We start from the raw sequence: 288,358 nt of genomic DNA on the forward strand, positions 1-288,358 counted from the left end.
GAAGTAGAGGAATCAGGAATGGATCATGAGCCTGAGGAAACTTGTAAAGAGGAGGAAGAAAAAGATATAATGAGTTCAAGTGCAATGGACTTAGACTTAATAGTAAAATATCTTTGCAGTCATATTCCAAAATAGAAGGCATTAGGCAATTTCAAGACAGTAGAATGTTTTGAAACAGCAGCTTGAACTTGATCAAGTGCAGAACGTGATATGGAAACAGAAAAATACTTGTTCACTACTTTCTGAACTCTCTCAACCTCCTTACTAACTTTAGAGAGCGTGAGGACTTGATGAGGCCCCTGACTGAAACCTCAGAATTACTTCTTACACCACAATTCTGGGTTAACTGCATCCAATACATCTAATCCTTCAACAGCTCCTGCCATCCACTACTTCATGAAACTCATACAAAGCACTTGTTTTTATTGACACACTTAAAAGTAAATCATTGAATTTCTGGCTTTGCCTACTGCCCCAAATCAGAAACCAGTTTCACGTGGATATTATTAATAGTATTATTATTATTTTAAAGATACCAATCCTTTTCCCGAAGTTCTTTAAGAAGTCCAGGGAATAAAAATGTTTGAGAAAACACATTGGCTTGAACAAAATAATTAAAACAGCCAAAAATGTTTGCTCAAATAAATGTTTACTATTATCTGTGTGCTATTTAATAGGAACTCATGGTTTTACTGTATTATACAAAAGTTTAGCCTCCCAGAGTGTTAGATATGAGGAGCTACAGTCATTATGCATAAACTTTATCAGCAATTTTGCTGTAGTTACCACTATCTATATAGCTAAGTCATCTTACTTCTATCATGAGATGCAAGTAAACCACAGTGTGCCCAATCATGTAAAAGGAACAAAGAAGTTAAGAGGAAGGAACAAGACTTTCTCTTAGAAAGTCATGGACAGTTTCACTCATCACTCGTCATGTGTGATACCTTTCTATTGTCTAATTCATAGGCTAGGGGGGAAAAGAACATTATATATTGTCACTGAAATTTAAAGTGAAGAGAGAAAGAAATGGGACCTACCAGTTTCTGTACTAAGTTCCAACCCTATGAATCTCTTTTAATTATTGACCTCAGAAATGAAACAAACCTTCAAGAATATTTTTAGTCTTGTATCTTTTCATGGGTTAATCAGAAATTAATACCTGGATTTTATAAAATAATGAATTTGAATACAAAAGAATCTTTGAAGATAAGCATTTTTAATTATTTTGTGATCTATGTATCTAAAGGTCATTTAATCTCAAGTAAATTAAGCATTTATTATATGCCATTTACTATGTGAGGCACTTGGATAAATAGTGACTATGACAGGCGCAAGTCCTTCCTTAAGACAGTGTTTGAACTGGTAAGGGGAGCAATAAATTAGAACCATAACAAAGCATGTAACCATAGAATCTGGAAAATGCAGATAACATGAAAAATTCTGAAGTGGTCAAGGAGGGCTTACAAAGAAGAAACTGCTGAAACCTGAGGAATATTTAAGAATTACCAAGCTGAAGTTGTGAAACAAACAAAGCACAGTATAAGTTAGAGTCTAGATAGGAGATTTGGCAAATCTAACAGGTTCTTTTGAATCTGGAATACATTCCACGTAAGTGCATTGTAAGAAAAACAGCTGGCAAAGATTAGGAAAGACTGGCTAAGGAAATAGGCAGACTCTAGTTCATAAAGGCATTTTTATTTATTTATTTATTTTATTTTTTATTATACTTTAAGTCCTAGGGTACAGGTGCACAACGTGCAGGTTTGTTACATATGTATAAATGTGCCATGTTGGTGTGCTGCACCCACTAACTCCTCATTTACATGAGGTATATCTCCTAATGCTATCCCTCCCCCCTCCCCCCTCCCCCCACCACGACAGGCCCTAGTGTGTGATGTTCCCCACCCCGTGTCCAAGTGTTCTCATTGTTCAATTCCCACCTATGAGTGAGAACATGCGGTGTTTGGTTTTCTGTCCTTGGGATAGTTTGCTCAGAATGATGGTTTCCAGCTTCATCCATGTCCCTACAAAGGACATGAACTCATCCTTTTTATGGCTGCATAGTATTCCATGATGTATATGTGCCAACCTAAATGTCCATCAATGATAAACTGGATTAAGAAAATGTGGCACATATAAAGGCATTTTTAACCTAAACTAGGGAGTCTGGACTCTTACAGAGGCAAAGTAAAACCATTTAAAATTTTTAACAAGATTAATTGCATTTTCACTTTAAAAAGGTTTTATTCTTATTTGTTAGTTTGACTTTAAGTTGTGAGCTCATTAATACATAATGTGGACTGTGCATGTTTTGGCTTCTTTTTTATTTTTAGGACCTTATCTTGCCTTCATATTGCTTTTAATAAACCAGTACAGATAAAACTCAATCTTATTTGTTCTCTTTCCCAACACATTCCTAGGCCTTTCCCTCTCTCCAGAGGAAACAGTTTTATTGATGCACATACATGTTTATAAATTTGTTTATATGTAAGTTCCACTAATAATATTTAGCATTACTTTGTAGTTGTAAAATCTTCAGAAAAATGCTATCATCCTCCGGTCATATTCTGAAATCACCTTGTTTTAGTTTTTTTTTTTTTTCTTTCACTAAACTTTTTAATATTCTTCTTAATTTTTTCAGTGACCCACGGGTCATTCAATAACATATTGTTTAATTTTCATGTGTTTGTATAGTTTCCAAATTTCCTTTTATTATTGATTTCCAGTTATATTCCATTGTTGTCAGAGAAGATACTTGATATAATTTCAAATTTTTTTTAAAAAAATTTAAGACTTGTTTTGTGGCCTAATATATATCCTTGAGAATGGTCAGTGTGCTAAGAGAAGAAATGTGTATTCTGCAGCCATCAGATGAAATGTTCTGGAAATATCTATTAGGGCTATTTGGTCTATAGTACAGATTAAGTCTGATGTTTCTTTGTTGGTTTTCTGATTGGATGATATGTCCAATCCTGAAAGTGGGGTGTTGAAGTCTCCAGCTATTTTGCACTGGGGTCTATCTCTCTGTCTCCTGAGTTGTAATAATATGTGCTTTATATATCTGGGTGCTCTAGCATTGGGTGCATATATATTTACAATTTTTTTGCAAACATTTATTTTTTTTTTCTTAAAGTATAATATATTTACAATTGTTATACCCTCTTGCTGAATTGACCCCTTTTTCATTATATAATGACCTTATTTGTCTCTTTTAATAGTTTTTGTCTAGATATCTATTTTTTTCTGATATGCATAGCTACTCCTCCTTGATTTTAATTCTGTTTGCATGCAATATATTTTTCCATCCCTTTATTTTCACATGTGTATAAAAATACACATAGACTGTTTCTAGCAGGCAATAGATAGTTGGGTCTTGTTTTCATCCATTCAACAAACCTGTCTTTTGATTGAAGAGTTTAGCCCATTCACATTCAGTGTTATTGTTCATAATAAGGACTTACTACTACCATTTTCTAAACTGTTTTTTAGCTGTTTTGTGGTCTTCTCTTTCTGCCTTTGTTTCTGTGAAAGTAGATTTTTCTGGTATTATGTTTTACTTCCTTGCTCTTTATTTTTTGTGTATCTGTTGCAGGCATTTTGATTTGTGGTTACCATGAGGCTACATGTGGTTATCATAAATAATATAACCCATTGTAAGAATCTGATAGGATTCTAAATTCCTTCTCTGTGTTATCTTGAATTTGGCTGAACCTCCTCAAAACAGCTGTTTTGAATTCTCTGTCTGAAAGCTCACATATCTGTCACTGTGGGATTAGTCACTGTTCCTTATTTAGTACATTTGGTGAGGTCATATTCTTATGTATAGTATTAATGCTTGTGGATGGTTTTTTGATGTCTGGGCATTGAAGAGTTAGGTTATTTATTGTAATCTTTGCATACTGGGCTTGTTTGCACTTGTCCATCTTGAGAAAGATTTCCAAGCATTCAAAGGGAATTGAATATTGTGATCTAAGTCTTTGGTCTCTGCAGCCATATCTGCATTAGGGAGCACCCCAAACCCAATAATGCTGTAAAGCTTGCAGACTTTTAGAAGTATTGCCTTGGTGGTGTTTAATAAGATCCGCTTACAACACATACATATAGGACTTCTTCAAAATACTGCAGCCCCTACCCCCACCAATGCATAATCACACACTCCAGATAAGCACACCGCAAATTTAAAAAAATGTATAGTGTGAAAAATTGAACAATGTTGGGAAATTCGGAATATTAAAGAATAATTTATATTCCACATCAATAAATAATAATCTAAATGTGTTTACAAACATTACAATTAAGATTAAAAATTGATGAAGAGGCTGGACACGGTGGCTCACACCTATAATCCCAGAACCTTGGGAGGCTGAGAAGGGCAGATCACCTGAGGTCAGGAGTTCGAGATCAGCCTGACCAGCATGGTGAAACCCTGTCTCTACTGAAAATACAAAAATTAGCCAGGCATGGTAGCGCATGCCTGTAATCCCAACTACTTGGGATGCTGAGGCAGGAGAATCACTGGTACCTGGGAGAGGGTGGTTGCTGTGAGCCGAGATTGTGCCATTGGACTCCAGCCTGGACAAGAGAGAAACTCCATCTCAAAAAAAAAAAAAAATGATGAAGGAAGATAAAGAATGAGATGAGAACAGAACTGAATATGAACAGAGAGTTATATAACAAAACCAAATAGAAATCCTTGGAATAAAAAGCATAGTTCTTGCAATAACTGTACTCAACGGATGTGATAAAGAGTAGTCTAAATAAAGGAAGGTATTTCATTAATTGCAAAATAAGCTTGAGGATATTATCCAGAAATAATTACAAAATAATAAAGTGATAGAAAATAAAAAAGAGAATTTTTAGGTTATAAAAGCAAACAAGGTAAAGAATGGGAGAAAGACAACATTCCAGGTGCTGATGGTCAAATGATGTTATAATTAAAGAAATATATGTGTTCAAATTTTGAAGGAGCATATGTGATCCTGAATAAGAAAGTTTAAAAATATATGTAGACATTTTACAGTTATGCTGCAAAATAAAAAGTACCGACAAAATCTTAAAAGTACAAAAACATTGATTATTTAAATATTAATAAATAGATTTACAGCTGACTTCTCCTGAGCAACAACACACCACAGAAGACTATGGGAGAGTATCTCCAGTGGTCATGAATGGTAACTCTCAATATAAACAGACTTTTAAATATCAATTTAAGGGGTACAAATGCAGTTTTGTTACATGGATATATTGCATATGGGTGACATCTGGATATTTAGTGTAACCGTCACCAGAATAATGTGCATTGTGCCCATTAAGTAATTTTTCATCTCTAACCACCCTCTCACCCTTCTGAGTCTCCAGTGAAAATCTATATTTCAAGAGTCAAGATAAAATAATGACATAACTAATTATGCACACATCAAATTACACAAAAGTTATTCACAGAAAGAACTGCTGACTCAAGTATGTAGAAAACACAAAGCCTGATAGAAAGTATAGAGATTATATCAGTACTCACAATAAAATATTATTTTGAACAGAAGATATTATGAAAAAGAGGGAGGCAGCCATGCTCACCACTATGCCAACAACGCTACACTTTAAAAATATATATATTCTGCTACAAAGACACATGCACACATATGTTTACTGCAGCACTATTTATAATAGCAAAGACTTGGAACCAACCCAAATGTCCATCAATAATAGACTGGATAAAGAACATGTGGTGCATATACACCATGGAATACTATGCAGCCGTAAAAAAGAATGAGTTCATGTCCTTTGCAGGGACATGGAAAAAGCTGTAAGCCATCATTCTCAGCAAACTAAGATAGGAACAGAAAACCAAACACTGCATGTTCTCACTCATAAGTAGGAGTTGAACAATGACACTACATGGACACAGGGAGGGGAACATCACACACCTGGGCCTGTTGGGGGGTGGGGGTTAAGGGAGGGAGAGCATTAGGACAAATACCTAATGCATGTGGGGCTTAAAACCTAGATGCCGAATTGATAGGTGCAACAAACCACCATGGCACATGTATACCTATGTAACAAACCTGCATGTGCTGCATATATATCCCAGAACTTAAAGTAAAATTAAAAATAAAAAGAAAGAAAGAAAAAGAGGAGAAGGAAGTGGAGCAAAATGGCCAAATAGAACAGTGCAGCAACTGTCCTCTCCAATAGGAGCACTAAATTGAAAAACTATCCACACAAGAAGCTACCTTCACAAAAATAAAAAAATAAGCTAAGTGACCCACATACCTGGATTTGACATCATATCAAGAAAAAAGGCATTAAAGGGGGCTGGAAAGACAGTCTTACATTCCCTGCATCACCCCTACCTATTTCCTGGCAGTGATGCATGACATGGAGAGAATCTGTTTGCTCTGGGGAGAGAGAACAAAGTAATTTGGTGGCTTTGCACTGAAACGCAGTGCTGTCCAGTCCACCTGATTATCTTTCCTGGGAGACTACTGGGTTTCATCGTCCTAGATTTTTTTTCATGTCAGTGTCTTGGATTATATGTATTTTATTCCTATTTTCATGAATAATCCAAATTTGACATTGCAAAATATTTATGTGACTATTTTTCTACCACAGATATCAACAAGCATCAGGCTTCTTTGTAGGATACTGGCTCATATTTTTAAATTTCTATTTCATAAATAGAACATTACTTTTGGCTGTTATTTATATTACTGAACCTCAGTTGCAGCTCTCTGCATCATACAGACTTGAGTCTTCAGCTTCTTTCTGCAAGCATTGTAAATTTCTAATAAATGCCTATAATAACTTTCCCAATCATGTTATCCACTCAACTTCAAGCATTTTTCAATATTATTTTTGAGTTCACTTTTTATTACTGATATTTGATAATTTATCATTCTTTTGTTTGAAGTTAGGTATCCATTTTAAGTTATTTTACTACATTGCATTCAAATGTAGAATTCCTAAGTTTTAGATTCCGGTTTGAGGTAGACTGTCCCAGTCAGCACTGTCTTCAATATCAACATGTTCAAGTCTGGAGGCATGGAACTCTGGAGTGTTGTTCAAATACTGTGTGTGTGTATGTGTGTGTGTGTCTGTGTCTGTGTGTGTGCGTGTACACATATATGGTATTAGCAACAAATTAGTAAAGGAATCATTAGATGGCTGGATTTTTGAGAAAGAGGAAGAATGATTTTTCATGATTATGTTAATATTTCTATAAATGGTTTAACAACTATTATTAACTGAAATAGGAAACACATGAGAAAACTTATGGGGAGTTTAGATTACAAATCTCATTCGGATATATTGATCTTGATATCCTTTGGAACATTTATTTAGGAAGACAGATTGACATATGCTTTAATGCCTAGGAGGAGACTTGAACTGGATATTTTTTAAACTGTACCTTTTATTTTATAATTAAAACAAATTTAATATTTAAATGACCCAATGTCTATATCTATTTATCTATCTTTTGATATCTATACAGAGTTATATATTCAACATAATCAAAATAAAATTCCCATTAGGTTTTGCTTTCTGTGTAGAAATTTAAAAACTCAATTTATAAGTTATAGTTAAATGCAAAGGACCCAAAAGAGTAAAATAGTAAAGATAAACTTGAAGATGCTGGAGGTCTCATACTCTTAATTATCTAGTTAACAAAGCTGTAAGAATCAATACAGTATGTACTGACACAAGGACTGAGCAATAAAACAATGGAAAAAGTAGGATTTCAACATGTATTTATATGTATTATTTATAACAAAAGTAACGAAGTGGTGTAGTCTCTCTCTCTCTCTCTCTCAAACTCCTGACCAGCCCAGAAGCTCATTTGTCATGACCCATAAATCTATATGTAGTACAACATTGGAGCACTTCTTATTCTGTACACACTGGATGGCAAAGTGTGCCACCTGAAGTTCTGGAAGTTCTGCTGAGTGAGATGATTATTCCTTACTAATGTCTTGTATGGCCACCCCTGAGTAAGGCTGTACTGCAATTACTATCCATTTTCAAACCAACCTTCTTTCTAGTTCCAGATATATGACCCTTTGTATCTCACGGTCATTGTTTTGCCTCCAATCAGGGCCAAGTAGCATTAAGAACTGTTTCTCAAAAGGTGTATAATTTTCTGCTGAACATAACCTTGCTCCAAAACTCCAGAATTCTGTGTTATAATTATCTCATGGGACTTACTACAAACTGCTCCCAGCATCTTTTTTCATCATTGGTATCTCCAACATTATAAAGCATGGTGGTTTGGCCTTAGTAACATGGCTTCGCTTGCAATCCTGCAACTGCTTTAGAACTATTTGTTGCTGGTACGATTTTGTGTCGCCTTATATATAGGCCACAGCAATATTCCTAGTTTCCTTAGAAGACTGACTTCAGAAGCTGAAGAAGTTTATGAGGCTTCGTGCTTTCCTTTTCATCACAGGAGGTGCAAGATATAATTATGTCTCTTTTATTTCAAACAAATTTCCTGCCATGCCCCTGACAATGGGAACCCTGAAACTTCTATAAATGTTTCAGGCCCTGAATACTTGCATAAGTCTTACAATTACATTAACTATACCGGTAATATGTTGCTTATTTTTCCGGTTCAGTCTAATATCATTGATGTGATGAATCAGTGTGATACTCTATGACATACTCAGATGATCAAGATCTATGTGTTTTATATTGTGACACAGACAAGAGAACTAACATAGCATTGAGGAGAATCTTTCTACATATATTATTATTCTGTGTGGTTAACAAGTATTTGTGATATTCTTTTCTGACAGAGATAAAAAGAATCTATTCACTGAACCAGTGGCAGTATAACATATCACTGCGATCATATTAATCTGCTCTATCAAAGGTATATCTGGCACAGTAGCTAAGATAGGGCCCAATATTTGGTTAAACCTGCAGAAGTTTTATTGCTTTCTTGGTTATATTTAATTTCTGCAGGATCCAGCATATTGAATTAAGTATAATTATATAGGATCTGTCACCATTGTATCTTTTAGGTCCTTAAAGGTAGTACTAAATACCACCATCCCCTTCCCAGGGTAAAATACGTTTGTTTGTTTTTGTGTCTGCTTCATTGATTTACTATCCTGGCTGGGATGGAGAGTAGTTTCAGAGGCTTCTATTTGGCTTTTTCACTGTCATATTATTTACCCTGGAGACAAAAGAATCCAACGTGGGGTTTCTTCAACTGCCAACTATGTCAATCCAAATTATAATTTAGGAGACTGGGGAAATAATCATTGTGTGGGTCTTTTGACTCAGTGTACATACCTTGGTCAGGACTACTCCATTTATTACCTTGCTTCCATATGTGCCCACTCAGTCTCTAGAGAGAAAAAGAGATTGTCAATACAACAAAAGATACCCTCTAGCTTTTACAGTTAGTTTCAATTGCCTGTTATTAATACGTAAATTTTCCTCTTCAGTCTCTTTGAATAGAACAAGGTTTTACAACAGTAGTGCAATTTACGTTTTATACTAAGTAATTCTTTGTTATGGGTCCTGTCCTGTGAATTATAGAATCTCTATTCTCTACCCCATATAACCCAGTAGCACCCCTCCCTCATCATGACAGCCAAGATTGTCTTCACGCATTGCATAATATTTCCTGGGTCTGGGGTACGGTGAGGAGTAAATTTATCCCTATTTGTCCCTATTTGCCATTGCTGTCCTGCAGCAGCAATGGCAATTAGCCCTTGTATCTCTTTACCTTATTGTTACTCTTTTCTTCATGCATATTTAACACATGATATATCTTGCCAGCTAGTACATTCTCTTCCATGGATGACATTCTTCAAATTAACTACTGGTGAATGTTTCAATAACTGGTTCATGACCTGGTGCATGGGGTTGTTGTGTTCCACCTACCACTGGTAATGTTGTCTTCATAGCCAATCAGATAGTAGTGTTCTAGTTCTAAAACCCCATTTTATTAAATACTTTTTTGGTTTCAAATATCACTGCATGGAATATCTGGAAGGAGACATGAAGACAAGGTGTTTATTAGGGAATCAGTGTCTTTTAGGGAAAGGAGAAGTTAAAGCATGATTGAGCAGAAGAACTGAACTGTAATGAAGGCATGACATAACCTCAGCAAATGCTGAGAAAGAGGTTTAATCTGGAGTGAGTATTGCTTATCAGAGTGTCCTTTACTGGGACAAAGTATACAGGCCTTTATGCCCTTGACCTTCTGCAGTAGATACAAGCTGCCCTGGAGAAAGGTGCAAGGTCTATAAAAAGGGCATCTCTGTTCGAAGTAAGGACACTTATTAGGGATAATGAGGGGCAATACATGATGATAAAAGAGTCAATTCTCCAAAGAGACATAACAATGTTTAATCTGTATTCACCTAACAACACAGCATCAAAATACAAAACTAACAGAGCTCCAAGGAAAAATAAATGAATCCATAACTATAGCTGGACTTCAATTCCTTTCTATGAGAAATGGACAGGCCCAGAATGCAGAAAACCAGTAAAGACCTAACTTCTTGTTGTAGTTAAACTCAACATCACCATCATCCAACTGGATATTCATAGACTACTTTATCTAATGACAACAGAGTACACATTCATCTCAAGCTCACATAGAATGCTTGTAAAGATAGATCACATTCTAGGCCATAAAACACACTTTAACAAATTTTAAAGAATACATATCATTAAAGGTCTAATTAAAATAGAAACCATTAATAGAAAGATAACTGAAAATCAATGAAATTCAAGAAATTGAAAACAGGAAATTACTAAGAAAAATAAAATCCAATGCTGGCTTTTTTTTGTTTGTTTTTGTTTTTTGCCAAGAGCAATAAAATTGATAAGTCTCTAGTTAGGATAACTAAGAAATCAGAGAACACAAATTAATAATTCTAGAAATGAAAGAGAAGACATCACTACAGATCCCATGGACATTAAAATGATAATGAAATAATATAAGCAACTTAATGTGTATAAATTTGGTTATAGATTTATAAAAGTAATTATAGATTTATAGATTAAGATTAAATGGACAAATCCTTGAAAAACATGGTCTGCCAAAAGTAGCACAAGAAATACATTATCTGAATATGCATATAGTTATTAAATAAATTAAATGAATAACCTCCCAAAACAGAAAGCACCAAGCCCAGATAAACTCACTGATGAATTATATCAATCATTTAAGGAAAAAAATTATACCCATAATTTGGTATAGTGGTATACTCTCCATAATCTCTTTCAGAAGATAGAAGCAAAAGAAATACTTTCTAATTTATTCTATGAGGCCAGCATCACCCTAATACCCTAGACAAAGATATTAAAAGAAAAAAAAAACCATATCCTGGCACAATGGCTCATGCCTGTAATCCCAGCACTTTGGGAAGCAAAGGTAGACAGAATACTTGAGCCCAGGAGTCCTAGACCAGCTGAGGCAACATGGCGAAACCCTGTCTCTACTAAAAAGACAACAAATTAGCCGAGCATGGTGACACTTGCCTGTAATCCCAGCTACTCGGGAGGCTGAGGTAGGAAAATCACCTGAGCCCAGGAAGTCAATACTGCAATGAGCTGTGATTGTGCCACTGCACTTCAGCCTGGGTGACAGGAGTGAGAGATCCTGTCTCAAAAAAAAAAAAAAAAAAATCAAAAGGAAAGGAAACTACAGATCAATTTCTCTCATGATCATAGATGCAAAAATCTTTAACAAATTATCAGCAAGTTAAGTCCAAAAATGTATTTAAAAAGTTATACATCATGATAAAATGCAATTTATCTTAGATATGCAAGGTTAAATCAACATTCAAAAATCATTTAATGTAACCCATAGCATAAACACGCTATTTTAAAAAACCGTATATGGGAAGGCAGAAAAAGCATTTGACAAAATTTAATACCCATTCATGGTAAAAATTCTCAGTAAACCAAGAATGAGGGAAACTTCAACAAACTGATGAAGAATTTCTACAAAAAAAAACAACTATAGCTAACATTACACTTAATGATGAGAAACTATAAGCTTTCTCACTAAAGTCAGGAACGAGGAAGTATTGTCCCTTCTTACCTATCCTTTTCAACATCATACTGGAAGCCCTAGATAATGCAATAAGAAAAGGCAAGGAAGTTGAAAGCATATTGATTAAGAAGGAAAAAATAAAACTTTTTAGATGATATGATCATCTTTGTGGGAAATCCAAAAGAATCCATTAAAACATCTCCTGGAATTAGTAAGTGATTATACTAAGGTTGCAGAATACAAAGTTAACATATAAAAGTCAGTCATTTTCTATATGTCAGAAATGAAAAAGTAGAATCCCCAAATTCTACACTTCCCCAAATAAAATACTTAGTTATAAATCTAACAAGATCTGTATGAGAAAAACTGTAAAACTTTGTTGAAATAAATCAAAGAACTAAATAACTGGAGAGATAGTCCATGTTCGTTGATGAGAATACTCAATATTGTCAAGATGTCAGTTCTTCCCAACTTGATCTATAGATTCAATGCAATCTCAATCAAATTCTCAGTAAGTTATTTTGTAAATATTGACAAACTATTTCTAGAGTTTATTTGGAGAGGTAAAAAGAACCACAATGCCAACACAGTATTGAAAAAGAAGAATAAACTCAGAGGAATGAAACCACCGTAAATCAAGAGTTACTGTAGAGCTACAGCATTCAAGACAGTGTAATATTGGTAAAAGAATAGACAAACATAAGCAATGGAACAGAATAAAGAGGCTAGAAATTGATATACTTAAATATAGTCAACTGATCCTTGACAAAGGAGCAAATGCAATACAAAAAAGTATAGTGTTTTTAACAAATGGTGCTGGAATAAATAGACATTCATATGCCAAATAAAAATCTAGACAAAGATATTACACATTTCACAAAAATGAACTCAAAATTGATAACAGATATAAAAGTAAAATGTAAAACTATAAAGTTCCTAGAGGATAACAGGAGAAAATCTAGATAACCTTGGATATGATTATGACTTTTTCCATACAGTGCAAAAGGCACAAAACATGAAAAAAAAAATCAATAAGCTGTACTTCATTAAAATTAAATTTTTTGCTGTCTGAAAGACAGTCAAGAGAATTAAAAAACAGGCCACAGATGGAAAAAATATTACAAAGCTGTATCTGTAAAGGACTATCATCCAAAAAGCACTCTTGAAACTCAACAATAAGGAAAAAAACTGACTAGAAAATGGGCTAAATCTAAAACAATCAAATTCAAAGAAGTAGAGTATAGAATGGTGGCTATTAAAGACTGGGCAAAGAGGGTGGAAGAATGAGGAGATGATGTTGAAAGGGTGCAAAGGTTCAATTAGACAAGCAGAATAGGTATATTTTAAGATATATTGTAGAGTGTGGTGAATATAGTATACAATAATGCGTTGTATATTTCGAAATCACTGAGAGTAAATTTCAAATCTTCTCACCACAAAAAAATTACTGTGTTTGAGATTATTGATATGTTAATTCACTTGTTTTAATTATTCCACATTATATGCATAAATCATAACATCTCTTTATACCCTATAAATATATACAACTATTATTTGTCAATTTACAATTACAAATTAAAACTATAAGTAAATATATATGGAGTAAAATTGCCAATATTACCTAAGAGCTTTCTATATTAAATAAAATATCACATGAATTAAAAATGGGCCAAAGACATCAACAGACACCTCACCAAAAAGATATACAGACAGCAAATAAGCACATGAAAAGATGTCCCACATCATATGTCATCAGAGAAATGAAAATTAAAACAACAATAAGGTATCACAGCACATCTATTAAAAGGATCAAAATTCAGAACATCTACTACACCAGATTTTGCCAAAGGTGTGGAGCAACAGGAACTCTTGTTCATTGTTGGTGGTAATGCAAAACGATACAGCTACTTTGAAAGACAGTTTGTCAGTTTCTTATAAAACTAAACATGCTTTTACCATATGATGTAGCAAGCGTGCTCCTTGGTATTTAGCCAAATGAGTTGCAAACTTATGTCCACACAAAAAATCTGCACATTGATGTTTATAGCAGCTTTATTTATAATTGCCCAAACTTGGAGAGAACCAAGATGTTCTTCAGTAGGTTAATGGATAAATACACACTGGTACATCCAGGCAATTGAATATTATTCAGGGCTATAAAGAAATGAGCTATAAAGTCATGAAGAGACATGGAAATAACTTAAATGCATATTACTTAACTTAGTGCAAGAAGGCAGTGTGGATAGATTACATACTCTATGATTCCAACTATATGATAATGTGGAAAAGGCATTTGTTAAAACCCATAGACTATAAAACACTGAGCTAAATCCTAATGTGTACTATGGATTGGGGTAATAATGTATCTATGTAGGTTTGTCAGTTGCAACAAATGTACTACTCTGGTGCAGAATGTTCATAGGAGAGGAGGTCATAGATTGAGGGGCAGTGGGTGTGTGGGAACTTTCTGTATCTTCTGTACAATTTTCCTACGTACATGTGAAGGCAGATAAGATGTGGGACATTTCTGTACCTTCTGAGAAATTTTGTTGTAAACTTGAAGTGGCTCTAAGAAACTAAAGTCAATAATTAAAAAGAAAGGAAGAAAGTGGTCCTTTGCAACTCAGGTAGATCCTAAGGTGCTTAGAACTGGAAACCATCTGATACCACACTCCCTGCAGTGGACAACAAACTCACTGTAGAGGGGAGTTGTAGGTGGCACATCTCCAAATCAACTACATATTTTTCACTCAATGGGAAGCTATAATAGAATAATGAACAAACAGTTGCTACATGATACCTCATAAGCATACCATTTAGTGAAAGAAGTCACTCATCACACCCTCAAAAATGACTATGCGTTGAATAATTCTAAATATATGCATTTCAAAAACAGGCATCAACCGCGTTGGAAGTAAACATAGTGTTTACCTTCAAATGGTAAAAGCCTACAGTTTATGTGTGGGTATGTTCTGGTGTGCTATAAATGTTTTATTTCTGTATCTCAGCACAGATTACACAACTGGATTCCCTTAAGGAACTCTACATTTTTCTCTGTGTATATAATACTTTAAAGATGTATTTTTAAAGGCATTAAAATATGGCTGTGAAATGGATCATAGAAATAGAATAGTAATTGTCAGTTATTCCATTTGAAAGGCATATTAGATATACTTCATTAAATATTGAATATGCTTTCTTGTTCTGAATTTTAGTGTTCTAAAATTTAGTAATGATAATCATGATGTATCATTTAAGGGGCATAAATTACAGAGACTACAAATAGTGACTTAAATAAGTTAAAAATGTATTTCCATCTTGAACAAGAAATTACAGGTAAGAAGATCAGGGATATAAAACATCATACTGCTTAATTTAAATATATAATATATACTTTTTTTTTTTTTGAGACGGAGTCTTGCTCTGTCGCCCAGGCTGGAGTGCAGTGGCGTGATCTCGGATCACTGCAAGCTCAGTCTCCCAGCTTCATGCCATTCTCCTGCCTCAGCCTCCCAGCTAGCTGGGACTACAGGCGCCCACCACCACACCTGGCTAATTTTTTGTATTTTTTTTTTAGTAGAGATGGGGTTTCACCGTGTTAGCCAAGATGGCCTCAATCTCCTGACCTCATGATCCGCCCGCCTCGGCCTCCCAAAGTGCTGGGATTACAGGCGTGAGCCACTGCGCCCAGCCTAAATATATACATTTTTAATATAAAAAAAAATTCAGGCTGGCATGTTAGCTTTGCTGCCCAAAGTCCTCAAGGATACACCTCATTCCAGGTGATTACTTCCAATTCCTGATGTATGCGTCTTGTTCTCATTGCATATGACAATGGCTAAAAAACTATAATAACAATAATACCTTGTTTCAGGCAGGAGAACTGAGGAAAGAATAAAAAGAAAGGAAAAAGTGCATGAAACAAATGTAATTTAAGGAAAGTTCCACAAGGCTATATTTTGCCATTAGTCTGAAATTTATCACATGTTAATCACTTGAAACAAAGAAGGTTAGGAAATAAAAGATTTACTTTCTACCGTGATGTACTCTTCTAAAAGCCAAGAAAGAGTTCTTTACTCTGGAAGAAAGAGGGACAGCTATTGGGTTTACCCATCAATCTCTTTCACACAGCGTAAATTTTAACAAGTTTTTTTATACCAGCTTTAAAAATAACAACGGTGAGTTTTAAAATGTCACATTCACCATCAAGAACTTTAAGGAAGAGTTAGTATGAATGATTCTTACATCATGTAGGAAAAAATTTACCACTGTGAAAGTGAGGTAAGATAACATATAACTAAGACAAAGGAATATGTCATGAATAAATTGTTCCTAATTTTTCTAAAAATATTCTGTCACCAGCTGATTGCAAACACTTTTGAAGAGTGCCAAAGTTTCAGGAAACACAAAGTAAAGTTAGAAGAAAGTAAATGTACTAACAGATATTACATTTCATTATCTTAATCATATTGGATGGTGCCCAAGAAAGTATGTTTTCTTTATAATTTGTTAAAGTGAAAGTCGTGTTCACTGAAAATTGCTCATGATTTAGCTCATCCTGAGATAAATATTCTTAAAAGCAGGAAAATATTTTACACTTCCCAGAGGTAAGTTATAGCCATATGCATTGGACACATGTAAGAAATGTAAATATTATGTAATAAAATGTATTTCAAAAATGTAGGAAACTATTTCTATTTCTATTAAATTATGTTTAAATATTCTCGCCAATCCTATGTCCTCCTCTAACCACAATTGTTTCTTCACATCTTCAGAGCTAAACTCTTGAAAAGATGACTTTCATTACCATTTTCATATCCTCACCTATTATTTCTTATTTCCAGCTTTCCAGTCTCATCTTTTTTACCAATGCACTAAATTGTCTCTCACAAATTTACCTTTAGTTACCAAATCCAATACTTCTTCAGCCTTTGCAATACATGATAACTATGTAGTTATTTGATACTATTGACCACTCCTTCTATTCATTTGTTTTTGAAATCCTGACCTCCGAAAACCTACTCATATAATCTCCATTTCATTTGATAGATACTCAGACTGAAATTCTTAGGATCATCGCAGATTGTTCTTTCTCTCATACCCTTCTTGTAAGCCATCAAGAAATTCTATTGTTTCTACCTTAACATTTCACTGTCACCACTGTAACTACCTGGTTACAGAGTAACTTGCCATAATACCTTTCACCTGATTTACTGAAGAAGTTCCAATTCAGTTTCTTTTCTTTGTTCCTTTAATTCTGATTCTTAACACTTTAAGTGATTCTTTAAAAACATAAGTCAGATCATGCCACTTCTCTTCTCAAAATCTGGAAATGGCTTCCAAATTCACTCTGAGTATAAACCAAAGTCTGTACAATGATCTATAAGGCCCTGCAACATCTGCCCCTGTTCCTATGACCTCTAACTTCACCTGAAAACACCTTTAGCTCTTTTTCAGTAAGCCAGCAAGCATGCCTGCCATTTTTAAAACATTGTTGTAGATGAATAGATTAGAAAATCTGTTTTGATTGCCTAGGGAAAAGGAAAACTTCGTGACCAGCCAAACCACAGGAAATACAGGTGGCTTCAGGAGCAACCAGAACAAATCTTTAATGGTGTCAGTAGTCTTTCTTTCAACATTCATTCTTTTTTAATGAAAGAATTTTAAATTCTGTTGCAAAAAGACTACCGATACCATAAGAATGTTATCTGGATAAATGTATAATGTGCTCAGAAACTCTATCAATGAGCTGTGCTCAGGATGAGCATGATTTTCTGGCCCTATGAGAACTACATTGGAAATGAGAGAGGAGTAGCTCTCCAAGTTGAGAGGGTTTTCATGTCCCCAAACTGGAAAAACTACAAGTTAAAGAAAACACATTACTATAATGAGAAAAACATTAGATATATTATATTTATAAAATGACACCATGGATGTCCTGAGGTCTCATATAACCATGGTCTAAAACAAATCACATACTATATTGTGCTATTTTCAAGTTTTTAAAGCTTAATATCAGATAGTACTGGTTTATTTGTCATATTGATAATACCAATGGTTGCAAAATCTTGACTTTATTAGCATCTTTATATTGGAACCACCTGAAAACACTAAAGTCTAAATAAGTGTCTATGCAAAGGAAAACATTACCCAAATGAGCATATAATGGGCTACCACTACAGTGTCTTAGAAAGCCTAAATCCATGGAGCAAGATTAGTTAACAAAAAAATGTCTGTCCAAATATTTAAATATGTCAGCATAGCACAAAGGAGGAAGGAAATTGATGATTCTTCAGTTGTCAGAATTTATAGTTAGCTGATTGGAATGATTCAGGAGCTCTTGCTTTGCCAGCAGTGTGAGTATATTTGTACTATGCCAAAATAAGATACAACACTAAGAATAATATATGGGCTCATGAAGCTCTGCTATTTGCCAAAAATATATCATTCTAAATTTAGAATTTGAATATGTATTGCAACTATGTAGTGTCTATTATATAGTAGTGTGTTTAAATATGCAACAGTGTGTTTAAATATAAGATTGGTTGAATTTTATTCTCTTTGTGGTTCCAAGATCAAAGGCTTATCATCGAGGGACTACATATGGTTAGAATCTGAAGTAGCCAGATACCACCAAGAGATTTAATACAAATATTGTAAATGGAATTGTGGTTTCACAGCATACACCAAGTACATGTGGTTTAATATTGTTTGAAAAGAACATATAGATTTCAGCTTGCTATAAAGTTCATAAAGAAGTTCATTATGGCTTCACAAATCTCCCTTGTATCGAACACAGAAAATAAACACAGGAAAAGTAGAGTTATGAGTTGATTAGAAATATTCAGTAGCTAAGAGCTATGCTATTTTCTGATGTAACAAAAAGGTGTTCTGTATATTTTCAGTAATATTTGTGTGTGTGAACGTGTGTGTGTGGATGTGTGTTGTACATGTGTAACTGTGCTTTCATACCTGCTTGAGTGTGTATTTAAAACCTCAGAGGTGCTAATGATTTTCACTGAGTTAGCCATAAATATCAATGTGTCAACTGCTCATGACTCACTGAACACATTTTCAAGATGGTTGAAATGAGATATTCACTCTGGAATAGAATAAGTTTTCGTGTGAAACTTAAAAGTTTAATAACAATAACACAACCTTGTATTTATTATTTCACTGGGCAGTGCATATGTCTAATTCAAGTAACAGTGACAAACATTAAGAATGTTATTATTATGTTTTTCATTCTATAGAAGCTTGTTGCATATCTAGTCCCTCTACTGAACTGTAAGCTCCACAGGATGAAGAATCAATATTGGTTTTGTTCCCTATTATACCACAGTCTCTGACTCCATGAAATATCTGGTGATTGAATGGTCTTCCATAATATAGTTAATTAATTTATAATTCAAAAATTTAAGTAGCTTGCCGATGAAACGACAGTTAATAAATTATGAATTTGGGCTTCAAATTCAAATAAATCTTAACCTAGAATTAATGCCCCTCCTTACCCTACACAATCTTTGAAAACATTTGTTGTGGTGAAATATATAAAAATTTTACCATTTGAAACTCTACAATTCAGTGGCATTTAATACATTTACAATGTTGTGAAAGTGTCAACATTATCTGGATCCACAGCATTTTCATCACATGAAAAGGAAACTCCAATCTCATTAATTCCCAATTCCTTCTTCCTCTAAGCCTCTGACGACCACTAATTTGCATACTATTTCCATGAATTTACCTATTCTGGCTCCTTCATTCATCATGACATTTATAATGCTCATTCATTTTGCAACATTTATTTATATTTCATTTAAGTGCTGAATAATATTCCATTGCAAGAATACAAACGTTATTTACACACTCATTAGTTGATGGACATTTCATTTTTTTCATATTTAAATTATTGTGAATACTGTTGTGACAGACATTCCTGTACAAGGTCTAGTTTGAACCCTTGCTTTCAATTCTGTTGGGTATACACTCAGAAGGAAAATTCCTGAGTCATATGGTAATTCAATGTTTAATATATTGAGAAATCACCAAATCATTTTCAACAGTGGTGGCACAATACTTTGTTCCCATCAGTAATGTACAAGACTTGCAATTTCTTCACATTCTTGCCAACATTTATTCTCCTTTTTTAAGTTATAGCCAGCCTAGGGGTTACAAAGTGGTATTCCATTGTGGATTTGGTTTGCTTTTTCCTAATGGCGAATAACTTTGAGCATCATTTTACACATTTGTTGGATATTTGTATATCTTCTTTAGAGAAATGTCTATTCAAATTCTTTGCCCATTTTTGAATTAAGTGTTCTTTTTTATTCTAGATGTAAGAGTTATTTGTATAATCTAGAAATGAGTCTCATCAGATTTATGATTTTCAAATATATTCTCTCTTTCCATGTGTTGTCTTTTTACTATATTTATAGTGTCCTTTGTGGCATATAAGGTTTAATTTTGATGAAGTTAAATTTCTCTATTTTTTATTCATTTAGTTATGGTTTTGTGGCATATCTAAGAATCGATTGGCAAACCATGAAGAAACTTGATTCATATCTATTTCTTCTATCAAACCATATGCTCCACAAGATGTGGAGATTTACCTTTATATTTTCTTCAAGATTTAAAAATCTATTATGCTTATATAGTTTACTATGTTTATATTCATTTAGTTTTGTATATGGTATGTGATGAGGGTCCAGCTTTATTCCTTTGCATGTGGCTATCCAGTTGTCCCAGTATCATTTGTTTATGAGAATATTTTTCACAGTTGAATGGTCTTGGTACCCTGGTCAAAAATCAATTTAACATAGATATATGAATTTATTTATAGATTTTTATTTGATTTGACTAAGCTATATCTCTATTTTTATGCTGGTATTACACTTTCTATTACCAAAGACTTGTATTAAGTTTTGTAATCAGGAAGTATGAGTTCTCCCACTATGTTCTTCTTTTTCAAGATTATTTTGGCTGTGAAGGCCTCCTTGAAATTTTACAAGAATGTTAGGATCACTATCCACCTTTCTAATAAAACATAGTGTATTAATAATAAATGCATCAACTCTGTAAATCTCTTTGGAGAACATTTAAAATATTAAGCTTTCCAATCCATGGATATGGGATATCTTTCCATTTATTTAGGTCTTTAATTTCTTTTAGCAATGTTTTCTAGTTTTCAGTGAATAAGTCTTGTCCCTCCTGGGACAAACTTCCTTCTAGGTATTTTGTTATTTTTGATGCTGTGTAAAAATAATTCTTAGGTTGGTGCAAATAATTGCTGTTTTTGCCATTAAAAGTAATGGCAATCCAATCACATCTCACCAGGTCCCTCCCTGGACACATTAAAAGTAATGGCAAAACTAGCAATTACTTTTGCACCAACCTAATATTTTATTAATTTCCTTTCAAATGTTCATTGCCAGTATATATAAATACAATTAGTTTTGCTTGCTAATCTTGTATCCTGCAACTTTGCTGAATTTATTGGGCTCTACTGGCTTTTTGTTTCTGTGGATTCTTCATGACTATGAAATCATGTCAACTGCAAATAGTTTTGCTTATTCCTTTTTGATTTGGTTGCTATTAACTTACTTTTCCTGAAAAATTACATGGAGTATATTTTCTAATATACTATTTAAAAGATATGACAGAAGTAGGCACCCTTATCTTGTCCCTGAACCTAGAGGGATGTTTTTATTTTTCCATCGTTTTTCTTGACATCCTCTTCATCAACTTTTAATTCTATCTCTCTAACTAGAAAAAGAGACCATATCTTTGGGCTCTTTAGTTCTTCATACCTACTTATATACTGATCTAATTATGTTGGACAATTAAAATCTGTTAGTAGCAATGGACTTACAATGATTTATTGAGTAAACTATTGAGGCCCAAATAATTTTTTGAAAATGGAAAAATTGAATTGTCCATATTTTATGCCTGAAGGATCTTATTGTTATGATATTTTATAAAACATGATAAGAGTAATAATGGAGAGGTGTTTGGGGTCCTATGCAAGATCTTTAATAAAAGAAGTCCTAACAAAATAGGACAGTTTATTGAAGATCTTTTCCTAGGTATTCAAAAAGTACAAGTCAGACTAAGTAACTACCATTCTTCTTATCCACATTATGTCATTCATATAGCTATATTCATATAGCTCTGTGGACACTGGCAATCTCTATAGCTTCCTCTGTTCCCATCACAGAGCCCTGTACTCAACAAGTATCAATAAATAATTGCCAATAAGTTAAAGGAATGAAAAGAAATCACGGGAACTCAAACTTGCATCTTGAAACTGAATCACTGCTTTCCTTAGCCACTGCAACTAATTTAGTTATTGGTCTGGTAAATAGTCCTGAATATGTGTATTAGTTCATTTTCACACTGCTATAAAGACATAGTGAGACTGGGTAATTTATATAGACAGGAGATTTAATTGACTCACAGCTCCACATAGCTGGGAGACCTCAGGAAACTCACAATCATGAGAGAATGAAGAGGAAAGAGCCCCTTATAAAACCATCAGATAGGCCGGGTGCGGTGGCTCACGCCAGTAATCCCAGCACTTTGGGAGGCCAAGGCCGGCGGATTACGAGGTCAGGAGGTCAAGACCATCTTGGCTAACACGGCGAAACCCCGTCTCTACTAAAAATATAAAAAAATTAGCCGGGCGTGGTGGCGGGCGCCTGTAGTCCCAGCACTTTGGGAGGCTGAGGTGGGCGGATCACGAGGTCAGGAGATCCAGACCATCCTGGCTAACACGGTGAAACCGCCCTCTCTACTAAAAATACAAAAAATTAGCCAGGCGTGGTGGCCGGCGCCTGTAGTCCCAGCTACTCAGGAGGCTGAGGCAGGAGAATGGTGAGAACCCGGGAGGCAGAGGTTGCAGTGAGCAGAGATCACGCCACTGCACTCCAGCCTGGGGGACGGAGAGAGACTCGGTCTCAAAAAAAAAAGAAAAAAAAAAAGTCAGATCTCGTGAGAACGCACTCACTATGATGAGAACAGCATCAGACAAATTGGTCCCATGATCCAATCACTTCTCACCATGTCCCTCCCTGGACAGGTGAGGATTACGATTCAGATAACAATTCAAGATAAGATTTGGGTGAGCAAATAGCCAAACCATATCAATATGTGCTATGTGACATGCCCAGTGTCAGACCCGAAGTTTCAGTAGTAAGCATGAACAATGAAGATTCCTCTCTCATGGAGCTTAAAAGTTAGTGGAGATGTGATGGTGCCGGCATAAAAATTATCACACATATGAGAAAAAGTATACTTACAAGTGAGATAAATTGGAGAAAAAGAGCATAATTTTAAGAAAGAACATGAAAAGGAAACACAAACAAATCTGGTGGTTTAGGAAAGTTTATGTAAGGAAGCGAGGCTCAAACTAAACTAGGTAGAGAGAGAAGATTGGGAAAATAATTTTCTGGACAAAGTCTACAACTCATTCAAAATCTCTGGACTGTGATCTGAGGAACCATAAGGTCAGTCTGTCTCAACTTCAGAGGAAAAGTTGGAGGTTGATATGAAATGAAAATAGAGCAATACACCGTGACCAGAAAATGCATGGAGTATATGCTTGAGGCACACACACATTTAAGATTTTCTTCTTTATGCAAGAATCAATGGCAATCTCTCCAAGGTTGAAAATGTGTAATATAGAGGTCAAAATTAATCCTGAGATTTTTAGAGATCCCTTTAGTGACAAAATGAATGACAGAATATAAGGAGATTAGAATGAATGCAGTGAAATCAATGAGATATCATATTACACAATTTTAAATAATAAATTGCATTAGTTCGTACTTGCATCATAATGATAATAATAGGGAGATGTCATATTTTAAAGATATTTAAGAGAAATAATGTGCAACATTTGGTTATGACTTGTAAGTAGAGAGTGAAAGGAGAGTCAGGGAAGTATCATGTAAAAATGTGGAATAAGGAGGCATATTAAGGCTCAGATCAGAGACCTGAACTGGATTTTAATCCGGTTTTTTAATCTCAGCTTTTTAAAGCTGAGAATCATTGAAATGTAGATCATGACTGGACAAAGGGGGTCCGATAAGTGTCACTAGGGAGACAGTATGATCTAAGAGTTTTGAAAAACTTTTGTTTTTAATATTTCATTACCAGTTAGAGAAAAATGAAGTACCACGTGTGACTGTCAAGGAATGACCACACAAGTAGGAACAAAACTACCACAAAAGTGCAGTAGAATGGAGGCCCATGACAGACTGAAGTACTAAATACTATTCAGAATTGTTAGACTGTTAGACTGAAGACTGTCCTTTGGATTTAAGAAAGCTATTTTAGGAGTAGCAGAAGAACCAGTCTTCAATAGATTAGAAAGCAATGCAAGTGAAATAAGAAAAAAAAAATATGAAGAGAATTTTTTTTTTAAGTTTGGCTGTTAAGAGAAAAATCAGCTAGTATATGTGAGCAAGAAAAGGATATGGAATAAATAAGGATTTTGAGAGCTTGGAGAAATTTGAGCATATTTAACATATTTGTGAAAAAGATTCACCCAAGAGTGCATAGAGTAAAAATCTCCCCAAGAATCTGAAGGAGATATGTCTATAGCACAGTAGATAAATTATATTCCTTCAGGAGAAAAAAACTTAGTGAATAGATAAAAGTGAGACAAGTGATTATAGGTAAGGTTTTAGTAATTTTACAGTTTTATAGTGGTAAATAGGGAATAATAGCTTTGCTTTTCTTCTCTAGGACATAGAATAAAATATTTTTTGCTGGGTGCTGAAATAGTTAAATAATTGAGAAGAAGAGATTCCCAAGAAGGTCCAAATTTCTGGGAAATCTCTGAAAGTGGATGAAGCAAGGTTGAGTCCATATAATCTGACACAATGGAATCACACTGGTAGGGGAATTTCCCATTTATAAACCACTTTCACAGATGTCATGTAAATGATCACAACAAATTCATTCATTTAGGGCTATCTGGCATAATGTTTTCTCCATAGATGCAAAACTTTAGATAAGTTCTTATTTTTATGGATAACAAACCTCCGAAATACTTACAGTATTGAAAATCAGTGTTTTCCCCTGCACAGCCTTTCTTTTCTTCCTTTATAGGGAATGTGCTCTCCCAGTTTCTTTGCCTCTTTCTTACCATTTCTGAAAGGATCCTGCCATTTCAACCTTAAGGAACTTACTTTTATTAAATAAGAAACTGGGGTCCTTTTCCTTGTCTTCCTTGTGTGTTTAGTTGACCAGTAAAACTCTTCAATGCAAATATTAGTCCTCTTTCTCAGGGTTTTTTGTTTTTATTTTTGGCTTTAACAGAAGCCTTTCAAGCTTTTTAATCTTGAAAAGATCTCAGGTAAACCAGAAATTGGTGCAATACCTGGGATAAGTGGCCCCCAAAGGGAGACTTAGCCAGTCTTAAAGCAAATTAAATCTATCTCTTTATCTATATCTACATCTATTTTTTTTCATATGGGCCTAAATAGTACAAATAAATTGGGTTTACGTTTTGCCTACTAACTATAGAATTAAACATCTTCTTTAGAAATAAATCAGTGTTAGAGTTATGCTGTGTTATTGTCAAAATCTAAGCAGGAAGAATTTTTAAAGTTTTTAAAGGACCTAAACATTAAGATATTAGAAACTGTATACAGTTCTTCTTAATTACCAAATAACTAAAATGGTTATTTTCTCTAATAAATAAATTCCTTTGTAAGTAATAGGCCAATATTATAGTACTTTGCTAATACATCAAAAATATATGAAGTTGATAATATAAAAACTACCTTGAAGCCCAATTTTAAACAAATAATATGTACATAAAGAGGTGATACAAAAAGAAAGCAGAAATAAATGTTATGAATTACCCATTAAAATGTTACCTTTTTAAAGTACACTTTTCATATACTAACTCCAAGTTTAATATAATATTCCATTTTTGTGAGGAGAATAAAGGAATCTCTTCCATAAGTGTGTAAAATATATGCACTAAATTACATCTTGGACAGGATTTCCTTAATATTAGAGTAGCATCATGATAATAAATTATCTAGTATTTATGTATAATGAAGCTTATTTCCTAAAATTATCAAAGAAATTATATTGATTGTTTGTAGATTAAAAAATGACAAGAAAATAATTCTTATACATGACATTAATACTTTGGTCAGTAAGTTAATATTTTGCATCCATGATGATGATAAAATTCTAGAACCAGATTCCAGTCTCATCTACTCCATTCTGCAGCACACAACTAGGTATAACAGTACAGTGCCAGATTTTCCTTTCTCCTCCAGAAATGAATCTACTGCATCATCAATCAGTTCATTCAACACACATTGGAACGATTTATACTACATACTGCAATGAATGTTGTTATGTAAAGTGAATTTAGATATAGTCCATGACCCCTGAATCTTGCAATCTAATCAATTACATCCATGTTGTGAATCCATTGTCCAGTGTGTCATACTGGACAATCGAGAGGAGAATTACCTCAAAACTCAACTCAAATTTCCTGCCAATCACCTAGTTGCCTTAAAGTTACTTGGTACTTACCTTCTTTATCAAAATAATCATGTCAAGCTCTACTATTTCCCATTATAAATAAGAGAAGTGAGTATTAAAGAGGTTAGGAAAATTAGCAAAGGATAAAATACCAGTAAGAAAAGATCCAGGATTAGAAAACAGGTCTTTATGGTAAAAATAACATCATCAAATGCCACAAAATATTGGCTGCTTGTAAACACTAGGAACACATGTTACAGAATCTTCTGTCAGTATCTCCCCCTTCTGTTTCTCCCAAAAACAAGCCTACTCCTTATCAGGGCTCCTAGCCTAAAACTACTACTAATTCCAAATCCCAGCCAGAGCTTCCATTATCACACATATGCTTAATCCAGGCAGGGAGCAGAGTCAGCTGCACATGATTTTTCAAAAAATAAACTCAATTTAGTATTGCATTTCAGAAACCTAAAGATGCAAGGGCCAACAACGGTTTAGAGCTGTACCCTTTACCACAGCAAAGAATCTGTGATCACAAAAGACTAGCAAATCTTATTAAAAATTTGTAAATATCAATAGACTGTCCCCCAAAATACACATAACCCTAAAATGCTCTATCTCCACTTGTAGCCAAAGAGATTTCAAACCACAGAGATGGGATTGAATTTTCCTTGAACAGTCTGTTTACACAGGAAAAATTTATTCAAGACATGGAACTGCTCTTGGCACCTGACTGAGACGCAGAAATATTTCCTCCTTGCTCTAATCATGTACGGCATTTCACACATGGATGCTCATCCAATCACACAGCATGCCAGATCTCTCAGAATCCTTTGGAATTCTAAAAACCCTATGTGTCTATATATAAGTCCAGCGAGTTGGGATAGGAAAGGTCCCTTAATGCAGAGTAGTAAATGTACATAGGACTGAGTAAAATGTTTTATCAGCTGGGATTTCCCTACACAATCTTTTCTACCATTTATATAGCAATACAGATGCAGAAAACTCAAAAATATTAATATCTGGGCAAAGCATCTTCAATGTAGTTCTAAAATTAATATTGAATATGGCACAAGAAAAATGGAGAATGGGGAATGTTACACTCAGGCATCATTTATTTTCCAAAACCATGTTTTCAGTATGATAAATCCTTACACAATTTCAAAAATAACTCTGTAAGCTTTTTAATACACATAAGATGAAAGTTGTAACTGAGATAAAACATAATATTTAGTAAATACTTTATAATATTGTATTGACAGTGCATTTATTTAAACATTATTTGTCTGTACCCAAACGTCTTAGGGATTAGATGTCCTCTCAGCTCCTATGAGAGGTAGATTGATAAAAAGCATTTATTAATTCAAGACTTATTACATATGAAATGTATTAAATATAGCCCTCACCTCGGAAGGAGCAGGATAAATGTAATCCTCTCTGCATCTGTGGGTGCATTACTCTGCAGTTATTCTGTAAATCATCTGTAATAGTGAATACCTCATTCATAGGGTTTTGCATTATGCATAGTTTGCCCCCTGAAGGCATTCCACACAAACAGAAGCCATTTCCCATGAAAATATTTTATCGTTTAAAGTACAATAGCACTTAATAATATGGGGAATTTTAACTATATAAGCTATAAAAATCTTCACATTCTGCCAGCAGTTACGTCCTCATTGATGTATTTGTTTCCTTACTTTCTAGGGTCACCTGGGTTAACACAACCACTTAGATAAAAATATTACACAGTAGCTGATGGATGGCACTTTCCATTAAAGATGTTACCGAAAGTAAGAAGTATTTAAGGTATACCCCATTCACCATAGCAGCTCATATAAAATGTTAGTACAAGCTGACTAAGAACTGCTCACCTCTAAGAACTCACATAATCAAAAGCATTCTTTTGAGATACATTTCTTTTGGACATAAACCTTTGTTCCTTAAAATCATTGGTATTCTTCACAATATCAAATATGCTAAAACTGATCAAATATAAATGAAGTTAGAATAATAAATAGCATTCTTACTGACTGAGATGAAAGAATATGTATGGCTGACTATCAGAAATACATATAATCAGTGATTATAATGGTAGATTTATGGGTCTTCCTTTTGTCAAAGCCGTTCTGCATGACAACTTGGTTTTCTCTTGAATTTTAAAATTTGGTTTTATGACTGAAGACAAGGATACATAGTATTGGTATTACAATCCCTCTGGTATAGATTTTGCTTTCATAATTTTGCTCGTTCTTCATGAAATTTACCTGATTCCCTTTATTGACAGGTTCTCAGCGTGTTTTCCATCTGGATTTTTAATCTGGGTAATGATCTAGTTCTCTTTCTCTAGACTCTGCCCCACATTTCTTCTTTGTCACGTCTAGTTTATATAGACCAGGTATTCTCAACAAAGGACAATTTTCCTTTCCAAGGGATATTTGGCAGTGTCTGGATATAATTTTCATTGCTACAACTGGCAGGGTGTTATTGACGTCTAGTGGATGGAGGACAGGGATGCTGTTAAGTATCCTACAATAAACAGGACAGCCTCTCACAATAAAAATTATTCCAGCAAAAATATGTCAATAGTGCCAAGGCTGAGAAACCCAGATTTATACTTAAATTTTCCCATTTCCCTTCTAAAATGGCTGCTAATTAGCAGCATGTTTGTACTATGAAGATCAGAGGAGAAGGGAGGAATAATGCACATTATTTTCAGATTATTAAAACCCAGCATAATGTGGAAAGTCATACTTTATAAGAAGGTATATCTTTTGTTAATGCAATTTTTATTGACATTAAGATACATAAGGAAAAATACACAAACCATAAATACACAGCTCAAAAAAAATTCCATAATAAACACATTTAGATAGCCAGTACCCAAGTCAAGGAACAGAATGCTACCAGGACCAGTGTAGTGTCCTTCTAATTTTGAATATTCAGCCCTATACTTCATTCTGAGTTATTGACTTATATATCCAACTACCTATAGCCTTTTTACTAATTTTAATGGGTACTCGGAGAGGAAATATATGTTTCTTTAGCACCATCGTAAGTCAGAATTTTTTTTCAGTAAAGTTGAGGATTGATTAGATAGAAATAGGGTGACAACAGGAGAACATTAGGTTAAAAAACTATTACACCACCATTTTTTAAAAAAATATAACCTTACTGAAATGTATTTAATGTATTTATCATTTTTGTATTGCCATAAATTGTACCATCATATAAAACTCTCATATATAAAGGTATATTGTATTGATTTAATTCTTAAAGATAAAAGCATTGTTGAATTTATCATTGTAATAGATATCAACAGATTTCCCTCCAAAAACAGCTATATTAATTCACATTTTCTACTGCAATATACAATCACACTTTTCCCTATATTCTCACCAGCTACATGATATTCCAAAATACTATATAACATGCATACCATGCCCAATTATATATACGGGATTTCAGTGATATGAGGTTAAGAAATATCCAGACCATATATAATATATAATATGTTGTTTTAAAAAATACAGGGCACATATTTGTATAGCTAAAGATATGATTACATAAGTATAGAGAAGGTTTGGGAGAATACGTACCGACTTACTAAAATCAATTCATGAAGTAATAAGGAAAAAAGGAAATTAGGCAGTGCGGGAGTAAGTGTTCTTAGCACTTTCAGAAATAACTGAAAGTCATTTAAATAAAAAAAATTCAGGTTGGGCATACTGGCTCACCCCTGTAATCCCAGCACTTTGGGAGGCTGAGATGGGTGGATCACATGAGGTCAGGAGTTCAGGATCAGCCTGGCTAACATGGAAACTCTGTCCCTACAAAGGCACAAAAATTAACCGGGCATGGTGGCGGGTGCTTGTAATCCCAGCTACTTGGGAGGCTGAGGCAGGGGAATTGCTTGAACCCAGGAGACAGAGGTTGCAGTGAGCCGAGATCCTGCACTGCACTCCAGCCTGGGCAACAAGAGTGAAACTCCATCTCAAAAAACACATAAGTAAATAAAGTTAAAAACAAAATTCAGCAAAAGTTGATCTGTAGCAAGAAAGGGATATCCCAACAGAAACTGAATGAAGTCTACAGATGAAGACCTGGAATTACTTTGGAACTCTCTCCTTAGACCCACTGGGTAAAGGTTGTTACAAGTTTCTTAGACAAGAGGAGTTGGAGGCTGATACAAGAAACCACACTCTGCCCTATACATTTAACTTTACATTAGTATGTATGTTACGCTGTTGTATACTCTCATTAAAAATATGCTCCATAGAAAGTATTCAGTTGCAATTTTGTAACTTTAGCTCACTGAGATCACAGAAATTATGTCTCAGTTCTTTTAATATATTATTCTAATAGGATTCATGTAGAAATACAAATATAGGGAGAGATCGTGTAGGTCTGCATTCTCTACAGCATATTTGTACCCAACACTAACTGGAAGTTGGAAAAAGTTATTTGATCAGATCTGTTTGGGAGCATTGGGTTAAGCAAAATTAAACAGATTGCTTCACCAGAGACTGCCAGTAGGCAATATGTAATAAAAGTCCCTAAGGGAATATAAATGGAAACTTCCTGGTCTTATTTTGAAGAAATAGATAACAGGATATGCCTCTTTTGCTGACATAACAAGAATTTAAAGGTGAAGAATCAAGCCATGAGGGCCTTGAGATGTGGCCTGCTGAAAAGCAGTAGCATTCCCTTAAAGAGTGGTATGAATAGTTTCCGGATACTTACAGGAGCAGAGGATATAACCGGCAGTTTGTTTGCTCTCCTGGCTTCTCTCACCTGACAAATACTTTAATTCATGTTAGCTTCCAATACTACTGACCTAGATGTGCCAACTGAAGAAATCAGGAAATCAACAGAGATCTATTACTTCTCTGCAACCTTTTCCTTCTATTTACCTTTTCCTTGTTTATTAGTTGCTTTTGGAGTAAACCAAAATAAAAACAAGAGGTTTGGGGCTTGCTAAAAAGTTCTCAGAGATTTCAATCACGCATCTCTGAGATTTTTGTGGATCACTTAGTTCAAACATAGAGATAATGCATGCAGCATTTTACACAATTGTTAGCCATTGGATTTGTTTATTGGCCATCTATCTCAAGTAATCAGTAGAGCACGCTGTGTGAAATAATGCCAAAATGTCAAAGAATGTCTAAAAGAGGCCAGGCTCGGTGGCTTACGCCAGTAATCCCAGCACTTTCGGAGGCTGAGGTGGGCGGATCATGAGGTCAGGAGATCGAGACCATCCTGGCTAACATGGTGAAACTGCCCTCTCTACTAAAAATACAAAAAATTAGCCGGGCATGGTGGCGGATGCCTGTAGTTCCAGCTACTCGGGAGGCTGAGGCAGGAGAATGGCGTGAACCTGGAAGGCAGAGCTTGCAGTGAGCCAAGATCGCGCCACTGCACTCCAGCCTGGGCAACAGAGTGAGACTCTGTCTCAAAAAAAAAAAAAAAGAAAAGAAAAGAAAGAAAGAAAGAAAAAAGAAAAAAAAAGAATTTCCAAAAGAGTATTGCAATGGCATGGGAGACTAATATTGAAGCAGTGTTGAAGTGGTAGGAAAATAAAATATGTGGAAGCTAACCTTCATAGGACATACTATTAATAGAAAGGGAGACATAGGAATAGAGTTTATATGCTTGATTTGGAAAGAGCTAGGTCAGTAAAATAGTTCCTCATGTTTTAACAAATATAATTTACATATTACTGTAGAATATTTCTGGGTTTTTTCTTATTTTGAATAATTTCACCCACATATTATTATTCTGCTTTTGAATTTAGCCCTGACATATTCAAATGAAACATATTTTTTACTTGCATCATAGTTAAACACCAATTAAAACATCACACAGTAATACCACATTTCCTTATTATTAGCATCGATTTTATGTTACTTGAAATTAGTTTATTAACCCAAATGTCAAACTTCCCATTCAAATTTGAACATTAATTTCAGTCCTTTAGTCCATATACTGTAGTCATGCTTTTGTTTTTTTACAAAAAATAAAATCGTTTTAATTTATTTAAACCTTAGTAACATCTATTTATAAGTGGGGCATGGAGGTTTTCTGAGATTTGGTGTTACTGACAGGTTAAAGTAAAACAAGAAAATGTTTTCTAAAAGTTACTGAATATACAAATGTATGCATGGTTATTAAAACCTATGGATGACAAGTTTAATATTTTTATGGCTGTATATTTTTGTCCATGAATTATTACATATACAAAGATGGTGATTAAATCTCAATATTTGTTAATCACTCGAAATATGAGTAGAGTAAGACTGAGAAATCAGCACCACCTCTAGGTTTTATACATAGGAGTGGAAGCACATTCAAATTTGACTGGAACTCAAGGGCCTTAGCTAATTAACACAAATCAGTCCTTGAAAACCAATATAATGAGTCCCTCCTATGATGTCTTAACTTAAAATAGAAACTTAATTTTAAGAAGAAAATTATTTTGTCTGTTAAAGTGTCTAATCAGGTCAGAATCTCTGGGATCAAGCATTCTTTAAGCATTCTTCTTGAAGCAGAAGGCACACATTACAGATCACTGTCTGATTGCCTTGATGTATTTGCCTATCAAAGAAGATTGTTTTGGCTTCAAGAAGACTCAAACTATTATGGAAAGATATGTATATTTATACAGCTGCTACATATCAAGATCAAACTCAAATCCCTATCAACATGAATGTTTTTCAAGATTTGTATAACTTCATGTTATCAATTTCTTTAAGTTAATTCATTTTATTTTAGAAGTATTTATTGAAAACTGACTGTTTGCCTGGTCTTTTGCTGGGCGTTCGGTGGTAAGTCCTGACTTCTCTAAGCTCACCCCATGGAGATAGCTGATGAGACAAATGTAAAAGTTAAAAAATTATAAAACGTTTAAAATAAATATATAATGGCACATTGTAATAAGTGACAGTAAATACATGTATAGGAAATATTAGATGAATAATGAAATAATCAAATGGGAGTCTCTGCTATTCTAAATAATTTTGGCTACCTTCCTGAGTGGTAATATTTAAACTAAAATATAAAATATGAAGAAAGAATGAGTATTTTAAGGGATATACATGTTCTTACTCATAAGTGAGAGCTAAATAAGAACAAATAAACACAAGAGGGAAACAACAGATGCTGGAGCCTACTCGAGGGAGAAGGATGGAGTAGATAGAGAATAAGAGTACCTGACAACTATCAACTACCATGCTTAGTATCTGTGTGACTAAATAACCTGTACACCAAACCACTATGACATGAGATTACCTATATAACGAACCTGTACATGTGCCCCAGAACCTTAAATAAAAATAACAGCCGGGCACGGTGGCTCACGCCTGCAATCCCAGCACTTTGGGAGGCGAGGCGGGCTGATCACGAGGTCAGGAGATCGAGGCCATCCTGGCTAATACGGTGAAACCCCGTCTCTACTAAAAATTAAAAAAAAAAAAAAATAGCCGGGCTTGGTAGCGGGCGCCTGTAGTCCCAGCTACTAGGGATGCTGAGGCAGGAGAATGGCGTGAACCCGGGAGGCGGAGGTTGCAGTGAGCCGAGATCGCGCCGCTGCACTCCAGCCTGGGCGACAGAGCGAGACTCCGTCCCAAAAAAAAAAAAAAGAAAAAAAAAATTACAAAAAAAGTATTGATTCTGTAGTTAGGATCTATTCCATGATTTAAGGTAGCTTTATTTTGAAAAAAATTAACCAGATCAGTAAAGCTTATATTTTGAAAAGAGCATAGCAGGGTACCTGATCTTTCAAATATTAAAAAATATAGTCATTGAACAACATAAACAAATGTTTTGATCAATGATATATTATTGCAAAGACAGAATTCTAGTGTTTGAAATAATTTAACATTATTTGCAGGAACTACTTATCAATAGGGAATGAATGTGTGATAAGATAAATTGCACTAAAAAATTAGCTCATTATTAATAATTTATATCTCAACTTCACAGCATACACTTAAATAAATAATAAGTGAAGTTTCTTAAATAGATAAGTTTAGAGCTTAAAGTCTTAAAATTTTTTAAAACGTTATATATATATTAACCTATCAGTTGACAAGAAATATTTGTCACAAATACAATGTAAGACATTGTAAAAATTTTTTGCTATAGTTGAAAACATAAAAATTCCAAACCATAACCTGAAGAATAGCTATTTATATTCATGAATGAGAAATGATAATGTCTTTAATATTCAAAGAGTTTATGCAAGAAGCAGCATAGATTAAAATTTCAGAGCTCTGATTTAAGAAGAGACAAGTTTGAATCGCAGCTTCACTGCATATTAGCCATTTAACCATACGCAAGTTACTTGAACTCTTTAAATATTAATGGCTTATATATAATGTAGAAATAATTATAGTATCAGCTTGTTAGGTTTGTTAGAAAGATCAAATAAGGTAATGTAGTGCTTGGCATATTTTAAGTATTCAGCTGTTATTGATAGTATCACTGTTGCTCTTGTTATAATTATAAATCAGTATAAATGTTCATCATATTAGTAAAAGCATGAATATAATATGCCATGTTCCTTGTCAAAGTAGTTTAGGTATAGAAATAAAAAAATTAAGAGAGAAAAATATATATAAGGTAGCATGTTAATTATTGTGGCTTGATTGTAGTGATTATTTCATAATTGATATATAAAAATAGATTATAACATCAAGTTATATATCTTAAATATATATAATTCATATTTGTCAATTATACTTAAATAAAGATGAAAAACAGTCCAAAGATAAGAAGTAAATATATACCCTGTTGTTGGTAAGAAATAAATTGCTTCAAGTTTCTTGTACGTAGTTCGGTTAATAACCTGAAAATATTAATGTCCTTTCTCCCAATGATATGACTTCTAATGCACTTTAAAAAAATCTAATCTGATTCCTTCTTATAGAGCCTCTTATTTGGTTTGCCTGTCTTTTTTCCATCAATACATATCATTTCCTTGTTTTAAAATATTTGTTGTGTTTGTCTTTATTTCTGGTGACTTTTTCAAGTCTGCTTTTACTATGCGAATTTAATTTCTATATTTTAAATGTTTCCATTATGACTTTAATAATTTAATTCAGTCCATAATTTTCCTCTTTAATATTTTCCTCAACACTTTATCTTATCTTTCATTTACACTGTGTATTTTATCTGATTCACTTACTTTATCAACAGTTTATTTTATTTTTCCCTCCCTCTTTCCTTTTCTTTCTCTTTCCTTCCCTTCCTCCCCTTTCTCCTTCCTTCCTTCCTTCCTGTTTCCATTTCTTCCTCTTTCCTTCCCTTGCTCTCCTTTCCCCTTCCTTCCTTCCTTTGTTTCTTCTTTCCTTCCTTCCTCCTTCCCTTTCTTCCTTTCAATATAATGCAGATATATAGTTGGTTTTCTATTCCTGAGTTAGTTTGTTAAGGATAATAGCCTCCAGCTTCACCCATGTTCCTGCAAAAGGACATGATCTTGTTCCTTTCTCTATCTCCTTTAGTTCAGCTCTGATTCTGGTTATTTCTTGTCTTCTGGTAGCTTTGGGGTTGGTTAACTCTTGCTTGTCTATTTCTTCTAGTTGTGATGCTAGGTTGTTAATTTGAAATCTTTCTACCTTTTTCATGTGGGCATTTAGTGTTATAAATTTTCCTCTTAACATTGTCTGAGCTGTGTCCCAGAGATTCTGGTATAGTGTATCTTTGGTGTTATTAGTTTCAGCGAACTTTTTGATTTCTGCTTTAATTTTATTTATTTATCCTTTTTATGGCTGCATAGTATTCCATGGTGTGTAGTTACTACATTTCTTTTTCCAGTCTACTTTTGATGGGCATTTACATTAATTCCATGTGTCTTTGCTATTGTGAACAGTGCTGCAATGAACATATGCATGCATGTGTCTTTATGGCAGAACAATTTATATTCCTTTGGATATATACCCAGTAATAGGATTGCTGGGTGGCATGTAGTTCTGCTTTTCGCTCTGAGAAATCGCCTTCCAGAACACTGCTTTCCGTAATGACTGAACTAATGCACACTCCCACTAGCAGTGTATAAGCATTCCCTTTTCACTGCAATCTAGCCAGTATCTGTTACTTTTTAACTTTTTAATGGTAGCCATTCTGACTGGTGTGAGATGATAATCTCATTATGCTCTTGACTTGCATTTCTCTAATAATTAGTGATGTTGAGCATTTTGTCATATGCTTGTTAGCCGCATCTGTATCTTCTTTTGGAAAATTCTGTTCATGTCCTTTGCCCACTTTTTAATGGGGTTGTTTGGTTTTTGCTTGTTAATTTGTTTAAGTGTCTTATAGATTCTCAATACCAGATCTTTGTTAAATGCATAGTTTGCAAATATTTTATCCCATTCTGTAAGTTGTCCTTTTACTCAGTTGGTAGTTCCTTTTGTTTTGCAGAAGCTCTTTAGTTTAATTAGGTGCCATTTGCCAATTTTTGCTTTTCTTGCAATCACTTTTGTAGACTTTGTCATGAAATCTTTGCCAACTCCTAAGTCCAAAATGGTATTTCCTAGCTTATCTTCCAGGAATTTTATACTTTTGCATTTTACACTTTAGTCTTTAACCCATCTTGAGTTAATTTTTGTATTTGGTGTAAGGAATCCGGTTTCAATTTATCCTTTCCTATTGCTTGTTTTTGTCAGCTTTGTTGAATATCAGATGGCTGTAAGTGTGTTGCATTATTTCTGGGCTGTCTATTCTCTTCCGTTGGGATATGCATCTATTTTTGTACCAATACCATGTTGTTTTTGTTACTGTAGTCCTGTAGTATAGTTTGAATTCAGGTAATGTGATGCCTCCAGCTTTGTTCTTTTTACTTAGTATTGCCTTGGCTATTCAGACTCTTTTTTTTGTTCCATATGAATTTTAAAATAGTTTTTCTGGTTCTCTGAAAAATGTCATTGATAGTTTAATAGGAATGGCAATAAAAATACAAATTGCTTTGGGCATTGTGGCCAATTTAACTATATTGTATTTCCTATCCATGAGCATTAAATATTTTTCCATTTGGTTATGTCATTTCTGAAATCTTTGAGCAGCATTTTGTAATTCTCATTTTAGAGGTCTTTCACCTCCCTGGTTAGCTGTATTCCTACATATTTCATTCTTTTTATGGCCATTGTGAATGAGATTATGTTACTGATTTGGCTCTCAGCATGAATGTTGTTGGTGTATAGAAATACTACTAATTTTTGTACATTGATTTTATATCCTGAAACTTTGCTGATGTTCTTTATTAACTGAAAGGGCTTTTGGTCAGAGGCTATGGGGTTTTCTAGATATAGAATTAAGTCATCTGCAAACTGGGATAGTTTGACTGTCTCTCTTCCTATTTGTATGCCATTTATTTATTTCTCTTGGCCAACTGCTCTGGCCGGGACTACCAATACTATGTTGAATAGGAGTGGTAAGAGAGGGAGGGCATACTTGATTTTTGTTGGTTTTCAAGGGAAATGTTGCCAGCTTTTGTCCATTCAGTATGATGTTGGCTGTGGGTTTGTCATAAAAGGATCTTATTATTTTGAAGTATGTTTCTTCATTAACTAATTTTTTGAATGTTCTTAATATGAAAGGATGTTATATTTTATTGAAATCCTTTTCTGCATCTATTGAGATACTCGTGTGGTTTTTGTCTTTAGTTATGTTTAGGTGATGAATCACATTTATTTGATTTGTATATGTTGAACCAACCTTGAGGCTCAGGGATAAAGCCTACTTGATGAGGTAGTTTCACTTTTTGAAGTACTGCTGGATTTGGTTTGCTGGTATATTTTTGAGTATTTTTGCGTCAATGATCATCAAGGATATTCATCTGGAGTTTTATTTTTGCGTGTGTGTCTCTGCCAGGTTTTGTTATTAGGATGATTCTGGACTCATACAATGAGTTGAGAAGGAGTCCCTCCTCCTCAATTTTTGGGAAAGTTTCAGTAGGAATGACACCAGCTCTTCTTTGTACACCTGGTAGAATTCAGCTGTGAAACCACCTGGTCCTCGGGTTTTTGTCTTTTGTAAGCACTAATTCAATGTCAGAACTCATTATCGGTCTATTCAGGGATTCGATTTCTTCCTGGTTCAGTCTTGGGAGGGTGTATATGTCCAGAAATTTATCATCCATCTCCTCTAGATTTTCTGGCTTTTGTCCATATAGGGGTTTACAGCAGTCTCTAATGGTTATTTGTATTTCTCTGGGGTTAGTGGTAACATCTGTATTGTCATTTCTTATTGTGTTTATTTTAATATTCTCTCTTCTTTATTAGTCTAGCCAGCAGTCCATCTATCTTATTAATTTTTCCAATAACCAACTCCTGTATTTGTTAATCTTTTGAATGGTTTTTTCTGTCTCTATCTCCTTTAGTTCAGCTCCAATTTTGGTTATTTCTTGTCTTCTGGTAGCTTTGGGGTTGGTTACCTCTTCCTTGTCTATTTCTTCTAGTTGTGATGCTAGGTTGTTAATTTGAAATCTTTCTAGCTTTTTCATGTGGGCATTTAGTGTTATAAATTTTCCACTTAACATTGTCTGAGCTGTGTCCCAGAGATTCTGGTATAGTGTATCTTTGGTGTTATTAGTTTCAGAGAACTTTTTGATTTCTGCTTTAATTTTACTATTTGCCCAAAAGTCATTCGGGAGCAGGTTGGTTAATTTCTATGTAATTCTAAGATTTTGAGTGATATTCTTAGTCTCAATTTTTAATTCGATTGTGCTGTGGTCTGAGTGTGTGATTGGTATGAGTTTTGTTCTTTGCTTTGCTAAGGATTGTTTTATACCCAATTGTGTGGTCAATTTTAGAGTATGTACCATGTGGTGATGAGAATATACTTTCTTCTGGTTTTGGGTGAAGAGTTCTGTAGATGTCTATTAGGTTTATACAGTCAATTGTTGACTTCAGTTCCTAAATATCTTTGTTGATTTTCCACTTCAAGGATCTGTCTAATATTGTCAATGGGGTGTTGAAGTCTTTCACTATTATTGTGTGGGAGTCTAAGTCTCTTCATAGGTCTCTAAGAACTTGCTTTATAAAATTGGGTCCTCCTGTGTTGGGTGTGTATATATTTAGGATAGTTAGGTGTTCCAGTTGAATTGATTCCTTTATCCTAATTTAATGTCCCTCTTTGTCTGTTTTGGTTTTTGTTGGTTTAAAGTGCTTTTTTTGGTGAAATTAGGATTGCAACCCCTCTCATTTCTGATTCCCATTTGCTAGGCAGATTTTTCTCCATCCCGTTATTTTGAGCCTATAAGTATCATTGCCTGTGAGATGGCTCTCTTGAAGACAGCATACCATTGGGTTTTGATTCTTTATCCAGCTTTCCACTCTGTGCCTTTTAATTAGAGGCATTAAGCCCGTTTACATTCAAGGTTAGTATTGATATGTGTGCATTTGATCCTGTCATTGTGTTGTTGGTTATTACACAGACATGTTCTCATGACTACTTTAGAGTGTCACTGGTCTTTGTGCTTGAGTTTGCTTTTCTATTGGCTGGTAACAGTCCTTCCTTTGCACATTTACCACTCCTTTCAGGGACTCTTTTAATGTAGGCCTGGTGGTAATGAATTCCTTCAGCATTGTTTGTCTAAAAAGAATCTCATCTCTCTTTTACTTATAAAGCTTAGTTTGACTGGATATAAAATCATTGGCTACAGTATTTTTTGATTTGAGAATGTTGAATATAGGTCCATAATCTCTTCTGGCTTATAGAGTTTCTGCTGAAAGGTCCACTGTTACCACTCTTAACCACATTGAGTTCCCTTTGTAGGTAACCTGTCCTTTTCTTTAACATGTTTAAACTTCTTTTTGACCATGGGAAATCTGATGATTATGTATCTTGAGGATAATTTTCTTGTGTAGTATCTTGCAGGAGTTCTCTGTAATTCCTGAATTTGAATGTTGGACTCTCCAGCAAAGAAATCTTCATCCATGAGGAAATTTTAATGGATGGTATTCTGAAATATATTTTCCAAGTTACTTGCTTTCTCCCCCATCTCTTTCAGGGATCTCAGTGATTCATAGATTTGGCCTCTTTACATAATCCCATATTTCTTGGAAGTTTTAAAAATTTATTTTTATTATCTTTTCTTTATCCTCATCTGACTATATTATTTCAGAGAGTCACTCTTCAAGCTTTCAGATGCTTTTCTCTGTTTGGTCTATTCTGATGTTAATACTCGCAATTGCATTATGACATTTTTGTAGTGTGTTTTTCAAGCTCTATCATGCCAGTTAGTTTCTTTTCATGGCTATTTTATCTGTAAGTTCTTGTATAATTTTATTGTGATTCTTAGATTCCTTATATTGGGTTTCAATGTTCTCCTGAATCTTAATTATCTTCATTTCTATCTGCATTCAGAATTCTATTTCTGCCATTTCAACCACCTCAGCCCAGTTAAGAACCATTGCTGGAGAACTAGTGCAGTTGTTTAGAGGACAGGATAGCTTCTGGCCATTTGAGTTGCTAGAATTATTGCACTGGCTCCTTCTTATCTCTGTGTGTGGGCATTCCTTTCGCTGTGGTGTAGATTGAGTATAATCAGTAGAATTCTTTACTGGATGTTTCCAGAGGGCTGAGGCTTTGTGTAGGATATTTATTTGTAGCTCACTTTTTGTCTTTGGTTTCACAGGAGGTTATGTTAAGAAAATATTTTTGCGTTGAATTTTTGGGGTGTAATCAAGTCAGTGGAACTTAAGCATTATAGTCAGTAGGTAGGCTCTTGCTCAGTCACATGGCTTGTCTATATTTCCTCACAGTTGAAGCTGTGCTCCCTTTCAATGTTCTGATAGTGTGGGTTCATAACCCTCTAGATGCTGGCTACAGATCATGGCTTGGCACTCCCATGCTGCACACTGCAGCTCTGGGGTGATCTCAGGGTTTTTGTTACCTCCTGAAGTTGGAGGTAGCAGAGGAAGGGAAATTAACAGTGGTTATGGCTGAGGTTCTTTCCACTTTTCTTCTTGGGCTTCACCCCAGAAGATGTGGAGGTGTCATCAAAGAGTGTGATTGTTCCGAAATGGAGCAGATGTGCTGGGGGTCCAAGCTGGGGGGCAGGGGAGGGATGGGGCCTGATGACAAGCAGAAAATGCCAGTGAGATGTGTGGGAGACAGGCTGTCCTCCTCTCCTTAGGGTGACTGCAACTTGCAGGAGGTGAGGATAAGGAACTTAGAGTCTTCGTTTCTTCCCTCGTCTGCAGACAGCAGGGTCGGTGTCACTGCACAGCAGTGTCAGAGGGGCTTTCAGTTGCCACTGGGAGTTCCACTTCTGAGAAACATGGAGCCCCTGCCACTGGGAGTGTTCAGCCTGGGGGTGGGGTGGCTGTACTGCTGGCCTGGGCCAGAGACTCCACTTGTTGGGGAATAGGGGACAAGGACCCACAGGGAGGAAAGACTGGCTCCTCTCTGAATGGTGACTGTGATGTTCTGTAAGTTCAGGTGTAGCCCTCAGGCTCTTTGTTTCTTCCCCAGTCTGAAGGCAGCAGGGACAGAACTGCTGCTGTGGCAGTGGCAGAGGGGCTGTCAGTTGCCTCTGCGAGCCTCTCCCCAGGAAAACCCAGAATCACTACCAGCCAGCCTTATACATGGATAACCTTATACTATTTTTTTTTTTTTTTTTTTGCGTCAGAGCCTCACTTTTGTCACCCAGGCTGGAATGCTGTAGCGTGATCCCAGCTCACTGCAACCTCCACCTCTTGGATTCAAGCAGTTCTCCTTCCTCAGCCTCCCAAGTAGCTGGGATTACAGGCAGCTGCTACCACGTCCTGCTAATTTTTGTGTTTTTAGTAGAGACAGGATTTCACCATGTTGGCCATGCTGGTCTCAAATTTCTTACTTCAGGTGATCCACCCACCTCAGCCTTCCAAAGTGCTGGGATTATGGGCATGAGCCACCACACCTTATACTTTAATAGATAAAAGATAAAGGCCTTTATCTTTTCCTTAAAGAGCATATCTGACATTGCATCCAACCCTCTTTACTCTGAAGATTTCCCTGAGTTCTATATTGTGTGAAGGGGTCCAAGAGGTCCCACACGTCCTAATGGAAGATTTAAAAAATAGCTGATAGTGCCCCTGGATGAGTATAATGAGGGTGGTGGAGGTGGGCCGGGATATTATTTAACTAAAAATCTAGACCTTCTAGAACTGGAGATAGGTTGGCTGTTAAGTCACACTTCATGGGCCTGTGTCACTTCTGTGTGTCATGGCAGAAGCCTAGTCAGGTGAGAGAGATGCAAGCAGAAATGGCCAATCTTCCAGGGACAAGCACCGCACATTGCTTTGCTGAGAAGTATAATAATGAGTCACAACTGTAGTGGATGCAGTGGGAACAGAGGCAAATCTAGGCAGAGGGTCCCCACTACACTAGCTGTAAAGAGAACAAACAAGAGCATGTGGAACCAGATGGCATTACCCACTTACCCGGATGATATACAAGCTTTCACTGAACACAGTTTTCACCAAGGGGGGGAAAAAAGAAGGGAAGAATTAGGGAAAGAAAATGTAAAATATTATTTATTCCAAAGAGACTGAGTTAACATGAAAGTAACCAAATTACTTTTAATAAGCAATTTAATTTTGCTGTGGGGCAGAAATTGGGGTTCAAGAGCTAAGTGAATAATTCTAATAGAGAAATACATAGTTACATTGTTGCATATTTGAGTGTTAAGACTATGAATTACAAACCTGCTCTAAACCTAAGAAGAGTGAGGCAGGAAAATAGGGTCTGGAGGCAGGGAATATAAGGCCAATTCACACTTTAGCTATGACAGGAAATATCCTCTCCATAGGGCATATGCTGAGTAAATTACTTTGTAACTTTACTTCATCCTCTCCATCTACATAGGGCGTACACCAAGTAACCAATGGAAACCCCTAGAGGGTATTTAAACTCCCAAAAATTTTCTAATGGGGCCCTTGAGCCCCTATGCTCAGGCCTGGTCCCACACTGTGGGGTGTACTTTAATTTTCAATAAATTATTTCATTCCTTCCTTGCTTTGTTATTGCATTTTGTCCAGTTCTTTGTTCAAGATGCCAAGAACCTGGAGACCCTCCACTGGTAACATACTTTGGTGAGCCAGCCAGGAGAAATTCCAGGAGAAGGTCAGCCCAAAGTTTGGGAATTAGTTTTCTTCTTTCTCCTTTTCCTTTCTGCCCCATACAGGGGAATTGCTCTCTCTCTCTCCTCTCTCTCTCTGTGTCTCTTTCCAACTCAGGACCCTTGGTAGACAGTGCCTAAACACAGAAGCAACTGCAGGTTTCTGGCCATAGCCAGTGAAAATAAGAGGTTTCCATGTGGAGGCACCTAGTCACCACCACCCAGTTTACTTAAAGGACCAGAGGGGTTTTTTTTGTTTTTTCTCTCTTTCTTTTTCAGTCTTTCAGCAGCTGTTTCCTAGTAGTTCATTGGAAATTGAAGGCAATTGGCTGGGGTCACTCCCAGTATTTCCTGAAGGCCTAGGAATGAATGGGAATAATTTGCCTGCCCAAAAGAAGGACAGGTTCTTTTTTTATATATTTTCCGGGTGTCGTCCCTGATCCCTAAAAGTGGCGCAGCTCAGAGCAAGTTCACACATGTTTTAGGCTACTTAAACCTTCTTTCCTTATGCTAACTTCTTCCCTTCGTCTATTCAACTGGATAAGGGCAAAACAAATCTACCCAGCCTCCGGTTTCTATCATTAAAGTTTGTGGAATGGGATGCATGGGAAAGCATGGCCTCATCAAATTATAAAGATGCTAAAAGTCAGGGATTACACCCAGGTACCAAAGAAAAGTTCATAGTAGGCTCTAGAGGAAAGCATACAAAGTGGCACTGGTGCCCACCTAACGTCAGAGACATCTAACACTCTAACATGGTTCCCCACAGGAAGATGCTCTGGGAGATCCTGCCGACCTCAACCCTCACAAAGGGGATGCTCTTGGGAGAGGTTCTGAGGTCTAGGAATAAGCCTTCCTTAGAATTTTCTCTCACAGTTGCAATGCTGCATGGCCCCAAAATTGTTTAGAATCTGAACTGAAGTTTACTGTTTAATGGGAAAGTGGGATGGCACTGCATGTGTCCCGGCTTTTGTGTTGCTATTCTAAGCAGAGGGTCTGCTTAACATGTGATGCCCTCCTTTGATATTGTTTGGCCCCAGTGCTCTTTGGAGCCTGGGGAGGTTTGGCTTTTAAAAATCAAACTGCTATGGAGACTGCTTTACTGGAAATTTTGGTTCATAGCCTTCATTGGATTATCTATTGGGGCAAAGTAAAACCAGCAAGCTTGTATTGCTATCTCATGGCTAAGGTTCCAAGACATTGGATCTTCATTTATGTGTGTGTATACATGTCTAGATGTGTTCATTTGTACGTACACTTATTGTTATATGGTGTATCTACCAAATTTGCTTGTAAGTAAAAGAGTGCTCATAAATAAATAAGTCTGAGCAATTTTCAAGTTTATGTGACTTAAGTATAACTTTACTAAACAAGCTAGCTTTAAAATTATTAGTGGAGTAAAAATAGAAATGCCTTCAGAATTGTCAGCATACACTTTATCTGAATTTCATGTTTGTATTTGCTAGATATTTTTAAATATTAGTGTTAATTCAAGCTGGAGACAGTTAGGGCGAGCCTCCCTCCCATTCTATTCAAAGTCTTACTGAGAAAAATGCATGTTTAATTGCCTCCTTTGGAAAGGCTAATCAGAAACTTGAAAGAAGGCAACTGTTCATCTGACGCTTACCTGTGACCTGGAAGCCACAACCTCCCTCCCCACTTTGGGGTGTCCTGCCTTTCCAGAGGAAACCAATGTTCATTTTACATATGTTAATTGATGTCTTCTGTCTCTCTTGTTAAAAGTGAAAGAATTGAGTACAATGAAGAGGATGAATGTTTTAGGTAAACTTTTTGTGTGAATTAAAATATTGAAGTTATTTTTGATGCTCATTTAATATCTGGGTCATTTCCAATTAAGAAAGAATTGTGATATGGGGAAATATGTTTCCAAAATTGTGGAGTTGTTCTTATCCATAAATGCCCATATCTAATAGTTCAGGATTTCTTGCTTTTTAGGGTTTCAGTAAAGTTTTAGGTTACTAAAGATAAAAATTATAGTTAACATAATTCTGTATACAAAATGTGCCAGAAAGGGTTATGTTATTAGTGAACAAAAGAATAATTTTGTCTAATTCAGAGGTTATTTAAAAGTTAGTTAAAATTACAGATTTGAAAAGGTTATTTATGAAACAATGTAGTAAGGAATCATTAAGTAGGGGAGAAAGATGTGGAAAAGGTTATATAATAAAATATTCTTTAAAACCTGATAAAGAATTGGAGACATTTGGCTAACTAACATTTTTCATAGTTAAGTTCTTATCCTTGATTAAAGTAAAATAAGAAGTATTGTAGAGAAATGCATAAGCAGTTTGGCAATTCTTTTTTTAATATAGTTAAGCATGAAGCTGGATTTACTGTGGAGCCAGATTTCACATACATGCTTGCATTGCTTCACACTATATTTACCATTTTGCATGGATAGTGCTAGAGTATTAATTAGTCATGTGCCTATAGTGAATTTCTTGATTGCATAGAATGTATAATAATATTGGAGAACTTAAGGATATTAAATTTTGTATCAGGAATAAAATATTCAATCTGTGGATTTTTAGGGGGCTCTGGGTAACACTGTAGCCTCCAGGGTAGATTAAATAGAAAAAAAAAATAGGGTTAGTTTTCTGTTTATTTGTTTTTGCTTCTAGTTTTCATTTGTTGGCTGTTTACTCTCCATTTATTTTGGATTCCTAAGCTACCTTTGTCAAGCCCACAGGAATTAATGGAGCACACCAGCCTTTTAACCTTAAACTAGCTTTTTTAGTTTTAGGCTTCCTGATACTTTAAGTGTGTTGAGTATACTTTTATAAATAGAATTTGATTCACATTTCTCTCTCTGCCTAATTTTTCCAAAATTTGTAAATTATTTGTGAATATTCTTAATTCATGGCAATGTGTTTTTTTGCACACAGTTAAGGAGGGTCTCCAGGACCACTCAAAGAGAGAGAACCCAGAAACCTGGCATGCCAGCAAAAGGGCAAGAGTTTCTTACCAGCCAGTCTCTGGCCTCTTTCTCTCTCCACAAACTTGTTACATAAATAGTAAAAGTCACTGTTTATCTCCTCTGTAAAGTTTTAATTAATACAAAAGGGATTGAATTAATTGGTTGAAGAATAATAAGGGCTTAAATCAAATATTTTGTCAGAAAAGTGAAAAACATAATGCCTTTTATTCAGTTCATGTGACTTTAGTAATCTCTGGGAAATAAACATGGTTTTAAAGATTATTGGTAAATTATAAACGTCTTCAAAATGTAAACATGTGGTCTAAATTATGTTCAAATAATAGATTGCTAAATGGTTGTAGGTCATAAACTGCTTCTTTGGCTTTTGAAAATTGTTTAACTTACCTGCTTTACAACTAGGTAAGGCCTGGGAACACATGGAGTTGACCGTGTCCCAGGTATGCTGGAAATAATCAGACCTTATCAGCACTTAGCGCATAATTACCATAACTTACCAGGTTTTACATTAAAATCAAAATTGCTAAGAGTTACCATTATAGCATACAACTGAGACTATTAGAAACAGTTTTTACATGCAAGGTGTGTAAGAATAGTAGAATGTGGTCTTTCTTTTCTTTTTTGTAAAAGGTTTTGCTTCTTTAAAATTTGTCATTATTTTGACAAAATAAATAATTTATGGTAATCTGGAATTCCAAAATCAAACTTTAGTTTCACAATTGTCTTTCCTAATGCCTGGTTTTTTGGATAGATCAGAGGACCCTTGAAAACATCCAGAAAAGAGGTATACAGGATTATGTGGAATGTTTAGGTACATGGGATTACCAAAATGATGTTCAATTTCTGTAGGTTGTATTTTTTTGAATTAATACTAATATATGTTCCAAAATTGTACCAGATTTCTAAAATTCCGATGTGTAATTATATGCTGCCAATTATAATTATGGTTATTCTCTTAAGTTACTGTAAACCACAGAAATAACCAAATTTCCATGTAAATAGCTACTGACCCAAGTAGAACAAAAAATTAATTAAATACCAAGAAAATACTTTGTCAAATTTTTATGTTAAACCATACTAAAATTGTTTAAATATGCAATTAGTATTAACTCCATGGTCTAAGTCAAATTACCTATGATAACCCATCAGTTACCAGTGCTATGCACATAATTTGGATAAACAACCAGTATTCAAGAGGATATGTCTAATGTTAATTAAGCATGGACTCATGGAGAACCAGCATGGCCACTTTGCCCTTACTGGGTCCTTACAGCTTTTATTAAAAGCTGTGCATTCTATGAGTCATCATGGAAAAGATAAAATAATCCAAATTGAATACATTGGTGTGGTAACTTACAAATTACTAAAATAGTTTATAACCAATGTTTGGTCCCACGTTCCTGGGAAAACAATTACAGTTTCAGGTACATTTGGTCACCTGGTGGGTCACTTAAACATTTTACAAAGGGATTCCATTCGATTGTTATTTTCAATGCATGTTTTCTGGTTGCACAAAAGCTTTCCCATGCAAGAGGGCTGATATTATAACAGCAGATTATTATGCTACAGTGTATTTTCACCAGGTATAAAAGCCTTTTATGGCCTGGACCTTCTGAGAACATCAAAAACTGTCCTTACCATCTACACTACAACAAAACTTCAGGACCTTAAACTTTGGATTCACAATCTGACAACTGAGAAGTGTTCCTTCACACTCTTGGAAGTGTACATCCATTGGAACCCTTAAGGTAAAACTAACCAGAGAAATTTCTCCCAAGAAGAAGATGGCATCCTCTATGTGAACAGTTTTTCCCAAGTTCACAGATTAAGACTTCTACTATCATGAAACTCTTATCTTACCGTTGCTTATGCCTCGATGAACAATAGAAGTAGAAACGGGATCAGTAGTGTGCACTTACGGGATATACTTTTATTTGTGAAAGAATTTGTATCCAGTCTTATACCTGGATAACCTTATACTTTCTTTTTTTTTTTTTTTTTTTTTTTTGAGTCAGAGTCTCACTGTTGTCAACCAGGCTGGAGTGCAGTGGTGTGATCTCAGCTCACTGCAACCTCTACCTCCTGGATTCAAGTGGTTCTCCTTCCTCAGCCTCCCAAGTAGCTGCGATTACAGGCACCTGCCTCCATGCCCAGATAATTTTTGTATTTTTAGTAGAGATGAGGTTTCACCATGTTGGCCTTGCTGGTCTCGAACTCCTGACATCAGGTGATCCACCCGCCTCAGCCTCCCAAAGTGCTGGGATTATAAGCATAAGCCACCACACCCGGCCAAACTTATACTTTAATAGATAAAAGATAAAGGCCCAACATAGGTAAGAAACCTTAATAGTACATATGTTGCCTTATCATCATTCAGAAACAAAACATGGGTTCACTCCTCTTAAGCCACATCATGGGTTAAAGAGATCATTGCCAGGAGGCCTTCACTCTTCTAGAAGGGTATCATTTTTTAGGTCCTCTTCTGTGGTTTAAAGTAAAAGAGACAATGATTAGAAATGTATTCTCCAGATATGCTCTATAGCAAATTCTACCATAAAGGGCTACAGTTACACAACAGACTTCAAATTCTCTTGTGAAAGTTATGATAGAATAGGCTGAACAAAGAAGTATCTGTGCAGATGCTGGCACTTGTGACCTATAGAGAAATACATCAAATGAAGATTATAGAAATTCAGTGGCAGGGGATTAACAAAGAGACTGCTTAGTAAAGTGAATAGACTCTTTATCTAGGTAATTCTTTGATCTATTTGATGTTAGGAGGTTTGGCTTATGGTGACCTGGGATAAGAAGCATACTCCAAACTCTTGCTATTATCCTTCCAATAGTCATAATAATAGTCTCCCTGATAGGCTGTATTCTCTCAAAGGTTTTAAATGCTTGGATGCAACCATCTCTAGGCTGCCATATGTTCTCTCTTCAACTAAAATGACAAGAGCTGAAAGAAATGTGTAACCATGAGGACACTGTAACCTATGAATGATATGCTGAGTCCAGAAATCCAAAATGATGGTAACTAAGAGTGGCGCTAAGACCCTAAGTTTTGGTCACACTCTTACCTAAGTGAGAACCTGACCAAAAAGAGGGAAGTTTTTAAACAAAATGATGGGAGGCCATTGTTTTGGAATAAGCTCAGGCACTAGACCTCAACAGACCAAACCAAGCCAAAATGGAGTCATTTGTGCTAAGACTTTAAGGAAACACATTGATTCTAGAACACACCAGGTTTTATTTTTTCTCCTACAAATCTCTATAACAAACATTCCTGACAGCATAGGTATCCATCCCCTGAAGTCCCCTTCAAATCTTTTAACCAAATACACTTCCTCTTGCCTAGAGACCTTCAAGCTTCAGATGATTATACAACAAAGCTTCAAGCAAGTTCCAGGTGAAGACACCACCACTGGCCATCAAGAAGCTACCCTGCCTCCTCTAGACAGAGGAGGGCAAGAGTTCTGTGATCTCTAATAGGTAGGGACTACTCCCCAAGCCAGCATGAAGCAGTTACATAAGAAAGACCATCGGTCCCTTCACCTCCCATAAAGATTTATGAGAATCACATCTCTCAGCAGGGAAATGAGGCAGGAAAATAGGGTCTGGAGGCAGGGAATATAAGACCAATTCACACTTCAGCAATAACAGGAAATATCCTCTCCATAGGGGGTATGCTGAGTAAATGACTTTGTAACTTTACTTCGTCTTCTCCATATACATAAGGCATACACCAAGTAACCAATGGAAACCTCTAGAGATTATTTAAACATCCCAAAAATCTGTAATGGGGCCCTTGAGCCCCTATGCTCAGGTCTGCTCCCATACTTGGACTGTACTTTCATTTTCAGTAAATCCCTTCATTTCTTCCTTGCTTTGTTTGTGTGTTTTGTCCAATTCTTTGTTCAAGATGCCAAGATCCTGGATGCCCTCCGCCTGTAACAGGAGGAGTCAGCAGTGACAAACTCATTCTGTTCGCACTAGGTACATTATATATAAAAAAGTCCTTCAGCTTCTATATGAAATGTGTAGCAGAATGCAACTATTTCTCTTCTAACTGACTTTTGAATTCAGGAGAGCTTCACTTAACTTTAGTGAGAAAGAAAAGTAATCTATGTTATTTTTTCCTGAAGAAGATAATATTAGACAATATTAGAGCAAAAGACTTAAAGAAGAAGAGGTGACAAGTCTTGAGGAGAGAACTTGTAAGATGCTACAGTTTACTGTCAATATTTTGGCTTTTATTCTATATAAGATGGAAACTTATTGGTTCTGAGCAAGTAAGTGACATGGTTTCAAATTATTATATGAGTATTAATTAGGGTGCTTATTCAGAATTATTTCTAGAGTATCAAAGCTGCTATCAGATCAGCAGAAGATCTCATTCATTGGGGCAAGAGATGGTGGCTTGAATGAGGAATAACAGGACAGACAAGCAGTGATCAAATTTTGGATATGTTTTGAAGGTGGATTCAAAAGAATTTGTCACTCTTTCACTCAAAGTCATCCGATGACATAAGGGATGTGAGAGTTGTTCCAATAATTTTGATTAAACAGGTAAAATAATGAGCATGTCTTTAATGAGATGTGGAAACCTGTGCATGTTTGGGAAGGATAGTCAAAGAAAGATGAGGAGCTTATGGTGAGACAGGTGAACTTTAAATTTCTAGAAGATATTCATGTGGAAATATTAAGAAGAAAGTTATATGTATAACACTGTTAAGGTGATTTACTATGTACGAATGAAGATAAATGAGCTCTAGCAATAGCTGGGGAAAGCAACATCATATTTATATACTGATGGTGACATTCTAATAATGAGAAGAAAGACAGAATGGAAAAGACAGAGGAAAAAGCTGAAGTGATGTCTTTAGTAGGGAATTATAATGATAAATAATTCATCATTATAACAGCAGAAGCACATGGATAAAATAACAATAATAACAGCTGAACACATGAACATCTTTGCAGATAAGTGGGCAGATGTAATATGGGGGCTTGTGGAAGTGCTCTTTAACCAGATTATATTTTAGACAAGATATTCCAGAAGCACCCCTGAGGGGGATGGCAAGTATCTGATTGTGGAAGTGTTCCCAGGAGAAGGCTGTTGTGAGTCAGAAAAGGAGGAAAGAGAAGAAGCCAAGAAAGTGTGTGATGCTGGAAAAGTTCCCAAGAGTAGCTTCAAGATGATCCCACAGGGGAATGCTAGAGAGTAAATTTTATTTCAGAATTTCTGACAGTGGAAGCATAATGAATCTGCTGTTAATGCTTCTTCTTTTATTTTCTTTTTGTTGTTTCTGTTGGCAAGTAAGTTTATATGAGCTTTTCAAATTTTTTTTTAGCAGTGTTTAAAAAATCCAATAGTCTAGCACTTAGTAGTTCTATAGATGTCCGGAGGCAAAGCACAAAGCATCTCTTTGGCAAGTGTGGACTGTCAAAGAAGCAATGTGATACTGATCTCACAGAAGTGGTGATAGCTTCCTGGTCATGAAGAAGTAGAGTTCCCTCATGCTGCTATAGAGCTTTGAGTAGTGCCCCTAAAACAGAACTCAAGACTGTGCCTCTCCAGCCAATCCAATGGTTCTATATGACTTTTTCTCATTTGTTAAAAAATAAAAAAGTCCTTCCTGCTTATCTTGGGTGTAATGGATTTGATTTTCTAACAGATATAATAATTTGTATTAAGATCTGCTCTGATGATATTATTAAGGATACCTTCATTCACTCTTTAAAACAATTTTAGTTTGTACTGAAATGATCTCATCAACAAAAACCATATTCTTCAAATTATTTAGTATATACCTGTTAATTGGGTTTCTTAACTGAGCAAGCTTGGAGAATCACAACAGGGAAAGACTGTAATTTAGAATATACTTGGGCTTCAAATTTGGAGATAGAAAGGAAGGCGACTAATTAGACACTGGGGTTGAGTGACTGACCAAGATTAAAGATTAAATTCCAAGTGACTGCTTTGTTAGAACAAAATGTAAAAAGGAGACAGAGTCAGAGGTAGAAACTTCCTTAACTATTGTTCCAAATCTAACTTCATCAATAAAGGTGCAAAATCACAGTGGGGGTCTCCTGACCTGATGTGATGGTTTAAGACACAATGTCACTTATGTAGCATTTCTATTAAAATGTTTAACTTGAACTCAATTATGAAGAAACAATCAGACAAATCCAATGTAAGGATGTTTAGCAAAATATTTGTCCTAAATATTTTATTCAGTCTAACTATTCTGGGCTCTTAAAATGTTAATTTCATGAAATATTCAGAACAACAATGAAAAAAGCCTGGGGAAATATTTTAGATCAAGAGATCAATGAAACTACAACTAAAAGAAGGCACAATTCTGATGAGATTTTTGGATCGTTAAAAATATAGTAAATTAACACAAGTATGAAGGGCATTATTGAGGGAGGCAAATGTGGAAATTGGAATATGGATTCTGTATAAGATAATGGGACTCAGTGTTAAATTTCCTGAATATAATGAATATATTGTAGTTATGTTTTTTAAGGAAATAAATGCCAAACTATTAAAGGATGAAAAATATTAAGGTCTACAACTAATTCTCAAATAGTTCAGACACACATGCACATACACACACACACACACACACACACACACAGTGAAAGGGCAAAGGAAAGATTTCAAAATGGTGGGTATACACGAAGAGTATAGGTGGTTCACTGTACTGTTTTCTATAACTTTTCTAAAGTACTAAAATGTTTCAAAATAAAACAGTGAAGAAAAAAGATAATCAAGAGGGTAACAACTCTGAGAAATTAAAATCACTCTAATTATGTTGCCATTTATAAATCAATTACGATGTAGAAACATCACAAGTAACTACAGCACACATCCACCCACCCAGGAGCACAATCTATCCCATTGCATTTTATGAAAAGTAACACCTGAAAAGCACCAGATCTTTGGTTTTTAACTGTCAACCCAACTCACAAAAGTTATTGTGTAACAAAGTAATGATTTCAAAATTACTTTTTTAATATAGATATGAGCTGGACAAGAAAACAAAACCAAAAATAAGTTCCTTAGCATATCTTTACCAAGCAGGCACAATTTCTGTTCACTCATTTGAGCATGGAGAGATAATCAGTGTGTGCTTTCAGAATTCATATTTTTGAAAAATAATATTTAAAACATATCTGTGCATAGAATCTTGGCTTGAGTGCACAGGCTTTTATGTTATTTTATTCTTAATATATTTGTATGTTATAAATTTATATTTTAAAATGAAAAACTATTAATATTGTCAATACATTTACATTAATAGATAAATTATTCAAATAAACATGCTATACCATTATGTGTATCATCTATCTTAAATTAATATTGTTCTCTCTTTTATTATAGATTAAAGAAATAGGGTATTAGAACATTCTGATTGCTCATATTTTAGATATTCCAAAATTAGGTCCCAAATGTCACTCTATTTGAAGTTCTTTGTTTTCAACAATTATGTGCATTTAAAAATCAATCTAAATTAAATGTTAGAATTTTAAAAATCCTGTAATATGAGGCCCAGTGTGCTTATATGTGATATATTCATTAGTTTGCTTAAAAGTAAAAAATGACACTGGTAACGCATGAAATGATTACTTGTATTTTTTTTTCTTAAACTAGGAATATAATAGGTTTGAAGTCCTTAAGGAAATCTTAAGCCTATAAGGAAATAAGAGCGATTTCTGTGGAAACAAGCTTTTGCTTCAGGAAAAGGAATAAATTGGAGTCTTTTGTGTAGAAAGATATATTTGGATTTTTGCAACACACAGCTGTCAGGTTACCTAACTAGCTGATTTTATGAAGTGTACAATTTTGACTATCAATTATTTTACACTTTGTATTTCTCTCAGACATTTTGTATTTCTATCTTTTTATCATTATTTTAGTTAACAATGAACAATTCTATAGCACTTTTATTAAAGAAAAAAAATTAGCATCCATTGTGTAAAGTTAACATTTTCTCCTCATATTTTCCCTTCAACCTACCATTGTCACTGATGTTCAATTGTTTCAAGAAATAATAGAACTCTCCCTTCATTTAAAATGGGTAAATTTTTTATAAGCTTCAGAATGTTGGATGTTGCAGCTGTTTAAATAAGAGCAGGAAAAAAATGTGACCTCATAGCTACTTGATTAGCTTGTTTGTTAATAAATTAACAAATTAATTAATAACAAAATAATAAATTAACCAGAATATACCAAGTTCCCACTTATTTTGGATTAAGCTATCTATGGAAATGACTACATTGGCTTTTGAAGTAATAATGCAGAAAGCCTCATTTATGAGTCATTGAATTTAATTATGTCTTTCATGGCACTGGTATTCTTTTGTATTGACCAATGACTGCAATGATTAGCACATATCCGAAATCTGTTGAAAAGGTTTTAGGGAATGTATAACAAGCATGACAGAATATGACATGAAATCATAGTCACTAATCAAAACATCTAAAACATCAAATCAGTGTTGTGTCTGTTTCCAAGGATTATTTATGTTCCAAAATATTCCAGCACATATTAAATTTCAGATCTATTTTTAAGCTCTAAAAACCTTTCCCATCAACTGATCTGCATTCCCAAAAGCATCTACATTTTTTAACTGTGGCTAACACAGTAATGAGAGTAAAATCAATTAGAAATACTATTAAGGATAAAATTAAAATATAAAATATGGAAGTAAGAAGTGCAGGGAATCAGATGATTCGATGTCAAATAAATGTTTGATTCAAAAGTGGGTGCTGGAGATCACCGTGTTAAGTAAAATAAGCCAGGAACAGAAAGACAAACATTACATGTTCTCACTTATTTGTAGGATCTCAAAATTAAAACAATTGAACTAATGGCCATAAAGAGTAAGGTGATTGCCAAGGCTGGGAAGTGTAGTGGGGGTGGTGGGGGAGGTGGGAATGCTTAGTAGGTACAAATAAATAGAAAGAATGAATAAAACTGATTATTTGATAGTGCAATAGGGTGGTTATAGTCAATAATAACTTAATTGTATATTTTAAAATAATGTAATTGGATTGTTTGTAACTCAAAGGATAAATATTTGAGGGATGGATACCTCATTCTCTGTGATGTGTTTATTTCACATTGCATACCTGTATCAAAACATCTCATGTACCCCAAAATATATACACCTAATACAAAAGTGGACGAGAAGATGACTGACTAGAAGCAGCTAATGCATTCCACTCTCACAGAGAGGATAAAGAATGGTAAGTAAACACTAGCTCATTGACTAGATTGCCTAGTTGGCTATATTGGGAGTCATCAAGGAAGAAACATGACCCACAGAAAACAGAGAAGGGCAAACAGGACAGCCACCCACTCAGGACTGGCACAGAGCCGGGGGAGCTCCCCAACATGAGGAAATGGTGACTGTGTAAGAGTCCCTGGGGACCCACATTTTTGCCATGGACCTTTGCAACCCTTGGCTTAGGAGATCCCGCATGACTCCCCACACCAGGGCTTCCAGACTCACACGAAGAGCTATGTGGAAACTGGGCAGAGCTGCCACTCAGAAACAGGTGGATTCCCAGGGGCCTTAGACTCCTGAACACCCCAGCACAAGCGGCTGCAGCTCCAACAACAGAGGAGGCCATGCTCCCATAATAAGGTCTAAATCCATGGGACTGAGGAGGAGACAGACTTCAAGCCTTGCCTCCATTACACCTTTCCAGACGAGGTTCACCAGCCAGTGACAGAAGTGCAGCTACCCTAGCCCTGCCTGAGTTCTCTGGCGTAGCAGCCCTGCATTTCCAAGGGATGAATTTCCTAGAGGTAGCCAGCAGGCTCACAGTTCTCGTTCCTGTTGCCCTCAGGCTCAAGAGGGAGCGAAGTGATTAAAGACTAACACAGGCCCCCAGCACAGCACAAGTGCCTTATGGAAAAGGAGCCAGGCTGTTTTCCAAGAAGGTTCCTGCTCCTGCAACTCCTCCCTGGCTACAGTCTATCGACCTGGGATCCCAGCCACCCCACCCTCACCTGATCACTTGGGCCGGAAGAAGCTCTGTACTTCCTGAGATGGAGCTCCCAGAGGTAGGAGGGAGGACCACCATTTTTGCTGCTCCACAGCCTCAGCCCCTGCTGCCCTCAGACTCAGGAGGGAGCAAAGATATTAAGAACTAACATGGGCCCCAAGCACAGTGCAGCTGCCTTATGGAAGAGCAGCCAGAATGTTTTCCACATGAGTCCCTGCCCCTGTTACTCCTCACTGGGCAGAGTCTCTTGACTTGGGCCAACACAACCACCCTGCCCCCACCTGAACACTTTTGCCAGTGGCAGCTCTGCGATTTTCTGGGAAGGAAATCCCAGAGACAATCCACAGCCCCTCTTCCATGGCAACTGCGGTGGTACAGCCCTTACTGCTTTTGAGCTCGGGAAGGAATACAGGGCCTGGTTGCATTACTGGCACCTCCAACATGCTGCAGCCACCATATGGAGATGAGCCAAGTCTCTCTTCTCTGTGAGATCCAAACCCCTACTCTTCACCAGGCAAGGCCTCCAGCTCAGACTACAGAGCAGCTGCCCTACTCCTCACTGAGTATTTCCAGCAGTGTTTCTTGCGGGAGGAGCTTCCAGAGGCAACTGACAGCCACTGCTGCTGCCAGTGCAGCAGTTCTGCCCTTACTGCCCTTGGAATGAGGAAGGAACAAAGGGTCTGAGGCCTTTATTTGTGCCTCCAGCATGCCATGGTTGCCATATGGAAAGAAGCCCAATCTCTCTCCCTGTAGGCACCAAACCCCTGCCCTTCACAAAGGAGAGCCCCCAGCTTGAGTCCAAAGTACAACTGCTCCAGCCCCTGGCTGAACATTCCCACTGGTAGTGGCTCTGTGTTTCTCTTGGATGGAGCTCCCAGAGGCAACTGAAAGCCCTTCTGCCACTGCCAGTGCTGTAATACTGCCCTTACCCCATGGACTGTCATAGGAACAAAGATCCTGGGTTCTTTACTTACACCTCCAGCATGCTGCATCTGCCCTGAAGAGAAGAGGCCATTTTGTTTTCCCCAAGAGCCTACTGCCTACCCTGCTTATCACCAGGCAGGGCCCCCTGGCTTGGGCCCATATTACAGCTGCCTCCAATCAGACTTATTGCTGCAGTTGGTAGTGGCTCTGTGTTTCTCTGAGGTGGAGTCCCAAGGACCATTGCTATTGCCAAGGTCCTTTCCCTTGCTGTCCCAAGCCTGGGCAGGGAACATAAGGCCTGACCTCACCCCAGCACTGAAGTATGCAGCTGGGGAATGCCAACCTGAGATCTGCAGCCAGCAAGAAATAAGCCTACACTCTCACAGCACTGAAAGGGAGCACAGCTACGAATGCTAGGAAATATAGAGGAGCCACATGGCTGAGCAAGAGCCTACTAAATGGCCATTACACTTAGGCACCATCTACTAGATCACAGCCCAAACTTCAACAATAAATATACTTTGCTAGGCTGAGGTGGGCAGATCACGAGGTCAAGAGTCTGAGACCAGCCTGGCCAATATGGTGAAACACCATTTCTACTAAAAATACAAAAATTACCTGGGCATGGTGGTGTGCACCTGTAGTCCCAGCTACTCAGGAGGCTGAGGCAGGAGAATCCCTCAAACCCAGGTGGCAGAGGTTTCAGTGAGCCAAGATTGTGCCATTGCACTCCAGCCTGGGCGACAGAGCAAGACTCCATCTCAAAAAGAAAAAAAGAATTTCAAAATATAATTGGAAGTATAAAAACAGAATAGACCAAGCTGAGGAAAGAGCCTCAGACCTTGAAGACATTCTTCAAACTAACTCAGTCAGACAAAAATGAAGAAAAAATAATCAAAAAACCACCAAGAAACATGGATTATGTAAAGAGACCAAATCTATGACTTACTGATGTTCTTAAAACAAAAGGAGAAAAAACAAGCAACATGGGAAACATATTTACAAATATTATTCATTAAAATCTCCCCAACCTTGCTAGAGAGGGCAACATTCAAATTCAGGAAGTTTGGAGAACCCATGCAAGCTACTATACAGGACAACCATCCCTAAGAAATATAGATATCAGATTCTCCAAGGTTAACATGAAAGAAAAAATATTAAAAAGAGCTAGAGAGAAGATGCAGGTCACATACAAAGGGAACCCCATCAAGTTAATGAAGGAATGTTCAGCAGAAACCTTACAAGTCGGAGGAGATTGGGGGCCTATATTCAGCATTGTTAAAAAAAAATCGCACCAAGAATTTCATATCCAGCCAAACTAACCTTTATAAGCAAAGGAGAAATAAGATCCTTTCCAGACAAGCAAATGTGAAGGGAATTTGTTGCCAACAGACATATCTTACAAGAGGTATTAATATTAAGGGAGTACTAAACAAGGAAATGAATAATTGTTACTAGCCATCTCAAAAACACACTTAAGTACATAAACCATAGACACTATAAAGCAACTACACAATCAAGTCTGCATAACAGCCATGTTACAAAATGATTATGGAATCAAATATACATATATCAATATTAACCTTAAGCATAAATGGGCTAAACACCCCATGTAAATGTCACAGAGTGGCAAGTTGAATGAAAAAAGTAAGACCCAACTTTATGCTGTCTCTAGGAGACCAATCTCACATACAACGACACCTCTAGGCTCAAAGTAAAGGGATTAAAAAAAAAGCTACCAAGCAAACATAAAAATATAGAACAGCGATTGCTATTCTAATTCCTGACAAAAGAGGATTTAAACCAGAAGTGATGGGGAAAAAAAGCCTTGTATAATGATAAAGATTTCAATTCAGCAAGAGGGCTTAACTTTCCTAACTATATGTGCATACAACACAGGAGCAGCCAGATTTATAAAACAAGTTATTAGAGACTTAAAAATAGATTTCAATAACCATACAATAATAGTGGTAGAATTCAACACCTTACTAGAATTGAAGCATTAGAGATAGTGTTAGAGAGATCATTGAGACAGAAAACTAACCAAGATACTCAGGACCTCAAGTCAACACTCAACCAAATGGACCTAACAGATATCTATAGAACTCTTCAGCCAAAAACAAAAGAATATACATTCTTCTCATTTGTATATTGCAGATGCTCTAAATTGACCACACAATTAGCCATAAAACAATCTTCAGGAAATTGAGAAAAAAATACGAAATAATACCAACCACACTGTCACACCACTGAGCAATAAAAATTGAAACCAATACCAAGAAGATCACTCAAAATCATAAAATTACAAGGAAATTAAACAAACACTCCTGAATGACTTGTGAGTAAACAGTTTGTAGCACTAAAACCCACATCAAAAAGTTAGAAAAATCTCAAATCAACAATCTAACATCAAACCTTGAAGATCTAGAAAATCAAAAGCAAACCAACCACAAAGCTAAGATTAGATAAGAAGTAAAGAAAATCGGAGCTGAACTGAATGAAATTGACATGCAAAAAGCCATAGGAAAGACTAGTGATGCCATGAATTTGTTCTTTAAAAAATAAGGAAGATAGATATATTGGTAGCTAGACTCATTTAAAAAGAGAGAGAAAATATCCAAATAAATGCAATCAGAAATGAGAAAAGGGATATTACCACTGATCCCACAGAAATACAACAATCAGAAACTGTTATGAACACCTCTATACACACAAACTGCAAAACCTGGAAGAAATGGATAAATTCCTGGAAAGGTGCAACCTCCCAAGACTGAACCAGGACAAAATTGAAACCTTGAACGGACCAATAACAACTTCTGAAATTGAATCAGTAAGAAAATCTACTAACCAGAAAATGACCGGGCCCAGGTTTTCAGATTCACAGCTGAATCCTATCAGGCATATAAAAAAGAGTTGATACCATTTCTACTGAAAGTATTCCACAAAAATTGAAGAGGTAAGACTCCTCCTTAACTCATTCTGTAAGGCCAACATCATTTTGAAACCCAGATCTGGCAAAGATACAACAATAAAAGAAAACTTCGGGCCGATATAAATGATGATCATAAGATACAAAAATCCTCAACAAAGTCCTAACAAACTGAATCCAGCAGCACATCAAAAAAGTAATTCACCACAATCCAGTAGGGTTTATCCCTGAGATGCAAGGTTGCTTCAATATACAGAAATCAATAAATATGATTAATCACATAAACAGAACTAAAGACAAAAACCTTATGCTCATTTCAATAGAGACAGGAAAGCTTTTGATAAAATTTAGCATGCCTTTCTGTTATAAACCCTCAACAAACTAGGAATCGAAGAAACATCCCTCAAAATAATAAGAGCCATCTATGACAAACCCACAGTTAACATCATTCTGAATGAGCAGATGTTGGAAGTATTCTAATTCAGAACTGGAACAAGGCAAGGATGCCCACTCTTACCACTCCTATTCAATATGGTCCTGAAAGTCTTAACCAGAGCAATCAGGAAAGAGAAAGAAATGAAAACCTCTGAATAAGAAGAGAGGCACTCAAACTACGTCTGTTTGCAGAAGATATCATTTTATACCTTGAAAATCTGTTAGTCTCTGTCCCAAAGCTCCTGGATCTGATAAACAACTTCAGCAAAGTTTTGGGATGCAAAATCAATGTACAAAGATCAGTAACATTTCTATACAGCAATTATGATCAAGATAAGTTCCAAATCAACAACGTAGTTCCATTCACAATAACCACACAAAAATAAAATACCTAGGAATACAGTTAACCCAAGATGTGAAAGATCTCTACAATGGGAATTACAAACCATTGCTGAAAGAAATAAGAGTTCACATAAACAAAAAACATTCCATGCTCATGGATAGGAAGTATCAATATAGTAAAACTGACCATACTGTCCAAACAAATTTTCAATGTTATTCCTATCAAACTACCATTGATAGTTTTCACAGAATTACAAAAAATTATTCTAAAATCCATATGGAACCAGAAAAGAGCCCAAATAGCCAAAGCAATACTGGGCAAAAATAACAAAGCTGGAGGCATTGCATTACCTGACTTCAAACTATACTGCATGGCCACAGTAATCAAAACAGCTTGGTACTGCTACAAAAACAGACACACAAATTGTTGGAACATAATAGAGAGCCCAGAAATAAAGTCACACACCTACAATCATCTGATTTTAAACAAGTGGACAAAAGAAAGCAATGGCAAAGTACTCCCCATTCAATAACTTGTGCTGGGACAACTGGCTAGCCATTATACAGAAGATAGAAACTGGACCCCTTCCTTATACCATGTACAAATATCAACTCAAGATGGATTAAAAGCTTAAATATAAAACCAAAACTATAAAAATCCTTGGAGAAAACGAAGGAAATATTACTCTGGACATAGGCCCTGGCAAAGATTTTATAATAAGGATGCTGAAAGCAATTGCAACAAAAACAAAAATCGACAAATGTGATTAAACTATGGAGCTCCTCTACAGAAATAAAAGAAAAAACTATCAACAGAGTAAATAAAAAATTTACAGAATGGGAGAATATACTTGCAAACTGCGCATCTGATAGAGGTCTAACATCCAGAATCTATAAGGAATTTAAACAACAAGCAAAAAAAAAAAAAAAAAAAAAACTAATTAAAAAGTGGTCAAAGGGCAGTATGGCCATTTTCGCAATATTGATTATTCCTACCTATAAACATGGAATCTTCTTCCATTTGTTTGTGTTTTCTCTGATTTCCTCTATTCCTATTTGAATACGAAATTTATTCCTCTTGCCTGGACAAAACTTCCAATACTATGGTGAGTGGGAGTGGTGAGATAGGGAATCCTTGTCTTGTTCTGGTTTTCAAAGGGAATGTTTCCAGCTTTTGCCCCTTCAGTATATTGGCTGTGGGTTTGTCATACATGGCTTTTATTATTTTGAGGTATGTTCCTTCAATACTGAGTTTATTGAGAGTTTTTAACACAAAGAAATGTTTAATTTTATTGAAAGACTTTTCTGTATTTATTGAGATAATCATGTGGTTTTTTTTTTCTTTAGTTCTATTTATGTGATGAATTACATTTATTGATGTGCCTATGGTGAACCAACCTTGAATTTAGGTGATAAAGCCATCTTGATTGTGGTGGATAAGCCTTTTGATGTGCTGCTGGATTTGGTTTGCCAGGATTTTATTGAGGATTTTTGCATCAATGTTCATCAGAAATTTTTACCTGAAGTTTTCTTTTCTTGCTGTTTCTCTGCCAGGTTTTGGCATCAGGATAATCCTGGTCTCATAAAATGAGTTAGAGAGGAGTCTCTTCTTTTGAAATTGTTTGGAACAGGTTCAATAGAAATGGTACTTTTTTACCACTGATAGAATTCAGCTGTAAACCTGTCTGCTATTTCCATTAAACTACTCATTGCTATTCTTCACAGAATTAGGACAATTTTAAAACTCATATGGATCCAAAAAGCCTGTATAACCAAGAGAATCCTAAGCTAAAGAAATAAAGCTTGAGGCATCACACTACCCAGCTTCAAACTGTACTACAAACTAGGCTACAGTAACCAAAACAGCATGGTACTGGTACAAAAACAGACACATAGACCAATGGAACAAAATAAAGAACTCAGAAATAAGACCACACACCTACAAATGAAGCAGTGTCATTGTTTGGGGTAAGTAGCCAAGGTTCATTGTCTCACACCAAGGAAATCGAGTGCACTGAAACACAAAATGTGAGTTTAGCAGTGGAGGTTTCATAGGCAAAAGAAAGAGAAAGGAGAATAGCTCTCTTTCCTGTGAGAAAGAGGGGTGCCCAAATGGAACTTCCGGCCCACAGTGGAGTGCACAGGCTTTTATAGACAGGCTTGAGGAGGTAGTGTCTGATTTACATAGGGCCCACAGATTGGTTGCACGAGGTGTGACTTTTACATAGTGCATGAGGAAGCTGGCAACCCAACCCTAATCTTTTTATTATGCAAATGGGTCTTTACTTGGCCAGCACCATGTTTTCTGCTCCCTACTGCACACGTGGTTTGCAAGAAGAGAATATGAAGCCACCATGGTAGACATTCCTAGTCCCCATGTAGCCCCTTTCGTATTGGCATAGCTGACAGCATTCATCCATGCAAGCTTATAGCTCTCCTTTGTATGACTGCAGCTGGATTTTACAGGCTACTCTTTGTTAGAAAAGAAAATAATTTGGGGGCTGCTTTTTTTTTTTTTTTTTTTGAGACAGGGTCTCGCTCTATCGCCCAGGCTAGAGTGCAGTGGCGTGATCTCAGCTCACTGCAAACTCTGCCTCCTGGGTTCATGCCATTCTCCTGCCTCAGCCTCCCCAGAAGCTGACTGGGGCTGCTTTTTATCAAAAGGAAAACCTTGCTGAGGACTTCCGTACCTTCACTAACTGCCTACATAATTTCTTTTTAGCTCATATATAAATCCTCCCTCAGGAGTGGTAACCTTAACTGCTGTTAGAGGGTGGTAGATGATGACCCTTTCTGGCTACTTCTGCTAAAAAAGGGCATCATATAGGGAATAGAAGCTAGGGCTCCCCCTGGGGTTGATCTAAGGGTCCTCAGAAGAAAAGCATGTCCATGCCTGATTCTATCTGCAGCATCATTTGGAGATTTATTGTTTCTAGGCAAGGAGATAAATTTTAATTTGAATGCTATGAGTATTAAGATTACCACTAGTAGTGGGGGTACTATAGGCTACAACCATGACAGTAGAGTTTGATACCTATCGGCCATTCCGACGGGTTATAATACCAGTTTGCCTCCACCAGATGTAGTCGTATTTTACCAGAAGCATTGATATGAAAGCAATGTTTTTCTTTGAGAAAAACACATATTTTCCCCTTGACTTGCCATTAGGTGGTAATTTTAGGTCTAAGTCATCTTTAATAACTTGTTATAAGTTTGGGAGAAATACGTTATTGGGTGGCTAGAGTAACTTTAGTGTTAACCATGGCTAAATCTTTCCTGCAGTTATGAGTTCTTTCACAACTTCCACAGACCATCTAAACATGCTTTAACTTTCTGACTTGTCATAAACATTCCTCTTTTCAGTCAATCAGTTATTCTCTTTAGGACCCAAATTTACTATACGAGATCCTTTCTTATATAAAATCTCTTTTCTTTTTAACTTTCTTTGCATTGGTAGGGTGTAACATATTATGAAACCAAATAAAAATTCCTAGCAGACTCAGTGATTATAAAACTTTCATGCTTACTTCCTGTTGGTAATTATTATTCCTGCTATAAAAAAATTAAGCAAAATACTACAGCAATGGAAACTTTCTGTCTGGTATTCCAGTTAGAAAGTGCTACCATGTATAGCACTATTGCAAATAGTAGAGTGAGTATAACAATTCCCACAAGTGTGTTGTAGCAGATAATTTCCACCAAAAATTTTACTCTCTAGGACATAACATTTGCCTTTAGGGGTCTATGAAGTTGCAAATGCAACTCCATGAATAATTAAATCAATGAAGTTACAAATGCAATCCCATGAATAATTAAAATCTCCCTGCAGGTATGCCTCAAAAAGAAGTTCTAATATCTGATGGCAAATCTCAAGAGGAAAAATAGAAATGACTGAAAGTATCTGGTAAGGTAAAAATAGGACTGAGTAAGATGACTAACCATTACTCATTTAATTATCTTTTATGATTTTCAGCTTAAGGTCTATTTCTTCACACTGATATTTAACATGTTCCTCTGGGCTGTTAGGGATTGCTCTCTCAGCTTTCCAGGTTTTGATTCAAATGTGATGTATCCAGGAATTGATACCTGTAACTTTTACCACTGAGGGGGTCGAAAGAAGGCCAGTTCAAGACTCTTCCTAGCTTGGGCTCAGGGAGGGAGAGAAGGGAGAGCTTTTACCAATACTAAATCTGGGTTAAATAAAGGTGGTTCTATTTCTTTGGGTTGTGCTTCTGCTAGTTCAGTTAATTCCTGTTGAATGTGAGCCAGAGAGGGAACATGCTTTACCAATTCGGATGTCCTCTGGTCTCATAAGAAATCACTGGTAAGGAAAGGCCACTCCAACAGCATCTTGAAAGGGCTCATACCTAACTTTGAAGGAGTGTATTTTTACTTGCAGTAAAGCCATGGGAAGAAGAGTGACCCAAGAAAGATTAGTATTTTGGGACAGCTTTCTGATATGTCTTATTTGTCTTCTCTACTTTTCCTGATGACTAGAATCTCTAAGTGCAGTGGATACTGTATGCCTAGTGCATTTGACACCACCTTGTGACAACTGCCTTAAATGAGGGGCTATTGTAATTTTGGAGGTACTTAGGTAGACCAAAATGGGGAAATTTTTCATCAATTAACACTTTTATTACTGTAGAGATTTTTTCTATATGGCAAGGAAATGCTTCTACCCAGTTAGTGAAAGTGTCTACCCCTATCAGCAGGTATTGGATACACTTCTTCTTTGGTATGTGGTTGAAGTTTATCTGCCAGTCCTCCCAAAGATAGCTTCTTATCTTTTGGGTTTGAGAAGTAAGGAGCTATCTGTTTAGGGGATTATTTTTAAGACAGACTTCACAGTCATTAACAACCTGTTTGACTGTTCTTAATAACATAATGAAACCCCGTCTCTACTAAAAATACTAAAAATTAGCCAGGTGTGGTGGCACGTGCCTGTAATCCTAGCTACTCAGGAGGCTGAGGAAGCAGAATCACTTGAATGTGGGAGGTGGAGGTTGCAGTGAGCCGAGATCGCACCATTGCACTCCAGCCTGGGCAACAAGAGTGAAACTCTGTCTCAAAAAAAAAAAAAAAAAAACCGTTAAGAAGTGGGTAAAGGACATTAATGGACACTTCCCAAAAGAAGACACTCATGCAGCCAACAAACAAATGAAAAAAAAAAAAAACTCAACAAAACTGACAATTAGAGAAATGCAAATCAAACCACAATGAGATACCATCTCACACCAGGCGGAATGGCAATTATTAAAGAGTCAAGAAACAACAGATGCTGGCAAGGTTGTGGAGAAAAAGCAACACTTTTACACTGTTAGTGGGAGTGTAAATTAGTTCAACCATTGTGGAAGACAGTGTGGCAGTTCCTCAAAGTTCTAGGAGCAGAAATACCATTTGACCCAGCAATCCCGTTACTGGGTATATACCCAAAGGAATATAAATAATTCCCTTATAAAGATATTTGCATGAATATGTTCATGGCAGCACTATTCACAACAGCAAAGACATGGAATCAACCGAGATGCTCATCAATGACAGACTGGATAAAGAAGATGTGGTACATATACACCATGGCATACTATGCAGCCATAAAAAGGAATGAGATCATGTCCTTTACAGGGACATATATGGAGCTAGAAGCTGTTTTCCTCAGCAAATGAACACAGGAGCATAAAACCAAACAACACATGTTCTCACTTATAAATGGGAGCTGAATTATGAGAACACTTGGACATATGGGTGGGGAACAACACCCACTGGGGCCTGTCATTGGGGCAGGGGATGGGAGAGCATCAGGAAGAATAGCTAATGGATCCTGGCTTTAATACCTAGGTGATGGGTTGATCTGTGCAGCAAATCACCATGGTACACATTTACCCATGTAACAAACCTGCACGTCCTGCACAGGTACCCTGGAAATTAAAATAAGTTTGATAAAAAAATAAAATATTAAAAGAAGGCAAAGGACTTGAACAGACACGCTTCAAAAGAAGATGTATATGCAGACCAGAAGGATATGAAAAACCACTCAACATCACTAATCATTAGAGAAATACAAATCAAAACTATAATTAGATAACATCTCACAACAGTAAAAATAGCTATTATTAAAAAGTAGAAAAATAACAGATGCTGGCAAGGCCATGGAGAAAGGGGAACACTTGCACACCACTGGTGGGAAAGAAAATTAGTTCTGCCACTGTGGAAAGCAGTTTGGAAATTTTTCAAAGAACTTAAAACAGAATAACCATTTGACCCAACAATCCCATTGTTGGGTATATATTCAAGGAAAAAAACATATTCCACCATAAAGACACAGGCATGGGTATGTTCATTGCAGCACTATTCACAATAGCAAAAACATGTAACCAACCTGGATGCCCATCAATAATATACTGGATAAAGGAAATGTGGTACGTATACATCATAGAATACTACATGGCCATAAAAAAAACAAGATCCATGTCATGACATGGATGGTGTGAGAAGCCCTTATCCTAAGTGAATTAACACAGAAACCAAAAAAAAAAGAAAAGAAATAAGGCATGTTCTCACTTATAAGTGGGAGCTAAACATTGAGTACACATGGACACAGAGAAGGGAATAGTAGATACTGAGGCCTACTTGAGGTAGAGGGTAGGAGGAGGGTGAGGATCCAAAAACTGCTTATGGTACTAGGGTACTATGCTTATTACCTAGGTGACAAAACAATATGTACGGCAAACTCACATATGTGCAATTTATCCATAGATCAAACCTGCACATGTACTTGTGAAACAAAAATAAATGAAGTGGGTGAGGATTCAAAATTTAATGATAAAGAGGTGAAGCTGGGAGGAGGAAAAGCCAATAAGTAAAAATATATTAAAACAAAATAACACCAGAAAAAATTAATGAAAAAGGTGATTAAGGCAGAGGCAGAACAAATAATGACTATAAGTAAAAGAAAAACCTGTTCCTCATTTAGTCCCAAGTGTGTTTAAAATAAATTGCTATTGTTCCTCCTTCTTATTATAAAATACAGAAACAAGGAAATGGCTGTCTTAATGTTTATGTCTTCCATTGCTCTTAAAATAAGAACCAGAACAAGTTACAAGGCCAGCATGACTCTACATCAACTGAACTTTACCTAGCTTCATCTCTGTAGCCTCATCCTCAACCCAGTTCCCTTGTTTCTGTGCTCTGACAATGACGGTTTAGTTTTATCTCCTAAAGTATACCATATATCCTTTTTGACTTAGGAACTTTGAACATATTACCTCTGCCTGGCATTCTTCTGTTCCTCACTTCACATATTCCAGTTAACTCCAAATTGTTCTTAAACTTCAGCTTCATATTTATTTTCTGAATGTAATATTTTGACCTATAAGTAGTCACATCATTCTGTTAACCATTCTCACAGCAAATTGTAACTTTCGCTCATAATATTCAGTTGCAATTTGACACTTAATTGTATGATTCTCAAAGATTCTAAGAATCTAAGCTTCTCTAAGATTGACCATGTATACAATATGCTATAATATACATATATACGTTTTCTAAGGGATATATATATATTCTAAGATATATATATATTATATCTTTCTGTGTGTGTCTATTATCTATCTATCTCTTCCTGTATATTCATCTTTACACAATAGTATGACAATAGTGTATATAGTATGACAATAGTATGCAATAACAGGAACCATTCTGCTTTTTCCTTACCATTATTTTCTTAATATATAGCCCAGTGAGTGTCCAGTTCTCAAATTTGTGTTGAATAAATGTCTTTTCCACAAATACTTGTCAGATTTATTTAAAAAAAGAACAAAAAACTAGCAAGAGATCTACAACTTGAAGCTTATGTTTCAATTTCCTTCCAAAAATGCCTTCATTCTCTATTAAATGTGTACATAAATTTTAATTTACTTTTGTTATGATATTGGTATAATAATGCAAACTGATCCTATATAGACAGGGTTTGGCTCTGGGTAACAAGAAACACTTTAGCTATTTTAAGCACAAACAAATTTGGTTCTGGGAATCTGGTGTTTACAAATTGTTGGTAGGATTGGAGCAGCAGGTCTTAGAGTCAACTTTCATATCTGTTAAATTAAATAAGCAGGAGGCCATTAGCCTGAGGCTGGCTCTGTACTTTGAGTTTCCACATAACAGACAGCTACCTAACTTAGTATGTAAACAAACCAAAACTGAACTAGGAGTATATGTTTCATAACAAATGGCTGCGTTTCAATCACAAAGAGCCAAGCTTCAGCCAATCACCAGAAGCCAACTGATCAGACCATGCCCAAATAAGGCAGATGCCTCAGTGTAGCCAGTCAGGTGCTTCCTCTACTTTGCTTCCATTTTCAGCCTTTAAAGCTTGTTGCTCTTGCTGCTGAGTGGAGCTCTCTGAACATTTTCTTGTTTTGAGCACTGCTGGAATCATAAGTCATTGTTCTTGGATCAAATAAACTCTGTTCAATTTAATTTGTCTAAAGTTTTCCTTTTAACAGATCTTATCTCAGAAGAGGCTCAGGTAGAAAACAGCTGTGTTTGCCACAGCCAGGAAGTTACTAATCCATACGCTTGTTCCAAAGTTACACCAACTTAACCAGGCCCTGAAGATCAGATGTCCCCCCACTTCCTTGGCTCGCAGGCACTCTGCACCTGCAAAATATGTTAGATCTGCCACCTCTTTTCGCACTGAAATGAGTTCCTCATTCAGATTTCTCACAAGGCTCTGAGAAATGTAGATGCAGCAGAAAGTTTTCCAACCTCTGCTCTACAGGCAAGGCACCTGGGAAGCAGAATGTAGTAGACACTGTGTGATCTGAGTATACCTTGTTTTGATTTGAGTTTGCTTGAACAGCAAAAAAACAATTTGCCAATTGTACAACTTTTTTAAAAGATAAAGATAGTTTTACAAACAGGCTAATTATTTTTTTACATATTCCAGGAAGGAATATTTGTGCTATCTCTTAATTAATGCAGACAGATACTTGTATTTTCCACTTTGCCTCTTCAATCACAAACTCACACTTATCATTTTCTTCTGTTATCCCCACACATACACCTAAATTTAGTTATGTGATTAAGAGAAAAGTATGCTGTCCTTAATTACAGAGATTTAAAGCCTCTTTTATTTTGTAAATATAAAAACAGAAGTTACTTTCTTTTCTCCTTCTCTCTCCCTTATTTTTTCATTGTTTCATTTTTCCTTTCTTTCTCCAGCAAACATTAATTTCTATGACTGGAGACCTTTGCTAGGGAATGGAAATATAAAAAGGAAAAAGACCTACATCATTATATTTTTCTACAATTTAGTCTAATTGAGAGGAAAGATTTTAAAAGTATGCAAAAATGAGATTGGTGTTACATATAAGAAAAGTGCAAAACAACTATCTGTCAGATTTCAATCAGCAAAACAACATTCCTTCCAACTAATTCAAAAGAGGAGATTTTATATGGGGAATTGGTCACAAATGTAGTAGGAAAGTATAGGAAAGGCAGAAATGGAACTGTGAATAAGCCTAAGATGAGCCACAGCAGGAAACTGCTATTACTCTTCATATTGGAGAGACTGACTAATAGAGCAATGGGAATTGTAGGAACCCATTGGAAGGGCCGCCTGGTGGGAATTGTATTCTTGCACAAGACATGTTCACTGGCAAAAATATTTGTCAGGACAGAGAGAAAGAGGAAGAGTAAACCCTTCTTCCCATCCTCCAAATTTCCTCTAAAGGCCCTAACGACCAAACCCAACTGGTAGACTTTTGAAAAAGAAATATGGAAAACATAACTTCAATATTGAGGCCATGAAATATGCAATTGAACATGAGAAGGACAGGGAGTAGCTCTGAGAAGAAAGATACACATACACAAAATACTACGAGAGCCTCTGACTGGTGTAGGGGTATTTAGGAAAGAGTTGGGGAAAAATGTGTTAGGCAGAGAGAACAGTATATCTAAATGCTTTAGAGTGGAGAAAAGTTTCTGATCTCTCTACTTGTAAATCTCATTTCAGATAAAATACACAGTAAATTGAAAATAATGTGAAACCAGTTAACTTTCTTGTAATGCATACTTATCCACTTTCTTAATCATACTAACACTGAGATTATTTTCTTATCAGACTCTAATCAAAGAAAAGAGGAACAAAGTGAGAGAGAAGAAAAAGCCTGCAAACCTCTTTTCAAGTTTACTTAAGATATATATTAACCTATATGTGCATATAGAACATACTTTTTAAAGATATTTTTGTGTTAATAAATCTTTACGAATGCATGATAGTCATTTTTAAATAGTCTCTAATGTTGTCTTTATGAAATCTAGTTATTCTCAATTTTTGTTAATACATTTCAATGATTTCCCTCAGGAAATCGAGGCTAATTAAAATGCAATAACCTATTCTGTCGATTTCGTTCTTACTACAGTTCGTTTTTACATGCCCTCACAAACATAGGTAGTGAAAAATATGGGGAAGTGGCTTTCATAGTAAATAGCAAATATCATAAGAATAGACAATTTAGAACATCAATCGTTCTCTATTAAAGAAATCACAAATCCCAGCTCCCAGATACAGTGGTAGTTAATTACATGGTTTTAGCACAATTTCTCAAAGTCTTTTCAGCTATCATACATGCATTGTGGGACTTTAGGTACATAATATAAAACTATTAATAGGAATAATAAGTATACATTAATATATGGTTAGAAGATGGGACCACTTTTCTCATTTCAACATGAGCTTTTATTGCATATGATTGGTACAAAATTTTTATAAATTACTTTCTCTTTTACTAGCTTTAATGTCAAAGTTTGGGTGACCTACTCAGAACTTGAACAAAGGACTCAGTACAGTCCACAGCACTTGACTGTGTTGGCGAAAATTGTTCTTTTCATGAACAATATTCATGTTTGATGCTCAAAGCTCAAGGCAATCAGCACATCTCTCAAGAACTCTATCAAAGTCACTCAATTGCTCTTTCTCTAAAGAGAAAACTGTAAAAAGTCACTTAGCTTCTCTCCCACCAGTAAAAGGGAGCGTTTATCTAGATGTCACTTTTATCAGCTTTAAAAGATATCAGAATATGGGTGAATTGAACATTGTTCCCAACAACACTGAAGAAGTATTTCTTCTTAGGAATTTTATCATGACTGGAAAAAAATGACAATAAACATAAATCCTGCATGCCAAATTGAGCCCACTTACTACAAAAAAAAGAATATATAACCTTTAGATTAGGAGAAAACCATTTAATATTTGTGCCCAGTGATGGTTAGGATATATAAAAACTGGTACTTTAGGTTACAGTATATAAAAACTGGTACTTTAGGTTACAGTATATAAAAACTGGTACTTTAGGTTACAGTATATAAAAACTGGTACTTGTTATTTTAAACTAGAAGAAACTGGTTTCTTCTAGTTTAAAGTAGTTTCTTCTAGTTAAACTTTCTTCTAATTTAAAATTGCAAACAAGCAAACAAAGCAAAAAAAAAAAAAACGTGTAGGGAAATGTAAACACAAGGAAAATATTTATCCTGGAGATGCATCCTAGGAAAATTGAAAAACTGAAAACAAAATTTGTGAATAATAATTGAGGTGAGGGGAGCTATTTTCTTTTTTGTTGTTGTTGTTGTTTTGTTTTGTTTTGTTTTGTTTTTGAAAAAGAGTTTTATTCTTGTTGCCCAGGCTGGGGTGCAATGATACGATCTCAGCTCACTGTAACCTCCACCTCCTGGGCTTAAGCGATTCTCCTGCCTCAGCCTCCCAAGTAGCTGGGATTACAGGCACCCACCATTACGCCCAGCTAATTTTTCTGTATTTTTAGTAGAGATGGGGTTTCACCATATTGGCCAGGCTGGTCTCGAACTCCTGACCTTAGGTGATCCACCTGCATCGGCATCCCAAAGTGTGAGCCACGACCCCCAGCCGAGGGGAGCTACTTTCATAGTGTTTTGGGTTATGTTGTTGCTTTTACTTCTATACTGAAGTATAAAAACATACATGAAAATGCACAGATCTTAAGTATACAGCTTGATAACTTCTCACATATATGCATACTCATGTAGCTACCAGTCATTAAGATTAAAAAAAAAATTCCAGCAAGCCAAAGTCCCCCTCATTCACTTTACCAGTCAGTAACCCATCCTCAGAGTTAGCCATTGTTCTTATTATCATCACCAAAGATCAGTTTTCTTTGTTCTCTAACTTCTTATAAATGTACAGTTTATATATTAATTATTTCAGTCAATATTACATCTGTAGGTTTCATTCATATTTTGTATGAATACAGCAGGTTTGTTCTTTTCAATTGTATTAAGTATACTGTTTGCTGAATATCCAATTTATTTATACATTTACACATTTATTTATACATTTACAGTTTATGAAAATGTGTACCTTCAGTTGAGGCATGCAGTTATTTTTAACAGATTATAAAATTTAAAATCTAAATTGCTAAGTTAAATGTACCTCATAACTACAACTGTATGAAAATTATGTGCTCTGATAAAAAGAAACCAGAAGATTACATATAAAAATGAAATCAATTAATGTGTTTGTATGATTGGGAAATATATAGTAAGTCATTCAATAATTATGTCCATTTTTAACATGTAATCAACTTTGTTGAGGTAAAATTTATATATAATAAAATTTATCCATTTACAGTATGTAGGTCAAAAGGTGCAGCAAATGTTCAACAATCAAAGTTTAAAACATTTCAATCAACTCAAATTTCTCCATTTCCCTTTCAATAAATCTCATTCTCACTTTTTGATCAATACAAACTCTGATCTGCATCACTATTGTTCAGTTTGCTGATTGTAAAATGTTATATAAATGTCTAATGTATTTAATTCAGTATGTTTTTGAGGTTCATGCATGTTGTTGCATATATTAATGATGGGCTCCTCCGTTCTGTTACTGTCTAGTAGTCCATTTCACTGAATCAATAACAATTTATTCATTGTCAGTGTATAAAGTATTCTTTGATATGGCTTTAGTGTATACATTGTAATTAATCTTTCAGAAGCTTACACTTGTCTAGATTTGGTGATATATTACAAAAAATATCTACCATCATATTAAAAGACTTAAAATACTGCCTATTCTACCCACTAAATAGCTGTGTGGGGTTTGATGTTTTTCACATAATTCAATCAAAATATATTTCAATAGCTTGAAGACAGAACAGATATGGTTCTCCTGTTAAGCTAGACAATAAGGGTTTTTCAAAAATGTAAATCAATGCTACTCTTTTCACTATATTTTGTTTGAAAAAATATAGTTATTTTAAAAAACAAATTTTATTTAACCTATCATGGATTAATTTGATTTTAAAATAGATTAATAAATATAACTTTTAATTTACCAGCTTTAATTTTCCATATGGTATCACCACATAAACAGCAGAAAATAATCAGTTTAGGATTTCCATAAGTATTTAAAAGTGCAAAGGAGTCCTGAGACTAAAATATTTGAGAACCTTATATTAATGTACTTTATAGTAATTCTTGAAAACAGATAATGTAAATTCTTTAATGTTTCCCTTTTAAAGATTGTCTTGCTCTCATTATAGGTTGTTTGTTTTTTCTTGTACATTTGTTTAAGTTCCTAGTTGATTCTGGATATTAGACCTTGTCAAATGGGTAGCTTACAAAAAATTTATCCCATTCTGTAGGTTGCCTGTTCACTCTGATGCTAGTTTCTTTTGCTGTGCGGAAGCTCTTTAGTTTAATTAGATCCCATTCGTCAATTTTGACTTTTGTTGAAATTGCTTTTGGTGTTTTCTCTGGTATGATCTCTTATTTCATTTGTGATACTGCTAATTTTATCTTATCTCTTACTTTTTTGATCAGCTAGTTAGACCTATATTAACTTATCATCTTTAAAAAAACAACTTTTTGTTTTACAAATTTTCATTATTTTGAATCCTTGTTTTATTTTGATTTCCACTTATTCTATCTTTCCTTTAACTTACTTTGAATTTGATTTGCTCTCTTTTTCAAATTTCTTAAAATAAATGCTGAAGTCATTGTTTTGAGATGTTCTCTTTTTCTTATATGAGCATCTAGCACAACAATTTTCTTCCTACATTGTTTCAGCTGCATCCACAAATCTTGATAGATGGTATTTTCATTCTCTTTCAGCAAAAAAAAAAAAAATTCCAATTTAACTTGTGATTTATTCCTTGCTATTTAAAATATATATAATTTTTAATTTCCCTTCAGACTTCCTCTTTTTTAAATGTATCATAAATCCCTGCATGTTCAGGGATTCTCCTCTATTTTGTTATTGGGTGATTATGTATATCATGAAATTGATTCATGTTGTTGTCCAGCTTTCTATATTCTTGCTGATTTTCTGTCTGTTAGCTCCATCAGTTGCTTAAAGGAAGTTGTTGGAATCATCAACTACAATTATAGATTTGCCAGTTTCTCCTTTCCTTTCTATTTACTTTCATTTTATGCATTTTGAGACTCTGATGTTCAATGTATAAACATTTAGAATCATTATGTCTTCAGGGTAGATTTTTTTATCATTATAAAACGTTATTTGTGGTCTTCAGTACTTTTCTCTGCTCTGAATTCTACTTTATCAGATGGTAACATAGCCCCTCCTGTGTTTTTTATTAATATTTGCTAGATATGTTTTTTCAACTTACCAAACTAATTGAATTTAAAGTGACTTTGTTGTAAACAGCATATGATTGGGTCATGTGTTTTGTTTTATACTCTGTCAACTCTGTCTTTTGGTTGATGTATTAATGTAATTTATATGGAAAGTAATTATTGATATGTTAGTGCTTTAAGCCTACCTTTTTTATTTTAAACTTTTCTCTGCTTCCTCAGGTTCTCATTTTTGTTTTTATTTTCTTACTTTCATACAAGTTACATGAGCTTATTTTGAGGATTCCATCTTGATTTTTTTATTGTGCTTCTGAATGTGTACCTTTGTATACTCTTGTTTTTACAGTCATTGCTCCTGGTATTCTGATATAAATGTGTGATTTATCAGTCCAGTTGTATTAAAATTTTACTACTTTGAGTCAAGTGTAGAAAGTTACTTCCATTTAGCTCTTTTCAACATTTTGCTTTTAAATACAATCACCGTGAGTATTAGGTGGTATTGCAAGTTTTGTTTCTATTATCAAATATGACTTACAAAAGACGTTTGAAAAGGATTGTCTATTTCATGCTCTTATATTACTGCTCTTTTCATCATTCCTTCTTTCTTTCTGACACTTCAATATTATTTCTTTTGTCATTTCCTTTTTCTTTAAAGAGCTTCCTTTAGCCCATACGTAGATATGCTATTGACAAGGGTGTCTTTATTTCTCATGGATTCTTTAAGGATAGTTTCATCGAACAGAATTTGTAATTGATAATTCTTTTCTTTCAGTATTAAAAAAGATATTGACATTTTCTTTTGCTCTCCATAGTTTCTGATAAGAAATTCACTGTCTTTTGAATTATTTTCTTGCTAATGGCAATATGACATTTCTTTCTGGATGTTTTGAAGATTTTTTTCTTTGTCTTTAGTATTCAGCAGTATAATAATATGTCTTGTCTTGAATTTCTTTGGGTTTATCTGCTGGTGGTTTTCTTAATTTGATGTATTCGTATCTTGTATCTTTCATTAAATTTGGAAAGGTTTTAGCCATTATTTTTTATATTATTAATTTCAACACCATCTTCTTTCTCCTCTCCTTGTAACACACCTATAATATGAATGTTGATCTTTAGGGTTTTTTTCCGACAGGTCCCTAAAATGCTATTAATTTTTAAAATAAATTTTATTGTATACATTTTAGGTATACAACATAATGTTATAAGACACATAGTGTGTGTGTGTGTGTGTGTATATATATATAAAATAATATGAATACTATGGTAAAACAAATTAACATGTCCATCATCTCACATAGTTATCAATTTTCCCCCCTGTGGCAAGATAAGCTATAATCTACTCATTTAGCAAAATTCCTGAATATAATATACTAATTTATAATCTTAATATTATACATTAGATGAATCTATCTAAACAAAGGTATTTATTTTCCTAAGTCCAAGTTACTCCCTCTGAAATAAGGAGATAATAATTATGTCTATTTTTAAAGATTATTTTATAATCAAAATAATATAACCCAATTTAAAATACAATGTCTGGCACAAAGTAAGTATTAAATGCACATTAGTTGATTACTATTACTGTTACTATTTACTTCCATACATCACGCTGTTTTAAGTTTCCTGAGTGTGGTGATATGTGCAGTGAGAACTTTAAACATTTCGAATTCTCAAAAAGGTGGGCAACAGTAATGACCTTACCATTTCTAAAGGTTGTTATCACTGGGAAATGAAGGCAATATTGCCGTTGGTGTTTTTATGTCAACAAATAAACTTTATTCTTCTGAGGGTGACCAGGACATATAATCCAGTGTCTCAGGTTGGTGTAGGTTTTCAGTGACTTTTTAGAAAAGCAAAGGTCTACCTTTTATTAGGAAAATTGATCTTGGATCTTAAAGGTCAACAAAGTAAAGACTTGACTTTAGTTGCTAAGAATCCCACAAAATAAGCTGCATGTAAGATACTGTATCTACTTTATGAGTTAACCCCATCTAGATTTGAACCTGTGATTTCTGAGAGCCTGTGCACTTTAAGTCCAAACACTTCCTTTCAACTATGAAGAACGACATTTTAAAATTACAAAACACACTTTAAGGAATGGCTTTCTTAAATTAACTACATTCAACAAGAGAGGGTAAAAGTGACTGTGCTGCAAGGCAGGTGGTAGTGTAGAATTTACAGGTGCAGGCCCATGGTGCCATTCCCTTCAGCTAGAGAAGACATGAATGCGCCTGACATTCTGGCATCTAGCCAAGATCAAGAGCACTTTGCTGTCACATTCAACTTGTTCAGTTCATGCACATTTCTCTAATGCTTTACAAAAATAAAAATTTAATACAGAGAATTCAGTGAAAGATGGCAAAATAAATTCACATTTTCTTAGCTTTCCTGCCTAAAACCTACTGAAGTGAATAAAAATAGAGACAAAATCTACCTCTATGCTTAAGAACTGCCATAACCTCATAGAGTCAACTCAGAAGTGTATCAGTCAGCTACAAAAAATTTGGACCAAATTGAAAGACTCTGGATATTGGTAGACATATCTTCATTAGGGAAGAATGGATGGTATAGTAGTTAAGAAAGGGAGTTATAAAGCGGTCTACTAAGAACTCCTAGCTGGAGAGATGAGACTGTGGATTGAACCGGTTACAGGAGAAAAAAGGAAAACATCTTGTACAATTAATTCTATGACAATAAAATAGCAAGTTGAAGGAAGATATATTTAATATATAAACTTCCTAGACAAGTAATATTATTTTTTCAGTGGATTTTCTCCCCTCAAGGAAAACCCTGGTATAAAAGAAACTGTACACTGTAACTTCTGACCAAAATAACATCAGCAAAGAGAAATGTTTACATATCTGTAGAGATCTGAACTTTCATTTGGGTGTTCAACTCTCTGCCAGTCACAGGAGTGAGAAAAGTGGTAGAAGCCCATTTGGTTACAGTATTCAATAAATGTAAAGAGAAATTGCTTGATGATAAAATTCACTAGCAGTCTCAGCTTCTTTTCTGTACTCTTCAATCAAATAAATGGCTAAACAATGTATACAACCCACCAATTATCATACTTAAAATTTAATTCCGTTAAGACTAAAGGACACTTCTGAGAGAGGGAGACAAAGAAGAGGAATTGGGAAACAGAAATAATAGTTTTTTAAAAAACAGCTCACATTACTAACATCATCTTATACAGAGAGTGAGTTCTGTTTGGAATTCTATCACTTAAAAAAAAAAAAAAAAAAGGCCGTGCATGGTGGCTCATGCCTGTAATCCCAGCACTTTGGGAAGCTAAGGCAGGTGGATCACGAGGTCAGGAGATCGAGACCATCCTGGCTAACACAGTGAAACCCCATCTCTGCTGAAAATACAAAAAATTAGGCGGGCGTGCTGGCGGGCGCCTGTAGTCCCAGCTACTCGGGAGGCTGAGGTAGGAGAATCTTTTGAACCCATCAGTCAGAGGTTGCAGTAAGCCGAGATTGCGCCACTGCACTCAAGCCTGGACCACAGAGTGAGACTCGGTCTCAAGAAAAAAAAAAAAAGAAGATAAACCAGCATGATACCAATGCAAAAATTAATATTGGTAGAGAAAAGAATGGAAAGAAATTAAAAGAAAATCATGTATATGACAAACACAGTCACAGTCACTGTAAAAGAAAATATATAATAGTTGACACAGTAAATTTTATTAAATTTCAAATTTTGAATATTAATTAATAATATAAAATAAAAAATATAGAATGACATAAAATCTGATCCATGTTAATTTAAAAATAATTTTAGGTGAAAAAGCAGTATCAAATTTCAACTTCTCTAAAATCAGCATGAAGTACCAATTACCTAATACAAAGTTGGAACAAGACATAGGCAATATTTTCAGAAAATTACACATAATTCAAAGTAAAGGCATAGAAAATTACATTTTAATATTTTTCAATTTATTTGTCATATAAATATTACGTGAGTATGATGGTGTTTGCTCCTCTTCCCCTCCTCTTTCTGTTTCAACATTTACAAAGAGTAAATTTCATTCTTGCTTTCTAGTTGCAGTGTCACAGGCGATGTTATGGCACCTGTTTGTAGCTCCTTAATTGTGCCACCGTAAGTTAAGTGTGGCTAATCTGGTTGGTGAACAGATTATGCACAATAATCCCTGTTTTATTAATGAGTTGGAGTACCTTTTCCAAAGACAGCCCTCTTGCTAGTTTTTCTTTTGCTTCCTGGACACAACCTCAGCATGTTCCATGTTGCTCCCTGTTTTCCTTCTGTGTGTAGGAAGTGCATGCAAAGCACACCTGCTGTTCTCTTTACAGTAAAACCTTCTTTGTGTTAACTTGTTCTTTCCAATTTAAGAACGAGGGCTAGGAACACTTAGGCCAGCTTGAATACTGTATTCACCACCAATTGTTTATCAGAAATCTTGCATTTTGATGGGTGGTTTCCCAAATTTATGCAGCAGTATTTTGGTTTTTACTTGGCTAATGATCCTTACATATACACTCTACTAGATAAGAAGAGAGGTGATAGGATCATGAAACCATAACAGAGAAGTGAGTTCCAATATCTGGATAATAACTTTTTTTAAGAAGTTAAAAAAGACTGAAATTAGATTAAAATTTCTAAAGAAATAAACTTCCCTGAAATGTAAGAAAAACTAGGTCTGTAGAAAAAAGGAATCAACTTGCTTCAGAAAAAAAACAAAAAACAAAAAACTAATAGTGAATGTTGAGCATAGGACAATATTATAATAAATGTAATGAAACTCAACAATAAAGAAAGAATTTAACAAGTGTATTCAGGAAGAAGAAACAAATAACTTAAAGAAAATACACACACATGTGCATAGAATGATCGTAGGCTTTTTTAACATCAGTATTGTAAGTCTTGAGGTGATGACGCACATCTAGAGTTCTGATAGAAAATAAACATGTAACCAGATTGCCTTTTAAATTTGAAGAAAATAGAATCATATCCTAAAGTATGCAAGAAGGAAAAATTCATAGTGTTTGGTTTATATCTTTAAAATATGCATACATTATATCCAATTAACGACAAGGAAATGAGGAATAAATATTCCCCAAATGGAAAAATCATGCCATAAAATGGCTTGTGGGTGAAGTTTCAATACATTTAAATCCAAAATTAATTGGAAATAATATCTAATTAATTCACAGCAGAATGTTTTAATATAAAGTGTATTACAATTAGCAAAAGTTGAAAAGACATTAAATAATATATACAAATGAGAAGGTGGTAAACTAAGAAAATGGCCACTAAAAATATGCCATAAAGAAGCTCAAGAACAAAAACATTTGATTGGCAAGGTGTAGTGTGCTATGTTCCCCATTTTTCATGACTAGAGTCAATAATGCTAAATTTGATAAACTAATAAACACAGGTTTAAACATACAATTTTCAGTTTTTAGGTTTGGTAAGGCACTAAAAATCACAATACACATGAGTTTTCTCAGGTGGAGGGTAGGCAAAAAACCACATACCATATTACAAAAATACAAAAGCAAAGGAAATAGCAAAATAAGCATGATATAAGAAGACAAAAGACCAAGTTTATCTCTTACAATAATAAATGAAGATTTGATAAACTCCGAAAGAAAAATTTTAGACACTGTGATAATACAACTAGAAATAAAAAACAGCAATGTGCCATCTACAAGACAATCTTGCCTGAAAGAAACGGACTCTGAAAAATAAGTGTAAAAAGATACACAACAATTTACCAAATAAAAACAAACCTAAAGAAACAAGGGTCATAATATTTATATGAAGGAGTTAAAATCCAAGCATTTTGCAATAACTCAAACCAAGAAAAAGACTTTAGTGTAATAAAAGATTCTATGCACAACAAATATGTAACTTTTCTTAATAAACATGGCATTGAAATGTATGGAGAAAAAATCCTAGCAATATAAGGAATATGAGCAGAATTTGTAGACTAAAATTTCTAACTGAGCAAGTTGAAAAAAATGTATATTTTAAAATAAGAAATACGTATGTGTGTTAGTGTATGTATATGTATGGTATATACATATAAATATCTATAAATGTCTATGGCATATATGTATATTTCAGGCACATATATACACACATTCTATAAAGATAGAAAAAAATTAATTCCAAAAAATGACATATAGTACAAAATATATTTACTTCATTATAATAAAACTAAATATAATTATAAAAATAGAGACAGAAAACAATACCTTATAAATTAAAATATATGTATTATAAGCAAAGTTCAGAGATAAACAGAAATAAACTATAGAGAAATATTTTTAAAATTGTTATAATCAATAAAATGATACACAAATGGAAATTTTTAGCAAAAGTCATATATGAGAAATTCAAAAATTATTTCATGCAGGTAGCAAAAATTAGGAAGAAAACAACTAAATATCCACACTAGAGACTAACAATATGTTTCATATTTTCAGTTAATGATATAAATAACATATATAATCAAATGGTATGTAAACATTTCTTAAAAATCATGCAGCACATCTATATTTATTGAACAGATAAAAGAGTATGAGGAGAAAAGCCTTTCATTAGGCACAGAAGAGCCTGCCTAGTTATTCTGGCTGATAATCTCTGAGAGTCATGAGAGCTGGGACTACTCTTACAGATCCTGATCAGCAATGAATCCCTAATCCTAACACAACAGTGGAACTTTTTAAAGTTATATGTTACTTTTGACACACTGATACAAACTATGGGCTTTTTCTCCTGGGAAACTTGAAACCCAATGATAGGGCTCTATGGACCCCTGATTAAGAACCCTTGGCACTAGTAGATGGTAGTGTGACTTCCAACATCAGATTTAGTGTGTTTGGACCCTCATTCTGCAAAATGTGAACAATTCACCGCATTTGGTAATTATGAGTGCTGAGTGAGTTCATACTCACAAATGTTTAATAGCCAGAATATACTAAGTGCAAAATGCACATATGAAATTTTTAACTAGCACTATACCTGGCACATTGTACAAGAGTTCAGCAAATATTTATTAAAGGAATAAGTAACTGTTCTTACCTACTTCTCAGGATTGTGAATGTCAGATCATTGGCATAACTTTGAAAATTATAAAGCAACAAATGAAGAATTCTTGTCTCATTCTGGGGCTTTGAGGATATTCATAGGACATAAATCATAGCTCTACCATAAACATAATGCTTCTTTTGCAAGATTCGCTATGGTATTTGCTTCCATCCAGCAACGCCCTTCAATTAAGTTGACTTTTTGGCATACTTAACATTTGCATGCTATGATACATCTCTCATGTGACCCTATTCTCTTTCTTAATCTTAAGAATCTTATGTTTTCAATATAACCAAGTGCAGAAGTTCAGTTTCTGACACTGAAAGCTATTCCAATGTTTTGGAGAATTCTGACATCGTAGGTTCTAAAATGAGATATGAGCAGAAAGAAGAGCTCTTGGTGGGAGAATCGGACTTTCTCCTTTCTTTCAATATGGTGAGCCAGGCAAGAGGTTGTATTTTCTTCAAGATGTGTGTTATCTGGAAATAAAATAAGGAGAAAAAAATTAAGCTTTTTTATAATATGAGTTTTTTGACATTATAACAATATATCTTTGATATAGTAATTTCCTCATTTGTTTGAAAATTTTCAAGCATACATAATGTTTGAAAGATAATAAAGTGAGATATATCTTCCATTTAGAATAAACAGTGTAAAAATCTGCCATGATTTGCTTGTTCTCAGCAAGTTGCAGTTATCATGGTGTTACCCTAAACAATTTAGCACGCATCACCGCATAAACGCAATGCTATGATCACATCTAAGAAAATTACAATAATTCCATAACATTATCTAAATTCACTGAACAAAATTCCCTAATTTAAGACAATTTGAGAATCAAAAAGGAAAACTAAAGAATTGAAAACTAAAAAAAAACCCCAAAGATTATTTAGTTATAAATAATGTTTGAATCCATAGACAGAAAATGAGAGGGTGGTGTTTCTGTGCAGAAAATGCCAGATAATACACAAAGAAGAAATGACAGATTTTTTTAAATTGGCATTTTGTAATTCCTGTGGAGAGCAAAATAATTGTCTTCCAAAGATACCTAAGTCCTAAACTCAGGAGCCTATGAATGTGTCACTTTACATGACAAAAGAGACTTTGTAGATATAATTAAAATGTGACCCTGAGATGGGGAGATTTTACTGGATTGTGTAGGTAGGTCCAATCTATTCATATTGATCTTTAAAAGCAGAGAGCCTTTACCAGCTGCCGTCAGAGGAAGATGTGACTATGGGAGGAGAGTTAAAAAGACACAAGATGAAAAGGACTTAACCTGATGTCACTGCCCTTGAAGATGGAGCAAGGGGTCACTAGCCAATTCTTGTGAGTAGCCTTTAGAAATTGCAAAGAGACAAAAATACAGATTTTCCCATAGTGCCTTTAGAAATGAATGAAGCCCTGCTAGCCAGTAGATTGTAACCTAGTGAGACCTGCATCAGAATTCTGACCTTCAGAATTCTAACTGTAAGGTAATAAAGTTGTGTTGTTTTAGGCTGCTAGATATGTGGGAGTTTTAAATAGCAGTGGTGGACAACTAATACAAGCCCTGCAAAATAATTGACTCAGAAAGCTCATCAGTGGATGCTAGCTAGAAGCTTTGGGTAAACTGGTGATGTGTAATAGGACAGCCAAATGAGGCCAGAGTGTCAACCCACAGATCATTCACTAATTACAGAAGAAAAAGGTGTCTTTACAATGGGGGAAGAGTGGCATTTATCACCTTAATTAAAGTTAGTTTCTTTAATGGGGGATGTCTTCACAGCATGGGTCCTCTGGTCCAATGCTCTGTGAAGTTCATACATCATGTAAAGTGTTCTTGCCAATGTTTAGCTAAATCTAATACAACCTATATACTTGCTTATATTCATAAAAAAATATTCGGACAACAGAAGAAAATGTAAAGGAAATATAAATAATTATATCCAGAGCATAAGATATAAGACAACACTCCCAGAGTCTTCAAAATGTCAATGTAATAGAAAGAAATTAAAGAAGTAAAAGTCCTGTTAAAAATTAAAAGGTAATAAAGAAATATCACAGTCAAATGCAATGTGTAAACCTTGACTAGATCCTAAATAACAAAAAGGAAGGAAGGAAGAAAGGAAGAAAGGAAGGAGGGAAGGAGGGAACGGAGGAAAGGGAGGGAAGGCAGCTATAAATTATTTTATAAATATATTAACGATTAAAAATAATATACACAAAATTTCCACTAGCATCACTTTTTTCTTTTCCAATCATTAATAAATATATTGGCTGTTTACTGTGGAAAGAGCATTGATTTGGACTCATGGGACCTTGGTTCCAGTCCTGATTATGCCTACAAATGATTTAGGGAAAAACATTTAATTTGTCTGACTGTCAGCTTCATAAACTAGATTGTATTGCATGATTTCCACTGAGCCTGAAACTTGCACATTCCTTGACATTTCCTTCAGGAGAACCTTTGGAAAGATTTTCTTTGACTCTCAATTCTAATGAAAACTTCAAATGACAAATTTGCTGAGTGAGCATATAAGTTTTTTATTGCTCTGTAACAAAGTACCCCAAATGAAGTAGCTTAAACCAACACAAGTTTATTATCTCACAAGTTCTGTAGGTCATAAATAGGGGCATGTTATGGCTGGATTCTTTACTCAGGGTTTCAGTGTACTGAAAGCAAGACGTTGGCTGGAGCTGTGGTTCTCATCTTGGCTCAGGATTCTCTTCCAGGTTTGCTTGTTTGGGGCGGAGTTTCTTTTCTTGCAACTCTAGGACTGAAGTCTCCATTATCTTTCTAGCCGTTGGCTGGGATCAGCTCTCAGCTCCTAGATGCTGCCTGCAGTTCTTTACCATGTAGCAACCATAGACAATTCACAACATGAGTGATTGCTTTCTCCCAGGCAACCTGCAGCATGTTTATGACTGTCTTCTGCTACCTGCCTGCAGAAAATAGTGCTTTTATAAAACTTATGTGATTAGGTCAGACCCACTTAAATAATTGCTCTCTATCATTAGGTCAACTAATTCAAGACCTCAGTTATGTCTGCAAAATCCCTTTTGATCTACAAAATATTCTAATCATGGGAGTGAAATTCACTATATTCAAAAATCTTGAGAATTATGCAGAGCATGTTTGCAATGAGTCAGTAAATCTGGGGATCCATCCTAGAATTCTGCTATTACATGGTTATCTCAAATCCACTATGTAAAAAATAATGCATTCAATTGTCGTAAGTTTGTAGAAAGTATTTTGCAATATACATAATTTTCCATGGAAATCATTAAAAACATTGAGTCAAAGATATTTCTTATTTTGAAGGGTAAAAAAATTAGTTCAGTTCCTCTATAGACTTAAAACATAACAGTATCATAAGAGAAATTAAATTTAGATGAATATGAATTAATATATCAGATCAATAAAGTGATTTATGTGAAAAGCTTGCAAAAGTGTATATTATCACGTTAAGAGCAAGAAGAATGTTATACCAAGTGCAAAGAGTTCAGATCAAAGAAAAATAAACATACTTTTAAAGGTTAAAAACTATTTAAAAGAATTCATGAATATGAAGAATTAATAGAAGCAAACACATTCCATGCCATTAAAAGTTAATTTGAAGGATTAAAGGAACTCTTATGATTTAAAGTCACACCTTCAAAGAATTTTGTGAATATTTTAAACGTACAGACAAATATAGCATTTATTCAATTCAGTAAGACGTAGTGGAATTCTGTACAAATTGTAGGATGAGAAGAGATGTGAACAACAAAATTCACATATAAAAGAATGTGTTTATTTATCTATTTATTTAGCAAAAAAATGGAAAGATACCTTGCCAGATGCTGAGGAATATTTTTTAATATGGATATATGCATTTTCCTCTGCCACTTACCATGTAGAAAAGAAGACAGACATTGGTCAAAATTTCAAGGTGGAGTGCTATGAATAATAAAGATTGGTATGCTATAGAAACATGTAGCACTAAGGCTTGTTTGAAAAACATGATTACTGCAATTGGAACCAGGAAAAATATATTGAAAATAAGCTTAGTTCCTCTTTTGGTAATTGTTTTTTATTTTACTTTACGTTCAATGGTGAAGGAAGAAGTGTTGATTGTATGAAAATAATAAATTGTGTTCTTGATTTTAAAAGCAGTAAAATCTTGAATGTGATATCTTAGGATACTATTTCCAGTGCTTTGGTGAGAAGAATTAATAGCACAATGATTCTATATTATTTTTAAAGTAAAATACATTTTGACGTATTAATATTGGACTTTAAAAGGAAAAGAGGTTGGGCGTGGTGGCTCACGCCCGTAATCCCAGCACTTTGGGAGGCCGGGGCGGGTGGATCACAAGGTCAGGAGATCGAGACCATCCTGGCTAACACAGTGAAACCCCGTCTCTACTAAAAATAAAAAAAAAAAAAAAAAAAAAAAAAAATTAGCCGGGCGTGATGGCGGGCGCCTGTAGTCCCAGCTACTCGGGAGGCTGAGGCAGGAGAAGCGTGAACCCGGGAGGCGGAGGTTAAAGAGAGCCGAGATCACGCCACTGCACTCCAGCCTGGGCGATAGACCGGCGACTCCGTCTCAAAATAATAATAATAATAATTAATTTTAAAAAAAGGAGAAGAAAGGCATTAAAGTAGAATGCGACCCTCTTTTAACTATTTCAAAATTAGCCGATCTCAATTGTTAAAAAAACATTGACTTTCAGAGCTAGGGCATAGCTCAAAGGCCTTTCATGCTAATTTCTTAGACATAGATAATTCAAATATCTTCCGCATCTCTTAGGATATCACCAATAATAGGCACATTCTCACACTTCTTGAAGAAACCTCCTCTTTTTTTTTTTTTGGAAAGTTATATTTCAATGTTTACATACAGTCCAAATTAGTGTCTATACACACTACATCATTGATTCCACTTATATGTCTGGTGTCTCTGATATTTCTTTCTTCTACAGTGCAGACCATTGACTATTTTGTAATTAGCTCTCATCTCATTTACTTCTGAATTATTCTGTTTCCCAAGCTAAATATTTCCAGTTTCACCAGAAATCAGAACTATTTCTCCATGCTACACATTATCATTTTAGCTTTAGTTCACTGTTTTAGCATATAAAAGTCTTTTTGACCATGTTTGTAACTGAACATATTTTCCCCTTCCATAAGTTTGCTAAAGATCTTTTTGTAATACCATTCAATAAACCAATAGAAGTATGAAAAGAACAGAGTGGATATTGGTGCACGTCTTTGGAAACTTGCTTTGCAACTAAAATCCATTCAATAATAGCTTGCTTTTAGGACACCAGAATTATTCCAAGTTTTCTAAAGTGGAATTAATACTGGGTTTAAAAAATGTCTGGTTGAAATCTAGATACAGCAGCCTACTGCCCTTGCACTTCACTGGTCTACTTAAATAGCAACACTTTCCATAGGAAAATGAAGTCATTTGGATATGATTTGTCATATCTGCAGTGCCTCAATGCCCTTTGATTCTGGGATCAATTTTTTTTAAAACCTCCTACAAACAGTTAACATATGAGGCCCTATTCATTTTAATCCTAAAATGGATTTAATTATTTTTAAAACAGAAATTTAAATTTGGATTTTCATCATGGCTTTGAAGTAGCAAAAATGCTTAAAAATAAAAGAGACTCTGAGATAGTGGCTAGCTAACTGACAAGTATGCAGATGAACTTTATCTTCTGCAAAATTCATAGAGTAGCGTGTCTCTTTAGAAAGCAGCCCTTGAAAGTCTGGGATTTTCTGATGCATAAAGAAGTGCTCTAAAAATGCCAGGGAGGTAGAACACTCATTGTGCTTGTCAATGGAATGTCCCGTTAGTAACCCCTGTGGAAATCACAAAGCTCCCAAGCACATTGAGTCATGAAGGTCACCCTGCATAAATCTGTCTACATTCATGAGTTGCTACCGCTAACTGCCACCACATCAAGCCCAGTGTACACCCCATGCTGCTGAAATGGCAGGACACATTGAATAAAATCCAAGCTCCTACATTCACATTTCTTCTTGTTTATCTTTAAGGCAGTACAGTATCTATTCAGAAACGTGCCCTTGAGCATTTGCATATCTGGAACAGCAGTCCCTAATCCTCCCAAGCTTTGAGAGAGGCATGTATTATTGGTTTGCACACATTTCAAGAGAAAAATGCTGGCCACAGCTCCTACTACAGAAATATGACATAGCATATTCTTAGTCTTGCAACATTGACAAATTGAAATAGCTAGGCAAATAATCATAATTCCAAGCTCTGACAACTAAAGATAATCATTTTTACATCAAAATAATAGTAGTTATGCTATACTGTGGTATATGTTTACAAATTTTACAGCTTAAAAATTCTCGAAGCATTACTTGTTTTATTTCCAAACATTGTAATGGGGAGATGTTAACTTTACCATTCTATAGATAAGAAAACACTCTCAGAAAAGCTAGGGTACTCAATGAAGTCAATTAGGACTTAGATTTAAATTCTGGTCCAAATGCAATATCCTGTAAATTTTGGTTCTGATTTTCAAAAGTAAAGATGTGTAATTTTTAATTAATCGTTTAAATAATTTTTTGAAAAATCATTTCTCTGCTACTGAATTCTGTCCTTTTCTAGATATGTTAGTATTTTTTAGTTGTGTTATATATTTAATATATATAATATATCTGTTAATATCATTTCTTACTGCATTAATGTATGTTACCACTATATTGTATTTCTCAATACAGAAAACGTTTAAAAAGTAGTAAACATTTGTCTATTTTACATTAAAATTTTTAATGTTGAAGAATTTCACAAGCATTATGGGAGAAAAAAATAATAAAATAATAAAATAAAAGAACCGTATAATAGAAATGTATTCGGAAGGGCACTTTAGGTCTGAGAAATATTTAATATGTCTACTTTTTAATTCAAAAAAGGTCACTTTATAAACAATTTGACAAGATATTTTAAGTTTATGGAAAAGTTTATTCAATAAATACCACATCTATTTAGAAAAAATATAAAACTAGATACACAACATGAAACACCTATATCACATGAAAGAAAAACATGAAATTCCAAATAGATTGAAACTACAAAAATGTTGAAAACAGATACAGGAGAATATTTGTATAATCTTGATATGAAACTAAAAGATAGACTTGACAATGTATTAAAACTTCTGACAAAATATACCATGAGCACAGTTAAAAGATAATAAACAAGATTAATATTGCACATAACAAAGGAATCTATCTTTATTATATAAAGAGTCTTTATAGATTATTAGAAAAAAAGAATAGAAATATATAGGAAGTTAACAAGTGAAGAAATCCAAATGACAAATCTATTTGTTAAAATCTTAAAGTGTAAGTAAAATAGGATTCACTTGTCAGATTAGCAAAGATTAAAAATAATTTTATTGTATTTTATTTTATTTTGAGATGGAGTGTCGGTCTGTCGCCCAGGCTGGAGTGCAGTGGCGCGATCTCTTCTCACTGAAAGCTCCGCCTCCAGGGGTCACGCCATTCTCCTGCCTCAGCCTCCCGAGTAGCTGGGACTACAGGCGCCCACCACCATGCCCCGCTAATTTTCTGTATTTTTTAGTAGAGACGGAGTTTCACCGTGTTAGCCAGGATGGTCTCGATCTCCTGACCTCGTGATCCGCCCGCCTCGGCCTCCCAAAGTTCTGGGATTACAGGCATGAGCCACCGCGCCCGGCCTAAAAATAACTTTTAATATCCAATGATGTTATAAAATATAGTTTCGCTGGAGGCCATTATCCTAAACAAATTAACACTGAAATGGAAAACCAAATACTGCGTGTTCGCTCTTATAAGTGGGAGCTAAACACTGAGTAAATTTGGACACAAAGAAGGAAAAAATAGACACTTGAGGCTCCTTGAGGCGTGGGGGTGGGAGGACTGCAAGGGTACAAAAAAAAAAATTCCTATTGAGTTCTATTCTCATTACCTGGGTAACAAAATAATCTATACACCAAACTCCCACAATGAGCAAGTTTCCCACGTAACAAACTTGCGCAAGCACCCCCTGAACCAAAAATAAAAGTTGGATAAATAAATAAATAATAAAATCACACAAAGCAAGGAAAAAAATAAAACATAGGTGGTTTAGATTTTTTTTTCTCCTTTAAATAGCTTTTATTTTTAAGGCAAGTTTCAGGTTCACAGGAAAACAGAACAGAAAGCACAGAAAATTCCCACATACCCCCTCACCTGCTCCCCATGGCCTCCTCTCCTATGAATATTCTGCACCAGAGCGGTACATTTATTGCAACTGATGGACATACATAAACATGTTACTACCCAAATCCATTGTACACGTTAGGGTTTAGTCTTAGCGTTGTATACTCTATGGGTTTTAACAAATGCGTACTGACCAGTACTCACCATAATAGTGTCATGTAGAATAGTTTCATTGCCCTGAAATCCTCTGTGCTCCATATATTCATCCCTCTCTCCCTATAAATTTCTGGTAACTACTGATCTTTTTACTGTCTCCATAGTTCTGTCTTTTTCAGGATACCAAGTACTTGGAATCATCCAGTATGTAGCCTGTCCACACTTCCTTCTTAGTAATATGCATTTAAGTTATTTTCGTGTCTTTTCATGGCTTCATAACCCATTTTCATAGTGCTGAATGATATTCCATTGTCTGAATGGATATATTTATTCATTCACCTGCTGAAGGACATCTTGGTTACTTCCCATTTTGGCAATTATGAAAAGGCTACATAGACATCCATGTGCGGGTTTTTGTGTGGACATAAGTTAGCAACTCATTAGACTAAATACCAAAGAGCATGACTGCTGGAGCATATGGTAAGACTGAGTTTAGTTTTGTAAGAAACCACCAAATTGTCTTCCAAACTGACTGCGCCATTTTGCAATCTCACCAGTAATGACTAAGAATTCTTGTTGCTAAGAATTTATGATCTCAGAGTTCTGGATTTTGGACATTTTAACAGACATGAAGTATTTCATTGTTAATTGGAATTCCCCTAATAAAATATGATGTAGAGCATTTTTTCGTATGTTTACTACCCATCATATATCTTATTTGTTGAGGTATCTGCTAAGTTCTTTTGCCAATTTTTAAAAGTGTTTTGAGTTTTGAAAGTCATTTGTATATTTAAAATAACAGTCCTTTATCATATAGGTATTTTGTGAAGATTTTCTTCCAATCCATATTTTTTCTCCCTGTCATTTTCTTTACAATCTTGCACAGACATAGCAAACATTTTTGATTTTTATGAAGCCTTGCTAATCAATTCTTTCTATCATGGATTGTGTCTTTGTTGTTGTCTAAAAAGTCATTGACATACCTAGGGTCATTTAGTTTTTCTCCTGTTATCATCTAAAACTTTTGTAGTTTTGCATTTTAAATTTAGGTCTGTGATTCATTTTTAGTTAATTTTTGTGAAGGGTATGAGGTCAAGGTCCAGACTGACTGTTTTTATTTGTGGATATCAAGTTGTTCTAGCAACTAGACTCAACTTTTGTCTAAAAAACTATTTTCGCTGTATATTATTGCCTTTAGCTTTTGTCAAATATCAGTTGATTTTATGTATGTATGTTTATTTCTAGGCTTTCTATTCTATCCTGTTCATCATTTGTTTATTCTTTTGCCAATGTTACATTGTCTTAATTACTGGAGCTCTATAATAATTGTTGAAATCAGGTAGCATCAATCCTCTAACTGCTATTCTTCAATATTGTGTTGGCTATGTTGTATCTTGCCTCTCTATGTAAACTATGCTTTCTAGAGTAACTTTTTTTTTAATTTCCCTAAGATTTTGGAGAACAGGTGGTGTTTGGTTACATGAATAAGTTCGTTAATGGTAATTGGTGAGAATTTTAGTTCACCTATCACCTGAGCAGTATCCACTGTACATCATTTGTGGTATTTCATCCCTCACCCGCCTCCCACCCTTTCCCCCAAGTCCCCAAAGTTCATTGTATCATTCTTTTTTGTTGTTGTTATTAGAAAAATAGAAACTTTAATGCTTTTTGGTTCACGTGACTTTAGTAATCTTTTGGAAATAAAGACAGTTTTAAAGATTATTGGTAAAATAAAAATGTCTTCAAAATGTAGACATTTGGTCTAAAGGTCAGATATTAGATTTGCTAAATGCTTTAAGTTTGTAAACTGCTTCCTTGACTTTTGAAAATTGTTCAATTTACTTACTTTGGAGCATTAGATTCTAGATAAGGGCTGGGGACATGTGAAGTTAGCCATGCCTCCTAGCTATACTAGAAAGAGTCGGATCTTATCTTCACTTCCATTTGGCTTCCTAGGCCCCACACGTAGTACGTAATTAAAATCTCTTACTTGTCGGGCTTTTCACCAAAAATAAAAGTTGCTAAGGGTTAACATTGTAACATGTGACTGAGACTACTGGAGAAATGGTTTTACATCCAAAGTATGTAAGGATAGTAGTATGTGTTTTTGGTAAAAGATTGTAAGTCGGCATGGAAATGTGGCTTCTGTTAAAGAGAATATAATTTTGTCTAGTTTAGAGGGATTTAAAGATTGTCTTAACCTAAAAGAATATTGGGACAAAACTGAAGGTTTAAGGAAGTTGAAAAGGGTTTGTGAAGGGTTGGTCTTATGAAGAAAGTTCTGTGGGTATGAGTAAGTTGGCTAAGACTTGAAGGGGATTATTTAATTTTTTTCCATATGTTGAACATTAAAATAAAAGCACATTAATGCAGGGCCAGAATCTGGGCCCATGTGTCAGAATAATGGAGTTTTCTTAGAAAATTGATCTGCTGTTAACAGAAAATTGTAAAGGGTTCTAAAAAATTTATGAAAATCTTACCTTATGGTCAAACTAATTAAAACTGAATAGATTGATAAACTCTTATTTAGAAACTAGCTATAGCATTAAAGAGGCACTAATGCAAACATGAAATTTGGTTTTCTCTCTTTTTTCCTTTATCTTTTTTTATGTAAACTTTAGGGTTAGTTTGCTGATTTCCACAAAATAACTTGCTGTGATTTTTACTGGGATTGCACTGAATCTACAGAACAATTTTTGGAAATTACTGACATTTTGATATTACTAAGCATTCCTATCCATGAACATGGAATATCTCTCGATCAATAAGTCTTTTATATGTTTTTTATTATATAAATAACACTTGTTTAGAGTGTTGGAGATAGGCAAAAGACGAAATGATAACTTATAAAAGGAATTGTTTAAAAGTTTGAGGAAGATTGAGCACACTGTTTTTGGAAAAATTTACTGTGACCAAAGAATTATCCAACCAGTCAAGTGGTCTCCACATGTGACAGCAATATCGGGACAATTAAAGATGCCAGGAAATGTGTAATCTTTCAAAACTATGAATATAAAGGTATATCAGTCAACCAAGAAATAAATCGACATAAGGAACACATGAATAAGAAAACTGTGAATAGTCAACTTACTTAAATGTAGAATTAAATTTAGGAACTATACTACAAATTGTTATGCAAAAGAATGCAAATATATTATTATTACTAACTTAATTGTGGCAGACAAGATGAACCACACAGATATCTTTTTTTGTTTGTTTTGTTTTGTTTTGTTTTTTCTGAGACAGAGTCTTGCTCTGTCATCCAGGCTGGAGTGCAGTGGTGTGATCTCGGCTCACTGCAACCTCTGCCTCCTTGGTACAAGCAATTCTGCTGTCTCAGCTTCCCAAGTAACTGGGATTACAATCACACACCACAACTCCCGGCTACTTTTTGTATTTTTAGTAGAGACGAGGTTTCTCCATATTAGCCAGTCTGGTCTTGAACTCCTGATCTCGTGATCCTCCCACATCGGCCTCCCAAAGTGCTGGGATTAAAGGCGTGACCCACCGCACCCAGCCACCACACAGATATTTCTTAAAGGCGATCTGCACAGCTGTAAATTTTGTGATTAGTTGAGAGTCTGATAGTTGAGAGTCTTTGTGATTAGTTGAGAGCTGTTGTATTACATAAGGTCTTGTTCTACTTTTGAGTCTAGTCAAGCTTTTCTCTGCAGGGCCATAACTAATGAATGCCTGAGAAAAGCAGTGGCACAGGGAACATTTACACCCAATGCTGGACTTCTCTAACTGGCTCTTTGCCGTGGAGCTCCTTATGGAACTGACAGAGAGACTTTTCCAGACTTGCATTGCAGTCTGATGGCTCCCTAGTAAATCTAACTCTGTCATGCTGTCTCCTTCCAGGAGAACCCACACTGCAACAGCAACTTTTTATATTGAATAATTTCAATTATATAAAAAGTTGAAAAATTATAACAAACATCCGTATTTAATTTTCAGCCATGATAAATGTTTGTACAATTGCTTTATCTTTTTTACCATATATATATAGTGTGTATATATATAAAAATATATAGAGAAAGATACATATGTGTGTATACATATGCATACGTGTGTATATGTATATATTTGTCCTACCATTAGGTTCGCCTGCACACACCTTGAAACTATTGTTCAATATTTTAATTTGTGTATCTCAGTAATGAGGAAAGTCTCTACATAGCAAAAATATATTACCTTCTCAATAAATTTAATATTATAAAATTCAATTATCTAGTATAAATTTCATATTCAAATAGCACAAGGTATCCCGTATTTATTTTATAATTGTTTTTCTGGTTTTGGAAACAAGAATCAAACAAGGATTACAAAACTGAATTAAGTTGACATGTTTCTTTAAACCACAAGAGTCTCCCAACCCTCATTTTATAATTGTTGTAGTTCTTCATAGTATTGATTTAAAAAAAAAAAAAATCTTAGTGGCTTTGCAAAATATCCTGTAACTTTCATTTGTTTAATTGTTTCTTCATCATTAAAGTTACACCCTGCTGGCAACAATGCTACATAGGTGATATTATGCCTTCTCAGCACTTTTCCTTAGAGGTTATCATATCAGTTTAGCAGATTTTTAATTTTCAGGTATAAATTCTTAAAATTAAAAGTGAAGAGACCAGAAGTTGCTATAATTAGAAATAACGGGCTAGAAAGTGAGCTAGATTAAGTTCCAAAATTGTAAGCCTGGAAGATTAAAATATTCTATTCGACATTTTTTAAGTAACCATTGACTATGTATTAGACCTTTTCCTGGTTGCTGGAAGATGTTTCAATGAATAACCTATAGCCATTACCTTAGAAGAGCTCAATATGTAAACAAAGATGATAAAGATTAATGCTAACTTTTAAAGATATAAGTGCTTAAATGAAGCTTGGTACAAACTTGCAAAACACACAGACAACAGTTACTATTCCTAGGTATGATGTAGGGAGTGGTCAGCAAAAGATAATAGCAAACATGACATTTCAGTTCTGTCTTAAAGACATTTCTCGCTGTCAAATAAATAGTATATATCCTAGATAGGTCAAAAGAAAATAATATCAATTCAATTGGATAGATATAGACAGACAAATAGAAATATATAATAGATAATGATGATGAAGACAGATGAAAGAGAGAAAGAATCATAATTTCTTAAAATGGAAACGAAAGGCATCTAAGAAAAATCAGTGGCAGATAAGAAAAGGTAGTTTATTACGGGAACTTGGCAGTAGTATATGATAAAAACCAGGGACCAGCCTTTGCAGTGTGCAAAGTGGTCAACAATGAGGATCTATAAACTATAGTAGTGGTGTTCAGGAGATTGATTTGACAAGATATGCTAAACAGTTAAGTTTAGTCATCATTTATTGATAACCAGGCACTAAGTACCTTGAGTTCAAAGATCACTAACATCAATGGTATTACTCAGTGCGACAGAAATAATATCACTATTTATCAAGTTTTGATGCACTGTGCTAAGCATTTTGAGTGCTCAGCACAAAATCTAATCCTCACAACAACCCTATACAGCAAGAGCATACATCTTTTTTGTGCAATGAAAAAGCTGAGACTAAGTCTGGCATTTTTCCAAAGGCCACAATCTAGAAACAACCAGGATACAAGTACCCTGACCCCAAAGCCTTTTTTTTTTTTTTTTGGTGAGTATGCTACAATCGAATAGACCTTTAAATTCCACGTCCTTGTAAAAATTCAATATAAAATTGGGGGGTGGAATACAAAACATATAACAGGTGATCCATTTTATTTTGCCAAATAACAATATTAACAATTATATACAAGCAAAACTATTATCTATCATAAGCATTATTTCATAGAGGAGGAAAGGTGTTAACACTAAAACTTTTCAGAATGAAAGATATCCATTTACATTGAAACACTTTTGAACTGAAAGTTATAGAATGTATCCCAATGCAATGTTCAGTACTTAGCTTCTACAAACTGATTAACTCTATTATTCAGACATTCCAATCTATGTAGTAGCATATGGAAACCAATATAATTACTGTCCAAAGAATCAGATATAGCTCTGCGTATAAGGAGTTTGCATTCTAATAGAAATGTTTGGCACACAGGTAGACAATTGCAAGAAAATCTAGCAAATATATTACTGATATGGCACAGATGGAATGAAATTTGGACACATAGCCCAATTTAAGAGTTTGAAAAAATATTTTTTGAATGATTTGTTTACAGAACTGGCACTTGATGGATGAGTAAAAGCAAAAATCAGTGAAGAAAGATAGTCTTTATGTTTCAAATAGAGGGAGCAATCTTCATAAAAATTCAGAAGCATTAAATGTCATATTTTATAAGTAACTATAAACAGAAAATTTATACTGCAAAGGGAAATGTTAATCAGGGACTGGTAAAAGATTCAGTTGCAAAAGTGTAATTGTCAGTTTAGAGAGTTTTGGACACCTAAGGTGTCTGAATGATACAAACAGAGGAATCATTGAAAGCTTTTAAACAAAATGAAATAATCATACAAGCAGTGGGGAAGATAAATATAAAGGTAGAATGGCGTCTAGGTATTGATAAGTTATTGTTTTAGTTGAGGTGAAATGTGATGAGAGTAAGGCTTTACCTTTTAGTAATAGTAGCTAACATTTATTAATCACTTTTCAACCTCTATATGTATTATCTCACTTAATCTGGAAACATGTCTGTTATATCAGTAGCTCTACTTTATAGATTAAGGAACCAAGGACATTGTTATAGGCCAAATTGTGTTCCATCAAAATTTATACATTGAAGTATTTTCCCATACTTCAGAATGTGACTGTATGTGTAGACCAGATCTTTAAAGACGTAAAGTGAAATGAAGTAATATGGGTAGGCAATAAAAAAATATGACTGTTGTCCTTATAAGAAGAGGAGATTAGGACCCAGACAACACGCTGACCAGGAACAACCCTGTGAAGATACAGCAGGAAAGCAGCCATCTGAAAACCAGAGAGAGAAGCCTCAGAATAAAACTGTGTCCGGGATTGGTTCCTTCTTGATCTTGCTGACTTCAAGCATGAAGCCACACACCCTCGTGGTGAGTGTTACAGTTCTTAAAGATGGTGTGTCCAGAGTTTGTTCCTTCAGATGTTCAGATCTGTCTGGAGTTTTTTCCTTGTGGTGTGTTCACACAGTCTCACTGATTTCAGGAGTGAAACCACAGACCTTCACAGTGAGTGTTACAGCTCTTAAAGATGGTGTCTCTGGAATTCTTTATTCCTCCCAGTGGGTTTGTGGTCTCGCTGACTTCAGGAATGAAGCCACAGACCCTCACGGTGAGTGTTACAGCTCCTAAAGGTAGTGTGGACCCAAAGAGTGAGCAGCAGCAATACTGTGATGAATGAAAGAAGAAAGCTTCCACAGCATGGAAAGAGACAGGAGCAAGTTGCTGCTGCTGGCTTGAGTGGCCAGCTTTTATTCCCTTATTTGGCCCTGCCCACGTCCTGCTGATTGGTCCATTTTACAGAGTGCTGATTGGTCCATTTTTTACAGAATGCTGATTGGTGCATTTACAAACCTTAAGCTAGACACAGAGTGCTGACTGGTGCATTTTTACAGAGTGCTGATTGGTGCATTTACAAACCTTTAGCTAGACACAGAATGCTGATTGGTGCATTTTTACAGAGTGCTGATTGGTGCGTTTATAAACCTTTAGCTAGACAGAGAGCGCTGATTGGTCCATTTTTGCAGAGTGCTGATTGGTGCGTTTACAAATCTTTAGCTAGACACAGAGCACTGATTGGTGTGTTTACAATCCTTTAGCTAGACAGAAAAGTTCTCCAAGTCCCCACCCAACCCAGAAGCCCAGTTGGCTTCACCTCTCAAAATCAATCCTGCTGACACCTTAGTCTTGGACTTCTCGCCTCCAGAAATATAGGAAAATACATTTCTGTGGTTTGAGCCACCCAGTTGGTGGTATTTTGTTATGGCAGCCCTGGAAAACTTAATACAGATATCTTAAGGTCCAGGGACTTATAGGTGGCAGATCAGGATTTAAACTAAAGCAGTCTAACTTCCAAGTTCGAGTTACTTTTCAAGCAGATATGTCCATCAGGAGGCTAGATAAGATTTCTGGTCACAAAAAAAATTCAAATCTTCATGATCGATATGTAAGTCTTCTGAGAAAATGTTTGCTAATGCCATGCAAGTGGGTAAGCTCTCTTAAATGTGCATGTAGAAAAGAAAAGCGAGAGCCCAATAGGAGACTCTGGAGGAACATTTTCTTTTAAGGAGAGGAGGAAAATCCATGAGTGAAATACAGAAAAAATAATAAAGAGTGAGATACAAAACTGAAAAGGAAAAACTAACATTACAAAAGCCAAAGGAGTCACTGATATTTAAGAAGTACTTTCTCCACAGAAGACGGACAAATTCTGTTTCTTTCTGACAAACTTATGACTGGAATTGTCTCAAAAGCAGCATCAGTTCCCATAAGGGAGTGCCCCAAACCCTCTGGAAATGGGGCCAGTTGGGATTCCAAAGAAAGAAGCACTAAACAGCAGGGTGATCTAGAGTGATCTGTCCAAAGCATGTATTAGGAGAACTTACCTGTATGGTGCTGCAGCATATCCTCATGAAAGACAGAGAAAGAAAGCAATAATCCAGTAGGTATGTCTACAGTGGGAGAATCAGGTTATGGAGTTTGTATGACGGTTTAATGGCTAAGGGCCAGGGGTTGATCGTTTCAGTGCTTTGGGCAGCAACCTAGACATTTGTATCAGTTCCTAGGAATGTTCAAAGACTAGTTTTGCATTCAAGCCTGCTGGGAAAAATCTGCAGGTGGCCGGGTCACAGGGTAGTCAGGGCACTCTGTGTGTTCACTTAGGATTCAGAAGGAAAGTGGGAAAACCGGGGGACCTTACAAATGGCCAAGAGGTATTTGAAAATTTGCTCAACATTACTAAGCAGTAGGAAAATGCAAATCAAAACCACAATGAGACAACACCTTATGTCTTTCAAGATGACTATTTTTTAAAAAAAGTATTGACCAGAAGACCCAAGATGGCCAACTAAAAGCACCTAGAGGAGCTTATTCCACTGAGAGACCAGACCATCAAGAAGACTGGCATACCCTGGCAGACCTTCAGAAGGGATACACTGAGAGGGGACAGCGAGAGGATGTACACCCTGGGCTGAAGGGCTGAGGGGGAGGAAGCTGGGGACCCTGCATGGCATGGCCAACCACCAAGACTCATTCCTGACCTTGAGCAATTACTAGGGAATGGATGAGTTAAATAGATGTGGAGTGGCCTACTCTTGCCAGGGACCTCCAGAATCCTGGCTGCAGGATACTCAATTGCACACCTGGACATTTGAGCTGGTAGGGAGAGCTGCTTGGAGAGTTGGCAGGAACAGGACTCTAGCCTGTCCAGAGCCCAGAGGTTTTGCCATGGGAGTGGCTACAGTGGAGCATGGCCAAGTATGCCTACACCCCCATCTCACCATGCTCCTCTAGGTGGCTTTGGTCTTTGTTGACTGTTGAACCTTGACAGCACAGGGCTGCCTTGCCTGTGGGATGGAGTCATTCTGACCTTAATGCCCCACTCTCTACCAGCCTTTGCCAGGGCCCCTACCTGGCCATATCTGCTTGCAGTACAGCCTCGGATGCTCAACTGAGGCATTTCACAGCAGCCACTGCCACAACTACTTCACTGGCAGACCCCTACCTAACCATCAGAGAGCTTCTGCTGATGGTCCCCCACCAGCACAAAACCACCCACATCCTCCCCCTAATACTTTGATGGTGCTCATTCAACTGCAGCCTACTACCAATACTTTGCTGATGTGCAATCATTCAGCTTCCTCTGACTGCTTTACCTCTGCATGTGAACAGATGGATCTAACACTGACTGCCCCATCCCTGCTGGAATACGTAAACCCCACTGTGACACTGCCTGCGACTGCAGGTGCATGCACATGTGTGGACCCCACAGTGCTGCCTCCCTGCTGCCTCTGCCACATGTGCTGAATACCACCACACTACCACCCTGCTGCCACCAGCACATGTGCTTGAGCACAGACCCCAATGCCACCACCCCAATGAAGTGCTTTTGCCAGAACCACAAATCTAAGTGTTCCTGCTAGCCGACCAGGAACACCTCAATTCCTCCAGCTCAGGAGGTGCTCAACATTGAGGGGCCATAGAACAAATGCCATAGGCCTGGTGCCTGACCCCCAGGGTTAGAGCACAGAGTCCGGGAGTGGTGAGATGAGCCTTGGCCTCCTGAAATGACACAAAAAGGAAGCCAGTTAACTGAACCCAAATTATACCATGATAAAGCCCTCAAAGACATCAAAGTTGAGAAATAACAAGCATAAGAACTCTGGCAACCAAAAAAGCAAGAGTGTATTAGGCCGTTTTCACACTGCTATGAAGAAATGCCTGAGACTTGGTAGTTTATAAAGGAAGAGGTTTTAATTGACATACATTACCACATGGCTGGGGAGGCCTCAGGAAACTTACAATCATGGTGGAAGCAGGCACTTTCTTCACAAGGCAATGAGAGAGAGAGAGAGCTTGGGAAGGAGAAACTGTTCAACACTTGTAAGACCATCAGATCTCATGAGAACTCACATACTATCATGAGAAAAGCATGGAGAAACTGCCCCCATGATCCAATCACCTCCCACCGTGTCCCTCCTGTGAAATGTGGGGATTATAGAGATCACAATTCTAGATGACAGAGTGTCTTCTTACCTTCAAACAACTGCACTAGCTCCCCAGCAATGGTTCTTAACTAGACTGAAATGGCTGGAACAACAGATGTAGAATTCAGAATCTGGATGGCAACAAAGATTATTGAGATTTAGGAGAAAGTTGAAACCCAATCCAAGGAATCTAATGAATCCAGTAAAGTGATAGAAGAGTTAAAAAGACAAAATAAGAAGGAACAAAACTGAACTGCTAGAGCTGGAAAGCTCACTACAAAAATTTCACAATACAATAAAAAATATTAACACAAGAATAGACCAAGCTGAGAAAATAATCTCAAAGCTCAAAGACCAGTTATTCAAATCAAATCAGTCAGACAAAGTATAAAAGAAAAAAAAGAATAAAAAATAATGATGAAACCTCCAAGAAATATGGGATAATGTAAAAAGACCAAACCTAGGACTCATTGGTATGAAAGAGAGGAAGACAGAGAGCAAATTGGAAAACATATTTGAGAATATTGTCCACAAACATTTTCCCAACCTTGCCAGAGAGGTCAACATTCAAATTCAAGAAATTCAGAGAACCCCTATAAGATACTATATAAGACAACCAGTCCCAAGACACACAGTCATCAGATTCTCCAAAGTCAATCCAAAAGAAAAATATCAAAAAACTAGAGATAAGAGGCAGGCCATGTACAAAGAGAACCCCATAAATCTAACAGAAAACCTTTCTGAAGAATCTGTGCAAGCCAGAAGAGAATGAGGGCCTATATGCATCATCCTTAAATAAAAGAAATTTCAACCAAAAATGTCATAGCCACTCTAAACAAGCTGCATAAATGAAGGAGAAATAGAATATTTTCAGACAAACAAATGCTAAGGGTATTTGGTACCACCAGACCTGCCTTACAAAAGGTCCTTAGGGGAGAGCTAAACATGAAAACAAAAGACTATTCCTGGCCACCACAAAAATATATTTACATACATACACCATTGACACTATAATGCAACTATACGATCAAGTCTACATAACAACCAGTTGACAACACAGTGACAGCACAAAACCCACACATATCAATATTAACCTTAAATATAAATGGGCTAGACACCCCACTTAACAGTCATAGAGTGGCAAGACCCAACTATATGCTGTCTTCAAAAGACCCATCTCACATGCAATGACACCCATAAGTTCAAAGTAAAGAAGTGAGGAAAAATCTGTCAAACAAACAGTAAGCAATAAAGAGCAGGGGCTGGTATTCTTATTTCAGACAAAAACAGACTTTAAATCAGCAATAATCAAAAGAGAAGAGCATTACATAATGATAAAGGGTTCAATTCAACAAGGAAATACTGCCATTTTTGATTTGTGACAACATGGACAAACCTGGAAATCATTATGCTAAGTGACATAAGACAGACAGAGAAAAACAAACATTATATGTTTCCATGTATACATGAATCTTAAATAGTCCAACTCATAAAATCAGAGAGCAAAATGGTGGTTGCCAGAGGCTTGGGGAAAGGGAAATGTGGAGGTTTTGGTCAAAGGTTGTGAAGTTTTAATTACACAAGGTAAATAAGTTCTGGAACTCTACTATATGGCATAGTGTCTATAGCTAGAAATACTGTATTGTATATATAAAATTTTCTAGGAAGATAGATCTTTAGCATGCTTGCGACAAAAGAAAAAAATTATGATAAGAATGGGAGGAAACTTCGGGAAGTTGGGAGGTGATAGATATGTTTATGGCCTTCATGGTGGTGATGGTTTATGGACATATACTGATCACCAAATGCATCAAATTGTGGACATTTTAAATATGTATAGCTTTTTACATAGCAATCATACCTCAATAAAGTGTTTTTTTAAGCTGAAAGATAAATATTTAGTTGTGGTGTTTCATTATGTAAATAGGTCAAATTATCAATTATGTGACAGATATGGTTTAATATTTATTATGTATTAAGAAGCATTCCTATTGTTGATGTTGAAAGGAGCAGTTTCAGTGCTATGATGTTGAGAAGGACATGGGAGTGGTAAGTGGGAGAACACAAGTGCAGTCTTCTAACTTTGATGTGAGGACGGGAGAAGAAATAACAGAAAAAGTAAAAAGTGGGGAAAGGCCTCAATCAAGAGGAGTGAGAGTATGTTTAATTCATACATTTAAGTTTGTCATGTAAATTTTCAGCAGAAAAATATAAGACAAACTTGGAGCTGCTGCTAAGGGCAGGAGATTTACTTGTGGGACCTACCAACAGATATGTAATAATTAAAATTAGGAGTGAATGAGAAATCCAAGGGAAAGGAACAGAGAGAGAAAGAGGAGAAAGTGACACAGAAAAAAGAGAGAGAGAGAGAGACAGACAGAGGTGTGCAGAAAGCCAATGGACAGGCTTTATAGTAGAAATGTAGAGATTTCAAAGGTTGTCAGGAAAGTATTAATAACAGTCATAGAACTGCAATTGTCCTCATTTACAGAAAGTTAAGAGAAGGATCTGTGAATATATATTAGATGACAGGATGAGAGGATTTTTTATATTAATACTACAAATTCTGTTGGTAATCATAATAGAAAAGTATTGTAATGACAGATTCACCTCTATTCCCTAAAAATGCTTATTCTTCTATTTGCCTTCTTTCCCATTTATATTGTTGATTCATACAGGGCTCACCAGATTCATTAGATTTTGTAAAGTACACATAGAAAGTGCTTAATAATATTTCCCAGTATGATTAAAAAACAGTAAAAAATAGGCCTGGCAGGTTGGCTCATGCCTGTAATCCCAGCTCTTTGGGAGGCAGAGGCAGGTGGATCACCTGAAGTCAGGAGTTCAAGACCAGCCTGGCCAATATGGTGAAACTCTGTCTCTACTAAAAATACAAAAAATTAGCTGACATGGTGGTGCACACCTGTAATCCCAGCTACTCGGGAGGTGGAGGTAGGAGAATCACTTGAATCCAGGAGGCAGAGGGTGCAGTGAGCCGAGATCATACCACTGCACTTCAGCCTGGGCAACAAGAGATAAACTTCATCTCGGAAAAAAACAAAACAAAACAAAGCAAAAAACAGGAAAAAAAGTCATAAATTTGAATATAAAATACAACTATGAATTGTACAACTGCAAGAAAGAAAGTTATGGTACAAAATTGACATTTTTAAAGGTTAACTATATACAGAGTTCTATGTGTAATCTTTAATTATTCCAAATATTTGTGGGGAAACAAAGCTGAGCCATAAAGAGATTATTATGCATATTAAAACACATTATTTTAAATTTAAAACTGACATGTACTCAACTAATTAGAATGGGAGTCAAAAGCCTGCCTATCTTGAAGTAGGGGTAGGGTAGATATCACACCATTACTAACATGGTAGTTAGGTAGGGGAAAGCTCCCGGAAAACAATGTGTGTAATGGATGAATGGATCTTTAGGCCCCTCACTTATGCTTACAGTTATGGCTCTTTATCAGTTAGCACCAAAATAATTTATACACATACGTGAATGTGGGTCAGAACTACTTTGCCATATATGATACGCCCCACTAAGATTTGATTTCTCTTCAATCTTATAATTACTGCATATGCAATATGGTCATCTGGTAACATAAAATGTTTTTCATTCACAAACAAAAAATGTTAACAGAACATCACTGTCAACATATTTCAATTGCAAGGCAAATGTCTGTTAACAAGGACATAGATGACAAAAATATTGAAACACTTTAGAATCACAACTGAAATAGATAATGTTACATTTTAGAGTTGTTATCATAAGGATATTTTGGATCTTATTAAAGTATTGTGAATTATAATTAATTTTCTCATCCTTCACCACTTAACCAAATTTTAGAAAAATTGTGCTGAAAGTTAAAAGCAGTTATGTTCATGCATTTTAGTATAAAGGGAATCCCTATGACTACATTTGATATTTCAACTGTTTGTTCAACCACCAAAATCCATTCCATATGCCAAAAATAACATCTTCAAAATTTCACAGCATAAAGTCATTTTCAAATTCTCCACAATGGAGTGTAACAATCTGCTGAATTTTGCCAAGTTATATAAAGGAAAAATGGACTTGATTTTTTTGGCTTAAAACCATGTTGTTAAAATATTTTAATATGTTAGACATAATATTAGAAAATATATTCAAAACCATGATTTAAGAATGTTACTTTGTGGTTATTTGTGGGATAAATATTATTCTTGATTAGACCATAATATGTATTATGTATTCTATCTTTTAAGCTCTTTTACTAGCACATAATTCAATACTCTTCAATGTTTCTGATGATGAACACTAGTAATGGTTATTATCACTACTGTATCTAATTTTCAGCTCAATGCTTCCAGAGATTTTATGTATTAGGGGAAAATGTAGAGCATAGCTATGAAACAAAGTTGCCTCAACACATAAGTGAATTTCAACTTACTGTAATATAACACTGTTTCATTTTTAAAGTGTCTATAATATACCTTATCATTAGAATACATTTATTAGACAGATAAGGCAGGTATCTATATTCTCATTTTAGAGATGAAGAAATGTAAAACAAAAAGATTAAATGAACTCTTTAAGGTCACAAAACAAAAGTAACAGGATAAGTATTAAATCAGGTCTTTTGACAAATACTGGCCTCTTTTCACCATGCTTCTCCAGAAACAAAGATACTTCATTTTATGCCAAAGTTGTTATTTCAGGAATGTCCTTAGTGCTTTCTTGAAATTAGTTGAGTCAACAAAATGCATCAATCATGGTAATTTTTAAAAAGAGAAATAATTATTTTTATTGCGACGCAAACTGAGGCTTGCCAGATTTCTATTGTATGTTAATTTCTGTGAGACTAACTTTAATGCCTACCTGCAGACACAGGGTACACATTAGTACAACATCATCGCGTACCATTTTTCTTGTGTATAGAATAATTTAAAAAAATATGACTCAGCAGGTTAAGCAATGAGTTAGAAACTTCAGGCTCTGTGAATTCTAATCTCTAGTACCTTGGTGGTAGCTAAAATATAAAAATGTGAATGGTTAAATCCCATCTGTAGTTAAATTTAGCCCATTTAGCTTAGGGAAAAATGGGCTACATTTTGGGTAATAATTGTATTTGAATGTTCTTCCTCCCGCTTGTATTCTCTAGACAACTAACCTACTGATGACCTAAGAATCCACTGTTGAGAAACAATTACAGTTAAAATTCCCTAACAGGAATGAGATATGAATAAGGGTTATGTGTGACAAAACTGTATCCATCTCCCGCAGATGGCCCATAGTAACAGTGCCCTAGCGATCTGATTGATTCCTATAATAAATAATTTTGGAAAACAAATGCTTTCTCATCATGCAGCATGTTCTAAAACCATTCCTGTAAGTAAACTTGAGATAATGTGTTTTTTGAGTTCTTACTTCCTTCTCACAGCTGCTACCATGAAAGCAGTTATCCTTTCCACTCTGCCCCCAACAACAACAATAAAAGCTCTCTTCTATGTCTCTAATTGAAATAACTTACAAAAATATAAGGGAATTTGAATGAGAAAATAATAGAATGATCCCTAGGAAAGGAAAAGTAAGGCAATATTTCAAATCCTCACATTTAGGGAGAGAATTGGTGGGAGGGGAGACTACAGAGCTAAAATTAAGTAGCTAGTTCTCAATGAGAGCTCAAGAAAGTAACAGAGAGGAATGGAAATAAGGCTGAAATGAATAAATGAATAAGCAGTAAGTTGAAAGACCCATAAGAACAGCTATTCATCCCCCCCTTTACATCCAAACAAATAAAACTGGCTTTAATGATTCAATAATCCACAGTGAGGACGATGGACATTATTTTGTTATATTTATCTCCCTTTGAAATTTACCTAATTTAATGAGATTGTACCAATTTTTACTTTCAATCAAAGGAAATCAGATATAAATACATATTTTTTTTTTCTATTTTACTGATTTCATCTATACATCATACATTTACACCAAGTCTAACACTCTTTCTAGAACAGAAGCAATCTGTGGATGTTCATTAGGGTTGTCAAAGTACCCCTATTCAGGAGAAAAAAAAAAGTTATTTCTCCCTCCTGACTCTTTTCCCTTTTTTCTTCCTTTCTTCCTCTTTTTCTTTTGTTTCATTCCAGAACGTGTACTGTTTGCCAATATGTCAGTGTATATGTCTCTATATAATGCTGATTGTAACTTAATTTTCCTCTGTAGCTAACAGTTTTATCCAAGGAAATTTAAGAACAAACCAAGCACAATAATGTCTTAGTTCATTCAGGCTGCTATAACAAAAATACCATTGACTAGATGGCTTATACAACAAACATTTATTTCTCGCAGTTCTGAAAGCTGGGAAGTCCATGATCAAGGTGTAAACAGATTCAGTGTCTGGGAAGAACCTGCTTCCTGGGTCATAGATGATCTTCTTGCTATGTCCTTACATGGCTGAAGACAAAAGAAAGCTCTCTGGGGTCTCTTTTGTAACAGCATTAATCCCATTTAGAAGGATCTATCCCCATGACATACTCACCTCCTAATACCATCTCATTGGGGGTTAGAATTTCAACATATGATTTTTGCAGGGACACAAACATTCAGTTTATAGCAAATGATTAGGTGGTGTCTCTCTACCCATGTTGATGTATTCTTAGAAGAAAGATGGAAATAATCTCTGCTAGTTTACTTAGTGTGAAAACAAACAAAAAATCTCCCACCCTGTGCATAATAAAAGAAGTACTGGTACTTTTCTGGGTTCATAGAAGAGCCAAATTATGAGACAGAAGCAGCCATGGTAATGCTATGTTTTCCAATGGCTTGCCAAAATATTTTACATACCGAAGTTTGTATTGTTGTGACATGAGAAGTGATAGAGTCAAATCTAGATTATCAGCACCACCTCTGGACCTTTCTATATGATGGAGGCCTTGACCTTTCCATCTTCAACACGGTCATTTTAATCCTCCTCTGTGTACTCTGAACCTCCTAAAACAACAGATGGCTCTAAGTTAGTATAGTAAATTAATATTCCTTATGTACTATTTCACACCAAATTTTACTTAGTATTTTATCGATGGTCAACATTTGTTATAATCTTAGAACTTTTACAGAGAAATTATTTCATGTGTAGCCTCTGACTTATACAAATAATGTTCTGATTTTATCTTCACCTTTAAAAATTCATACATGCCAAAAATACTTTCACATACCTTTTGAACTACAAGTTTAAGAATCATAAGTTTGGGGACACTAAATTCGAGGGGAAAATAGATTCTGAGGATCGCTGATCAGCCCTGAGACAGTTCTCTAACGCATTTCTCTGGACGCTAAGAATTACTAGTTTTCTGAACATAGTCCCTACTCATATAATGTCTACTGAGGGAGACATATATATGGTTTAAATATACTCAAGAATATTATTTAAAATTATTTAAATGTCACAAAAAGAAAAATGATCCTGTCTAAATAATAATAATATTACCAACTTTATGTTAAAATTTCTGAGGAAATGGTAATTAAGTTAGTATCTTAAAGATCTTAATTATCTTAAACATACTTAATTCAATAAGAATTAGCTAGTGGTAATTATTGGCTAGAAGAAGGGCACAAGGGTTAAGGTGAATTTATTCATATGGGAACAAAAGGCTTATACAAATTTTCTGATAGGCAAAAGAGGTTAGTACATTACAGAAACTGAAATTAGATTTTTTCAGTTGAACAAGTAGGGGAGTCATGTGAACAGAATTTAAATTTAGAAGCATGAGGCAAATTACACAGTTCTTTAGAGACATGTTAATGAACCACATTTTAAAAATTCCAAATAATAGGAGAAGCCTTTGGTACTAATTATGAATTAATGGTATAAAATACTTAATTTTAAAATAACATTTTGGTTGTCATGTGGATATTGAATTAAAGGGTGTTACATTTTTTTCTCTCTCCAGTCAATGTAAAAAAATAAAATTCCCTTTGTGAGTGCGCTACAAGAAAAAGCAACAATGGCAAACGTATTTCTTAAACCAGAGGGAATGTATTACACTTCTCAAAAATAAAAGCCAAAATACATAATGCTGTATCAGAAATACCATACACACTAGCCAAAGATAAGAACAATAGTTCTCAACTGGGGGCAGTTTTGCCACCCAAGGGATGTTCGGCAGTGTCTGGAGATGTTTTTGACTCTGATAACTTGGGAGATGGATGTTGCTACCAGCCACTGAATAGAAGCCAAAAATGTTGCTAAACATCTTACAAGGCACACTATAGCTCTCCACAACAAAGAATCTTCCACTCAGAAGTGTCAATACTACTGAAGTCGAGAAACTGTGCTGTTTATTATCAAGACCATCACTGTACTATTAGTATCTTCCCATGAACTCTCTCTTCTGTAAACATTTCCTGGTCATCAAATGACCAGACCAGGATTATTCCAAGGTTGAGGACAGCTTGGATCCTTCCACGATGAGGTAGACATGAATCTATAATGCAAAGCAATTTTCTGCTTGAATCAGTCATATTGTTTCTGCCAAAATTAAGCTCTGATAATCAAAATGACTAATGGTGAGTTTCAGTGTATAATATAATCAATTCTCATTTTTGAGTAAGAGACTAAAGTAAGCTGGAGTTCAGGCAGCAAGGAAATTCTTGTGTTAGCTGCACCACATTAGATTATGTTTGGCTGGCCTTATGGTGAAGAGAGTGAGAGATTGAAGAGATCAAATCAGATTTACCCTTCAATGAAAAGTGTTTAGGGGTATGTGTTTGTGTGTGTGTGTCTGTGTGTGTGTGTGTGTGTGTGTGTGTGAAATATTTGCAATAAAACACACCTTGTGAACCACTAACTACTATATGGCCTTTAATCTAAAATACATTGTTTTAACCTTGGGCTTAATAAGAACTTTATTTTCACTTTAAAAATAATAATTTAAAAGCCTATATATTCTGTTGTGTCTCCAGGTCACAATAAATTGAAATGTAAATTCTAGTGTAAAATCCACTGCAGTAGTAAAGAAAACGATCGCTATGGCAATGTAATCATGAGGTTCTGTATAGTGTATTGAAATGACATTTCAACTCTACAAGGTGACAACAACTTGTCACAGAGACCATGCTTGAAGTTCTCCCTTAGACCCAGTTCCAAATAGTTTAAGACTTGAACCGAACAAAGAGTAATGAGAAAATACATTTAAACCAGAGAATTCAGAGCCAAACACTTAGTCTATTTATACAGGAAGCATGTTAAAAGAACCAGTCTCACCAGGATAACAAATTCAGACTGTTTGAAGCCTGAAAGTTTTGAGTATGCATTAGAAATATTTTTTGAGGAAATAAAAAGAGAATTTTTACATCTTTGTACTCAGAAAAAATAATCAACTTTCCATTCAGTTTTTTTTGTACCATGAAAACAAACTTAACAAACACACAAATGGTTAGTTTTTGTATGCTACAGGTCAACATTCAATTGAAATTACTGATGGAGCCTGAAAATATAATAACTAAACTGATTTGAGAAACAATTCAGTAGAGATTTTCTTCTGCAAATAATTTTAGGACTAAAATAGTATTCATGATTAAGTCTGTGCTACCACTTTAACCTGCTGGATAAAACAGACCTATATATTTAAATCAGTTACTGTACGTTTTTAAAGACTCATTACAAAAGATTAAATGCTAAAAATAAAAATACACTTATATATGTTTATTAAAAAATATTAATACTATTCCTAAATGACCAATATATGTCATTTGTAAAAGATTTTGTAAATATATAATGTAACAGCAAAACAAAAACTTAAAATAAAAACGTCATTAACTTGAAGCAATTATTTGCATAGGTATTTGTTGATATTTTTGAGTTTTTCCTTCTCCCACAACATATTTGGAAAATATTGCTCTCAACACTTTTCTAGCATCTATTTTTTAAATGCTTAATTGTTTTTATGTGATAATACCCTCACTTCTTTCAGGTCTACTTTAATATACTGATTGTTTCTATGAGAAGTGGAGGCCTGATATTTATTTTGGTTTCCAAAGACATTGTGATTATAATAAATGATTACTAAATGTTGACTGACTACATAACCTACAATGACAGATATTTAACTTTCCCATTCCAAATTCACTTATTACCTCTTTGCATTCTGCCATTGCCCCAAGAGGTGAATATTTATGAACTGCATCTACAAGCTCCCTTGTCCTCCGGCTTGAGTTTGAACAGTGGGAGAGACCAGGAGGAGAGTAGGAGGCAGGAAGAGAGTGAGGTCAAGCTATTTTTAATTCTGGGTTCCTCTCTGCCAAAAGTATTTCATCTGTTTTTATATAACTATTGTTTCTGGGGTTTGATAACTATTTATTCTTGCCTCTTCAAGCCTAGAAGTAGTAATGGTTCCCCACTGTTGCTCACCATCAGTTTTGCATTATCTGTGATAGGTTGCCAAATCTCGAGAGTTGTGAAAAATTGACCTTGCTGATCAATCAAGAATTGTAGGATGAATCACCTAGTAAAGATATAATCTTATATGTACCCAATGACTCTTGAGATAGAGATGTTAGGAGCATATGTTCAAGTAGTATTGACAGTCAGATGTAGTTTGAAGACCAACGTTAAATTATATTTTGTCATTCATGAATTTCTGCATAGAAAATAGAAATACAAGGTTCTCATTATGTTGTGTTCTGACAGCTTTCAAATCCCTGCTTGGTTTTCTAGTAAGAAAAAGACAACTGAGAATATAAGGAGCCCAGTACATATTAAGTTCAATACCCTAAATTATAACTGTCTGTGCAAGCCCTCACACAGATCATACTTTCTACTAATTAAGTAGAAACCAGACTTGTTTTCTCTATCTTTGCATCTAAGTATAATCATTTCCCAAGATAGAAATTATCAAAAATGTTAGGTAATAATAATGATGGTAAGTCAAATACACATACACACATATTTCAAATCATAAGTGAATGGAACACAATTTTTAAGCCATGCCTTTAATGAAAGCATAGGCTTTTTTAATAATACATTTTTCTTTAACTCTTACATCAATCTGAAAAGTGGTCATCACTAAAAAAAGGTTTGATCAATGCTCACCATTCCTTTTTTTTTTTTTTTTTTTTTTTTAAGACAGAGTCGTGCTCTTTCACCCAGGCTGGAGTACAGTGGCATGATCTCGGCTCACTGCAAGCTCCGCCTCCCAGGTTCACACCATTCTCCTGCCTCAGCCTCCTGAGAAGCTGGGACTACAGGTGCCCACCACCACACCTGGCTAATTTTTTTTTTGTATTTTTAGTAGAGATGGAGTTTCACAGTGTTAGCCAGGATGGTCTCGATCTCCTGACCTCATGATCCGCCTGCCTCAGCCTCCCAAAGTGCTGGGATTACAAGCATGAGCCACCACGCCCAGCCTATGCTCTACCATTCTTTATAATGCAATGATTAAAAACAGAAATTTTGAATAAACTAAATGAGAATGTTCAATTCTTTGCTTTCCTAATGGCAGTTCAGAAATTCCAGGTCAGTTAACTCACATCTTCCCACTAACAATTTTCTCATAAATAGAATGAAGATAAGCATGGCTATGTCAGAGATATAACAACTCTTTAAGATAACGTGTATCAAATGCTCAGAACAGTTACTGTAACAAATACATAGCTGGACAAATGGCAATAAACATGATTGTTATTTCTGGTTTTGCTATGGGTTTCTTCACCATGCCAGGGATCAGCAGATTACCTCCTTCTCTGGGTATGGCACTTTCCTCACAGATTAAAAACACTGTTTACCTCAGGCTTTCACATTCCCTGGATCTTGGCAATTTAGGACAAAGCTAAAACCAAAGATATATTCAAAAAGCATCCCTCAGAAACTTCCCTCAAAGTTTCTCTAAGGTAACAGATTCTAGAGACCTCAAGATTTTCCAATTTGCCTTTGAATATCTACTTTATGTTTTCACTTTAAAAATATGCATTAAGCCTCAGTTAGGCTAAAAATTCTGGCTAAAGTAGCAATAAATTGATTACAAAAGCATAAACCATCAAGGACAAAACATAGAGAAAAGGAGACAGTAACATCAAAAATTTGAAGGCTAAACAGTAGATGGATAAGTAGTAACTTTTAGATGTAATTAGGTAATTTTTGGTTTGATATGGTTTGGTTGTGTCCCCACCCAAATCTCATCTTGAATTGTAACTCCCACAATTCCCACATGTCCTGGGAGGAAGCTGGTGGGAGCTAATTGAATCATGGGGGTGGATCTTTCCCATGCTGTTCTCACGATAGTGAATAAGTCTCACGAGATCTAGTGGTTTTAAAAACGGGAGTTTCCCTGCACACACTCTCTCTTTTGTCTGCTGCTATCCATGTAAGATGTGACTTGCTCCTCCTTGCCTTGTGCCATGATTGTGAGGCCTCCCAAGCCATGTGGAACTGTAAGTGCAATAAACCTCTTTCTTTTGTGAATTGCCCAGTCTCAAGTATATCTTTATCAGCAGTGTGAAACGGACTAATACAATAAATTGGTACCAGTAGATTGGAGCACTGCTAAAAAGATATCTGAAAATGTGGAAGCGACTTTGGAACTGGGTAACAGGCAGAGATTGGAACAGTTTGGAGGCCTCATAAGAAGATAGGAAGATGTGGGAAAGTTTGGAACTTCCTAGAGACTTGTTGAATGGCTTTGCCCAAAATGTTCATAATGATAGGGACAATACAATCCAGGCTGAGGTGGTCTCAGATGAAGATGAGAAACTTGTTGGGAACTGGAGCAAATGTGACACTTGTTATGTTTTAGCAAAGAGAATACAAGCATTTTGCCCCTGCTCTACTTGTGGAACATTGAATTTGAGAGTGATGAATTACGGTATCTGGCAGAAGAAATTTCTAAGCAGCAAAGCATTCAAGAGGTGACTTGGGTGCTATTAAGGGCATTCAGTTTTAAAAGGGAAACAGAGCATAAAAGTTTGGAAAATTTTCAGCCTGACAATGCAATAGAAATGAAAATCCCATTTTCTGATAAGAAGTTCAAGCGGGGTACAGAAATTTGCTTAAGTAATGAGGAACCAAATGTTAAACTCCAAGACAATGGGGAAAATGTCTCCAGGGCATGTCAGAGACATTTGCAGAAGCCACTCCCATCACAGTTCTGGAGGCTTAGGAGGAAAAATGGTTTCCTGGGCTAGGCCCAGGGTCCCTCTGCTGTGATCAGTCTAGGGACTTGGTGACCTATGTCCTAGCTGCTCCAGCTGTGACTAAAAGGGGCCAAAGTATAGCTCAGGCTGTTGCTTCAGAGGGTGGAAGCCCAAAGCCTTGGCAGCTTCCATGTGGTGTTGAGCCTGCAGATGCACAGATGTCAAGAATTGAGGTTTGGGAATCTCCGCATAGATTTCAGAGGATGTATGGAAATGCCTGCATGCCCAGGCAGAAGTTTGCTGCAGGGGAAGGGCCCTTAAGAAGAACCTCTGCCTGCTTGGGCAGTGCAGGAGGGAAAAGTGGGGTCAGAGCCCCCACACAGAGTCCCTACTGGGGCACCGCCTAGCGGAACTATGAGAAGAGGGTCACTGTCATCCAGACCCCAGAATGGCAGTTCACCAACAGCTTGCAACGTGGGCTTGGAAAAGTTGCAGACACTCAATGCCAGCCCATGAAAATAGTCAGAGGGAGGCTGTACCCTGCAAAGCCACAGGGGTGGAACTGCCCAAGACCATTTAGAACACACCTCTTGCATCAGCATGACCTGAATGTGAGACATGGAGTCAAAGCAGATCATTTGGGAGATTTAAGATTTGACTGTCCCACTGGATTTTGGACTTGCATGGGCCTGTAGCTCCTTTGTTTTGGTGAATTTCTCACATTTGAAATGACTGTATTTACCCAATGCCTGTACCCCCATTGTATCTAGGAAGTAACTAACTTGCTTTCAATTTTACAGGATGGAAAAACAGGTGGAAGGGACTTGCCTTGTCTCAGATGAGACTTTGGATTGCGGACTTTGAGTTAATGTTAAAATAAGTCAAGACTTTGTGGGGGCTGTTGGGAAGGTATGATTGATTTTAAAATGCAAGGACATGAGATTTGGGAGGGCCGGGGGTGTAAAGATATGGTTTGGCTATGTCTCAACCCAAATCTCATTTTGAATTTTAACTCCCACTATTCCCACATGTCATGGGAGGAACCTGGTGGGATGTAATTGAATCATGGGAGCAGGTCTTCCCCATGCTGTTCTTCTGATAGTGAAAAAGTCTCATGAGAGCTGATGGTTTTAAAAATGGGAGTTTCCCTGCACAAGCGCTCTCTTTTGTCTGCTACCATCCAGGTAAGGTGTGACTTGCTCCTCCTTGCCTTCTGTCATGATTGTGAGGCTTCCCCAGCCATGTGAAACTATAAGTCCAATAAACCTCTTTCTTTTGTAAATTGCCCAGTCTTGGGTATCTCTTTATTAGCAGCATGAAAACAGATTAACACAGAGTCCTCTAAAGGCTCAGAAATCAGTGGCACCAAGTCCCATGAATGAAATGATAGTGAAGGGAAAACAAAACAAAACAAACAGGTGGATTGGTTAAAAATGTGTTTATAGGCGGGTTGCAGTGGCTCATGCCTGTAATCCCAGCACTTTGGGAGGCTGAGGTGGGCAGATCGCCTGTGATCAGGTGTTCAAGACCAGCCTGACCAACATGGCAAAACCCCATCTCTACTAAAAGTACACAAATTAGCCGGGTGTGGTGGGCACCTGTAATCCCAGCTACTCATTGCTTGAACCTAGGAGGCAGAGGTTGCAGTGAGCCGAAATTGCACCACAGCACTCCAGCCTGGGCGACAAGAGTGAGACTGTCTCAAAAAAAAAAAAAAAATGTTTATAAGGCAATTGAACATCAGGATTTCCTTACCAACTCTGCATAGGTATTGACTGCTAGTTTTCTACCATGATGTAAAACCAGAAGAGCGGGCTGTGGAGATGATAAAACAAAAGTTCTCTGTGCTTCAGAAGTTGGAAAATTAAACTGAAAACAACATAACTACGTAGGTTGCCTACTGAACATGGAGGCCTCTAAATCCCTTCCTTTATTAGTATCCTGAAGCACTGGCAGTTTTATCCTCTACAAAGAAGATAAACATAGTCCTCTGTGGGTAATCTAACCAGTCAAACATGACATCAGTGAATGCTGCATTGAGATAACTTGTATAGTATACACCATCATACAGTGTTGCCACCATAGATTTACAATAGACATAAATGGATTCAAAAATATAGATAATAATAAAATTATAGTAAAATAGAGGAATTGGTGATTTTTTTTAGTATTTTTACCTGTTTCTATGATAACTTACTTAAGGATAGGTTAATATAATTTAAAATCATTAATATAATGGCTACTTTTACAACTTGCTTTCAAAACATCTAAAAATTCAACAACCAACTCTAAGTCAGTATGAGCTGACTCCAGGATGCCACAGTTTATGTCTAGAACAACTAGGCGTTTTGTAATCTTCATGTTAAGTCTTCTGCTACATTGTCCAAAATATAAGTCCTAATTAAGCCTCTAAAAAATTGGGCTGATAGTTTTCTAAAGAATTTTTTTTTAACATATCAAGAGTTTACTTACATCCAAAGAAATAAACATCCTGCACTTGGCAGGATAAAGAAAATTGGATAAGTCACTTTTTTCCTAATGATTTGTATTATCTCAAGAAATACATAACATTAGTCACGTGTATATGAAATGAGTAGGATTTAAAAAATCAGTCAAATTCAATGTATTCAAATGACCATAAAGACAATTTTTTATTTAAAGAAAAGCCTTTCTCCGGGCAATTGATGAGTTCTATGTGTACATTCAGTAGTTCAAATGTAATGAAAGCAATGTTTTTCTTTTCATTTGCTGGGTAACTTCCACAATTAAAATAATGTATTTTTTATTAAGGTATGTATTAAACAAATGCAAGCATTACATTATCTATTTGAAGACTTTCCATCAGAATAAACTATTATATATTTTCACCTAAAGAATTTAAAAATATTACAATCATGAAACCTATTCAACAAAAAAGTTTGTGAATTATGCATTTTTAAAAAGTAAAGTAAGTTTACTTACTTTTACTTTTTCTTTTAAAAAGAAAATAAGCAGTAACTCACAGTGACTTACTGCCTGGCCGGTAGACAACAATAATATGAAACCTTAAATACCAGACTGTCTGGCTCACAAATGGACCTTGACCACACAAGCAGAGGCCAGGGGTGACAAACTATGTTATCAGGATAGCAAAAATACAGCAATAAATATAGCTATCATTTACTGAGTACATTAGCTAGACATTGTGTCAGGTGCTATATATGTCTTTTTTCTTAATTTAATCTTCCCAAGAGTTGTAGAAAAAACATTAGTCTCTTCAGAAGATATTAAGACTCATAAAAATTAAGCAATTTGTCCACGATCAGACAATTATAAATAGACATAACTGGGATTTTGCTAATCTGACATCAAAGTCCACCAACTTTTCTGTCCTCTATGCTTATATTGATACTCTTCATAGTTATTGCTAATTATTGTACCAGTTTAGTTTATTATATATATCGTAGTTCTTCCTTTTGCAAACATTATACTTTTTCCAGGAACCTTTGACACATACTGAAATACACATGACTTCCACTCACACTCTTTATCCTTTGGAATGTTTCCATCTCTTGTGTCCTCTCAATGCCAATAAAAAAGACATCTGAAACTTCTCCTCATATGAGAATCGCCTCTTTATCACCAGAACAACTATAATCTCTCCCATCTTTGCACAATCTATATGCATGTGTCACATATGCTCATGTGTTTATTAGTTTTATTTATCAGTGATTCTTAAAGTATAGCACTTGAATACACAATATCCACATCACCTAGGTACTGATTGGAAATATAAAATTTTAGATCTCACCCTGACCTCATTACTTGGAAACTCTGGGGGTTTGCCCAGCAAAGTGAGTACCTCCAGATGATTCTGATGCATGACAAAGTGTAAGAACCACTGTATTAGAGAATATAAGGAAATTATCCTTTCTTACCTATATAATACACACATATACATATCAGTGTGCATTTTTGGTGTCTTTATAGTCTTAGGTTAATATTCTGTTATGATTAAAGTGATAGCTTATACCCTTGCAGGAAGAAAAAGTTCTTCCATTGAAGGAGGGGATCTTCCAAAGTGAAATATCACAGGAAGGTGCCAATTCTGGAACAGAAAAGGAAACTAGCACAGTAGGTCACAAAAAGACAAAAGGCTCTAAGAATACCAGTCCTAATTGGCAGAATACGAAGATACGGGGAAAACTGGCCCCTATGCGCCTCACCCAGGCAGGCCAAAATCTAATCACCAAGCTAGACACTGGTTCCCTAACCTAGATAAAAAATTCAAAATCTCCTGGTACCTTAATATAAGAGGAATTTCCTACCCTTAGGAGATTCAAATTTGGTAACACTAGCATCTAGCTTTACAACATGTACTACACATGATTTTGATGTGATTTGAGAACCACAAGTAAGGATGAGGCAATACGTTCCAGAAAGCAGCCGCATGGAATGAGACACTAAAATTGCAACTTAGTATTTATCTCTACTAGGTTATCCCTGAGGCTCCAGTGATGAACTGTTTAGAAAGAATAACCTGATCTGACCTAGGATTAAGGAAAATATTTGTTTCCATATTTAGGGCAACTCTGTAAGTTACCTTAGGGGCGATTAGCGAGCAAGCTCTATGAGGCAAAAGATGCTTTAAACGAATAAAGACTGTGCTTCGAGTGTTGATGGTTTTTATAAAAGGTAGTGACGAATTATAGTCTTTCTCCCCTTAAACATGATATGGATTTTCTTGAAAGCAGAAATGATGCTTTCGTGTTGTTGTTGTTATTGTTGTTGCTGCTGCTGCTGCTGTTGCTGTTATTTTGAACAAATTTCAATTTGTAACAAAACTTGAATGCAACAGAGAGAGCAGTGAGGCCCAATAATGATTAAGGGTCTACCTTGTGCAGGCACCTTTAAAAATTTTTATTTCCAACTTTTATTTTAAGTTCCGGGATACATGTGCAGGATACACAGGTTTGTTATGTAGGTTAACATGTGCCATGACAGTTTGCTGCACAGATCATCCCAGCATCTATTAGCTATTCTTCCTGAAGCCCTCCCTCCTTCTATCCCCAACCCTCCAACGAGCCCCAGTGTGTGCTGTCCCCTCTCCACCATATGTGCGTGTGTTCTCATCATTTGGCTCCCACTTATAAGTGAGGACACACAGTATTTGGTTTTCTGTTCCTGCACAGGCACTTTTTAATATGCTTTAAATTCATCATCTTATTTGCTTCTCAAATCTCCTATTTTAGTTTCATTATATGTAAAGGGCACTGAAGTTCCAAGAAGCTATAATAACACATCAGTAAGCAGCAAAACTGGATTTTAATCTTGTTGGTCTTAAACATAGTAGCTTATGTTTTTATCCATGAGATTAATTGAATCTTATTTATGTTTTATTTTAAAATATTGATATTTAAATAATGCCTTTAAATTATTAAAAGGCAAATAAATGACATGGTACAGCATGCAGTATTGTATTGTTCTAAGATATTTGCTCTCTCCTATGGTATAGTGATAAGCTATACTTATAAGGCTATCCTCTTCTCCACTTTTCGAATCAACCCCCACCTGTACGTTATAGTATTTGATTTGGCTGCCAGTTAAACTAGTAAATAAGTAAATAAATCAGTGGTCTATACAAAATAGAAGTTTTTTTTTCTCTAATTTGCATGACACAGACTGAGAAGGTCACGTAGTGAAGTATCATGCTCCATATGGATCCTGTCAACAACCTAGGCAACTTCTATGACCGCTAGGGATGGCATTTCTCACAGTTCAAAATGGTTCCATGCTCTAGGCACTAGTTCAGAGAAAGAAAGAGAGATGAAAGCAAAGGAAGCTGTCCAGCAGCTAATATATAAAGCCTCTTCTAATGTCCTTTTCTTTCCTAAATTCAGTCATATGACCACATCTAGATGCAAGAAATGCTAGCAAAGGAAATCTTCATTCTATCGTCATTGTATTTCCAACAAAAATTCCGGTAATGGAGGAAGGGGAAACAGATACTGAGAATAATCATTAGCCTATAAGACATGATCTAATTGCCATTTGGAAAAAGACCAAAATTAAAAATGAAAGCCTTTCCCAACATGCATTGTCGTCATCCTCTTCAAATTCTCATTTTATGTCGAGTTGAAACTAATATTGCTGAAGAAACCTGAGGCTATACCTAAAGGAGACAATTCAATGAACATAAAGCAAAGGTGTCTCCTTGGAGCAGAAACATGTAATTTAAGAAATATTAATCATACTATTTAGCTTTTTTCTTTTAATATAATTCAAAATTTAAGCACTAAAATACAGGATGATAAATTGCCTGAATTTTTGCATTTTTGTATAAATTGCATATTCCCTTTATAACAAGAAATAATTATTGGAAGTTTAATCTTAGATAACTATATATATATATAGAATCATGTAATTTACCCAAATTTGGCACACTCTTAAGAATAACATGGGACTGTTTCTTTGCACGTGTTTAACACAGCTTTTGGCACTATTTTGATTAAGTATTACTACAATAAATGTTGTAACACTACTTTCCAAGAGAGGAAATAAAAGATAAATTCTGTGTGCCTTTTGGGACACTTAACAGAGAAACAAATTAAAGGACATTCCAGTCCAAGCGTGTGCTGGCAAATGGAAAAGACAAATGATCAGAATGAGACAAAATGAGGAAATACAGCATTTTCCAACACTCATTACATGGACTAGAACTATGCCGTTGGCAAAATAAATAAATAAAATTGCAAAATTCTGGAAAAAAGAAGGAGCGCAAATTGCCTCAGTGTAGGAAACTTCTGATAACCTTCAATATGCAGACAGGTATTATCTTTCACCATAAGTGCACTGATGGAGTGATTTTCAAATTATTGAGTTTAGAATATTATTCCTCAAAATAAGTATTATACTAGTTTTTATACTAGTTAGCACTTGATAGGACATCTTTTCAGGAAATATTCACTTGGGAGCTTTACATATCACTGACAATTGCTCATTTTACTTCATTTAAGCTGACTACTGAAAATCTCTTCCTATCTCAAGCAAGAACTCCATCTTTGGCTCCTCAGAGACCCTACTGCATGAGCATCCTTGCTGAAATTCTTTCTCACGTGTTTCACGGACCCCCTTTTGTTCTGCCCTTTCTTTCTAACCCCTAATTATTTGTCAACATTTTCCCGAAAAACTGTTGTTGACTCTATATTCAATACCTAAATATATTTCTTTCTGCAAGGAAGATGTATGTGACAAAAGTTCAAAATCTGAATTTAGGAGGAAACAAGTGAAAATAATCCACACTCTAGCTGGAATGAGATGATGTGGCCTGACGGGAGGCTGAGTGGCAGGTTAGATGTCACCAACAGAAAATATGCATAATAAGACCAGTGCCTAGTTCTGCTTGTGACATCAAATGTGATAAGAGTGCATGAGAAAGTGAAATATGAGAAGCTTGTTGTACATACGTGCATGTGCACTCATTGGCATGATTCCTTTTTCTCGTTCTATACTAAGGGTTATGTTTTCTGATTTTTAATCATTCCTTAAATACGAACCATGAGGCTGGGTGCAGTGGCTCACAACTGTAATCCCAGCACTTTGGGAGGCCAGGACGGGTGGATCACTAGGTCAAGCGATCAAGACCATCATGGCCAATATGGTGAAACCCCATCTCTATCAAAAATACAAAAATTAGCTGGGCATGGTGGCGCGAGCCTGTAGTCCCAGCTACATGGGAGGCTGAGGCAGGAGAGTCATATAAATATATATATACCATGAAAAAACATTAACAGCATCAACTTATACTGAAATATTGCAGAATTAATTCTATTGGCAATATGTATGTGGGATGTGTTTAATGTGAATTGAAGAATAACATGAGAGGTGTTTATGACATAAAGTTATTTTTCAAAATATATGTATTTATTTATTTTTATATATACTGATTTAGCAAGTAATAAATGAGTGACTAATATGGACCTAACACTATGTTAGATGTTATGGAAAGAAGATGAGACAGACATAGCCAGTGCCCACAAAGGCTTCTAATGCACTGTGTGTTGAAGCGTGAGAGCCAAGTATAAAGCTAGGTGTCATGGAATGTGACAAACTTGTTATGTTGATGTTTTAGTCCATTCTCACATTGCTATAAAGAAATACCTGACTGGGTAATTAAAAAGAGAAGATGTTAAATTGGCCCATGCTTTCACAGGCTGTACAAGAAGCATGAGGCTGGCTTCTGGGGAAGCCTCAGGAAACTTACAGTCATGGTGGAAAGTGAAAGGGTAGTAGGCATGTCAGGAGCAAGAGAGAGACAGAAGCGGGGAAGTGTTACATAGTTTTAAATAACCAGATCTTGTGAGAATTCACTCACTATTACAAGGACAGTACAAGATGGATGGTGTTCAGTCATTCAAGAGAAACTGCCCCCATGATCCGGTTACCTCCTAGCAGGCCCAAACTCCAATATTACAGATTACAATTTGACATGATGTTTCGTAGGGGCACAGATCCAAACCATATCAGTTGATATAGTGGTGACCTGAATAAAATGTTACTGAAGCACAGTGACAGTAGGGAAAATAATTAATTTTGCTGAGGCAATGAAGTAGATCTGCAAGTTTCTGCAGAGACGATAACAACTGACCTAAGCTAAAGACTTAATCCCTGAGAGGAGACAGTATGAGGATTGAATTGGAGGGATAAATGTAAATGAACTTTCTGAGATAAGCAATTCAAGCAAAATAATCTAGCAAAATTTCTCAACACCCTAAGTCCTTTGCATTTTTTAAACAAATGAATGTATGAGTAAATGGATGACTAAATGAAACATAGATGGCAGGTGGTTGGGAGGAGGATGACTGGTATAGTGAAATAGACAGATGCAACTCAACATCTGAAGGACTCCACTTGCCATGAATTGTAAAACTCAGTCTAACCTCTGAAATCAATGGGATATCTATGTGCAACCAGAAAAACAAACAAACGAAAAAACTAGAAACTGACCTTATGCTTTACCTAAAAATTGATTCAAAATAGATAATAGACCAAGATGTAAAACACAAAATTATAGAACTTCTAAAAGGAAGCATAAGAGAAAATGTACATAAGCTTGGGTTTGATGATAAATTTTTAAATACAGCACCAAAAGCATAATACACTAAGGAAAAAACTGATCAGCTAGACTTTATTAAAATTAAAAATATCTTCTCTTCTAATGACCTTGTTAAGAAAAGCATCAAGCCACAGCCTGGGTGTGGAAGGGAATTGAAAAGTATATATCTGAAAAAACTTGTATCCAAAATATAAGAATATTTAAAACTCAAAATTAAGAAAGCAAATAACCCTCATTAAAGTAGTACAGAATATCTGAACACACATCTCACTAAAGAAGATATAAACATAAATAAACAAAACAATTGATATTCAACATACTTTGTCACTAGAGGAATGAAAATTTAAAAAACAATGTAATACCATTGTATACTTGTAGAATGTTAAAAATTTTAAAAACCAAAATGGACAGTAGCAATGGCTGGTGAGGATGCAAACAACAGGTACCCACTCTCAATCATTTCAGCCATTGCTGGTTGGAATGCAAAAGACTTCAGCCACTTTGGAATACAATTTGGCAGTTCATTATAAAATTAAAGTAGTCTAGATAATGTCAAGATTCTGAAAAGCGGATGAAGTGAAATTATTGGGACACCTTGAAAAGGAACCAATATGTTCATAACTGACCTTCTTACTCCAACCTTGAGATCAGAGAGTGAATTTCACTTAGCTAATTCAAGCAGGGAGGGATTTATTATATAGCATTCGGTAGAGTACAGAATCTTGGAAAGGCTAGAAAAAGTGACTCAGGACTGAGCTTCCAAGAAGAACTTTGGTGGAGGTGCTGGAGGGAAGCCTAGAACCCCGATACTTCAGTAACAGTCAGAAAACAGCTTCCACCAGTACTGAGCCAAAAAGGGCAGTGCTCCTGCTATTCCCAGGGACAGTGGGAAAAAGCCACATGCCCACCTTTTCTGTGACATAATTTTGTTAGCAACCAGTATCTCTGGGTGTATTTGAGTGGTATAATCTAAATCACATGATAACATACCAGCTCCCTAGTGGAAAGGGAAACTGGGAATAAAAGATTGGTTTGTTTATTTGTTTTTTCTTTGTTAGTTTGAAGGCATTCGGAGAAACTGAATGTTCTCATGATGTAACATGCAGTTACATCGTAAACAGAGTATTCAAAAATTAAATGTAAACAGGCTATTCAAAAATGTTTGAGTGACTTAAAGTAACTGATATCCTTACTTAGACACTAAATGTATGAGAATGAGAGTCATAGCGAAATAATAACAACTATGAAATTAGAGTTGGGGTAAAATGTCATTAATTTAAAGAGGGATAGATGGCAATTATTTTTTATTTTTAGTAGTGTAGAAGCCAGTGAGCAGGGAAGGAGGAAAAAGAGAAGGATTTAGTGTGTCCTATGTAAGGCAGTCTAAAATTTTTTTGCAACTGTGCCTAGTTATTTTATTATGATTTTTTCAGAAATGAGGGTCTCACTATATTGCCCAGGCTTGTCTGTAACTCCTGGCCTCAAGTGATCCTCCTACCTGAGCCTCCCAAAGTGTTAGGATTACAGGTGTGAACCACCACACCCAGCCCCTAACATTTAACTGAAAAAAAATCCTTTTAGAATTTGTACCTCCACCTTCCCAAAAACTAGAGCCCAAGCTTGTAGAATACATATTTAATACAATCAGCGTGGACTCCGTTTGAATATGTGATGTCCAAATAAAAGAGAAAAATCTATATTTTGATGTTCTTTTAAATAAAAGCACAGAAATCATATTGGTTGAAGAGTGACTATTTTTTGACATACTAATATGGCATAAATAAATCAATTTTGCCGCTGAAAACTAATCTGATACACTTTGATATATTCATTAGATAAAGTGATGCTGTATTAAACTTTAAAGAGGTGAATGTGTAACTGTCACTAATGTTTATAGTTACATGTGATTTCCTTCTATCTTGAATTTTTTTTTGAGTTAAGATAATAAAGCATTTTGGATTCATTAACCAATGTCAAAAGAAATTTCCCCTAGTAGAATTTCTGTTAGTCAGAAATTTAAGGGGAATTGGTGTTTAGAAAAATGATTGGTTTTATTTCCAATAATAAATATCTGCTGGTGCATTTCATAATGTGAAATTTTGCACTGCTGAAATCATTCTTTTCATTCAAGTCTCTAATAAGACAAAATATTTTAAAATTTGAATTGGATTTTCCTTTTAGGTCAGGATAGCCCTTAAAAATTCACCACTTGGCCAGAATGATTACCCTATGTAAAATATACATGATAAAGATCATATAAATACAGTTAATATATAAAACCTATGCAATATCAGAATATCCAACTAAAGTGACATCATAAAAATTTTCCAGAAAATGCCAGCTATGATAAATTCCATTTTTAATGTTAAAAAATAAAACTTTATTTTGGGGGCTAAAACTCACTATAAGGTAATGGTGGCTTTGGGGCCCCAAGCCCATAAATCTGTGAAAAATTAGATATGCATCACTTACATTCCAGGGTTCTTGGAAAATCCTTAACCTTAGGGTGGTTACGGTAGGTCACACAGACACACATATCTATTTTAAATTATAGAATTTCCACGTGTATAATAACTTAGAAGTCCCTTAGTAAACTACCTTAACTCCTTGATTCTCATGCTCAAGTATTTGAAACCTTAGATTTACAGCAGCTAATCAGTTAGACAAATATTGTGCTTTAAAACGAGCAAAGCCACAATAACAAAAACAGAGTCAGAAGTTATGTGTCAGTGCCCAGCCTGCAATAACTGACGCTGAGACAGTTTTACTGGAATGTTATCCATTTCACTTGAAAGGGTCAGTGCTGCTAGAGACAAAAATCACACCTCCTAAAACAGGAAATAATAATAGTTTGCTTTAGACCGAGAATATTGTCATTTTCTCAAGGGTACTGTTTTCCAAAAGAGAAGCTAGGTCCAGGCAGTCAGCATACTGTAACAATTAGCCTAATAAAATAAGAAGCAATTAAAGTACGTTTTGTTTTTCTGAATCACAGAAATATCAAAGTGAAGAGGATTTCCAGGAAACCTGAGACCTTTTCTAATAAAACTCGAATTTGAAGCTCTCGTCTATAATGATGCCAAAGCTGAAAATATTTGTTAGTTTAAACTCTCTGAAATACTTCAGAAAAAGTTTTAATTATTTATTTTAAAAAAAGCCACACATAACATTAGATTTAAACAAAACTTATATTTTTCAATATTTTAATTCTGGAAGAAAATAAGTAGATTTGTTAAAATAAAATGTTAAATTTCTATTCAAAAATCAAGGAAATTTTGTAAGAAAATTTTGAGATTCTTATTAAAGAAAAACATTTTACTACTTAACAGATGCTCTTTTTAACATGTTCAGTAATTTGTAATTGATCATGAAATGTTACAATTCCATTCTGCCAATTATTTTGTGATATTTTTACTAAAAATTTCCTTTCAATGCATGGTCATAAAATTAGAGATAGGAAATTTTTACAATATTGGAATTACATTTATCATAAAAATTGAAACATATTCTTTTTCTATTTCCAATTTTTATCCAAGCAGTAAATGAACATGGTAGGAATAAAATTGTACAGAAGAGTTTATAATGTGCCCTATATCTCTCAAACACAAGACCTCCTTCCCTGTAGAAACTACTTTCAACTCTTGGTTTGGAGTTTCTTTTGGTAGTTAACTCCTTAACTTTCATAACCACATACACTTTAGTTATAATTTTATAATTTTAAAATTTGTTTTTAAAGAAAATATTTAATTCACACAATCCTCTTTCCCTCTTTCCCAGATTTAATAGGCAAATCTGAGAGGAAAAACTAATGTAGTAAACGTATTTATTATTTTTGTCTTTGGGCCTCACCTATGCCCCTGAGAATGCACATCTGTGCTAAGTTTAGCAGGATAGAATTGGAGAGAAGCTTGGTAGTATCCAGCATGGCCTGTAACTATTTAATTTTGAGGTGCAGCAATAGCAAACCCTCTTGTGTATCAGAACTAAGTCACATTCTCAACATGAGCTTTATCAATATGAGATAACCCTTCAATTTCATCTACATGACTCCTAACACAATATTTTTTACTGATTTTAAAATTTGTATAATTTATCAGTGATATCAAACATTATATCAGGATCAATAAGAAAAAAGAGAAGGCAGGTCATCCTTGTGGCTGGTACGATTTCTCTTACTGAACAAACTTCTGCTATACTTTGTGGTAGCCTTGATAAATAGTGTCTATGTGGATTTGGGGGAGTAAACAACACACTTACATTGATGTGTTGTCTGCGGTTAGTGGGGACCATGAGAGTTTTTGTTTTTGATCATTTCCAGGAGTCTAGGGTGTGATCTTTGGCTGGTTTTTGTAATTGTGTGGTTGGTTTTTAATAGAGACAGCCCAAATAGGTAGCTTTAGACTTTAAGTTTGGCTAACAAGCTATGAAGTATCTCTATCTTGGTGAACCCCTGCAGTTTATAGAGGTTTTGGCAGCAAGTCAGTAGATGTTTTAAACTGGGAGGGCTGCAGCCTCCAGCCTTAGCAAATTCAGCTTGTAAGAGTGACACAAAACTTAGTAAGCAGACGAAGATTTCATTTAGGGGAAACAATTTTTATATTAAAATCTGCAAGACCCAAAAATCTTGGGAACAGGCCCCAAAATCTGGCCATAAACTGGCCCCAAAACTGGCAATAAACAAAATCTCTGCAGCACTGTGACATGTTGGTGATGGCCTTGACGCCCACGCTGGAAGGTTGTTGGTTTACCAGAATGAGGGCAAGGAACACCTGGCCCACCAAGGGCGGAAAACTGCTTAAGGCATTCTGAAACCACAAACAGTAGCATGAGCAATATGTGCCTTAAGGACATGTTCCTGCTGCAGATAACTAGCCCAACCCATTCCTTTATTTCAGCCCATCCCTTAATTTCCCATAAAGGAATAATTTTAGTAAATCTATAATCTATAGAAACAATGCTTATCACTGGCTTGCTGTCAATAAATATGTGCGTAAATCTCTGTTCGAGGCTCTCAGCTCTGAAGGCTATGAGACCCATGATTTCCCACTCCACACTCTATATTTCTGTGTGTGTGTCTTTAATTCCTCTAGCACTGCTGGTTTAGGGTCTCCACAACCGAGCTGGTCTCGGCACAAAGAGGTAAAGTTTTTTCTTCTATTGTTTTCCTCTGTTAGATCTGCATAGGACTTTAGGACTTAAGTGGCAAAGGATATGATACAGAGCCCTGGTGAGATGCTAGCTTTAGATAATAATTTGTGGTGAATATAGACAAGCAATATTCAGTCATCTGCCCAAATTTTATTCCTTTAGTATGTTGTTTGGAATTGCCATCAAGGAACTTCAGAACAAGAAAGGAAAGGGTGGAGAGGTTCACTATAAATTTACGTAATTTATTTGCCAGATCTTTAGAGTTCCACTACACACATGCACACACGTGTGCACACACACACACACAGACACATATGCATGCACGTGCACATACAGCTTTAAAACAGCTCCATACATGTAAGAACTGGGGGGTTATATTTCAGAGAATAAAATTGTCATATGTATATGCATAGAAAGATTCTGATGGTCTTGAACATTTAAAGGAAGGTTGCCAGTAGTTGAGTGAAGAAAGAGTGGATAAGGACAGAGGGGACACACAGAGGAACTTCTAGGGTGAAGTAACAGTACTGTGGTAGTGAACTCATGATTTAACCTATTTGTCAAAACCCATCAAACTGTACATCACAAAGAGTAAACTTTAATGTATGTAAACCTTTAACAAATCAGCCAGGATCTTGGGGATTTCAGGATGGAATGCAGGCTATGGCAAATAAACTTATTTATATCATGAATATGAGGCAAAACTGTGCTGAAGGAAGTGAGGAGCAAAAAGAAGCTGACCTTGGTTTATTTGGAAAGCAATGTGTTTTTTTTACTGGAAACTGTAAGACTAGAGACAAAAGGAAACATACATCAATGCTATACTTCATACATTTGCTTCTCTTAGGTCCAGATTAATAGTTCTGAAACTGATTTACATGTATAATAGGGTTGATCAAATGAGGAAATAGATATTGGATAGTGGAAACTGCATTACTCACTGTCAGAGAGGGAATTTAAAGATAAACAAGAAAGAAGACTAGAAAGGCCCCTGTGGTAATTGAATTGGAGTCAGAAACATTAGTATGAACGCATGATTAGCTTTGTGTGTGTGGGTGTGTGTTGTGTTTTTGCATGCGTGCATACACACTCCACCTCTTGTTGTCGACTGTGCATAGTACTTCATTTCTAAAAGAATGGAAGTTAACTTCACAGTGGAATAAGTTGATAAGGACTGTTCTAACTAAGTAATCACAGTTAACATGTCCAGCATCATTATGAATAAAAACATCAAACAATCTCAGATTGAGAGACTTTCTATAAAATACCTGACAAAACTTCTCAAAACTGCCAAACTCATGAAAAACAAGGAAAGATGGATAAACTTTCACATATCATAGGAAAATAGAGAGACATGACAACGAAAAGCAATGTGGTTCTCTGAATGAGATCCTGGAAGGAAAAGATGACTTAATGGAAAAAGTAGTGAAACTCAAAGTCTGGGGTTTAGTTAATAGTAATGTTCCATTGTGGGTTTCTCAGCTTTGACAAGTGTACCACAGTAATGTAAAATGATAACAAGAGTAAATCAGGTGAGGGGTACATGGGAAGTTTCAATACTGTGTTTCCAACCCTTCTGTAAATCTCAACTTACTCCAATAAAATGTTTATGAAAAATAAATGATGAGATACAGAATTTTTGGCAGAAGTTTTCATCTTAACTAGGCTTCCAAAAGCAATAAATATAGCTTCAGGTGAAGATTTTGTTAAGAGTGATTCTCCTGATTGGGGGGAAAATGTGAAGGGAAATCCTTCCCTAGGAGGCAGCGTTTATTGACCCAAGAAATTACACAGCAAGAGGCAGTGGAAACAACATTGTGTACTGAAGACATTTGCTCATGAGAAATTGTCACTAGTTGACTCCCATGGCAAATACAGCACTACAGTGTGAGAAAATTCGAGGCTTACAGTATAAATGAAAAATTAGAGGTTTGATTTAACTCTAGGAAAGAAAAAGAAAGAAAGGAAAATCCTGAAAGTTTTTCACCTTTGCAAATGTATAAGCTTTGCAAGAAGGCAGCAAATTCTCAATTGCCTCTAATAAAATGGCATCTTACCCATTCCTGTATCTGGAGGTTTTATCTCCAGATACAAGAAAGCCACAGGGTCAATGTTAACCTCTCATTTGGAGATACATCACGATGTAAGGTCAAGGTCATGGAACCTGAAGTACTGGCCCACATTGAAGGGCATCTTGGTGATGACAAATTGAATATTCTTCCAAATGTCCTCTCCCTTTCCATACATGAGAATTTTTGCTACAGTGTTTGACACTAATTCTAGACATTGAACATATAGTTTTACCTGGGATAACTACTTTAGAAACTAGGCGCTTGGTTATCTACATTTTATGCTAATACTGCAGTAACTAATTTTGTCCTGGTAACTCTGATTTTTATTTCCTTAAATGAGACATAAAGTACTTTTTTTATTATACTTTAAGTTTTAGGGTACATGTGCACAACGTGCAGGATTGTTACATATGTATACATGTGCCATGTTGGTGTGCTGCACCCATTAACTCCTCATTTAACATTAGGTACACCTCCTAATGCTATCCCTCCCCCCTCCCCCCACCCCACAACAGTCCCTGGAGTGTGATGTTCCCCTTCCTGCGTCCATGTATTCCCATTGTTCAATTCCCACCTATGAGTGAGAACATGTGGTGTTTGGTTTTTTGTCCTTGCGATGGTTTGCTGAGAATGATGGTTTCCAGCTTCATCCATGTCCCTACAAAGGACATGAACTCATCATTTTTTATGGCTGCATAGTATTCCATGGTGCATATGTGCCACATTTTCTTAATCCAGTCTATCATTGTTTGACATTTTGGTTGGTTCCAAGTCTTTGCTATTGTGAATAGTGCCGCAATAAACATACATGTGCATGTGTCTTTATAGCAGCATGTTTTATAATCCTTTGGGTATATACCCAGTAATGAATGGGATGGCTGGGTCAAATGGTATTTCTAGTTCTAGATCCCTGAGGAATTGCCACACTGACTTCCACAATGGTTGAACTAGTTTACAGTCCTATCAACAGTGTAAAAGTGTTCCTGTTTCTCCACATCATCTCCAGCACCTGTTGTTTCCTGACTTTTTAATGATCACCATTCTAACTGGTGTGAGATGGTATCTCATTGTGGTTTGGATTTGCATTTTTCTGATGGCCAGTGATGATGAGCATTTTTTCATGTGTCTTTTGGCTGCATAAATGTCTCTTTTGAGAAGTGTCTGTTCATATCCTTCGCCCACTTGTTTATGCAGTTGTTTGTTTTTTTCTTATAAATTTGTTTGAGTTCATTGTAGACTCTGGATATTAGCCCTTTGTCAGATGAGTAGATTGCAAAAATTTTCTCTCATTCTGTAGGTTGCCTGTTCACTCTGATGGTAGTTTCTTTTGCTGTGCAGAAGCTCTTTAGTTTAATTAGATCCCATTTGTCAATTTTGGCTTTTGTTGCCATTGCTTTTGGTGTTTTAGACATGAAGTCCTTGCCCATGCCTATGTCCTGAAAGGTATTGCCTAGGTTTTCTTCTAGGGTTTTTATGGTTTTAGGTGTAATGAGGCATCATGCTACCTGACTTCAAACTATACTACAAGGCTACAGTAACCAAAACAGCATGGTACTAGTACCAAAACAGAGATATAGACCAATGGAACAGAACAGAGCCCTCAGAAATAATGCCACATATCTACAACTATCTGATCTTTGACAAACTTGACACAAACAAGCAATGAGGAAAGGATTCCCTATTTAATAAATGGTGCTGGGAAAACTGGCTAGCCATATGTAGAAAGCTGAAACTGGATCCCTTCCTTACACTTCATACAAAAATTAATTCAAGATGGATTAGAAACATAAAGTATTTAATGTTTGTTTTTTGTTAGTTCTTTCCTAGAAATAGAAGACTGGCTATGTCGTCTATGATGTTACCTGGCTTATAAGTATGTTAACCTAAACATATTATTTTTAGATTACAAGATAGCTTCTGGACATTAAGATACTCAGTCTCCAAATTCCAGAATGGAGAGGGCTATGCAGCCAGCAGTATCCAACTTCCAAGAGTACTTGTTCTTCCCAAATACTTGGTTCAGTTTATCTAGGGAAAAGTCTTGCTGTTTTCTGTCTGGGAGTCAAGTGCTAAGCTGCCAGCAGCATCCCGTTCCGCATGTCCCATCACGGGTTGGCTTCTCCAGAAATAAGAATGAGTTTGCATGCAGTTAATGCAGGGTGTTTACTAAGAAGTATTGTTGGGATCAATACCAGTGGAAGAGAAGATGAGATCAGAGGATTGGACAGAGAGAAGCCTAACTTCAGTGGCAACTCCACAAGGAGCTCAGGATTGAAAATGGCCCATCAGATTTGCCTTGCCTTGGATCAGAATAGCTGGCCATTTATACCTCTGCCTCAATGACCAGATGTGGGCTTACCTGGAAGAGTGTGACCATTCTTTTTTTTTTTTTTTTTTTTTTTTTTTTTTTTTGCAGAGAACTGCAGTGGCAGCAGGAAGGGAGATGGAAATAAGAATTTTATGTTACCCTGAAAGGGAAGTGAGTTTTACCTCCCCTTCCCCTCTCACCAATGGCAGGTGAAAACCTAAAAGTTTACAGTGAGTACAGGTATAAAGAACTGCAAGAGAATTTCTCTATTTATGGTCAAAGCAGCAGGAAAGACTTTCTCTGTGAGTCAGGGAACGTGTAGGAAATCTCCTGTTGTATTTTTCTTCCTCTTTCCTTCTACCTTAACACCTGGGCAATACCATGGTAGCAGTGATATCAAAGTCATGACCATAAAAACAGGTAGTTACCTAAAACTCTGAAGAGGAGTGGACCATTCTTGACTGGAGGAATTATAGTCTACCAAGCACTTTGGGAGGCCAAGGCGGGCAGATACCTTGAGCCCAGAAGCTCAAGACCAGCCTGGGCAACATGGGAAAACTTGTCTCCAAAAAAATTAGCTGAAAGTGGTGGTGCATGCCTGTAGTCCCAGCCACGCAGGAGGCTGAGGTGGGAGGATTGATTGAGCCCAGAAAGCTCAAGGCTGCAGTGAGCTGTGATCCTGCCACTGGACTCCAGCCTGGGAGACAGAGTGAGACTGTCGCAAAACAAAAGAAAACAAAAAAGAGCATAAGGCAAATTCCTGTTGCTTTTTTTAGTTCTTACCCTGTCCTTGCGCTACAGGAACCGCCCCCTCCCCCCAAAAAAGGAAGTGCGTGACAGAGCAAGGAAACACAAATACAAACTAAAATAGAACACTAAAAAATGTTTAAATGATGCAACAAAGGTTGGAAAGGAAAAATAGAAAAACTAAAAACCAAGGAAAGTGTAGCAAATCAAAAAATTATAAATAATAAAATTTGGGGAGTAAATAAAACACATCAAAAATTACAATAAATGTAAGTGGTCTAAATATGCCAATTAAAAGGTAGAAAGCATTTGATTGGATTAATAAAAAACTTCAGTTATATACTGTCTAAAATAATTTGGCCAGGTGTGGTGGCTCACGCCTGTAATCTCAGCACTTTGGGAGGCTGAGGAGGGTGGATAACCTGAGGTCAGGAGTTTGAGACCAGCCTGGCCAACATGGCAAAAGCCCATCTCTACTAAAAATACAAAAATTCTCCAGGTGTGGTTGCGCATGCCTGTAATCCCAGCTGATCGGGAGGCTGAGGCAGCAGAATCGCTTGAACCCAGGAGGTGGAGATTGCAATGAGCCAAGATGGCACCACTGCACTCCAGCCTGGGCGACAGAGAGAGACTCTGTCTAAATAAATATATATATTTTTTATTCATTCAAATATATATATTTCATTCATATATACATTTCATTGTGATATAGGTATATTTAAAGTAAACACATAGAAAGCAATATATCTGCAAACATTAATTTAAAGAATGCTGGAATGGCTCCATTGCTATCAAAGTAGAATTCAGAGAAAAGAAAATGGCAACTGGTAAGGGGAAATATTATGTATTAATACAACAGTCATTTCTCCAAGAATACATAACAATGTAAATATGCATACACTTAACACAGCTTCAAAATATATGAAGCAAAATAGATACAACTGAAAACAGATATGAAAAAAATCACAATTAAAGCTGGAGACTTCAAAACCCATATCTTAGTAATCAACAAAACAAGTAGAAAGAAACCTGCAAATGATAGAATAACTGAACTAAACAATGCCATCGATGGATTGGATCAAATGGCATTTTTAAACACTCCAACCACATTTTTTTCAAGTGCTTATGCAACATACAGCAAGATAGACCATATCCTAGATCATAAAACAAATTTTAATAAACTTAAATAAAAAATACACCACAAAGGTATTAAAGCACAAGTCAAAAACAGAAAGATAGCTGGAATTTGGAAATTAAACATACTTTTAAATAAACTGTGAGTCAATAAAAAAGTCCCACTGGAAATTTATTTTGAACTGAGATAAAAAGGAAATAGAACAACTAAAAATTTGTGGGATGCAGTTAAAGCAATGCTTAGTGAGAAAATTATAGCATTAAGCATATCGCATACTTCTATTAGAAAAGTCTCAAACCAGCAATCTAAGTTTCTACCTTAAACTACCAGGAAAATAAATATAAAGTATACATAAAGTAAAAAAGAAGAGGATGATAAAGATCAGAAATCAATTAAATTGAAAAATAGGAAAAAAGTTGAACAAAATTAATAAAACCAAAGGTGATTCTTTTGAAAGTGTTAATAAAATTAATAAACTTCTAGCCAGATTAACTAATAAAGATAGAGGAGAAACCAATTACCCATATGAGGGTTGAAGGAGGGGTTATCACTGTAGTCAATATGACTATTAAAAGTATAACAATTAAATATTATAGACAGGTCTAAGCACATAAATTTGACAACTTACATAAAATAGAACAATTCCTCCAAAGCAACAAATTGTCAATATTCATGTAAGAAGAAATAGGTAACCTGAAATGTCATTTAACTTTTAATATAATTTAATTTGTAGTTAGAAATGTTATGAAAATGAAATCTCTAGGAATAAATTAATTTACTGATTAATTGTACCAAATATGTAAAGAAGAAGTAACACTAATTCTACACAATGTGTTTCAAACATGGAATAAGATATACTTTCCAGTTAACCTGATAGCAAAAGTGGACATCGATTTTAAAAGAAAAAAAATAATAACTAAAGAAAAACATCTTCCATGAACATAAATATATATAAAGATCCTTAACAAAATACTAAACTAGTTCAATTTATAATGTATTTCACACTAAACTCATCATGTACATTTAGACTTCAGTAGTTAGGGCTTATGATCTTGGGTTCAGAAACCAGTTGTTCTATCTTCTGCAAATATCTCTGATCTTATGCGAATTATTTACTTCTCCCTGAATCAGGTTCTTCACCTATAAAATAGGAATTACAAGAGTATCTATCACTTAGGGTAGTCATTGGGCATTAAATGGGTGAAAATATATCAATCCCTTAGAGCAGTACCTAGCATATTAAGCATCCTGGTAAGTTATTGTAAGTTATTATTATTACTATAAAACTTTGTTTTGTTTAAAACTTACAAGATTCATTCACCATATCAGAAAATCACATCGTTCACAGTGATATTGCTCATAATGGTTTAATTACAACACATATTATGCATATTAATCTATATTTGTTTGCAGCCACATTCATGGTAAATTAGCCTTCCATTAATATACCAAATATAAAAATTGTATATATTACAACGGCAATATCTATAATTTTTATAAATTATTCCTCAATAAATTATAAAAAATAAAAAATGCTTAATATAAAGCATAAGGATCTATCATCTTCAAGCTGAATGTTTACAAATTGTGTTTATCAATTTACTCACTAATGATTTACCAGTATGCCTACTCTACCAGCACATTTCTCTCTAATAAATAATGGAATCATAATGATTAATGGAAAATCTTGTAAAGCAATAGCTCATAAAACAGGCACAGACCTAAGATTTAAAGGGAAGTTTAAAAACCATAATTGTCACAGAAATGTTTTATTTTAAAAAAAAACTAAATAATAGAATAGAGTTTTAATTACTTTCAGAACAGTACCAATATCACAAAACATGAAAGACCATGCAATCTTACAAAAATAATTAATCATAGCAGCTGTCCATTGATGAAAAGAAATTCAAATAAAATAATTTCTTCTATTACATTCAGAAGTGATACTGTTTTGAGGAAAGTTGATAAGGGGAATATTTGAAAATTAGCTATGTAACAATGAATGGTAGGCAAGCAAATTTTAAATTCAAATGAGAGAAACATCCTGGGTAATCATAATGCATTCCTGTTTGCATAAAATTACTGAAAATAGATACAAAAGTCTGCCTGTATTTAACCCCCTAACAATAATTTCGTTGGAAAAAAATTTTCAATTTCATTGCTGTATAACAAATGAAACATTAACAATAGGAATAGTTGTTCAGCAAAAATGAACATACAACAACAGTTCAGAAGGTGTATCAGATGTTTTATCAATTCATCAGTTCACAGTATTCTTCATCAAAAATCATCACCAAGAATCTTACTAACAGACCACATACATCAGTTTCTTCGTCATCGGTATTATTAGTAAATTTGAGTAATCACCTTTTTTTTTTTTTTCTAAGATGGAGACTTGGTCTGTCGCCCAGGCTTGAGTGCAGTGGCGCGATCTCGGCTCACCGCAAGCTCCGCCTCCCGGGTTCACGCCATTCTCCTGCCTCAGCCTCCCGAGTAGCTGGGACTACAGGCGCCCGCCACCACGCACGGCTAATTTTTTGTATTTTTAGTAGAGACCGGGTTTCATCATGTTAGCCAGGATGGTCTCGATCTCCTGACCTCGTGATCCACCCGCCCCGGCCTCCCAAAGTGCTGGGATCACAGACGTGAGCCAAAGCGCCCGGCCTCACTTTTTATTTTTTATATTCCAATTAGACATTGTATTTTATTTTTGTCTCTAACTTAATTCAGTTAGTAGTTTGTTTTTACGAATTTCATCTTAGAATTGTCAAGGGGTATTACAAATATTTATTATAAAAACGATTTAGGCTAACAGGTTTGGGAATTGTTATACTATGATCTTGCCAAAGAGAATATTCATATAATTTTAAAATATTTTCCAAACCATATCATTTTTAAAAATCTCACTATTAGAAAAATTGTTTCTTTGACTATTAATGTGAAGTTTTTGCACAAATATTAGCCTTTTATGATTTTTTTCTACATTCTCTTCCATAGATATCACCCATTCTTTGATCTGTAAATTTGCGTTTTATTTAAATCTATTTAGTAACTATTTTATATATTACATACGTTAAGCCTTCAATTTAATTATGGCAGATATTTGTCTTTATATATCACAGGTATTTTAATGTCAGTTGGGATTCGTTGTATAGATGGTTACCAATATATCACACAAATTCTTTGTTAATCCTTTTGTGATATTTATTATTAGAAATTCCTCCCCTGTGTTTAGAAATATTTCAGTATTTTTCTAGTTTTTCAGGTATAATTTTACTTAATTCAACTTGATTTATCTTCTGTAATTTATTTTACTGAAAAATATAAGATGTATTCTAGCTTGATTCATTTTATTACATAGTTTATCAATAGTCCTATTGACTCCTTAACTATGGATATTATGCTTTAAATCGTTATGTGCAGGGTTTGCTTCTATATTTATTTATTCCAATGATTTTTTTTTGTCCTGGTAATATGGTGAATTAATGATTGTGCTTTATGATAATTATTTAGTATCTGAAAGCTTATGTCTCTTTCATCATTATTCTTTATTCAAAATCACTACTATGATTTTTTCAATCATTTCATTTTGATGTACTACTTTGGAGTGATTATAACAAATTTATAAAAACAACTTAGGGATTTTCTAAGGTTGCATTAAACTTCTATATTAATGTAAGATACATATATAAGATAGCCTTTCTAGTAATTGTTGTCACTGTCCATGACAAGTACAAATTGTGAATATTTATTGACGTAAGAGACATGTGCATAAGTGAAAACATTAAAAGTACATTGATTCACTTTAACCAACTGATGCATATATAAAAATACTACCAGTTTGGCAATACATAGATAAGTGATTTGGCTCTTGAAAATGTTAAGATGTTTAATATCAAATCAGTAAAAACTAATTTGGTATTTTCAAAAGTATGTTTTACATAATTTTGCTTGACTAAGAAGAACTAATCCTAAATAGACAAGCATAAATAGAAGCTTGACAGAGAAAACAACTAAAGCAAAACGCTTAGATGATGAATCTAAAGATTCAGAACATAGTATTGAGAACTAAATGTGTGGCTTTCATACATGGATAGATGCATGGATCTTCTCCCTAAAGGGGAAAAAAATGTCATTTCAAATGCATTCTTTCAGCTGCTGGCATAGTTATTGTCTAATAGAAACGTGGAGTCTGTCTGTTCCATATCCTCTGCCTCTCAACCTTGATAATTTCTATGGGTAATAGGGTGACTGATGAAAAAGTAACATGGGAACCAGCGGTTCCAGCATAATTATAACATCGTTCCTTAGATCGTCAAAGTCTCCTTCCAGATATCAATCTGCTGGTTTAATAAAAGAGGTAAAGAATCGAGACCCTTTATTACCCCTACTTGAGAGTCCTCAGGGAAGGGAGGAAATTCCTCAGCTGAGCGCACAAAGATTTTCTGTAATGAGCAGCAGCTTTATCCATGAAGTGAAGGTTAGTCCTATTGTATCTAATCTGTCACTTTTCTTCACAGACACCCACTAAAAGCCCCAAGGCAGCATTTTAAAACAGGAAAGTGCTCCAGCAATGGTTAGTGAAACTATGATTTTCCCCATGGGAAATACCCTTCTGAACTAGAAAACAGGCAAAACTAGTCCATTAACTCTCCTTTGAGAGGGGTGTGCTTTCGTGGCTTCATATAAATAGTAATGCAGAGTTGGAAAAGGAATAAAAAGTCTCAGACTTTAAAAACTAAAATGTATCCATTTGGCAATCAGCTTAATGAAGGCTTAGTAACTAAAAGAACTGTACACAAATTCATATAGCCCAGAGAGATTAGTGTAAAACTCATTACATGAACACAAGAAACTTCCCAAGAAGCAAAGATAGGTGAGTTATTTACCTCTTCCTGTGGCTCCTTTGCATTCATTAAAGGCACAGACACAGATTAACCGCAGCCCTTTGCCCTGTGGCATGTTTGGGGGCATATGTGAACTGTGTTTTGTTTTGTTTTTTACATTTCATGATAGTTGCATCGGAACCTTGACCTCTATTTTCTTGTGATGAAAGAAAATATATTGTTCAAATAAATAATTTTACTGCAGCAAGTTTCAGATACAAAGTGGCTCAATTCACATCAGTGTGAAGACACCTTGCTTGGGAAAAGGGCCCTTTAGCTGCAAAACATGAGGGTTTCTTCACAGTCCTCATCCCTAATATGTTTTCTGAAAGATTAAAAAAAATACAGAAAACTGATCTTTCTGCAGACTAAATGAAGTGGAATTTGCAGTTTCTGCACTTATTCAAGAATAATGTCTACATTTAAAAAAGAGGGGATGTGTAAAAGTTGTGAAAAAGAGAATGGTTTAGCAAGAAGCATGCATCTAGGATGTTAGGATGTTAATCACCAAGATGACGTTAAGGTTCCCCGCAGTTCGACTAAATTTTAGACAGGCTTCTTCCTGACTATAGACCCCTGACCTCTATTATCCTAGAGCATTTACTTCAGAAAACTTGCCATTGTAAATTTGTTATAAGTTTCTGTGAAACATAAATCTTGTCCTTGCCTATTGCCAGTGTTACAACTAGGAATGTCTTTCCCACGAACCTGGGAGCCATCTCTTTAAAATGTAATCACAAAGAAAGACAGTGCCTCTGATTCCATCTCTATGGGAGGTAGTTTAACTTCTATAAACACAAATTAGCCAATTAGAAAACACAGATGGCCCAGTCACATTGGTCTGTGTGTCTGTTTTTATACCAGTGCCATGCTGTTTTGGTTACTGTAGCCTTATAGAAGAGTTTGAAGTCAGGTAATGTGATGCCTCTGTTGCAGGAAAGGGGTCCCGATCCAGACCCTAAGAAAGGGTTCTTGGATCTTGCGCAAGAAGGAATTCACTGCAAGTCCGTAAAGTGAAAGCAAGTTTATTAAGAATGTAAAAGAATAAATGAATGACTACTCCATACTCAGAGAAGCCCCGAGGCTGCTGGCTGCCCATTTTTACGGTTATTTCTTGATGATACGCTAAAGAAGGGGTGGATTATTTATGCTTCCCCTTTTTAGGTCATATAGGGTAACTTCCTTACGTTGCCATGGCACTTGTTAACTGTCATGACGCTGGTTGGAGTGTAGCAGTGAGGACAACCAGAGGTCGCTCTTATCACCTTCTTGGTTTTGGTAGGATTTAGCCTGCTTCTTTTTTTTTTTTGACAGTCTCACTCTGTCGCCTGGGCTGGAGTGCAGTGGAGCGATCTCGGCTCACTGCAACCTCCACTTCCCAGGTTCAAGCGATTCTCCTGTCTCAGCCCCTCCCGAGTAGTTGGGACTGCAGGTGCCCGCCACCACGCCTGGCTGATTTTTCAATTTTTAGTGGAAACGGGGTTTCACCATGTTGGTCAGGATGGTCTCGATCTCTTGACTTGATCCACCTGCCTGTGCCTCACAAAGTGCTGGGCTTACAGGCGTGAGCCACTGCTGGCTTCTTTTCTGCAACCTGTTTTATCAGCAAAGTCTTTATGACCTGTATCTTGTGCCGACCTCCTATCTCATCTTTCGACTTAGAATACCTCAACCATCTGGGAATGCAGCCCAGTAGGTCTCAGCCTCATTTTACCTAGCTCTTATTTAAGTTAGAGTTGCTCTGGTTCTCACGCCTCTGACACCTCCAGCTTTGTTCTTTTTGCTTAGAGAGCAGAATGCTGGTTTCCAGTGACTGAAGGTGGAAGAGTTTTTAGAAGCTAGGGTTAGCTAGGGGAAAAACACTGGAGGACTTTAGGAGGGAGGTTGGTCAATATGATTTTGAGTTGATTTTTGAGTATGGTGTAAAATAAGGGCAAAATTTCATTCTTTTGCACGTGGATATTCAGTTTTCCCAATACCATTAGTTGAAGAGATTGTCTTTTCCTTATTAGGTATTCTTGGCAGTTTTGTTGAAGATGAATTGACTAAACATGTGTGGGTTTATTCCCAGGCTCTCTATTCTGTTTCATTGGTCTATATGTCTGTCATTATGCTAATACCAGATGTTTTAATGACTGTAGCTTTGTAATAAATCCAGAAGTCAGGGAGTGTGATGACTTCGGGTTTCTTCATTCTCAAGATCGCTTTAGCTATTCAGGATCTTGGGGAGGCAGAAATGGGAATTTGTTGCTCGATGTGGACTAAGTTTCAGTTATTTAAGATGAATAAGTTCTAGAGATTTACTGTAAAATATAATGCTGTATTAGTTTGTTCTCATGCTACTGATAAATATGTACTCGAGACTGGGTAATTTATAAAGGAAAGAGGTTTAATGGACTCACAGTTCCACATGGCTGGGGAGGCCACACAATCATGACAGAAGGCATTAAATTAGGAGCAAAGTCACATCTTACATGGTGGCAGGCAAGAGAGCTTATGCAGGGAAACTCCCATTTATAAAACCATCATCTCACATGAGACTTATTCACTACCATGAGAAGAGTATGGGGGAAACTACCCCCATAATTCAACTATCTCCAACTGGCACCATCCTTGACACGTGGGGATTAGTACTATTTAAGATGAGATTTGGATGGGGACACAGCCAAACTATATCAAGTGCCAAGGGTTAATAATATGGTATTGTACACAAAATTTTGCTACAAGGTTAGATCTCCTGTTAAGTATTTTCACCTTTTTTTTTTTAAAGACACACATATAAAGGGACACAAAGATGTGATGAATATGTTTGTTACTTTTTGGTGATGGCATGTGCATATGTGCAAACTAAATTATATATATTAAACATGTGCAGGTTATTTTAGTATATTAATTATACCTCAATAAATTTGTTAAACACACACACACACACACACACAAAACTCTCCTGCCTTCTGTTTCCATGATGTTGAGTTCAGCTCCCCTATTGAAATAATCTTGCCTATTTTGCTCCACCCAGAGCTGTTGCGGGAAGTCACGGACTGCGAATGGAGGGACCAGCTGGAGCTGTGGCAGAGGAACATAAATTGTGAAGATTTCATTTTAATATGGACATTTACCAGTTCCCAAATAATACTTTTATAATTTCTTATGCCTGTCTTTAATCTCTTAATCCTGTTATCTTTGTAAGCTGAGGATGTACATCACCTCAGGACCACTGTGATAATTGTGTTAACTGTACAAATTGATTGTAAAACATGTGCTTGAACAATATGAAATCAGTGCACCTTGAAAAAGAACAGAATAACAGCAATTTTTAGGGAACAAGGGAAGACAACCATAAGGTCTGACTGGCTGCAGGGTTGGGCAAAAAGAGCCATATTTTTCTTCTTGCAGAGAGCCTATAAATGGACTTGCAAGTAGGGAAGATATCACTAAATTCTTTTCCTAGCAAGGAATGTTAATATTAATACCCTGGGAAAGGAATGCATTCCTGGGGGGAGGTCTATAAATGGCCACTCTGGCAATGTCTGTCTTATGCAGTTGAGATAAGGACTGAGATATGCCCTGGTCTCCTGCGGTACCCTCAGGCTTACTAGGGTGGGGAAGAACTCCACCGTGGTAAATTTGTGGTCAGACCAGTTCTCTGCTCTCGAACCCTGTTTTCTGTGATTTAAGATGTTTATCAAGACAATATGTGCACCGCTGAACATAGACCCTTATCAGTAGTTCTGCTTTTGCCCTTTGCCTTGTGATCTTTGTTGGACTCTTATCAGTAGTTCTGCTTTTGCCCTTTGTCTTGTTCCCTCAGAAGCATGTGATCTTTGTTAGACCATTTTTAGTTCTGCTTTTTGCCCTTTGAATCATGTGTTCTTTGTGCCTACTCCCTGTTCTTACACTCCCTCCCCTTTTGAAACCCTTAATAAAACTTGCTGCTTTTGAGGCTCAGGCAGGCATCATGGTCCTACCGATATGTGACGTCACCCCTGGTGGCCCAGCTGTAAAATTCCTCTCTTTGTACTCTTTCTGTTTATTTCTCAGCCAACTGACACTTATGGAAAATAGAAAGAACCTATGTCAAAATATTGGGGGTGGGTTCCCCCAATACAGAGCAATTTTTTCTTTGACACTGAGAAGAAAGCAAACTAGTGAGAAATTTCCAGTCATCATAAAACCTGAACAAAAATGTGTAACATTTACTTGGAAATGGTTTGTGTGCTGCCCTGTAGTGGGCTACCTTCTCAAAAAAATCACAATAACTGCTACTACCTACAACTGCCCTTTTAAGTGGTTCTTTGGAAGACAGAACAAGTGGGACAGTGTTTAGCATGGATGATCTTTATAGAAGGAGGTCTGACATTGTGGGTAGAAGGGTGAACATATTTCCTGAATCTGGAGAATATACACTTTAATCTGATTATCCACAAAATTCTTGACTGATAGACAAAATACAGTCTAAAAGTATGGAATTGGAGATGAACCTATAGTTTTTCTAGAAAAGAAGGAGGGAGAAAGAGAGGAGGGGGTAAATCAAGAAAGTTGGAGGACTTAAAGACACTCTGTAAACAAACATGAGACAGGACATTATATGCACAGAAATTCTGCCTCTGATCAGCTTTCAGTCTTAGTCATGTTATTGCTAGGGAGAATTCTTCGCCTCTAACAAACTCTACAAAATACTTATCGTGAGCTATTTTTTAATAGGAAAGATTCCTTTTTACACTTAACTGGTACTACAAATGTCTCTATTTTAGCCTCCTGCATCAGTGTTTCAAAGTCTGCATTGGTAGATGGGGCATTTTTATAGTACTCACTTTGGGATAGAGAAACTAATTTCTGGGTTAGGATCTGAGCTAAACTGGGTTACCCTCTTGAGCTAAAACCAGGACACTGCAGTTTTTCCTGTGAAGCATTATTAAACATCTACAATTTCTATTGCAGCTCAAGCAGCTCACAGATTTTCATTGTCTATTTTACAACTTCTGTAGAATTATTAGTAATAACTGTGTGGGAAATTTAAGAAGCAATATCCAAAAACCAGGCAGACATAAAAACTTTATTGTGAAAAAGAGACTACTCCACTACAAGGAAAGAATATGGTGAGAAGACTGATTTGTTGTTTCTCTAATATTTCAACTGAATATATGGGTTACAGTTCCAAATTTGCACTGAGTGATGATATGCCAGTCTAGAAAATAAGATAATTGATCTGGATGATATATAAGCTCCCTTCTAGGTCTACATTTCTTTCCTCAATACCTGTTTTGTATGACTTGTTTTCTTCTCTTTCCTTCTTTTTTTACTTACTTTCTCCTTTCCTTCATTCTCCCTTTCTTCCTTGTTCCTTCCTCCTGTTTGTTTTTTTTTTATTGTTGTTGTTGCTTGTTTGTTTTTTCAGTAGTTTATTTTGGAGACAAAGCAGTGCAAGAGGCTGGCCATGCTTTCCTGCTACCCCGGGGCTCAGGGTTAGGACCAAGAAAGGCTACATGCAGACATTAATCAGGGTTTAACACTCAAGTCCTGTAAACGTGGTTCCAAAAAAGCTGGGCAGTTCTAATGATTTCCTTCCTTCCTCTCTTCCTCCCTTCATCCCTCCTTTCCTTCCTTCCTTCTCTCCCTCCCTCTCTCCCTCTTCCCTTCCTTCCTTCTTTTTCTTCCTTCCTTTCTCCCTCCCCTCCCTATCTTCCTCCCTTCCTCTCCTTCTTCCTTCTTCACTCTACCTCTCTTTTTCTGGATTTCAGTGGTAAGTACAATATTGAATACGTCAAACAATTTACTGATAATAAATCATAACACTTTGAGAAAATACAAGGAAAATATTATAACCTTCATGTTAGCCATGCCAAACAGTAAAAATATTCTAGGAAGGAAGCATTATCTTGATCTTTCGATAGCAGTTGTGTGCTAGTGACAAATAGATTTCCAGCTGGCAGAGGGAAACAGATTATTCTGAATATATGGTATTAATTTAGGGTAGTAATTACTATGATTAATGTTTCTAAAACAAAATTGTGAGTTTTTCCTAAGGAATGAAATGGAAGTGTTTATCTTATAATAATGTTGTGGTATTGTATTAATATAAAGTGGAATAAGAAAATTACAGATGCATAGAATAGCCAAACCAAAAGTCTGAGCACCAAGAAATTGCTTTTTAAATGTCATTACCTTACTACTATAAAATGTTCTAAATTAAAATGTAGAAACTTTATTCGAGAATTTAAATTGATATACAATTTTCTGAGCCTAAATTCAATTTCCAAAAATTAGAACTATATGAAAGAAAAAACATACCAGTTCCATTATACAAATGCAATATTGCAGATCAAGGCAATTAAAATAGCATCATTGTACAATAAAAAATATGAATAAGACATTATAAAACTTGCAAATGCTAAAGAGTAGTGGGCATTTCTTTCTAAGTAGAATTTATCTTTAATAAAGGTACTAGTATAAATGAAAGGACTGTAGTGCAGTGGTTAAGAACTTTGTTTCTGAAGTAAGAATGTTTTAACTTAAATACAAGTTTGTCCCTGTGGTCTTTTGCAAATTATTTAACTTCTCTAAACTAGTGGGCTTCAAGCATGGATTCCTGAATGTACAGAGAGAGTTTCCAAGGACATTCATGGGTGATTTCAGAAAGTCAGTTTCCAGAACCTCAAATATGTGCTATTTTCCAAAATCAACCTGCCTAGGAATGTGCTCGCAGTCAAGGTGTCACACAAGATTTCCTTTCCCACATTCTGTATCATAATTACCTTTCTTCTGTTTGACAAATTAAGGAAAAAATCACATCTAACTCAAATGTTTTCCTGGCAAATTTTCCCGGGGTTTTAAAATTTCTGGAGTGCCAAAGAAATGGCCAATTCAAATTATTTGTGTTGGTGAAGCCCCTTTAAATAGGGTTCCATAAACCCCTTCTAGGTTTCAGGATCTTTTTACATTTTTACTAAGTGCAAATATACCATTAGAAATGAAATATTTGGGGTTTTGTTGGAAATTCTGAAATCAGATATAGGATAGAAAGGTGGGGACAAAAAATAAAAAATAATTATTATTTCACTATCTTTCCTCTTCCATGCTCTGATTATTGCCAAAAAAATGTATTGTTTCTGAGGGAGAACTCTATCAGAACAAAACAAAGACAGCATCAGTAAGAAATAATGAAGTGAAGCCTTTCTCTCTCTTTCTCTCTACACACACACACACACACACACACACACACAGTGTCATGCTTAATGATGAGGATACTTTCTGAGAACACAGCATTAGGAAATTTGTTGTGTGAACATCGTAGAGCGCACAGACGCAGGCCTAGATGGTATAGCCTACTACATATCTAGGCTATATGGTGTAACATAATCGTACTGGGCTAAAAACCTATACAGCATGTCACCGTGCTGAATACTGCAGACAATTGTAACACAACGGTATTTGTGTATTTAAACATGGAAAAGGTACACCGGGCACGGTGGTGGCTAACGCCTGTAATCCCAGCACTTTGGGAGGCCGATGCAGGTGGATCACGAGGTCAGGACAGGGAGACCATCCTGGCTAACATGGTGAAGCCCCGTCTCTACTAAAAAAAAAAAAAAAAAAAAAAAAAAAAAAAAAAAAAAAAAATTAGCCGGGCGTGGTGGCAGGCGCCTGTTGTCCCAGCTACTCCAGAGGCTGAGGCAGGAGAATGGCATGAACCTGGGAGGCGGAGCTTGCAGGGAGCACTCTGGCCTGGGCAACAGAGCGAGACTCAGTCTCAAAAAAGAAAAAAGGAAAAAAAAAAAAAGATTAAAATTGGTATGCCTGGATATAGCACTTGCCATTAACAGAGTTTGAGGATTCTAAAGTCAGTGAGTGAGTGGTGAGTGCATGTGAAGGCCCAGAATTATTACGGTACACTATTGTTGATTTTATAAACACTGTACTCTTAGGCTACACTACATTTATTTTTAAAGTGTTTCTTTCTTCAATAATAAATTAACCTTAGCTTAGTGCAACTTTTTTACTTTATAAGCTTTTTAATTTTGTTAACCTTTTGACCCTTTTGTAATAACCCTTAACTGAGAACATAAGCACATAATACAGCTGTATAAAAATATTTTTTCTATATATCCTTATTCTATAAGCTTTTCTGTATTTTTACGATTCTCTTTTTGTTTTCTCGTTTTTTTCACTTTTAAAACTTTTTTTGTTAAAAACTAAGGCACAAACACACACATTAGCATAGACTTAAACAGGGTCAGAATGATCAATATCACAGTCTTCCATCTCCACATCTTGTCCCACTACGAAGTTTTTAATAACACACATGGAGCTGTCATCTCCTATGATATCAATGCCTTCTCCTGAATGCCTCCTGAAGGACCCGCCTGAAGATGTTTTATAGTTAGCTATTTTTATAAGTAGAAAGAGTAAGTGCTAAAATAATATAGAGTGTAGTAAATACATAAGCCAGCAACATAGTCATCTACTTTCATTATGAAGAATTAGGTATTGTACATAATTGTATGTGCTATACATTTTTATGACTGGCAGCACAGTAGTTCAGTTTACACACCAGCATCATCACAAATATGTAAATAATGCCTTTAATTATGACATTATGACAGCTATGACATCACTAGAGAATAGGTATTTCACGGCTATTATAATTTTCTGAGACCAACATTGTATATGCAGTTCACCATTGACCAAAACATTGGTATGCCATGCATGAATAGTGTGTATGTATGTGTGTGTGTGTGTCCGTGTGTGAAAGAGACATTTCCTCCAAATTAGTATTCTGGTATATGACAGTTGTCATTAGGAAGCACATCAACATATTTTTTGAAATTAAAATTGTTTTATCCAAAAATATATTAGTAGCTGAGATGTATTAAAATTTTTCGTATTTTTCTGGGAAAATAATTTTTGCATTCTAGTGAAGAATATTATTCATCCACAAATACATTAATTAATTAGCAAATAATTTATCTTAAGATATATAGTTTCAAAAATAAAATTTTTTGAATTATCAGTATGCAAATATTAGTATTGTTTTAATATTTTGTAAAGAATATATATGATAATTCTAGACAAATGTTTAAATACCTAGAGTCTTATGGTCAACTACAATTTTTAAAAACAATTTCAATATATGTTTATATTTTTGTTTACAGAAACATATGATGGTGGGATTAATAAGATAAAATCAAGCAAAAAAAACCTCATTAGTATAAAATTCTGTGGGTAAAATTAAATGTAAAGACAATATCAGAGAGAAAAGGAACAGTAAAAATTTCCCACAGTTAGAGGACAATATTTTTTGTAATGAATAATGAAAGATATTCAAATGTCATATTTAAATTATATACTTTTTAAAATAATGTAATATTTCTTTGAAAGAATGCAAGTACTTGCAATATACTGGAAAGCTATGCAAACATCTAATAATGTAATTTTGAATACTGAATTAAACAAAATTAAACTTGAGTAAATGCTTTTTCAACGTATTTTAAAGGGAATGTAAGCTAAAATAGTCCACTGCCCTACTTTACTTGTTTCCTCTTCTGTGCAATGGGAGTAACAAAATTGTACTTTATGGGATAATCATGCAGAATATTGTGTAATGCCTGTAAATGTCCAGCACAGTTTCTGTCACAAAGGGAGCAATCAATAATTATTAGTTTTCCAAGGGAGTGAGAAGGATTATCTTTGGAGATTATGACCCTTAAGCATTACTGCATATGTTCTCCCTATTTTATTCATTTCCATATAAAAAATAATGAATAGAAATATATTATTTAAATCTAAATATAAAAAGACAACAAAATAGGGACAAGGAAATGATGAATGGGAGATCAGACCTTCTCATTGCTTTTAGAATAGGTATTTATTTCCGGAAAAGAATCTTCATACATCTCTCTAATGTGAGGTTGCATACAAGTAATATTTAAAATTATTCATCTCTATTACCCTGAGCTATTATCTAAATAGTACTAGATATGATCAACAACTATTTATTTTACATATGCACATGAATGATGGCATGTAGGGTGTCAGGAGCTGAACTGTTCAAGTTTCACAGATCGATGTCCATAATCTGACAGATTCTGCAGTTTTACACCATTCATTACAGACTGATGCCAGTGATGCTGTAGAGATAATAATGGTCTGAATCTCGAATTTTGTAACTCTTCATTTTAATATAACCAAAATTTGCTTTATTTGTGGGGGCGGAAGTAAAGTTTGGGTGTATGCTAAAATTGATGAGAATGATAAACATTCTCATTTCTGGATCAATCATAAAGCAGTACATAGATGCCTACAAGGAAATGTACCTTTTTTTATCCAATTGTTTGACAAAAATTTTTGAGCAGGTAAAATTTGAAGCTTTGTGTTTTTACTGGCATATTTTCAAAATTTAGTCAAATGGCTAACATAATTCCAAATAAACGATGCCTTTGACTTGAGATTTTGAGTACAAAGCATGAGTTAATTCAGTAGAATAAGTGAACAGAAGTCAACATGATGAGGAAAAACTATCAGTTAATTTTCTCCCAACAAAATCAAATATTTCTTTGAATTAACCATAATGTCTTGGTATTTACTCCTCATATATCTGTATCCACATTTTTGCCCATCATAAACAAAAAAAGAATCCACATTGTGGTATCATGGTATTGTGTCACCTTGGCTGGGTGGAGCAACTTTTTCCATTATTTCCCTCCATATGTGTTTACAGTTAGGATAGGACACAAAAAGAAATTTTAAACTCCTTGCCCTGTTAACTCCAAGCCCTCCAGATTCAAATGCAAAGGCAACAGCTGTGAAAGTATTGTTTAATCGTCTCCCACAATCGGAGAAGGTAAAAATCCCTATAATAATCCATTTTATATGTACCTAATACACACATAGAAAGGTATCTTTTTCTCTAGGCATACAGGCCTTTATTTCCTCCTGTGTCACATGTATTTTGTATTTGCTGTGGTTTGTTAGCATCCTGTATCTGTACTATAGGTGACAAAGAGTCATCAAATTATATCCACCAGAATAACTGCATTGCCTTATTTACCCTGTATTCAAATGTAGTGAATAAAAGAAATTTAATAATACTAGTTAATTATTCTTACTGGGATATTTTTATGTTATACTTGAAATGTATAATTTTCATTTAAGTTTTTAATCCATACTGTTTTTAAGTATAAGGTAAGGATCCAAGTTTATTCTTTCGCATGTGCACATGCATTATTTGTTGAAGAGACTATTGGGTATGATTTGAATGCACGTGTCCCTCCAAAATTCGTATGTTGGAACTTAAACCCAAGGTGATGCTATTAATAGGTGAGGCATTTGGGGAAATGATGAAGTACTGAGGGTTTCACCATCATTAATGGATTAGGGCTGTTATAAAAGAGGTTGAAGGAAGGACCCTAGTGCTTGCTTTTTTGTTCCCCCTGCTTCTGTCACCATCTGAAGATGCCACAAGAAAATAGCATCTATGAAACAGGCCTTCATCAGACAGGATCTGCTGGCACCGTAATCTTGGATTTCCCAGCCTCAAAAACTATGAGAAATAAATTTATATTGTTTAGAAATTTTTCAGTTTAAGGTATTTTGTTATAGTAGCCCGAATGAACCAAGATATTATCCTTTCTAATTCTTGGCACACTTGATGAAGATCACTTGACCTGGATTTATTTCTGTCCTCTCTATTCTGTTCTCGTTGTCTACATGTCTGTCTTTATGCCAATCTCATAATGTTTTAATTATTGTAGCTTTGTGGCATATTTTGAAATCAGGAAATGTGATGCCTCCACCTTTGTTCTTCTTTTTCAAGACTTTAAAAATATAAATGTTGATTGTGTATGTTTAAGGCACACAACCTGATGATAAAAGATACATGTAAGTACTAACAAGTTACTAAAGTGAAGCAAATTAACACCTCCATTCATCTTTTCTCATAGTTACCCATATTTTTTGTTTTATGGCAAGAGAAGCTTAAATCTAATTATTTAGCATGAATTAGATACACAGTAAAATTTAATCCCCTATAGTCCTCATGTTGTATATTAAATAATCTAAACTTGTTCAACCTACATATGTGCTGCTTTGTATCCTCTGACACACATCTCCCCATTTTCTCCCCCTTTTCTTTTCCCACCCCTAGAAATTACTGTCTTATTCTCTCCTCTCTCCATCTCTCTCTATTTGAAATTTTTTTTGACTCCATATAAATAAGTGAGATCAGGCAATATTGTTCTTTTCATTCCTGATTTATTTCACTTAGCATAACATGTTCCAGTCTCATCCATTTTGTGGCAAATAGCAATATCTCATTTTTAAATAATGTTCTATTGTATTTATGTACCAGTTACTTTACCCATTCACCCATCATTGGACAATTAAGTGGTTTTCTCTTGACTATTGTGAATAATAATGCAATAAACATGGGAGTGCAGATTCCTTTATGAGGTGGTGATTTTTTCTTTTGGGCACATGCCCAGAGGAGAGACTGCTGGGTCATATGGTAGTTTTATTTTTAATTTCTTTAGAAATCCTCATACTGATTTCCATAATAACTGTACCAATCTATATTCCACTAAAAGCATACAAAATTTCTTTTATCTTCATATCCTTACCAATATTTGTTATCTTTTGACTTCTTGATAATGGCCATCCTAACAGATGTTAGGTGATATCTTATTGTGGTTTCGATTTGCGTTTCCCTGATGACTAATGATACTGAGCACCGTTTTATTTTATAAACCTGTTGGCCATTTTTATGTTTTATTTGGAGAAAATGTCTATTCAGGTATTTTTCTCACTTCTTTTCTTTTTTTTCTTTTTTCTTTTTTAAGACAGAGTCTCACTCTGTTGCCCAGGTTGGAGTGCAGCGGAGCGATCTCGGCTCACTGCAAGCTCCACCTCCCGCGTTCACACCATTCTCCTGCCTCAGCCTCCGAGTAGCTGCGGACTACAGGCACCCGCCACCACGCCGGACTAATTTTTTGTATTTGTAGTAGAGACGGGGTTTCACCGTGTTAGCCAGGATGGTCTCGATCTCCTGACCTGATGATCCGCCCACCTTGGCCTCCCAAAGTGCTGGGATTACAGGCGTGAGCCACTGTGCCCAGCCTTTTTCTCACTTTTTAATTGGGTTGTTTACTTTTTCACTATTGAGTTGTATGAATTATTTATAAATTTTGAACAGTGGCTATTTAACAGGTATGAAATTTGCAAATATTTTGTTGATTGGTTCCTTTGCTGTGAAGACATGTTTTAATTTATGTAATCCTGTTTGTTTATTTATTTTTGCTTTTGTGGCCTGAGCTTTTGGTGTAATATCCAAAACAAACATCAATGCCAAGACTAATGTCTGGACGCTTTTCTCCTTTGTTCTTTTCTAGGAGTTTTATGGTTTATGGTCTCATATTTAGTTTTTTGTATCCATTTTCAGTTGATTTTTGTGTATGGGATAAGACAAGGTTCCAATTTCATTTTATCTTTTTCTTTTTTTTTGCATGTTGAAATCAAGTTTTCTCAGGACCATTTGATGAAGAGATTATCCTTTCCCCTATTATGTCTTTGTGTTCTTGTCAAAAATTTGTTAACTATTTATGTTTGAATTTATTTCTGGGCTCTCTATTTTGCTCCAATGGTCTATGTGTCTGTTTTTATGCCAGTCCTGTACTGTTTCAATTATTTTAACATTGTAATATAATTATCAATCAGAAGCTATGATGAGGCTTCTGACTTTTCTTCTATTTTCAGATGTGTTTTGGCTACTTGAAGTTTGTATTACTCCATATAAGTTTTTATTTGTATTTTTTTCTTGCAAATTTAGAAGTATAAATGCAGTTGTGTTACAGGGATATATTGCATCATGGTGAAGTCTGAGCTTTTACTGTACTCATCAATTTTTAATATTTCTTTCTATTTCTATTAAAAATGCCATTGGGATTTTGATTGGGATTGCATTGAATCTGTATATCGCTTTGGGTAGTAAAATTTTAACAATATTAATTATTCTATTCCATGAACATGGAATATCTTTTTATTTATTTGTGTCTTCTTCAATTTATTTCATCAATATTTTATAGTTTTCAATGTACAAATTTTTTACCTTCTTGGTTAAGTTTATTCCTAGGTTTTTACTTTTATGATTGCATCAAAAATGAAATTGGGTTCTTCATTTCTTTTTTATTTAGGCCATTTTTACAGAAAAATCTTATGAATTTTTGTATCTTGGTTTTGTAAACTGTGAATTTACTCAATTTATGTATTAGGTCTAAGAGTCGTTTTGTAGAATCTTTGGGGTTTTTTACATATAAGATCACATCATCTGAAATAGAGATAATTTTTTCTTCTTAATTGTTTTATCTATTCTGGATCTTTTGTGTTTCCATATAAATTTTAGATTTTTTTCATTTTTATTAAAAATGCTCTTGATATTTTAATAGGAATTACATTGAGCCTGTGAACCCCAAAAATCTGAGACAGGTCTCAGTCAATTTAGGAAGTGTATTTTGCCAAAGTTGTATGGATGCACACCCATGACACAGCCTCAGGAGGTCCTGATGACATGTCCCCAAGGTGGTCAGAGCACAGCTTGTTTTTATCCATTTTTAGGGAGACATGAGACGTCAATCAACATATGTAAGATGAATGTTGGTTCTATCCAGAAAAGGCGGGACAAGTCAAAGCAAATGCAGGACAACTTGAAGGAGCAGGGAGGGAGCTTCCAGTTACAAATGGTTGCATTCTTTTGAGTTTCTGATTGGCCTGTCCAAAGGAGGCAATCAGATATGCATTTATCTCAGTAAGCAGAGAGATGACTTTGAATAGAATCGGAGGCAGGTTTGCCTTAAGCAGTTCCCAGGTTGATTTTTCCCTTTAGATTAGTGATTTCAGGGCCCCAAGATTTATTTTCCTTTCACAAGCCCTATACAACTCTTTGGGTAGTGTGGACATTTTAAAAATATTGAGTTTTTCAATCCATCAATACAAGATATCTTTCTATTTCTTTGAATCTTTAATTTATTTCATCAATATTTCGTGCTGTTCACTATACAAGCTTTTTGCTTCCTTAGTTAAGTTTGAATGTTTTATTCTTTTTGATGCTATTATAAATGAGTTTGTTTTACAAATTTTCTTTTTGGATAGTTTTTTAAATTAATATACAAAAATGCAACTGATTTTTGTTTTTTATTTCTTATTCTTTACTTAATGTGTTTTACTAGTTCCAATAGTTTTCGATAGCATCTTCAGGATTTTCTACATATAAGATTATAATCTGCAGAGAGACAATTTAACTTTTACCTTCTAATTTAAATGTTTTCATTGTTTTTCTTGCCCAATTCCTCTCGTTTGGACTTACAATATTATACTGAATAAAAGCAGTCACAGTTGGTATTCTTGTTATGATCGAAGTGCAAGGGCAATGTTAGCTGTAAGCTTTTCATAAATTGCCTTTATTATGTTGAGGTATTTTCCCTCTTAGTTTGTTGAGAATTTTTATTGTGAAGGAACATTTTGTACAACTCCTAGAAGAAAACACAGGGGAAAGCTTCTTAACACTGCTCTTGGCAATGATTTTATGGCTATGACATCAAAGATACAAGCAACAAAAGTAAAAAATAGATAAATCAGTGTATATCAAATTTAAAAATTCCTGCATAGCAAAGAAAACAATCAACAGAGTGAAAGACAACACTCTGACTAGGAGAAAATATTTGCAAACTATATATGTCATAGGCAGTTAATATTCACAATATAAAGAAGAACTCTTACACCTCAGTAGCAATTAACAAATGACAATTTAAAATGGGCTAAGGACTTCAAGAGACATTCTCCAAAGAAGACATACAAATGCAGAAAAAGTATATTAAAAACTGCTTAACATCTCTAGCTGTGTGAGTCCATTCTCACATTGCTATAAGGAACTACCCGAGACTGGATAATTTATAATATAAAGAAAAGAGGTTTAATTGACTCACAGTTCCATAAGCTGTACAGGAACCATGGCTAGGGAGGCCTCGGGAAACTTAATGATGGAAGGTGAAGGGGAAGCAGATACATCTTCATATGGCAGAACAAGAGAAAGAGAGAGTGAAAGGAAAAGTGCTACAAACTTTTAAACAACCAGATATCATGAGAACTCACTCACTATCATGAGAACAGCAAGGGGGAAATCTGCTCCCATGATCCAATCACCTCCCACCAGGTCCCTCCCATAGTGCTGGTGATTACAGTTCGACATGAGATTTGGGTGGGAACACAGAGCCAAAGCTTATCATTCCACCCGTGGTCCCTCACAAATCTCATGTCTTTCTCATGTTTAAAAACACAATTGTGCCTTCCCAACAGTCCCCCAAATTATTAACTCATTCCAGCATTAACTCAAAAGTCTAAGTCCAAAGTCTCATCTGAAGCAAGATAAGTCCTTTCCACCTATAAGCCTGTAAAATCAAAAATAAGTTAGTAATTTTCAAGGTACAGTGTGGGTACAGGCATTGGTTAAATACTCCCTTTCCAATAGGGAGAAGTCAGCCAAAACAAAGGGGCCACAGGCCTCATGAAAGTCCAAAACATAGCAGGGCAGTCATCAAGTCTTAGAGCTCCAAAATAATCTGCTTTGACTCCTTGTCTCACATCCAGGTCATGCTGATGCTAGGGGTTGGCTCCCAAGGCCTTAGGAAGCTCTGCCCCTGTGGCTCTGCAGGGTACAGACCCCATGGCTGTTTTCATGTGCTGGCATTGAGTGCCTGCAGCTTTTCCAGGCCCACAGTACAAGCTGTCAGTGAATCTCCCATTCTGGGGTTTGGAAGATGGTGATCCCCTTCTCACAGCTCCACTAGGCACAGCTCCACTTTTCAAAGCCCCAGTAAGAACTCTGTAGGGGGGTCTCCAACTCCATACTTTCCCTCCACAGTGCCCTATTAGAGGTTATCCATGAGGGCTCCACCCCTACAGCAGGCTTCTGGCTGAACATCCAGGAATTTCCATAAATCCTCTGAAATCTAGGCGGAAGCTCCCAAGCCTCAACTCTTCCCCTCTTTATACCTGTAGGCTTAACAGCACAGGAAAGCCTTGGTGGCTTCCAGCTTACACCCTCTGGAGCAGTGGCCTGAGACCCATATCTGGGGCCCTTTTACTCACAACTGAAGCTGGAGCAGCTGGGACATGAGGCCCAATGTCCTGAGGCTGCACAGAGTGGTAGGGCCCTGGGCCTGTTTCATAAAACCATTTTTCTCTCCTAGGCCTCTAGGCCTGTGATGGGAGGGCCTGCTATGAAGGTCTCTGAAATGCCCTGGAGGCATTTTCCACATTGTCTTGTCTATTAACATTCGGCTCCTCTTTACTTTTGCAAATTTCTGCAGCTGGCTTGAATTCCTCCCAGAAAATGGGTTTTTCTTTTCTACTACGTGGCCAGGCTGCAAATTTTCCAAACTTTCATGCTCTGCTTCCCTTTTCAATGTAAGTTACAGTTTCAGTCCGTTGCTTTGCTTATGCAGGTGAACTAGGCTTTTAGAAGCAGCCAGGTCACTTCTTGAATGCTTTGCTGCTTAGAAATTGTTTTTCGTGGCCGGGCACAGTGGCTCACTCCTATAATCCCAGAACTTTGGGAGGCCGAGGTGGGTGGATCATGAGGTCAAGAGATCGACACCATCTTGGCTAACATGGTGAAACCCTGTCTCTACTAAAAATACAAAAAATTAGCCTGGCATGGTGGCGGGCACCTGTAGTCCCAGCTACTCGGAAGGCTGAGGCAGGAGAATGGCATGAACCTGGGAGGCAGAGCTTGCAATGAGCCGAGATAGCACCACTGCAGTCCGGCCTTGGTGAAAAAGCGAGACTCTGTCTAAAAAAAAAAAGAAATTGTTTTCGCCAGATACCCTAAATCATCTCTTAAGTTCAACAGATCTGTAGAGCATGAGCACAATGTCACCATTGTCTTTGCTAAAACATAGCAAGAGTGACCTTTACTCCAGTTCCCAATAAATTCCTCATCTCCATCTGAAATCCCCTCAGCCTAGACTTCATTGTCCATATTACTACCTGCATTTTGGCCACAACAATTTAACAAGTCTCTCTAGGAAGTTTCAAACTTTCCATTGTCTTCTTGTCTTCTTCTGAGTCCTGCAAACTGTTCCAACCTCTGCCCATTACCCAGTTGCAAAGTTGCTTCCACATTTTCAGGTATCTTTATAGCAATGTCCCACTCCCAGTGCCAATTTTCTGTATTAGTTCATTCAATCATTGATATAAGGAACTACCTGAGACTAGGTAATTTATAAAGAAGAGGTTTAACTGACTCACAGTTCTATAGGCTACACAGGAAGTGCGGCTGGGGAGGTTATATGGTTTGTCTCTGTGTCTCTACCCAAGTCTCATCTTGAATTTTAATTCCCCTGTGTCAAGGGGGGAACCTGTAATCCCCACATGTCAAGGGAGGGAGGTAATTGGAACTTGAGGGTGGTTTCCCTCATACTGTTCTGATGATAGTGAGTGAGTCCTCATGAGATCTGATGATTTTATAAGTGTTTGGAAGTTCCTTCTTCATCTCTGCCTCTAATGCCTCCTTGTGAAGAAAGTGTCTGCTTCCTGTTCTGCCATGATTCTAACTTTCCTGAGGCCTCACTAGCCCTGTGGAACTGTGGGCCAACTAAACCTCTTACATTTATAAATTACCCAGTCTCAGGGAAGTTCTGCACAGCAGTGTGAAGACAGACTAATATAGGAGGCCTCAGGAAACTTACAATCATGATGGAAGGCAAAGAGGAAGCAGTCACATATTTACATGGCAGAGCAGGAAAGAGAGAAGGTGAAGGGGAAAGTGCTACTCACTTTCAAAGAACCAGATCTGATGATAACACTCATTATCGTGACAACAGCAAGGGGAAATCTGTGCCCATGATCCAATCACCTCCCATCAGATCCCTCCCCCAACACTGGAGATTACAATTCGATATGGGATTTGAGTGGATACACAGAGCAAAACCATATCACTAGTTATCCAGGAAATGTAAATTAAAACCACAGTGAGATATCACCCCATACATGTTAGCATGGCTATTATCCAAAAAAAAGAAAAGAAAAAAAAGGTAAGTGTTGGTGAGGAAATACATTATAACATCTCTATACTGTTGACTAGAATGTAAATTGGTACAGCCACTATGAAAAATTGTATAAATCTTTCTAAAAAATTAAATTATAATCCAGCATTTGAATTTTAGAACATTTATTCGGAATAATTGTAATCAGAGTTTCAAAAAGATATTATCACTTCCATGTTCATTTCAGCACTATTTATAAAAGCCAAGATATGGAAACAACCCAAATCTCTATCAATGAATGGTTTTTTAAGTGGTATATAATATAAAAGAAATTGTTCACTTTTAAAAAAGAAAGAAATCCTAAATTTGTGACAATGTAAATGAACCATGAAGATATTATGTTGATTCAAAAGAGTCAGTCACAAAAATTAAATTGTGTGATTCTACGTATATGAGATATCTAAAATAGTCAAACACAAAGAAACAAAGAATGAAATTGAGGTTGCTGCGGCTGGGGGAATGGAGGAATGGGAAGTTGTTAATCAAGAGATATAAAATTTTACTTGTGCACTAAGTGTTAAGTTCTTGAGATTTGCTGTATAACATTATGCCTATAGTTAACAATACTTCATTGTGCACTTAAAAATCGAAGACAGCAGATCTCATGTTAAGTATTATTACCACAATAGAAATAAACAAAAGAAAATAAATATAAAACAGAAACTGTATACTTTTCAAAAAAAGTTTAATTTTAAAAGCAAAATGGTTATAGAGTTTTGCTCTTTTATTCTATGGTGGAAAAGCTTTCTATAAAATTTTCAGAGCTTTTAAAAGTATTTTGTAATATTTGACATTGCCTGAAATATATATGTCAAATCACAGAATTAATCTTAATATCATTTAAAATATGAAATCTGTTACACAATACTATATACAATTTTTGTGTCATCTATATTAAGTGAAGCTAAATGACCTAGCTAACATATCTGTGCTACTTTTCCTTTTCCTTACCTAGGTAGGAATTTGGCAGATACAATCACAATTTTAGTCATTCTGAGTCTAGAAGTATCCTCAGAATCTTTATTGACAAAGGTTTTTTTTATTTTTAATATCAAATTATTGTATTTCAAAGTACATTTCCTTGAGATGTTATTATTTTATCTTCCTTTTATGATTAACATTTGTTAATTTTATATATTTAAGGGTACACGTGCAGATTTCTTGCATGCATATATTGCACTATGGTGAAGTCTGGGATTTAGTACATCAATCACCCAAATAGTGAACAATGTGTGCAATAGGTAGCTTTCAGCTCTCAATCCCCTCCCACTCTCCCATCTCTTGGAGTCTCCAATGTCTACTATTCTACCCTGTATATCCATGGGTACCCATTATTTACCCCCTCTTGTAAGTGTTAACATGTGGTTTTTGATTTTCTCTTTCTGAGTTATTTCACTTAAGACAATGGCCTCCACTTTAATCCATGTTGCTGCAAAAGACTTTATTTCATTCTTTTTTTATAGCTGGGTGGTATTCCATGGTATATACATATATTCCATATTTTCCTTTTACAATCACTTAGGTTCAGTCAACACTTAGGTTGATTTTGTATATTTGCTATTGTGAATAGTGCTGTGGTAAACATATGAGTGCAGATATTTTTTGATGTACTGATTTTTTTCCCTTTGACTATACACCCAGTAGTGGAATTTCTAAATCAAATGGTAGTTCTATTTTTAATTATTTGGTAAATCTTTATACTGTTTTCCATAAAGGTTTTTTAAATTTACATTCCAACCAAGAGTATGTAATTGTTCCCATTTCTCCATATCCTCACCAACATCTGTTGCTTATTTACTTTTTAATAATAGTCATTCTGATTGATGTGAGATGTTACCTCGTTGTGGTTTTAATTTGCATTTCTCTGATGATTGGTGATGTTGAGTATTTTTTCATATGTTTGTTGGCTGCTTGTATATCTTCTTTTGAGAAACATCTATTCATGTTATTATTCACTTTTTAATGGGGTTATTTGATTTTTTCTTATTGTATTGTTCTTTGTAAATTCTGAATATGAGCCCCTTGTCCTGTGCATATCTTGCAATTATTTTTTTCTATTCTGTAAGGTATCTGTTTACTTATTATTACTTTAGCTGTGCAGAAGCTTTTTAGTTTAATTTCCATTTATCTATTACTGTTTTGTTGCGTTAGCTTTTGCAGACTGGGTCATAAATGCTTTGTCTAGATCAATGTCCAGAAGAGTTTTTCCTAGGTTTTCTTTTAACATCTTTATAATTTCTTGTCTTAGGTTTAGGTCTTTTATGCATCTTGATTAACTGTTTTATTTGGTGAGAGTTTCATTCTTGTGCATATGCTATCCAATTTTTTTAGCACCATTTATTGAAAGGGTGTTATTTCCTCAGTGTATGTTTTTGGCCCTAGTGAAGATCAGTTGGTTGAAGGTATGTGGCTATATTTCTGGGTTCTCTATTCTGTTCTATTGATCTTTGTGTCTATTTTTATATTTTTATACTAGTACAACACTGTCTTGGTCACTATAACCTGGTAGTATAATTGGAAGTCAGGTAATGTGATGCCTCCAGCTTTGTTTGTTCTTTTCATATAGGATTTCTTGGGCTATTTGAGCTCTTTTTGCATTCCATATTAATTTTAGATTTTTTTAATTCTGTAAAAAAATGACAGGTAATTTAAAAGGTATTGTATTGAATCTGTAGAATAATTTGGGCAGTATAGCCTTTTAACAATATTGACTCTTCCTGTCTGTGAGCAAGAGGTGGTTTTACATTTGTTTGTGGTCATCTACCATTTCTTCTATCATTATTTTGTAGTTCTCCTTATGGAGACTTTTCACACCCTTGGTTAAATATATTCCTAGGTACTTCAACTTATTTCATAGCTATTGTAAATGGGATTGCCTTCTTGATTAGGTCCTCAGCTAGATTGTTATTGGTGTACAGAAACACTGCTGATTTCTGTATGTTAATTTTGTATCCTGAAACTGTATGGATTTTGTCAAATCTAGGAGTATTTTTGCAAAGTGTTTAGGGTTTTCTAGAGATAAGACCACATTAGCAGCAAACAAGGATAATTTGACTTCATCTTTTCTAATTTAAATACCTTTTGCTTTTTTCTCTTGCCTGAATTGTTCTAATTAGGACTTTCAGGACTATGTTGAGTAGAAATGGTGAAAGTGGGCATTCTTTTTTTGTTCCAGGTTTTAGAGAAAATGCTTTCAACTTTTCCCCATTAAGTGTGATATTGGCCATTGGTTTGTCATACATGGCCTTTAGTATGTTGACGTACATTCTTTCTATGTCTATTTTGTTGAAGATTTTTATCATGAAGGGATGCTGAATTTTATTGAATGCTTTTTCCACATCTACTGAGATAATCATGTAGTTTTTATACTTAATTTTGTATATATGATGTATCAAATTAATTAGTGTATGTTGAAATATCCTTGCATCCCTGGGATAAATCACACCTGACCATGATGTGTTATGTATTTAATGTGCTGTTGGATTCAATTTGCTAGTATTTTACAGAGGATATTTGCATCTATGTTCATCAGGGATATCAGTCTGTAGTTTTCTTTTTTTATTGTGTCCTTGCCTGGTTTTGATATGAGGGTAATGCTGGCCTTGTTGAATGAGTTTGGAGAATTTTAATAATGCTCCTTAATTTTTTGCAATAGTTATAAGAGGATTGGTATTAGTTTTGCTTTGTATGCTTGATAGAATTTGGCAGTGACTTCATCTGGTCCTGACCTTTTATTTCTTGGGAGATTTATTAGAACTGCTTCAATCTTGCTACTCATGATTAGTCTGTTTAGGAATTCTACTTCTTCCTGGTTAGTCTCAGAAGTTTGCTTCCAGGAATTTATTCATTCCTCCAGGTTTTCTAGTTTGTGAGCATATACAGAATCGTCTCTGATGATCTTTTGTATTTTTGTGGCATCAGTTCTAATATCTCCTTTTGCATTTCTGATTGTGTTTATTTGGATTTTCTCTATTCTTTGTTATTGTAGCTGGTAGTATTTTAATTTTGTTTATCTTTTCAAAAAAACAACCATTTCTTTTGTTGATCTTTTGTAATCGTTGGTCTCTATTTCATTTAGTTCTGCTCTGATCTTTGTTATTTCTTATATTCTATTAACCTTGGGTTTGTTTTTTTCTTTCTTTTCTAATTTCTTGAGGGAGAATGTATTGTTGTTAACTTGTGATCTTTCTGCTTTTTTGATGTCATCATTTATTGCTAATAGGCTTTTGCAATATCCCACAGGTTTTGGTATGATGTGTTTTCATTTTCATTTGTTTCCTTTTTTTTTTTTTAATTTCTGTCTTAAATTCTTTATTGACCCGGTGATCATTCAGGAGCATGCTGTTTAATTTCCATATATTTGTATAGTTTCTGAAGTTCCTCTGTTATTGATTTCTAGCTTTATTCCACTGTGATCTGAGAACTTACTTGACATGATTTGATATTTTACAATTTATTAAGACTTGTTTTGTGGCTTAACATTTGGTCTGTCTTGAAGAATGTTCCATGTGCTGATGAAAACAATTTATATTCTGTAGTTGTTGGGTAGAATGTTCTGTAAATGTCTATTAGGTCTATTTGGTCTAAAGTTCAATTTAAATTCAATAATTTTTGTTAATTTTCTGTCTAAATAATTTTTTTATTGCTGTGAGTGAGGTGTTGAAGTCCCCCACTATTATTGTATTGTCCTCTCTCTCCTTTTTAGGCCTAGTAATCCTTGTTTTGCCAATTTGGAAGCTCTGATGTTGGGTGCATATATATTTAGGATTGTTATATTCTCTTGCATAATTTATCTCTTTATCATTATATAATAAATTTCTTTGTCTTTTTTAAAAACTCTTTTCGATTAAAATGTGTTTTATCTGATATAAGTGTACCTCTCTGCCAGCTCACTTTTGGTTTCTGCTCATGTGGATTATTTTTCTCCATATTTTTACTTTCGATCTATATGTGTTTTATGGGTAAGGTGAGTTTCTTGTAGCAACATATAGTTGAATCATATATTTTTAAATTTATTCTGCCAATCTGTATCTTTTAAGTGTAGCATTTAATCCATTTACATTCAAGGTTAATATTGATATGTGAGGTTTTGGTCTTGTCATATTGTTGTTTTCAAGTTGTTTTATGAATTATTTCTTCCATTTTCTCTATCTTTTTTGTCTGTGATTTTATGAAATTCTGTCATGTTGCCTTTTGATTCTTCTTTTCCTCTTTTGTGTCATTGTTTTATAAGGTCTATGAGCTTTATATTTCCATGTGTTTTCATGATCATGAATATCAACCTTTCGTTTCCATGTTTAAGACCTCCTTGAGCATTTCCTATAGGCCCAGTCTACTGGTGACAAATTCCATCATCATTTGCTTGTTTGAGAAATACTTTATTTCTCCTTCATTTATGATGTTTATTTGCTTATTCGGGCAGAATATAAAATTTTTTGTTGATAGGTTTGCTTTTTTTTGTTTGTTTCCAGCACTTTGAAAATTCTATCATATTCTCCCCTGGCCTGTAAGGTTTCTGCTGAAAAGTCTGCTATTAGTCTAATGAGATTTCTTTTATAAGTGACTAGATCCTTTCTCCTGAAAATTTTAAAAGTTCTTCACTTTTACTTTAGAAATTCAGAATATAATATGTCATGATGATGTCCTTTTTTGCTATGTGTTTTACTCAGTATTGCTGAGCCTCCTGCATATGGAAGTCTAATTATCTTGCTAGCCTTGGGACGTTTTCATCAATTATTTCTTTAAATAGGTTTTCTCAGCTTTTTTATCTCTCTAGCCCCTTAGTAACATCAATAATTCATAAGTGTTAACATTTTATGTAGTCACAGATATTGTGAGGCTTTGTTCATTCTATTTCCTTCTTTTTTTCCTTACTTTTGTCAGACTGGACTATTTCAAAGACCCATCTTTAAGTTCTGAGGTTTTTTCTTCTGTTTGGTATAATCTATTATTGAATGTATTTGTATTTTTCCATTTAATTTTTTATTTACAGATTTTCTGCTTGTATGTTGTTGTTATTGTTTTTTAATATATATGTCCCTGGTAAATATTTTATTTATTTTCTCAATTGATTTTCTATTTTTTTGTATTGGTTTTCAGATTATTAATTGCATCTCATTCAGCTTCTTTAAAATAGGTACTTTGAATTCTTCATCTGGCATTTTGAGGAATTCATTTTGATTGTATCTGTTGCTGGATGTTTGTTGTGGTCCTTTGGTGGTATCAACTTTCCTTCCATTTTCATGTTTCTTGTGTCCTTCCATTGATATCTGCACACCTGGTGTATCAGGGGCTTGTTATAATTTTTAAAAATTGCTTTTGTAGGGAAGAATTTTTTTGAAGATGTATGTACATTGTTGGTTGAGTAGGATACTTTGAGTTTGATTTGGGATGCCTGTGGAAGTGTAATCTTTGTATGACTTTTTCAGCAGTATACAGGGTAAGTGGTATATGTAATTTCCTCAGTGGCTTAGGGTATAGTTATTAGTTAAGGTTGTGATGAAGTTTTACTAGGGAATTGGACATCAACTGAGCGAGTCTTTGGGCCCCAGTGATAGCTGCTGTGGGGTGAGTATGCCTGGTTTTAGGCCCTAGAGCAGCTTATCCTAGCTTCAGTGTCAGTGAATCTTACAGTTGCCTGTTGCAGGGCAATGAGTATTGTCCTAGGTGTGTGTAGGACAGTCTGATTTATCTGTCCTTCCTCAGCTAGGTGATGGCTGCAGCCACATCAACTCAAATTCAGCCCAAGGGTGGGGCACTGTCCAGTATTAAATTCTCAAAATGGCATCTTGAGATGGTCCTAGAGAGAGAGCACAGTCCCTCCCAGGCAAGCAATGTGGGAAAGATCCTGTGGGGACTGCAGTTTAGTCACATTTGAGTCTCAATAGCAACCCACAGAAGGGTAGTAGGAACTCTCCCAGGGTACATGGGAGTGCCCATTCTTACTTGTCCCTCCCTGGAACAGCTACAGTGCAGTGTCCGTAAATCCCCAGTAGTTAGGCTCTCAAAGTGGCACCCAGCTGAGGCTGCTCTAGGCTCACATGACTGTCAGATTCTGTGTGGTTTTCTTTTTGGAGCGAAGTCCCTGTGCAATCTTGAGGCAGGCTATATGTCAGGCCTGAGTCCCTAGCGAGTCAAAGTTTTCTCCTGTAGCCAAGATTGTAAAAGCCCATTTGGATGTGAAGCCCTAACAGTAAGAGTTTCCTAAAAGTAAGAATTTCTCTTATTGTTTCCCTGAATCCAGAGACTTTTCCCATTTTTCATTCAGTTCTTGGCTGGGCAGGATGCTGCAAATGCTGTCCTTACTTACTTCTGGTGCTTCCTGTCTCTTCTCTGGTGAATCCTACTGTATTCTCCTAGACGAGCTCTTTGAAATGTAAGCACCTACTTATTATTCTTGTTCCTCTCCATGAAGGAGATACATACTACTTGCATCTAGTCAGCTATCTTGATCCCTCTCTTGACGTAGATCTTTACAATATGATTACTTAATGATAAGGATTGGCATGTGAATTGGAACTGATTTGGCATCTTTGGTATTGAATACATGACATAAACCCCCCAAAATAAAATGACAAATGAGAAGTAAAAAAAAAAAAAGTAGCTAGTAGAGTTTATTTAGGTAATTTATACATGGCCTCCAGGGAAATTCTTACTGTTACAGGAATATGGCAGGTGAAAGTAGAACATAGAATACTAAATCAGAAATCAGAAGAGATATCTATTCTTTTAACTCTGTCTCTGCCACTTACCAGCTCTGATTGCTGAGCCAAGTCTCTCTATTTGTCAGGATGACTGGTTTAATTTCTGCAATAAACAAACTCGAATTTTAACTTTATTGTGTCAAGACACAATAAAAGTTTTTCCTTGCAAATTCTGACACGGTTGGGTGATTCATTCCAAGTAGTGTCTTGGTTATCCAGGTTCTGTGCATTCAGGATACCTTCATCTTCAACAGATGGTCTGTATGGTCTCACCTGAAGGATAAAATAGAATGATTTTAGTGAGCCTGATGTGAAAGTCTGTTATCCCTGCATTGACAAAAACCAGATAAAAGACCCAATCTAAATTCATACAAGCTGAAAAATCCAGTGTTCCTTTATGCCCCAGAGAAAAAATGAAACATGTTTAACACATGACATTACCTCTGCTACAGTCACTTGTCCTTTCTGACTCTGGTTCCTAATTTTTATACAGGTTTTAATACCACATTCATTCACACAGTTGTGCTTAGGAATAAATGGAATGATAAGCTTCTTAAGATACAAAATTGTTATCATTACTTAAATGGATAAGGATGTAAGTTTTCCACATGAGCTTATTCTAGCCCCTTACTTTTTCTATTATACATAATGAAAGTAAAGGGAAGAAAACCAGTCTAACAGCAAAATATTGATTTTTAGAATGCAGGAAAAGAACTATTTGATTACATTTAACGGCTAATAACTGTTTTTGATTAGAAGTCCTACTGGTCCTTTTGAAATGAAAACATGCGATTAATTTGTAATTAGTAGCTCCCATTCATAAATTATGATTAACTTACTTTTTAAACATAGTTTGCTATGTAGAACAGATTGAAATAAATCTTTGCAATGTTATTGGCTTTATTAATTGTATAATCAAGCTTGTCTCTATAGACAGTAAAAGGAAAATACTTCTACCCAGATCATCCTAAATTAAATAATCACAAATTACATAATCACAAATTTGTTAACATGCAAATTAACAAGCTTTTATTTATGTTTCCTAATTTAAGACACTGTTATATTAATTCCTTATTGGCCACATGTAGTTACATAGAACACCTGGAAATTTATTACATTTTCATGTTATTAAATAAAAGTTTTAATATCTGCCTCATGATTTATCTAAATTAAATTAATCTAGTGCTTGGTAATATGCATGGGATGTTCAATATAGTGGTTATTATTGGTAATTGTTTCTTATCTTGGAGTGACTATAACCTCATGTCATGATAGTTATTTTAATGTGCTACAGACTAGTAGTTTTCCAAACTAATTTTGCATGAAAATCACCTGTAGTCCTCTTTAAGAACAAATCTCAAAATTCTATCGGAAATGTAGAAAGAGAAATTCTGAGATTGGACCTCTAAATCTTGATGCTTTGGTCAATTTCGAACAAATTTGTTTGAGTACTTGTTCCAGACACTTAGAATACACAGACTCCTTTCAAAGCAAGCCTTCTTCCATATCACTTAGGACCAGTCAAACTTGAGACTCCTTAATGCATGCGTATTATTAAAACTTTTTAAATTATAAAAACACAGAAAGATCTTAAAATAATACAAATTTCTTTAAAATTATATTTTAATAATCAGTCATATGCCTTTTTGCATTTTTTTCTGGGAATTTATATTAAAATTAGCATATAGGAGGCAATGTCACATGGAATGTCATTAAACCTAAGGTGCCAATGATTGTAACATGCAGCATTAATGTATGCAATACCATAAGAGAAAAAAAATACCTGTGCTAAAATTTCACAGAATGCTTTCTTAACACTTACAATTTTTATTAGACTTATGGAAGGTGCTATTTTAAAACAATTAAGGCACAGATGGCATAAGACCAAATCGCCTTGAGCACTGACAATATAATTTTATGGAATGTCAGAGAACAGGAGAATTTTCTTTTATTCTTATTATACTTTAAGTTCTAGGGTACATGTGCACAATGTGCAGGTTTGATACATAGGTATACATGTGTCATGTTGGTTTGCTGCACCCAACAACTCCTCATTTACATTAGGTATTTCTCCTAATGAGATCCCTCCCCCAGGCCCCTACTCCCTGACAGGCCTGGTGTGTGATGTTCCCCATCCTGTGTCCATGTGTTCTCATTGTTCAATTCCCACCTGTGAGTGAGAACATGAGGTGTCTGGTTTTCTACCCTTGTGATAATTTGCTGAGAATGATGGTTTCCAGCTTTATCCATGTCCCTGCAAAGGACATGAACTCATCCTTTTTATGGCTGCATAGTATTCCATGGTGCATATGTGCCACATTTTCTTAATCCAGTCTATCATTGTTGGACATTTGGGTTGGTTCCAAGTCTTTGCTATTGTGAATAGTGCCACAATAAACATTAAGTGTGCATGTGTCTTTATAATAGCATGATTTATAATCCTTTGGGTATATACCCAGTAATGGGATTGCTGGGTCAAATGGTATTTCTAGTTCTGCATCCTTGAGGAATTGCCACACTGTCTTCCACAGTGGTTGAACTAATTTGCACTCCCACCAACAGTGTAAAAGCATTCCTATTTATCCACATCCTCTCCAGCATATGTTGTTTCCTGACTTTTTAATGATCACCATTCTAACTGGTGTGAGATGGTATCTCATTGTGGTTTTGATTTGCATTTCTCTGATGGCCAGTGATGATGAGCATTTTTTCATGTGTCTTTTGGCTGCATAAATGTCTTCTTTTGAGAAGTGTCTGTTCATATCCTCTGCTCACTTTTTGATGGGGTCATTTGTTTTATCTTGTAAATTTGTTTAAGTTCTTTGTAGATTCTGGATATTAGCCCTTTGTCAGATGGGTAGATTGTAAAAATCTTCTCCCATTCTGTAGGTTGCCTGTTCACTCTAATGGTAGTTTCTTTTGCTGTGCAGAAGCTCTTTAGTTTAATTAGATCCCATTTGTCTGTTTTGGGTTTTGTTACCATTGTTTTTGGTATTTTAGTCATGAAGTCCTTGCCCATGCCTATGTCCTGAATGGTATTGCCTAGGTTTTCTTCTAGGGTTTTTTATGGTTTTAGGTCTAACATTTAAGTCTTTAATCCATCTTGAATTAATTTTTGTATAAGGTGTAAGGAAGGGATCCAGCTTCAGCTTTCTACATATGGCTAGCCAGTTTTCCCAGCACCATTTATTAAATAGGGAATCCTTTCCCCATTTCTTGTTTTTGTCAGGTTTGTCAAAGATCAGATGGTTGTAGATGTGTGGTATTATTTCTGAGGACTCTGTTCTGTTCCGTTGGTCTATGTCTCTGTTTTGGTACCAGTACCATGTTGTTTTGGTTACTGTAGCCTTGTAGTATAGTTTGAAGTCAGGTAGTGTGATGCCTCCAGCTTTGTTCTTTTGGCTTAGGATTGTCTTGGCAATGCAGGGTCTTTTTTGGTTCCATATGAACTTTAAAGTATTTTTTTCCAATTCTGTGAAGAAAGTCATTGGTAGCTTGATGGGGATGGCATTGAATCTATAAATTACCTTGGGAAGTATGGCCATTTTCACAATATTGATTCTTCCTATCCATGAGCATGGAATGTTTTTCCATTTGTTTGTGTCCTCTTTTATTTCGTTGAGCAGTGGTTTGTAGTTTTCCTTGAAGAGGTTCTTCACATCCCTTGTAAGTTGGATTCCTAAGTATTTTATTCTCTTTGTAGTAATTGTGAATGGGAGTTCACTCATGATTTGGCTCTCTGTTTGTCTATTAACGGTGTATAGGAATGCTTGTGATTTTTGCATATTGATTTTGTATCCTGAGACTTTGCTGAAGTTGCTTATCAGCTTAAGGCGATTTTGAGCTGAGACTATGGGGTTTTCTAAATATACAATCATGTCATCTGCAAACAGGGACAATTTGACTTCCCCTTTTCCTAATTGAATATCCTTTATTTCTTTCTCTTGCCTGATTGCCCTGGCTAGAACTTCCAACAATATGTTGAATAGGAGTGGTGAGAGGACATCCTTGTCTTGTGCTGGTTTTCAAAGGGAATGCTTCCAGTTTTTGCCCATTCAGTATGATATTGGCTGTGGCTTTGTCAGAAAATAGCAATAGCACAGGAAAGTTTTGTTAGCATTTCCTATTTGTCTAAACTAACAGTTTCATTTTTCATCAATTAAGTCTTATGTTGCTGAAGCTTTGCCGCCTCTGTTGAAAATCAGCAGGAATTTAATGTCACGTTGATACTTGGTGCCTTAATTATAGTGCTACACTATGCATGAATCTTTAATACCAGCAATTCATTGCTTATAAATGTCTTCCATCCTCTAAACAAGATAAGGAAATTTCTCCTTCGGTTCCAATTCTTGTCTGGTGATGGAACTCCTTTTACAGGTATCCCAATAATAAGAATACCACAGTTTCATCCACTTCTTTTCTTAGGTCATGTGAAAGACCTATTATTGACCTTGTAAGGACATATGGAATTACTACCTCATATCCACCCTCCACCTTTCTTCATCCTGCTCAGTACCCTAGGAGACTGACTTGATTGAAATCGTCACCTGGGCTCCCTTGCCCTGTAGCTTCTCTGTGGGGTTCTGCTACTGGACTGGAGATCATCAGGAAAAGGGAAAGTCATCTTAGTACACTAATTTACCCAGGTACGGCCCTGCAAAATCACTGTGAACTGGCTATTTCCCAGTGAAGGTCACACTCTTGTTAATTAGCCCCCACCCCCTCTATCTGCCTGGTTTCCTTCTCTCTGGGTTTTGTCTCTCTCTAGATTCCAGTAATTACTTCATTTCTTTACCACCTCAGCCCTCGGAGTGACAATGTTTCCCTGCAAACGCCCTCCAGTCCTTGGGTCCTGCTGTATCCCTTGTGGCTTTCTTATATTCTGTCCTTACTTTTATCATGCATTACTTTATTAAACTGTTTCTCAAACATATTCATTTGAGTGAGTTATCTGTTTCTTCCAGGAACTTGTTATAATAATTGATGTCAAGTAACTATTTTACAAAATAGAATTCTGGGAATAGTTTGCTTGCATAGCTGTGGACTGCACAAATATCCTAACCAAGGAAAATGGAATGCAAATAATCCCTGAAAGGTAATAACATCACATTTAACTTATTAATAATAGATTCATACGATGTGGTAAAGGTAAGAGTACAGCATTAAGAGAGCTACTGATTGTGGCACTCAGCTACTATAATCGGCACTGAAAATTTACTGGGGTCAGCTGACTTCATCTGCAAACCCTAGAGAACATCAACAGAGAAAAAGGCAAGTTGACTCCTGAATGTCCGTCTGAAAACACTCCTGAATGTCTATCTGAAAAGCTGACAATCAGAAAGACTGACTGGTAATTTTGAATGAGCCTCTGCTCTACTGCAGTTACAGAGCATAAATGGCTCTGAGCAACAAGTCTAGAATTGATTATGAAGGTTGCAGAGTTGCAGCAGCAAATCAAGTCTTCTATGACGGTAGCAGTAGTGAAGAAGTGGTGGTATGCTGAGATGTTAGTTGAGTGCCTTTGGGTTGACACAGGGGAATTTGAACACTTTGGTCCCCCATAATCTCTCTGGAACTCCTTCATCAGTGGAGGTGGCAATTCCGGTGACTGTAGCTGAGACAGTTTCCTAAGAGGTGCATCTTCTGATACCCAGGACCCACCCTAAAACTACTTATTATCTACAAGCCCATAGTGAAATAGATCCCACACAAATTTGATGGAGAAGTTCTCTGGAAACAGATATTCTGTATACTGAAATAGATATAAAATATTATTATTTGTATCAGCAGTGATATAGGCAACAATTGTGGGAGTAAATTTTGTGGGAGTGTTTTCCCAAGAAGGACAAAATTATAAGCCTTCATTGGACTGAATGTATTGACGTGAGTGTATTCATATCAGAGTCAAGAATTAATGTGTTAGCATGCACATCTAGAAGTGGCATTATCAATCTGCTGTGTTAAATAATTGAAGCCCACAGTCAATGAGGTTGAAATGTTGGAACTTCTATACCATGTTCAGGAATGAGTCTGAGGCTAGGGAAATAGGCATGTTAAAATAGCTCTATTATGTGCGTATTCCTCAGCCACTCATCAACCGACTACTTGGGCTCTCCTTTCATCCAAATTAAGAACTTATTGACACCGTGAGAAACAGTATCCTTGAAAAACTCTTTGAGGGCTTGAGGGTTGTTCTCTGTAGGCAGGATATGACAATAGGAGATTCTACAAGCGACTGGGTTCTTGCCTCAGTGGGAATAAATGGGTCCCAGAATGATGGTGTTTAGTTGTTATAGATGATGTAGGTGTAATTACTATAATATGGCAGAGGGGTAAAATGTTGATGAGTTTTGGCCTTCAAGGATCTACGGAAAGGGCAAATTGATCACAGTGATCATAGAAATGAAATATAGGGGAAACGAATGAAGAAAGATGTTGCTGAACATATATAACTGGAAAATTCCTAGGTATGATCAGAAGAAACATAACCTGAGTCACTATAGTGGAAATTTATGGCCTCTTGTCTGTTCCTCTTGAGAGGACATTGAGCTCTTTGAGCTTAGACCAAGCCAAATGGTTAATATTCTGAATATGCCTCCAAGTTTTCCTGAAAAGTATGTGTGGTATTTACCAAAGATATTGTATACTGAGCAAAGGAAAATACCCAGGCTTTCTGAGAAATGACTTGACCCTAACTTCCAGAGACAGACAATGCTAAGCTGCTACATTTTCTACACTGGTATTTTAATTGAAGAAAAGCAACACAGCCCCAGACATGTGGTATGGAGCTTTTGACCCAGAAAATACTCCTCACTCTGCAATACCTCCCAGAAATAAAACTCAGTAGCAGTTTGACTTCACGTAGTAAGGTCAACCCTATAACTTTACTTATTACCTTAAGGGTATGTTGACTTTCCTCTACTTTTCAGTCATCACGTAGTCTGTGGGAACTTAATCAACTTGACAGCCCACAGAACATCATACTTATCCATTGTGCCTTCTTCTAATACTATATCTAGGTGCATGGATACATTGGGTATATACCTAGATAGTGAATTGATGGGTCACAGAGTGTGTGTCTGTTCAATTTAAGTAATACCACACAGTTTTCAAAAGTAGCCATAAATTACAAACATACCAACAGTGGATGGAGTTCCAGCGCTCCACATGTTTGTCAACATATGGCACATTTAGTATTTTTATATTTAACTATTCTGGTGGTGTCATGTTCATATCTCCTTCTGTATTAACTTAAATTTTCCTAAGTGTCATTAGGTTACAAACCTCATTGGTTAAAAAACCTAACCAATGAGGTTAGGTTACCAATGAGGTTAGCAAACATTAAATGTTTATTGGGCATTTGTAAAAACTCTCTTTTGAAGTGCCTGTTTATTTCTTATGGATGTTTTCCTTTGGACTACTTTCCTCACTGATTTACAGGAATTCTTCGTAATTTCAAAAAACAAGCACTTTTTGTTATATGCATTACAAATATCTTCTATGTTGGGGCTTGCCTTTTCACTATTTTATTTACGTCTTTGAATAAACAGAGTTGTATAATTTTACTATACTGTATACTATACTTATTAATATTTTCCTTTATACTTATTTTTTTGTGTTCTGTGAAATAAATATTCTTAACCCCCCAAAGGGAGATATTTTTCCACATTATTTTATAATGACTTTCAGATTCACTTTTCACATTCAGAGTTTCACTCTACCCAGTATTGACTTCCATAGACAGTGTGATGTAGGAATCAAATTTATATTTTTTCATTTGCATATCCAATAATCCAACATTATTTATTGAATAGTTTTTATTTTTCACTGCTCTGTAAATTCACTTTTGTTATATATCATGTCTGTGTCTGTTACTGAAATCTAATTCTGATCTATTTCTTTGTTTATCTTTACACCAACAACTGCCCTTCCACTAGTTTTATTAAATGTCATAGTATTTAATAGAGCAAGTGATCTCACCTTTTTCTTCTGTTTACGAATTTCCTGGCCAGTCTTGCATCTTTGTAATTCTAAGTAAATATTAGAATAACCTTTTAGAATTCTGGGAAAAAAGCTATTAGAATTTTGGTTGTGATGCACTAAATTCACATATCAATTTGAGGGAAACTGACATCATCAGTATTAAATATTCCAGTCCATTAAACGTTTTCTCTCTTTGTTAGTAAGGTGTTTTATATTTTCCCCTAATTATAGTTTCTGTGTTTCTTTAGAGATGCTGCATATTTTAGTGAAATTTATCCCTATGTTTTACTTTTTAAATATTTTTGAAATGATTGTAAGTGATATCTTTCTAATGTCAGTAAGATTGTTAATGATGGTTCCTTTTTCATTTCATCCTATTATTAGTTGTTCTCTCTGCCTTTTATTATTCTTTAGTTATCTGTGTGCTTCACAATGTTTTATCCTTTTCAAAGAGTTGGCTTTTAGTTTTGTGAGGTATTAATAACATTTTTTTGTTTTCTGTCTTAATACCCCTTTTGTTCTTATACTCATAACTTATTTCCTTCTATTTTCTTCAGGTATCATTTGCTGCAATTTTTGAAGTTATTTAGATCAATGCTTAGCTCATTAAGTTTTAGCCATTTACCTTTTCTGACATAAAGCTATATAATTTTTCTAATTGTATATTGAGCTGGACTCCAATTTTTGATATGTAGTGTTTTGCTGACGGTCTGTCAAAATATTTTCTAATTTTTATTGTAACTCTTTCTCTGACCCATACGTTATTTTAAAAATATATTTCTAACTTTCTGATTATTTGGAGGTTTTCTTAGTATTTTAAAAATTGATTTCTAGCTTGTTTGTATTGTGTTTCAGTTTTATCTTGGACTGGAAGCAGAATTTAAAGTTAAGGAGAAAGGAAAGGGACATAGACAAAATACTTGACTTGTTAAATGTCACGAAGATCCTGATGAAATTTGGATTGCCTAGGAAATCAAAACACTGTTATTGACTAATAGTAAAATATTATTAATTATCCTATAAGATTACTCATAAAAGTATAGTGAAATCAGCATAATAGAAGAAAACAAAAGCAAAAGAGGGTTTAAGGACTCTGTATCTCTGGGAAGATAGATTTTGGAGAAGAAACTCTAATTTTTTAGGTTTTTGTATTTTTGAGCTGAATCATTTACTAATTTGATCAACATTTGTGTCATGCATTATATTATGTACTAGTCAAACAACCTTGATCAAGAGAGGCAGGCAGAGTCTCTTTCTTCATGGAGCTTAATGTCGATGAGGTATTCGGGGCTGAGTCAAATATACGTCAGGGAATTATTTTGTTTAGAGTATTTACTGTGCATATACTCTGAGACTTCTTTAAAGAAAAAAGTAATATGGTACCATGCTATTTTCTATCTATAAACTCAAAATTTGCAATATTTTTTCAATGTGCAAAGAGTACTTAACCATGTGACAAAGTAGTTATTTTTTACACAGCATAGAATCTAGACTTTAAAAATAAATTACTTATAATAGTCTGAAATTATAACTACTGAAATTTATTTTGCAACAGATTTGCATCATTAAAGCAGAAACTGAGCATTTTGTAAGGCAATTCAAGAATATATTTTATTCTCTTTCTGAATACTGCCTCATGAGTGTTGCATCCTAAGTCGAACTGTGTATAACAGAAGTCAAGTAAAAAGAAGCATCAATTTCCATTTCATCTTGTTATGAGGTAAACTTGAAAAAAACTAGGTAGGAAAAAAATGACTTAAAGGAAGAAAATGGCATGAAAGTAAAGTTGATCTTCATTATTGAGTTCCATATTAACAAACTTACCTACTGGCTAAAATGTATTTTTAACCCCAAAATTAATATACACAGTGTTTACATGGTTATTCAAAGACATACATAGGACATCAAAAAAATTGGTTCACCTGTAAAGCACATTCCCAACTGTGTTCAAACAAGGCAGTGCTCTACCCTCTTGCTTCAGCATTCACACTAGAAACAAGTGTTTTTGGCAGTCTATTTAGTGCCATGGTTTTTTTGGCTGTTTTTATTTTCTCTGCATTTTTGTGCTTTTTGTTGGAGATTTCAAAGTTTAAAATGGTCCCAAAACATAGGGATGAAATGCTGTCTTGGTTTCCTAAACATAAAAAGGCTGTGATGTGCTTTATGGAGAAGGAAAGTAAGGTGTTAGATAAATTTTATTGAGGCATGAGTTATAATGTTGTTGACGAATAGTTCAAAGTTAGAGTCAACAATATATATTAAACAAAGTGTTTTTAAATAGAAATATGCATACAACGGGTTACATATTCACTGGTTGACAAAAATGTGACCAGAGGCTGTCAGAAACCTAACCCTGTATTTCCCCTAGGAGCAATGGTTTAGTGCTTCCTAACTCAGTGTTTGCAGTGACTTTACAGAACATAACTTCTATGAATAATGAGAATTGTCTGGACTTTGGTGAGAGGTAGAAAGACAAGTTTGGTGAGCATGTCACAAACTTATATATGATGATACTTAGGAGCACCCAATTCTAGACGAACATTTTTTTCTTATTGCAGTCAAAGTAAAGAAACTGAACCAAAAGTGACTCAAAGAAGAAAAAAAAATGAAATAAGAATTTGTCTCTAGGGAAACCAAAGGAAGAGAGAAATAGAAGCTGAAGCATCTAAATCTGTAAATAACGTATTGGAAGCTCGTCAAAAGTTTTCTACTTCAACAAGTTTCACTAGAAATCCCCAAAAGGGCATTATAATCCCATAGGATTCATTGTTTTCTTACCTTGCAAGATTTAAGATAGTAAAGCTAAAGCTAGAAATATTTCTGCATTACAATGAAAATTGTATTGAAGTCGTTATTCTTTTTTTTTTTCCTGATTTCACAAATAGCAATTCACCCTGTCTATTTATGTAGCTAAAACTCACTCAATGTCTAATTTCAAGTACAGGTTGTATACAACAGGTTCTTTACAAATATCTGTTGATTTTATGAATCAGGGAAAACTTAATTTTACATAATCGGAATTCAGGGAAGAGGACAGATACACATGGCCACCATGAGTCTACTTTTTAAATTACAGTGCTATTCGCCTCAGTTCATTCAGAGGGTTATTTCAAAGAAGTGATCTACTATGCCAAAAGAGAACCAGCCAAAGGGGTAATAACTAATCAAAATGTCTCTGATTGACCATAAATGAATTATAAATATTTAATGAGAAATCTCAAATGTTCAAAGCAAAATCACTTAAGTGCTGTTCTTGGATCCTCCTTAAACCAAGTTAAAAACAAAATCAAATGGATTAAGAAAAGTACAATGATCTACAGAAAGCATTGTTTTATTACTTAGTAATAGACTTCATTGTCTCAACATTTTCAAGCTTTTAAAACCACAAACAGCTTGATAAATAATTACATTTGATTTGAGTACATTATCTTTTATAAATTCACCTATGAAGAAATTAGCAGATTTTCGGTATACCAATGATGACTTTCAAAGGAAGGAAGGATGGGTCTTGATGAGAAGTTAAGACTGGTATTAACCAGGACTAGAATGTATTTAATGAACTTTTTGTTTCTTTGTTTATTTATTGAGACAGAGTCTCACTCCATCACCCAGGCTAAAGTGCACTGGTGCGTTCTCAGCTTACTACAACCTCTGCCTCCTGGGTTCAAGCGATTCTTGTGCCTCAGCCTCCTGAGTAGCTGGGACCACAGGTACATGCCACGACACCCAGCTAATGTTTGTATTTTTAGTAGGGATGGTGTTTCGCCATGTTGGCCAGGCTGATCTCAAACTCCTAGCCTCAAGTGATCTGTCCGCGTTGGCCTCCCAAAGTGCTTGGATTACAGGCATAAGGCACAGCGCCCTACCCTAGAATATATTTATAAACCAATAAGTAGTTAATTAGATAGTCTTTGTTGGTGGGATGAGAGGAATGCAATGTGTACTTATTACAGATCAGAAGTAGACTAACTCTGGCACTTGGACCAAACCCAGCCTATAGCTTTCAGTTGTCTTTAAAGCTTTATCAAAACATAATCATGCTTATTCATTTCTGTATTGCTGCAGAGACTGTATAGCCCACAAAGCCTAAAAAAAATATTTATTATCTGAATCTTTACAGAAAAGTTTGCCAACTCCTGTTCTGGGCTATTTCCTATCCAGAGTTAATAAGGTTCCATATATTCTGTTTTGTTTATCTTTTCTTTGCAGATGTTTTCAATATTTTCTAAATATTGAGTAAAACTCATAATGTGAAATATCAAATTTGATTTTCATTGGCTAGCTTTCTTACGTTTTTACTAAATAGTTGTAAGATCACTGTACATTCTGTTTTTGCTTTATGCATCCATCTCATAAACTGTATTGTTGTATTAAACCAAATATTTCTGATACTAGCCACAGAAAATTAGGTTGAGAAAATAGAATACTGTATAATATAAATAACATGTAACATAATTAAATGATTTGAATCCCTTTGTTTTTCTGTTTTCACTTTCCTTCCCCTTAGATCTAAGAGCCGATATTGAAAAGTTAAAAATAATAGTGTAAATCCTTGTCTCTAACCTAAGCTTCTTATGTACTACGTAATCAGTTTTGCTAGAGCTTTAACTTATTATCTCTCATAAAATATATTATTTTTACAAAATAATATTTTACTTTATTCAAATTGGCTTGAAAGTGTGTGTTGCTCTTATTTTTAGGGCATTATTTCCATAGAAATCTTAAAGAATTATTATACTAAATATCAGGTTTTAGTGCATTAAATTGTACTGCCCTTATCTATCTGAAGAAATACAATATGCTTCTTAGAAACAAATCAAATTTGGGGAAGTATAGGTTAAAATATTTAAAATAAATAGAGAAACAAAATAAAACTCCAATTTAATATTTAGCATTATATTTTGACAAATATAATGACACAAAAATAATACTAAGTTTGTAACTAAAGCAAAGACTACACAGTATGTGTGTTGTTACAGAGTTTGGCAAGGTCTAAACTAAGAGAGAACCCTATTTTATTGGAGATGGAAATTCAAGAACATTGAGCTATGCTGGACAAAAGAAATATATATATATATATATATATATATATATATATATATTCCAGCCAGTCGCCTAGCCTGGAGTGCAGTGGTGCTATCTCAGCTCACTGCAACCTCTGCCTCCCGGATTCAAGTGATTCTCCCACCTCAGTCTCCCAAGTAGCTGGGATTACAGGAGGGCACCACCGCTCCTTGCTAATTTTTGTATTTCTAGTAATGACGGGGTTTCACCATGTTGGTCAGGCTGATCTCAAACTCTGGCCTCAAGGGATCTGCCTGCCTCAGCCTCCCAAAGTTCTGGGATTACAGGCTTGAGCCACCGCCCCCAGCCAAGAAACATTATTTGTATTTGATTTTCTAATGCTGTCATGTTATAGTGAAATGAAGAGTTTGCAAATGAGTGTCACATTTTCCCATTTTTTTTCTAATTGGATATCCAATGAAACTTTTCCTATTGTCTCATAATTGCTGCTGAAGACCCCCAAACAACAATAGGTAATAAGCTCCACATTCTAAAGAGATGCTTCTAGGCACATCACCATGGAACTATTCAGATTTTACCAGACCTTCTCCTTCCTTCACACCAACTACGCCTTCCAGCCTGAATAAGAAAGAAGGCTTAAATTCATCAGGGGAAAGAGTTCTTCTGAATGATAAGTTACATGATTATCAAGAAACACGATGCCACTCTCTGCCACAAACAAATTTGGGCTCCAAAAGAATCATGCAGGCCGGGCGCAGTGGCTCATGCTTGTAATCCCAGCACTTTAGGAGGCCGAGGCGGGTGGATCACGAGGTCAGGAGATCGAGACCATCCTGGCTAACACGGTGAAACCCCGTCTCTACTAAAAATACAAAAAAATTAGCAGAGCGTCGTGGCAGGCGCCTGTGGTCCCAGCTACTCGGGAGGCTGAAGCAGGAGAATGGGGTGAACCTGGGAGGCAGAGCTTGCAGTGAGCCGAGATTGCGCCACTGCACTCCAACCTGGACGACAGAGAGAGACTCCGTCTCAAAAAAAAAAAAAAAAAAGAATCATGCATAGAGATTTGGGAGCCTATTGAAACCAAGACTCAAAGAAAATTCCCCAGAATGGATGATTGCTGAACTGGAAAAAGTAGTGCCAGGATACCGGAGTAGACTTGGATGGTGGCGTTTTGGGAAGAGACTGACATCTGTCCCCTAGGAGTTTTAATGCATATGTGAATGTAGAGGCTAATAACGGATTATTTTCTATGGATATCTAAAAATTAGAATCCAGCTGAAGTGGACAGAGACAGTGGAATGACAAAAGAGGGAATCACTGGGAGTGTCATGTATGTCCAATTTTTAGTTTGGTAAAAATTAGAGTTGACAGATAAAATACAGGATGCACAGTTACATTTGAATTTTGGGTACAAAATGAATATTTTTTAACATAAGTATGTCCTAAATATTTCATGGAGCATATTTATCTTAAATATAATTCCTTGTTTATCTGAAATTCAAATTTAAGTGTATGGCCTTTATTTTTATTTACTTAATCTCTCATCCCTATTAAGACTACATGAATAAACTAGTTAAGGTATGGCTAGCTGCCATGACAAACTCCAAAACATATAATGGGTTCAAGTATGATGGAAATCTAATTCTTGCTCATTAAAATTACAAAGGAGCAAACAACTCTACTTTAGCAGGATCTGGGTTTATTTTACATTGTATTTCCAACATTTTCAAATGTGTGTTCCAAGGTCTTTGTGCCTCAAGGAGGTAGATGTGAAAAGAATATGGAGGATTATATATGGCAGGTATTAGTGGGCCAAGCCTAGAAACAGCACTTACACTCACATTTCATTGGCTAGAACTCAAGACATACATCCATATTAAATTTAAGAAAAGCTGGGAAATACAGAGTAGCTGTGTATCCAGAAAGAAAAGGAAACAGGTTTGTTGCATAGCTAGCCAATATCTAGCACTCTGAATTTCCATGTACCAGTGGAAACTCTGGAAATTAGCTTGACACAAGGTTACTTTAAAGGACCTTGCCCAAGAGGCATCCTCTCACTGTGAGGGGATTCAGCAATGGTAGATTGTTGTGTATACCCCTTGGGGAAAATGCTGAAGGAGGGTTTCTAGTGATTACAGTCTATTTCCTATATCAGTAAACTCTTCAGTCGAGGGATTCCAATAGACAGCCTCCACGGCTCACAAATACATTCTAAAAGAAAGCCTTTGAACACTTGAAGCAGCACTAATAACCAAACTTTTACTCCTATTTCTCTAACATCTTTTCACCCATGGAGAAGCCAGCAATACAAGGAGAGAAGGTAGCAAGCGTGAAAGAACAGATTTTACCATCTACATTGCAGGTCAGGCCAAACTGGGGGCTAGGAAAAATGGGGAGACAGACTCTTTCAATTGAATGTGAGAATGAATTTATTTGAATTGGACTAATCAATGCATGCAAGTGGCCAGAAAACTGCCATGTCTACTGAACTGTACTCCAGGCTCAGAGAAAGAAAATCCAAAAGTGGGGCTGAAGATAATGGTTGATGAAATATTAATATCCTGTTTATATTTCATTTAAATCATATTTCTCAATAATCTGGTTACATGTGAAACAGAAAAGTTACCAAGTAGTTTCTTCTAAATTCCGGATGTTTCAAGTCTCAAATAATATCTATTAGTAATCAACAAGTGTTTCCTCGGAAGCAACCTTTTTTTTTTTTTAATCGTATTGAATTTGAAACAGCCATGTGTCTTATATATAATTGAATTCCAGCCAGGAACAGCTAAAGTACAGAACCAGATGGAAGCTGTGCTTCAGGTTTTCTGGAAGAGATTGATCCCAGGAACCAAAAGCTCTAGTTTGAGACTTGATTGTGAGGAAGGGGAGGGACTGGAGAAGAAGAGAAAAAGGAAGGAAACTTGTGAAAACTGACAATCAACATTGCTGCAAATCAAAATTGCTAATGAAAGGCTATAGTTATTTTTCTGAGATCATTGGCTTACAGCATATAAATTTCCTCTGGGTTGTGCCTAAAATTCTTTAAATCTCATGCTAGGGTTATTAAAACTTAACAGAGAATACTTACATTTATTAAAGTATCATAAATACTTTTCTGAAAACTGTTTTGATGTGGGTGAAAACATCATGATCCAAAGATAATATTTTTGTTGTTTTTCATTATCTCCCAAATTATTCCCAAGTTTTCCAAGTGGCTAGATTGGAAAAAATGCTGAAAAAAAAAAAAAAAACCACCATCATCAGGCAAAAATATCATCAGGATTCATCTGAAATTATCACTGATGTGGAAAGAGCTTGCATTTACTTGTGCATAAAATAGATGTTCAATAAATGTACTATATATTGATATGATATACACATTATCATTTCCATAAAAATTAATGTAGTGAGAGATGACAACTTGCTAGCAGCCCTCGCTTGCTCTCAGGGCCTCCTCGGCCTTGGCGTCCACTCTGGCCACGCTTGAGGAGCCCTTCACCCTGCCACTGCACTGTGGGAGCCCCTCTCTGGGCTGGCTGAGGCCGGAGCCGGCTCCCTCTGCTTGCGGGGAGGTGTGGAGGGAGAGGCACAGCCGGGAACCGGGGCTATGCGCGGCACTCACGGGGCAGCGCGAGTTCTGGGTGGGCACAGGCTCGGCCGGCCCCACACTGGGAGTGGCCCCGGGCAGTGAGGGGCTTAGCACCCAGACCATCAGCTGCAGAGGGTGCACCAGGTCCCCCAGCACTGTCAGCCCACCCACGCCACGCTGGAATTCTCACCAGGCCTCAGCTGCCTCCCCGCTGGGCAGGGCTCGGGACCTGCAGCCCGCCATGCCCAAGCGCCCCCCTCTCCCAGGTGGGCTCCCATGCAGCCTGAGCCTCCCAGACAGGCGCCGCCCCCTGCTCCATGGCGTCCAGTCCCATCGATCACCCAAGGGCTGAGGAGGGCAGGCACGTGGCGTGGGACTGGCAGGCACCTCCGCCTGCTGCCCTGGCATGGGACCCACTAGGCAAAGCCAGCTGGGCTCCTGAATCAGGTGGGGTCTTGGAGAACTTTTATGTCTAGCTTAAGGTTTGTAAATGCACCAATCAGTGCTCTGTGTCTAGCTAATCTAGTAGCGACTTGGAGAACTTTTATGTCTAGCTAGAGGATTGTAAATGCACCAGTCAGCACTCTGTGTCTAGCACAGAGATTGTAAATGCAACGATCAGCACCCTGTCAAAACAGACCAATCAGGTCTCTGTAAAATGGGCCAATCAGTTCTCTGTAAAATGGACCAGTCAGCAGGATGTGGGTGGGGCCAGATAAGGGAATAAAAGCAGGCTGCTGGACCCAGCAGCGGCAACCTGGTGGGGTGCCTTAGCATACTGTGGAAGCTTTGTTCTTTCACTGTGTGCAGTAAATCTTGTTGCTGCTCACTCTTTGGGTCCCCACTGCCTTTATGAGCTGTAACACTCACCGTGAAGGTCTGAGGCTTCACTCCTGAGGCCAGTGAGACCACGAACCCACCAGGAGGAATGAACAACTCCAGATGCGCTGCCTTAAGAGCTGTAACACTCACCACGAAGGTCTGTAGCTTCACTCCTGAAGCCAGCGAGACCACCAACCCACCAGAAGGAAGAAACTCCAAACACGTCCAAACGTCAGAAGGAACAAACTCTGGACACACCATCTTTAAGAACTGTACCACTCACCGCAAGTGTCTGCGGCTTCTTTCTTGAAGTCAGTGAGACCAAGAACTCACCAATTTCAGACACAGTAGTATTGGCACTACAATTTTTGGAAAAGAAATAATATTGGAAAGAATGTAGATCAGCTTTCACTTACTATATTCTTAGTTCTATAACAATTCATTAAATAAAAAGGAAAAGGCATATTTCTCAAGTTTTTGTAACTTTCATAATGTCTCTTTAAAGATAATCTATTTTAACAGATTATCAATTGCTAAAGCACAAAGCACGTGCTCAAAGACTATCAAATAGGAAAAGTCGTATTCTTTTCTTAAACATCAGAAGGTAGTATACACACAAAAAATGTACATACTTTGTCAATTGGTAGTTGAATTTGTAAATTATATTGCCTTTATGAAACCAGAATGACTGTAGATAGACTTGACTTCCCATAGCTTCCTGCTTGTGACAGCACCGGGTTCATTCAAATCATTCAGCATTTGGTCGAATGTTAGCCAGAGGCAGTAATACAGTTATAAGTATGTTTAAAAGCATGGATTTTAGAGACAAGGTGCCTGGCTTCAACTTGGCTCTCCCATCTACTAATTATGTGATGCTTAACAAGTCATTTCAACTAGCTGTGCCTCATTTTCTCACCAGTGAGGTGGGATAAATAATACTGACATTGTAGGACTGTTGTGCATATTCAGTAAGTTAACATATAAAAATATGGAAAAACATCCTAGGATATTGTAAATACTATATAATTGTTAGTATTTGTTATCTTTTGGGTTTAACATATCTTTGTTTATTTTTCTTTACCTGCTTGTATAAGTTTTTTTTTTTTTGCCCTTTTAACCATTTTAAGTGCTTAATTTGTAGCATTAATTATATTCAAAATGTTGTGAAGCCATTACCACTATCTAATTCAAAACTTTTTCAGTATCCCAAACAGAAATTGTAAATATTAAATAATAACTCTCCATTCCTCACTTTTCCCATCTTCTGGTAAACTTTAAATCTACTTTCTTTTTCTATGAACTTGCCTATTCTAAATATCTCGTGTAATCATACATTTGTTCTCTTGTGTCTAACTTATTTTGCTTAACACAATGTTTTTATGTTTAACCCATGTTGCAGCATGCATTAGAATTTTACTTCTTTTTAAGGGCTGAATAATTTTTTCTTCATTTATTCATTTAATGATGAACATTTGGGTTGTATCCACATTATGGCAATTATGGATAACATTGCAATAAACACTGGCATATAAATATCTGTTTCAGTTCCTGTTTTCAATTCTTTTGGGTATAAACCAAGGAGTAAAATGTCTGGGTCATATGGTAATTCCATATTTAGCTTTCCAAGGAGCAGCCAAATAGTTTCTCTATTTTAACTTTCTACAATTTTACCTTCTCACCAGCAAAATATGAAAATTCCAGTTTCTCCCACATTATTGCCAACACTTGTGGTTTTTTTTTTTTCATTTTATTATAGTCACCCTAGTACATGCGAAGTGGCATGTCATTGTAGCTTTACTTTGCATTTTACTAGTGACTAATGATGTTGTTATGATTTGAACGTGTGTGTCCCTCTAAAATTCATATGTTCAAACTTAAACCCCAAGGTGATGGTATTAACATTTTTAATGATTTTTAATATCTTTGATAATGTAATTTAATACACAAAAGTTTTCCATTATAATAGATTCAATTTGCCTATTGTTTTCTTTTGTTGCTCCTGCTTTTGGTGTTGTATCTAATAATCCATTGCCAATTCCAAGGTCATGAAGATTTGTCCCTATGTATTATTGTAACACATTATTGTTTTAATAATGCTTTATTGTTTTATAACTTATGCTTACATTTTTAATGTATTTTTTCTTAATTTTTGTGCATGGTATGAGGTAGTTTCAAAACTAAATTATTTTGTATGTGGAAATCTCACTCTCCCTGCACCATTTGTTGAAAAAAAATGTTCTTTTGCCATTGAGTGAGCTTGATATCTTTGTCAAAAATCTGCTACTTATATAAATATGCATTCATTTCAGGAGTCTTTTTTTTTTTTTTTTTTTTGAGACGGAGTCTCGCTCTGTCACCCAGGCTGGAGTGCAGTGGTGCGATCTCGGCTCACTGCAAGCTCTGCCTCCTGGGTTCACGCCATTCTCCTGCCTCAGCCTCTCCGAGTAGCTGGGACTACAGGTGCCCGCCACCACGCCACGCTAATTTTTGTATTTTTAGTAGTGACGGGGTTTCACCATGGTCTCGATCTCCTGACCTCATGATCCGCCCGCCTCGGCCTCCCGAAGTGCTGGGATTACAAGCGTGAGCCACCGTGCCCGGCCCATTTCAGGAGTCTTAATTCCTTTCCACTGATCTATATGTGTATCCATCTGCCTGAACCATACTGTTTTGATTATTACTGTGCTTTATGGTAAGTTTTGAAAGTGGGAAGTATGAGTCCTCCATCTTATTTCTTCTTTTTCAAGATTATTTTAGTTATTTGGGACCTTTTGCAATTTCATATACATTTGAGAATTGGCCTTTTTATTTCCTAAAAAAAAATGGTTAGAATTTTATTAGAAATTTTATTTAATCTGTAGATTGCTCTGGATACTAATGACAGCTTAACAATATAAAGTATTGCTATCAAAGAACAGAGAATATTTTTCCACTTATTTGTGTCCCTTCATTCCTTTCAGCAATATTTTATAGCTTTCCACGTAGAGTCTTCTGTCTCCTTAGTTAAATTTATTCTCAGGTATTTAAATTTTTAGATGTTATTGTGAATGGGCTTGATTTTAAATTTCTTTCTTGAATCATTCATTGCAAATGAGTAGAAACACAACTAACTTTTGTTTGTTGATCTTCATCCTGCAATTTAGCTTTATCGTGGTTTATTATATTAAAGACTTCTCTGGCCGGACATGGTGGCTCACACCTGTAATCCCAGCATTTTGGGAGGCCGAGGCGGGCAGATCATTTGAGATCAGGAGTTCAAGACCTACCTGGCCAACATGGTGAAACCCTGTCTCTACTAAAAATATAAAGGAAAATGAGCTGGCTGTGGTGGCGCATGACTGTAATCCCAGCTACTCGGAAAGCTGAGGCAGGAGAATGGCTTGAACCCAGGAAGTGGAGGTTGCTGTGAGCTGAGATCATGACACTGCACTCCAGCCTGGGTGACAGAGTGAGACTCTGTCTAAATAAATAAATAAATAAGAAAATAAGAAAATAAAATAAATAAAAATAAATAAAGATTTCTCTCATTTTACCTCTGCAATCCCTTACTTCCCCACTATGACACATTTAAAAACAAGGATTCTTAATCTGGGTCTATATATAAAATTCAAGACAGTCTTAAAATAATATGACAAACAACATGTATATGCAATTTTCTAAAAAGATGATTAATTGCTTTCATGGAAACATAAATGGCTATGAAAACCTCTTTCCCTACCCTCCAGAAAAATGTTTAGTTCCATTGTTTTAAAGAAAAAGTTATATAGTCATAATTTTTAATTTACCTCATTAAACATATTACAAATTAATGGGGAGATGTATAATTATGAGGAAATTTCAGAATATTAATCTTCACTGCAAAAAAATGAAATAAACCTCTATATCTTTTCATTTCTCTTGATTTAGAAGGGAACGTAGCAAATTATACTCTGTACTAAGGCTGTCTTTACTACAAAAATATTATCTGTTGGATAGTCATTTATTGAATGCACATATTTCCTTTCAGCACCGTGGTCTTTTGTGTAGATACAGAGCAGTAGTTCTTAAAGTGTGGCCCTTAAACGGCAAGAACAGAAATAACCAGACACTGGTTAGAAATGCAAATTTTGTGGCCCTAGCCCAGACCTACTAAATCTGAAACTCTGGGAGTAAGCCAAGTAACCTGTGTTTTAACAAGGTGATTCCAGTGCAGACTAAAGTTTGAGACTCACTAGTAAACAGAAATAATAAGATGATCATGACCTCAGGTCAATGGATTCTCTACTTACCTGCTTTAATGTCCCAAAGCCAGCAACATATCAGAGGAACTGATTATATTAATATTTAGTATTCAACAAATGTTTATTGTGAACAAGCAACTATTACCTAATTAAATCCTGAGTTAGATTCTAGAAAAAAAGGGAACAAAGACACCCAGGAAGGAAATGACCTGCATAAAAGCCTTTTTGAATTGGTGATAAGCTAAGGGCTACAACAGAGTAACCCTCACGACATGCCATTAAAACTTGAAGACTATCACCTAGCTGCCTAGGAGGAATAGTCAGAGACAGTGGAAATTTCTCAGAGAAAGAAACTCTAAGCTGAGTGTAAAAGGATGAGTAGAAATTTCCCAAAAGGACAAGGGAGTGAAGGATATTTCTTGCAGGAAATATTGTACATAGAAAATGGTATATCAAGCCTCATTTAAGGGTTTGGAAAATAACAAGTTTTTTTTTTCCATTTCATAAAGGTATACTGCACACAGATGCCTACTGTATGGTCAAAAATAAAATTGGAGAGATAATAAGACTCAGATCATGAAGGCCCTTGACTATCATGCTTAGGTGGGTGACATTGATCCAGTAGGCAATACACATTTATGTAAGCTTTTTATACCACAAAGTAAAGAAAAGATTATTTCATGATGGAATAATGCTGCTGCCAGTTGATTAAAAGGCTGGAAAATGAGTCAGAGGAGCAAGAAAGAAATGTGTTAGATGTTCATTATATAGTTATTGCAATTACTTGCTAAGACATCTAAAGTGCAACAGGATGAACACACATCAATATGAACTTGTCCAAAGCACTAACAGTAGTTTAAGACATCAATTCCCTGCTATCTACAACATGTCAGTGATGCCTTCATTGTCCTGTAAGGTGAAAACTCTTTTTTTATTATTATTATACTTTAAGTTCTGGGATACATGTGCAGAACACGCAGCTTTGTTACATGGGTCTACACGTGCCATAGTGGTTTGCTGCACCCATCAACCCGTCATCTATATTAGGTATTTCTCCTAATGCTATCCCTCCCCTAGCCACCCACCCCCTGACAGGCCCCGGTGGCTGATGTTCCCCTCCCTGTGTCCATGTCTTTCAAACCATTGTCCTTAAAGATCTCAGGGGAATCCGATCATTATGGCGGACTGGAGGCAGGAGTAGATTACGGCTCTGACTCGGATAGATAGAGCAGCATGTGGAGGCTTGCATTGTGAATTTTAGCTCCAGAACTACTGCAAGAACAAACCAGCAATCCCAAGAGGATGCATAGTCCCTCTGAAGAAAGCAGACTACTACTGCAGGACCCGGGAGACACCCCAGATACTGAGTGCCCCGGCTTTGGAAGTGGAAAAGAGAGCCTCCTCTCCTGAACACACGTCCCCACTGGAGAAACTGAAGGTCTGTTTGCGGAAGAAGTTGCCTACCTTACCTGGAGCTGAGTCAATTTAGAGAGCCAAGTGAAATTCAGGAGTAAAGGGAGCAGCAGAAAAGTTCTGGGAGCTCAATGGGTCCCCAAGCAGGCCATTCCTGGCACCACAGGGATCCATAAGGAGGGTGGCCAGAGGAGCGGAGGGGGGCGGGGGTGAGAACACTCCCACAGGGAGAAGGAATTCTCCATCTGAACTTTGTAACAGTTTGAACGGGATGAGAAGCCTCCTGCCCAGAGCTCGTGGGAGGGCATGAAAGTCAACAGAGAAACAATGAATTTAAACTATACCTTGCAACAAATGGACTTAACAGATATATACAGAACAGAACATTTCATCCAGCAACTGCAAAATACGCATTCTATTCAATAGCACATGGAACTTTCTCCAAATAGGCCATAAAAAAATGCCTCAATAAATTTAAGAAAATTGAAATTATATCAATCATTCTCTCAGACCACAGTGGAATAAAACTGGAAATCAACTCCAAAAGGAACTTTCAAAACTATGCAAATACATGGAAATTAAATAATCTGCTCCTGAATGAGTGAGCAGTGTATCAAAAATGAAATCAAGATGGAAATTTACAAATTATTTGAACTGAATGGCAGTAATGACACAACCTATCAAAACCTCTGGGATACGGCAAAGGCGGTGCTAAGAGGAAAATTTATAGCCTTAAACACCTACATCAAAAAGACTGAAAGAGCTCAAACTGACCTTCTAAGGTAACACCTCAAGTAACTAGAGAAACTAGAATTCTAAAACCAAACCCAAACTGAGCAGAAGAAAGGAAATAACCAAGATAAGAGCAGAACTAAATGAATTTGAAACAAACAAAAAACAACACAAAACATAAATGAAACAAAAAGCTGGTTATTTGAAAAGATAAATAAAATTGATAGACCACTAGCAAGATAAACAGAGAAAAGAGAAAATCCATATAACCTCATTAAGAAACTAAACAGGAGATATTACAACTGACACCACCTCATCAAGAAACTAAACAGGAGATATGACAACTGAAAATACAAAATACATCCAAGGCTACTATAAACACCTTTAAACATATAAACTAGAAAACCTAGAAGAGATGGATAAACTCCTGGAAAAATACAACCCTCCTAGCTTAAATCAGGAAGAATTAGATACCCTGAACAGACCAAAAACAAGAAGCAAGATTGAAATAGTAATTTAAAAATTACCAACAAAAAAAAAGTCATGCACCAGACGGATTCACAGCAGAATTCTAGCAGACATTCAAAGAAGAATCGGACCAATCCTTATGACACTATTCCACAAGATAGAGAAAGAAGAAACTCTCCCTAATTCATTCTATGAAGCCAGCATCAACCTAACACCAAAACCAGGAAAGGCCATAACCAAAAAAGAAAACTACAGACCGATATCTTTAATGAACATAGACGCTAAAATCCTTAACAAAATACTAAACAAATCCAACAACATATCAAAAAGATAATCCACCATGATCAAGTGGGTTTCATACCAGGGATGCAGGGATCGTTTAACATACATAAGTCAGGCCAGGCACGGTGGCTCACACCTGTAATCCCAGCACTTTGGGAGGCTGAGGTAGGTGGATTAGCTGAGGTCAGGAGTTCGAGTTCGAGACCAGCTTGGCCAATATGGTGAAACCCCATCTCTACTAAAAATACAATATTAGCCAGGTGTGGTGGCAGGTGCCTGTAATCCTAGCTACTGGGGAGGCTGAGACAGGAGAATCGCTTGAACCCAGGAGGCAGGCATTGCAGTGAGCCAAGATTGCACCACTGCACTCCAGCCTGGGCAACAAGAGCAAAACAAAACAAAAAATACACAAGTCAATAAATGTGATACACCACATAAACAGAATTAAAAACAAAAATCACATGATCATCTCAATAGATGCAGAAAAGGCATTTGACAGAATCTGGCATCGCTTTATGATTAAAACTCTCAGCAATATCGGCATACAAGAGACATATCTCAATGTAATAAAAGACATCTATGATAAACTGATAGTCAACATAATACCAAATGGGGGAAAGTTGAAAGCATTTCCTCTGAGACCTGGAACAAGACAAGGATGCCCACTATTGCCATTCCTCTTCAACATAGTACTGGAAGTCCTAGCCAGAGCAATCAGACCAGAGAAAGAAATAAAGGGCATCCAAATCTGTAAAGAGGAAATCAAACTGTCACTGTTTGCTGACAATCTGATCATTTACCTTGAAAACCCTAAAGATTTCTGAAGAAAGCTCCTAGAACTGATAAAAGAATTCAACAAAGTTTCCGGATACAAAATTAATGTACACAAATCAGTAGCTCTTCTATACACCAACAGTGACCAAGCAAAGAATCAAATAAAGAACTCAACCCCTTCTACAAAATAGCTACCAAAAAAATAAAATACTTATGAATATACCTAACCAAGGAATCGAAAGACCTCTACAAGGAAAACTATGAAACATTGCTGAAAGAAATCATAGATGACACAAACAAACGGAAACACATCCCATGCTCACAGATGGATAGAATCAATATTGTGAAAATGACCATACTGCCAAAAGCAATCTACAAATTCAGTGCAATCTGCATCAAAATACCACCATCATTCTTCACAGAATTAGAAAAAAAAATTCTAAAATTCATATGGAACCAAAAAGGAGCCTGCATCACCAAAGCAAGACTAAGCAAACATAGCAAATCGGGAGGCATCACACTACCAGATTTCAAACTCTACTATAAGGCCATAGTCACCAAAACACCATGGTACTGGTATAAAAATAGGCAAATAGACCAATGGAACAGAATAGAGAACCCAGAAATGAACCAAAATCCTTACATCCAACTGATCTTTGACAAAGCAAACAAAAACATAAATTGGGGAAAGGACACCCTTTTTAACAAATGGTGCTGGAATAATTGGCTAGCCACATGTAGGAGAATGAAACTGGATCCTCATCTCACACCTTATACAAAAATCAACTTAAGATGGATTAAGGACTTAAATTTAAGACCTGGAACTATAAAAATTCTAGAAGATAACATTGGTGAAACCATTCTAGACATTAGCTTAGGCAAGGATTTTATGACAAAGAACCTAAAAGCAAATGCAATAAAAACAAAGATAAATAGTTGGGACTTAATTAAACTAAAGAGCTTTTGCACAGCAAAAGGAACAGTCATCAGAGTAAACAGACAACCCACAAAATGGAAGAATATCTTCACAATCTATGCATCTGACAAAGGACTAATATCCAGAATCTACAACTAACTCAAACAAATCAATAACAAAAAAAAAAATCCCATCAAAAAGTGAGCTAAGGACATGAATAGACAATTCTCAAAAGAAGATATACAAATGTCAACAAACATATGAAAAAAATGCTCAACATCACTAATGATCAGGGAAATGCAAATCAAAACCACAATGCAATACTCCTGCAAGAATGCCATAATCAAAAATTTTTTTAAAAATAGGCATGCATGCAGTGATCAGGGAACACTTCTGCACTGCTGGTGGGAATGTAAACTAGTACAGCCTCTGTGGAAAACAGTATGGAGATTCCTTAAAGAACTAAAAGTATAACTACCAGTTGATCCTGCAATCCTGCTACTGGGTATTTACCCAGAGGCAAAGAAGTCATTATATGAAAAATACTTGCACACGCATGTTTATAGCGGCACAATTTGCAACTGCAAAAAAGTGGAACCAACCCAAATGACCATCAATCAACAAGTGGATAAAGAAACTGTGATATATAAATATATAGATATATATGAATATGATGGAATATTACTCAGTAATAAAATGGAATGAATTAACAGCATTTGCAGCAACCTGGATGAGATTGGAGACTATTATTCTAAGTAAAGTAACTCAGAAATGGAAAACCAAACCTCATATGTTCTCAATGATATATGGGAGCTAAGCTATGAGGACGCAAAGGCATAAGAATGACACAGTGGACTTTGGGGACTTCGGGGGAAGAATGAGAGAAGGATGAGGGATAAAAGACTACAAATATGATGCAGTGTTTACTGCTCGGGTGATGGGTGCACCCAAATCTTACAAATCACCACTAAAGAACTTACTTATGTAACCAAATACCACCTGTACCCCAATAACCTATGGAAAAATAATTTTAAAAAACTCAATGATGAATGTAGTGAATATATTACAAACTGTTCAAATTGTTTTCATACAGATGAAGCAAAATGTCTGCACAGATTATTTTTTTAATTTTTTCTTAAATATGTCATTTCAAGCTTCATTGGAAATGTATATTTACAAACATTTACTGAATAATTGGTTTATTAATATGACCTATATGGTCATTAGTTTAGGAGAGAAAAATAATGAATCAGTCATGTTCAAAACAGTAATATAGACTTCAATGGCATAAAACATTCAAGATAAGCACACTGTTTTCTTTGTTCTTACTAAACCAATTGATGATTTTAAAGTTTGATTAATTATTTCCAACAAGATTATTTTCAAATTTGGGTCTATATCTTATTTCTTCATTAAAAAATATTGCACAAGTAGAAAATAATGGTCCTAGCATGATGACAGCAAGATAGCAGAAGAAATATTACACCCATGAACATAGCAGTTTAACAACACATGGATTGGTCCCCTTTGTGAGAAATCCAGAAATTAGTTAGGAGACTCCTGCACCTCAGTTAAGTGTGAAATCATCAATACTGGGACCAGTAGAAATAGCAAAAACTTCGTCTTGCCAAAATTTCCACTTCTGGCACAGCACCATACCATCAGAAGCAAACCCCCAACTCAGCGTCTCCCTGAGAAGCAAAGGAGTTTAATTGCACATGTAGTATGCCAAATGTTTTGAGTGCTGCTCAAGAGTCTGGCTTCTATCTCACCTGCCTGGGAAAGCTGATAGGGTTTAGCATAAGCAAGTATTATGGGAACTACAGAGAATAGAACAGTGGTTTGAACTAGCATGTGGGCACTCACCACAACTCCTTTTCTCATTCAGTGCAGAGCAAGTAGGTGACAAATCCAAACTCCCAACTTCTCCCTGAGGAGGAAAAGTGTTAGATTTTGCATCCAGAGTTCTAACTTACCTTGGTGCAACCCAAAGGATTAACTTTTTTTTTTTTTTTTTTTGGAGACAGAGTCTTGCTGTGTCCCACAGGCTGGAGTGCAGTGGCATGATTTCAGCTCACCACAAGTCTGCCTCCCAGGTTCAAGCGATTCTCCTACCTCAGCCTCCTGAGTAGCTGAGATCACAGGCAGGTGCCACCATGCCCAGCTAATTTTTGTATTTTTTTTTTTAGTAGAGACAGGGTTTCACCGTGTTAGCCAGGCTGGTCTCAAACTCCTGACCTCAGGTGATCTGCCTGCCTCAGCCTCCCAAAGTGCTGGGATTACAGGCATGAGCCACCACCCAGCCCAGGATTAACTTCTAACCTGCCTATCTCAGAGTGCTGAAAGGACCTTATATATACTGAAAAAGTTCTGAAAAAGTTCTTAAAAAGTTAGATGCCTGAGGCCCCAAAGAATAAAAACAGTGGTTTGAACTAACACAAGGATATGAGGCCCATGAAACCTCAGGACAGAGTGATTGGTGGAGTTCTTCTCCTGTACAAGGCCAGTGTATGAGAACTTGAAGAAGTGACTTTTTTTTTCTACTGTACACATACAAAGAGTCAAGAAAAATGAAGAAACAGGGGAAAATGATCCAAAAACCAGAAACAAAATAACATTTAAGAAACCAACTTTAATGAAATGGAGATATGTGAATTACATGTCAGAGAATTCAAAGTAACAATAGTTAAAATGCTCAGTGAGCTCAGGAGAGTAATGCATGAACAAAGAGTGAATTCAAGAAAAAAAATTAAAAATTTACAGAGGAACCAAACAGATATCTTGGAGCTAAAAAATACAATAATTTAGCAGCAAAATTTAAAAAGATTCATCAGCAGACTAGAGCAAGCAGAAAAGGAAATGAGTGAACTCAGTGACAGTTCACTGGAAATTATCTAGTCAGAAAAGCCAAAAGAAAAGAGAATGAACAATAGTAAACACATTAAGGTATTTGTGAGACACCATCAAATGGACCAATATGCGTTATGGGTTTCCAAGATGTAGAAGATAGAGCAAGGGGACCAGAGATCTTATTCAAGGAAATAATGTCTGAAAATGCCCTAAACCTGAGAAATAAAATGAACATCTAGATCTGGGAAATGCTAACAATGTCAAATAAGATGAACTCGAATACATCCACATCAAGACACATTGTAATCAAATTGTCAGGCAAAGACAAAATTTTGAAAGCAGCAAAAGAAAAGTGACTTGTCACATACAAGGGACATTTCACAAGATTATCAGTGGATTTTTCAGCAGAAACCAGACACGCCAGAAGGGAGTGGAATGTTATATTCAAAGTTTGAAAGAAAAAACTGCCTACTGAACTTGAAAACTGTCCTTCAAAATGAAGGGATAATAAAGACTTCTGACAAACAAAAGCTGAGATAGTACTCACTGTAACTGCCTTACAAGAAATTCTAGAGGGAGTTTTTCAATTTTACGTGTGAGAACACTAAATGGCAACATGATAGCATATGGAGGTACAAAACTGATAAAGGTAAATATACTGACAAATACAGAATAGTGTATCATAGTAGCAGTGGTAGATAAATTACATTTATTCTAGTTATCTTAGTCTATTTGTGTTGCTGTAACAACATACCCAGCCAGCGGTAATTTATAAACAATAAAAATTTATTTCTCATAGTTCTGTTGGCTGGGAAGTCCAAGGTCAAGGCTCCAGCAGATTTGGTGTCTGGGGAAGGCTTGCTGTGTACTTTAAGGTGGTGCCTTTTGCTGCAACCTCACATGGCTACAGAGGCACAAAAGTGAGAGACACTGAATCCTCACATGGCAAAAACAGACAAAAGTGCAAAAAAGACTAGGTTGCACCCTTCAACTTATTTAATAAGAGCACTAATCCATGGAGGTGAAGAACTCATGTTTTAATCACTTCCCATAAGTCCCCTCATCTTAGTACTCTCATATTGGGTATTAAGTTCCAACGTATGAATTTTGGAGGAATACATACATTCAAATCATAGCACTAGTATTTAAAAGACAAGTTATTTAACTATAAATTAAAATATGAAAATGAATACACAATATAAATAGATTTAACTTGTGATATCAATAACATAAAGTGGGTGGAAGGATAAAATACTAAAATTTTTGTATGCGATTGAAACTAAGTTGTTATTGGTTCAAAATAGACTGTTACAAGATATTGTATATAAACCCCAGGATAACCACAAATAAAATACGTATAAAACTTACACAAAGTGAAAAGAAAATAATAAAAGCATATCACTACAAAAAAGATAATGAAATGCACAGGAAAACAGCAAGAGAGAAGAGCAGGACAAGAGAACTACAATACAAACAGAAAATAATTAACAAAATGGCAATAATAAATTCTCCCCTATCAATAATTACTTGCTATGTAAATCGATTGAGCTCTCCAACCAAAAGACATAGAGTGACTGAATGAATTAAATACAAACAACTAAAACAAGATCCACCTATATGCTGAATATAAGAAACTTACTTTAGATTTAAGCACAAACTTAGACTGAAAGTGAAGAGATGGAAAAAGATATTCTGTGTAAATAGTAACCAAAACAGAAGACAGGTAAATATAGTTACATCAGACAAAATTAACTTCAAGTCAAAAACTGTCTCAAGAGACAAAGAAGACCATCAAATTATAATAAAAGAGACAACACACCAGGAAAATATAACAATTATAAAAATATATGCAACCAAACCAGAGCACCTAAATATATAAAGCAAACACTGACAGAACTGAAGAGAAGACTAGACAGCAAAATAGCTTCAGTAAGATACTTCAATACCTCACTTTCAATAATGTATAGAAAAACCAGACAAACTATCAACAAAAAGCATTTGACCTGAAGAATGCTAGAGACCACATAAGCCTAAGAGATGTTAAGTGGAACATTCATTCAAACAGCAACAGAATATACAATATTTTCAAATTCATAGAGAACATTCTTCAGGATAAATCACATATTTGGTAACAAAACATGTATTATCAAATTTAAGACGATTAAAATCATACCAAATATCTTTTTGACCATAATAGAATGAAACTAGAAATCAATATCAGAAGGAAAACTAGAAAATTCATAAATATGTGAAAATTAAACAACACTTTTGGACAACCAATGGGTCAAAAAAGAAATCAAAACGGAAATTAGAAAATGTCTTGAGGAAAACAAAGATGAAAATGCAGCATATCAAAACTTATGGGATGAAGTATAAAACAGAAGTTTATAGCAATAAATGTTTTCATTAAAAAGAATAAATATCTTAATAAAACAACCTAAATGGACACTGCAAAAACTTAGAAAAAACATAAGCCCAATGTTACAGGAGGGTGAAAATGGTAAAGATTACAGTAAAAATAAACTAAATAATATTAAAAATAGCGAAAATAAAGGATTTTTTTGAAAAGATCAAGAAAACTGATCACCTTAGAGGGGAGACTAAAATAAATAAAATCAAAAATGAAAGAAGAGATATTGCAAATGATGCCACAAAAATAAAAGGGATTATAAGAGACTAATAGGAATAAGTATATGCCAACTGTATTAGTCCATTTTCACACTGCTATAAAGACATACCAAAGACTGGGTAATTTATAAAGGAAAGAGGTTTAATGGACTCAGAGTTCTGCATGGCTGGGGAGGCCTCAGGAAATTTACAATCATGGCAAAAGGGGAGGCATGCAAGTTTTACATGGCGGTAGGCAAGAGAGAGCTTGAAGGGGGAAGAGCTTCTTATAAAACCATCAGCTCTTGTAAGAACCCACTCACTATCAAGAGAACTGCATTCGGGGAACCACTCCCATGATCTAATCACCTCCTTCCCTTAACACATGGGATTACAATTCGAGATGAGATTTGGGTCAGGACACAGAGTCAAACCATATCACTAACAAACTGCATAACCTAGAAAAAACAGATAAGTTTCTAGAAACATGCAAACTACTAAGATTGCATCATGAAGTAGAAAGTCTATAAAGACCTATAACCAGTAAGGATATTGAATACCTGAGTGATGAAATAACCTGTACAACGAACCCCCATGACACACGTTTACCTGTTTAAGTAACCTGCACCTGTACCCCTGAACTTAAAATAAAAGTTACTACTAAAAAAAAAAGCACCGGTGAGGTTGTGAAAAAGTTGGAACCCTTGTACACTTTTGGTGGAGATGGAGAATGGTGCAGTCACTATGGGAAACAGTGTGGTGGTTCCTCAAAAAATTATTAAACACTGAATTACCGTATCATCCTACTTCCTACCTGGAATCCTACTTCCAGGTATTTATCTAAAAGAATCAGGATCCCAAGGAAATATTAGCAGCACTATTCACAATAGTCAATATGTGGAATCAATCTATATATCCATCAATAAATGAATGGATTTTTAAAAATGTTTTATATACATACAATGGAATATTATTCAGTCTTAAAAATGATAGAAATCCTACAATATTTGACAATATGGATGAGCTTTGAGTACATTATGCTAAGTGAAATAAACTAGTCACAGAAGGACAAATACTGCACATTTCCACTTGGATGGAGTATTTATAATACTCCACGTGAAATCAAAGAATGGAATTGTGGTTGTCAGAAACTGAGGAATAAGGAATCACTAATCAACAGGTGTAAAATTTTTGTTATGCGCCGGGCGCGGTGGCTCGTGCCTGTAATCCCAGCACTTTGGGAGGCTGAGGCAGGCAGATCACCTGAGGTCAGGAGTTCAAGACCAGCCTGGCCAACCTGGTGAAACCCCGTCTCTACTAAAAATACAAAAATTAGCCAGGCCTGGTGGCAGGAGCCTGTAATCCCAGCTACTTGGAAGGCTGAGGCAGGCAGAATTGCTTGAACCCGGGAGGCAGAGGTGGCAGTGAGCCAAGATCACTCCACTGCACTCCAGCCTGGGCGACAGAATGAGACTCCGTCTCAAAAAAAAAAAAAAAAAAAAAAAATTCTGTTATACAAGATGAAAATGTTCTAAATGCCTGCTGTACAACATTGCACCTATAGGTAACAGTAGTGTAGTGTACACTTTATTTGTTAAGAAGTAACATTTCACACTAAGTGTTTTTATAATAAAATTTTAAAAGTTAAAAAATAATGATTCTCTTTTCCGTTTAGGTCTTTCTTCCTTCCTACTGTTTCCATCATTTTTATTCTGAGTCTGTAAATAAAATAATGACCGTCTTTACTTTTTTGTTCCTTCTTCCTTTCTAATTGCTCAGAGCCTGTTAATTCAAGAGATTCATATGCCTATGAGTATAAGAGTCATTTCCTATGTACCCAGAGCTATGCCTATGATTGTGGTAGCCACTAAATAAAGGACTAGACATTATATGTAGCTATAACAGAGGAAACTAAAAATATCAGCCTTCAATTGCAAAAAACAGCACTAATTTCTGATTAAGCAAATAAAATATAACATATATGGAAATCTAATCTCTCAAAGAAAGGTTAGCATTTTAATGAGAGGAAGGTAAAATATTTAATACCTTGTTAAGAAAAATTATCCAAAATTTGAAAGTAAAGCAAAAGAAGGTTGACATATATTTTCTGTCCTAGGAGCATTGTCTAATATGTCCATGCAAGTTTGATTATTTATCTAGGCTTATATGCCCTTGTTTGACTTGCTGTTTTTAATCAGTTGTGTCTCAAAGTCTATCGTGACATGTTAACTTGTAGATTTGCGTCTGGTAGAGCTGGAAATCTTTTTCTATCTGATAAAAAAGGTATCCCAAAAGATGGTATTTTTTTTAACTTTATTTTAGATTCAGGGGTACATGGGAAGATTGGTTACATAGGTTACATAGGTAAACATCTGTCATGGAGGTTTGTCATACAGAATATTTCATCACCCAGGTATTAAGCCCAGTACCCAGCAGTTATCTTTTCTGCTCCTCTCCCTCCATCCTCAAGTAGATCCCAGTGTTTGTTGTTTCATTCATTGTGTTCATAAGTTCTCATCATTTAGTTCTGACTTATAAGTGAGAACATGTGGTATTTGGTTTTCGGTTCCCGTGTTAGTTTGCTAAGGATAATAGCCCCCAGCTCCATCCATGTTCCCACAAGAGACATGATCTTGTTCTTTTTCATGGCTGCATAGTATCCCGTGGTGTAAATGAAGCACATTTTCTTTATCCAATCTGTCATTGAGGGGCATTTAGGTTGATTCCACGTCTTCGCTCTTGTGAATAGTGCTACAACGAACATATCGCATGCATGTGTCTTTACGGTAGAATGATTTACATTCCTCTGGGTATATACCCAGTAATGGGATTGTGGGTCAAATGGTAGTTCTGCTTTTAGCTCTTTAAGAAATTGCCATAGTGCTTTCCGCAGTGGTTGAACTAATTTATACTCCCATCAACAGTGTATAAGTGTTCCTTTGCCTTATTGAACATTAATCGGTTTTGCATCTAATTAAGCAATATTAATCCAACCTTTTGTTTTTTCAGTCCATAAATATACACAAATGGCTTTGTGTTGTGGCACCTTGGCTAGGATAAACTGCGCTCTCCAGAATTGCCTTTCTAGTGTGTTTCCAGGTAAGGTGGGCTATAAGAGATATTCTTCACTAGAGGTGGAGGACGGAAGGGACACAGCAGCCATTTTGGAGTATGTACACAGGTTTTTCTCAGTTATCTAATCAAACATTAATCTAGGTAAAGGGATTTTTTTGCCTACATAAATGAAGTTTCTGATCAATTAAGTATAAATTAGAGAGATTACTCTGGGTAGAGCTGACTTATTCAGTCAGTTTAGACTTCCCTGGGTCTAAACTGGGGAATGTTTAAGGCTAAAATGTTTAAGCCTTCCCTGAGGACACAGCTTGGGCCCTTTTAAGTTCCAGCCTGCTCCTAATCATTCGTTTCTGACAGCCTATAAACAACAAGCTTTGGTCCAAACTGATGGAGTTCCAGCATATTTATAATCTTCCCTTCTGGACTTCCTCACCTATAGAACTTTCAGAAGTTCTGAAGTTCTATAGGTCAGAAAGTCCAGAATTTGTAAATCAATTCTTTGAAGTTAATAAATAAGTGAGTAAATATGTGTATCCATGTATTTTACTGATTCTTCTTACCTGGTTAAACTCTTGACTCATAAGCCTTGTTAATGAGTTAAATAAACTTTTGACATGTTTATTCTATATTCGTATGAGTCATCTTTTTTAAGTTTTAAAACCTTTGACTTTGACAAGATCAATAGTGAATACCATCAATAGTTCCTTTGTACTCCACTAAATATACTTACTTCTAAATGTAGTAAGAAACCCAATATTGTGTCTATTTGAACCAAGTTTCTTTCCATGGTTCCCAAGTCACTAATATCAAGTTGTCATAATAACATTTTTAAAGAATGACTTTATTATTTTATTAATATTATTAGTATTTAGAAACTAGGTTACTTAATTTCTGATTTAGTGTATGGGAAACCAGTTCAATTTAGGGGGAGTAACTTGGCAAGAATGATCCAAACAAGATACCATAGAGCTAGAATGCTCACAGACAGCCACGCATTTTGCTTATCTCCCACTCAATGGATTGCTTTAGCCGGGTGTAACAAAGACAGGGAAAATGAAAAGGACATAATAACCAGGTAGGCTGCTCTAGTCAAATGCTGCATCCTTTCAGTTAGTTAAAATCAGCAAGATGGAATGGCAGCTAAGAGGCTACTCTGGGAAAGGCCAACTGTTTATACTAAGTATTTCTGTCAATTGAGTCAAAAACATGACTCATGATGACTTTTGGCAGCTGGAGAGACAGAAAGAGATCATTATTTTTTCCAAATGAGCTCTTGGAGAGTTGCATTTGGTGAGCAAGCATTCTTTTAAAATAGCCCTTGAGATTAGAAAAAGATGGGTTAAGAGAAAGATGATAATTAAAAACTGGAAGAAACGAAAGTGAGTAAGAAAAGGGGGGAAAAAAGACTCAGATGAAAAGAGAAGAAATGACCTGGAATAGATTCTCTTTCAAATCATGGCTCTATACCACAAAGTGGAAAGCAACCAGTCTGTGGGATTTTCTATTGATGACTCAACAGTGGCATGATTAGTTGTAACTCAGATATGGACATGGTTTCCAAGCCAACTAGGGCCCTTCACTAGACAGGGAGGGTGTAGTGGGAAGACTTGGCAGACCACTTCTCCTTGTGACTGAAAGAGGAAGGGTGTAGTCTGTTTGCACTTATCCTGCATTTCATCAGTTCAACTTCTGATGTTTTCATTCACTTAAAAAAATGATGAAGTGATCCCCAATGGGTGTGTTTTACTTTCTAAACAATAAAGATGTCTGTTTTTTCTTTTCTTTTTTCTTTTTTTGGTGATGCTAGAGGAGCAAATTTTCACCAACCACTTTTTCCACATTACACAGAGAGGGCATTCAATATCCAAGTGGGTGATTCCCTCAAAGGTACCAATTTTGGAAACCCCCACCTAGAAAAACATTTTGGATTTTTATGGCTCTTTTCATCCAAAGATCTCAAGGGATTACCAAGCAAAATATGAAAGCTCTGACAACATTTTGAGGTGGTAGGAGACACGAGTTGCTGATGTTCCTTGGCAGATGAAAAAGCGGTGGCCAAAATGAGGGTACCATGAGACAGAAAATAACAATAGTACCAATAATCCTATGCCTCAAACCACTGCTGCTGCCTCTGAAACTGCTGTCCACCTCTGTCATAACATAGTCTCATTGTGATTATGCACAAAATAATACCCCTTTATTAAAATACCGCCATTACCTATGTGTGAGTGTGCATTATAAGTTCCTGAATGAAACTCACATTGTCAAGATGGAAAGCAATTTCCAAGATATGTGTCACATAATTATGAATATTTCTTATTATTTTTACCTTTATTATATTATATCTTTGGTTGACATTATTTAACCTGTGTAATTAATAGTTAATTTAGGGAGCTAATGATGTGCATAAATAAGAATTATAGGTCTCATTTTATTATAAATTAAACTTTCAGTAAAATATGCCATATGTGGCTTCATTTTGCTGGTGCATCATTTACATGTGCTACATGAGAAGAAAGAAATACTTTAGCAAATACATATTTTGTGTTCTTGAAAGAGCTATGCTTTATTTTTAAAGTGAATTTTTCTTCATTCCCAAATAATTTTGCATTTCTCTATACTGTTACTAAATTTAAGGTTATTGTAAGTTTGAGAGGTTTTCCAGGAATAGGTTAAATCAATTAGCATTGGTCTTAGCCCACTACTAGGTATGCAAAACAAATATCTAGAATATTAAATGCACTTCCTCTAAGTTCCAGAGCTCAGGTTTACAGTATGTCTCTCTTGACCTAAAGGACATGTATTCAAATGAGCTGCAGAGAAAGCTGCTTTTTTTGTAATATTAATACAATCTTTGCCAAATTAGTCTCTGTTTTAAATTTCAGAAAACTTCTTGCATATATATTTTAATATATTTAAAATGATGAACCTAGAATTGGAGACGGTTAAATGGTTCATATTTACTCTCCTGAATTTCAAAATGTAATGAACGCCAAAAAGCCTCTGGGTGTATGTACAAAATTTGTAAAAATACATAAAAACTTACTGACCCAAAACCACAGTGGAACTCATGATAACTTTCCAGACAACATAATTCACCATTTAGTCACAGGGGAATGCCAATCTCAAAAGATAGATTTTACACCAAGCCAAGAATATCAACAAAAATAAACACATCTTGGATTAGGAACAAAAGGAAAATCCAATTCCATTGGCCTTAAAACAATCCTAATATTAATGATAATAAATTAACTATCTATTTCAGTATGCCAACATTTGAGAAATTTTTTTCTTAAACATTGCACCTTATTAAAATGATACTGAAAAACCAAGAATATTAGAATATGTAGTAATAACTATTTTCTATTTATTATGCATTGAGGTCTATACTTCCTCCTGGTTTCATATTAGATGAGTACAGAAACCATATTAAATGTATTCAGCCAAATGAGAGAATTACAGTGAATTACTGCCTGTCTCTTTGAAGTCTTCTTCCAGGTAAGAAGCAAAGGAAGTCCTATTCACTCTACTTCCAATACATGCCCTAACTGTCACTCTCTCCATCTCTGTTCCCATTGCCCTAGTTCAGACTGAGGCATCTCTTGCCTCACAGTTATAACAGCCTCTTCCCCTCTGTTTCCTCTCCCTTCCTGCTCTTTGTCTTCCCTCTGTTTTCAATTCGATCTCCTCTCAGCAGTTTGACTCATCTTTTAAGAAATGGTAACCAAGGCCAGGTGCGGTGGCTCACGCCTGTAATCCCAGCACTTTGGGAGGCCGAGGCGGGCGGGTCACAAGGTCAGGAGATCGAGACCATCCTGGCTAACACAGTAAAACCCCGTCTCTACTAAAAATACAAAAAATTAGCTGGGTGTGGTGGCTCACGCTTGTAATCCCAGCTACTTGGGAGGCTGAGGCAGGAGAATGGCCTGAACCCCAAGGCAGAGTTTGCAGTGAACCAAGATGGTGCCACTGCACTCCAGCCTGGGCTACAGAGTGAGACTCCATCTCAAAAAAAAAAAAAAGAAAGAAAGAAAGAAACGGTAATCAAATCACTTCATTCCCTAGCTTGAAATTCCTAACCAGCTTCTCATTGTACTTAGAATAAAATCCAATTTTTATAGAATCTACACAATATGTATGCAGAATCTGCCTATTTCTCTATTGTACATGTATATACAACCCAGAAGGATGAGATTATAAAAATGAAGCATTGAAGTAATATGATTTACCAGTTTGTTAGGCTTCTGATTTTTTAACTATATACACATATATAAATTTAAGAAATTATACTGGGGATGTGGATTTCAGTTGGCTTAGCAGGAAAGAGAAGCTATCTCATAGTAAAAAAGATAAAACATGGGAAGTTATATTAGATACAATGTACATAAATCTGACAGGCTGGATGTTTTCATTTCACCAACTATGTCATTCTGTGCCTTTCCTCTGCAATGACAAAAACAGAACTTGCATGAAAAAAACCTTATGATAGTTTGAGGGATTTAGGACAGCTACAACCAAAATGAAACAAAGTAAAGAATGGCAGGCCAGGCGTGGTGGCTCATGCTTCTAATCCCAGCACTTTGAGAGGTTGAGTCAGGCACATCACTTGATGTCAGGAGTTCGAGACCAGCCTGGCCAACATGGTGAAACTCTATTTCCACTAAAAATACAAAAATTAGCCAGGCGTGGCAGCACACACCTGGAATCCCAGCTACTCAGGAGTCTGAGGCATGAGAATCGCTTGAACCGGGGAGGCAGAGGTTGTAGAGAGTTGAGATCTCATCACTGCACTCCAGCCTGGGCAACAGAGTGAGACTCCATCCAAAAAAAAAAAGATAAAAAGTGAATGAAGAACATGAACAAACACTTCTCAAAAGAAGACATTTATGCCTCCAACAAACATTAAAAAAGCTCACCATCACTGGTCATTAGGGAAATGCAAATCAAAACCACAATGAGATACCATCTCATGCCAGTTAGAATGGCAATCTTTAAAAAGTCAGGAAGCAACAGATGCTGGAGAGGATGTGGAGAAATAGGGACGCTTTTACACTGTTGGTGGTAGTGTAAATTAGTTCAACCATTGTGGAAGACAGTGTGGTGATTCCTCAAGGATCTAGAACCAGAAATACCATTTGACCCAGCAATCTAATTACTGGGTATATACCCAAAGGATTATAAATCATTCTACTATAAAGAAACATGCACTGGTATGTTTATTGCATCACTATTCACAATAGCAAAGACTTGGAACCAACTGAAATGTCCATCAGTGATTGACTGGATAAAGAAAATGTGGCACATATACACCATGGAATACTATACAGCCATCAAAAAAATGCGTTCATGTCCTTTGCAGGGACATGGATGAAGCTGGAAACCATCATTCTCAGCAATTAACATAGGAACAGAAAACCAAACACCGCATTTTCTCACTCATAAGTGGGAGTTGAGCAATGAGAACACATGGACACAGGGAGGGGAACATCACACACCAGGGCCTGTCGAGGGGTGGGGGTCTAGGGGAGGGATAGCATTAGGAGATGTACCTAATGTAGATGACGGGTTGATGGGTGCAGCAAACCACCATGATAGATGTATACCTATGTAACATATCTGCACGTTCTGCATATGTATCCCAGAACTTAAAGTATAATTTTAAAAAAAAGAAAGAAAATCCTCCCTCCCCTGCACTAATAAAGTGGTAGGAGTATCACCAGCTCTAGGGACCCAAGTAGGGCATTCAAGGACAGCTAAGAACAAAGAACTCAATTGAGAAGCTATGTAAATGGAGTTGAGATTCATAACAAACACAATTATCAAAAAACCAAAAAGTTTTCCATATGTAAGACCCCAGGAATTTACTATGAGGACAGTTTTCAGTTTGTGGTTTTAAATAACAATAGGAGCAAAAAAAAAAAAAGCTTTCTTAGAAGAACAAGAGGCAGAGCCTAGAGGACTAAGTGAAGTCTATGAAACAGGCATAGAGTGAAGGATTGAGGATGATCACCTAAGAGCAGCTTCCTGCTACACAGGGAAAAAATATTAAACACACACATGCACGCACACACACTCATGAGTACACTTTTGGACAAGGAAGATGGAGTTTGGAGAATATTTGAAGTCAAGAATTTAAGATTTAGATGCTCTCTGCATCCCTGAGAAAAAAGCCACAATCTTATATTTTTGAGGCTTGAGTTAGGGTGAAAAAGAAACTGGGATATAGATACTCAGACTGGATTAGCAAAATTCCAGAGGAAAGAATTGTATCTTCAAAGAAACATTCAAGTAAAACTTCAAGTTCTTTGAAACTTTTCATTTAGAGGAGTGCTAGAAAGTCCAAACTGGGGCAGAGATGACAAATGTCTCGTTGAGGTGTTTCCATAGATGAGCCCAAGAACAAGCGTTACCAAGCCCAACAGGAATCAAGTGGCAAAGAGAGCAGAGTACACAACTCGCAACAGGACCAGTGCACACTCAGAATCTTTAGACTGAATGAACAGGGTCCTTACTCTGAAGGGACTTTGGCCAAGAGTTTGGTCAAGAAGGGTAAGCCACATGACCAGAGACCACAAGGAACTGGGATGGCCGCTGTGGATGCCAGTCTACAGAGCCAAAGATCAGTCAGAGCAAGGAATACCAGAGCAGGGAAGAGTCAAATAACAGCATTAATATCAGACACCCTTAAGAGGAAAATGATGTTTGCTTATCAGAAGTGATACGATTATCTCAAAGTTTCCAGATGAAGCATGTTACACCGTTATGAAAATGGGAGTTCCACAGCCAAGTTATGTTTACTTTTTTAAAAAATGAAGACAAAATTAATTCACATAAATACACAACTGAATTGTGACTGCAAAAACACCTAATTGCTTATAACTATGCATCAGGGTATCTAGAAGATGGCATTTTTATTATTGTGATTATTATTATTATTATTATTATTAATGAAAGAATGGGTCATTTACAAGTTACCAGCTGCTGGCACTTCTAACAGCAGAGACCACAAATCGCTGTGGAGCAGTGTGCACATCAGTGAGGCAGTTGATCAGGATGGCAGCAGAACGTGTGGAACCATCTGTTCTTGACTATGTGGCACTAAAACAGAAAAAGGGACACAACAGTAAACATTTTCAATTCCGTATTTTTTTTTCTTTTTCCACAGGGAAACTGTAAGGTAGTCTGATGGCCTCCATGAGAGAAAATAAAACCTTTCATACCTTAGTGATATATACATTTTTCTCCTAATTTAAATATAAAACCATGATGTTCTAGGCCCCAAGGTGCTTAAGGGAAACATAATAATTACAAAAAATATATGTAGCAACGTACTTCATGAGTTATGAAGGGAATATGAGATAGCCAAACTGTTTATGAGTCTTCAATGACCTAAACACTTACAAATGTATTTAAAAGAAAATGTCGCATATAAAATTGAATCAAAAACATTTAACTACCTAACATAGTTCATTAACTCAAAATTGTTTGTATTAAGATGCTAAATACACTTAAGAGATTGACTCTTATACACTGGTGATTATTAAAAGCTTGTAAACATTTATGACTGTATTTTTCTTTTTTTCCTTTTTTTTTTTTTTTAGATGGACTCTCGCTTTGTTGCCCAGGCTGGATGGCAGTGGTGCAGTCTTGGCTCACTGCAACCTCCACCTCCCAGGTTCAAACGATTCTCCTGACTCAGCCTCCAGAGTAGCTGGGATTACAGGCATGCGCCACTACTCCTGGCTAATTTTTGTATTTTTAGTAGACATGGGGTTTCACCATGTTGGCCAGCCTGGTCTCGAACTCCTGACCTCAGGTGATCCACCTGCCTCGACCTCCCAAAGTGCTGGGATTATAGGCATGAGCCGTCACACCCGGTCTATATTTTTCAATCACAGATGAGAAACCCTTTATTCTATTAACTTCACAGATTCTTGGAGTCATTAAGACTTACTGAAAAATCATACGGTTTTCCATCCAACCATGGGAAGAGCAGTAAAGAATCAAAAAGAAAATTACATCACCTGATTATGTTCCAAGTATAAAATTGTCAGGATTAGACGATGGAAAGTGGATATCTATTTCTATATTTCAATTGTTTGAGAAATTATTGTGCTGAATCAAATATACTTTAATAAGAAATGTAAACTAAATAAAAGGACTGACTGGTCAGGAAACTGTGCCAATAGCTGAAGGATTATAATTGCTCGTGGAAAATTTTCAATCCCCTAGAAGTATGTTTTAAATATTCTGCCAACATATGTCTCAATTACTGAGTCTTGTAAAAATGTAGTCTTTCTTCAATATTTTTGAAGAACATTTACAATAGCTATATTCAGTAAAACCTCATTTATCTGATAAAAGTTCATTCAAAATAGAGTATAATTTGAAGAACTACTCAGATTTTCCTGTTGAGTGTACATTTATTTTGTGATAAAATTTCAAGGTTACAGAAATATATATAAAGAAGCAGAATGGTCACACATTAGTTATCAAGCTATACTATGCTTTTCCATGAGAAAAACTATGAGTACCAGCATCATATCATGACATGTTTGTCCTGTGAATTTAATTGTCTTCACACTAAAACCCAATTGCCATGACTAGAATAATCATAAGGCTGTATCCATTGGTTCCCAAGGTCACTAAAATAAACGGCTAATCTGACATTTCTCTTCACATAAGAAATAGCAGCCTGACTTAGGACTATGTAATAAAGATAAAAGTTCTTATAAATATTGCTGTATATTTTTTATAATATTAACCTATTAAAATATTTTCCACCAAAATACAAATTATTATTTTTAAGAGTAATCTAAAGTAAACAGAAAGGGAACCAAACAAAATAAGGGCTACTATATGTTTTATTCTTATTTTTTAGAATTAATTTATATTTGTAAATTTGTAATGCATGCATTGAAGACAGAGTTCAAGAGGTATTAAAGTATAGAAAATTTAAAAAGTAATTTTCTTTTTTATTCCTACCCAGCTTTCATCCTCAAAGGCCACCACTATTGCTAGCTCCTTGGATATCCGTCCATGGATATCCTTTGCACACGTAAGTATATATGTGCCTGTAGACTTCTTCTTTAACATACAAATTTAGCATGATATGGAGTATTTTTTCTATCTTTATTTTTCATTTAATATAAATAGATTAGTTCATTTTGGTGCATACACTTTTTTAATTTTTAAATATCTGCAAAACATTCCACTGGACAGATTTACAATTATTTATTTAAACAAACCCAATCAATATACATTTTCAATGCTGCAATGTGTACATGCATTATTATATAGTATTATACGTATAACACTTTCAAATACACAGAATGCATTATTCTATAGTATTTTATATAGCATTATTCAAATACACAGAATATATTATTATATAGGATTATATGTATAATACTTCCAAATACACAAAATAATGTGTGTATGCATTGCAGCACTAAAAATGTATATTGATTGGGTTTGTTTAAATAAATAATTGTAAATCTGTCCAATGGAATGTTTTGCAGATATTTAAAAGATAAAAAAAAATTATATGCACCAAAATGGAATAATCTATTTATATTAAATGAAAAATAAAGATAGAAAAAAGATTCCATATCATGCTAAATTTGCATGTTAAAGAAGAAATCTATAGGCACATATACACTTATATGTGCATAGGATATCTATGGAAGGATATCCAAGGATATCCAAGGAGCTGGCCTTTGGAGAGAAAAGTTGGGTAGGAATAAAAAAGAAAAAAGAAGTATATATATATATACATATATATGTATATATATACATATATACATATATGTGTATATATATACACATATATGTATATATACACATATATATGTATATATATACACACACACACGTATGTGTGTATATATATATACACATATGTATATATATACACATACATATATATACATGTGTATATATATACACATACGTATGTGTATATATATGTGTATGTGTGTGTGTATATATAGATATATGATATATTCCTAGAAAATGAATTGCTGGAACACAGGATATGCATTTACATTTATGATTAAATAGTAAAGCTGCATTTAATTCCAAATATATCAATTTATGCTCTTTTATAAGGTATAAAAGTATCAGTTTCCCCATATTATAGGGTTTAAAATGTATTCATTGTCATTTTGAAAATGACCAAATTGAAGACATATTTGCCTGTGTTTGAAAATTTAAAAAATTAAAAACACAAACAAGCTACAATGGAAGGTTTGCATATTTTCTTTCATAAAACTAAATATAATCTCCAAGTTTGAATTTTCTTTGAACAGATAAAATAATGTCATTTTTCACAAATCCAGGTTATTTAAAACTAATAATTATCTCCAAATTTCAGCATTATTGCAAATAAAATAAAATTACTTCAGTTTGAATATAAATTGTACAACTGTAGAAAGCAATTCATTTCCTCATGTATCATTTAGAGGCAGAGAATGCTAGTAATCAACTTAAGATCTTATAAGAAATCAAATATTTAATTCTATTTTTCCAAATTATTTGTTTTCTCAATAGTTTATGTCTCTTTATTCTTTAAAATAAGAAATTCCAGGGTTTGAATTCCTCCCAAGAGAGAACACTATTAAAAATTTAAAGAAAAATATTGAGCCAAAATGTTATTCATTCAAATGCTAGTTTCTTTTCAGTACTTTAAAAAGACAAATTTTTAGACTTATGCATAAAAACACTACTCTCAACTTTAATACTTGAGGAATTTCGAGACTGCAATGCTTGGTTAAGAGTTACTTACTCAACAATATTTCTCTCTAAATAAAACCACACTTTACATTTTACAGTTAGATTAATTTTAAAAGATTAGGTTTGATAAATATATTTTTTATAGTTTGGCGTGAAGTTTTTATATTGAAAATAGCTATGTGGTTGTGAAATATCCCCAATGCCTTCGAGCATTGGAAAAATTTTTCTATTTTTCCATAAGATATGAGATTAAATTGTAAAACACTAGGAAAAGAACTTCTTAATCTTTTTTTTTCTTTTTCTTTTTTTTTTTTTTTGAGACTGAGTCTCGCTGTTACCCATGCTGGAGTGGTGCAGTGGCGTGATCTCGGCTTACTGCAACCTCCGCCTCCTGGGTTCAAGTGATTCTCCTGCCTCAGCCTCCCGAGTAGCTGGGATTACAGGCACGCACTACCAGGCCCTGCTAAGTTTTGTATTTTTATTAGAGATGACATTTTACCATGTTGGCCAGGCTGGTCTCAAACTCTTGACCTCAGGTGATCTGCCCACCTTGGCCTCCCAAAGTGCTAGGATTATAGGCATGAGCCAACATGCCCGGCCACTTCTTGATCATTTTAACATTGTTGTGAAAAACGTTCACTATCTAGACTCATGTTCATTTCCTACTTAATTTTACTTAGCTTGCCTAACCTTCTTATATGATTCTTTTTTTTATCAATACCCATTCAGAATTGCTTTTGCTGTGATAAAGCCCTAGTAGTATTAATTAGACACTTTGAAGCATCAGACGTAACAGTTAAGTAAAAACTCCTTTTAAATCAAAAGTGCTCCTTTAAAAAACTGCTCAACTGAAATTTGTCTCACTAAAAGATTCAAGAAAAGGGATGAACAAGGCTGGCTCTCTGGCCTTTTCAACCGGACTCCAGGGACCAAGTGCAAAGATCTGGCAGTAGTACCAGTTTGACTTCTCTTTGACCACCACTGGGGTAAAGAATATCCAGACATAATGAAAGACAGCGGCCAGAGGTCAGTTCCACTGGGTTATCTGAATAAGACTCTCAGCAGAAGGAAGTGGGGCTATTTATAACCCTTGGGAAAAGGGATAAGAAGAAGAACCTGGGGTGTGTCTTCAATGGGCCCCAGATTCCCAGCCCCAAGAATCCTTATCTGAGCAGAACTTGATAAAAAGTTTTCAGAAGACACTAAGGCATTATCAGCCTCAGTGACTCATGAAATATTAATACTCTCATCCAGAAGAGAATATTAATCCTCAATGACTCTGTACGATGCCCATTCTTGCACAGAGATTTTATTTCATGGAAATACATATTTATATATTTTTATACATTTATATTTTTCATGAAAATATATTTTAATGTCTTAAAATTATCAGATATTGGTATTCTGTGGTTCATAAAAATTTATTGGTGCCACTGGCTTTTATCACAGCTTAGAAAATTTGAAAACCTGTTTAGGCCTTTATCATTTTGGCACTTACTGTTTACTATTTATAGTATCTTCCCACTATGTCCCATAATCAGCAGTTTTGTCAACTATCTTTTATGAATGAAGCCCCGACTAGCTCTCTGACAAAATAACTTACATAATTTTGTCCTCATTGCCAAAAGATATGGTCTAATTTCCCAGAGCATTTCTTATACTATTCAGAATCTAGCTCCAATTAACTGCTAAGTCACATCTCTCTCTATTCAGCTATATACATTTTGCATTGCAGACATTTAAAACGTATTGAAAAGTTTCTCAAATGTAACTCTGTTTTGTTTTGCTTTGTTTTGTTTTGAGATGGGATGTCACTCTGTCACCCAGGTTGGAGTACAGTGGTACACTATCATGGCTCATGGGTCACTGTAACTTGAACACCTGGGCTCAAGAGATTTTCTCATCTCAACCTCCTGAGTAGCTGAGACTGCAAGCACATGCCACCAAAACCAGTCAAGTTTTGTATTTTTTATCATAGAGATGGGGTCTTGCTATATTGCCCAGGCTGGTCTCAAACTCCTGGCCTCAAGCAATCTTCCCACCTCGGTCTCCCAAAGTATTGGGATTACAAGTGTGGGCCACCCTGCCCAGCCTCAAATGTAACTCCGTACCATTGACCTTACCTGTCTACCAAGCACATTGCTATTGTTTCTTCAAGGTAAATTATACGCCACCTCTTCTGTGAAGCTTCAATAATTATGAGGGCAAAACTAGTAATGTCTCAATTTGCTACGACTTGCCAAATCTACTAGGGATTGTGTTAATCTGTATTGTAATTATTTATCTATGTGTTTGATCACTTCGTTAGACCATTAGCTAATTTTTCCAGACACGATTTTTATATTTACCTGTCTAATGCCTAATGTCTGAAGCCTACGTGAGATTAGACCATGATAGATAATCGACAACCGAATGTTGAATGAATAAATAAACAATGAAGTAAATACACAAGTGCAGCAAAACCACAGAGACGATCTACATAGTATTTTTCTGGTAGAAGGCTGCCTGTTTTTTAATATCCCAGTGTTATAGAATATTTGAGTCTCTTAGCACAGTATTTCTCAGCCAATTATTTATATAGGAAAAAATTGCATTTATGTCTCTAATACTCAATATGACATTTCTTAACAAAATTGTTTTGGGAAAAAATGTTATGTTCCAAATAGAATTGACACAATGTCATAATCACAAGGACAGTTTGAGGAGCAGGCCAATTCTCATCGAAGGGGGTATTTATCTTAGATGTTGCTGGCACTAAAAAAGTCAATTTTACTGGAAACAAATTATATTTTTATCAAGCAAATAAATTATATTTTTATCAAGCAAATAAATTTTATTTGGTGATCTGGAAGAAATATTTTAAATATTCACTGTGTTTTAGGAAATTGAGAGCTTGTAGTTGACAAACACTCATTATATTTTTTTCCCATTTAAAATGATGGGAAATAGATCCTTGACAGCATTTCTATTCAGATCTTGATATTAAGGAACATTATTTTCAATACATGGGAGATAGCTGTATAACATTTATACTTATTACATTCAAACTGTTGTGTTGTTTATTAAGATAAATATAAAAATAAAGTGATTTATTTCTTGTCGTCAAGGAGCTTACAGTTTAGTTGGTAGAACAAGGCATACATGTTACTAACTATAATGTAATCCACATCTGGGAAATATGGTTGGCTCACAATTAATCTTCATATTGAATGCTAATGGATGAAATTGTAGTGGATGCATGGGGTGCTATATTACTGAAGACTCTGAGGTCACAGCCCAGCTTGGGAGAAGAACACCATGATGATTAGTGATCTTTGTAACAGAAACATATTTGCCACCACTGCTCTATAGACTCAGAGAAAAAAGAAAGCAGCTCAACTTGAAATGATAAATTAAAATATCTTTAAAGAGGTGACATTTAGGCTGGGCAAGGTATTTTTAGGATCAGGAATACAAAGAAGCAGTCCAAGTGAAATAGTGCCAGAAGTTAAGTGTAGATTAGAGAGAAATGACAAAATACAATGAAAGCAAGTATTCCTGTTGGCTGAAGCCAAATGTATCCTTCTTGTCCTCAAAATGGCAGCAAAGGACAGAGAGCCCCTTTCAACTTGACACATTATGGAAGGGACAGTACTTTGGTCTTATGGGAACAAAAACTTACTCTGGATACAGATCTGCCTTTGCTGCACCAATGCTTCTCCTAAAACTACCAACTACAGACTTATGGAATGCCTTATACACTGTCATGATATTCCACACAGTATTGCTTCTTATCAAGGAAATTAATTCACAGAAAATTAAGTGGGGCAATAAGCCCACACTCATGTAATTCACTGATCTTAAATGCTCCCCATATTCTCAACTGATGGCTTGACAGAGCAGTGGAAAGGACATTTGAAGACTCACTTATAGCATCACTAAGTGGTAAAACCTTGCAGCGCTGAAGCAAGGTTGTTCAGAAGGATGTGTACATCTGAATAGGTGTCCAATATATTGTGTTCTTTCTCCATGGCCGGGATTCACAGGTCCAGAAATTTAGGGATGAAAATGGGAGGGGCACCACATACTATTACCCCCTAATGGCCCACTAGTAAAATTTCAGGATACTGTTTCCATGACCTTATCCTCTGCTGGCCTAGAAGTTTTAGTTCCAAAGGAAGGAATGCTTTTACCAAAAGACACAACAATTATCCACTTAACTGGAAGTTTAGACTGCCACTCAACCCATTTGGGCTTCTCATACCTCTGAATCAATAGGCAAATGAAGGAGATTACTATGCTGGCTAGGGTTGTTATCCTGACTACCAAGAGAAACTTGTACAACTGCTCCACAGTGAGGTTAAGGAAGAGTATGTCTGGAATATAGAAGATCCCTTAGGGAATCTCTTAGCATTACCATGCCATGTGATTAAGGTCAATTGAAAACCAAAACAACCCAATTCAGAAAGGATTTCTACTGGCCCAGACCCTTCAGGACTGAAGGTTTGGATCACTCCGTCTGGTAAAGAGCCAAGGCGAACTGAGGTACTTGCTGAAAGTAAAGGAGATCCAAAATGGGTAGTGAGAAAAGGTTGTTATAAATACCACCTGCAACCATGTCACCATTTACAAAAACAAGTACTGTAATTGTCATAATATTTCCTTCTTATTTTGATGAATACATTTGTGTGGGAGGGGTGGGGGGAGTGGGTTTGTGTATATGTCTTAAGCAAATATCTTTGTTTTCTTCCCTTCCTTTACTTTTTGTTAATTCCCTTATCATGTAAGGTAAGAAGAGTTGATTTCATATCACAGTGTTTAAGTATTGTTAATTTTACATCATAGTAGTTAACTTACGGAATATCAAATATTAAACGTCACTCAAAGACTTTACCACCTCTTCAGGGGAAAGTTAGAATGTGTTTTTGGTTTATGCAGGATGATTGCATCAGGTGTTGCAAAATTATGCCTTGTTATTGTATTTATTTGGATATTAAGTATGTTTTAAAGAGATGTGTATCAATGCCAAGTTGACAAGAGGTTGGCTTGTGATGGTTAATTTTATATGTCAACTTGACTGAGTGTCCAGACATTTGGCCAAACGTTATTTTGAGTGTGTCTGTGATGGTGTTTCTGGATGACATTAACATTTGAATAGGTAAACTAAGTAAAGTCGATTGTCTAATGTGGGTGGGACTTATCCAGTTAATAGAAGACCTGTGTAGAACAAAAAAGCTGAATAAGTGGGAGTGCCTTCTGACTGCTTGACCCGCAATATTGCTCTTTTTCTGACCTGGAACTGTAACTTAAACATCACCTCTTCTGGTTCTCAGACCTTTGGACTTGGGCTGGAAGTTATACCATCTGTCTCCTGGGTATCCAGCTTGCCAATTGAAGATCTTGGGACTTCTCAGACTCCATAGATGTGTGAGCCAATTTTTTATAATAAATCTTGAAAATCTCTTTCTCCCCATATATATATATACACACACATATATCTATATATGTGTGCATATATGTATGTATGTATGTATAATGTGCACCAGAGGATTGAATTATATATGCATAAAATCTATTGTTTCTTTCCTCTGTGGAAGCCTAAGACAGCTCATATCAATAAATTTGGCCTCAATAAACTTTATGTTTTCCCCATTATCCTACACCCTTAATATCTATTCCCATACATTTTCTCCAGGTTTTTATATAAATATTTATATTTTAAATGTAGTTTTTTTGGTGCATAGTTCAGTGAAGCTCCTGGAAAGTCACACTTCATACCTCATCATTTAGAGCTGAGTCTTCAACTTGAATCTAGTTAAATGTTTGGAAGCACTCATGCTTATTAAGTCCTGAGAAAAATCAACAGTGCTTTGCAAGGCAACTACCACAGGGGAGGCCAGTACTGGTGCTTTAGGCTAAGGAGACTAGCCTTTTTATAAATGAATATTGTTTATCATTTCTCAAAACTTATAAAACACACACACATATTTTATTTTACAGTTTAGCATCTTCCACATATTTCTGGTGAACACATTTTTTTACTCAGACATGTATTAGATACTTTAAAAAAAAATCCATTGAATGACAAACATCATCTACATTTTTTTCACAAAGCAAGTGTTCATTTTTTACTACAAATCAGCAGAGAGGTAAAGCAAAAGTCTCAGATAGAGGTTGTGAAACTTATTATTTTGCAAGAGAGTCCAAAACCAGTTATAAAATGCATAATCTTTGAGGTGATTCATCTCTATTTTTTAAAACTTTTCATTCCCTTTTTTTCCCCTTACGTCAATGGTTCATTTCTTCCTCCACCCCTAAAAATATCAGCCTCATCATAGCACATTGTATCCTTAATACACCAGAAACTCCCAATTGACTTCAAAATGCATTTCTCTATATTTTATTTTCATAACAAATGTATTTTTACTCTCTTTCAAGGGAGGAGATCACCCCTCATATTGTCTTATGCCTAATTTCTGCCTCCAAAGAAAGAAGACGTAAAAACTAAAAGGCAGAAATGAAACCCACAGGCAGACAGCCTGGCGCCACATCCTGGGCCTGGTAGTTAAAGATCAACCCCTGACCTAATCGGTTATGTTATCTATAGATTACAGACATTGCATAGAAAAGCGCTGTGAAAATCCCTGTCCTGTTCTGTTCCGTTCTAATTACCGGTGCATGCAGCCCCTAGTCACGTACTCTCTCCTTGCTCAATCGATCACGACCCTCTCACGCAGACCCCCTTAGAGTTGTGAGCCCTTAAAAGGGACAGGAACTTATTTGTGCTTGAGGATATCAGGAAAGGTATTTCACAGGAGATGAAACTTGGGAGCTTGGTTTTTGAGACGTGAGTCTTGCCGATGCTCCCGGCTGAATAAAGGCCTTCCTTCTTTAACTTGGTGTCTGAGGGGTTTTGTCTGTGGCTCGTCCTTCTACATTTGACTGCATTGATAAATATATGATTATATAATCTATTACATATTTACATATGTAATAAAATTTTATATAAGCAAAAACAAGATAAAACCAAATACTATTTATTAAGCAGGGAGAGAGGAGAAAGAGAGAGAGACTTCCTTCTATAATACCATCTTATGGAATCACTGTGAAAGATAAGATTACTACAATATTGTCACTGTTTTTAATGAGACAAACATGTAAACAGCTGTAGCTATACCCATGGCCATGTGTAGTAGACAGAATTCCAAAATGGCTCCCAGGATTCTTGCCTTTGGGGGCACATTCCCTGGTATAATAGCCTCCTACTGAGTCTTACACAGATTTGTGGATATAATGGGATATCCCTACCATGACTATGTTGCATCATAATGCTGAAGATGTAATTAAATTTCCAAATCAGTTGACTCTTAATTAATCAAAAGGAAGATTATTCTATGTGATCCTGTTAATCAGATTACCACCGTGACAGTTAATATTGAGTGCGAACTTGGTTGGATTGAAAGATGCAAAGTATTGATCCTGGGTGTGTCTGTGAGGGTGTTGCCAAAGGAGATTAACATTTGAGTCAGTGGACTGGGAGAGGCAGAACCACCCTCAATCTGTGTGGGCACCATTTAATCAGCTGCCAGCTCAGCTACAATAAAGCAGGCAGGAGAAGATGGAAGAGCAGACTTGCTGAGTCTTCTGGCCTTCATCTTTCTCCTGTGCTGGATGCTTTCTGCCCTCAAACATCAGACTCCATGTTCTTCAGCTTTTGGACTCTTGGACTTATGCCAGTGATTTGCCCAAGGCTCTTGGGCCTTCGACCACAGACTGAAGGCTGTGCTGTCGGCTTCCCTACTTTTGAGGTTTTAGGACTTGGACTGGCTTTCTTGCTCCTCAGCTTGCAGACGGCCTATTTTGGGACTTCGCTTGTGATTGTGTGAGTCAATACTCCTTAATTAACTCCACTTCATATATACATCTACCCTATTAGTTCTGTCCCTCTAGATAATCCTGACTAATACAGTCACTTAAAAGAAAAATACACAAAGCACTAGCAGACACTCTCCTGTTCTGTTGTCCTTGAAGAAGAAAACCACCTTTACAGAGTGGGCCGCATGGCAGGAAATTCTAGGTCCCCCTAGGAGCTGACAGCCTCAATCTTACAACCACAAGGAACTGAAATTTGCCAACAATCTGAATAAGCTTAGAAGAGAATCTGAGCTCCAAAGAGAGTGCAAGTTGGCAGACATCTTGATTTTGACTTAATAAGACAGTGAGCAGAGAATTCAGCTCACTGTCTTATTCAAGACAGTGAATAGTGAATTAACTCCAAGTTAATAGGTTGTGATATTTAAAGACCTTCAATGTGAAATGCACCATACATTCCAATGGAATCAATACAAACTGTGTTATTTTTGCACTGATATTCAGGCTACACAGTGCCTGAACCTCCAACTTACAGAAACTGTAAGATAATAGTACTGTTTAAGGAGCTAAATTTGTAATAATTTGTTATGCAATAATTGAAATTTAATACAACATGCATAGGAGAAAATACATAATTCAAAATGGATTTCATAATGCTTCAAGATAATTTTCTTAACTGCTTATTAGTCTTTTCTATGTGCCTTCTCATTTGATCCCAGCTGAGAGTGCTGTTTTTAAGCACTTCCTGTCTTCCCCAAAGTAATGTGCTGCTAGCTATACCTGCTACTGAAATAAGCGGCTAGCCATGTCACAGAGAAGAAAGGGAGTCTTAACTCCAGTGAAATCTACTGAGAGAAGAGAAGAGCAAGCCAGCCTTGAGTATTGCCACAGGCTTACTTCTCTGAGATTTCAGAGTCTATGTGCTAATCAGTCTTTGTCTGTCATCACCCAGACACAAATACTATGAATTCAATAAGCCAGTGGTCTCAAAATGATTTGGGCATATCTATATACTTACTGGAAAGAGTTTCTCTTTTACAGGAATTTCTTAACTTGCAGGAAATTATTCCTCTCTAATAAAACTTTTTTCAACTGCAAATATTGGTGCCTAACCTTCTTTAGTATAAGCTGGAGACTTAAGCTAAATATACTTGATTATTTATTCTATATCTGCTTGTGCTGAGTAGACTGAAAAATTATTCTTATCCTAAGTCTTGGCCAGTTACAATTAATTGCTTTGCTTACACAACTGAACACAACTCCAAGTTAATAGGTTGTGATATTTAAAGACCTTCAACGTGAAATGCACCATACATTCCAATGGAATCAATACAAACTGTGTTACTTTTGCACTGATATTAAACAATCATTCCATTCCACTGTTGATAATCTTTCAATAATTCTCATTATTCAAACAGGGTTCCCCAATACAGTAGCTATTAGTTACATGTGGCTATTTAAATCTAAATTTAACCTAAGCCAAAAAATAATTAATTGCCTCCATCTTACTAGCCACATTTCAACTGTGCAATAACCACATGTGGTTAGTGGCTACCATAGCACACAGTGCAGATTATAGAACATTTCAGTCCTCTCAGAAAGTTCTATTGAACAATGCTGAATGAAGCCATATATTCTCAAGCATTTATATTAAAGCCTTTCATAGTTTTGCCTCTTCTGTGTTTTTAAAACATAGTTCCCTCTTACTGCCACATTTAGCCAGCACTCCAACCATTCTAAATCACTTGTCTTTTATAAATCAGATATTAAGGAAATTTTGTATGGGTCATTCTCATGCTCATTAATATCATTCAATCCTTTTCCCACCCGATGAATTCCTTCTAATTCTTTAATACTCCGCTCCAGTTTCATCTCCTGTGAAATACCTTTCCCGATATCCTCAAGCACAAATAAGCATTTCCTCTGTGCTCCCATGATTCGATTGTCCTATTTTAAACCATGGGTCATATAGGTTTGTCTTATTAGAGATTGTGAGCCTCTAGAGGAAAGGGGCCTTGTTTCTTTTTTCTTTTCATATTCATATCCCCCCATTCCAGGTGTGATAGGCACTAAATACTAATTAATCTATCCATTCATGCATTTATTTTCCTCATATTATTGATTGACGTTAGAATGATAACTTTATTTACTACTTATATACAGAAACCACAACTCCATGTTACCAGTCGGAAGTTGACCATATAAGATGGCAGCTATAGTAAAAAGAAGAAGAGAATAAAAAGCTGTCTTAAATAAAAAGTATGGCTTGGCAGATAGTGTAATATGTTACAAACTTACTAAATAAGAAGTTAGAGTTATCTTTCTTGAAACCTCATAAAGTCAGATGAGGTTACCCTAGAACTGTCATGAAGAAAGTAATACAAAAGGTAGAAAACTGAATATGAGTATCATGTGTATGTATATGTATATATGTGAATATGTGCACTGTATATATAAATATTTATGTATATATTTATATATCTGTGTGTATATATAAATAGGTATATATATACGCATACACATATATGCGTATATATACGTATACATAAACATACAAACACATTTTTTATAGTTCCATGGTTCTTGGCTTCCAGAGAAAGTGATAGGTAGTCAGAAAGTTCAAGGAGGCTGCTGAGTTATCCTTGATAATTTGATGGATCTGGGGAGAGCACAGCTTTCCAGTTCATTGTAATTCCATCGCTATATAGGTAACCAGCCTGAATTTATAATATATTCATTTGAACATTTTCTTAAATTCTGATTACACAATTCTCCCTTAAGTTCTAATTCCAGAAAGTGGTTAATTGAAAAGAAACAAAATAAACTCTAAGATGTGCTATTTGTAAAAGCTGCACTTAGAGCTATGAATAAAAATATTGTTTCACTGTCTAGCTGTGAGTCATAGTTTTTGTTTGTTTGTTTTGGTAGCCTTTAAAAAAAATCAAAATGCTCTAGTAGCTTCATCTGGCAAAAACAGCAGAGCACTACAGATTTTATTCTAGCTGCCTGCCATCAGTCACAGATCTGGAAAGGCCCTCAGGCACACACGACCCTCTGAGTGACGCAGAAGAGTCCTTTTCAAGGGTCTTGGAATATGCAATCACTTGGCTGCCATCAAATATTTCTAGAGGAAAGAAATCCTCAAGTCCAATAGACCAGAGGGTCTTCTGGCTCTGCCAAGAAGAGTGACAGAGGCTGTAAAACTGTCTGCTCTCCTCCTCTGCTAAATGTCTTGCCAGAAATCACACAGACTTAGAGCTGTTGAAAATACGGCTGTTTCATTTCAAACTGCACCACGCAAGGATGCTGCTTCCTACTCTCTTCCGCCATCTACTGGAGCTTATTCAAAATACTGATCTAGTTAACAGCTAGAAAAGTTACATTCCAGAGTACCTTCCGTTTCCCTGTTATTTCTCCTTGAAGTTTTTATCCTCAAGGAGCAAAGAGTCTGACTGTCAGCAGTTTGAATTTTTTTGAAGAATATTTTTTAAAGAAAAAAGGAGCCATGGACAAGACAAGTGAAACATAGTTGATTCTGAACACCGTATCTATTTTTTGAGCTTCTCCTCTAGAATAAAGTTTGTACTGCTTTTTCCAGAGCATTCCACCTTTTCTGCATTTACCTTGTAATGTGTGGTGATTGAATCAGTAACTTGCAATAGAGGAACAGATCCTGGATTTGAAGTCAGATGATTAAAATGCAGTTCTGACCTGTATGCCTTGATGTCAGAGATTTGCCAGTATTCTTAAAATATTGAGAGCAAATGCTCTTATATATGGGATTTTTGTGAAAAACTCTGCTGTGGAAAAAGAGGTATGCCAATATATCTATAATAGCGCAAATAATGGGACTCCCACCATCAGTTCTGACCCAGACCTCTCTTTCCTGTTTGCCTCTTCAACTTGCCTTTGACCTTCTTTTTAAAAAAATGTTAAGGCCGGGCACGGTGGCTCACACCTGTAATCCCAGCACTTTGTGAGGCCGAGGCGGGTGGATCACGAGGTCAGGAGTTCAAGACCATCGTGGACAACATGGTAAAACCCGTCTCTACTAAAAATATGAAAATTAGCTGGGTGTGGTGGTGTGCGCCTGTAATGCCCAGCTACTCGGGAGGCTGAGACAGGAGAATCTCTTGAACCCAGGAGGTGGAGGTTGCACTGAGCTGAGATTGTGCCACTGCACTCCAGCCTGGGCGACAGAGCAAGACTCTGTTTCAGGAAAAAGAAATTTTTTAATAGACTTTTTATCTTTTAGAGCAGTTTTAGGTTTCCAGAAAAATTGAACAGAAAGTACAGAAAGTTTCTAAATACATTTGTTACAATTAATAAACCAATATTGATGCAATATTATTAACTAAGCTCCATCATTATATTAGGGTTCACTCTTACTGTTGTACAATTTTATGGATTTTGACAAATATATATACTATCATATATCCACCATTACAGTATCATAAAAATATTTTCACTGCCCTAAAATCCCCTTGTGTTCCACTTAATCATACTCCACCATAACCACCTCAACCAATAACTGATGATTTTTTCACTGTCTCTATAGGTTCGCCTTTTCCAGAATGTCATTTCATTGGAATCATACAATATGCAGCCTTTTCAGACTAATTTTTCCATTTGGCGATGTACATTTAAGGCACTATTGCCTTTTTGTAACTTGATAGCTTATTTCCTTTTATCACTGAATACATATTCCATTATGTGGATGTGCCATGGTTTGCTTATCCACCTATCTTGGGTTGCTTCCGATTTTGGTCAATTACGAATAAAGTTGCTATAAATATTCAATTGCAGGTTTTCGTGTTGACATAAGTTTTCACTCACTTGAGCATATACCTAGAAGCACAATTGCTAGATAGTATGTAAGGCTGTTTATCTTTGTAAGAAACTTCCAAATTTTCTTCCAAAGTGGTTGTAGTACTAGCAACAAATCAGAGTTTCTGTTGCTCTACATCCTTATCAGCATTTGACACTGTAAATGTCTTGGATTTTAGCCATTCTAATAGGTGTGTAGAAACTTATTTTCACTCCCTCTTCGAATGGCTCTCAGAGCTCCACTGTGATCTGACTGGCCTCAAGGCCCCTGTAAAACTAGGAACATCTTAATGAAAGTATCCACCTTTGTTTGTTCCTCTGTCTCCAGAGGAAGGCTTGGCATGTAGAGGGTTCCAAAATTGAATGTGATCTTCTGACTACAATTGTTTTTTCTTAACTGTCCTTGGAATCAGTCTCTTTCCAGCCACCTTATTCTGAACACTTCATCCTGTGGCTGTGTGACCTTAGGCAAGTCACATAATCTCCCTAAGTATCTATTTACCTATCTAAAAAAAGAATCTTCAATAATCTTTATGACAATCTTAAAGATTTTGGTATACATTGGTAAAATATGAAGCACTCTATATGATGTGAAGCACTATATAAATATCCCTCCTTGTATCCTCAAATACATTACAGAACATTACACACACTCAGACACACACACACACACACACACACACACACAATTAATGTCTTAATTGAATATATAGGCCAAGTCATGGTAATCCACACACCACTCTTTGAATGTAATCTGTATTTTTTGCTCTGGTTGGTTTTTAAGATTGCTCATTTTGTCTTTGGTACTACAATCTCATTTAATGTGTCTTGGGTTGGAGTAATTATTCTTTCTAATATTCTTTGGGATTCATTGGGAATCTTAAATCTGCATCTTTCATCAGTTCAGAAAGTCGAATATTTTGTTCATTATCTTTCCATGTCTTGCCTCTTCTGTATTCAGTTTACCTTCTCCTTCTGGAACACCAGTCATAAGTACCACAGAACTTATCACTTAATCTTTCTTTACTCTTAACCTGTGCTACATATATTTTTCCATCTTTGAATTCCTGTATACCAACTTCTAGATAATTTCTTTTGTCTAATCTTTCAGCTTCTCTTTTCTCTTCAGCTGTGTCTAATCTTCTTTTAAAATTTTCTATTGAGCTTGTGATTTTATTAGTTGCATTTTTTATTTCTAGATGTTTTCTATGATTTTTAAAAATTGGTCATTTTTACACTTTTCTTTAAGACTAGATATTTTCAAGTCTATCTTCTTATTTCTCCAAATACAGTAAGTAGATTTTATACTCTGTCTCTTAAAAGTCCAATATCTATCATCTGTGTGCATGGTTCCATTGTCTATTGTTTCTGATCATTCTGGCTTAGAATGCCTGAATTTTCATCATCATGTGTTTGGTTATTTTTAACTGCATATTTCTCATAGTCTTAAAAAATCTATATGGGTATTTTGAAGATTAAAAATTCCTTTTTCTAGAGATTTGCATTGGCTTTTTGGAGGCATCTAAGGGCATTACCATTCTGCAATTACTTTGACATTTATTCACAACCTAGGTTTTTTTGTTTTGTTTTGTTTAGCAACTACTTGGTGATATTAATTTATGCTATAACTCTTATTCAAACCTGGCTGTGATTACAATTTCTTTGAGATTTTTTTCTCTCTGTTCTACACAACTCTACTTTCCGTGATTTTCAGTGGACAGGGTGGAGAAAAGGCAGATCTACTTCTCATTTACCCTTACTCTGATGGTGTTGCTTTCTGAAGTCCTAACTTTATATAGGAAAAATCTCTAATCAGATTTATTCCCTTGGTTGAATTGTAGGCCCTCGGTTTTAACTTCAATTGCCCTCATGTTTAAGCCATCAAAACTGAAGTGTGATTGTCCTTGATTGATAATTGCCTTCAGGGCAAAAATAGCACTAGTGCTCCCTTACCACTTATGTTCCAGGTTTTCCTTAGATGTTGGCTTCCTAATTCCTTACTACCTTGTCATCTCTCAGTGGTTTTTGAAAGGTAGTTTAAAAATATTTTATCTAGCATCTGTTATTGGTTTTAATGGGAGGATTGGTCTGAATAACCCAATCTGCTATGTCCTTGGAAACAGAACAAAACATGGAACATTTTCTAAACAAATTGCTTAAACTGAGTTTGAATCTACACCTGATTCAAAGCGGAACAGGACACTGAGAAAACAAACCTGGTCAGATATTAAATTCATTAACCAATCCAATGTCTCAGAAATAGTGATACTATAATAAGTATGTACTGACAAAAACTTTGCAGTGTATTATCTAGGGAAACAAAGTACAGCTGAATTTTTTTAAAAATCAGCTGTCTTTGAAGAGAAATTGTAGCAATTGTAAATAAAGGACCAAGGGTACTTCCCAAATAAAGGGTCTTATTCAAAGATACATTAACTCAACCTAATTTGCAATGGTATTAGAATGAGATAGAACAAAGAGCATACTATCAAAATACTGCTGATAATCGAAAAATTGGAGACATTAGGCTGGTTCTTTCAGAAATCATTTTAAGTCTCATAACTCTAAAAGTTTTACCATTCAATTTCCTAATGATAGTAGACTTGGCCTTCAATATTACAACTTCACTCTATACCATGCATAAGTTTGATTTTGTTATACAATTCAACTCTAGTTAATTTTAAAGTAAATTACATATTTTTTTTTTAACTACAGTTTGAATTCAGTCATTTTTTTTAACTAATCGTTTTGGACTCTGTATAACATCCCAAACTAAGGAGTATATCCGTATAGTATTACAGATAAATAACTGGACTAACAGAGCGTCACTTTTTCCAGGACCCAGGCTTATTTCTGGCTGATTATATATAAAAAGTAAGATTCAGACATATAAAGAAAGATAAATACATGATGTTTATTTATTTGTTTTCTTTTGTGCTTTAAGCAGGAACATAAGAAACTGATTCTCCGGCAGAAATGCCAGCACTTTACAAGCCCTGTAATTATGTAATGAACACATTTCTTTGTATTCATTCTCTATTTAAAAAAAAAAATTCTGCTATCTAAATGTTTGACCTCTAAAAGACTGCATATTAAAAAGCGTAATCTTATAACACTTCAAGTTCAAATGGCTTTTTATGGAAAACTTCATTACTTGAAAGGCTTTGTCATCTACTTTCTTGATCAAAATAGGTAGTGACCTGTAAAGCAGCCAAGAAATTTCTATTTGGAGTGGCTTTCTCCTGATGGATGAAGGAGCAGGCAAAGATTCTTCATGGTAAAGTGTGGGTGGATAATTTTATGTGACAGCCACATTATGAATGAAGCAATATGAGCATGAAGTAGTTCACAGCATTCACTTCTATCAAGTTCTGCTGATTAAAAAAGCAAGGTGTGGTTCAAAAATTATCTGATCCTCCAATAATTTTTGGCTTCCTCTGTAAGTTGGCCTATATGAGAATACACTAGAGATTCTGGAAAGGAAGCCATGTCATCTTTGGCGAAAAGACTTCAAGAATTGGCCCCCGTTGATTTAAACTGAGCCTTCCAATGCGGCGTGAAGGATGGAACTGGTGCATGTAATGGCATGAAACCTCATATATTAAAATCTAAATATCATTCATAGCAGTTGTAAGCTTTATCAGAAATCCTAGATACAGGCATCTTTTCAAGATCTCAGGCATTGAAAGGACCTATTGTAATATTGCACACTGTAGAACAAACATTGTCATCAGCAGGCTTGGATCTTCTGGGAGTCTGCACTCTGTCAAGGTTCTTGGCTGAGATTTAGGTAGAGAAACATTTACTTTAAAATGATTAATTATTCCCAACTCTATTTTGCCAAGGACCATGCTTTCTGTCATCTCTTTTTAGCCATTGATACTGAAATACTTCTGCAACTTGCTCAACTTTCAAATTAATATGTACACTTTGAAAAATATACATATTTGATTAGATCTTTCTTTTCCCTGGAAGCTGATCATGGCAGACTCTGTTGGACAAGCCCAGTGTAAATATCTATTTCATTAGTATTATTTGAAGAATATAATTTAATTAGTCCACTTCTAAACTACATTAATAGGCCATCTGGTTAAGCCAGTATTCTGAAATATAACCTTGATTTGATGGAGTTTTAATAATGTAGTTACTGTAACAGTATGTCACACTACAGATTACACAATAATACCATCAAATTATTTCACAATAAACAACAGAATAATCTAAGACTCAATTTTTTCCAGTGCATGTGACCTAGACCTAAGAAGGCAAAATCTGAGAAAGTTATAAATATAAACTATGTTATAATTCACTTACACTAGTAATAAAATATACTTAAAATTTTAAGGCACGTGAAAATTTTGTTTCACGTCCCTCTTCATCAAATGTCCTTTGCTGTGAGTGAAGCCTTCTTCCCCTTTAGGAAGAAGGAGGAAGGGAACAGAAGTACTGTGTTGGGGCTATTTAGGCTATGTGTATGTGTGTGGCCTAAAATGACCAGTTTGTGAAGTAATATAATTCATCAACATAACTTACTATGCTTTCATGAAAATATGTATTTAGAACACAGGTTTTTAAATAGTTTACTTTTGGTTGGAGGTGAGCAAAAAACAAAACTAAAAAAATAGGAAAGTATTGTTGAGGTAAAATTTTCTCATCATTGTTTACAAAAAAGTCTGGCTCCATCAGTCGAGGTTCTCTAGAGAAACAAAACCAATGGGATTTTCTTTTTTCTTTTAAGATAGAGTCTCGCTGTGTTGACCAGGATGTCCCCAAACTCCTGGCCTCAAGAGATTGTCCCATCTCTGCCTCCCAAAATGCTGGGATTACAGGCATGAGCCACCATGCCCGGCCCTAGTAGGATCCATTTATGATATGGAATTGGAATTGGCTTGCATGATTATGGAAACTGGTGAGTCTAAAGTCTGCAGAGCAGGTGTCCCAGTGTGCATCTGAAAGCTAGCAGGCTGCTGTAAAACCAGGAATAGCTGATATCCCAGTTCAAAGACTGTCAGACAGAATCCTCCCTTTCTCAGGGAGGGTCAACCTTTTGTTCTAGCAAGATCTTCAGCTGATTGCATGAGGCCCACCCACATTATGGAGGGCAGTCTGCTTTACTCAGTCTACCAAATTAAACGTTAATCTCATTCAAAAACATCTTCACAGAAACACCCAGAATAATATTTGACAAAATATCCGGTCATTCTGTGGTCCACTCAGGTTGACACATAAAATTAATCATTAAGAATTAATGTCACAAGAGATCCACAAACTGTCAGAACTTGATAGAAACATGTATAAAACTATAGGGTAGCCAAGTCCATATTGGCTCAAGTATGATGCCATTTACATCTCCCTGTTGGGAGGAAGTAATTTGTCCAAGCTTTTTAAAGCATTTACCAAACTAACAACTTACTCTTAGTGATGCTCACATTCTGTAATTAGGAATTACAAAGACTAAAGCCTTATTGTCTTTCAAATTGTGTTTATATTATGAAATGCCATTTTTAAAGCCCAGATCCATTGCTCATAAAAAATTCTCGAAATCTCCTTCTTAAAGAAAATTCTCACATCCTTGGCCAAAGGCACGTATTCTTACAAATCAACCATCACTGATTTTCTCTTTTAAGCTTTAGCATGTTTCAATTTCTTAGGTCACTCAACAAGTATTTATTAAGCAGCTGGTATGTACCAAACTCTGTTCTAGGTATGCGGATTTGACAAAGAACAAACATAAAAAAGCTCTTATGTCATGAAACTTGTGAAGGTATTTGATCATTGATAGCAGGTTTCCACAGACAAATTTATAGCAGGGGCCCTTGGGTCAAATCTGAGCCACCGCCTGTTTTTGTGAATAAAGTTTTATTGGCACACAGCCACGTTTCATTTGTATATGTATTGTCTCTGGCTGTTCTCACACTACAATGACAGAGTGAAATAACTGTCCTTGAGACCACATGGCCCACAGAGCTGAAAATATTTACTATCTGGCCATTTACCAGAAAACGTTTGTGAACTCCTGATATAGCATTACTATAAAACAAGGCCTTGTGTATTAGAGTGGATGCAACAAATCAATGTAAAAGTACATAACTCACAAAATAAAAGAGAAATTGAGATTTATGTTCTAAGAAATTTACTTTATTCAACATAGAGGTTTTGGTAGGCAGCATAATAGCACCCCCAAAGATGTCCACAACCTAATCCCTGAAATTTGCAGATGTGATTTTTGTTGCTTTGTTTGTTTGTGATGGAGTCTTCTTCTGTCACCCAGGCTGGAGTGCAGTGGCAGGATCTCAGCTCACTGCAACCTCTGCCTCCTGGGTTCAAGTGATTCTCCTGCCTCAGCCTCCTGAGTGGCCAGGATTACAGGTGTGCACCACCTGCACCTGGATAATTTTTGTATTTTTATTAGAGACAGAGTTTCACCATATTGTCCAGCCTGGTCTTGAACTCCTGACCTCAAGTGATCCGCCTGCCCCAGCCTCCCAAAATTCTATGTGAATAAACTAAGGAACTTAAGATAGAGAGATCTCAGGATCTGGGATTATCGAGGTGGACCCAATCTCATCACAATTATCCTTATAAGAGAGGCAAGGAGGCCACGGTCAGAATCAGGGAAAGAGATGTGATGATGGAAGTAGAGGAAAAAGAGAGATAGACAGAGATTGGGTGATGCCACACTGCTGACTTTGAAGAAGGAGGAAGGAGCCACAAAGCAAGGAATGCCAGTGGCATCTAGAAGCTGAAAAAGGCCATCAAACAAGATTCCCCACTCAGAGACTCCAGGAGAAATCAGCCCTAATGACACCTGGATTTTAACTTGTCAGACTCATTTTGAACTTCTTATGTGCAGAACCGTAAGATAAATAATTTCTGTGTTTTAAACCACTAAGTTTGTGATTATCTGTTTCAGCAGCCATAGGAAACTACTACTACTAATACCATGGTAGACACTTTCTAGGGAGTTACCTCTTGACTTTGTGACTTACTAGATAGGAAATGTTTGGCAGATTAATTTCTCTAGAGCAATTTCCCTAAGTTAGATAAAAAATAGTAATAACTCCAGAGTTTTTTGAACATTCAGTGAGCCTTAGGTTTTCTCACCTAAAATCAGAGAAGGGCTAAGTTAATCTGTAAATTATTATACGTTTAAAATATTATGATCATGGGGCAGTGGTTACTCAAATGTTTTCAGAGGGTGGGATACCTAGTAATTATGATTACTTTCTGTGGTTCATTCATGTATTTAATCCAATATAGTCTTTGTGACTTTCTCACCTTTGACATTTATTATATGTTTTAAAAATACCTCTAAACTAGTCCCCCTGGCAGTCTCTCCAATCCATGCTGGTAACAGATTGATGCTTATGAAATGCAAAGAAGATCTCATCACCACTCCACTTAAAATTCTACACTCCTTAGAATGGCACAATTAGTTAATAGGTACATATTTATGAATAAATAATTAAATGAATGTTCACCAAACACCCTTTTGGACCTGAGCTGCCCATTCCATATTCTTCTCTTATTTTGATAGCCTATCCTTTTGGTAAGATGACACTCCAAGAAGACATTGCTAGCACAATAAGGACTCCCCTAGATCAAACATTCAATTAACATACTTGAGGTTTCCTAGTCTTTGAGATAACATATTTGTCAATGACTCTGCTCCTCCAAGAAGTAATGCTCCATCAGCATTTCCTAAAGGCTACCTGCTTCCCAGCCATTTATTTCCTGTTACCTTACTATTTTGCAGGGAAAACATTACTGTTTGTTTACAAGGTGCAAGTTTTAAAGGAAATGACCATAAAAACTTTTTAAAAGATATCTTGATGAACATCATCAAAACCACCATTTCTATTAAAGTGCCGACATCACACAAGAGGTTCTTAGCAAACGTATTTTTGCCATATAAGAATAGAGTTAAAAAAATGCATAGAAAAAATAGTATTTTTCTTATTAACTAGAGCCTTTGAATGCATTGATTTGTAAAACACTGATTTAACATGAGCCTCATACTAGCCACCTTATGAAGGCAGGAAGAGGACCAAAATGTAATTTTTTTAACCTCATACATGGCATCTTTCTTAAAGCCATGGAGCAATGGGAGAGGGCTCAAACAAGAAATCAGAAAAATGAAACTATATACAAACCACATCACGTCCATGTAAGTCACTCATCTTTTGGTGTTTTTATGCCTGCCTTGTTTTACTTAGACTGCAGAAACACTATAACCACTGCTATATCTATCTCTGCAATTAGGATGCTTATTCATATCTTATAAGTACTTAGGAAACATTTTCTTTCTTTTTCTTTGTTTCTTTCTCTCCTTTTTTTTTTTTTTTTTTTTTGAGATGGAATTTCACTCTTGTTGCCCAGGCTGGAGTGTAATGGCGCAATCTCGGCTCACTGCAACCTCTGCCTCCTGGGTTCAAGCAATCCTCCTGCCTCAGCCTCCCGAGTAGCTGGGATTACAAGTGCATGCCACCATGCCCTGCTAATTTTGTATTTTTAGTAGAGATGGGGGTCTCTCCATGCTGGTCAGGCTGGTCTTGAATTCCTGACCTCAGGTGATCTGCCCGCTTTGGCCTCCCAAAGTGCTGGGATTACAGGCATGAGCCACTGTGTCTGGCCCAGGAAACATTTTCTAATAGTAATGACTCAAGGAAACAAATCACAAAATAATAAATTCTATTGCACTAAACATGTAATTGTTAGTTCCACTCAAAATATAGATTATTATTTTGCAACCTCTACATGTTTACTTATTCGATTCATATGTCTAGAAAAGAAGCAATTTCTCACTATTCTTAACATATCCTGTGCTAAAGACTTTGATGCAATTGAATGCCACATGTAGTATTACAATCATGGCAGAAGGTGAAGGGGGAGCAGGCACATCACATGACAAAAGCAGGAACAAGAGAGAAAAGTGGAGGTACTACACACTTAAACAACCAGATCTCTCAAGAACTCACTCACTATCACAAAGAGAGCACCAAGAGGATGGTGTTGGACCATTCATGAGAAGTCTACCCCCATGATCCAATCACCTCCTGGCAGGCTCCACCTCCAATATTGAGGATTGCGATTTAACATGAGATGTGGATGGGGACACATATCCCAACTATATCGAGTATCATACCAGAGTAGTTTCACCACCTTAAAAATCCTCTGTGCTCTGCCTATTGGTCCTTCCCTCCCCCTTAATTTCTGGCAACCATTTATCTCTTTACTACCTTCAATATTTTGCCTTTTTCAGAATGTCATACAACTGGAATCATATAAAATGCAGCCTATTCAGACCAACTTCTTTCAGGTAATAACATGCACTTAGATTTCTTCTATATCTTTTCATGGCTTGATAGCTCATTTCTTTATAGTGCTGAATAATATTCTATTATCAGTTTGAATTAATTTATTTCTCCATTCACCTACTAAAGGACATCTTGACTTCTCCCAAGTTTTGGCAATTATGAATAATGCTTCTATGAACATCTGTGTTCAGGTTTTTGTGTGGACATAAGTTTTCAACTCTTTTGAGTAAATACCAAGGAGTGTGATGACTGAATCATATGGTAGGAGTATGTTTAGTTTTATAAGGAACTGCCAAACTGTATTCCAAACTGGCTAAACTATTTTGCATTTTCACCAGCAGTAAATTAGAGTTTCTGTTGCTCCACGTATGTACCAGCATTTGATGTTTTTAGTATTCTGGATCTTGGCTATTTTAATAGGCGTGTAGTGGTATATTTTTGTTGTCTTAAATTGCATTTCCCTAATGATATATAATGCAGGGCATCTTTTCGTATGCTTATTTCCATTGTTACATCTTCTTTGGTGAGGTGTCGGTTAAGGTGTTTGGCTCATTTTACCATCTGGTTATTTGTTTTCTTACTGTTGAGTCTCAACAGTTCTTCATATATTTTGCATAACAGTCCTTCACCAGGTAAGGACATTTGCAAATATTTTTTTTCCTAGAGCATGGCTTGTCTTCTCATTCTCTTGAAATTGTCTTTTTCAAAACAGAGGTTTTAAATGATAATGAAATGAAGTTTTCAACTCTTTGGGACAAGACCAAGGAGAGTGATTGCTGAATTACCTGGTAAAGTGTGTTTAGTTTCGTAAGAAACTGCCAAGCTGTCTTCTAAAGTGGCTGTACCATTTTGCATTTTTGCTAGCAATGAATTAGAATTTCTGTTGCTCCACACACTTGCCCGGATGTGGTGCCATGCCTTTAGTTTTGTATCTAAAAAGCTATCTTTATGCCCAAGATTATCTAGGTTTCTCTTATGTTAACTTTTAGTTTTATAGTTTTGCATTTTTATCTTTATGTCTGTGCTCCATTTTGAGTTTATTTTTGTGAAAGTATGAGGGCTGTGCTTAGATTCATTGTTTTTTATATGGATATCCAGTTTTAGCACCATTTGTTGAAAATACTCTCTTTGCTCCATTGGATTGCCTTTGCTAGTTCATCAAGGATCAGTTGGCAACATTTATGTGAGTTTATTTGAGAGCTGTCTATTTGGTTCCGTTGATGTACTTGACTATTTCTTTGTGAATACCACACGGACTTCATTATTAGAGCTTATGATAAGTCTTAAAGTCAGCCGGGCATGGTGGCTCACGCCTGTAATCACAGCACTTTGGGAGGCTGAGGCGGGTGCATCACCTGAGGTCAGGAGTTCGAGACCAGCCTGGCCAACATGGTGAAAACCCTCTCTCTACTAAAAATACAAAAAATGAGCCGGGCGTGGTGGCAGACAGCTGTAATTCCAACTACTTGGGAGGCTGAGGCAGGGGAATCGCTTTAACCCAGGAAGCAGAGGTTGCAGTGGGCTGAGATCACGCCATTGCACTCCAGCCTGGGCAACAAGAACGAAACACTGTCTCAAAAATAAAATAAAATAAAATAAATAAATAAATAAATTAATTAATTAAAAAGGTAAGTCTTAAATCAAGTAGTGCCCATTGCTCCAAATTTGTTTCTCTTCTTTAATATTGTATTGGCTATTTTGGGTCTTTCACATCTCCATTTATACCTTAAAATTAGTTTGCCAATATTTACAAAGTAACTTGCTGGGATTAAAATTACATTGAATTTATATATCAAGATGAGAAGAACTGATACTGTGACAATATTGAGTCTTCCTATCCATGACCATGGAATATCTTTCTATTGATTAGTTGTAAAAAAATTTTTCATCAAACGTTTAGTTTTCCTCACATAGATCTTGTGTGTGTGTGTGTAGGCTAATACCTAAATATTTTATTTTAGAGGTTGCTAATGTAAATGATATTATGTTTTTAATTTCAAATTCCACATGTTTATTGCTAATATATAGGAAAGTGATGGATTTTTCTAATATTAACCTTGTATCCATAAACCTTGCTATATTTGCTTATTAGTTTCAGACAGTTATTTATTGTTTTAGATTTTTTACTTACAGGATCATGACATCTACAAGCAAAGACAGTTTTATTTATTCTTTTACTATCAGTATACCTATTATTTTCTTTTCTTCTCTTATTGCATTAGCTAGGACATTCAGTACGATGTTGAAAATCAGTAATGAAAATATGTATTCTTGCCTCGGTTCCTAATCTTAGGGGGAAACCATTGAGTTTTCCACCAGTAAGTATGATGTTTATCTATAGGATTTTTGTAGATATTCTTTATCAAGTTGAGGAAATTCTCCATTCCTATTTTACTGAGAGTTTTTATTATGAGAGGATGTTGGATTGTCTCAAATGCTTTTTCTGCATCTATTGATATAATCATATGATTTTTATTTTGTTAGTTTGTTAATGTGATGAAATATCTTAGTTGACTTTTGAATGATAAACCAATTCTATATCCTGGGATAAATCCCACTTGGTTGTGGAGTATAATCCTTTTAATATGTTGTTGGATTTGATTTACTAATGTTTTGTTGAAAATGTCTGAACCTATGTTCATGAAAGGCATTGGTCTGTAGTTTTGTTTTAATACATTTGTTGGACTTTGGAATTAGGGTAATACTGGCCTGATGGAATGAGTTACGGAGTATTCCTTTTGCTTCTAAATTCTAAAAGAGATTTTAGAGAATTGGCATAATTCCTTCATTAAACATTTGGTAGAATTCACCAGTAAACCCATTTGGACCAAGTACTTTCAGTTTTGGAAGATTATTAACTATTGATTTGATTTTTGTAACAAATACAGACCTGTTGAAATTGCCTATTTCTTCCTGTGTGCGTTTTGGCAGATCATGTCTTTAAAGATATTTGTTCATTTCATTAAGGTTATCAAATTTGTGGGCATTGAGTTGTTCATAGTATTTCTTTATTATTTCTTTAATGTCTATGCAATTTGTAGTGTTTTCTATACTTTCATTTCTGATGTTAGTAATTTGCCTGTTCTTGTCTTTTCTTAGTCTGGTTAGAGGCTTATAAATTTTACTGATCTTTTCAAGTAATCCACTTTTGGTTCGTTTGATGTTTTCTGTTTATTTCTTCTTTCAATTTTATTTATTTCTGTCCTAAATTTATTATTTTCTTTCTTCTGCTTACTTTGTATTTAATTTTCTTCTTTTCGTAGTTCCCTAAGGTGGAAACTTAGATGATTTACTTTAGGTCTTTATTCTTCTCTAATATATGCATTCAATGCTATAAATTTCTCTCTAAGCATTGCTTTGGCTGCATCCCATAAATTTTTATATCTTGTGTATTCTTATTCATTTGGTTCAAAATACTTTGTTAAATTTCTGTGGAAGTTTCTTCTTTGAACCCTGTATTATTTAGAAGTGTGCTTATTCTACATGTCCTTTGGGATTCTCAAATTATGTTTTTGTTACTGATTTCAAGTTTAATTCCATTTTCATCTGGGGACAGACATTTTATGATTTCTATTATTTTAGATTTGTTGAAGTCTCCAACTATAATATTGAATTTATTTATTACTCCTTGCAGTTCTATCAATTTTTTCATGATGTATTTTGATGCTCTATTTTTAGGCACATAGACATTAAGTAACGTTTCTTTCTTTTTGGAGAATTGACCCCTTTATTTTTATGTAATGCCCTTCTTTATCCCTGATCACTTTTCTTACTGTGAAGCCAGCTCTGTCTGAAATTAATATAGCTACTCTACTTTCTTTTGATTAGTGTTAGCATGGTATATGTTTCTCTATTTACTTTTAATTTATATGTGTCTTTAGATTGAAAGTGAGTATGTTGTTGATCAAATTAAGTTGGATTCTATTTTTTGATTCATTCAGAAAATCTCCACGTTTTAATTGGTTCATTTACATTATTAGTATTCAAAGTAATTATTTATATAGGTGGATTAATATCTGTCAAATTTGTTTTTTGTTTTGTTTTTGAAATGGAGTCTCGCTCTGTTGCCCAGGCTGGAGTACAGTGATGCTATCCCGGCTCCCTGCAACCTCCACCTCCCGGGTTCAAGGGCTTCTCTTGCCTCAGCCTCCTGTGTAGCTGTAATTACAGACATGTGCCACCACGCCTAGCTAATTTTTTGTATTTTTTAGTAGAGACAGAGTTTCATCATGTTGGCCAGGCTGATCTCAAACTCCTGACCTCAAGTGATCCACCTGCCTCAGCCTCCCAAAGTTCTGGGATTACAGACATGAGCCACCACTTCCAGACAAATTTGTTATTGTTTTCTATTTATTGACCTTATTCTTTGTTCTGACTTTTATCTTCAATTCTTTTTCTAAACTTTCATTTTCGTTTTACCTTTACTTATTCCTTCTTTGATGCTCTTATTTCTTTACGTAGATCTGAGTTTTAAACTCTATATTTTATAGAGAGTTTTTAAACTCTATATTTTATAGAGAGTTTAAACTATATATTTTCCTTCTTTTATAACAGCTGCTTTTAACACTTTTTGCAAGGCATGTCTACCAGCACCGAATTCTCCAATTATCATTTGTCTGAAAATCTCTATTTATTCTTCATTTTTGAAAGATTATTTTGCAGGATACAGAAGTCTAGGTTGGTGGGGTTTTTATCTAAACACTTTACATATTTTTTTCTACTTGCTTCCCATTTGCATGGTTTCTGAAGAGAAGTTGAATGTAATTCTTATCTCTGCTTTTCTATAGCTAAGGTGTTTTCTCCCTCTGACTTCCTTCAGTAGTTTCATCTTTATCTTTGATTTTCTGTAGTTTGAAAAAGGTAAGCCTAGGTGTAGCTCTTTTCTCATATTTATCCTGCTCGGTGTTCCTTGAACTTCCTGAATCTATAGTTTGGTGTCCTGAAATTAATTCAGGGACATTCTTAGTCATTATTGTGTTAACTATTTATTTTCTACCCTTTTTTAAAATCCATCTGGTATTTTCATTTTGCATATGTTACACCTTTTGTAGTTGGCCCACGGTTCTTGGTTATTTTATTGATGGTGGTGGTGGTGGTGGTGGTGGTGGTGGTGGTGGTGGTGATATTTGTTCTCTTTATTTTTCAGTTTCTATTGAAGTTTCTGTTGAAATATCTTTAACCTTAGAGGTTCTTTCATCAGTCATGTTCAGGCTACTAATAAGCCCATCAAAGGCATTCTTCATTTTGGCACTGTGTTTGATATCTTATATTCTAGTTTTATTCTTTCTTAGACCTTTTAAATCTCTTCTTACATTGTCCATTTGTTCTTGCATGCTGTCTCCTTTATTCTTTAGGGTCTTTTGCATACTAATGATAGTTGTTTTAAGTTTCCAATCTGATAATTCCAATATCCCTGTCATATCTGACTCTGATATTGATGTTTGCTCTATCTCTTCAAACTATGTTTTTGTTTGTGTGCTTGTCTTTTGCCTTTAGTATATGTCTTGTAATTTTTTTTTCATAACCAGACTCAGTGTACCAGGTAAAAGGAAATTCTGTAAATGAGCTTTTAGTAATGTGGTGTTAAGGTGTGGAGAAGGGAAAGTGTTCTATACCCCTTTGATTAGGGGTATAGTCTCAGTCTTTTAGCAAGGCTGTACCTCTGAATTGTGAACCTAACACATGCTTCTCAACCCTCCTCACCACTTAGATGGGGCAGGGTGGCTAGAGTGGGCCGGAGTTAGGTATTTTCCAATTCTCTGCATGGAAGGCTGAAGAGAAGTTGGTTATTTCTCTTTCCTCAGGTCAGTTCAGCTCTGATAAAATCCCAGTAGGCTAGATTCTGATTAAATTGTTTCTCCTGAGGGCAGACCTTGTTAAAAAGAACAAGGGTGCTCTGGTATATTTCTAAATGGTTCCTTTTCATCTCACTCCCAGAAGCATGAGGAAATTTTTCTCTGATAATTACTGTGAGGACCTGGTAGAACTACTGCAGGTAAAACAGACAGAAGTGTGAGTATGTCCCTTATAACTAGGTAACCCTGAGGTTTTTAATTCTCAAAGTTGTCCACATCAAGCCTCCAGGAATTTATCAATTACAGTTCAGATTTCCCTACCCAAACTCTGGTTTCCGTGGGGGTTACTAGTGGTGAGTTTCTGCTCTAGTAGTTGTGATTCTCTGTATTCACCTATTGGTCTCTCTACTTTTGAAGGTGGCAGTTTGTTCTATGACCTCACTTCTTTTACAGATCTAAGAAGAGTTGTTTATTTTTGTTGCTGTTGTTGTTGCTGTTTTTCAGTTTTTTTTAGCTTTTTGCTCATTGGGACAGAGTGGCAACTTCCAAGTTTTTTATATGCCAGATAAGAATTCTGAAGCTCCTCTTTAGCCTTTTCAATTTTGTATTTCTCTATAAAAATCCAGAATTTGCTCAGTGAATGCCATGGAAAGGCATTTGGAGAAATTGTTTTGAAAATAGTCATTGACATTAAAAGCATATTATACTAAGACTACTGTCAGAGACTGCAAGATGTTGTAAATATTCTTTGCTAACCCAATTAGAATTTAAGTTATTTGAAACTTGTATTCTTGTCCATGAATAAATAGTGGTTTACTTTTAACACATGCATTTATTTGAGTTTATCTATTTAAAAGAAATAATATGTGACTAGCAGAGCAATTTATACAGACATTAAATTGTACTCAGCTCCTATATGTAATCTTACTTCTCCTTCCTGAACAATTCATTCTTTTATTCATTAAAAATATTTATTGAATATTTTCCAGGGGTTGAGTGTTAATTAGTGGAAACACAGCAGTGAGCAGACAAAAGTACATGACCCTTGGGGCTGTCTAAAAATCCCTAATCTCAAGAACTTTCAAAGAAGCCTCTGTCTTTTCTTGACTCTGATTGTAGTGTGATAGAGGACTGACGGATTCTAGGAAAACAGCCTCTTTCCTAGTTGTGGTCTTGGCCGTGACACCAAATCAGTAGTGATCAAAGTGGACAGAAAACTAATGGGCCCCTTTCTGACTCTTCTGGATTGGGGAAGAGGAAGTTCTTTGGGAGAATGAGTATGAGAGAGCAGAAGTAGGAGTGAATTCTCTACCAAATGGGGCCTGAGAGCACATTCCATTTTATTTAGGAAAGTACAAAAGATATTGTTTCTTATACCAGGAATTGCAGATTAAAATTCATACCTACTAGCAATGTTTAATTATAGAATTTTTAGAAAAAAATTAGAAAATGATTTTTTAAAAATAAAAAGATTAAAATACAAAATATGGTATTCTTATGAGAACATCATTCAAGAACAACATTAGGATCATCTAATTAATACTCTGATCTGATGTTTCTCTTAGCAATATATATTTTTCCATGAATCCAAAATAGTCTTCATTGACACGAATTTTAAAGGACTCTCAAAAATTCATTGATTTGATGTGTACCTTCCTAGTGATAAATCTCTTTAAATTTGTGGGAAGTGTATATAAGCCAACGAAATCTTTTCAAAACTCAAAGATTTCTTCAATTATAATTATTGCCTGACTGGCAGTCTAAGAATCTCTAGTATGTCTATTTAAATGTTTAATACAAAAAGCAAAAGCTCCAAAATTCACTGCTCCATAATGTCAGAGGCATGTGAACCAGAGCAACTCCATATTAAACAGGAGCTGGGTAAAATGAGGCTGAGTCCTACTGGGCTGCATTCCCAAACAGTTAAGACATTCTAAGTCACAGGATGAGATAGGAGGTCAGCACAAAGTACAAGTCATAAAGACCTTGCAGATAAAACAGCTTGCAGTAAAGAAGCCAGCCAAAACCCACCAAAACCAAGATGGCGAAAGGAGTGACCTCTGGTCATCCTCACTGCTACTCTCCCACGAGTACCTTGACAGTTTACAAATGCCATGGCAACATCAGGAAGTTACCCTATATGGTCTATGGAGGGGAGGCATGAATAATCCACCCCTTGTTTAGCATATCATCAAGAAATAACCATAAAAATGGGTAACCAGCAAACCTCAGGGCTGCTCTATCTATGGAGTAGCCATTCTTTTATTCCTTTACTTTCTTAATGAACTTGCTTTCACTTTGTACTGTGGACTTGCCCTGAATTATTTTCTTGCAAGAGATCCAAGAACCCTTTCTTGGGATGTGGATTGGGACCTCTGTCCTATAACAATAATGCAACTCCAAAGAGGAAATATAGCTTAGGTGGCATTTGGTTCTGAAATTAGAGTATAATATAAAAACTAGGTGTAATAAAAACGTTTATGAATTCCATAAAGAGGCAATCCAAGGAGATTGACTTTTAATATGTTTGCCCAGCCAGTTTTGTAGCAGCATTAGTGAAAATTGGTGTTTCTTTGGCACAGTGCAGTTAAAGCAGTTGAGTTGCATTTTGGTACTATGTTGCAAGAAAACTGTGTAGTGGGTTATCAGAACCAAACACTCCTATGAAATTCCCATTTTATGAGAAGCACATGGAGACCGAGGCCTGTGAAAAAACAAAAGGTTTAGGTCCCCTTCATCACCGCTTAGGATATAGAGGAAAGGAAGGCTCTGTGAAGAAGGCAGTTTTTAATCTGGTTTCTGAAAGTTCTGTAGGATAAACAGGAAGATGGTATAGGAAACAAGCATAAATGTGAAGGTGGGAGGCTGGCAGAAGGGAGGTGCTAATATATTCCAGGTGTGAAGTTGACAAAATAAACAAAGCTTTCAAGGAAACAAAGCACCATAAATAATCAAAGAAAAAAATAGCATAGGATGCAGGGCAGGGGAGCATAGAGAATAGGATCAGAAAGTAGGTTTAAGTCAAATTTTGATGAATTTAAGCTGTTGTGGACAAAAGACTAGTAGAATCGTTCAGGGAATAAATCTTAAGGCTCAGATTGCCTTGCAATAGGTGGAGAGAGACCAAGCTCTCCTTCTGTTCCAGTGGAAGGGACTGCACAGGAACTCAGCTTCCTATGGGTCTGAGTGCATTCCTTTCCCCAAGCAGCTAACGTTTTCAGACAACTCTTCGAAGGAGCTGGCATGTACATTAAATGTTGACTCTTGCCTCTCTAGAAGGAAGCAAAGGGATAGTGTACCATCCATGGAACACAAACCCATGGTGTATCCAGAAGTACTCTGTCCTCGAAGAATTTCTCAGGGGGCTAATGAGACATCAGGGAACCCCTGCCTTCTCCTCTTGAACTTTGTTATGTTTCCTCTATTAAAGCCTATTCTCTGAACCCATACTTCCCAACATCATGAAATTCTCTCTAACCCACCTCTCTATGGTTGCTGGTTGTTTTTAATCACTACAAATTCACTGTAGATTTTTAAGCAGTGAACTTTCATTGCAGAGGTATTCACTGTCCTGAAAGGAGTACATGTGGGAAAGAAGCAGCTGGAGTCGAGGAGCTAGGTCAGGAGCTAGCTGAGACTGAAAACTATTAGAAGCCCTAAACTTTGAAAATGTTATGGTATTACCACCTCTAACTAAACCAAAATAAAATCAATGCTTAACTATTAATAATGAAACGTGTAGGAAAACTTCAGTATATTTGTCAAGGTTTTCTGATGGAAAAAATCCTGGAAAGCTTCATTAAAGCTGAACTATCTTCATCTTTATGATATCCCTGCTTTGAAGGACCTTAAGGATTTGCTTGACTGCCTATTGGGTAATCCAGTCAAGGTTTATCTGGGGTCTAGATAAAAAGCAATAAGAATACTAAATGTGGCAGTGGCAGTGAGCATGGAATGAAGGAGAGAACTAAAGGGAGGGGGAGTGAAATTGACCTTATAAGGGAATTGATTGGAAAAACAGAAGGACTAAGGGAGAGAATTAATCACGCCTCTGGTTTTTAACTTGGGTGGTTGAGAAGCAGTAATGGCATTATCATCAGAGAAGCAATGAATAGAAGGAGGAAGAGAGGGCAGAGGAGGAAGAAGGAGTAGAAACAGAAAGAAAAGAATAACAATAATATTTTTATTATAGTTAACATTTATTGAGCACTTACAAGGTGCCAAGAACACTTCTAAGCACTTTATTTGAATTTCCCCCAAATATCTTGGCATGTACTCATAGGAGGACTAGACTGTTTTACATGAACATATTTATGACTGAACATGTGTTCTTCGCATTTCACTTATACATATATGGAATTTTTACAGAAATGTATGGCCATATTTCTCACATATACATAGTGACATTTAAACACTTTAGGAGGCTGAGTCGATTGCTTTGGCCACATGAAATATCCCTGAGCAGTTCATGTAATATGAGTTAAAATGGAAGATTTCATAAATCACTGCTACGATCAGAAGCAATCTGTTCTCAATTTCTGGCTTCAAAGGAGTGAATATTAGGTGGTGTCTGTGGAAAATAAATGGGTTCATCTGCATGTTTGGACTTGACGTATTGGGCTGCTACATGTGTGCAGTTCCCTCCCATGATTCTATCTTTTGACCCAGATAAAATTGATTCACTGTAAAAAACTTCCAGTGGCTTCTAATCATTTCTCAGTCTTTGGTTTTGTTTTGTTTCCTTTTTCTTACTAAGCAATTGCCTACTTGGCTTCTCCACCTTTATGTGAAAAGCACCAGGCAATTCACATATCCAAAACAAACCCAGCATCTTCCATCACTTGTAAACACTATTCTACGGTCACCCAACAGACCAATTCCTTCTTTCTTGATTTCTCCACTATAGAAATTGGAAAATCTGTAGATAGCCATATCCCCCTAATATCAGCAATTCATTTCTGAAAATCTGATATTCTGGGCAAGAAACATTAATCAGGAGCTTATTTTCCATTATTTTAAATAAAAAACTTATCAAACATTACACATAAACACTAAACCCCCAATCAATTTTGTAAGTAAAATATACACACACAAAGCACCCACCTATATACAACTAACAAACTAATATTTATGATATAAAATATTAAAATATGACTAGTCTCCAAGCAAATAACATGTTTTTTAAGAAACATGTACAGAAGCATAACATGTATGATACAGCATGACAAATTCACAGCAAGTTTTGTTGAAAAACTGCAGCAAAATTTTCAGTAAAAGGACAGGTCTTTCTTCTAATGACATATTACTCTCTCCCTTGACCAACATGGAGAAACCCTGTCTCTACTAAAAATACAAAATTAGCTGGGCGTGGTGGTCCATCCCTGTAATCCCAGCTACTCGGGAGGCTGAGGCAGGAGAATTTCTTGAACCCAGGAGGCACAGGTTGTGGTGAGCCGAGATCACTCCATTGTACTCATTGCATTCCAGCCTGGGCAACAAAAGTGAAACTCTGTCTCCAAAAAAAAAAAAAAAAAAAAAAAAAAAGGCTTAATACTTGAAGAAAGCTGAGAAGAGAGAAGGGGAGGAAAGTTGAAAAAGCACAATTTGTCATTTGTTGTGATGAATGCTAACAAGCAGGTAGGGATGGGACAATTTTAGATGTTCCAGTCATTCATTGCACCATAAAAACTTAATGGCTTAAAACACCAATTCATAATTACTTTAGCCTTGCTTCAACATCTACCTAACTAGTAGCAATTCAGTCTGCAAGTTTTGGAAATACTTCTGTCCAATTTGTGTTGTGCAAAATTAAGAAAGGGATCTGCTTTAGCCACACTAATCTGCTGACATGCTCCTTGCTTATCCTGATAGAATCATTACAGAACGACACTGCCACCTTTTTGCTGACAGGATAAACTGGTGTTCCCAAGGCCAGTGCTTCTGTGATGGGTAATGAGTCACGTAGACTGGTATTCACACTCTTATAGCAGAGATCTGATCATCTCTCAAAGCTTCTTTCCCATGACCCATTCCAGTCTCAGGACTGGGAAACCCTCATCGCCTCCCCCTTATCAGGAAAAATTCTCCAAGTCTCTCCTTGGTATGATTCTTTCTACCTCCTACCAAGTTCATAGTTCCCTCCGCTTCCTTTTACCTGGGAGAATACCACATAATTTTACCTTTATGTGCCTTGAAAAACACAGTACTTGTTCCTCCTTCCTGTGGCTCAGACTAAAGTCAGAAAAGGCTGAGGATTTTTGGTTTGTTTGCTTGATTTCTTTCAAACTCATTCTATTAAATGGTCTACCATTTAAGCCTACTGTCTACACTATGAACACACATATTTTCCAAGTGCAAATAATGTCATCCTCTTATCTTAAAACCTTCTATGACTTTCCATTAGAATCAAGACCAAAATACTAAACAGACCCTAGAAGGTCTGCCTCCAAACTTTGTCTTCTCCTTTCTGTGTATTTCCAGCGACTCTGGCTAGCTTCTGGATCCACACAACACTCATGTTTGACACGTCATAATCTGTGCTCTTCTCTCCACCCTTTCCTATTTATTTCCCTGCCAGTGACTCAGTTTGCCTACTTAAGGCCCACTTATCCTTCAGAGCTCAGCTTAAATGATACTTTCTTAGGAAAATTCCCACTTCCATCACGCAGGCCTTATTAAGTCACTTTGACAAACACTCAAATTATTCTTGCTCCTTTTGTAATTTTTCCTATCAACATTGAAAATACTTTGTGATTATACTTTTGTTTGTAGGACTCATTTTCATCTCTTTCTCTTGTATTAATCTATAAATTTATTGACAGGAGTCACATCTGTTTGCCTGGATTTTTACTAACATGTATCTGACGTGGCACTATTTGCCTAATTAATAATAATGAGCTAGTGGTGAGTGGGAACCAGCCTGGTTACAAAGGATTCCCTGTTGTGGTAAAGTATAACCTTGCTTTTGTGTTTCACATTTTTCCTCTCTGATCTGAGACCTTCACTTCTTGTTTCAGGATCCCTAGTAACAAGACTTGTTCTTTGCTTACATAAACACTCATGTAGGGTTTTGGGGAACCAAGCCTTTATATTTTACTCTCTCGAATAGCTATGTAACACATTGCTGTATTGCTCTGAACTGAGCACTGAGCATATTGTGCCTACCACCTCTCTCTTAGTCTCTCTGCAAGGAAAAATGTTATTTTCTGCTCCCATTATGTACTCTCCCTGCCTAAGTATGGAAGGGGTTTTAAAGGCCCTCTGATGGGAGGATCTGCTCCTGCTTGGATACTGAGCTAGGCACAGATCCTCCACTTGGGCAAGAATCATGACACTTACTTTGTAGTATCATTAAAACTTCCCAAGGCAACGGTAGCTGGAAGCATTGCTGTTTAATCACTTTATACCCAATAAAGTGTAGGTTACACAATATTTTTATAATGTCATGGTAACCTAATGAGTCATCCTCCACTATAGGCCAGAATACTGTATCCATGATCAGGGCACACTGTCATCAAAGCCAGGATGGAGGCATATGGTCAGAGTCTTACCAATGTTTATTTTTTTAGACTTCATGATAACCACCCACAACATTTGCCCAAGTTACTGAAGCAACAGACTTAATTCTTACAACATGCTTTCGTTATGTGTTGTGAATTCCATATTTTAAAGTTATTTCAAATTGATCGTATTTAAGAAAATCAGGCTTCAAATGATACCTGTAAACGATCTTAATCTTATCAATAAAATGTTTCCAGTTCTGCTAAGGAATGGTGACTTCTGAGAAGTTTTCCAGAAGGTGATAATTCAGTCAGCTGTGATCAGAGACGCCCTGTCCCTGATATTCTATTGACTTCCTGATCTTTTGTGAGTCATTTTTTGTTCTGAAACTGGTATTTCTACAAATTTATATTTCCGCTTTAGTTTTATGACATTATAGATTGATGTTTTTGGTATACTAAACTACTTAATTCTTTACTATACATTAATAACATTATTTATTGTTTATTTGTCTGATTGGTAGAAATACCAAGAAAATAAAATTATTTATTTTAAAATGTTAAAATTTAGTTGAAAATACAGCAAACAATAGAAGACAGCTCAATATGTGAGTTAGCATCAATTTGGTAGAATAACTGAATACTAGAGAAATTTGGAGAAAAGGAAGATCAATGAGACTTGAAGAAGATGAAGAAGAATTGGGAGAGGAAGAAGTGACTCTTAAGTAAAAACGGATACAGAGTGTACGTTTATCTAGGGAATAAAGAGAGGAGCAGGGAGCATTCCGATTAAAATAAATAAATAAAATAAATAATAATAAATATAAATACAGAAATACACATGGAAAAGTATAATCATGGATCAATGAAATGGGATACGTGGAACAAATCACAATTACTTTTGGGATTTAGTTGATAAATATAGCATTTGGCTGAATTTTACCAAAAAACAGAATATTAAATGTCAATTACACTAATGTTTTCTGGGTGTTAGCACAGGAAGAAAATGGATGGTGAAGCCAAGCCAGAAGGATCTAGTGTTAAATACCAGATCCTTTACTTATTGGCTGTGAAAATTTTGGTAATTATTTTTCTCTCAGCATCAGTTTTCTTATTTCTAAAGTGAGGGAGAAATATTGACTCATTCTTTTGCTGTGACTACTATACGAGATAATGCATATGAAGGATTTAGGCACTCATTATTTATCAGCTGTTCTTCTTATATCCCACTGATGAATTCTCAGTATCCAGAACAGTGTCTGCTATATATTAAGCCCCCCGTAAGTTTTTATTCATTGAATAATATTACTTCTAAAAATTCCCCACTCTCCCAGCCTTTTATTCATTAAGACTCATGATTGTTTAACAAGTACAAGAGTAAAGATGGTTCAAATAGTCAAGCTCCTTTAATAATAAAATAAAATAAACACAAATTCAAAGAATGTTAGTTAACTTCAATTTCATATATAAGCTATGGAACAAAGTGATAATAAACAGAATTTTAAAAATGAGCTATGAAATAAGAGTTTGTGATTACATATAGTACTTGGAGGTGATTGCCTGCTAAACTCTTTGTAATTTCCACAGAGGTGTCTTAGAACTAAGAATTGTTCCCCATCCCCAATTTCATACTCCCCTATACATACACCAAGAGTTTTATAAATAAATTTATTTCAATATGAAGGTTAAATTTCCAAATGGTTTCAAATGGTTCTTCAGTGCCTGGGATTAATGTATATGGTTAAAGAGGATGGTCAAGTTTATTCTCCTTAAATAGTAAATTAAAACTGTGTTTTAGAAATATTTTACTATTTTGATTCCAAATATCCCAAGAAATATAGAATGAAATACATAAAATATGTTACTCTGCTTTCACATTTATTACCTAGCAATGGTAAAATGGCAGTATATAAATGTATGACAAATTGATAAAGAAATCTGGTAACTAAATCAGCTTCCTGCATTTCAAATATCTGTGCAAAAGAGCCAGATGGTGAACTGAAAATCTGCATGAGTGCTGACTTTTAATGAAAACACTTACATGCTCTTCATGGCCACAATTAGTATAGCTTCTCTGCTTTCCTCCCTTGATGTTAGGATCTTGTTAGACTGACCTCTTATGTCAATAAAACCAGCTTCAAGTTCACATGCAAACACATTCATAGCAAGCAACCTCCCCTGTTAGTTAGAAAGGTTAATCAAGGTAAAGCCCTTGGTAGATGCAGGATATTCATTTCTAAATTGAAAAGTCCTCTTGATATTAAAGTTTGAAGGGAAAAATATTTGCTAACCCTATAAAATTGAATTACCATCAAGCAAGGGAAGTGGTTCTGCATATTTCATACATGAAAAGGAAATATTTGGTATTCATTCAATTTTTTCACTTATAAGTCCTGTCTCAGAGACATTGCACATATATGAAAAGGAAAAAAAGTCATTAAATTAATGCAATACCATTCCAATAGTTTGGCTCATTTTTTTTCCTGGAGCCCTTTTTTTTTTTTTTTTTTTTTTACTGCTGTGAAAAAAATAAGAATATGCAGGACATAGAACAGCAGTTCTCAGACATTTTATGCTTCATGAAAACCTCATCTGAACAGCTGTTGTTCAGGGCTGCTAAAGAGAAATGGACATCTGTTATACAGACATCTTGCTTTTACTAATATTAGTTTTCTTAAAATTGTAAGTAACATGGATTGGAATATCCATCTGTCCATGTTCTTGGTGTAAATACAAGCATTTTAGCTTTGAGACTTTCCTTCCTCAATATTTACTTTCAGAAATTCAAAATGAGAAAGAGCTGAAAAGATAGCAGTAGTTCTACTATAACACAGAGAAAATGAAGGGAATTTTTTTCCTTTCCCCTGAAGGTTTGAGTCCCCTGAAATAAACTGACAATAGAGTAACAGTAGAAGAGGCATACAAATTTATTAACGTGCAAAAAAGCACGGGAGCCATACAAAATACGAGACTCAAAGAAGAACCAGAGAGTTGAGTCTTAAATTCTCTATTCACAGGAGAGAGGGAAAGTGGGGATGTAGGCAATTTTGAAGGGAGGTAAATGATTTTCAGAGGAATTTAATGGGCCCAAAGAACAGACGGTAGCTTGTGACAAAGTCTGCCTAGGTGTGATGACATTCCTCAGTCTTCCTTCCTGCTATATAAACTTAATCATCTCCGGTTAATAAAATTTCAGGGAGGCAGTTGAAGGCAACTGTGTTCCTTATGGAGGAGCTTCAGATAGGAGAACTTCAGAAAGAGTTCCACCTGGCACTTAGGGGAAGAAACAGGAGGAGGTCAGAAAAGATCTTGGTTCTGAAGCTGTTTCTAAACCCTTTTAATTTCCTTTAGTTTAAAGTGCTCAGCATGCTAAAGTGTCACATGCTCAGGTACCGTTTTCTGAGCCCCAACAAAGGAAACCTGTATTTAATATGGAAGATAATAATTCCACTGATAATGACTTTGAAAATTATCAACTCTCCCCTCATTTCTAGGACATGAAGGATCTTATAAATGTTAAGCACCTTCAGTATAACCCTGTCTCTAACACGATTTTCAGACATATTGCACGTGTCTTTTGATATCTGCCCTATCCAGACAATGCTGGCTAATGTGGTCTATCCTAAGAAATATTTTGAAGAGAAAATTTAGCTTGATCTTTAAAAGAAAGTGTTGGATGTTGACGAGTAGAGAAAAAGAAGCGTGATAATTTTAAATGGAGGATACAGATGAGGGGAAAAGAAAAGGAGTAGGTACTGTGTGCCATATGAACCCAGATAATATGGCCTTTAAGACCATGGTCTCTGCAGTCAACCAAACTGGCTAGAGCACAGCTTCTCTCCCTACTAGCAAATGACTTGAGACAGATTTCCAGATCTCTCTGCTCCTTAGTTGGATCATCTATAAAATGGGGATAATAATAGTACTTACCTCTACAAGTTGTTATGCAAATTACATTAGTACGTGTAAAGAGCTCAGAACAATTCCTCCAAATCATGAGTACTCAATAAACTATTATTATCATCATCATTATCATTATTGGCACACAAGATATGTTTATTGAATAAATAATTCAAGAATGTGTCAATTAATGATAGTGAAGAGATAGTAAGGAGACAAGCCAAGACTGAGTAGAGGTAGTGAGAACTATACTTGGAAAGATCCTTCCAGAATTTACATTTTCTTGTTTTGAGCTCTCTCTTTGTATTTAGGCTCTGTGAAGCCAAAGAAGACTTAGGTTCAACTATAGGGTGATTAAGAGCAAGGCCTCTGGATTGGGATTGACTTGCATTTACATTCTAATTCTAGCCCATACTATTGCTTGACCTTGGAAATTTGTTTAGACTTCAGCTTTCTCAACCATAAAATCAAGAAAATAATAGCATCTACTTCAAAGTCTTGTTGCAAAATTTAAAAAGTCTTGTATAGCTTTTTACCACAATAAGTGAATCAGTATTTAGTAAATAGTGACTTTATATTATTTTTATTATCATTTCTCCCCTTTTCCCTGAGAGCAACATTTTCTGTATAAGTAAAGTACATAATTGGATGTGTATATAGGTCTGGGGTTGGGTTGGGTCCTAGGGTGGTAGTGCCTTCTGGGCAGAAAACTACATTTAAGCAGAAATGAAATTATAAAATTCAGAACAATGATGCAATTATATGAAAGGAAAGAACTGGAGAGGTAAAAGATCTGTTAAAGGGTGAATCAGTCAATCCTCTGGGATGCTGCCTGATTAACTATAAGGAGTAAAGGCAAAGAAGTATGTGGATTCCAATTAGCAGCAATGCAAGGCACCACTGACTCAATTACTAGTCAATATTGACCTCAAATATCTAGAAGATCTGCACAATAACTTAAAAAGAGCTTTCCTATATACCACTTCATATAGTTTTCATAACATTTTTATAATGTGTATTTTATTATAATGTTTCTTCTTTAATAGGTATGGGAAAAAATTTTCCCAGAGAGGAAGAAAACACTCCCAATGTAACCAGTAAGTGGTACAATCAAATCTCTCAATCTGGTTTCTAATTTGAAATTCCATGGTCTTTCTATGATATTATTGCCTATCTGGAAATTAGGTTGTCTCTCAGGCCTTGTCTATATAAATCAATTATGATGAAACAGTTGATAGGTTTTCCAATATTGAAAATTGAATTTGACCAATTGATTTTTTCAGACATTCCTGTCTGATTCAGTAGGAGTGTGAATCCCTTAGGGTCAGTTCAGGTTCATTCATGGAAAAAACCCAGAGATTATTCTTAGTCCCCAGGCAACCTTCAGTGTGCAGACAAACTGAAGGTTATTTGTTTGGTTGTTAGATTGAAAGTGGTCAATTTGGTTGATCTTCATCCAACACTGAATCAAGTGAGAAGCAGACTATGATGAGAATGTTGTCTGGCATAGTGATTCTCAAAGCATGGTCCCCAGACTAGCAGCAACAGCATTCCCTAGTAAAACATTAGACATGCAAATCCTCAAACCTGAGTACAGACATAATGAGTCAAAAACTCCTGAGGTAGGGTTCAGCCATCTGTTTTTTAACAAACCTTTTAGGTGATTCTGATGCATATTAAGTAAGAGAACCACTGATACAGAAAAAATGCCTTATGAAAGCATTAATTTCGTAGCATAAGGCATGCTGTATTCAGCTTGGCATTCAGATTTCCCAAAATATTATAGTTGTCTAATAAATGTTTAGTAAATCAATGAATGCAAAACCAGATGTGGTAGGCAATAGCACTATCTGTAGATTTAAAACATCTTTATACATCTTTATTTTCATATGTTCTGTACAGTTTTCCTTTTATTCCTTGAGACATGTTTTAAATATTTATTGGCTGGTTGCTAATGTGTTGCCTGTAAAAATCAACTGGCACAATTATATACTGAGTGTGGGTCAAGGAGAGCAAAGATTATCTCGACGTGGTGTCTTAGAAAACATAAAAATAATTGATGATCTGTTAAAGTAACACTTCACATGTTAAAACAGAAAGTTATTTATTAATAGGAAATTTACATATTTATATATTTTTATGTAGTATTGGTGATCTATAGTTACTGTATATACTTCAAGGAAGGCCCTGAAAGAGATTAAGACAATACGAGCAAATTACAGTGCTTAAATTCCAACAGCAAGCACCTGAAGAAGTTCCCCAAATGATTTACACCTCCCTCTACTTAAGGCTTTGGTAGTCTCCTCCCACAGGCAATTTGGTCTGACCCTGTGTAAAATACTCAGAAGACCCTGCTTGGTTTCTGAAGCTCTGTCACAGGTAGCCTTGCAGCTTCTGTCTTGCTTTCTTGAAATACACATCCAGGGGTGGAGGTGGGGAAATAGCCACCATATAAATAGTCCTACTCTCTCGAGACTGCCATCCTGTGAGGAAGCCCAAGCTAGCCATGTGGAGAGGTCATGTGGACAGAGTGTTGCAATAGCTGGCCCAGCTGAGTCATCAGCCATTTGAGTGAAGCATCTGTCTTAGACATCCAGCTCAGCTCAGCCTTCTGATCACTCACCTCAGCCACCAGTTAACAGCAATCCCAAAAAAGACTCTAAAAGTGGGAAAAGTGCAGATGAGCCCAGTTAACTCACAGAACTATGAAAGATAATAATAAATTGCAGTTCTAAGCTGCTAAGTTTTGAAGTGGCCTTTTACACAAAAACAGATAAAAGAAACATTAATGTTTAAACAATCTTTAGGTTAATAATCACAGAAATAAAATATATACATGAGTGAATATTAATCTGATTTTGCTATTGCTGATTATTTCTATCATTTTATTTCAAAGTTACACAAATTTTGATTTAATACTTAAATGTGATAGAAGTATCCTCCAAATTCTGCCCTTTTCTACTGATGTGATTTGATCAACAGAAACCTGGAAAAAGCTGAATTTTAGGCCAGGCACGGTGGCTCATGCCTGTAATCCCAGCATTCTGGGAGGCTGAAGCGGGTGTATTACCTAAGGTCAGGAGTTCAAAACCAGCCTGACCAACATGGAGAAACCTCGTTTCTACTGAAGATGCAAAAATTAGCCGAGCACGTGGTGGCGGGCACCTATAATCCTAGCTACTCGGGAGACTGAGGCAGGAGAATTGCTTGAACCCAGGAGGTGGAGGTTGCAGTGAATCAAGATCGTGCAATTGCACTCCAGCCTGGGCAACAAGAGTGAAACTTCATCTCAAAAAAAAAAAAAAAAAGCTGAATTTTACACCTGACCATTGTAGCTGTTTTGTGTACACAATATCACTTATCAAATTACTCTCTGTTGAGCTCTGAGCCATAAGAGAGGAGGAAGAGATAAGAACAGCACAGCAAGTAACAAAGCTTAGAATATAAACGAGAATGGTTGAAAGGCAACTCTAAAGGGTATGCTTCGGGAGGTTAATATGCTTAATAAGATGTAAGCACATTTGTATTTTTATTCATATCACTGTGCTTTGTACATTGATAAATAGTGGATAAAGAGGAAGTACTCCTCTTTAATCATTTGCTATTAAACATATTCAGCCACTGCGTTTTTCAACTGTACCTTGTCGTTAAAGAGGAACTATGCGAAGAAAGGTGATAATGTATAGTCTTGTTTTGTACATTAGAATATAAATCACAGCAAGAAACCAGATTGCTGCTAGAATATTATTAGCATGGCCCTTTCAATACACATAAATGGATTCATCCCTTACAAATAGGTAAATACCCAAAATCTAATTCTGTATCATACTTTTTAAGTAGTTGGATTATTTTGATCATCATGAAACAGAGTTAGATTAATAATATAATTACTACTTGGAATTCACTATTAATAAGCTGCTTGATTTACTATCTTCTAGGATTTTCATTAACAAAAGACATTTATCCCAGCTCAAAGAAAACTATTTTTCTAGACCAATGGGTGTATGTTTATCCTCCAATTATCTCCTGACAACTTCATCCCACAGAACCAATGTGACATAATTGAATGAGCTATGGACTGCAAGTCAGAAAGCATCAATTATTTAACCAATACTGTCAAGCTGTCATGAAATAGCAGGCCCATGTTAGATTCTGGAGTGCACAGTCCCTCTTCATGTGGATTTTAACACCTACTATGTTCTGTTTCTGACCCTGTCATAAGGTAGAATTGTGAACGAGAAGTCGTGTGACCTTAAACACATTAGTTAATGACTCTGACTTTGGATTGTCATCTATGAAATGAGGCTGAGGAGGTGACTACCAATATGTCATTATTCCAACATCTTGAGGCTAATTACTTAAGTTCTGAGCAAACCACATTTTCATCAAAATACAGTGCTTCATGATTCCATGAAAGAAAAAATAATAATAAGACTCTTTTTATCTGAATAATAGAAGTTTACTAAATTTTAAATCCTACTTCTGTCTTAAATACATTTTACTTTTCTTCTGTTTTAAAAATTGTATTGCCTAAAAATCTCCCTGGATGTTCCACTGGTTTATGCCTTTCAAAAGCTTTGCACTGAGTGCCCACAGCTAAAGTAAACTAGAAGAGTCATGTGTACTTCTAGTGTTCAAAATTATCTGTAGGAGACAATTTTCTTTTAAATATGGAATAGAGTGGTCAATATACCTGATAACTATTTTGGAAACACTAACCAGGAACACCCAATATGACCTGGCTGGTAATCAGGGAAGGCCAAGTGCTTCTCTTATGTAATGAGCTATTTCTCTAAAAAACACTATTGGAATATTGTGTGAGACTAGTCTTCACTGTGTTAGGGTGTCTCATGGATTGAATGCCATTTAGCACCTCCTGTCTAATATCCAATAAATGGCAGTAGTCATCCCCAGCCCTGTGATAATCAAAAATATTCTCAAATATTTCCACATATTCCCAGGAAGGGGATGATACCACTGGGTTAAGAGTTTTATAACCTTGCATCTGTCAAGATGGTTTAGACAAGTCTAGAGGATAAATGAGTATCTACTTGAAAATAACAGGAGAGAAAATGCAATGAATGAATTCAGCAGGCCTCTGTTGTTCACTTGGTCTGTAGAAACAAGATGTGCCTTATCTTAATTTCTAATTCTTTGGCAATATTTTTTTTTTAAAGATCTGGCTAAAATATTGATGAAATATTTTCTTAAACCTCTCCTTTAAAATTCAAGAGGGAACACTTTGTTCAACAAAATAAAGTGGACAGGAGAAATCATGATATACTCACCACTATAACATTGTCTTCTAACCGACCAATGCAAAAGACAAATTCAAATTGATGTCATAACCTATAATCCCTTTTATGGACTGGGAAAGTCCAAGTGAGGAAAACTTGGAGGTTATATCTTAGCTAGCAACAGTATCTTAAAGGTTTGTTTTCTTTAAGTCCTTTATCTAATAAATTTGAGAGCCCAGAGGATTTAATAACCTGATATAATCAAACTAAAAAAAAAAAGGAAAACTATTAACTCTTTTTAACAGGTAACTCTGTTTGCCACTGGTGGTTACAGCTGTCTTTGCACATAATGTCACAGGATCGTTGGGGTGTTGTTTTCCGGCTGGAAACCTCTGTGGCTGGTGGTGCCTTTGCCCAAGTTTCGGTCAGGCCCACTGAGCTCATTCTGTCCACTTGGCCTGGCAGGCTGCACTCGGCTCGTGCTATTGACCTGGGTCCCATGCCTGCCAAGGGCGAGCCAGGCGCAGAGCAGTGAGGAGTATGTGAGTGAGCAAGTGTGGGGTCCAGCCACTGCACACAGCCAGGCATGCTGGCTGTGGTGGGGCAGGCAGCTCCAAGTACCGGCACAGGCGCTGGCTCCCTGCAAGGCTGCAGCTGGACCAGGCATACTGCAAGCAGCTTCCATGACTGGCATCAGGGAACACGGTGGCACTGGAAGCTTGGAATCACCAGAACCAGAGATCCCCAAAGACGGTGTCACAGCCCTGGCTTGGGGAGCTCCTAGGTCTGGGCTTCCTGAAGGGCAGCTCTTTTCTCCTTCTAGCCCACAATGTGGCAAGCAAAGGGCATGTTTCAGCTCTGTTTGTGTTGCAGCACTTTCAGACCCATCATTCTATGGGTCCCAAGTTGTTGCCCTGCATCCAGGAAGAAGGAAGTACACAGACAAGTGGAGGTGGAGCTAGGTGAAGAGGTGCTTTCTTGAGCAGTGGAACAGCTCAGAAGAGACCTGCAGTGGGTAGCTCCTCTCCACAGACAGGTTGTCCCATTATCTGCCCATTTCTCAGCAAAGAGAGACCCACAGTGGACAGCTCCTCTCTGCAGGCAGGTCATCCCCTCATCTGCCCCAGTCTGGCTGAGTCTGGGATTTTTATGGGCTTCAGAGGGTAGGAAGTGCATGCTGATTGGTCCATGGGTGGCCACGGGTAGGCCCATGAAGAATACCATAAGTTCTCACTCCTGTCCATGGAACTGGCAGCCTGGTCTGCAGGCCTCAGGCTGTCCCTGGCCTGAAGATTGGGTTTCACTTGGGATCCACCTTTTTCTGCCCAGGAGCCTGTCTGCCTCCTGCTGCCATTAACCTGCCATCCACGGTGCCTGCAGTGCCAGGCTGTTCATGCCCAGGCGTGCCTATAGGCCAAGATGAGCCACCTTTAGCTTCCCCTCAGCCTCCCTCCCATGCTCATCAACCCCCACTCCTCAGGCTCCTTGGCACCCAAAGTCCAGAGGGGGCTGAGGCAGCAGGGGTTTGGTGTGTCAGTCCTGCCCTGAGCGTGCACACGCGGCCGGGTCATGACAACACCCAGGCTCGGCCACAACTTTGTGCTGAAATTGGAGTTCGCGCCAAGAGTCGGGAGAGGCCAGGCGGCAGGAGCAAGTACGTCCAAGCCTGCAAGGGCAGGGGTGCTTCCCGGGCCCTCGAGATTGCAGAGACGCCCAGGTCCGCAGCCACAGCTGGGTGGCTGCAGCCGCTCCCTGGAGGGAGAGAATCCCGCCCCTCCAACTTGGAGGGGAACGGGGCTTCCGCCTGTTCCAAGCTCCCCCAGCTCTCTGGAACATACAGCCCCAGCTGCCCTTCCCCCACTGCAGCTGGCATCATGGCAGCAGCCACTCCAGACAGGCCGTGGCTGCCATCATTAATACATAGAACTACTAATTATTCACCGACAGAGTGGCAATTAAAGTTTATCCCAGCATGAAACTACTGGAAAGCAATAAGCCTGTTCTCTTATGCTGACCCACTTAAAAAGATTTAAATTGTATCTAGTTTAAATGTTACTAAGTCAATGAAAATTATGTGTTGGGCAGCACTATACTACAGATTGCAAGTTCTACGTGCATTAAATTGCTGTGAAATATCAATGAAGCCTCTCGTGCATTTATATTCCAGCCTAAAACCGTGTTGGTTTTACCCTAGCCGTGCCGGCTCGATTTCTTACACAGGAAGCCTCATTAAGGGACACACTAGGGTAGCTCCTCATTCTTCTGTCTACATGGAAACATCTATCAACCAGTTCTAAATAGTGCTTCACAGAAAGTATTAAACCATTTCTAGACATTGTCCACATGCTGGATGCCAGACAACTCAGTATTGAGAATAATAATGTTTCTGTACAAAAAAGAAAATGAATTTTTTTCTTTATCTTTTACTGTTACTCCGGTTGTTGCCTTCATTTTCCTTGAGTTGCTTCGTTAAGGTGTCATTTCACAACTGTAGGCTTATTTGCTCATGAAAATACATGCAGGTGTACACATGCACACACACACATACACACACATATACACACACACACACAATTTTGTCCCACAAATTATATGAAAAGCACCAAGAATGTTTACTCAAGGCATAAATTATTAAGATCTCAGAAATTTTTCCTTATTAAATTTTAATCTTGTTGATTTAATTACACACATTTAATCACCATAACAATGATATGATTGCATTTAGGAAAATCTCACAATAAGCACAAAAAAATGAAACAGTAGTCTCTAGTAATATTTTCAATCAACTACAAAATTGAATATGAAAATAATATAGACTATGCAAGCCGAGGAAATCAAGAAAGAAGGCATTTAATACTTGCTCACATCAATATAGAACTAGTCCAATAACAGCCACCAATGTTTTCAGTAATCCAGCTTGTAAATGTCTTTAGCAAAGTAACCTATTCTTCTGCCCCAGGAGATTATCTCATAATCCAATCAATAGTAACCTAAGAAGGTTTTCACTAACTACCTTAGTCTATTTCCTGGTACTAGATAATAATGTTTCCCTTGTTGATTTTTAAAGCTTTCATGTATCTGTAAATAGTTTTCTTACAATTTCTCAGATGCTATTTAGCCCAATAAAAATCATCTATCTATCAATTTATATGCTTATATTATATAATGCTGGTCAAACACACACACATCCACACGTATATGCACACACTCGCCCTTTGTGGAAAAGAGACTCAAATCAAATCAGTTTTCCTTACTTGCCAATTAGAGTTAGTTTTAACATCAATTAAGTTTGCAACATTATTCATGGTTAGGAATATGCAGGGAAAAACATTTTTTCTCTCAAGAATTTTTCCATTTAAGATGTACAGTTAAGATAACCATAGCCTCACATGTGGAAAACTGAGAGTGACATAGGGAGTGGCATTCTGTCATCTCTACTTCCAAGGCCAATAATTGTACAAAAATTGTACATTTGGTAAGACAGATAAAAATCTTTTAAATACATGTTATACCATGACTTAATAGAATAAAATAAAAACAATTCTGTTCCTTGCAACCTCTGTATAACTGCATTTACTTAAATCAAAATTAGATTAAAAAGCAATTGGACTCCATAGTTTCCACTGGCCATACCAAATTTGTTCTAATTTTTATGCACAAGAATATGTTAATTTGTCTGCCGGACTCAACCAACATATTAAGCAATGTTCTGAAAATAATAGAGCTAATTCTGAAGTAAGCACCATGTCTGTGGTGTCACCTACTCATGAAGATAAGCCCTTTAACTAGGATGCTTGTTGAGCTATCTTCCTAACATAAAACCAAGCTCTATGTCCCCTTTTAATTATCTTAGTATTACTGAGACCTAATTAATAGAAAGAACTCCAAAATGCCCTCTGCTGAATGATCTAGGCAATGGATCCAAGGGTCTCAATGCTAATTTCTGAAGTATGCACAAGGATGTTCATTTGGAGGACAAAGGCAAATGCTGGGGAATGCAAACACATAAATGGAAGCTTAGGAATCACATGTGCTGGACTCATACTTCTGGGAGATTTGCCAATTCAGCGTTTCAACAAAAATAAACTGAATGCCTACTATGTGCCCAGTGCTGAAACCATAGCAGTCAACACATAGGCCAGGTACCTGTCATATGAACCTCATATCCCATACAGAGCTGTCACCTATACCCTTAACAATGGATTTCAAAATGCCAGGAAACTGACTATGGAATTCTAAATAGGATTCACTTTTCACCTGATGGTATTTATTATATAGGGAATAAGAACCACCACAATAGGCTGTGGCCATGCTGCTAACATGAATTCTAGAAGCTGGAGAGAGTTTGCAGTGCTCTCAATTCTGAAGTTCAACCTTTAGGCTTTTGTAGACTCCATGCCTTGAAAATGGTCATGGATCCCCTATCATTTCTTCCCCAAACTATTTCTTCTCCGCTCTGCTGGCCGTGAATCTGCGTCTCTTGTTACTCTGATTAATAACCGACTAACATCTTGGGTTTCTAAATTACCTGAATTGATAGGAGGCTCTATCTGCTATCACCTTGCGTACCACCAGGCAAATAACATACAGCACTAAAAATAACACCCTTCAAAGTCATTGAATAAGTCAGGGAAAATATTTCCTCTTCTTTCTCTTATCTATCCTCTTGCCTCCTCTTTTTTTCCCTTTCTCCTTCTTTCTCTTCTTCCTCCACTCCTCATCTCTCTTGTAGTCTTTACCTCCTTCTCCTCCTGCTGTAACTCCTCTTATTTGTTTTATTCTCTATCCCTATTTATTTATTGATTTAAAAGACACTCCCTGTCCCTTTGCCTCTTCAATGGGCCCTCTATTCCTATTAACAAACTCCTTATTTCATATCTGTTCCAGGCTCCCCCGGCTCTTTGGAACATACAGCCCCAGCTGCACCTCCCCCACTGCAGCTGGCATCATGGCAGCAGCCACTCCAGACAGGCCACGGCTGCCATCATTAATACATAGAACTACTAATTATTCACAAACAAGACATAGAACATTATATCAGAAAAGTTTCTGTCTACTTTCAATTTCCGGTTTCCAGAAGCTTAAGGTGTTTAAAAAAACAAACCAGGAACAAAAGAAAACTCCAAAGGAAGCCTAAGTCATACAAATATCCATTTCAATGGATATTACCACTTCTGTTTAAATAAATGAGAAGAAAGCCCCACTATTTACATAATTAAGGTCTGCCTGGCAACTCAAAAACTTCTTGAGTCCACAACTTGCAAGTTGGAAAATCTGGGGATAAACTACATGTATGTTCCAATGGCAAAGTCCTCGGTGGAGCTCTGTTTCCTTAAAAATTTTTTTTTTTTTTTTTGGTTAAACTGAGAAAAGCAGACACATATTATTAGAGCATATTTAATCCTATTACCAGGGCTTACTCAGCCACAAGGAGAAATTCTACTATTTTTTTTAAGTGCCATTACTCTATTCAGAGTGCTCACCAACCTGACACAATTAATGCAATGTATTTTTAATTGTGTAGCAGGTCAAAGTGATAGCATCCAAACCTCTGGGTTTTCACATTCAGTGTCAGAAATTCTTGCTGCCACAGGAATATCTTTCAGTTGGTTCAGACTCATATAAGCAGTGACACCCAGTGGATGGAAACATCTCATCTCGAGCAAGAACCTCTCGGCTCTCTGCCCTCCACCCCCATCTCCTCTCTCCAGGGAAAGATTTTTGTAAGTACTTTGTTTCTCTGACCTTCTTACAATTCTCCACAGGAAAGGAATTTATCAGATTGCCTAATGCCAGCCAGCTTTTCTTTAAAATTTACTCAAATTAAAAAGACTCAGACCTTTCCCTTGCACTGAAGACATTTAAACCTATCAAAATTTGTTCAACTAATCGGATATTTGGATTCTAGAAATAAAAGCAGATTTACAAGTATAAGGATAAAAGAGGAAGTTAAGTTGCTCAATTAATTTCCTACATTTTGCAATTAAAAAATGTAATTGCTAGCAGAAATCATGGCTTTATTATTTATTCATTGCAAATCATTTAGAGCATATTAAACGAAATTTGTGAGGAAAAAGTAATATAAACTGTGGACTGAAATCATCTTCATTCCAAATGATGGCTATCAATAAAGACATATCCACTCTAATGCAACCATTTTATAAGATTAACTGTTTCAGCTGCTCTCACAATATGAAATAAATGGCTTCCTCTGATTTGAAGATAATACAAAATGTAAATCTTTTTAAAAAGCTCTAACATATAGCTTTTTATTCCATAAACTCTTCTGAGCAATCATTTTTAATAAAATTCCTTCAAAGGCAAAGATGGGGTCTTATTTTATTTTGTTTGCAAGACAAATTGTTTTTTATTCCTTCTGTGTAATTAGTTCCAAAGGAGGTATTAATTCACCTTTATGTAGATCTTTGTCTAGAATCAAGTGTTAGCATAGGTTCTCTTAGTTACTGAAATACAAGTCAAGGAAGCACCTAAGGAAAAACATTGATGGTGGGGTAGAGGTTAACATAACTTTTCCTTACTTTGTCAAAATCACTACCTACTCTGTTGTCTCTGGTTTTCAAAGTGGGTCTCTGGCATGGATGTGCATATTTCTTGCATGAAGAATTGAGGGGATTTGGGAAGCAACGAAACCATTACTTGCGTATTATTAAAGTGTCCAACAGCAAAGTTAGGAAAAGGCAGCAAGCTCTTTGAAATAAAATTACCTTGAGGAAATGAGAGGTTGTGCTGGTAATCTAAGCTCAGGAAAAGGAATGTATTTGATTAAAGATAGTTGATTTAGTTTGCCATAGTTTATCCATATTTCTCAAAGCTCATAGATGCCTAGATACCATGACATGGAGATTGACTGAGAAGGAGAGTATGAAATAATATGTTTCAACATGACGCCTAACATGGAATGACATTCCCCAGCAGGAGTGCATCCACTGGATTCTGCAGGAGAGTTACTAAATAGTGCTACCACATTGTAGTAAGAAGGGACAGAATTTATGGTCTGTTAAGACTTCTCTGACCCAGGGCATTCCAAAGGCTATATTCTTCCCAAGGCACCAACATCTAAAGGTTTGCCTTTCGTCTATTCTTTGGGAAAGTAAAATGCAGGTCTGCTGGCTAAGTGCTAGAACAGCAGTAGAGAGGCATCTCCAACTTAGTTCATATGAACTATGGTCATGCCTGTGCAATTGGAAGAGTACACTCTCTCCCACTCACTAGAACAGTTGTCTTGGCCCTTTCTTTGTGCTGTGGTTTGAATGTGTCTACCAAATTTCATGAGTTGGAAACTTCATCCCCACATTTATATGTTGGTGGCATTTGGAGATGAGGCATTGGGACATAATTAGAATTAGGTAGTCATCTGGGTAGAGCTCCGTGACAAGAAGTGGCTTCATAAGAAGAGGAAGAGAGATGTGCATTGACACACTCTTGTCTTCTTCCCATGTGATAGGCTCCATCATGTTATGACACAGCAAGAATGCCATCACCAGATGCTGGAGCCATGATCCTGGACTTCCCAGAACCATGAGATACATAAGCCTCTATTCTTTATAAATTGCGCAGTCCGTGGTATTTAATGATAACAACAGAAAATAACTAAGACACCTTGCTTCAGTCACCTCTAGAGGTTGCTTTTCTCACCCACTCACAGCTCCGGCACATTCAGTTCCACCCGCTAACTCCCATTCCTCTTTGAATATGACTGGTTGCCTTACTTGAAAGAGCATATGTGTGTACACAGCCCCTAAGGTCCAAAAAAGCTCTCCTAGGCCATGCTACTCAGATTCCACTATAATCTAGTCACTTAATACAATTTTTCTTATCACTTGAGGAAGGAACACTTTCCCTAATGCCCACAAAGGAACAAGGATTCTGATAGCTTAAGAGTTAAATAACCTAGTGATCAAGGAAGGCAGTGGAAAAGCAAAAAAAAAAAAAAAAAAAAAGGCAAAGAGACAGAAGGAATGAAACATGAGTAACGTGAGGTCTGTGATATCCATGTCACTGTAAGGAGATAAAGTTTATTCATTCTTAATATTGTACAGTATTTTATTGTATGGATATACCACAGATTATTCAACCATTTTGCTAATGATCAAAGATTATATTTTAATATCAGTAGTTACTTGTATAAAAGATTGTTTTCTATGAATTTAATTTTAGAATAGATTTACATGAATAAATAATTATTGTCATATTCACATTGGTCCTTAATAAGATTAATTCTTAATAGGCTATGTCCAGGAGGAGAAGTTGAGCAAAAACCTTCTTGTCCCAACACAAACACACACACACATGCGCGCACACACACACACAGGTTGAGTGAAAGAAAAGGGGCAGATTGTGTCTGTAAGTTGAACAGTATGAGAAAGGAAGTAAAGTTACCAAGCTATGTTTGAAACCGACTGAGTTAAGACCATGTTGAGAAAGAAGATTTATGACTGACACCACTGTTTTCCAAACCTTACGTATAGAGGTCAATAAGACTCTTATGAAACTCATGGGCTTATTATGGAATAATTTTTATTTATGAATAATAAAGAATTTATTATTTTCAGTTTAAAAAACTTTCTTAAATCTATAGAAGAAATGCAGAATTTGGTTTGGTTGTTTATGCATAGACACACACAAACACATATGTGCACAGGCTGAAAAGCAAATGGTTTATAAGACCTGCCTATAGAGGTTCCACAAATGATTGAGTCAGACAGCTACCCCTTTTCTTTATTTAATTGAAAATAAGGTGTATTTTGCAAAATAGAACATACAATTTACCCACAGGAAGTGTGAATTTATGCAGGTTTCCTATATGAAAGTGTGCCTGGCACTGATCTAAGATAGAGGTCTAATGCCAGTTTAAACCTGATGATATACTCTCTCCCATAGTGCCATAGCAATAATATTTCTGATAATGAGTTACTCCTGTGGACTGGCCATTTTCTGTTTCACTACACTCATACACAACTCAGGTTCTGGCTCAGCCTCATACATGTAACCAGACTTAGTAAGCTCAGGGGACCTAGCTATCCAAGGCAAAGTTGAAAATTTCCTTATCTCCCACATTGTTACAATGAATCTGGCTTTAATATGTGTCCCAGTCCTATCAAGTTTGACTGTCTACAATTTACCAATTATCCATCTCCTTTTTTTGTCTGCATGTGTGTGTGTGTGTGTGTGTATGTGTCATATATTCATAACAACAAAAATTGTATCATTATAGAATCAGGTATTACCCTGTCCAAGAATAAAATCAAATGTTACTCTCTCTTACCTTATTTTTCTAATAATTTATGACTGAATGAAAATGAGACTTAGACACTGTCAATGTAGACTCCTCCCAGCATATTATTACTAAATAAGTCTTTCTGTATACAAGGAAAGGGCTCAACTGTTTTTTAAATAATATAATGCATTCTTAACTAAGTTGCTTTTGGCCACAGTGATTATTCTGCCCTCTTTTGGAGAGAACTTAATTGGAAGTAAGATTATGAACCAAATCACTTCTGCATATTTACCTGTTTCAGCCAAAACATTGCCCCAATTCTTCAATTACTTTAACATGGGTTGATAGTATTATAGAAAAATATGCTGATGCAAATTTATAGAACTAAATGAATGAAGGAAGAAGCTGAATATGAAAATAGGGAATTTTTCCTGTTCTCTTTAAACTTAATGGAAGAGAGGAGAAACCACTATTCTTTTCAATGACGCCAATCAAATGATTTCATTTCTACTAGAGCACTGTCGAGCTTGTCTAAATCTGGGCACTCAACTCAGAGTCTGGAAGCGGGATGTTGTTATTGTGGAATTAGTCTCTGAGGACTACATGCTTTCACATATTTCACTAGTCCCCATGGCAAACCTTGTGTGTGAGCCGCCTAGTATTATTTATTAACTAATGAGGACTTTTCTATTCATTCTTTCCAAACTCGGACATTTACTCAGAGATCTCATATTATGACCAGGAAATGAATACAAAATTAAGTAGACTTCAAGCTATTATTAATTCAAGCTATATAACATTTTTCTTAGTATCTCTGGATAATTGAAGCAATAGTATTTAAAAATCTTCTTTTGATCTTATGAATTATTTCCTCTTGTCTCCATTTCACTTGAAAATCATCAGTGCATCCCTGGGGAAAGCAGGATTATGACCTCTGCTTCTTGAAACTCAGCTGGTGCTCCTTACTACCATGATCCAAGAAGAAGTCTGCCAAAGAGTTGGGAAGCCATATTTCCTGTTTGGGTTTATGTTCTGAAGGCTGTGGCCACCAGTTAAAAAAAAAAAAAATCGGTCACTAATTGTTCCGGTTACTATTGCTACATCACAAAATTAACTCGAAATTGAGTGTCTCAAATTAATATTTTTATTATTCTCACAAAGTCTATGTTCTGACAAAAATTTAGACAGAAAACTGCAGAAACGACTTGTCCCTAATCCACGGTATCAAAAGGTGTATGGGAAAATTTGGAGGTTGTGGATGACTTAAAGGTTAGAAACTGAAGTCATCTGAAGGCTTCTTCACACACATGTATGGCACATAGGCTGGGAGACTTGGGCTACTGCCAAGAGCATTTACAAGAGTCTTCACCATGTGATTTGGGTTTCTCTTAGCATGGTGGCTTCGGAGTAGTTGGAATGTTTACATGGTAGCTCAGGTCTCTACTTGAAAATATTTAAGTGAAAAAGGGAAAAACTAGATTGCCTTTATGACCTCATCTCATAAGTCACTTCTATCTGCCAAAGTAGTCACAAGCCTACTCTGAATTATGTAAACCTGCCACAGTCATCTAAAGATAGTAGGAACTATCAGAGGCAGTTTCTTAATGAATTCATATGCATATAATATGCTCTTCTTACTAATATTTTCTGTAGAAGTTGCTACACATATCTTTACAAGACATCAACAGAAGCCAGACTACAATTAGTTTCAGGTTATGTCAGCTTATGACAACAACTATTTGAAAGCTTGAAAATGTATGCAACAGTTTTACTTGAGACCAAGAGACAGTTTGACCTACCTATTTCAGCAGAGCAGCAAGTTATTAGCTAAATTATTACAAGAGTCCATTCGTTTATTTCGTATGTTCACAGATGAGGAAAAGTTAGCTTTCTTTATTTCAATCTGTAGTTTCCAACTTGCTTAGACTTACTTCTTCTGAAACAAATGGGAATTACCTAGGTTTACAGCCAAACATTTTTGAAAATCCCCAAGACTATGTAATTATTACTCAACACATTCTTCTACTTGGGCATTTGAGTCAAGATTAGTTACCTGCTCAAAAAACAAAAAATAAAAAAGAGAGATAAAATAAAAGCTTGCATATTAAAATGTCTACTTCCCACTTAGGTGTCACTTAATACTTTATTATATTAATTTATACACCAGTGGCAATTAAAAAGTTATATACATATGAGAAAATCACAGGGAGCTTTCCTTAAATTCATGTGTTATTGAATCTAAATGAAGAGAACATTCCAGTTTTAATGGGTACTGTAATCCTTGAGGCCCCACTGTTTCTTAGGGCTCAGTGTAACCCCATAGCCTAGAATGATTAGGTTTCAGAGATAGTTTTTTTCCAGAAATGCCAAACTGATAAACATCTGAAATTTCAACACAGCTGCTCTGAGTGGTTTCCTTATTCCTGTAATCACACTGAGAAATCAAAATTGGAATAAAATATTTGGAACACATTTTCTCTCCTATTTAATGGCCTGTTTGAGTGTGTGTGGTGTGGTGATGGGTCCAAGGGAGGTGGAATAGGAGTCATGTTTTTTATTACTGTCACTATGTGTTTTGTGCCTTAATGGAGGCTTTTCTGGTATTTGTCTTTAATTTTCTTTGGATTCGGATGGTTGAAATTTTCCCATGTATATCTTAGAAGGGGATTTATTTTGAAAGTCAAACTAGCTTTGTCCACTCAAGGAAAGTAAACAGTTGAAGCAATTATTCTGGTTATGTAGACCCCAAATCACTTTAATCTCCCTTTTAAAAATATTTCAGGTGTCTAATTCCATTTCAGCAACGATGAACTAATTTCAAAGATGAAAAAGACACTATTTTAACACTCAAATAGCTGCTTTCAGTGCCAACCTAGATAACTAACATACTCTTCCATTCTTTCTTCTGCAATCCTCTGGTATATGTCTGGGGTCCCATAACAGCCTCTCATTGCTACTATACAAGATTTCTCATGTTAAGGGGCAGACACCAGTGTTTCTAACAGCACATAAGATTCTGTTTATAAGATTGTGGATATGATAACTTCTTGGAGCTTTCCCTACCTGTAAAACAGCAATAAAACTAGTGCTCACTTCATAGGGCGTGAATGAAACCAAATGACACAATATGTGTGAACACAATTTGTAAACTGAAAGCGGCCATAAAAATGCCAATTAATTCAAAGTTCCAGGCCTAAAAATGACTGGCACACATTATATGTGAGTTTGTTTATAGGGCCACCGCAGGTGATGTCCATACAGGAAAAGCAGAATAATTGGTGAAATAGTTTCCGATGCATTCATTCATTCAGTATGTCATGAGAGAGAATAGCAAGGGAAATTTAGATTAGATTGGGGAGTGAGCTGAGATATGAAGGCTGTGTAAGTGTTAATACCCTGAAGATATGGAGAAGAGCGTGTGTGAATATTGTGAGCCTCAAAAAGCTTGGCGCACTTAATAGACTCAAGAAGAATCTGTTCTCCAGTGTAGCTGGAGTAGAATGAGAAGAGGAAGAGGGCTTCAGAGTGAAACCAAAAGTTATGCAAAGGATAGACCATTCAGGGTTTGGTAACCTGAGTTAGAAAAGCCTTGGAAAATCTTTGAAGGATTCAAGAAGAAACTATTATGATAAAATTTACGTATTTTAAAAATTGCTGAAAATGCTGTTCAGGGAATTGATTAGATGGACAAGACTATTATGATAGTCAGAAGAGGAAAAACGTAGGCTTGGATTATGGTGGTAGCAATGAAAATGGAAAGATATGGCCCTAGACAGAACTAATAATGTGGGCTTGGTGATGAATTAAACATATAAGAGTGTGGGTGAGAAAAATAGCAAGGATCAGTCCTGATCTGTTCCTTCATGAAGCGAAGGGGAGAACTAGTGATATTTTCTAAGATGAAGGCTGGGGGAGGATCATATTCTGGATGGAATATCAGTAATTTAACTATGTTAACTTCAGTATGGTAATAATAGAAACAACAATAGATAATCTGCAGTCCACATGTATTAAATAACATATATTTAATGGTACCAGACATTGCACTATGTGTGCATGATTTAGGTAGTGAAATTACCTCCATTTTTCAGATGAGGAAACTGGTATTTATGAAGGTTAAATAAAGTACCCAAGGTCACATGCCCATAAATAATAGAACTGGGTTTTGAAGCCCCACAGTCTGACTCAAATCCATTTGCAGCACTATACTCTGACTTTCAGATTCACATCTCTACTGGAAGGTGCTGTCCAGTAGTTTGAAATGTGGGGCCTGAATTTAAATTTTGGTACACATAATGCATTGTGACCTTGGTTCAGGTAATTTCCTGTCTTAAGTCTCAATGGTCTCACCTCTGAAATGAAGGGAAAAGTACCTAAAACCAAAGGGTTGTTATTAAAATTAAATGAGATAAAAACTTATTCGTCATAGGAAATAATAAATTAATAAGCCATAAATATAATACATCTGTGCATTATATTTACATACATATTCTATTTATGTATGTATAATTTTAATACTAATAAATATTATATCTACATTAGAGTGAAATACTGTAAGTTTATTATCAAATAATCATCATATTAAAATTAAATGAGATAAAATGTTATTCCTCCTCAAAGGAAATAATAAATTAATAAGCTATAAATATAATACATGCATGTAAGAGCCTTGTTGGTGTCCTGCCCAGATACACAAATTCATTTCATGGGCTAATAAAGATATATAACTTAAATGTTCTACGAAGGATTACCCTTAGCTTTGATTAAAGATTCCCGGGGGTTGCAAACGTCATCCTGGGCAGCCAGGTTATGGTGACTGGTGCAAGAATACAAGTTTCACCCCCTTGTCTCAAGGTATTAATAACTCGTCAGTGCCATTTAAACTCTAGAGTTCCCTGCAGGGTCATGTGAAATCTTTACTTAGCTTTTTCATGTTTCCAATTCTTTTGCATTTATTCTCACGTAAGTTTCTCCTGCAAACACTCTTATTATAAATCACCTACACAGTAAACATTGACCCAACCTCTGCTTCTAGGGAAGCCAAACAAAGGCAGCTGAAGCATGGAAAAAAAGACTGGAAAGATATTGAGGAAATCAGCATATTGATATTTTTTAAGCTACGAAGTTGGATAGGATAGCCTAAGGAAGTGTGTGAAGACAAAGGAAAATTAAACCAAGTTCAAACTTCTAATCCTTCCTAAATGTAGGTGTTGGGAGGAAAAAATGGAGGAGCTAAAGGAGACTGAGGAGGTAAGTCCAGAAAATTAGGAAGCAATTCAGATAAGCAGGCACCATTAAATGCACATAAAATGCACAATCTAGAAGTAAACAGCTGGTCAGGGAGAATTCCAGACTTAGAGAGAATGGGAAGGAGTACAAGACTCCAAAGCAGAGAACTTAGCAAGAAGAGGTCAGCCTGCCACAACTGCATAGGAGCTGAAAACAGACTCAATAGATTAGAACAAAATGGTTTATTACATACAGCAGCAAACAGCAGAAACATCAGCATGGTAGCATCAGTTCACCTGCCCCTAAGTCCCATGGGGAGATTCAGTGTGCACACAGAGCAGTCACACATGCAGCAGGTTGTAACTCGGATGAGGAACCCAAGGCCAGGGGCTCAGTACCTTTTTTACTAAGCAGTAAACAAGCCAGTAGACATACAAGCAACAAGCAGTAGATTTGTGCTAGTCATGCTGGGTGTATTAGTCTGTCCTCATGCTGCTCATAAAGACATACCCAAGACTGGGTAATTTATAAATGAAAGAGGTTTAACGGACTCACAGTTCCACATGGCTGGGGAGGCCTCACAGTCATGGCTGAAGGCTAATGAGGAGCAAAGTCACATCTTACATGGCGGCAGGCAAGAGTGTGGGTGCAGGGGAATCCCCCTTTATAAAACTAAGAGCTCTCATGAGACTTATTCACTATCACAAGAACAGCACAGGAAAGACCCACTTCCATTATTCAATTACCTCCTACCAGGTCCCTCCCACGACACGTGGGAATTATGGGAGCTACAATTCAAGATGATATTTGGGTGGGGACACATCCAAACCATATTACTGGGGTCACTTTGACTTATTAAATTACCTAGGAGACTACCTATAGATATGGCTCAGGGTAGGAGAAAAGTTTGGCCTTGCAGTTTGGCAGACTCAGCAAGGATGTGTAGGGACACTGGAGTCTTATGGAAGACAGTCTCTCTCTACAGCTTAAATCCCCTAGACTCTCAGTGATGACAACTGAGGTGGCAGCACCTTTCAGTGATTTATATCAAAAACTAATAACCAGTTGGATCTACCACCAAAGCGCTACAACAGAAAAAGCTATAATTATATACTTAAAATAACTGAGTAACATATATATACTCAGTTAATTTTAATAGTGGTAAAGATAATTATCAAATAGACAAATGCTAGGTGTCCCATTTTTAAATTTATAGTATTTTTGTTTTTATGTAAATGTAACATTTATACCTCCCTACTGTTATTGGCTCAAAATGCTTTCCAATAATTTCCTTCCTTTTTAAACACTTCAGGTGTTAGAATGATTTTTCCTTTAAAAATAAGATATGTGAAATACAGGAAAATGCTGAGAGCTGACAGGAGTGTCCAAGCCTTGCAACCATGTTGATGGCAGATTTGAAACTAGATCACATCTATCTTTGAACAGCTAGTGTTATACAGGCTAGTCTTCCCTATAAGCGAATATCTAGTTGACTCATGAGGATGGTCTTCAAGTCATGTCAGCATCCCTCAGCTTTAAAGCCCTTTCGACTTTGAGCTGGAAGGTAACTCATAGATTCCTTACAGAGCATATAGGAAAATTGATTTTTCTATTTAGGACATAGTCGCCACATAGGGTGCTCACAGGGTCTCTGGCTCCAGAGGTGAGAATTAAAGGGCTTCATTAGGTGAAGTCCACATCAGAGAAGGTATTTAGAAAGTGATTCTGAGGAATTGGCAATAGACTCCATCCTGCCCTTTTTCTCACTCTTCACCCCTGCTATTTTCCACTGACAATTTTATTCTCTTTTGTTTGCCTTCCCACACTGTTCCCTGCCTTGTGTTTCTCCTCCTGATCTCAGTGTTCTATCCACTCTGTCATTTCCCTGATGATGCAGTCATGGCTCAGAGGAAACTGCTAAAAAATCCAAGTCTCCCTTTATTTCATGGATTTAACTGCTATTAGAATAGAGAATTTGTGTGAAATACAATCTTTTCTAAAGTGCTGTATGAGTTGATTAAAATGTCAGCTTGTCTTTTTGAACCCACCTTCCATTGGAGGCAAAATTAAACAGTCTGTGCACAGTCATAGGGACATGACATGCATGTGAAAGCGGCAAAGAGAGGGCAACATACTAACTAGTTCAGACCCAGAAATGGGTGCCCTTTGAAATGAGGCACTTCTGGGAGCTCCTACTGCATTTGAAGAAGAGGAGAAATCAAGCCTTAGACTGGTAACCCGCACACTGATCCCAAGTGTTCTGGGGCGATTGATATTAACAGTTGTGACCAGAGTAAAAAAGCAAGCTACCAGGCAGCAATAGCATCTACTTACAAAAGGATCTCACTGAAGGGTGATGTGATCATAAACAAAATTGGGATAACATTGTTTCCTCTACCAGGTGTTGTAAAGGTGAGAGAGATAAGTATTGTACCTAGTGGTTTGTCTGTAAAGTAATGGAAAGATATTAGCTCTGATTTTTTATCAAACCATCATCTTCAAAGTAAGTGGATGGATCTTCCTCATTGTACTATTCCTTGCATTTAACACAGTGTGGTGCAAAACACAGCATGCAGATGACCCCAAATAAATGTGTGGAAAGGAATAATAAACCTTTTCTTAGTCTGGGATTCTTAAGGTAGGGCAGCAAACAGTCAGGAGAGAGTTGGCTCTGTTGCCTTGTTATATTAAGTTACATTGCGTTGCATTGAATTAACTGCATTATAGTGTATTATAGTATCCATTCCTCATAGCCTCATAGTCTTTGAATGTCCGCTGAAATATAACAATCAGGGAAGATAACTCTGTGTGTGTGTGTGTGTGTGGGGTGTGTGTGGTGTGTGTGTGTGTGTGTGTGTGTGTGTGTGTGTGTCTAGGTGAAAGAGAGAGAAATGATAGGTGTTTATTAAGAGTAGCCTTGAGAAAGTGAAGATTAGGGCTAAGAAGGGTTGTAACAAGTGACTGATCACAGGATTTGCATAGGAGTACTACACATTTTTTACAAGAATTCTAGGGAGGAAAGGGAAGTAGGGGACTGAGGATGATTGCTGGCTAGGAAAGATATGAAATCTTGAATAAGGCGTATCTCCATGAAAAGAGCTGTTGGAGCTTGTTCTGGTACCTTTCTTGATGGTTTAAGGCTGCAGGTGAAATACATATTGGTTTCCAAAAAGAGAAAATAGCGATAAAGCCGGAGAGAAAAACAGTAGCTCTTTTCAATTGTATCTGCCGCTCATAACTCTCACGTTTTCACTGAAGCAACTAAAATAATGTTGTACCTGTTGTGATTCCATTTCTTTTAATGGCCATCAAGGGGCAGTGTTTTGCACTCAAACCAGAGCAGGTGACAAATGTAAAAGAAGGTGCCTTACAGGTTATAACTTTGCAAGGATCATAGAAGGAAACACACTTGCAAACTATGAGAAATTTGGGCTTTGAGCCAAGTTTATCTGATCACTAAGGACAGGAAAATACTCACACGATATCTGGGTAACACATATAGTCAACACCTCCTCAGCCGTACTTTGTAATATCCAGTCAATTTGCCCAGCCTCAATATCCTAAATAACATAAAATAGGAAATATGGTTTGCAGATTAATAAAGTCAAGATGATATTTTAAACGTTCTCTGAAGCCCTTTTGCTTACTATTATTCTATATACAGGACCACAGTCTTTATGATGTAGAAAATTCTGAAAACATTTTTACGTATCATCTGACATGGTCCATATTTTTCTTTTATTTGTCAACTTAACCAGAATACCCATGCTGACCTTTTTGAAAACTTGGTTAGAAGACCTGGCTATTTATTTTGACACTTTGATATTTTCTAATTCATCTTTGTTTAGAAAGCCGAATTTTAAGTATTAAGTCAGTAAATGCTTTAACAAGTGGGATAGCCTGAAAGTACTATATTCATCATGCTGAATAAGTTTCAATTTTTTCAAAAGTTATAGAGACATAAAAAGAAACACCCTGTAGGCATCAAAAAGAAAAAAAAAACAAAACCTCAATGCCACAATTGTATTCTAATGGCTAAAGGCATTTAAATTACCTACATTTTGGAAACATTCATACCTAGCACCAAATACTTGGTTTTTATAACTCTCAGACTTTGTCTTGTTCTTTTAAATGAGATTCTACAAATAGATACTTCTACTCATTGTCATTCTAGGGGAACAGTTTGTTTCTTGATAAAGTAAGGGCCTTGGAAGGGGAAAATATAATACAATGAAAACAGCACCAAACTAAGAATTAAAAAGTCCATATTATTGTCCTTGTTCTGCCACAGGTATGATGAATAATCTCAGACAATATACTCTGCTTATTCTTAATTTCTAATATTTTTTAGCCTCTTTTGCCTTTGGCTTCCTGATAGCACTATAGTTGAACAAAATTTTCTGGAGCTAATAAAACAAAAAAGGGATGGAGTGGGGGCATGAATCATAGAGGTGGATACTTTCTAAAGTGTCTTCTATTTCTCAAATCATACCAAACAATAGCAACAAGCAAAGTCCTTGATGGTGTGAAAATTGATGTTATCCAGAGCACTTATGAAATTAACATAAATGTTACTATTTTACAACATAATATTAAAACCCTCCTGTTACATTGGACTTTTAGTTCCTCCAATATAACAGATACGAGAGAGAGAAGGTGGGTGCAAATGTGCATAAATTTGTACCTCTGTTGGTGAGAACATGCTGGTAATTCCTGGCTAATGGCTCCTCTTCCTTCCTCTAGTTTGCGATAAGTGACTTTGGACAGCATACTTCTATGAACTTCAGTTTCTCCCTTCAGTTGACTAGATAACATGAGAAAACACATAAGAAAGAGGCTAACACTCATTCTAAGTACTCAGTAAGAGTGTATTTCCACAGAATAAGAAAAGATTTGTTTTCTTAATATTTGAGGTTGGACAGCAATATAATTTTTAATGGTCAAAATGGTAATCTTTACAGAAGAACCAAGTATCTGAGGGTAAACAGAGTTACCAAAATATGAGTCAAGGGCATCCAAGAATAGAGGCATAAGGTCACAGTACATATAAAGAATGGTGAAGTGCTCTATGGTGAGATGGCTACATGATGTGTTGTCAGGGGTGGCAGCAAGAAGAAAAGCTCATTGATCCAGAGACCTTTTCCATAATCCACAGGATAGTGTTTCAGTTTTATCTTATGGACTTTCACTCTCCAATACAGTAGCCACCAGCCACATACGATTGTTGACCACTGGAAATGTGGCTAATGTGACTGAGAAATTAGATTTTTTATTTTATTTAAATTAATTTAAATGTAAAAGCTGAAGTGATGTACACTTGTATTAAACACAACTTTCTTTGGGGACAGAATTCCATTTCACTTTAGATGCTGAAAATTTGGCATCCCAGTTGAGATGCGTAAAGTGTAAAATACACTTTAAAGGCTTTATACAAATAATGTGGAGTATTAATAATTCTTAAAGTGATTGCATGTTGGTATAATAATATTTTCTATATATTGGGTTTAATAAACTATATTATTGATCCCTTAACATTATATGCAAAATATTATGAATATGAGTATGTGTGCAATTGTGTTCATTTTTCTAATGACATGTGTCAAGGCTTTTACCATATTATAAAAGGAGGTACATGACACTCTCTAGGGGAAAAAAAGACTAAAATCATTGATCTAGGATCTACGTAGACTAAGAAGACCTGGATAAATAGAGAAAAAAACGGAATACACAACCTTGGAGAGGGTTCACATTTATATGAGAAAAGAATAATTAAGTAGAAGTAGACTAACCCTCAAAATGTAATTAAAAATAAATGGCAGTTTTTCGTAGGCTTTTAATGATTTGAAAAACTTGGAAAGAGTGTTTGCTAGCTGGAATACTTTATTGTTTGTAAGAATGGTTCCCATGAAAATATTCTTTGATCATGCTCTTTTTTGAATATCTAAGATATAGTATCTGCTGGAGTATCTGTATCTAGAAGTAAGATCTCCATTTTTAAATACCATTTCCTGCCCCGGAGCTGGGAATTGTCTAGCTAGAACATCTGTGAGATAATCAGCTACTACTCATCAGCTATCTCGATGGCCCCTTGTCCTGGAAGTTGAAGCTGGTCATTTCAAAACAATGTGGAAACTGAGTTGTACCCCCATGGGCAGCTGAGAATTTAAATGGATTTCAGGTGCAGAGGTAGTATCACTTACCATTGAAGACTTCTAACAGGAACAAGCTTCAGACCTGGGAAAATTCAAAATAACAGAACAGATGTAATCATGACAAGCCAAACCACAGCCTTGTATCTATAGCCCCAGAAAACTATGGATCAAAATGGATTCACATATGGACTCATTGTAACACACTCATTGAACAAATCAGTGAAGACCAGAAAGAAGGCAAAAATTTTAGTGAACATGTCTTTTCCCAGCATGCTTGCTCAAGCTTAAAACTCCAAAAGGCCTTTCTGCCATTGCGTAGGTTGATGACAAATTTTTGCCATTGTATAAACAGACTGGCAGTTTATAGAAGGAGCACAGGGAGAATGAAAATGAGACTGAAGTCAGAAGACTTTCATCTAGAAGTCTGTTCTAAGACCATGAGATGTGTCCTCTTAGAACTTTACTTTTTCATCTTTCCATTGAAAAGATGGTACTAACGGACATTGAATTCCTTTCCTTTCCTGACTTTCAATGGTTTTATATCAAGGTATCATTAATAAAAGAAAAATTGACATCATGCATGGCTTAGGTTTTTGCCTAACTAGCTTAAATGTAAGCACTCTATTCAATATTATTTTCAGCTCTAGCATTATAGATAAATGATTTGTGTTGAAACTCAATCCATTTATTTTTATTCTCAATTGGTGTCCAAAATTGAATTTCTCATCACTTATGCAAATCATAGCAAAAAGAAAAACAAATAACTGAATGAGGGTTTTTTGCAAATATTTCTGCATTGGATAGCCATAAAAATTTGGTGAAAATATTTATTTTTTCCACATGTTCATATTTTATTTTCAAATAAGACAGAATATATACATACACATATATATATTTAAAATTCACCTTCTATGCCTTTAGACAAGCTTTCTATGAATGTTGATTTTTTACAAATTATTTTCATTTGTGTAATATAAGTCACAAAATGCACACTGCTAGTAGGAGTAACTATATTATTATCCCCATATATATGAAAGGCACTATCCAAAGCATTACACATATTTCATCCTCACAACTAATATATATTATTTCACTCATTTAACATATGAGAAAATTTAAAGATTAAATAAGTAGCTCAAGGTAAAATAGCAGATAAGTTGCATAACCAGGAGCGGAACAAAGGTTAACCTTACTCCCATTTCTCATGACGTTTTCATTTCACAACTTCTCTTCTCCTACTTTACTGACTCTGTTTTCCTCATCTGCCATTTCTTTAATCCATTAAACATTGCACATGATCCAGCTTTAACTCCAGACGTTGGATAAAAGGTCATTCCATGATCTTTGAATAAGTCTTTGCATCTCTTTACTGAATTATGTAAGTATTCACTTTTGTGGAAAAAAAATTAAGTCTATTGGCATTTGGAATTTTCCATTTTTCAACTAACCAAGAAATTTGGGAAGCAAACTGGAGAATTTGAAGTCTCCTAATGAGCACTTTTACCATAATAGTGACCAAAATTATTTAACATCTATTAGAATCTTTTCAGTGACAGAAGATCAACAGTTTAAAAGTAGTTCATTCCTGTAAGATGAATTTCTAAGTTTTTAGAAGCTATACGTATGGAATGAGTAAGAATATAAATTTATCATTCCAAAGCCTTAATTTTATTCCAGTCTTCTCACTGAAATTTCAGAATAATATATCCAGACACCAACTAACATCTCTTTATAAGCTTAGATGGTTCAGAAGCAATTAAAATCCACTATATTTCAAAGTAATGCCATCCTCTCCTTCCCCACACCTGCTCTTCTTCTAATGTTTTCTATCTTAGGAAATGTTTCCTTTCTCAGAAAATGATAGCATCATCCACTCAGTTTCTCAAACAGAATCAACAAGATTTGACATTTTCTTGAGAGGGTTAGATAAGAAGTAAAAATGCTCTTTGATTTTTCCTCTTTTATTCTCACTAACACTGTCATCTCATTGTTAGTTTTCTCCAATTGTCTTTTAATTGATTTTTTCAAGTTTTTGAAAAATTGTTGAGCATATAAATAAATGTGCACCAAATAAATTGAATATTGAAGCCAGAGGTCTATGTGGCCAGGTTATAGCCTCATTTCATGGTTGTACAATCACCTTCGATGAGATCACGAGAGGTTTGTCTCCAAGTGGGATTGTAGGTAATAACAAATGCTTAGAACTAGTAAACTGAGCAGAGATTCGAGAAGCAAGACTGTTTCATGTGGATAGAGTGAGGCTCCCAGAGACCTTGGACAATACAGAAAAAGAGTTGAAGTCTTCAAGAAAAAAAAAAAACTTGGTTTCCTTTTTAAAAGTTAATGAAACTTTGATTATGTTAATAATAATAACAACAACAAATGTTATCTACCAATTGTTATATTCCTAATTAGCGAATAAGGGCAAATTACTTAGATTTAAATTATATTAGTTTTATTATCTGGATAATTAAAGTTTCCAACTCTACCACAACAACCTGCTGTCAGATGGCTGATAATGTGATAAAAATAAACTATGTTTTTAAGCCCCATGGTATAATTTTCTGTTCTTTGCCTGCAAATTAACTCATAACCAATATAGCTGCATTGGTCCCTTTATTTTTCTCCTGTGTGAAATTGTTCTCTTCTCATCTAAAGTATACTAACTTATTAAATATAAATTTCAATGTCATACTATTATTTAGTCTGCCATAATGTAAATATGACATCACAGAAGTCATCGGTTATAACTTTCTTTGAAAATTTATATATTAACTTCTGAGCCACATATCTGACAGAAAGTAAAATAATCAAGAAAACATACAAACAAAACCAAAAATAGAGGTTTGCATAGTACAACTCCTGGAGAGTTTTTCAATCAAATACAAATAAATGATAAACCAATCTACTTGTATATGGTTATTAAACAAGAGAAATGAGCAAAATTTTCAGTCTACATATGCTTGAAATCTCCCATCCTTTATTCACCAAATATAAATTGAATCCAAAAAAGCATCCAATTATTTTGAAGTCACTCTTTACTAAATATATGTTTAAACCAACTCATGGAAATACTTCCTTTTGATTTGCAAAGACAAAAAGAGAAACAATCTAGGACACAATTTTATCAAATACAATTCTGTTGGCATTACATGTTTTTTTCTTCCAGGGAAGCATATTCTTCCATCAATCTCTTTTTAAGGTGATTAATCAAATATCACTACAATATTTTGCAGCTCTATTTTATAAAAGTCTATTAATTTTAACTGAAATCAAAATAACTACAAAGCAAGCAAGTTTTACCAGTGCCATCATTCTTCATCCCCATTGCTGCCAGAGTAAGTATAACTAAATAGATAGCAGAGGTGGTAGAGGATTTTGCCTGAAATATTTAGAAACCTATGTTAAAGCAATTGTTGAAAATCAACTATTCCTGAAGGCCGCTGAATTTTATAATTCCAGAGAGTACCATTTATAGAAGCTAGCCCAAAAAAGGTTCCAAACACACCAGTCCTTCCTGTAATATATTTTCTGCATATCTGTTAGGGAGAATTATTGCAAATGACTTTCCTGTCTCATCCATAGATCAATGTTCTCAGCACAAGAGGTTGTGTCTTTATCTTTGTATCATTATTGTCTAGTATACTGACTGGCACAGAGAGAGTGTACAAACAAAGTTTCTTCTTTGAACTGAAGCAAACTTCCGTCTATATTTCAAAGTATCAACTAGGGAGCTAGTTTGGAGATCCTAGCTATCACCAACACCATTTATTTGATAAAGTTGACTTTAACCTACTACACAACTTTAGGAGGAAACTCCATGGAACTTGGAAAAAAGAAGGAAACAGTTGCCAAACCTGCTAGCACAAGAAATCAACCCTGGGAAATAATGGAATGCAGGTGGTTTGAGCCAATTTTATCCATAATCAGTCACTCTCCATTCTAGTCAATTCTTCCTCAATTCATTAGCTCTCACCTCATATTGCATATCAGCATGCCATAGAGTTTGATTTTTCGTTCTGATTCTCTTAATTTTTCAGTTTTAGTTGCCAATTCATCAGCTGCCTACATATGACAATTCCTCTTCTCTCTCATTGCTAAAATTCATGCAAAGTTTCCAATTGCTAGCACTTGTCCAACATCTTGCGGTGAAAAGTATTACTATAGGCTCCATGTAGTAATTTCGGAGAAAGAAATTGTCACTCTGATTTCTGACTTGATTTCTAAATTGGCATTAGGGTTAAATATAGGAAGTATTGTTTTATTGAAATACTTAAATTTACTACTGTAAATACTTTTATACTTTTATATCTTTCCTTTCCCCCAACCCCATAAGTTAAAAAAAATTCCATCCAACTTTGTTTGCCAAATGCAATAATAAGAGGCAACCAGAACACGTTTAGAGAGCATTGTTACTCTTAGAATTGAGGAAACAAAGGGGACTCATCTTGCCTTGACACCTAAGGAATATAAATTTCCAAGATTGTAACTATGAGACTATGATGCCAGATCAGGAAGAAGCTGAGATGAATCTGTTGGTAGCTACACTTTGATGAGCGAAGTTAAAAGGGACAAGGGTATATGAGAGTTTCTTATTGTTAGGAACAGCATCAATTGAGAAGTTCATTTTCAATTATTTGTAATCCCAATTAGAGGAGGTAGGCTGTTGGTCACCTACATGATTAAGAAAGAATCATATGCAACAAACCAATGGAGACATTGCTAAATATTCCCTGTTAAAGTATCTTTAAGAAATCCCCAAGAATGCTCTATGAAAATGCTACCCTTGGATATCCACCAACCCTCCATAACACAAATGTCAGATCATAGCAATATCTGTCAATAAAAAAAATGCTTGCTCCTTACAGCCAACCTCAAACTCAGAGGAGCTAGAAAGGAACCAAGAATGGGATGGGGAAATGGGTAGAAGAAAAAACACAAAGTGGAGAAATAGAGAAGGTGTCCATAACCCTCTATCCCACTGCAAGTGCCCCGCCTGAAGCAAGGTAGAGCTTGGGGAGGGTGTTAAATGAGCAGAACACATGGACACAGGAAGGAGAACATCACACACTGGGGCCCGTTGTTGGGTGGGGGGAGGGGGGAGGGATAGCATTAGGAGATATACCTAATGTTAAATGACGAGTTAATGGGTGCAGCACACCAACATGGCACATGTATACATATGTAACAAACCTGCACGTTGTGCACATGTACCCTAAAACTTAAAGTATAATAAAAAAAAAAATGAGCAGTTCACAGTGTTGAGTTTTATATGGGTTTGGAAATTTATTAAAATTAGGTGTTTTTTGCCCACAATTTACTGATATTTTATGATTGAGAAATCACCAAAAGTGCAATTGGATGTGTCTTTAATTTTACTCATGATGCAAAAGACTATTTGTCCCATTGAGAAAGTTTGAATAGTCTTAACAATTAAGTTTTTTTTTGTTTGTTAACTTTTGTGTTAAGTTCAGAGGTACACATGCAGATGTGTTACATAGGTAAACTTGTGTCATAGCAGCTTGTAATACAGATTATTTCATCACCCAGGTATTAAACCTAGTACTCCTTAGTTACTTTTTCTGATCGTCTCCCTCCTCCCACCCTCCAACCTCCAATAGACCTCAGTGTGTGTTATTCTCCTATATGTGTCCATGTGTTCTCATCATTTAGCTGTCACTTATAAGTGAGAACATGTGACATTTTGTTTTCTGCTCCTGTGTTAGTTTGCTAAAGATAATGGCCTCCAGCTCCATCCATGTTCCTGAAAAGGACATGATCTCATTCTTTTTTATGGGCACATAGTATTCCCTGGTGAATATGTACCACATTTTCTTTATTCAGTCTATCATTGATGGGCATTTTGGTTTACTCCATGTCTTTGCTATTGTGAATAGTGTTGCAATGAACATACAGGTGCATGTGTCTTTATAATAGAATGATCTATATTCCTTTGGGTATATACCCAGTAACAGGATTGCTGGATCAAATGGTATTTCTGTCTTTCAGTCTTTAAGGAATCATCATACTATCTTCCACAATGGTTGAACTAATTTACACTCCTACCAACAGTGTATAAAAATTTTTCTTTTCTCCACAACCTCACCGGCATCTGTTATTTTTTGACTTTTTAGCAATAGCCATTCAGACTGGTGTGAAATAGTATCTCATTGTGGTTTTGATTTGCATTTTTCTAATGATCAAGGATGTTGAGCTTTTTTTCATATGATTTTTGGCCACATGTATGTCTTCTTTTGAAAAGTGTCTGTTCATGTCCTTTGCCCACTTTTTTATAGGTTTGTTTTTTTATTGTAAATTTGTGTGAGTTCTTTAAAGATGTTGGATATTACACCTTTGTCAGATTCATGATTTGCAAATGTTTTCTCTTATTCTGTAAGTTGTCTGTTTACTCTGTTGATAGTTTCTTTTGCTGTGCAGTAGCTCTTTACTTTGATCAGACCCCATCTGCCGATTTTTGCTTTTGTTGCAGTTGCTTTCAGAGTCTTCATCATGAATTTTTGCCCATGCCTATGTCCTGAATGGTATTACCTAGGTTGTCTTCCAGGGTTTTTATAGTTTTGGGTTTTATATTTAAGTCTTTAATCCATCCTGAGTTAATTTTTATATATGGTGAAAGGAATGGGTCCAGTTCTAATCTTCTGCATATGGCTAGCCAGTTAACCCAGCATCATTTATTGAATAGGGTATCCTTTCCCCATTGTTCGTTTTCATCAAGTTTGGTGAAGATCAGATAGTAGTAGGTGTATGGTCTTATTTCTAGGTTCTCTATTCTGTTCCATTGGTCTATGTGACTGTTTTTGTACCAGTAACATGCTGTTTTTGTTACTGCAGCCCTGTGGCATAGTTTGAAGTTGGGTAGCATTATGCCTCCAGCTTTGTTCTTTTGGCTTAGGATCTACTTTGCTGTTCAGGTTCTTTTTTGGTTCTGTATGAATTTTAAAATAGGTTTTTCTAGTTCTGAGAACAATGCCCCTGGTAGTTTTCTAGGAATGGCATTGAATCTAGAAATTGCTTTGGGCAGTATGGCCATTTTAACGATATTGATTCTTCCTATCTATAAGCATGAACTATTTTTCCATTTGTTTGTGTCATCTCTGATTTCTTTGAGCAGTGGTTTATAGTTTTCATCATAGAGATTGTTCATCTCCCCGGTTAGCTGTATTCCTAGGTATTTTACTCTTTTTGTGGCAATTGTGAATGGGTGTATGTTCCTGATTTGGCTCTTGGCTCGAATGTTGTTGTATAGGAATGCCAGTGATTTTTGCATATTGATTTTGCATGCTGAGACTTTCCAGGAGTTGTTCATCAGCTTAAGAAGCTTTTGGGATGAGACTATGGGGTTTTCTACACAGAGGATCATGTCATCTGAAAACAGGGATAGTTTGACTTCCTCTCTTCCTAGTTGGATGCCCTTTATTTCTTGCTCTGGCATGATTGCCCTGGCTAGAACTTTCTATGCTATGTTAAATAGGAGTGGTGAGAGGGGGCATCTTTGTTTTGTGCCACTTTTCCAGGGGAATGGTTTCAGCTCATACCCATTCAGTATGATGTTGACTGTGGGTTTGTCATTGAAGGCTCTTAATATTTTGTGGTATGTTCCTTCAATACCTAGTTTATTGACAGTTTTTAACATGAATGGCTGTTGAATTTCATCCAAAGCCTTTTCTGTATCTATTGAGATAATAATGTGGTTTTTGTCTTTAGTTCTGTTTATGTGACGAATTACATTTATTGATTTGCATATGTTGAACCAACCTTGCATCCCAAGGATAAAGTCTACTTGGCAGCAGTGAATTAGCTTTTTGATGTGCTGCTATATTCAGTTTTTCTTGAGGATTTTTGCATCAATGTTAATCAAGAATATTGGCCTGAAGTTTTCCTTTTTTGTTGTATCTCTGCGAGGTTTTGGTATCAAGATGATGCTGGACTCATAGAATGAGGTGGTGAAGAGTCCCTATTCCTTAATTTTTTGGAATAGTTTCAGCACGAATGATACCAGCTCTTCTTTTTGTATCTGGTAGAATTCTGCTGCGAATCTGTCTGGTCCTAGGTGTTTTTTGTTTGTTTGTTTTTTGGTGTTGTTGTTTTAGTAGGCTATTTATTACTGCCCCAATATCAGAGTTTATTATCGGTCTGTTCAGGTATTCAGTTTCCTCCTGGTTCAGACTTAGGAGGGTATATGTGAAACAGCAAAAATGGCAGCCTGCCCCTCCTTCTGGGAATTCTGTCCAAGGGAGGTCCGGGCCTGTTGCTGGACTGAACATACCTGTAGGAGGTGGCTAAAGACCCCAGTTGGGAAGTCTCTCCCAGTCAGGAGGAACGGAATTAGGGACCTGTTTAAAAAAGAAATCTGGCCATGTTTTCGTAGAGCACCTATGCTGTGATGGGGGTCCACTTCAGACCCCGGTCACCTCGAACACGCCAAAGCCCAAAAACTGGAATGGGTAAGGAACCCAAACAGCAAAGATGACAGCCGACCCCTCCCTCTGCGAGCTCCATCCCAGGGAGGCCTGAAACCACTGTTAGCCAGGGAACGGGAACGCTGGTGGAGTTAGCCAGAGACCCCGATTGGGAGGCTCCACCCAGTGGTGAGAAACAGGATTGGGGACCCGCTTAAAGAAGCAGTCTAGCCATGCTTTTGTAGGGCCACTGTGCTGTGCTGGGGACCACTTCCACCCCCAATCGGCTTGGGCTCTCCTAAGCCCGAAGACTGGAATAGGTAAGTTGCCCAAACCCCAAAGATGGTGGCCCGCCCCTCCCTCTGGGAGCTCTGTCTCAGGGAATTTTCAAATCTCTGTCAGCCGGAGAATACCGGTGGGGTTGGCTGGAGGTCCCGGCAGAGATTGAGTATAATCCAACCTGTATTTTCAGTGCCTGCGTTATCTGACACGTAATGGGTTTGTAGTAAATGCAGAGTCGACGCTTAATGAATAAAAAAATAAATATTATTTGATTTGATTCCTGTATCTATGAATGTTCTCACCTATAGTCAAGGCAGTTATTTTTCTAAATAGAATAATATTCTTGGTGCTAATAGCTCCTTATCTTTAACACATACAGCAGGACCTGGATTAACCAGATTATTTTTAATATCTGCTCTTTCCTCTACTCAAAGTTAATGCTAGAGTTGACAATTTTCTTACTTCCAGTAAAATAATGCATATTTTAAAATCCTAAAAATGTAAAGCTCAATCAAGAAGAACTTATAGTACAAATGCAAACACAGTAGTTAACTCTCTAATATGTATTTCCCTTTTTATTGAAGAGAAGCCTACACCTGCCACTTTACTAACTTATAGAAATGTTATTTAGACGTTATTTAGAAAATAGGTGTGAAGAATTTTCTGAAAGGTGATATATAACTACAAAGTGTCATTATAATATTCAAGCTGGTATTTTGATTCTTGTGTCTCTAGAAATTCTGTTTCTCTTACAGAAAATTCTTGAATAATTTTCAGAAGATTGCTATACAAGTCATTCTTCACATATCAGATCTAATGGCCCATATGCTACTTAGGAAGCATTAGCACCTTCCTACGGAAATATTCACTAACACATGATGTAAACTTCTGTAGCATTAGTTGTAATGCTACAGGTGCAAAATTTGTTATAATATAAAGACATATGAGCTTCAGTTTTTAAAACATTTAAATTGACTTTTCAGTTGTAATCATTTTTTAAAAAGTATTTTTCCATACATGGGAGGGAAACAAAGTTCTTCCACACTTTTGAGGCAATGTAACACAAAAAAATTTAATTTCACCTTTGAATTTAAAAACTTGAAAAACATATAATTCTTAAATGCAGGTGATAACACCAGGATTCCAATAACCCCATACTCTGTTCTTAGAACAGCTGCATTTATCACTGCCTCTCTATGTACCAGAAAACTAAGACCACTCAAGGAAAGATATTCTACACAGGAACACTGAAATTCGTAAATATAATGCTAAAAATAATGCTAGATAAGGAAGCTACAGAAGCATTCTTAGGGATTTTCTAAATTTCATTTCATGCATTTCCTCACTTAATCTTCAAGGCAACCCTGTAGTGTGGATGCTCCTATCCTTCCTGTTTCCTATCCAAAGAAACTAAACTGAAGAAAGTTATAACTAGGCCAAACTCATACAATTGGCATTTGGAAAATGTGAGATTTGTCTACCACTGGCAGACCAAAACTTGGGGCACTCTGCACTACTGCTTGCCAGCATTTTAAAAAGTCATCAATGCTGAATTCTTCAACTTGTGGAATAAGAAGAGTAAATCTTGGAGAACCTGTTCCTCAGTGATTATTTTTTTAAAAAAATAATATTAAATAAACTACAGTAAGGAATATTTTAGTCCTGGAAAGGAAGTACTACAAGACATGGAATTCAGGTCACTGTCCTAATTCACAAATCGTCAGCAGAAAAGAGCCTTCTATTGTGATTCTGCAGGTATCATAACTCATAACCCAAATATCAAGAGGTAAATCTGCATGTATTTGTAGTTCAATACTAATATTCCTATGAGTTACAACCTGCATTCACAATACCTACTAGTACTGATTCTCCATTTTCTTCAGCTTAGACTTGTATGTA

Source organism: Pan paniscus, chromosome 7 (genome assembly GCF_029289425.2).
Source record: "Pan paniscus chromosome 7, NHGRI_mPanPan1-v2.0_pri, whole genome shotgun sequence".
In the NCBI taxonomy this organism is placed as follows: Eukaryota; Metazoa; Chordata; class Mammalia; order Primates; family Hominidae; genus Pan; species Pan paniscus.